Here is a 288,358-nt window from a genome sequence, read left to right on the forward strand (position 1 = left end):
TGCCTTTGATGCTCAGGGCTCCCAGCTTATCATAAATACACTCGTTTCACTTTTTGGGTCTTTGCTGTAAAGAGGGCTCGCCAGAAGTGTCTGTCTATTCTGCCATCTTGGCTCCACCTCCTTTTATTCTTTTTTGATGTGTGCATTTACTGCTATAAATTGACCTCTGAGCACTGCTTTAGCTGTGTGTCCAAAGGTTCTGATAGAAGTGTTTTCATCCTCATTGGTTTCTATGAATTTATTCCATCCTTAATTTCTTTGATAACCCAGGCATTTTTGAGCAAGGTATTGTCCAGTTTCAAAGCGTTTGATTTCTTTTCCCTGCTTTTTCAGATGATTTCTACTTTTATGACTTTATGGTCAGAGAATATACTTCGCAATATTTTGATGTTTTGGATTCTTTTAAGGGTTGCTTTATGACCTAATACATGGTCTAGTCTAGAGAATGTTCCATGTGCATTGGAAAAAAATGTATACTTGCTGTTGTTGGGTGCAGTGTTCTATATATATATCTATAAGATCAAGTTGGTTGATTGTGGCATTTAGATCTTCTGCGCCTTTATTGAGCTTCTTTCTGGATGTTCCGTCCTTCATTGAAAGTGGTGTGTTGAAGTCTCCTGCTATTATTGTGGAGCTGCCTATCTCGCTTTTCAATGCTGTCAGGGTTTGTTTTATGTGTCTTGAAGCACTGTCGTTGAGTGCATAAATATTAATTATTATGTCATGTCCTTCCTTATCCTCTGTGGTGGATTTTACTTTAAAGTCTATTTTGTCAGAAATTAATATTGCCACTCCTGCTCTTTTTTGATTGTTGTTTGCTTGATATATTTTTTCCATCCTTTGAGTTTTAGTTTATTTGTGTTTTTAAGTCTAAGGTGTGTCTCTTGTAGGCAGCATATGAACAGATTGTATTTTTTATCCATTCTGCCACTCTGTGATTCTTTATTGGTGCAATTAGTCCATGTATATTCACTGTAATTACGGACAGGTATGAGTTTAGTGCTGTCATTTTGATGTCTTTTTTGTATGTTGTTGACAGTTTCTTTTTCCCACTCAATTTTTTGTGCTGAGTAGTTTTTCTTTATATATTGTCTTTTCCTTTTTTTCACTGTTGTTGAATTTGTTTTTCTCGTAGTGTATTTTGATGCATAGTATTCTTAGTCTACTTTTTGGTTGCCTTAATATTTATTCCTGTTTTTATAAGTTTAAACCAAACTTGTATTTCTTTATTTGCCCTGAGTTTCTGTCCATAAGAAAGATCTATGCCTACATTTTTTGGTTGCTCTTCAGTGATTTAATGTTGTCGTCTTTTATATCATGACATCTCTGTTTCCGTTTTGAGCATTTTTTTTTTTTTAATCTTGACTTTTTTCTGTGATTTTCCTATCTGGGTTGATATTTGGTTGCTCTGTCCTGTTTTCTAGTCTTGGCCTGATATCTGATGTTATTGATTTTCTAACCAGAGAATGCCCTTTAGTATTTCTTGTAGTTTTGGTTTGGTTTTTGCAAATTCCCTAAACTTCTCTTTATCTGTAAATGTCTTAATTTCACCTTCATATTTGAGAAACAGCTTTCCTGGATACGTGATTCTTGGCTGGCAATTTTTTTCCTTCAATGCTTTATATATGTCATCCCATTGGCTTCTTGCCAGCATGGTTTCTGCCGAGTAGTCTGAGCTTATTCTTATTGACTCTCCTGTGTAGGTAACTTTTTGTTTATCCCTAGCTGCTCTTAAAATTCTTTTACTTTGGTTTTGGCAAGTTTGAATATAATATGTTGTGGTAACTTTCTTTTGGGATCTACCTTATGTGGAGCTCAATAAGCATCCTGGATAGATATCTTCTCATCTTTCATTAAAACAGGGAAGTTTTCTGCCAACAAATCTTCAACAATTCCCTCTGTATTTTCTGTTATGGTACTCCAGTTGCTTGTAAATTATTTCTTTTGATAAAACCCCAAATGATTCTTAGGGTTTCTTCATTTTTTAAAATTCTTTTATCTGATTTTTATTCAAATATATTGGTGCCAAGTATTTTATCTTCAATCTCATTAATTCTGACTTCCATTTCCTCAATTCTGATCCTCTTTCTATTGAGTTGTCTAATTCTGTAATTTTATTGTTAATCTGAATTTATGATTGCTGTCTATGAATTACTGCAGCACATTAAATTTTTCATTATGCTCTTGAATAACCTTCTTAATTTCCTCTACTGCTTTATCTGTGTGTTCCTTGGCTTGTTCTGCATTTTGCCTGATCCCTTCCTGATCTCTTGAAGAGTTCTGTAAATTAATCTTTTGTATTCTGCCTCTGGTAATCCCAGGAATACCTCTTCATCTGGACAATTCCTTGACTTTGTTTCGAGAGCTTGTTGAAGTGACCATGGTCTGCTTCTTTATGTGATTTGATATTGACTATTGTCTCCAAGTCATCTATCATTTATTGCTTTAATTCATTTTATGTTTGCTTACTATATCCTAGCTTCTTGCTTTGTTTTGTTTTGATAGCCCAAATAGGCTGCTTGAGTGAGCTAGCTTGATTATTTGCCCTTTTGACGCTCTAACATCCTGTCACCAGATGGCTAGAGCTGATACCAGGTATTTGAGCCTAGGATTCCATTCACTTTTCTTGTATGGATTCAGTTCAGGTTTCCAGGTACTTGGTTATCAAGTGTATGGTGCAGGCTCTTACAGTCTTACAAGTGCAGGGATGATTGGTGTAGGCACAGGTATCTGGTTGCATTAGGGGGTCACACTCCGAGCAAGGCAGGGGGCAGACAACTGTCCCCTGAGTGTCTGTGAGGAAAGCATGTCCCTGTTCCCTAGAGTACACAGGTGGGTGGGTTCTGCAGCCGGACCATAAGCACCCAATGCTTTTGCTTGTAAGGACTGGGAGGCACCACTTATCCCTGGACCCCTGTCATGGGCAGCTAGGTGGCATGGGTGGAGCCACCAGTCCTTTAGCCCCTGATGTGGGTAGGTGAGGACCCTGTTTAATAGGCAGGGTGGTGTCAAACATCAAAAACCCACCTCTTCACCCCACACCTGAAACCGTAGAAGTCAGATCTCAGGCACATATACCCTGTTGCAGTCTTCCAACACGGGACTAAGCTCCTGAAATGGGCCCACACAGGCCCATGCAGGGGTGAAAGGCATTCAAAGTCCGTGGACCATTTGTGCCTGGACAGGAGGCACTTCTGCTCTGAATTCCTAGCTTAGGGGAGCCGGAAGACTATCTTTTCCCCAGTTGTTAATTTATTCCTTCTCCCAGGCAGGGAGAATAGTTCAGAACATGCAGCAGGATCTATCTCAGGCCCAGGGAAATCGACAGCCACTGAAGCCAGTTTGGGGTTTAGGGGTGCAGTTAATTAGACACACATACTTATCTTTTGCTGAGAGTGGTGTTCTTCGCTGATTCTGGAGGCTTGAGTAGACTCTATGGCTTGCTGTCTCTCCCTGAGGAACCTGCACCCCGAACGCCACCAGCCCCGCTGTGGTCGCACCAGGGGATCATGCCTGAGGGGCTCTGGTTCCTGTCCAGTCAGGTATGGTAACTCCTTGCTGCTTCTGAACCGTCTCTCCCTCTTTGCCGCTCAGTCTGATTTCTTAACTTTGCCTTTCATGTTTAGGGCTCCAAACTTATCATATATATAATTGCTTAACTTGTTTTTTCAGATGTTTATTGTAAGAGGGATCACTGGAAGCGTCTGACTACTCCAACACCTTGGCCTCGCCTCCCTTCCGTCTTCTTTTGATGCTTCCTGCATCATTCAATGTTTTGCCCGTAGAATCTTTCAAAATTGGAACTCAAGTCCTGAATTTTTTCTTCAGTTCTTTCAGCTTGAGAAATGCCAAGCAAGTTTTCCCCTTTTGGTTCTCTAACTCCAGGTCTTTGCACATGCCATTATAATATTTTACTTTGTCTTCTTGAACTGCCCTTTGAAGTCCTCTGTTCAGCTCTTTTACGTCATCATTTTTTCCATTAGCATTAGCTACTCTATGGTCAAGAGCAAATTTCAGAGTCTCTTCTGACATCCATTTTCGTCTTTTTAATGACCTTTTGCTTATTGCATGTATTATGTCATTCCACAACTTGTCTGGTTTTCGGTCGTTAGCGTTCAATATGTGAAATCTATTTTAGACATGGTCTCTAAATTCAGGTGGGATACACTCAAGGTCATATTTTGGCTCCTGTGGACTTGTTCTAATTTTCTTCAGTTTCAACCTGAACTTGCATATGAGCAATTGATGGTCTGTTCTGCAGCTGGCCCCTACGCTTGTATTGACTGATGATGATGAGGCTAGAAGATGGAATTCAGGGCACCAGCTCCAAGAAAGTCTTTCTCTCTCTGTTAGCTCTGGGAAAAGGTCGTTGTCATCAATCTTCCCCTGGTCTAGGAGCTTCTCAGTGCAGGGACCCAAGGTCCAAAGACATGCTCCCCTCCTGGCTCTTTTTGCTTGGTGATAATGAGGTTCCTATCTCTCTCCTTGCTTCTCTTTATCTTTTGTAAGACAAAAGGTGGTACAGGCCACACCTTAGGGAAACTCCTCTTACATCCCATCAGGGCTATGGTCTGAGTAAGGATGTTGTATCTCATCCTAATCCTCTTTAACATCATCTAATCTTGCCTCATTAACAGCAGTGTCATAGTTAACTAGTGCTGCTCTAAGTGAAATACTACAAGTGCATGGCTTTAACAAACAGAAGTTTATACTCTCACAGTCTAGTAGGCTAGAAGTCTGAATTCAGGGTGTCAGCTCCAGAGACTTTCTCTGTTGGCTCTGGAGGAAAGTGCCTGTCATCAATCATTCCCTGGTCTAGAGCTTCTCTATGCAGGAATCTCAGGTCCAAAGGACATACTGTGCTCTTGGCACTGCTTTCTTGGTAGTATGAGGTCCCTATGTCTCTTTGCTGGCTTCTCTCTTTTATATCTCAAAAGAGATTGGTTTAAGACCCAAGCTAATCTTGTAGATTGAGTCCTGCCTCATTAACATAACTGCTGCTAATCTTGCCTCAGTAACATCATAGAGGTAGGATTTACAACACATAGAAAAATCCCATCAAGTGACAGAATGATGGACAATCACACAGTACTGGGAATCATGGACTAGCCAAGTTGATAGATATTTTGGGGGGACACAATTCAATCCATTAACAGTCAGAGATTAGGATTTGCAACATATAGGAAAATTACATCATATCACAAAATGTTGGACAACCACACAATACTGGGAATCATGGCCTATTCATGTTGACACACGTTTTTGGGTGACACAATTAAACCCACAACACCCCCCTTCTCTGAGTGTTTTATGGGGTCTGCTGTGAAAGTTGAGCTGGTAGTGTTCATTGGATACTGTCCAAAAAATTGTGACTGACAGATTTTCCAATCATTTATTCCTGAAAACATTATTTACTGAGTCGCCATAGTGTGCCAGGTACTCAGTGTTGCTGTATATATAGCAGTGACCAAGATAAAAAGGTCCCCATCCTCACAGAGCCCAGGAAGGTCTTGCATGAATAATCCAGGGATGATGTTTGGTTATCTTCTTTAAACATTAAGTTTTTATCTTTCCCAAACAAGCCAAGTAGGGATAGCCCCATTTAAAATGTATAATACATCTACTTCACACTTAATGACTGTCTCATTATCTGACATTTTGCATTTACAATAAAAGCAAAAAATCTACTATCTCACTATTTTGCTCATTAACTATGTATGTCTGGGAGTAACAAACGCTGAGGTTTGAGCCAAGAGTAACATTAGCTGTGATGGTTAAGGTTATGTGTCAGTTTGGCTGGGTCATGTTTCTCAGTGGTTTGGCAGTTAGGTAATGATGCAATTTGGCAGCTGTGTAATGATGTAGTCATACTCCATTTTGTGATCTGATGTGGTCATCCTCCATTTTCAGATAATGCCAATTTTCACATAATGTCCTGTTTTTTGGAACCTAATCATATCAGTAAGTGAGGAGACGGTGTACTTAAGTTCCAGGGAAAATTAAAATGGCATTTTCTTCAAAATCAAAATGCACCAACATTTACAAACTCATGTTATACTATAAATAGAGGCCAGTGAACCTGAGCAATACTTTAAATGGTAAGCAATTTGGTGTCTGTTTTTCTGGGGAGATGGTTCTTTCATCAGCTTTTTGAAAGGAAGTGTATATAGCATAGTGGTTAAGAGCATAAATTTTGAAACCAGTTTTCCTAGGTTTAAGTCCCAGTTGTACCATCCATTAAAAGCGTGACCTTGGTCAAGTTATTTATCTTCTCTTTACCTTAGTTTTCTCACCAGTAAAACAAGGATAATAGCACCTAGCTAATATAGTTCCTTCTCCATAGCACTCATCCTCACTTTACAATGATATATTTGATTATTAGCTCTCTTCCCTTTAGTCTGCAGGCCCTGGGTGGGTCTGTTTGTCTCATTATTTTAGCCCCAGGGTCTGGCGGTAGTGTCAATAAATATATGTTACATAAATAACCCATCGAACAATTCGTAAGAACTCCATTGCTGTCAAATCGATTCTGAGTCATAGCGACCCTCTACAACACAGCAGAATTGCCCCATGGGGTTTCCAAGGAGCAGATGGTGGATTCAAAAGGTTAGCAGCGTGAGCTCTTAACCACTTTGCCACCAGGGCTCCAAAATTCACAGGATTTAAAAAATTTGATCTTTAAACACCAGTATTCCAAGAGCTCGTATCTTTTTTAATGACAAAACAAAAGGATCCCTAGGATTTAACTCGATTATCTTTATTGGACCTCAACTTCCTGGCAGGCCAGAAAACAATGCTAGGTAGTTAACTTAATACTTTTAAATCATCCCTATTTTAAAATTTGTCCTTTAAAAACAAACAAAAGGAAAATACTATCTTAGTCTAGATTGCTGAATGTTCTAAGCATTGAATATTAGCTGATTTCTTTTGGTAGTTAAAAGATAAGAATTTGTTCTCAGCTCTTTTCAATTTAAACATTATTTCCCATTTACCTCCATGCTTATTATATAAATTTCTGTGTCTTAAAGATAAGACTCTAAAAGCTGTCAGATCACTTCCGTCTCCTGATATATCATTTTTTAAAAAGTTATCAAATTTAGCTCAGTTCACAATCCTAAGCTGCATAAGTACCGTATTTTTGTCTGTTAAAAATATTTGACTGTACTCTTAGGCAAAACCAAGAACAAAACAGATTAACAAAACCAAATCAAAACAAAAAGTCAAACCCTCCACACCTTATTTGGATTTTCTGAAGAAGTTTTTTTTTTTTAAATAAATGCTTGCTTTTATTAAAAAAAAGTCCTCCCCCCACCCCCCACCCCCCCATGTCCACTTATTTTGTCTTCCTGAATACTGATATTTTCAGTGTTTGGGAAGAAGTTTTTGCTTACTTAACCTCTCATTTACTGTGTTGGGCTCTAGTATTGGGCCACCTGGGTTTCCACTCCACAGCCCCCAGGTTGTTTGAGACTTTGGGCACATTCTTCTTCCTGATGTCTTCAAGCCTCAATTTCTACAGCTCTAAAATAGGGACCAATATGAGTGGTAGCTCATACAGTGACGATTAAATTAGCATTTAAGTAAATTAAATAAGAGTTTAAGATTAAGCAAAAGCTTAAAATCTCAATACATAGGCAGTATTATTATCCCATTAGATAAAAGCTTTTTCTGCATTTATTTTAGTCAAGTTATGTCTAAATTCAAAGAGCTGGCATAACTAGCTGGGTAAAAGATTAACTATCCTTTGATAATTAACAATGCTTTTGGAGTCAGTGGAGCAGGTGGCACAAAACGAACCAATTGATAGTCCCCAGGTGTCAGGTCTTACAGGGAGATGGTAATTCTCTCAGTGTAGTGGGGTAAAGGGGTGAGTGAGGCATTCTCAGGGCTAGTGGTTATGATAATAAACACAGATTTCTGTTCCGTGTCCATATCTTACAGACTCAGTAAATTCAGCTCATTGAGCACAACCCATCTGGGTAATAACAATGGTTGCTGACCTATGTGACTCTGGGGGGGCGCTCTAAATCTTGAGATTATGAAAGGATGTGAGGAGGTAGTAGGCTTCACCTCCGGGGTCTGTCAGGGTGGCCATTAGCTTTCCCCAGGAAAGCCCTGACTTTGCCAACTGTGAACCCTACTACCTCCTCACATCCTTTCATAATCTCAAGATTTAGCGTGCCCCCCCAGAGTCACATAGGTCAACAACCATTATTACTGCTCTAGACCTGGTCCTCGTTTTGCATTCTCAAGACCCTAACTGACACAAAGAGTGGCCTAATGGGTTTGACACACATTACCGAGCCCACAGAACAATGCAAGCTGGAATGTTGATTTACAGGTGCACAGTGAATTGGATATTTAGGTTCACATTGTTCTATGAAGGTAAATTCACTAAGAAAGAAACCCAAGTATAACCAAAGGATTGTTTGCAGTCTGAAATCTAAACAATGGGTTTAGGCTGAATGAGCTCAGTGAAGCAGGGAGGGACTGGAAGTCACCAAAATAAGACAGGATGATCTCTTCCACAGGGATGCCAGGTCCCACCCCACCTACAGGTCTAAGCGTCCTTGGAACTTTACTTTGCCTGAAATTTTAGCACTAAGAATGCACTGCCCCTCAGGGACTATTCCTTTAGTCTTATTTGTTAACCTTTTGTGACTGCAAGAAAATACAGAATTTGGCCAATGTTACCTAGGAGAATAAACTTCTAAAGACTAGCTAAAAACAGAGACTGACACAATTCCTGGAGTGTCTGCTGTGAGAATGCAAGGAGAGAGATGGCAGATAACTAGGTGCCTGAAAAATCATTTTGCAAGAAACGGATGAATAAACTTTGTGGGACAGCTGATAATTCAAACACTAGTCCTTAATATCTTAACAAAGCGTTCAGCTATTCAGGGACATGGCACCCCTGCCAACGTGCCAAGCTTTCCTTTGTTCCATTCTCATCTCAGCCACTCCCCCCCACCTCAGTGCAGCTATCTTTGTAAAGATGGTATACACCCCATGATCATAATTTTTTAGATTTTTAAAATTGAGGTATAATTACATATAGTTCAATGAGGATGGCAAATTTATAGAGCCCCCACACACCCTGGCACACTTTTTAACTTAGTAAACTGCATTACTTGATCTCAATTTTTTTTTCCCCCTAGTCTCATCTGCTTTTCTCCTCATCTACTATGCTCAGCCTTACCTAAAACCAAAAAAAACCCAAACCCATTGCCGTCAATTCCGACACATACCGACCCTATAGGACAGAGTAGAACTGCACCGTAGCGTTTCCAAGGAGCGCCTGGCGGATTCTAACTGCCACCCTCTCAGCCTTGCATACCCGTCCTTTATTTTTAAAATTCTCTAAAATGCTGTGTTCAATCCACAGAGTTTCTCCTGACTGGAATGGCTTTAGGTGGCCCACACTTATTTTTCCTTCAGGACCCAATTAATAAGTCGTCTTTTTTTTGAAGTGTTCCCCAAATACTATTTAGAGTATTTATCTCCTCTGAGCATCCGTGGTTCTTCTGGCACACTGTATTGTGGTTCTCTTCTCCTGGTCAATTATTAGACTACGTTAAGAGTTGCACCTCCAAGGAGCTAGGAACGTGTTGTAGCTTGTCTGTTTTTGCATTCCAAGTGTGACTGACACATAGTAGGTGCTCAATAAATGCTTCTGTCCATAAGTGACAATAAACAGCCACACATGTAATTCAGAGTTTTCACAGCAGTTCATATGATCTCACTTAATCCAAAAAAAAAAAAAAAAAACCTATTGCAGTTGAATCAATTCCAACTCAAAGTGACCCCTGCCCCACAGGGTTTCCAAGGCTGAAGTCTTCACAGAAGCATACTGTCACATCTTTCTCCCCCAGAGCGGCTGGTCGGTTCCAACAGCCCACCGAGAGCTTTAACCACTGTGCCACCAGGGCTCCTCTAATCCCTGCTACTCATTGCCACAGACCTGATTCTGATTCATTGCGACTCCACAGGGCAAAGCAGAACTGCCCCACAGGGTTTCCAAGGCCGCTGTGAGTTGGAATCCACTACACGGTAACGGTTATTTTTGGTTTAATCTTCACAGAAGTCGACCGCCTAATCCCTACTAAAGGCAAACGAAAACCAAACGCATTGCAGGCCAGTTGATTCTGACTCATGGCGAGACCCTATAGGATAGAACAGAGCCGCTCCACAGTTTCCAAGGAGTGGCTGGTGGATTCCAACTGCCAAGCTTTGGTTAGCAGCCCTATCACTTAACACTGCGCCACCAGGGCTCCATAATCCCTACTAAATATTATACAGTGCTATCGAGTCGTTTCCGACTCATAGCGACCCTACTACAACCTTATTAAACAGTAATATTATCACCTCATTGTTTCCTGGAAACCCTGGTGGCACAGTGGTTAAGTGCTAGGGCTGCCAACCAAAGGTTCAACAGTTCGAATTCACCAGGCGCTCCTGTAAACTCTATGGGGCAGTTCTACTCTGTCCTACAGGGTCGCCATGAGTCGGAATCGACTCGACGGCACTGGGTTTGGTTTTTATCATTTCCTGTTCATAGAGTGTAAAGTGGAAATGAAGGAGATCAAGTATCTTCCCCAGGGCCAGTCAACAATAAAACGGAATTACTGTCTGGTCTTCTGACTCCAGGTTCTTATCTTTCGACACCACACAATTCGCGGAAACTAGCGCAAGGATTTTTAACTTGAAAGGCCACGCAGCAGCCCCACTTCCGGATACGCACGCAGAGATACGCAAAGCCTGGGCGGGGACCTGGGATCCCGGACTACGTCTCCCAGAGAGCTTTGGGGTTAAGCTTTAGGTGACTGGTTAAGATCAACAGCCTGTAAAGCTGAGGCAACTCGGACGGACCAATCACAGGTCATCAGAGGCGGGCTCTCTGGAGTCGAGGATAGATTGGGCTCAGAAACGAAGAGCATTCCAAGCTGTCTCAAACCGCTAAGGACAGAGGATCGAGACCCGGCGCCCCGGAGGCTACGTCGTCGTACTCTTCGGGTCCACACCTCGGCCCTTCCAGCGACTCTGGCTGTGGCCGCGCGCGCCTGCCTACCGGCCGACGCCGAGCACAGGCTGGTGACCAGAGGCACGTGGGCAGCCAACTGTCGTGGCAGAGCGCGCGCCTGTCACCCAGCGCCGAGCGCTCCAGCCTCGCGGGAGGCGGCCACGCGGCATCTTGGTCCTGGTGAGGCCCGGGGCGGGTGGGCTGTCTGGCAGCGGAGGCCCCTCCGAGCCCCTCGCTTCCTCCGGGCCTCCGGGAGGCGTCAAAAAGGCCCTACGCTTCTTTGCAGAGTCGCCCGGGGCTGGCCCGCCCCGCTCTTGGCCGTCGCCTGTGGAGATCGCGTCTTCCCTGCAGCGCCCCCAGCCTGAGGAGGAGATTTGGCGGCATGTGCCCCGCGCTGCAAGAGCGGCAGCCACCTGGTAACGCTGCGTCCCGAGCCCCGCGGTGCCGTTGCTTGTGCACTGATTCCTGCGCGACCTTGTAGTCCGTTGGGATAGTCTCCTCAAGACCAGGAGATGCCCGTTCAGGTGTCCCTGAGTTCGGCGGCCTTGCGGTCGCAGCTTTGGAGCTTTGGGGGAGAACCCTGAGGCCCCACGGTTTTGTTCCATTCTTTCCCTGATCAACGCTCCCTCCTCCCCAGGCAAACAGACCGGCAAAACTCGGGAAGCACCTTCTCCCTCGCACACTCGAAATACAGGCTTTATATCCGAGTAACTCCAATTTTACCGTTAGACGTGCTGTAGGTTGCATATTCCTGGGCCCTGTGGGCTTTCTGCATGATTTAACGTTCTTAGTTAATATTTATTGAGCCCTTACCGTGCTCAGCCAAAGTAAGTTCGAGTGCTGAGAGACAGATGAATTCAGAGAACTACCTAAACTTAGATCCTAGGCGGTGCAGTGGTTAAGACCTTGGCTGCTAACCAGAAGGTTGGAAGTTCAAATCCACCAGTCGCTCTTTGAAACCCTATGGGGGCAGTTCTACTCCCTATGAGTCGGCAATGAGTTTGGTTTGGTTATGTGATCCTGCATTGAACTTTTATTTTTCACGGGAGGAGTTAGAGCAGCAGTTCCTGCAATCTCCATCGGGCATAGATTCACTGAGGGGTTTGTTAAAATAGCTGATGAGCAGGTCCCATTTGAGTCAAACACTGAATCGGGATGAGGAGTAGTAATCTTCTGAACTGATTCTGATGTTGATGGCTCTAAGGTCAGCCTTGGGAAAACCTAGTTTAGCCCAAGAGCTCAATATAATTTCATGGTGCTTTATCATGAGCTCTGGGTTTCCAGTGCTATCCCTGATTATAATTTGTGGGCAATACACAAAAACATGTGAGGTGTGAGGTAGGGGATGTGGCAAAGACAGAATCAGTGATAGAACAGAACAGTAACTCCTGTGGCAGAAAATGAGAATGTGCTCTAGGAGGGTGGTGAACTCTAAATTCATTAAGCGGCTTGGAGAAAAACTATTCGAGGTTGGCTGGTGACTCTGTTGTTTTTAGGATTTTGATAAATGGGACTGGGAGAGTTGTTTTTGGAACCAGTGGAACTGTGATTGAGAAACCTTTTATCACTGTTGTTATCACATAAGACTTATCTCTGTAGTTGTATCTGACCTTCTCTTAGTCATTACTTCTTTCCTCATCCTCCCAATTTAATTTCTTCTTCATCTGAATGTAGGTATTGTTATAAGCAGCAAAATGCCTCCAAAGATTTAGAAGCTTTGAATAGTGAGTGAGCTTATTACAGAAAGTGAGAGGAAACCTCTTAAATGTTTGGATCTAGCCCAGTCTCCTCACCCCTACAGTTGAGCATCAAGTCAAGTTTAACCAAGTATAGGGTCCCTTTAATGCACTCTGAGCTGGGCCCTTGGGCCTAGAAAAGACTTTAGATTTACCTCTGCTTCTCTCTGTGGGGGTAACCCATGTGTTGGGTGTGTTGGAATTAGAATCATGTTTTAACATCCTAAATATATTTCAAAAATGAAATAATGCACAAGCAAAGAGATGCCTATAAAGTATAGTAAGTTGGTGTAAACTAGAAGTTAGAGATTCAAAAACAAATTTGAGAAGTATCTTGCAAAGGATTTTTAGGTCAGTAGTACATGATGTCGCCATGAGTCAGGATCTGTAACGGTGCTAAATGTAGTGAAGGCACCGCCCTGCTGAGGAAGCCTTGGGATCATTCAGTTATAATGTAGAAGGTAAAGATGTCTTTCCTTACTGTATGTGTTCCCATGTTTTTGTTAGGTGCCGTTGAGTGCGTTCTGACTTACAGTGACCCTAGGTACAGCAGAATGAAACACTGCCCCGTCCTGCACCATCCTTCACAATCATTGCTGTGCTTGAGCCCATTGTTGTTGCCACATCATCAGTCCATCTTATTGAGAGTCTTCGTCTTTTTTTGATGACCCTCTACCAGGCATGGTGCCCTTCTCCAGGGAATGCCCCCTTCTGATAACATGTCCAAAGTATGTGAGATGAAGTCTCACCATCCTTGCTTCTAAGAAGCAATCTGGCTGTACTTCTTCCAAAACAGATTTGTTCATTCTTCTATTCTTCTGGTAGTCTATGGTATATTCTGTATTCTTCACCAACACCATAATTCAAAGGCATCGATTCCCATGTAGTGCAGTGGAAATGGAAGCCCCAAGTAAATCAGACCTGTATGGGGTCATTATTTCTTCAGAGGACATGTCTTCCTGAAACTGTAACTTATTACTTAAATCCACATATTAGGGGTTTATTGGCTTATGCCTTCATCTTATCATTCTTTATATAGTTCTTTAAGGTGGTGATATCTGACTTATCCACCTTAACATCTAATTGTATTTTAACCAGTTAATCACGTGTTTGCTTATTCTTTGGGACACTTGCTGTAAATAAAAATATCATCAGCTAGAAGATAAAATGTTAACAATGGAAACATCACTCCTAATAAACAAAATACATTGGCTAGATCAACTCAAACTGGGGACAACACTGATTTTGGGGCTCACTAGCCAATAATATTCCTTGGTACTCTCCTCTGGACTGCAGTTTTATATATGTATGTTAAGCATAAAAATATTTCTGATACAGTGTTAAAACTGGCCTGTTAAATGGGGAAACTGTAAAACTATACATTCCTGTATCTACTGTGAAAGATATCAGGAAGAACCTGCTCTATTCAGAACCTGACTAGTTAGGAGTACAATGTACAGAATGTTCTGGACTGAAAGACCTGAACACTGACAAATAGAAGGGATTATTTTGTTGTTCTTCACGGAAGAGTAACATTTCAGTGAATGCCCACTCTGCCAAGGGAAAAGAGAATTGACAAGGTGACTTACTCTTTTTTTCCCCCTTAAATTTTATTTAGTTAACTGTTGTTGAGAATATACACAGCAAAACATACACCAGTGCAGCTGCTTGTACATGTACAATTCAGTGACATTGATTACATTCTTTGAGTTGTGCAACCATTCTTACTCTCCTTTTCTAAGTTGTTTCTCCCTCATTAGCATAAACTTACTGCCCCCTAAGATTCCTATCTGATCTTTTTGAGTTGCTCTTGTCAAAAAAAAACCAAACCCGTTGCCATGGAGTCGGGTCCAAGTCACAGGGACTCTATAGGACAGAGTAGAGCTGTCCCATAGGGTTTCCAAGGAGCAGCTGGTGGATTCAAACTGCCAACCTTTAGGTTAGCAGACAAGCTCATAACCACTGAGCCACCAGGGGTCCTTTGATCCCATGTAAATAGTTCTTAAAAGAGCATAATGCTCAAGGCAGACTTTTATTTACTAGTTCAGCTAAACTATTGTTTGGTTTTAACACTTTAGGGGAAGTTTTGGTTTAAGGTTTCAAAATTAGGGCAATAGCTTCAGGGGTTCAACCATCTTCCATGGCTCTAGGAAGTCTAGAGTCCATGAGTATTTGAAATTCTGTTCTGCATTTTCCCTGTTTTGACCAGGATTCTTCCATGGAATCTTTGATCACAATGTTCAGTAATGGTAGCCAGGCATCATCCGGTTCTTCTGGTCGCATCCAGTTCTTCTGGTCTCATGGTAAATGAGGCAGTTGTTTGTGGAGGCAATTATCCAGATATTCTGTATCCTCCTCCTATACTTGACTCTCCTTCCTCTGTTGCTGTAGGTAAATAGAGGCCAACTATTGTGCCTTGAATGACCACTTGCCAAGGTGACTTAATCTTATGAAAAGGGCAATGGTAATTTGAAGCCAGTGAAAGATAACCCACTATTGGAAAAGCTGGAGGAATGTATAAGAACTGTGGACACTTACAGAAACAGATCTTACGACTCTAAAATGGAAATTGCCTACATTATTCCCTATGGGATAAATAACACGGGTAATGTGGAAGCAGTGGATTTTTTTAAGGGCCAGAGTGCAGAGGATGGAGTTTTCATGTTCAATCCCTGCAATTTACCACTCTAATTTATTTTATGTATTCTCTTTTATCTCTACTCTCCATTCACGATTCTGTTCTTATAGGCAAACTATTTCCTGGTTTATGTCTCTTTGTAGACTCTGTAGTCTGAGTATGTATGTACATTTTATTGACATAAATGGTCTCTTGGTAGTGAACTGTTTCTAACTTTTTCACTCAGTATCATATCCTGAAGATCCAGTTGTATTGCTGTGGTATATCTGGTTATCACTACGTAGTATTTTACAGTGAGCATCCAACCCATTTTTCAAGGTTACCTCCAACTTGCTACTAGTACAGATATCCTCATATGCGTTCTCCTTGGACATGTATGTGAAACTTTCTCTGGAAAATATACCCAGGAGTGAGATTGCTGGGTTTCATGCACACTTAATTTTACTCAATCTTGCTAGACTGTTCTCCAGAATAGCTGTACCCATCTACATTCCAAGAAGCATAGAGGGTTTAGGTTTTCTTTGGCATTATCTAATCTTCTGTAGGCTCGCTATGAGTCAGAATCAGCTCTACGGGAATGGGTTTAACGGGTTTAATCTTCTAATTATTATCCGTGGTGGTGCCGTAGTTAAGAGCTACGACAGGCTATAGCTGCTAACCAAATGGACGGTCCTGTCCCTGGAGAAGGACATCATGCTTGGTAGAGTAGAAGGTCATCGAAAAAGAGGAAGATCCTCAATGAGATGGATTGACACAGTGGCTGCAACAATGGGCTCAAGCATAACAATGACCGTGAGGATGGTGCAGGACCCGGCAGTGTTTTTTGTCCTGTTGTACATAGGGTCGCTGTGGGTCAGAACCGACTTGATGCCACCTAACAACAACACAACATGATTTATTACTACCTTCATTCAATAGAAATTCTTAGTTTTTAATGTAATCAAATTTACTTTTTTCTTTTCTAAACATTATAGGTTGGGCTTTATGAGTCTTAAGTCCTCCATTCTAAATCATAAAGATGTTCTATATTTTACTGATTTTTAAAAAAATATAATATGGTTTTATAGTATATCTTAATATCCATTGGGATAAATAACCTCCTTTTCTACATTTTTCAGAGTTAATTTAGCTCTTTCTGATTTAATCCTGCACATAAATTATAGGTTTGTCAGCTTCTAAAAAAAATCAGATGTTTGGAGTTTTAAAAAACCTTTTATCTTTTACTTACATGGTGACTCAACAAACAAGAACCCAGACTTTGTATGTATGCATATGGGTGTGTGTGCGCGTGCGCACGCATGCGTGTGTGTTGGGGGGTTTGTTTTGTGGGAAATGGCAAACTGTATTAAAGATTGGAGACAAAAGTTGAAACTTCCAGAATGAAAAGTGAATGTGGTAGGGCCCCTGTGGAAAAGTGCTAGAGTAGTTTTATTTGCATATGTAACCAGGAGGAGGGGTGGAGGTGCAGTGACGTTGGGTTTGCAGTGAGCCTGGGAACACCAAACAGTAGGGACAAATTACTTTGAGAAAAAGCACATGAGGAAAACTGGGAACCTGCACAGAGGTAGAATACTGGATGAGGTGGACCATGGTGGGAGAAGGTATGGAATTTCTTTGTTGATTTCTCCTTTCTCCTTCTTGGCCTTTCAACATGTGTGCAAGTGCCCCTTGGAGGAAAGGGAAGAGAAAAAAAAAAAAAGATATATGTAAATAATATGTTACTGAAAACTCTTTTGCTGACTCCAAAGAACATATTTCATTGTCTGTAGAAAAGATTGCATATTTTTTTCTAGACTGTTTAAATACCTTTCTTATTAAATTCTACTTGCATGCCCTGTTCCCCTCTCACACCCCAGTCCTGTGGTTCAGTCACACACCTAAGCTCCCCTGATCTCATTTCAGTTTGGATTGCAGCTACACCCTTTTAAGAAGAAAGGAATTCAGCTGGGCATATATCATGTTTTTAGTCCTCTCTTCACATTCCCCATTTGAAACTATCTCCATTTTTTTTTTAATTTTGTTATTGTTGTGATGAATATACACAGCAAAACATACACCACATCATTAGTTTCTACATGTATAATGCAAGTAACATTGATTACATTCTTCCAATTGTGTAACCATTTTCACCCTCCTTTTATGAGTTAACATAAACTCACTTCCCTCAAGGTTCCTATCTAATCTTTTGAATACTGTTGTCAATTTGATCCCATGAAGAAGAGCATAATGCTCATGAAGACATTTTTTTATAATTAAGCTAAACTATTTTTTATTAGCTTAATTATAAAAAAAATGTGTTTTTATTGTTTAGTTTTAAGAAGACTTCAGGGGATATATTTGGTTTAAGGTTTAAAGATTATCTCAGGACAATAGTTTCAGGGGTTCATTCAGCTGCCATACCTCCAGAAAATCTGGATTCTGTGAAAATTTGAAATTCTGTTCTGTATTTTCCCTGTTTTGATCAGGATTTTTCTATGGAATCTTTGATCAAAATGGCCAGTAATGATGGCCAGGCACCATCAGCTCTTCTAGTCACCTGGCAAAGGAGACAGTTGTTTGTGGAGGCAATTAGCCACACATTCCATATCCTCCAATCCCTGACTCTCCTTCCTCTGTTGTTCCAGGCCAATAGAGACCAATTGTTGTGCCTTGGATAGCCATTTGCAAGCTTTTAAGACCCCAGGCACTACACAATGAATTAGGAGGTAGAACAGAAGCACTAAACATGTAATCAGGCCAGTTAACTGGGATGTCCCATGAAACCATGACTGTAACCCTCCAAATCAAGAAACCAATTCCCATGAGGTTTTTGGTTGTACATAAGCCGCCTCAGCAGCTACTTGTTTTTTGTTTTTGCTGTTGGTATAAATATATCTATCATACAACTTTTGCCAATTCAGTTTTTTACAGGTGTACAATTTATTGATAGCAATTAAAATAATTGGCTGTGCAACTTTACCCTTAATCAATTCAATTTTTCCGTCACCGTTAACTCCCCTTTCCTTCCCTTCCCTCCTACCTCCCGCCCCTGGTAACCACTAATAAACTTCGGTCTCTATATACTTGCCTTTTCTTGTCTTTTTATGTAAGTGAGGTCATACGATATTTGTCCTTTTGTGATTGACTTACATCAGTCAGCGTGTTTTTAAGCTCCATGTTGTGGCATGTATCAAGCCTTCATTTCTCCTACTGGTGAGTAGTATTCCATTTTATATATGTACCGTATTTTGTTTATCCATTCATCTGTTGATGGGCATTTAGGTTGTTTCCACCTTTTGGCTATTGTGAATAGTGCTGCAGTGAACGTTGTATAAGTCTCTGTTTAAGTCTCTGCTTTCAAGTCTTTTGGCTATATACCTAGAAGTGGAATTGCTGGATCATATGGTAGTTCTATTTTTAGTTTTTTGAGGAACTGCCACACTTTTCCACAATGTCTGTACCATTTTGCATTTCCCACAAGCAATGGGTAAGGGTTCCCATTTCCCCACATCCTTGCCAATATTTGTTATCATCCCCCTTTTTTTTTTTTCAATCTTAGCCATCCTAAACCAAACCAAATTCGTTGCCATTGAGTCGATTCCAACCCGCAGTGACCCTATGGGACAGAGTAGAACTGCCCCATAAAGTTTCCAAAGAGCAGCTGGTAGATTCGAACTGCCAGCCTTTTTGGTTAGCAGCAGAGCTCTTAACCACTGTACCTCCAGGGCTCCAAGCCGTCCTCACCCAAAGTGAAATGGTATCTCATTGTGATTTTGATCTGCATCTCTTTGATTGCTAATGACATTGAGCACGTTTTCATGTGTTTTGTGGCCATTCAGATGTCCTCTGGTGAAATACCTGTTCAGGTCTTTTGCTTATTTTATGATTGGGTCATTTGTCTTTTTGATGTTAAGTTGTCAAAGTTTTATATGTTTTCGTTTTTTTTTGTTGTTGTTGTTATTAGATTCTTGTCGGATATATGGTTTCTGAAATACTCTCCCAGTTGGTAGCCTGTCTTTTCACTTTTTTGGTCAAGTTTTTTTTTTTTTTTTTATCAACTTTTATTGAGCTTCAAGTGAACGTTTACAAATCAAGTCAGTCTGTCACATATAAGTTTATATACATCTTACTCCTTATTCCCACTTGCTCTCCCCCTAATGAGTCAGCCCTTCCAGTCTCTCCTTCCGTGACAATTTTGCCAGCTTCCAACTCTCTCTATCCTCCCATCCCCCCTCCAGACAGGAGATGCCAACACAGTCTCAAGTGTCCACCTGATATAATTAGCTCACTCTTCTTCAGCATCTCTCTCCTACCCACTGTCCAGTCCCTTTCATGTCTGATGAGTTGTCTTCGGGAATGGTTCCTGTCCTGTGCCAACAGAAGGTCTGGGGACCATGCCCGCCGGGATTCCTCTAGTCACAGTCAGACCATTAAGTATGGTATTTTTATGAGAATTTGGGGTCTGCATCCCACTGATCTCCTGCTCCCTCAGGGGTTCTCTGTTGTGCTCCCTGTCAGGGCAGTCATCGATTGTGGCCGGGCACCAACTAGTTTTTCTGGTCTCAGGATGATGTAGGTCTCTGGTTCATGTGGCCCTTTCTGTCTCTTGGGCTCTTAGTTGTCGTGTGACCTTGGTGTTCTTCATTCTCCTTTGCTCCAGGTGGGTTGAGACCAATTGCTGCATCTTAGATGGCCGCTTGTTAGCATTTAAGACCCCAGACGCCACATTTCAAAGTGGGATGCAGAATGTTTCATAACAGAATTATTTTGCCAGTTGACTTAGAAATCCCCTTAGAGCATGGTTCCCAAACCCCCGCCCTTGCTCCGCTGACCTTTGAAGCATTCATTTTATCCCGGAAACTTCTTTGCTTTTGGTCCAGTCCAATTGGGCTGACCTTCCATGTATTGAGTGTTGTCCTTCTCCTCACCTAAAGCAGTTCTTATCTACTAATTAATCAGTAAAAAACCCTCTCCCTCCCTCCCTCCCTGCCCCCCTCGTAACCACAAAAGTATGTGTTCTTCTCAGTTTTTACTATTTCTCATGATCTTATAATAGTGGTCTTATACAATATTTGTCCTTTTGCCTCTGACTGATTTGGTCAAGTTTTTTAATGACCAAGAGTTTAATTTTTATAAGGTCTCATTTATTTATCTTGTCTTTTGCTGTTTGTCCTTTTATTATATTAGATAATCCATTGTTAAAAGCTAGGCCTGACAGCATTGCCCCTGCTTTTTCTTCTAAGAATTTTATGGATTTAGTTTGCATGTTTAGCTCCTTGATCCATTTCGAATTTGTTTTTGTGTATGGTGTGAGGCATGGATTCTATTTCATTTTCCTGCATGTGGAAATGCAATTTTCCCAACATTTATTGAAGACACTCTTCTTTCCTCATCGACTAGACTTAGCACCCGTGTCAAAAATCAGGTGACCATGGATGTGGGTGTTTATTTCTGGATTCTGAATTCTATTCCATTGGTCTGTGCATCTATACCAACCAGTACCAGGCTGTTTTGATTACTGTAGCTGTATGAAAAAGAACAAACCAAACCCATTACCATTGAGTTGATTTCAACTTATAGCGACCCTGTAGGACACAGTAGAACTGCCCCATAGGGTTTCCAAGGAGCAGCTCGTGGATTCGAACTGCTGAGCTTTTAGTTTGAGGCTGTAGCTCTCAACCACTGTGCTACCGGCGCACCGGGTAGCTGTATGTATGTTTTAAAATCATTAAGTATGAGTCCTCTTACCTTGGTCTTCTCTTTTAACATTGCTTTAGCTGTTCAGGGCCTCTCGCCATTCCACATAAATTTGGAGATTGGTTTTTCTATTTCTGTGAAGAAGGCTGTTGGACTTTTGATCAGGATTGCATTGAATTTATAGATAACTTTGGGTGAATTGACATCTTAACAATGTTAAGTCTTCTAACCCAAGAACATGGAACATCTTTCCATTTTTTTAAGTCTTCTTTAATCTTTTTCAACAGCATTTTATTGTTTTCATTGAATAATTGTTACCTTTCTGCCAGACTGATGTTCATTTCCAAACCTGCAACAGGATTGGTTTGCTTTATACCGCCTCCTCAACATGAACCAGGCTGAGAGCTTCAGGCTTTGCCTGACTTTTTTCACAGCCCACCAGACTTTGTAGCATATAGAACACAGCCTTTCGGATGTCAGTTCTGCCTCCATTTTTTATTATGTGATAATAACTACATAACAGCAGTAATTAACATTTATTGGTGTTTACTACATATCAAGCATATGTATTTCATTTCACGGCTTGTGTGATTTGAGAGGCCCAGCTCCACAGATTCTGTGATGTAGGTGGGGATGCTCTTTCCCCATTTTGCCGATAAGTCTTGTCCAGAGTCCCATGGCTGCTTAGGGTAGCTGGGACTAAAACCCAGATTTCTTGATTTTTCTGACCCTGCCATCAGGGGTTTAATCATTTTAAACTCTTGATGTTAGCTGGTAGGGCAGCCACGTCATTGTTGTTGTTAGGTGCCCTCGAGTCAGTTCTGACTCATAGTGATCCAATGTACAACAGAACGAAACACCGCGCCATCCTCACAATTGTTGCTATGCTTGAGCCCATTGTTGTGGTTACTGTGTTAATCCATCTCATTGAGGGTCTTCCTCTTTTTCTCTGACCCTCTACCTTACCAAGCATGATGTCCTTCTCCAGGGACTGATCCCTCCTGACTACATGTCCAAAGTATGTGAGACGCAGTCACACCACCTTCCAAGGAGCATTCTGGTTGTACTTCTTCCAAGACAGATTTGTTCATTCTTTTCGCAGTCCATGGTATAGTCAATATTCTTCGCCAGCACCACAATTCAAAGGCATCAATTCTTCAGTCTTCCTTGTTCATTGTCTGGCTTTCACATGCATGTGATGTGATTGAAAACACCATGGCTTGGGTCAGGTTCACCTTAGTCCTCAAAGGTGACATCTTTGCTTTTTAACACTTTAAAGAGATCTCTTGCAGCTGATTTGCCCAATGCAATGTGTCTTTTGATTTTTCCACTGGTGCTTCCAAGGGTGTTTATTGTGGATCCAAGTATAGTGAAATCCTTGATAACCTCAGTCTTTTCTCTGTTTATCGTAATGTTGCTTATCAGCCCAGTTGTGAGGATTTTTGTTTTCTTTATGTTGAGGTGTAATCCATACTGAAGGCCGTGGTCTTTGATCTTCATCTGTAAGTGCTTTAAGTCCTCTTCACTTTCAGCAAACAGGGTTGTGTCATCTGCATAATGCAGGTTCTTAATGAGTCTTCCTCCAATCCTGATGCCCCATTCTTCATATATTCCAGCTTCTCAGATTATTTGTTCAGCATGCAGATTGAATAGGTATGGTGAAAGGATACAACCCTGACGCACACCTTTCCTGACTTTAAACCAGGCAGTATCCCCTTGTTCTGTTTGAACGACTGCTTCTCGTTCCATGTCCAGATTCCTCATGAGCACAATTAAGTGTTCTGGAATTCTCATTCTCCACGATGTTATCCATAATTTGTTATGATCCACACAGTTGAATGCCTTTGCACAGTCAATAAAACACAGGTAAACATCTTTCTGATATTCTCAGCTTTCAGCCATGATCCATCTGACATCAGCAATGATATTCCTGGTTCCACATCCTCTTCTAAATCCGGCTTGAATTTCTGGCAGTTACCTGTTGATATACTGCTGCAGCTGCTTTTGAATGATCTTCAGCAAAATTTTGCTTCCACATGATGTTAATGATACTGTTCGATAATTTCCACATTCAGTTGGATCACCTTTCTTGGAAATAGGCAGAAATATGGATCTCTTCCAGTCGGTTGGCCAGGTAGCTCTTTTCCAAATTTCTTGGCTTAGATGAGTGAGCACTTCCAGTGCTACATCCGTTTGTTGAAACATCTCACTTGGGATTCAGTCACGTCATGGGGTGTCCGAATTAATGCCACACCTGACTATATAGCTTAAAATGTCTAGACCATTGTCCGATGCTGAGCTGAGTAGTCTTTATGCGACTCATTAAGCCCTACTACCTTTTCTCCACATTTCCTGAGAAGTGACTTTTTTTTTCCGTTTTGGTATTTGAAATAACACTGGCAGCAGGTTGCATCTTAATTTTGTTCCTTTTTTAGGAAGTGTTTTTTCCCACCTGCAAGCTCGATAAACAGAATTAACCAGTGAGATGCCTTTGAAAAGGAATAGTATACCCTGAAAGAAACATAATATCCTTTGGGAAGGAGAAAAGTTATTGGCAAATTTCCTTTGCAAGTTACTTGAGTAGACTTCTTGATTCTTACTTGGAATAATTCAGTCAAAATAACTCCATGGCCACTATTTAAACTCCAGTTTATATACTGTGTACCTGGTACTGTGCGTGGTAAGACAAGTCAGGGTTATTAATTTGCATCCAATATTTAGATATATTCATTACTGGCTTACATGACCTTTGCCTCTTATTTTTCATCTTCTTCCATTTTTTTGCCATCTCAGTTAAGGATATATTTATTGAATACTTAGGTGCCAGGCACTGTCCTTAGTATTGCTGGGGGTAGAGATGAGTTGATCTGGACATATTCTCTTCCTCTTCCCTCTCAGGGAGCAAGAAGCAAATGCTGACTAGATAGATTAGCGTCACTGTGGTTTGTTTTGAGTAACTTTATTAACTTGGTAGGTGGTAGGGAGCTGTTGGAGGTATTAGAGCAGGGGAAGCAACTGATTTAAAATTGCTCTGTAGGAACATTAGTCTGGGAGTGTTACACAGGATGGATTGGAACACAGGATAAACTGTTGACATGGTGATCTGTTACCTTTGTAGCACCCTTGATAGTTTACAATGGAATTTTACGTTTATGATCTCATTTAACCTGTAAAACAACCCAGTAAGTAGAGCAAGTAGTAGTAGTCTTATTTTACACGGATGCGAACAAATTTATGATGGCTTGTATGTGTGGTGAGGGCTTGAAGAAAGGAGTTAGCTCTGAGAATGGAAGGTGGAACATTTTGAGATTGACTCTATAGGAGTTGGGATCTGAGTAAATGTTGGGAATTAGGGAGAATAAGGAGTCAGATACTGCTAAGGTATAAGGAGAGAATAAGGAGTCAGCTATACTGAGGGTTTTGGGAAGGGGAATGCCAGTCACAGAAATAGGGAGATCAGACAGGGAATATAGCGGTTTGGTTTTGAATATTACGTTGAGGAGCAAGTGGGTACCTATTCTAAGTGGAGGTACCAGGAGGACAAATTGGAATCCGGCTCTAAGATTGGAGCCAATTTTTGATAATTAGAAGGTCATTGGTGACCTTAGCTAATAGACAGTAGAGTGGTGGAAGAGGAAGCCACATGGAGAAGATAATGAATCACTGGGTGCTGAGGTATAACTGATAGGGGTTGGAAGCGATAGTTGGGGAGAACAGTGAGAAATGTTGGGGTGATGGTGATAATATGCTTCTTCCTTCGGTGGAGAAAGAAGAAAAATTGAGTGAGCAAAAGTGCAAGGGGATTTTGAGATGGAGGGGGGTGAATTTGAGGAGCTCCCAACAGAAAAATGCTTCGTACAGGATTAGATGAAATCACCTGTTAAGAGTGAAAAGGATGAGAAGGATTTGGTGCTAAAAGAAAGCACAGGTGTGGGGCAACAGATGTGGGAGGTGTTTTGGAAAGTCAAGAAAAGATGAACCAAAGAAGTAGTTCAACATTATGAATTTTCAGTGACTCCAGTAAGCATAGTTTTAGACTTTTCAGTAGTTCTTGGGAACCAGAAAGTAGGATTGGAAAGACAGTGGGAGCTTTTCATGGCCGGGAATTAGGAGCAGTCAAGAAGCATGGGGAGGGGTTGGTGTTAGGCAGTCGTTATTTCATAGATGGCACAGAGGTGACTAAAATCCTGTTCGCAGGCTATGATTAGTTCTGGTAACAAGTGGGAGAGATGGTCAAAGCTAACAGTTTCAATGGCATTTTGGAATTAGCAGTGGTTTTCAATTACCCCTGCTAAATCTCTGTTAAGGGAGCAACTGCACAGACTAACAAGGGAAGAAAGCCCTCAGGACTTGTAGCAGCCTGGCCTTACCTTGGGTCACTTGGCCAACTGCTGCCTATTTTCCTCATCTCTAAAACAGGGATGACTACAGCCGACTTTAACTTTGGTTTGGTGCTTCCCCAGTGGTTTTGTGCTGTGTACAAAATCTTCTATTGCATCAGGCATTATTATGATTTAATGAAAACATTTTTAGTCAACATTTTTCTAATGTTGCAGCGTTACGAGTACATCTCTGAGGTACTCCATTGCTCCCTATTATGAATTGTCAGAAATTACTCCAGACCCCTCCCTCCATACATCTTTGTTATTATCATTTTTTAAAGTCAAATTTTCACTTTCTTTAAAGCAGGTGTGAAGAAAACCCTGCAGGATGAGATTGAAGCCATACTGCAGGAGAGGATTATGGTGCTAGATGGAGGGATGGGGACCATGATCCAGCGGTACAAGCTAAATGAAGAGTACTTTCGTGGTCAAGAATTTAAAGATCACGCCAGACCACTGAAAGGCAACAATGACATTTTAAGTATAACTCAGCCTGACATCATCTACCAAATCCATAAGGTAAAGTATTTGCAGGTTATTGTATAATCAGTCATTTAGTAAGCTGTTTTGTGTACCAAGGGTAGGCTGCTATGCTTGGTGCCCTGGAGGATATAGAAGAAAGAGGGGATTTATCCAGAAAACAGATGTTGGAAACCAAAAAAGGCATGCACTGTGTCGGGCACTTAGGATACGGAGATGAGGAAGGTAAGTTTTTTGTCCTTGAGGCATTTACATTCCAGTGAAAAGCCATAAAGTCCTGGATACATTAGGGTTTCACATACATGATTTTGTTTAAGTCATTAAAACAGCTATGATGAAGAAAAACAGGAAGGTGGTTATTATTATTCCCATTTTGGAAATATGGAAACTGAGGATCCCAGAAGTGAAATAACTTGTCTGATGTTACCGGGGTTTACTGACATGAAATCTCATGTTCTTTCATTCTTATTTTTTTCCTCCTATAAAAATGGCTAGCCAACATAAAGTAAACAGAAGTAAGTCGGTGTTGTTAAACTTTAGAAAAAATAAACATAGATCTTAATTTTTTAGATTAGGAAAAGAATTCCATAGTGTCAGAAGACTAGAAGAGATAATGAGGTGATTTAATCTGTTTTTCTGATCTGGCCCTAATTAACACACCCCAAATAAACGGACCTAATTAGAAGGAGTTAAATTTGAAAATTGTATCTTCTGGAGAAGGGCCTGGTTATAAGTGTGTTTCAGACTCTTCAGGAAAAAAAGTCACCTAAACAAATCACTTAGTGATTAAGTGATTCATTGAAGGTGGAAGGGATTATTTTACTGGGTGGTCAAGTCTTTGTTCTAGATAAGATGCAGAATGGCCCTCAGTTGAAGAAACACAACTCTTGGTGTTGTTCAGTTCTGTGGGTTTTGACATATTGTAATGTCGTATATCCTGTTACCCACCCTTACAGAATCGTATAGAATAGTTTTGCTGTCCTAAAAATGCCCTGTGCTTCATCTGTTTATCACCTTTGCCCTCACTTGCAACCACTAATCTTTATACTCTTTAGTTTTGCCTTTTCTAGAACATCATAGTTGGAATCATACCGCATATAACCTTTTCAGATAGGCATCTTTCTATTAGCAATATGCATTTAAGATTCTTAGATGCCCTTTTGTGGCTTGATAGCTTAATTATTTTTATTTTTTTAAATATTGAGTTTTTGGTGAAAGTTTACATAGCAAATTAGGTTCCCGTTTAACAATTTCCATACATATTGTTCAGTGACCGTCTTAGTTATCTAGTGTTGCTAGAACAGAAATACCGCAAGTAGATGGCTTAACAAAGAGAAGTTTATTCTATCATAGTCCAGTGGGCTAGAAATCTGAATTCAGGACACCAGCTCCAGGGAAGGCTGTCTGTCTCTGTCAGCTCTGGAGGAAGGTCCTTGTGATGCATCAGTCTTCCCTTTGGCTGGGAGCATCTCAGCGCAGGAACCTCAGGTTCAAAGGTCGGGGTCTGCTCCCAGTGCTTTCTTGGTGGTATGAGGTTCCCACCTCTCTACTTGTTTCCCTTTCCTTTTATCTCTTGAGAGATAAAAGGTGGTGCGGGCCATGCCCCAGGGAAACTACAAAACTAGCTTTATATAGGATCAGGGATGTGACTGGAAGGGTGTTACAATCCCACCCTAATCCTCTTTAACATAAAATTACCATCACAAGATGGAGGACAACCACAGAATACTGGGAATCTTGGCCTAACCAAGTTAACACACACATTTTTTGCAGGGACATAATTCAATCCATGACAGTGACATTGGTTACATTTTCTACATTGGGTCAACATTCTCATTATTTCTGTTCTGGTTGGTCCTCTTAATCCAGTTTCCTTACCAACACCACCCCCCCGCCCCCTATCTCCCGGACCTTCTCATCTTTGCTTTAGGGTAAACGTACTGTTTGGTCTCATGTAGATAATGATGATGATTTTTTTTTTTAAAGGTGCACAGTGATATTGTATAATTTATGAGCCAATCTGTTATTTGCTAAAAGGTGACCTCCAGGAGTAGTTTCAATTCAGCGTTTAAAGGGTATCTAGGGGCAATAGTCTTGGGGGTTCCTCTAGTCTCTACCAGTCCAGTAAGTCTGGCCTTTTTTTTTTTTAAGAATTAGAGTTTTGTTCTATAATTTTCTCCCATTGTATCCAAGGCTATCTATTGTGTCCCTAGTTAGAATGGTTGGTAGTAGTAGCTGGGCACCATTTGGTTCTTCTGCTCTCAGGATACATGAGGCTGTGTTTTGTGTAAGCAGTTAGTCCTGTAGACTGGGTTCTTCCTTGAGTCTTTGGTTTCTTTCTTTCTCTTTTGCTCCAGATGAGAAGAGGCCAACAGTTGTATCTTAGATGGCCATTTGCAAACTTTTAAGACCCGAGTTGCTACTTACCAAACTAGGATGCAGAACTTAAACTTTATAGACTTATGTTGTGCTAATTGACCGAGTTATTCCATGAGACTATGGTACTAAACCTTCAAACCCAGTAAATCAATCCTGGGACATGTTTGGTTATATCTGGGAAGTATCTATGATTTTGCCCCCATGTGCCTTATTGTATACAGGCAGTCCCCAGGTTACAAACGTCTGACTTATATCCAACCCATAGTTACGAACCAAACCCCATAAAGCCTATTATATTAAAAATTCAAGGTACATACAATGGTGTGTGCTAACAAATGTGTGCTGCTTGTGCCATGTGCATCAAACCATTATTATTATCATTGTATTATTATGTTAAAGTTGTTTTAGTGTACCTGAAAATGTTTCTTTAATATTTTTTATGCATAGAGAGGTACACTATATATTATATACTAAGGTAAACATTTGACTGACGTTAGATACAAACTGTACCTAACTGTTCCAACTTAAGTACAAATTTGACATAAAGACAGACTTAGGGACAGAACTTGTTTGTAATCCAGGGACTGCCTATATATGAATATATGTGCAGTACACCCTAACATGTATATGCCTGTGCCTACAGACATGTCTACAGATATATGCACGGGTATATACAGTCATGTGTCACTTAATGTCCACGATAAGTTGTGTGAAATAGGACATTATGCGATTTGGACGTTGTACGAACACGATGTTATATATAGGCAGTCCCTGGGTTATATGCCCAGCCCTGCCCGCTGTTCTGCCTGCCTGAGCCCCTGCCACTGCCTGCCCGCTGGACACAGCATGAGAGCTGCATTCACTGGATACAGCAGGCCAGCCTTGCTGGGTGTGTGGCTGTGGGCTGGGCAAGGGTTGCACTTACAGCCAGGTTGGGACTTTGCAGGGTAGTGGGGGGTGGGAGGAGACATGGAGAGGTGGCAGCAGGGACTGTGCAGGGAGCAGAGGAGCCACTGCCAGTGCTGCCCTATGCTGGGACTGAATGGCTACACAGCTACCTGGCAGGTGAATGAAGCCAGGAGGAAGGGAAGGAGGAGGACGAGGTGCTATGGGGATTGGGGTGCCTTCTGGGGCTCCACTGCTCATTAAATCTGGGGATTTGGGGTCTTTAAAACCATTGGGGGAAATCATAAAAGGAGAGCTGCTTTCTCTTTAAAAACAAAAACAAAACCCTGTGAACCATGGACGTATATGCTGTTGGACATTCCCAAAGGGGTGTTATGTGGCACATGACTGTACACACACATCCCTTGGTGTACACATGTAGATACATACCTACCTATGTAATCAATCATATATTTTGCTTGTCACTGCTGTTGTTGCCCAACTGTGTATGTTATAGCACTTACCAGTAACGTCCCGTAATCTTTTGTATTTCTTATTGTCATCATTTACCTTGCTTCAGTTGTGCACACTGTACTCACATTTGATATTGACTTTTCCATCACCAAAAATACTAATTGTCTACTGTCTAGAGAGTAATTCCTTCTCCCTCCCCCTTCCATCCCTGGTAGCCACCAAAGTTTGTTTTATGTATGTATACCTATTTTTGTCTTTTTATAAAAGTGGAATTATATATTTGTCCTTTTGTGCTTGACTTATTTCATCCAGCCTAATGTCTTCCAGATTCATCTGTTATTAGCTGTTTTGTGGGCTTATAATTATTCTTTATAGCTGTGTAGTATTCCATTGTGTGTCTTGTAATTATTCTTTATAGCTGCGTAGTATTCCATTGTATGTATGTGCCACATTTTGTTTACCCATTCATCCGTTGACGGGCGCTTAGATTGTTTCTATCTTTTTGCTATTGTGAATAATGCTTCAGTGAACCTGGGTATGCGTATGTCTATTTGTGTCACTGCTGTTAGTTATTTAGGGGTGTATACCTAGAAATGGGATTATTTCTATTTCTAGCTTTTTAAGGAAGTGCCATACTGTTTTCCATAGTGGATGTACCATTTTACAACCCTACCAGCAGTAGATAAGGGAACTTTGCTAGCATTTGTTGTTTTCCGTTTTTTTGATCAGTGCCATTTTAGCCAGGATGAGATGGTATCCTTATTGTAGTTCTGATTTGTATCTCTTTAATGGCTAATGATCACCAGCATCTTTTCATGTGTTTGTTGGCTGCTTGAATGTCCTCTTTGGTGAAGGATCTGTTCACGTTCTTTGGCCATTTTTTAATTGGATTGTCTTCTTGTTGTTGAGTTGTTAAAGTTTTCTATATATTTTAGAGGTTAGACCCTTATTAAGATAGATCGTTCCCAAAGATTTTTTCGTACTCTGTAGGTCCTCTTTTTACTCCTTTGATAGTCTTTTGATGAGCATAAGTAATTTTCGGGAGGTCCCACTTACCTAATTTGTCTTCTGTGGCTTGCGTATTTGTAGTTGTGTTGGTAATCTATACTGAAAAAAATTAGGTCCCATAGTTTTGTTCCTACATTATCTTCCAGGAGTTTTACAGTTTTGGCCTTAACTTCCAACTCTTTCATCCATTTTGAGTTAGCTTTTGTGTATGATGTTAGGTATGGATGCTGTTTCATTTTTCTGCAAATGGATATCCAGTTTTGTGAGCACCATTTGTTAAAGAGGCTGTTTCTTCCCCATTGAATGGGCTTTGACCCCTTGTCGAGAACAGGCTGCCTACATAGGGATGAATATATTTCTGAGTTGTCAATTCTTTTCTATTGTTCTACATGTCTGTCATTGAACCAATACTAGGCTGTTTTGATTACTGTGGCTGGATAATATGTTTTGAGATGATAGTTAATTTTTTCATCATTGAATAATATTCCATTGTATGGATGTAAAACAGTTTGTTTATCTACTCACTTATTTAAGGGTATCTTGGCTGCTTCCAATTTCAGGCAATTATGAATGAAGCTGCTATAAACATTCATGTGCAGGTTTTTATGTGGGTATAAGTGATTGCTGGATCATATGGTAAGCTTATTTTCAGCTTTGTAAGAAACTGCCAGACTGTCTTCCAAAGTGGCTGTACCATTTTGCATTCCCACCAGCGATGAATGAGAGTTCCTGTGGCTCCACATCCAGCATTTGATGTTGTCAGCGTTTTGGTTTTTAGCCATTCCAGTAGGTGTGTGAAATCCCTGGATGGCACAAATGGTTAAGTGCTGGGCTACCAACCAAAAAGTTGGTGCTTTGAGCTCACCCAGAGGTGCCTTGGAAGAAAGGCCTGGAGACCTGCTACTGAAAGGTCCCAGCCTTGAAAATCCTATCGAGCAGTTCTGTTTTGAGTCAGAATTGACTTGATGGCAACTGGGTGTTTTTTTTGTTTTTTGTTTTTTGGGTTAATAGATGTGTAGTGGCATCTCGTTGTTTTAATTTGCAATTCTCTGAGACATGTGATGCTGAACATCTTTTCATATGCCTAGTTGTCATCTGTGTACTTTCTTTTGCCTATTTTGTAATTGGTTTGTTTGTTTTCTTATTTCACTGAGTTTTATGAGTTCTTTGTATATAATGGATACAAGTCCTGTATCAGCTATGTGTTGTGCAAATATTTTCTCCAGCCTGTGGCTTGTCTTTTGATTTTCTAACAGTGTCTTTTACAGAGCAGAAGTTTTTAATTTTAATGAAGTCCAATTTGCCATTTTTTTCTCACGGATTGTGCTTTTACTGTTCTATCTGAAAACTTATTACCAAACTCAAGGTCACCTAAATTTTCTCCTGTGTTACCTTCTGGAAGATTTATAGTTTTGTGTTTTACATTTAGGCCTATGATCCATTTTGAGTTAATTTTTGTGAAAGGTGTAAGGTCAGTGTCTAAATTAGTGTCTAGTTATTCCGGCACCATGAAAAGACTATCCTTTTTCTATTGAATTGCCTGTGCTGCTTTGTCAAAGATCAGTTGATTATATTTGTATGGGTCTAATTTTGGGCTCTGCATTCTGTTCTGTTGAAGGATTTGTCTATTCTTTCCCCTGTACTGCACTGTCTGATTACTGTAACTTTACGGCAAATCTTGAAGTAGGATAGTGTTAGTACTCTGACTTTGTTCTTCGGTATTGTGTTCGCTATTCTGGGTCTTTTGCTTTTCCCTATAAACTTTAGAAACAGTTTGTCAATATCCATAAAATAACTTGCTGGGATTTTGATTGGTATTGCTTTCAGTCTGTAGATCAATTTGGGAAGAAGTGACATCTTAACAATATTGAGCCTTCTTAATCCATTAACATGGGATATATCTCTCAGTTTATTTAGATCTCCTTTTTTTAAATATCATTTTTTTTTGTGTGTTTGAGAATATACACAGCAGAACATACATCAATTCAACAATTTCTACATGTACAGTTCAGTGACATTGATTACATTCTTTGAGTTGTACAACCTTTTTCACCCTCCTTTTCTAAGTTGTTCCTTCCTCATTAATGTGAACTCACTGCTCCCTAAGTTTACTGTCTAATCTTTCGAGCTGCTGTTGTCAGTTTGGTCCCATATAGATAGTTCTTAAAAGAGCACAATATTGAAGTGGACATTCTTTACTAGTTAAGCTAAATTATTTTTTGGTTTTAAGAAGACTTCAGGTGATATTTTTGGTTTAAAGTTTAAAGATTATCTCGGGGCAGTAGTTTTAGGGTTTCATCTACTCTCTCTGGCTCCAGAAAGTCTGGATTCCATGAGAATTTGAATTTTGTTGGCATTTCCCCTTTTTTGTTCAGGATTCTTCTATAGAATCTTTGATCCAAATGTTCAGTAATGGTAGCTGGGCATCATCCAATTCTTCTGGTCTCGTAGCAAAGGAGGCAGTTGTTCATGGAAGCAATTAGCCACATATTCCATTTCCTGCTCTTGTTCCTGACTCTTCTTCTTCCTCTGTTCCTCCAAGTGAAGAGACCAACTGTTATACCCTGAATGGCCACTTGCAAGCTTTTAAGACCCCAGGTACTATGCAACAAACTAGGAGGTAGAACAGAAGCACTGAATACATTATTAGGCCAGTTAACTATCCCATGAAACCAAGACCTTAAACTTCCAAACCAAGGAACCAAATCCCATGAGGTGTTTGGTTGTACGTAAGAAGCCTCAGCAGCCACTCTTTTTTTTTTGTCATTGTTAATGTATCACACAGCTTTTGCCAATTCAACTTTTTAAAAGTGTACAACTTATTGGCAGCAATTATGTTAATTGGTTGTGCAACCCTACCCTTAATCAATGTGATTTTTCTGTCATGGTAAACTGAAACTATTTCATAAGCAATACCCACCTCTACCTCTCTGTTCCACTTCCTTCTACCCCTGGTAACCACTAAGAAACTTTGGTGTCTATACATTTGCCTGTTTTTTTCTTTTTATGTAAGTGAGGTCATGCAATATTTATCCATTTATCATTGACTTATTTCATTCAGCATAATATCTTCAAGCTCCAGCCATATTGTAGTGTCAAGACTTTATTTCTCCTACTGGCTGAGTAGTATTCCATTGTATGTATGTACCAAACCAAGAAACCAAACCTGTTGCCTTCAGTCAATTCCGACTCATAGCGACCTTATGGGACAGAGTAGAACTGCCCCGTAGAGTTTCCAGGGAGTGCCTTGTAGATTCAAACTGCTGACTTTTTGGTTAGCAGCCATAGCACTTAACAACTACACCACCAGAGTTTCCATGTATATACCACATTTTGTTTACCCCTTCACACGGTGTTGGACATTTTGGTTGTTTCCACCTTTTGACTGTTGTAAATAGTGTTGCGATGAACATTGCTTTACAAGTTTCTGTTTGAGTCTCTGCTTTCAAGTCTTTTGGGAAAATACGTAGGAGTGGAATTGGTGGGTTATATGGTAGTTCTGGCAGCTGTATTTTTCTTTTTTTGAGGAACCACCACTCTGCTTTCCATAACAGTGTACCATTTTGCAGTCCCACCAGCAACGGGTAAGGGTTCCAATTTTCCCATATCCTCACCAACATTTTTTATTTTTTATTCTTTTTATCTTAGACCTTCTTTGATTTCTTTTATCAGAGTTTTGTAGTTTTCCTCATATAGATCTTATACATATTTTGTTAGATTTATACCTAAATATTTCATCTTTTTTTCTTTCTCTTTTTTTTGCTAATATGAGTCTGGTATTCTTTTAATTTCAAAATGCAGTTGTTCATTTCTGGTATGTAGAAAAGCAATTGACTTTTGTATATTGTCTTTGTATCTTGCAACCTTGTTATATTTGTTTATTAGTTCTAGGAAATTTTTCGTTTTTTGTTGTTGTTGATTCTTTGGAATTTTCTACGTAGATAATCATGTCATCTTCGAACAAAGACAGTTGTATTTCTGCCCTTGCAATATGTACACCTTTTATTTTCTCTCTTTGTCTTATTGCATTATCTATGGCTTCCAGTATAATGCTGAATAGGAGTGGTGAGAGGGGAGGGACATTCTTGCCTTGTTCCTGATCTTAGGGAGAAAACATTTAGGTTCTCACCATTAAATATGATGTTAACTGTAGGTTTTTTGTAGATATTCTTTATTCTTGAGAAAGTTTCCCTCTTTTCCTATTTTGCTGAGATTTTTGATCATGAATGGGTGTTGAATTTTGTCAAAGACTTTTTCTGCATTAATTCATTTGATTATATGATTTTTCTTTTTTAGCCTGTCGATGTGATGGATTACTTTAATAGATTTTCAGGTGTTGAGCTAGCGTTGCATACCTGGAATAAAAATCCCACTTGGTTATGATGTATAATTCTTTTTATACATTATTGGATTTGATTTGCTATTGTTGAAGATTTTTGCACCTATGTTCATGAGAGATATTGGTCTGTAGTTTCCCTTTCTTGCAATGCCTTTGATTTTGATAAACAAGGTAATGCTGGCCTCACAGGATGAGCAGGAACTATTCCCTCTGCTTCCATTTTCTGGAAAAGATTGTAGAGAATTGATAGCATTTTTTCCTTAAATGTTTGTTAGAATTCACCAGTGAAGCCATCTGGGCCTGGTGCTTTCTGTTTTGTAATATTATTAATTATTGATTCATTTTCTTAAGTAGAGTCCTATTCAGTTCATCTGTTTCTCCTTGTGTGAATTTTAGTAGATTTTGTCTTTTGTGGAGTTGGCTCTTCTAAGTTATCAAGTTGTTCATAATATTCCTTTATGATCTTTTTAATGTTCATAAGATCATGAGTGAGGGCCTCTCTTTCATTTCTGGTGTTAGTAATTTGTGTCTTCTCTCTTATTATTTTGGCTGGTCTGGCTAGAAGTTTATCAATTTTATTGATGTTTTCAAAGAACTAACTTTTGGTTTCATTGATTATTCTCTATTGATTTTCTATTTTCAATGTCATTGATATCTGCTCTAATTTTTATTATTTCTTCTGGTTTCTTTGGATTTAATTTTCTTTTTTGAATTTTCTAAGGTGAAAGCCTAGATTATGGATTTTAAGATTTTTCTTCTTTTCCAATATATGCATTCAATGTTATAAATTTTCCTATAAGCACTGCTTTCACTATGTCCTACAGATTTTGAAAAGTTGTATTTTCATTTAGTTAAAACTATTTTTAATTTCTTTGATCCATGTATTATTATAAGTGTGTGGTTTAATTTCCAAATATTTTGGAATTTTCTGTTGTTGCTTTTTAGTTCAATTCCATTGTGGTCTGAGACCACTCTTTCCATGATTTCTATTCTTTTCAATTTGTTAAGGTGTGTTTATGGTCCAGGACACAGTATATCTTGGTGAATGTTCCATTCAGCTTGAGAAGAATGTATATTCTGCTTTTGTTGGGTGAAATATTCTATAAATGTCCGTTAGACCCAGCTGATTGATGATGTTATTCAGTTCAACTATGTCCGTGCTGATTTTCTGCCTCCTGGATCTGTCAATTACTAATAAAGGGGCTGTCTTGATCATCTAGTGCTGCAGTAACATAAATACCACAAGTGGATGGCTTTAACAAAGAGAAGTTTATTCTCTCTACAGCCCATTAAGCTAGAAGTCTGAATTCACGATGGTGGCTCCAGGGGAAGGCTTCCTCTCTCTGGGCTCTGGAGGAAGGTCCTTGTCACCAGACTTCCCTTGGTTTGGGAGCATCTCAGTGAAGGAACGTCAGGTCCAAAGGACTCGCTGTGCTCCCAGCACTGCTTTCTTGGTGGTATGAGGTCGCCATGTCTCTACTCCCTTCTCTCTTTTATAACTCAAAAGAGATTGGCTTAAGACATTATCTAATCTTTTAGATTTGGCCAGTATAAGTGCCAGTAATCTATCGCATTACATCATAGTGATAGGAATTACAACTCATAGGGAAATCACGTCAGGTGACAAAATGGTAGACAGTCATACAATACTGGGAATCACGACCTAGCCAAGTTGTCAGATGTTTTGGGGGGACACAATTCAATCCATGACAAGGTTGTCGAAGCCTCTAACAGTAATAGTGAATTTGACTGTTTCTCTTTCAGTTATATCAATTTTGATAATTTGTTGTTAGATCATCATATATACATATACACATTCAGAATTATGGCTTCTTGGAGAATTCACCCTTTTATCATGTTGTAATGACCCTTTTTATCCCTGGTAATTTTTTTTGCTTTGAAGTGTACTCGGTCTAAAGTTAATACAGTAACTCCAGTTTCCTGTTGATTAATTTTAGCTTAGTATGCCTTTCTCCGTCCCATCTATCTGTGTGCATATATACAAAGTGGCTTTCTTGTAAACAACATGTACTTGGATCTTGTTTTTCTTATCTACTGTGATAGTCTCTTTCTTCACATTTAAAGTGATTCTTGATATATTGTTTTTTTATGTAAATAATGCACACCTCCTATATTTGTTTGCACAGGGTTGGGGGTGAGCAGGGGCCCTGAGGCATTCTCACAAGTGCTGCTATGCCAACTCTTCTCTGTGTGTTGCTTTAAAAAAATTAGCATAGTGTGCCTCACTTGGTGGGGGGGAGGGGGAAGGGCGTGGCTGGCAAACAGATGTAGAAGGCCAGTATTATTTTCATAAAAATGTGGTAGTTGTATTAATATCTACCATATTTATAACTATTTTCTACTTATTACCCTTGTTACCTGTTTCTTTTATGTCTTCCATTCTTTTTCTGCTTTCTCTTGTTTTTATTGAGCATTTCCTTTCCTTTCTTAGCTTGTCAATTATGCTTCTTTTAAAAGTATTTTTAGTGGTTACCCTAGAATTTGCAAGATACATTTACAACTAAGTCCACTTTCAAATAACACTGTACCAGTTCATGGGTAGAGCAGGTACCTTATAACAGATTAATCCCAATCTCCCTTTTGTCCCTCATAACATTTCTATCATTTACTATCTATAAGCTGCAGTTCTTTAGCTGTGATTTTGCTATTGTATACAGGAGTCCTGTTTATGTGGTGATAAGTTATGGAGGGGAGTGTTCTCTAATCTTGTGACTAAGTTTCCTTCAGTATTTTAGTGAGTTGGTGTCCCTAGGCTGTGACCTGTGACCTTAACAAGTGCTTCTCAGCTTCCCCCACCCCCTTCAGTGAGACAGGAATGCTAGATGGCCTGGAGTTGGATATTTCCCTCCCCAAAGTTCTTTGTTGTGTGCTGACTCACAGTGACCCTATAGGACATAGTAGAACTGCCCTATAGGGTTTCCAAGGAGTGGCTGTTGGATTGGAACTGCTAACCTTTTGGTTATCAGCCAGTCTCTTAACCACTGCGCCACCAGGGCTCCAAGTATATTCATATATGTATATAATAGAAAATATATAGTACTGTTTGTATGTGTGTAGTCTTTAAACTTAATGGTGTCATGCTTTACATATCATTCTATTTTGCTTTTCTTCTCAGTAATACTCTTGGAGATCTTTCTGTGTCAATAGATACGAATCCAAGGGGTCCTGGTGGTGCAGTGGTTAAGCACTTGGCTGCTAACCAAAAGGTCAGCGGTTCAAACCCACTAGCTGCTCCAAGGGAGAACAATATGGCAGTCTACTTGCAAAAAGATTACAGCCTTGGAAACCCTATAGGGCAGTTCTGCTCTGTCCTGTAGGGTCGCTATGAGTTGCAATGGGCTCCACAGCAATGGGTTTGGTTTTTTTGTTTTAGATATGTCATGTTTTTTATTTGCTATACAGTGTGTAGTATAAAATGGGTATATTGTAGTTGATTTAAAGAAGGCTTGGTGGCGCAGTGATTAAGTGCTTGGCTGGTAATTGAAAGGTTGGCAGTTCGAATCCCCCCCGCGGCTTTGTGGGAGAAAGACTTGGCGATCTGCTTCCATAAAGATTAAAACCTAGAAAACCCTATGGTGCAGTTCTCCTCTGTAACATGGGGTTGCTATTAATCGAAAACTGATTTGATGGCATGCACCACAACCACCATGGTTTATTGAGCTATTTCCCTGTTGGTGGATATTTAGGATGTTTGTGACTTACCATTATTATCAATGTGTAAATCTTGGTTTTTGTTTGCCAGTTCTTACCGTGTTCAACAGGTTAGGAGGGGTTGAATTTACTCAGTATTGTAAAATCAAAGGGGTTGAGAGATTTCAGGATGCTAGTCAGATTGAAGTTTAAGTTGGTATCCAAAGAGTAAAACCAGGAAGACAGGTTTCAAAACTGGGAGATTAGGAGGGCACCAAGGTCCTCAAGTTCCATCAAGAACTAGTTCTGAGGGACTAGGAGGTGTGGACTGAAAAAAGCGTGGTAAGAAAGGGCAATTCAGAATTTGAGATCTCAGAGGTAGTGCAGTTCTAGTGGGGATCAGATTGTGTTGAAGCAGGGAGAAGGGAAGGGAAGAGAACTAACTTTTGATGAGTGCCAATCACTTGCCAGACTCTTGATATGTTACCTTGTATCATCATACAACCACCCTGTGGAGTAGGATTTCAGTTCTTTCAAATGAGGAAATAGAGACTTGAAGATTAAGGAATTTGCCTATAATCATACAACCCTAGAGATAGTGTGTGAACTTAGCCAGAGTTCAAGTTTTGTGCTTATTTATTTACACCATATCCCTTTCCGTGAAACTCTTTTACCTTTTTGCAGCTCTTTGGAGTCCTTGTGTGGGGCAAATTGTTAAGCGCTCCGCTGCTAACTGAAAGGTTGGCGGTTCAAATCCACTCAGAGGCACCTTGGAAGAAAGTCCTGGCGTTATACTTCCTAAAGGTCACAGACTGGAACACAGTTCTACTCTGAAAAACCTGGTGTCATCACAAGTCAGAACTGACTTGACAGCCACTGGTGTAGTTTTTTGGTATTTGTATCTCTAGCCTCTAGTGCTATCTTTTAAACTTAGTAAGTGGTCAAAAGATGTTTGGTGGTGATGATGAAAAAGTGTCTCGTTGGGGCACAGGGACTCTAAAAGTCATGAGCGTTGACATTATCTCTTATTGCAGGAGTATTTGCTGGCTGGGGCAGACATCATTGAAACAAATACTTTCAGCAGCACTAGTGTTGCCCAAGCTGACTATGGCCTTGAAGACTTGGTAAGAAAACCATTTTTCCTACGGCAGGGGAGGAAGGTGCTGATGAGCGTTTGCTGCATTTGGTAGTTGCCAGTGAGAAAACCTCCTGGAGCCGCATAGTCAAACCAATGCCTAGCCATTCATTTTCCAACTGGCTTCTTTTATGGGCAAGGAATAATCAAACAAAAATGGTGCTTATTATGCAGTGGTTTTTGATAAAGGCATAATCATTGACTGTGCAACAGTTCTGTGAGGTCTTATAAAGTATGTGGTGGCAGGTTTGGTTCCCTTTTATAGAAACAACACTATGCTTCCGTATTAAAATTTTGTTAAGATGTGAATGATGGAAATACACGATAGAGCCCGATGTCCCCATTTCAGTGTGCTGCTCTTCCAGACACTTGCCTCTGTTCCCATGCAGGTAGTCCCAAGTGCCCTGACACTGGATTTCTCTCATGATATTGGACTTCATGAGACCAAGAGCCTTTGGGCTGCCAAGGGAAAGTAAAAGTGTGTTCTAGTTACTTTTATATTATATTAGCACAGGAGTTGACAAACTTTTTTGTGAAGGAACAGATAGTAACTATTTTGCCATAACCGCTCACCTCTGTCATTGTAATGTAAAAGCAACCATAGCCAATATGTAATTGAGTGGGCATGGTTGTGTTCCCATAAAACTTTATTTACAAAAACAGGATTTGGGCTGTAGTTTGCCAAACCTGGTTTTAGGATATTCTGGTTTCTTAAATACTGGATCACGGGATCTTAGAAGGAATCATGAAGATCACCTATTCCAGGACCTCCTCACCTGATCTGTGGAAGGGCTTCAGGAGGTCCATGAACCCCTTTAAGTTGTACACATGTGCATACTTGTTTTTATTTCCCACTGAGAGGGTCCATGGCCCTTTGTCAGATTCTCAGGAGGTTAATATTCTATAAAAAAAAATAAAAAACACTGATTCTGACCATTGTGCAGGCGAGGAAATTGAGGCTGGAGCAGTTGCTAGAGGGACTGGCCAAGGTTTCAGTTAGGCAGGGACAGAGCTAGTTCTGGAGCCTGCTCACCTGCCTCTAAAGCCTAGGCTTTTTCCATAACTATACTTTCTAATTCTCAGAACATTTGACTAAATCCAGTTATTGTCAGACATGCCAGATGTCTAGAGATTGCCCTTTTTACCAGCCAGCTCTTGCTTTGTGGAAGAACCTAAAAGTAGTTCCCGAGGACCCTTGCCTTTCACCGCCGGGACAGCCGATATGCCTTCTCAGCTAAGATTTCATGCAGACCTCAAATGAATTGATTCTGCATTTCCTTACTGAAGAACACTGGGTGTTAGGTGGTCATAAATGTCTTACTTACTGTATGGAGAAGGAGGACATGCTGACGTGTGCTCTTGCTGTGCTAGGCTTATAGGATGAACAAGAGCTCTGCAGCACTGGCCAAAAAAGCTGCCGAGGAGGTGACTTTCCAGACAGGTAAGGAACTCTCTTCTCCCTTTTGTGCACAGATGATTCCTTTGGCTTTCTCAGCCATAATGTGCTGTCCTTACTGCAGTTCTTCCTTTCATGACAGTTGTCCTATTACTAGCAATACTGCAGACCGTATTGTACTTGTTTGTAGGTAACTTCTCTACAGTTTTGTAATCAAACAGCCACCCTCTTTCTGAACTGTCTTTAGCCCTGTGAGCTTTGGGTTCAGAGCCTACTTTCTGTTTACCCTGCTGGAGGTTATTGCTTAACTATGTATCAGGGACCATGGCTTTCTTGTATATTTAGAGCTAAACTGGTTTTTCTCCCTTTGAAAGCACATTATCAGGTTATTAAGATAGCAGCTGAGTGTTTTTGTTGTTTTGGTTATCATTAGGCTATTTAATACTGTCCTTTTTTTTTTAAAGCCACTCTCCTTGCTATGATTGATTTATTTAGGTAAAGAAATACTGCCTTTTGAACATTTACTGCTTTATACCACTGATGTCCTTGAAGGTTCTGGGTGGCACACAAAAAAGTGACATTAGATTCAATATTTCTGGTACTCCCCGAAAATAACTAACCTCCTGGCAGGCTGCCCTAAGGACACTTGGGCACCAGCTGGTGGGGAGGCTTTGAAGGAGGGAAAGAAATAGAAGAAATATAGGGAGCCCCCTAAGATTTGAAAATATGAAATTACTGCTAACAGGAAAGATGTAAAGCAAAATGTTAGGAAGCTAAACACTTAGCATACTATTGAAGGCCAAAGCAATTTACGGAGCTGTTTCTGAGAGATAATGTTTAAATCCGTGGGAACGCAGAGTGTTACCCCGACAGAGTCACAGGTCAGAGGCCATTGAGCTGCTAACGCAGGGACAGGCAGACATTTTTCTTATACTCACATTACTGCTCAGCTTTGGGGAACGTAAAGAGTGTTTGGACTTGTAACTTGTCCAAAGGCTGCACTGTTAACGAGTCAATAGTCTCCAATAAATAGTAAAGCATAGCCCAGACTATTGGGTGGTTAAAATTACCAAAGATAATGAGCAATTTAATCCTTGGCTTTTGTTATGATGTGTAAAATAAAGACAACTTCTCAGGCAGTTTTAGAAGCCCTAGACGTTAACCTAGAGGAAAGGTAATTGTCACTGTGATGTCAAACCAGTCCAGACCCCAGGGTCAGTTCAGACCCCAGCTGCCCGTGTAGCTATTATTCTCTCATCCCCACTCACCTGGGGACTAGGTGAGTGGGCCAGGTTAGTGGGCACTGGCCCCTTCTCTGTTTCTTAGGTCCGATAATCCATTGAAGGGACTCACAAACTGCAGGAAAAGAGCTGTCTTTAATCTAGAAGGAAAGAGGATATAAACACAAGGGGGAGGTACGGCAAGGACCTGGGCACAGAGCTGTCATGTCCCCAGGGGACTTGCTTACCTGCTAAGATTAGATGTTTGCTCCCCCCAACACTGAAGCTGTTGGAGCTTCCATCTTCCAATGCCTTTATTGGGCTCACCACGTGGCCTCCGTAGGCTTGGTCAGCATCAGGCTCCCAGGTGGTCCCTCTTGGTCTGGTCAGCCCCCACTCAGTTGGCCTCAGGTGTAGGCCAGCTTGCCGGAACCAAGACCAAAGGCCAAATTGTTTACTGCAAAGTGGTTCCACACCTCGCAGTCACTTTCCATAAAACGGTTATTAGAGGTGGTTGTTCAGTCTGCTTCATACTTCAGTTTTAGGCTGAAGTCCTGATTTAATATTGCTCTTCACTGAAGGGTCTATAGTACAGTACTAGGGAGCCTTTCCAAGTTTTATGCTATTGTAAGGAGTTTTGTAGAACCTATGCTAAGTTCAGAACTTTCATGGTTTCTTAGGGATAGGTAGAGAAATACTTTGTCCAAAAATAGCTGTGATGATAGAAAAGAATTACTTATTAAAATGCTTGAGGCAAGATGTGCGAGAATTCAGTTTTTGGATTGTCTTGTGATGAATATGTGCCTATCCCGTATGTTACGTGATTTTCCCTGGTTGGATCTGGGGTAGCCCCCATGATCAAACATATTTTTGTGGCAAAACGTCTGTATCGTCCCACTTGGTGGGATAAAGGCTATAAGTGGCCTTCTGTAAGTTCAGGAGAGGTTGCATTTTGTTGCCAAATTAAGAAAAAAATTTGGATCTTAAATTAAGAAAAAGGCTTTTAGAGCTTTTTGGATTTCAGACGTGTGGACGTGAGACTGTAGACCTGTGTTTTAGGGAAATCTTATAGGCTGTTGATTTAGAGCAAAAAGATTGAATTATTTCAAAATTTCACATTCCTTTTTCTTTTCTCAAAGGAATTAAGAGGTTTGTGGCAGGAGCTCTGGGTCCAACCAACAAGACACTCTCTGTGTCCCCATCTGTGGAAAGACCAGATTACAGGAACATCAGTGAGTATTTATCACGTATAATAATTGACCTGGAGAAGTCCCTCTTCGCACCAGTTTTCTTATCTATAAAACGGGCAAAGCGATAGGATTTACCTTTAGGGTTACTCTGAGTTAATCCACATAAAGTGCTTACAATACAAAAAAAAAAAAAAAAAAAAACCATTGCTGTCGAGTTGATTCCGACTCATAGTGACCCTATAGGACAGAGTAGAGCTGCCCCCACAGGGTTTCCGCGAGGAGGGACTGGTGGATTCGAACTGCCAAGCTTTTGGTTAGCAGCCAAGCTCTTAACCAAAATAAAAAGATAATTCTTACTAGGGCTTGCTTTCAAATGTACATGGTGTTGTGTTAGTGCTTCTTTATCAACTGTGGAACTAAAACCAATCAAAACAAAGTTTTAAATTGATAGGTTGAGCAGTGTGGACACCAGCACTTGGCCTATTATAGAATAGCCCATTATATGCCCATTTGGTTTATTAGAAAGCAGTCAAAGCTATATAAACATAGTAGCAGAGTTTGAGATGCAAATTACTAGGAATACAGGAATCTGGGGAAATTTCTTAAGCATCAAGACTCTGAAAAACAAAAAGAATTAAAGTGTCAGAGCTTAATAGTCGTGGTACTATGTAGGTGACGACTGTTGTGTGAATGACAAGTTCAGGCAAGTAACAGCTTGTAGGTGTTTTAGTTACAGCATGTTGCATGCAGTGATAGGACTGGCTCACCCCTGGCCTGTGTGTGGTCAGTGCTCTCCCTTATAGACATGACACTCGGGAGGGGGGCTAACTTTTTCTTTATCTGTGCTTTGTAAGATGAAATGTTATTTACATAGTAAGCATAAATTTGCTGTTTATGCTTCTCTATTGAATATATGAGCTTTTTTTCTTTTTCCTTTTTTTTATGGGGGGTGGTGAGGATACAGGGGGAGAGCGGAATGGCTTCTCAAGAGGAAACAGACAGCCCAAGAAGTTTTGAACAATAATTTCAGCCGGGAGTGACTGAATACTTTTGTTTGAGACTGAAGTTGCCCATCAGAGAGGTTCATTCTCTGATGGAGTTGGTGTCACAGGGCGGGAGAAAAATCCTGCTACAGGTTCCCCACAGAGAGAGTGGGCACGCGACTGACCTGTGATGCACCTAAGTCGGTTTGACACATTTCTTAATTGGTTGGTTAAAACAATCTCTGGAAAGAATTATATTATTTAAGGATGTTGAGAGTAAGGTACAGGGTTCAAGAAATTCATACACCTTCCCATGTGCTAACGTGTTCTTAGCTCACACATGGAAGGAAAGTGATGGTTATATGGCAAGTGTATAGAAGTAACTTGTGTTCAGTTTACTTGTTTACCTCCACTGTCATATTTCTCTATTTGGCTTCTTACAAGAAGTAGGTGTCTTAGTTACTTAGTGCAGCTGTAACAAAAATACCACAAAGTGGGTGGCTTTAAAAAACAGGGATTTATTGTCTCACAGTTGTGGAGGCAAGAAGCCCAAATGCAGGTTGTCAGTAGGGCCATGCTCTCTCTCTCTGTAGGCTCCAGGGGAAGATCCTTGTCTCTTTCAGTTTCTGTAGCCCTGGGCATTTCTTAGCATTCTTTGGCTTGTAGATAGGTCTTCACATGGCGTCTTTCCCCTATGTGTGACTCTTCCTGTCTGTTTCTTTTTTATTAGACACCACTCAGAAGGGATTAGGTTTAGGATCTACTCTATTCTGTATGACCTCATGAACATAACAAAAATACTATTTCCAAACAGGGTCATAGTCAGTACAGGAATTAAGACTTTAACATATCTTTTTGGGGGATACAATTCAGTCCATAGCAGTAGAGTTGTCCTTAAACTATGCATTTTAAACCAGCAATAGTAAGTTTACAGGTGCCAGACCTGAATTCAGCAGGTACTAGAACCACTCAGAGAATATTGATGACTGATGTGCTGCGTGCGATTTATTTTTTGCAGGATTCGATGAGCTTGTTGAAGCTTACCAAGAGCAGGCCAAAGGACTTCTAGATGGCGGGGTTGATATCTTACTCATTGAGACAATTTTTGATACTGCCAATGCCAAGGTGAGTTAAGGAGAAAAATGGCCAGGGCTGGAGTGGGGGGCTGCAATGAGTTGCCTAAAATAGTAAGAAGACAGTAAAGCCGTTAACAAAGTTAGATAAAGTTTCTGTATTTATTTCGTTTCATTTTAGCCTTGAATATTTTAAACTGAGGCTGGTAGAATCAGAAAAAACTTCAAAAAAAACTATCTTTTTAGCTTTTAAAAAATGATTTTTCTAATTATAAAAATAAATATTTTCATATATAAGGCTACATATGTATATATGGGACAGAGGTGGTTCAGTGGTAGAATTCTTGCCTTCCATACAGGAGACCTGGGTTCAATTCCTGGCCCATGCACCTCATTTGCAGCCACCCCCTGTCTGTTAGTGGAGGCTTGTGTGTTGCTAAGATGCTGAACAGGTTTCAGCGGAGCTTCCAGACTAAGATGGACCAGGACGAAAGACCTGGTGTTCTGCTTCTGAAAATCAGCCGGTGATCCATAGGGTTTAATGGATCACAGCGGTCCGATCCCCAGCCGATCGTGGAAATGGCACAGGACTGGGCAGTGTTGTGTTCCGTTGTGGAGGGTGTTGCCATGAGTTGGGGGCTGACTTGGTGGTAGCTAACAACGTAGTAGCATGTGTATATATGTGTAGGTAATTAACACGTGCACATGCTCCTAAATTCAAACGGTACATAAATACATGTAATGAAAAGTAAATCTCCTTCCCTCTCTTATTTCTGGGTATCCAGCTCTCCTCCCAGCACAACCACTCTTCCCAGCCTGTGGGTCCTGACAGAGATTCTATGCAGATGTAAGAATGTGGGTGTATTTTTAAACATAACCTACTCTACACTCTAGTATATGTCTTTATAAAATGTCCTTCTTTATTTCTAGTAACATTTTTTGTCTTAAAGTCTGTTTCGTCTGATATTAGTATAGTATTTGCATTCTGTATCTTTTTCTGTACTTTTTTTTTTCTTAGCCTTTATGTATGTTTGAAACTAAAGTGTCTCCTACAGACAGCATAGAGTTGGATCTTGTTTTTTTATCCTGTGTGAAAATCTCAACCTTTTTGTTGGATTATCTAATCCACTCTGCGCTAGTATGTGTAGAATTGCTTCATGTTTTCATGGGTGCATAGTATTCCAGTATATGAATGTCCCATAATTTACTGAGCCTGTCCTCTATTGTTATTTCCCATCTCTTATATTAACCAATAGTGATACAGATAATATTCTTATTCCTATGTTGTTGCTTAGTATTTCTATGGGATCAATTTATATAAGTGCAATTGCTGAGTCAAAGAGTTGATTGTTAATTTTGATCATTAGTGTCAAATTACCCTCCTTAGAGATTGTACTAATTTATATTCCCGTTAGCAAGCGTTGTACAGTAGTGCCGGTATCTGCACACCCTCTGTAATGCCATGTATTATTAAACTTTTTGATCTTTTCCAAAGTGAAAGATGAAAACAGGTGTCTCACTGTAGTTTTAGTTTGATTTTTCTTAGTACAAATGAAATTCAGCATCCGTAGTTTTAGAACCATTTGTATTTCCTTTTCTCTGATTTGTGTCTTACACCTTATTTCCCATTAGATTTTTGTTTTCTTACTGAGTCCTTATACAGGAAGTCAGACCATGGTCAGTAATAGGTAGCAAATACTGTTCTCAGATTTGTAGTTTCCTTCTTGATTTTGTTTGTGGTGGTGGTAGTGATATTATTGTGGTGCTTTTTGTGTATTTGCTTTTGTTTTATAATGGTGCCGGAAAATTTTAATTTTTATGACTGAATTTATGGATTCTGGGTCTTTTTTCCTGGCGGGGGTGGGTGACAGAGATTATACTTAGAAGGGTCCTATTCCAAGATAGGAGCCCTGGTGGGGCAGTGGTTAAGAGCTCAGCTGCTAACCAAAAGGTCAGCAGTTTGAACCCACCAGCCATTCCTAGGAAACCCTGTGGGGCAGTTCTACTCTGTCCTACAGGGTTGCTGTGAGTCAGAATCGACTCCATGGTAACAGGGTTTTTTAATTTTTTTAATTTTATTCCAAGATGAGGAAAAATGGCCTTTCTTTTACCTAGTATTTTTATAAAACCAAATCAAACCAAACATGTTGCCAGTGAGTCGATTCCAACTCAGTGACCCTATAAGACAGAGTAGACCTGCCCCATAGGGTTTCCAAGGCTATAAATCTTTATGGAGGCAGACTGCCACATCTTCCTTCCACTGAGTGGCTGGTGGGTTCAAACCGCCAATCTTGCACTTAGCAGCTGAGCACTTAACCACTGTACCACCAGGGCTCCTACTACTTTTATAACAAAACCTGTTGCCGTCGAATTGATTCCGACTCAGCGACCATATAGGACATAGTAGAAGTGCCCCATATAGCTTCCAGGGAGTACCTGGTGGATTCGAACCGCCATCCTTGCATTTAGCAGCAGTAGCTCTTAACCACTATGCACCAGGGTTTCCAGTACTTTTATACGTTCATCAAATCTTTAATTGTTTAATTATTGAGGAAATTAGACAACAAACTCAGAAAATTTGAAACTTTTTTTTTTTAATCATTTATTAGGATATTTGCATGAGGAAGAATGAGGGAAGAGGTATCAGCCAGAAGCTAGATGACTAACCCACTTCATCCTTAACCCTTCAGTTCTATGGTTCTTTTTCATACACCTTTCCAGAAATTGTTTTGTGAATCTCTGGCAAACAAATTATAATTTGAAAAGCAATTCTGATACACGTATTGAAAATAAGAGAAATACCATAAAGCAGATAAGAAATATATCTGAAATGAGATTCAGATGTACATTTAAAAAGAGTCACAGTGTTGTTTAGATTAGGAAAAGGGGGGCGTGTAATAGTGAGGGATAACGCAATAAGATATATTTTGTTAGTTGAGTTTTTGATTTTTAGAAGCATGACATAAAGTTCCTTTGATTATCTAGGGCCTAGTTTCCCTCATGGTGCATCAGAAATTTATTTTGGATTGAGGAATAAGGTAGCACTCTATTATTTTCCTCTAAGTTTACTTAGTTCTCCTAACACCACCTATAAGACATTCTGTTGTTTCCCGTTGATAGGAATGTCACCCTTACACTAAATTCATGACTAGCCTAATGTTATTTACTGTAGCATTACAATATATCTGAGTAGCTGCTAAGCTTAGTTCCTTTTTATTAGTTCCTCCCCTTCCTTTTTTTTTTCCAGAACTGTCCTGACTCTTCTCACGTGATTATTTTCTGTGACATTTTTAGAATCAATTTTGTCTGAGTTCTAAAAAATAAATTTTAGAACTGATGATTTAGTAACTTTCTAAGAATAAAAAATCCGCCATTACAATGATTATAATAATCACACATTAATTACAGGTTGCATTCTGATTTCAGAAAATTAATTGTGAAAATATGTATGTCTTGGAATCAAGAAATATAATCAGAAAAAGAAAGAGAAGATGTGTTGCCTGGAACTTAGTAAAACATGGACTGACAAGCCCAGAGTAACATGGGATTCGTATCTGTACAACCCAGTCTAAGCTCACCCTCTTTTTTGCGTTGAGACAACACTGATGATTCTTGTACTTACCATGTATATGTATGGATGTGGGGGACCTGGATGCTCTTACTTATTTTAATTGAGAGAAGAAAGAAAGACTAGTTCTGTAGCTCCTCTGAAGAGGAAATATTAGTACATAGATGAACTTTCAGTCAATACCTACCTTGTTTTAATGCTCCCTGTGTCACACTTGAGAAAGGGATGCTGAGGTTGTGCATTATAGAGAAGACATGCCCCTTCTCCACTGAGAGCTCGATGTGTATCTTACCTGAGGAGGTCTTAGAAAAGGGAACATTCTGATCAGGCAGTTAAACTGACCTTGGACACAATCTCTTAGAAATAAAGATGTTTTTCTTTTTGTCCTGACAGGCAGCCTTATTTGCACTCCAGAAACTCTTTGAGGAGAAATACGCTCCCCGGCCTATCTTTGTAAGTTCTAAAATGTTTACTTTTCAAAAAAGGAGTTTCATGCTTTATTAATATTGTCATTTTGAAGGTTTTTTTTCTCCCCCTTGCATAATAACTAGGCTGCTAACCAAAAGGTGGGCAGTTCGAATCCAGCAGCCGTTCCTTGGAAACCCTGCAGGGCAGATCTACTCTGTCCTATAGGGTCACTATGAGTCAGAATCAACTTGACAGCAATGGGATTGCATAGTAAAACTACTAATAGTATCCTTTAGGAGTTACCTACTCTAACTACCTCTGTTCACCCCCTCACATCAACAATTCTAGACAATAGCAGTCTAATCTCTGGAAATGTCAAGAAAATGAATCTAGAAGTAGTTGGTGTAAGGTAGGCTGTTGAAAAGAAGCCTGGCTGGGTTTGGTCCACTGAACCCATTTGTCCTCATTAGGGACCAAGGAAAGATGAACTGCTGACTGCACGGGGCCCAGCACTGAAGAAGACACCAGACTGCCAGTTTATTAAGTCAGTCGTTGTTGTTGGCTGCTGTCGAGTGAATTCCAACTCATGGTGACCCTATAGGACAGAGTAGAGCTGCCCCATAGGGTTTCATAGGCTGTAATCTTTACAGAAGTAGGTGAAAGTCCTAAGATTGCTTAGTGAGAATAGAATGAAATCAAAACAAGGGTGTTAGATGAACTGGATGGTTAACAGCAGGAGGCCAGGATAACCTGAGGTGTCTGGGAAAAGCATCTCCAGTGGGAATGGATGTGTGAATCCTGAAGTGTGTTTGGTCATTGCTTTTGCCTTAATGACTTGCCTTGTTCTCTGTTTTTATGCCTTGCCAACTCCCTGACCTCAGGTGCTTTTGCATACGTTTGTCGTGACCATGATGGCACAGTGGTAAGAGCTTGGCTTGTAACCAAAAGATCAGCAATTCAGATCCACCAGCCGCTCCTTGGAAACCCTATGGGGCACTTCTGCTCTATCTATAGGATTGTTATGAGTCGTAATCGACTTGACAGCAATGGGTATCACGACCATAAGGAGCCCTGGTGGTACAGTGGTTAAGCACTTGGCTGCTAACTGGTTGGTGGTTCAAAGCCAGCCATTCTGCAGTAGAAAGATGTGACAGCCTCCTTCCATAAAGACCACAGCCTTGGAAACCCTATGGGGCAGTTCTGCCCTGTTTTATAGGGTCACTAATAAGTCAGACTCGACTCAGCGGCAGTGGGTTTGGCTTATCCTGACCATTGTATGAAGTGTTCCCTTTGACTATGAGTTGCACAGGTCTCTTCCGTGTAAGAGAACAAAGAATGTCCACTTGCTCACTTCCTGTTGTCTTTGTGACTGTATTCTTAAGTTGACTTTATATCGTTGACGTAGTTTATTTTGTTAATTTAGATTTCAGGGACAATTGTTGATAAAAGCGGGCGGACTCTTTCTGGACAGACGGGCGAGGCCTTTGTCATCAGTGTGTCTCATGCAGACCCACTCTGGTGAGTGTCATTCTCTCCTTGACTCAGTTTCTTTTTGAGGGATCTTTTCTGATGCATATAAAATAGGACAGGAGTCTCTGGGTGGTACAAAAGGCTAAGCGCTCCACTACTAGCCAAAAGCTTGGTGGTTTTAACTGCCCCCCAGAGATGCCTCATAAGGTAGGCCTGGTGGTCTGTTTTCAAAAGGTCACCCCACACATGAGGTCACCGTGTGTCAGAATCAACTTGATGGCAACTAACAACATAAAAAGTGACATGGCTGGAGTTGGATGCTTCTCAATTGCCTGGAAGGAAATGCTACTGCAAATTTCCACTATACAACTATAACAGTGTTCTGGCTTTTTACAAAGTATACCGAGATTTTTCCCTAAGGGCTATAGAAGACCACTGGCTAAGTAGTTGTTTTTTTTAAAATAATATTTTATCGTGTCTTTGGTGAAGGTTTACACAGCAGTTTAGGTTCCCGTTCAATAATTTACACACAAGTTGTTCAGTGACATCGGTTACATTCTTCCCAATGTGTAAACGTTCTCATTATTTCCGTTCTGGTTGTTCTGTTTCTAAGTGGGTCATTTTGAGGGACTTGCATTTGGATTATTTCTATAGTAGCCAAATAGTTGCCTTTGTTTATGTAAATCCTGTCCTTGTCCTTTAAGACAGTGCTTGCGTGGTTATACTTTAAATACTTTAAAGCTATTACTAGTCATTTCCATTTGTCAGGCAGTGTTGCTCAAAAGCTACTCTCACCTCCATTTATGGGGCAGCCAGAAGCAATCTACCTTGGGATAAGGCCAGAATTCTAAAGTTCAGGTTTTTATCTGAGATAATTGTATTTTTTGCATTCTACTCTAAAATATTTGTATATTTTTTCCTAGATTTTATTTATTGTTGTTGAAAATATACACAGCAAAACATACACCAATTCAAGTTGCTACATGCACAGTTTAGTAACATTGATTACATTCTTTGAGTTGTGCAGATATTCTCACTCTCCTTTTCTGAGTTGTTCATCCCTCATTGACATAATCATTGTTCCCTAAGGTTCCTATATAATCTTTCCAGTTGCTGTTGTCAATTTGATCCTATGTAGATAGTTCTTAAAACAGCATAATGCTCAAGCAAGACTTTTTTTTTTTTACTAGTTAAGCTAAACTATAGTTCGGTTTTAAGATGACTTCAAGGGATATTTTTAGTTTAAGGTTTAAAGATTATCTCAGGGCAGTAGTTTCAGGGGTTCTCTCAGCCTCTATCGCTCCCAAAAGTTCTGAGTCCATTAGAATTTGAAAATATGTTCTGCATTTCCCCCCTTTTTAATCAGGATTCTTCTATAGAATCTTTGATCAAAGTGTTCAGTAATGGTAGGTGGGCACCATTCAGTTCTTCTGGTCACACGGCAAAGGAGGCATTTGTTCATGGAGGCAATTAACCACAAATTCCATATCCTCTTCCTATTCTTGACTCTCCTTCATTTGTTGTTTCAGGTAAACAGAGACCAATTGTGCCTTGGATGGCTGCTTATAAGCTTTTAATATGCCTGGCACTACTCAATGAACTAGGAGGTAGAATAGGAGCACTAAATATGTTAATAGGCCAATTAACTGGAGTGTCCCATGAAACCATGACCCTAAACCTCCAAAACAGGAAACCAAATCCCCAAAAATTTTGGTTGTACACAAGCAGGCTTAGCACCTACTTTTTTTTTTTTTTTTGTCATTGTTGTAAATATATCACACAACTTTTGCCAATTCAACTTTTTACAGGTGTACAACTTCTTGACAGCAATTACAATAATTGGCTTTGCAACTCTACCCTTAATCAATGTGATTTTTGCATCACGGTTAATTCCCACCGCCCCCCCCGCCCCACCACCCTTTTCTTCTGTTTCCCACCCCTGGTAACCACTGATAAACTTTGGTCTCTATACATTAGCCTTTTTTGTCTTTTTATATAAGCGAGGTCATACAGTATTTGTGCTTTTGTGATTGACTTATTTCACTCAGCATATTGTCTTCCACCTCCATCCATATTGTAGCACGTATCAAGACTTCATCTCTCCTACTGGCTGAGTAGCATTCCATAGTATGTATGTACCACATTTTGTTTATCCGTTCATCTGTTGATGGATATTTAGATTGTTCCCATCTTTTGGCTATTGTGAATAGTGCTGCAGTGAACATTGGTGTACAAGTCTTCTTTTTGAGTCCCTGCTTTTGAGTCTTTTGGATATATACCTAGGAATTGACTGGAAGGGTCATATGGTAGCTCTATTTTTAGTTTTTAAGGAACTGCCACACTGTTTTCACAGCAGTTTTTTTTTTTTTTTACCATTTGGCATTCCTGCCAGCAATGGGTAAACGTTCTAATTTCCCCACATTCTTGCTAACATTTACTTTTTTTTTTTCTATCTTAGACATCCTAATGGGAGTGAGATGGTATCTCATTATGGTTATAATTTGCATCTCTCTGATGGCTAATGACACTGAGCATCTTTTCATGTGTCTGCTGGCCATTCGAATGTCCTCTTTGGTGAAATACCTCTTCAAATCCTATGCCCATTTTATGATTAGGTTATTTGTCTTTTTGTCGTTAAGCTGTCAAAGTTTTATATATATTTTGGTTATTAGAGTCTTAGCAGATATGTGGTTTCCAAAGATATTCTCCCAGTAGGTAGCTTGTCTTTTCACTTTTCTGGTAAAGTCTTTGATGAACAGAAGTTTTTAATTTTATAAAGTCCCGTTTATTTATTTTGTCTTTTGCTGTTTGTGGTTTTGTTATTATATTATCCATTTTTGAAAGCTAGGCCTGACAGTGTTGTGTTTGCTTGTTCTAAGAATTTTTATGGTTTTAGTTTACGCATTTAAGGCTTTAATCCATTTGAATTTGTTTTTGTGTATGGCGTGAGGCATGGATCCTGTTTCATTTTTCTGCATGTGAAAATGCAGTTTTCCCAGCACCATTTATTGAAAAGACTCTTCTTTTTGCATCCAACAAACTTAGCACGCTTGTCAAAAATCAGTTGACCATAGATGTGTGGGGCTTATTTCTGGACTCTCAGTTCTATTCCATTGGTCTGTGTGTCTAGTACCAGGCTCTTTTGATTACTCTAGCTGTATAGTATGTTTTTAAATCAGGAAGTATGCGTCCTCCTTTGTTCTTTTTCAGCATTGTTTTAGCTATTCAGGGCCTCTTGCCATTCCATATAAAGTTGAGGATTAGTGTTTCTGTTTTTGTAAAGAAGGCTGTTGGAATTGTGTTGAATCTATAGATTGCTTTGGTTAGTATTGACATCTTAACAATATTAAGTCTTCCAATCCTTGAACATGGAACATTGTTCTGTTTATTTAAATCTTCTTTAATCTGTTTTAGCAGTGTTCTCTAGTTTTCATTGTATAAGTCCTTTACATCCCTAGTTAGATTTATTCCTAGGTATTTTATTCTCTTATGGTCTAGTGGTTAAGTGCTATAGCTGCTAATCAAAAAGTCGACGGTTCAAATCTACCAGGCGCTCCTTGTAAATTCTATGGGGCAGTTCTGCTCTGTCCTATAGGGTCACTATGAGTTGGAATTGACTTGATGGCAGCGGGTTTGGTTTGGTATCTTATTCTCTTAGACCCTATCGTAAATGGAATTGTTTCCCTAATTTCCCTTTGAGATTTTTCATTGCCGATACATAGAAAGACAACTGTTTCTTGTTTGTTGACCTCGTACCCTGCAACTTTGCTAAATTCCTCTATTAGCTCTAGAAATTTTCTTGTCAACTCTTTGGGATTTTCTATATAGGATCACATCATCCATGAATAACAATTATTTTACTTCTTTTTCATTTTGGATACCTTTTATTTTTCTTATTGCTTTGGCTAAGACTTCTAATACAATATTGAACAGAAGCGGTGAGAGCAGGCACCCTTGTCTTGTTCTCGATTTCAAGGGGAAAGCTCTCAGTTTTTCTCCATTAAGTAGAATGTTGACTGTTGACTTTTCATGTATTTCTTGAATCATACCGAGGAATTTCCCTTTACTCCAGTCTTCTTAGGATTTTCATCAAGAAAAGGTGTTGAATTTTATCAAATGCTTTGTCTGCATTCATAGAGATGATCATGTGGTTCTTTTCCTTCGTTTGAGTGATGTGGTGTATTACATCGATTGATTTTCTAATGTTGAAGCATCCCTGCGTTGCAAGAATAAGTCTCACTTGGTCATGGTATATGCCTCTTAATATATTGTTGGATTCTATTCGCTAGTATTTTGTTGAGGATTTTTGCATCTATATTCATAAGAGATATTGGCCTGTAGTTTTCTTTTCTTATGGTTTCTTTGGTTTGGGTATCAGGGCTTTTTTTTTCTCTTCATAGAGTAAATTAGGGAGTATTCCTTCCTATGTATATTATGGTAGAGTTTAAACACTATTGGTGTCGATTCTTTTCTAAATATTTGGTAGAGTTCCCCGGAGAAGCCATCTAGTCCAGGACTTTGTTATATTGGGGGGTTTATTGACCGGTGATTCTATCTCTTCATTTGTTATGAGTCTTTTGAGACTTTTTATTTCCTCTTGAGTCAGTTTGTGTTGGCTGTGTGCTTCCAAGAATTTGTCCATTTCGTCTACATTATCCAGTTTGCTGCCTGCCATGCAGCTCTTCATAATGTTCTGTTATAATTCTTTTTATTTCTATTGGTTAGTTGTAATGTCCCTCTTTCTTTTTTTATTTTGGTTATTTGCATCTTTTCTTTTCTTTGGCAGTCTAGCTAAAGGCTTGTCAATTTTATTGATCTCTTCAAAGAATCAATTTCTGTTTTGTTGATTTTCTGTTTTCAATTTTATTTCTGCTCTGATATTTGTTATTTCCTTTTTTCTGATAAGTTTAGACTTAGTTTGCTCTTCTCTTTCTAGTTCCTGGAGTTGTTGAGTTAGGCTGCTTATCTGAGATCTTTCCCTTTTTTTTTCATGTAGGCATTTATTGCTGTAAGTTTCCCTTTGAGTGCTGCGTTTGCTACATTCCGTAACTTTTGGTATGTTGTGCTTTCATTTTCATTTGACTCTAATAAATTTGTGATTTCTTTCTTGACCTGTTGGCAGTTTAATAGTGTGTTGTTTAGTTTCCATAAGTTTGTGTATTTTCCAGTTTTTATTTTTTCTGTTACTGATTTTCTTAGATGGAAAACCCACACCCGGTAAGCCTACTTTGGGTCTTTGTGTTACTCTCCGGTTTGCCCAAGGTTTCCTTCCCTGTTCCGTGGGGGCTGCTTATATCTGAGCTGGCATTCAGGGGAAGCACAGATAGACTTTCCTCTGTTTCAGGAGGAGGAGGGGCTGGCACTCCCCAGAAGGACCTTCGAAGGTTCTGTGTTATTGACTTCAGAGCCTCAGTGGTCCTGTGGTCATTGGGGAAGCAGTCTGCACTTAGGTGACTCATCTTCCGATTACACTATAGGGAGCCTTCTGCAGGAGTTTGTATCAGCCCAGCAGCCAACAGTTACTGGTTGTTGGAGGGGTAGTCATACTCCAGAAGGACCCCAGAGAGGTCTGCCTTGTTGCTTTCAGAGCCCGCCTTGTAGTAGGTTGGCTGTGGGTGTAGCCTCTACTCAAGATGCCTGTTTCCTAGCACCAGCAGCCTCAATCAGCAGTCCTCAGCACCAACTGTAACGGGGAACAGACAGACCCAAACTCATCCCCAGGGAGGTCTGTCCTGTTGGTTTCAGAGGCCTGTGCTGTGGGGTGCACAGGGAGGCAGGTAGAGTGTTGACTGTGGATGGGGTCAGACTCCACTGCAGGGGCCTTCTGCAGCAGATTGCAATAGGCCTGGCTACCAACAATTACCAGATTGGGGAGAGGGTGTCGCCCCCATGGAGGTCTGCCTTTTCGTTATCAGAGTCCTCCCCCAACCCCCAATAGATTGTTGGCTGTGAGTTCAGCCTCCACTCAAGACTCCTGCTTCCTAACACACGGTAGCCTCAGTCAGCAGACCCCACTGCCAACCAGAAGGGGGCCCAGACTAACCCTAGCTGACCCACTGAAAAGTTTGTTCTACGGGTTTCAGAGGCCAGAGCTGTGGGTTGCTCAGGGAGACAGGGCCCTTCTGTAGCAATTCACAGCAGGTTGGCAGGTGATGGTCTGAGTGGAGGAGGGACTGTCATGTTCCAAGTGGACCCCCAGCCTAGGAAGGTCTGCCTTTTTGCTACCAGAGCCCTCCCTGTAATATATTGGCTGTGGGGGTAGCCTCCAGTAAAGATGTCTGCTTCTTAGCACTCGGCAGCCTCAGTCAGCAGTCCTCAGCACCCACTGAAGTGGGGGGCACATAGACCTGAACTGACACCCCTGGAGGTCTGTCCTGTTAGTTTCAGAGGCATGAGCTGTGGGATACGCAGAGAGGCTGCGAGAGTGATTACTGTTGGAGTAGACGCTACTACAGGAGCCTTCTGTAGTAATTTGCTGTAGGCTTGCAGCTGACAGTATTCAGGTGAGGGAGGTGCTGGCACACACAAAATGGACCCCTTGGGATGTCTGCCTTGTAGCTTTCAGAGACCTCCCTGGAGTATGTCGGCTGTGGGTGTACCCTCCACTTAAAGGTGCCTGCTTCTTGGCACGTAGCAGTCTCAGACAGCAGTCCTTAGCCATTAACTAAAAGGGAAGCAGACAGATCAGAATTGACTCCCTTGGAGGTCTGAGCTCTGGGGTGTGCAGGGAGGTGGATAGTGTTGACTATGAGAGCTGACTCCACTGCACATGCTTCTTGTAGGATTTCAAAGTGGGCTTACAACCCACTGTCTGGTTGGGAGAGGTGCTGGCACACTTCAGAAGCTTGGGGTCCTGTCTGTACAGTGATGGCTAGGGAAGCAGGCTCTTTTTCTGGGGCCACTTCCCCAGTTCACGGCAGCCTGCATGGCTGGGAGAGGAACAGGGACCTTGGGAGAAGCGATTTCCTACCATATGCAACTCGTGGTTGATTTATTGATTCTTTTCTGTCTGCAGTTGCCTGCTTTCCTATGCTTCCCAATTCAGAGTCCCTCAAAGCTGAGCATCGTTTCCGTGTTGTATTTTTTTTTTTGTATTTGTGGGAGAGGGTTGGAGTGATGGTTTATTTATGCTGCCATCTTCCCAGAACTCTGTTTGCATTTTTTAATGTAAAAATGTTTTAAATTACATACATGACTGAAGTGGAATCTAGAGGATATGCTGTTTTTATCCTGTGCCTTTTCACTTGGCTAACTCCTTCTTTGCCTTTAAGACTCATGTTAAGCGTCCTCTTCAGGGAATCTTCCCTCTCTCAGCAGCCTAGGTCAGTGTTCTTTTTCAGAGAAACCTGTTTACTTCTGTTACAGCATCTGCCATAAAAATAATCGTTGTGAACATTTATTGAATTTGCCTTATGGTGGCTCTGTTCTCAGTCCTTTAAGCAAATTATTTATTTTAATTCTAGCAACACCACCTTGATGTTCGTACGGTTATTAACACCTACATTTTAATGATTAGGGAACGGAGACTTAGAAGGTTGTGACTTGCCCAGGGTCACATAAGTAGTGAGTCTCAAGATACAAGGTTGCTCTTAACCACTGTGTTATACCACATTTTCTCAATTATGTGCTTATCTTTTTCACATTTTAATGTTTCTAATTTCGGGGTATATTTTACAGTTGATGTAATATGGTAGTGTGATTTCTTAAAAACCATTTTATTATTACTTATTAATTTACGTTGTATAGTTACACAATTGGTGATGCCTGATAATTAAGAAAATTACTTTTAGACTAGGTCGTGATTGTTTTCTCAAGAGCTTATGAGCTTTTCCAGAGCAGTGTCTTAATTGTCTTTATTTCTCTGGTGCTTAATAGAGTTCTTAGCACATAATAGGAGTTTAGTGAAGGCAGGAAAGTGAGGAATCTCTGATAATTTATTTTTCTTTGTAGGCAGCATGCAGTTAATTCTGACTTTTGGTCCACTCAATGGTTAATTTTTTTTTTTAATAATCTTTTCTATACCTTCAACATTCATCTATAGCAAAGAGAGTATATATTGGGTTCTGTTTTGTTATGAATCTTGCAGATTGAAAGGACACATAGAAGGCAGCCCAGGAACTGGAGGATTTTATCAGATCCTACTTCTGTTGCTTGCTGTTTAGCACTTTTGAGTGGTGCCTATCTAGTTTTCTCCCTGGTGCAGTACTGAGAGAAGTCTGGTTAAAAAAAAAAAGGACAATTAAAAAAAAAATACACAAACAATATATGAAAAAGTGAATTGTTAAGAAACTGTTACTGACTGATTTGGTGATTGTCACAAAATATGTTAAGAAGAATGGGACAGAACCTTTGTATGATTATTACTATTTTTAATTCATCAAACATTTATTGAACATTGCTAACCACTGGTGGCCCAGTAGTTAAGAGCTTGGCTGTTAACCAAAAGGTAGACAGTTCAAATGTACCAGCTGCTTCTTGTAAACCCTATGGGGCAGTTCTACCCTGGTCTGTCGGGTGGCTGTGAATCAGAATCGACTTGTCGACAATGGTTATATACCATGTGATACAGTTCATGCTAGGAAAAATGTATATGTAAGTTGCAGTGTGAGATGCAAGGTGCTATACAGAAGTACGAATAAAAGTCTTGTTTTACATAGGATGGAGTAATCGTGCTGCCTGTGGGATGCAGGGAAGGCTTTATAGAGAAGGTGACACTTGAACTAGGTTTTTAAAACACATGTAAGGGTTTGCTAAGCAAGGCAGAGTGGATGTATCAGACTGAGGTAATGGCAGTGTAAGAGCTCTGTGGTTTACAAAACACTTGCATCTATGATATTTCATTTGAACTTCACTACAACCCCAGGAGCTGATTGGGCATTGCTTTCCTCATTCAACAGGTGAGGAACTGAGGTCACCTAAATTTTAAGGAGACAAGTTGGGACTGGAACTAAGTTTGGGAAAAAGACTAGGATCCTTTTAATGCTTTTTAAAATTTTCAGTTTATTACCTGGTGCTGAATCCGGTGGCAGTAGCATAAGATAAAAGGACATGCAGTTAAATTAAGGGGATGTTCCAAATGGAGCTTATTTAGCTAAACTAAATAAGGCTTATAAACAGCCATGGATAGGACGTAGCCATCTTAACTGAGATGTGGCTCTGTCAGGCACTGAAGATCACAGAATCTTGTCTGTGTTTTAAGTAAACTTTTTTTTTTTTGGAATAATTTCATATTCACAGAACAGTAACAAAGATAGTACAGAGAGTTCCCATCTATCCTTCATCTGGTTTTCCATAACATTAACATCTACATTTGTCAAAAGTAAGAGTATATTACTATTAACTGAACTTCAGGTTTTATTCAAATTTTCCCAAATTTTCTCACTAATGTCTTTTTTTCTTTTCCAAGATCCAGTCTAGGATACCACGTTATACTTAGAAATCAAAGTGAAAGAAGAAAAGTCAAATATGAAAAAGGAAAAGGTTACATAGTTGAGTAGTTTCACAGTTAGCTCCTGATGGCCCCTGGGGTTGGAGGGGTTCCAGGCCCTCCACCCTTACTTCAGTTAGAGGACCCCTGCTTTGATGTGTTTGATTTGATTCCAATTTTCTAAGTTTCATTTGAAAAAAAGAGAGGCTCTTGGTTTTATAGCTAAAGAAGCAGCTGAACCTATAAGAGGATATGTTCTTTGCTCAAGGTTACCCAGCAAATGAGTTATGGAGCAGGGCTAAGTCCTGGTCTTCTGGACTGCTAGGGTAGACTCCTTCTGTCCTTTCATGTTCCCTCTACCTCCAAGATTCTCCTTTTCCCTTTCCTTAAGTCTTGCCTTCAGGTCAGATATTCATTAGCAGTGATAGTTTGCTAGCGTTTTTGTCCCACAATGTTCAGTTAGCCAAACTGAGCTTATTTAAGGGCCCACATCCATGGGCAAAGTCCTGTAGCTGAAGTTAGAGACATGGCAAAAAAACTCAGTGTACCTGGGACCTCAGGAGACCTCAATGAGATGGCTTTGACTATATCTGAGTCAAGTTATTTTAAGTAGTGTATGATGTCTCAGGAGATTTGTCATCAGCTTGGTTTTAGATATATTTATTCTTATCTTTACCATAACTTTTTATATAGATAAATATGCTGAATGAAAGGTAATGCTTCTAATATTATCTTTTTGTTTCTCCAGTATTGGATTAAATTGTGCCCTGGGTGCAACTGAGATGAGACCTTTTATTGAAACAATTGGAAAATGTACGACAGCCTATGTGCTGTGTTATCCCAATGCAGGTATGTGTTTCAGAGGGGGCCTCCCATAAAGAAATACAAATGCATAGAGATGGGAGAGATATGGTAACAGGTCTTGATTGAAAGATTATCTGCAGGTCTTGGCATATAGATGATACTCCATAGACATTTTATAAAGGAAGGATGTTTAGCTCTAGACCAGTGTTTCCTTCTAGATTAAAGGAATAGTTGAACTAGCCTGAAAGTCTCAGAGTTGGACATAGCTTCAAGGAATGACACTTAGCCATATAACTGACCAGAGCCTTGCCTTTGGTGACAGCGCTCGCCATGTGGACGTGGCCAAAGACGTGTACAGAGAAGAGGCAAGGGAGCCCTGTTCTCCTTTCCACTCTATTGGCACAAGAGCAGAAGAAAAGTCCTGTGCGTTGTTACTTTTTCCCTTTTTAAAAGATAGGACTTGTAGTTTACTGTATGTAGAAATTCCTAAGTTATTTGTAGACAAGTCTCAAACCATCCAATTAAATGTTGGTAGTTCATCTGGGTTAACTAGATTTCCTGGTGAATGTTTTTGAGCACTGCTTAGATTCTTAGGGCTAAAAAATAATTTTCCAGCCTTCTTTCTCCAAATATATACATTTTAATGGACAATAAATTTTCTTTCCCACCAGGAGTAAGATAACTAGAAGGGGATAATAAATAAAATAGGAAATTGGATAGTCATGCTTGAGAATATTTATTTGAAAGGGGACCAGTGTTACTTTGTTTTTAATAATGTATCAGATGCTTGTTCCTTCAGGGCACATGTAGTAGTACCCTCCCTCCCACCCCCAAACAGCTGTGCGACAGGAAGGAATTTCCATTATAGGAAGGGGCGCTCTCCCATATAGTAGTGATTCTTTGCTTCCTTTTTTTTTTTTTTTTATCTTCTTAGTATGATTTTTTTGTTTTGTGTGTCACATTTGTGTTCACTGTATAAAGAATTTATTTTTGCAAGTAAATAGAATGTAATAAATTAATGTATTCATAAACGTAATATTTTCCTAACGTCTTAAGCTAAAGCCTTTGCAAATGTGATGTTTATTTGCTAAGGTCATTTCTAATAGTGGTTGAAATGTACTTTGTTAGGTCTTCCCAATACCTTTGGCGACTATGATGAAACTCCTCAAATGATGGCCGTGCACCTAAAGGTAGGGATCCTTCTTTCACTTGATTTCTTAAGAGTTAGAAAAATGGAATTTTAGGTTTAGAATGCTTAGGAGCAGAATTTTGCCCAAAGAAATCCCCGTGCATATAAAGCAAATAAAAGTTTAGCTATTCTGAATTAAGGTGGTGGAGGCAGAGGGAGGGGCTGGCTATCCACATCCTTAACCTCTATTGGCACCAGTGGCTGGTGGGAAATTCCTAATGGGGTCCAACCCAAAGTGACTGAAGCTGGCTCTGCTTTGAGGCATTGCTTCCTCTGGAGTCTCCCAAGCGGTGTAGTCTTCCCAAACTACTGGAGGTGGGGTAGATGTCCTGCTTGCTCCTCATTGCCACCTCCACCGTCCTCCCTCTCTCACATAAACCTCCCCTTCTCTAAGTCCTAGCTCTTCAGACCGTACTGCCCACCACCCCTCCATATTGCACTCATCCACTAAACCCTGGGTCTCTCTTCCTCATTTCTTGAAGTTTTAGCTCTGACTCACTGACATTCTTTCCTATATAGTTTCTGACTTAAATCTTAGAATTTCAGTGTCTTATGCAGATGATCTTTTCAATACCTTGACTTCTCAGTGTCTCGACTTGCCCTCTCAGTTGTCTTATCCTTTCCTCACTAGTCTGTGGTGAGACTCTGGACCTGCGCTCCTGACATGGCAGGCTGTACCACATGTAACTCTCGAGCGCTTGAAATGTGGTTAGTGTAACTGAAGAACTGAATTTTTAACTTTTGGAAATTGTAATTAATTTAAATTTTAAACTTAATACTGACTTGATTTATTATTTGAAAGTGCATTATCCAGATCATATTCATTCAGCTTGACACATGGGTGAAAAAAATCTTTGATCAGTTAGGCAAATAAATCTCCCTTGCATTTAAAATAGTATGAAGGATTTCATCTGAACTCATTTCTGCTTTTAACCTTAGATGTAGGGCATGTCAAAACTTTATATCTGGGGTAAGTATGTTTAGCTGTCTTCTTAATGTCAGCTTAGTTACTCAGGAAAAGTAGACCTTTTTCCTGCAGAATGATTAGTGGTGAGTTTAGAATTGAGGTGGACTCTCTGAAGCTTTTTCTTTTTCTAAATGCAGGACTTTGCTGTGGATGGCTTGGTCAATATCGTTGGTGGATGCTGTGGTACAACACCAGATCACATCAGGTAATAACCACCTCTGAAATACTTTGTTATAGAAAATGTCAAAGGTAAAAGTAGAAGAATAATAAAATGAACACCATGTGCCTGTCACACAGTTTTCCTAATTTTTAGCATTTTGCCATTTTTATTTTATCTGTCTCTCAACTTTTTTTCTTCTGGAATATTTTAAAGCAAATTTGTATTATAATGTTGCATCCTTAAATATCTGAGTAATATTTTAATGCTCAAGGAGAGAAGGCTCATGTTTCTTGTGGGGACAAATACATGCTTCTGTTAACTCATCTCCTGGAAAACAAAGACAGTAATCGTGCAAGCAGCTTGAGATGAAGAGAAGTGTTTTTGCTTTGCCTGACACACAGTCATAGCTTAAAAAATGTGTTTGGGTGAGTGTTTGAAGGAAGCAGGAAATAACAACATATCTAAGTATGTGTTTAATTCTTTTTGACTTTGTACCTTATAGGAGTATTGGAATCAGTAGAGTAGATTGTATTTTATATTTTTTTCCCTCGGAGTGACTGAGAGTCAAATTTCGAGCTAGCCGTGTCACTGCTTTGTTTTTATATGTATAAAAAATGACAGTATTGAATTACCCAAGATTTTACTGCTTTTGACTTCTGGAATAGACTCTTGGAAACCCTGGGGGCATAGTGGTTAAGTGCTACAGCTGCTAACCAAAGGGTCAGCAGTTCAAATCCTCCAGGCGCTCCTTGGAAACTCTATGGGGCAGTTCTACTCTGTCCGATAGGGCCGCTGTGAGTCGGAATCGACTTGACGGCACTGGGTTTGGTTTTGGGTTTTAATAGACTCTTGATAAATATAATTTTTTAAATATTTAAAAAGTAACATTGAAAGCTACGACTAACTGAATATAGCTTGTCTTTGGCTCACAACTGATCTTTCTGTTCTTAAGGTTATTTCCTCCTTTCTTAAAAGAGGAATTGGCTTGGAAATGTCTCTCTACACATTATATATGTTATGTGTGTGTGTGTATGTGTATATATATGTATGTATATGTATTTGTATACACACGCACATACACACATACTGTTTTTACTTTTGACATCTACATACTAATTTTGGGGCAGTAGGGTGAGCAGATCCATAAAAGTTAAAGCGTATAGATTAATTTTCTGCATTACTGAGAAAACTAAAAGGCATAATTACTGCTGCACATTTGGAACCAGGTATATAATTACGTGTACAATTATGTTAAACAGGCTTAATTTCATAGCTGGAAATCAGTTTAATTAAATTTATTTTCTTCGATGTTAATGGGTATCGTGTTTTCTCTTTCAACTCAGGGAAATCGCTGAAGGTGTGAAAAATTGTAAGCCTAGGGTTCCACCTGCCACTGTTTTTGAAGGGCATATGTTACTGTCTGGTAAGTCATAAAGACATGGTGTTTATGATTTCAGAAACAATTTGTAGAATGTATTTAGTATGTTTATTCTAAGTGTTAGTGATTTTGTGCCAAGTAACTTGTTTATTCAAAGAAGAATACACATTTTTTCTCCTCACTTAAGTGAATTCTAATAAAGAACCCTTTGTTTTTCTTGGGGTGGGAGGGGGATAAAGGTATGCAGGCCATTGGCCAGGTGAGAAGTAGAACTCAGGCGGTCTTGTCTCTATTGTGTACTGTTTTGAAAACGCTGGCTACAGCCTAACGGTTTAATTGTCAAGTTTGCTACTGTTATTGAGAATCCCAGACTGCCAAGGCCCAATGTTTTTCAATGGCAGCAGCTTTTTCCTAGAAAAATTTCTTTGCTTCCAAAATAATGTTGTAATCTTACATTTGTTATGTGTCTAGGGCTTTACAAAGAGTTGTAGTATTTATGATTCTGTTTGGTTCTCAACAACTGAGAGGTAGGCTGCCACACTTTGTCAGTATGAGTTTTGATGCTTAAATAAGGAACATTAGGAGACTAGTTCATCATACTCACTGTTAGAAAAATAACTTTAAATTTTTCCTTCAGTTCTTTATTGAAATATCCTTAGATGGTATCTTTAAGCAAGAAAAAAAAATGTATAAACAGATTCTTGGAGAACTTAGAAGTAACATGGAGAGTTTTGTGCCCTAATGACTTAGAATTTACCATCCTTCTAAATTAAAATATTTTAGTGTCTTATATTATCCTAAGAAAAGTGAAATAAAATACAGGTGACAATAAAAGGAATGTCTGCTTTTCTCACTCAGAACGTATCATGTAGAATGATTCTTCATGAGTGAGTGTGAAGTTGGGTTAGAAAACATACCTCTTCAAGCTCACCTTTTCTTTTTACACTCCAGAAGGGTTGTGGGTAGGAGAAGTAGGATTTATGATTGATGATTACCTCCCATCCCCGGGAGAAAGTAACCTTCACCAGAGAGAGGTGAGAGGCCTGGCAGGCAAGTTAATTTTTTTTGCTAAAGCTCAAAGTTGTGCCTTGACTTCAGCCCAGGACTAATGATTAATTCAGTGCTTGCCAAAATTAAACAAGTAGAGAACCATTTAGATGTGGAGTTTTTTTTAAGGATTTTTGTGTAAGAATGAAAGAATCCTTTTTTTAAAAAAATTCGAATTTCGTTTGCAATTTTTACTTGCTTTAAAAATCACCTTCGATCAGATTTAAAAGAGTGACATCAAACATGCTCTTTTATAAGTTACAAACTTGAGAGAAATATGGTTTTTATATCGGATACTTCCCATTCATAATAGATTAGAAGTTTTTTTGTGTGTGCAGTGTTTTTAAGAACATCACTTAGGAACTCTTTAGCATTTAAATGTTGCCATCCTTGCTTGTCTTTGCTGTGAACCTCAGGGCCTGACTAAGGACAGAGATACCCTGAGACTGGTTTGGAAGGGTAGGTCCAAGAGGAACAGTACCAAAGGAAAAGGAAGCCCTGGAAAGCAAGTCTTTTCAGCCATTGAACACACGCTCTGGGATAGTTTTATAATTATTTTATAATAAAATTTTTATATGCAAATGGAATTTATTTTACAGTGAAGCCTATGAGCACTGGAACTCAATGGGATTGCATGGTTTTTCTGGATCTCACAAGTTTTCCGCCTTTGACAGAGTGCGGTTTTACCGTTTTTCTATCATTCTTTTTAGTGGAAAATATTTTAGTTCTCCTTCTCTGACAGGTTTCCACTTACATAGGTTCTGGCTTTTATGGCTTTCACTGTATAAGAAAAATATTTATTAATTTTCCCTTCTTCCTCTCTGTTTCTTCATCAACTGATGCTCTGGCAAAGGACTCAAAAGCCATTTTCATTCATTAACAACAACCACCACTGTGATTACTGGTGCTTAAAATTTTATACTTATTACCATTATCTAGTTTCATTTTTACAATAACTTTTACTGTCTATTTTATCAGCTCAGAGAGGCTGAAGGAACTAACTGGGCAGGGATTTGAACCTAAGCCTGACTATAACCACTTAGCAAGACTGCCTCTCCTAATATCTTATAAAAAATTTCCAAGATAAAACCCTGAAATAATCTTCTTGTGAGAATTCTAGTTGTACTTGTAAGTGCAACAAATAGTCTCCTATGATCTTTGGAATATCCCTAGGGAAGAAGACAGTGTTCTTGGGTTTCTCTCTGGTCAGATGGGCTTCTTTTTCATGAAAATGTTTGTTTCCTGTCTGTTTCATGTCATCCATTTGCATTTTCAGAAATTTTTCAAAATACTTCTCCTTTTAAGGTCTAGAGCCCTTCAGGATTGGACCGTACACCAACTTTGTTAACATTGGAGAGCGCTGTAACGTTGCAGGATCAAGGAAGTTTGCTAAACTCATCATGGCAGGAAACTATGACGTGAGCATCTTAATAAGACCCCTGAGGCATCTGCCCTGTCTTTGGCTAGACAGCAAGTCAATGAAGCAGCGCTACCTTTGATAGCGTTATTAGCAGAGCTGCTGGGAAGAGTGAGAAGCATGGTAAAGTGTACTCAGAGCAAGCTGGGCTGGTGGGGGGGGGTGAAGCTTAGAAAAGTGGAAGCTGCCATTGTCAGTATTTCTCAGGAAGTACTGCTTTGGTGAATGAAGTGGGATGAGATGGGAGGGATCCAGGTTCTAGGTATACCTGTTAATTGTGAAATGAGCTTAAAAATTTGAGAATATCCTTCATTTTGGCTTCGCACAAATCCTTTTAAGGAAAAGGAAGGCCAAGAAACTTGCTGTTCAATTCCTTGTGACTACATCAAATGTCAGCTGTTAATGGTATTATTGAACCTGTTAGTTGGCTAAAATACCAAAAAAACAAACCAAACCCATTGCTGTCCAGTTGGTTCTGACTCATAACGATCCTATACTACAGAAGAGAACTGTCCCATAGGGTTTCCAGGGCCATAAATTTTATAGAAGCAGACTGCCACATCTTCCTCCTGTGGCACAGCTAGTGGGTTTGAACTGCCAACCTTTTGGTTAGCAGCTGAGCACTTTAACCACTGTGCTACTAGGACTCATTTAGGCTAAAATAAGCAAACAAAAACAAAGGAAAGCAAGAAGCCCTTGCTTTGGAAAGGTCATGTGATAGCCATAGTGTTTTTAAACTTGGTCACTCTGTGGATGAGTCAAATTTAATCCAAAAAGAGCATACCCTGAACATCCAGATAGGTTTTCTTTGTCTTAGGTAAACATAAAGTTAAAAATAGAGGAATTTGGTCTGGACTTTAATGATATTTGTGATATCCTCAAACTGTACTCACTTTAAGGTTCTGTACCTTTTAGGAATTAGGTCTTCCAGACACCAGTACTAAAGCAGACTTAGTTTTAATCACAAGGAAAAGTCCCATTTATCACCCTTTATGACTTGCTCCTTATTACTTCATGGCATCCCCCAGAGGTGTATCTTCCTCCTCAGCCCTCTGCTGTTACGTTATTAGAACCTGCTATGCTTGTAGGCTCCTGACCTGTTTCCTTGTCAGTCCTCGTCCCCTTTGTTCCTGCTACTGCTCAGTGCCGCCATGTATTTCCATCATGGTGCCGCACCATTCAGCACCTGTCCTGGGGTGGCTTATTTATTTATTTTCATATAAGATAGAATCCAGACTCCTTAGCTCATTATTCTCTTCTCTCCACTCAGGTGCCAAACTGCCTTCCCATCCTAGTCTGTTTTCTGAATATTCTAGGAGGCTTCCTTCTGCTGCCATGCCTTTGTGCATGTGTGCCCCTTCTGAAATACTAATGCCCCTTTGTAGTTGTAGTTGTTGTTGGGTGCCCTTGAGTCGATTTCAACTCATGGCGATCCCAGGTGACAGAGTAGAACTGCCCTATAGGGTTTTCTTGCCTGTAATCCTTACAGGAGCAGATTACTAGACCTTTCTCCCGAAGAGCTGCTATGTGGGTTCGAACTGCCAACCTTTTGGTTAGCAGCGGAGCACTTAATCGTTGCACCACTGAGACTCCTTCATAGTTTTAGAGACTTCTTCAATTTGCAGTGTAAACACCGTTTTGTTTCTTATGACCATTATGGTCCCCTTTCAGTTCTGAGATGCAATGGATTTGACGGAAAGAGCAGAGGGCATTTTAGGCAGAAGCAAACAGGTGGGAGTAATAATAGCTAACATTTATTGCCCCACGCTTCTCTCAGTTTATTGTACTGAGGTAGCGTGCATGTTGCTGTGGTGCTGAAAGCTATGCCCTTGGTATCTCAAATACCAGCAAGATCATCCACGGTCAACAGGTTTCAGCTGAGCTTCCAGACTAAAACTAGGAGGAAGGGGCTGGTGGTCTCATCTGAAAAATTGGCCAGTGAAACCTTATGAGTAGCAGTGGAGCACTGTCTAATATAATGCCAGAAGACAAGCCCCTCAGGTTGGAACTAAAACCCACTGCCATCGAGTCGATTCCGACTCCTAGCGACCCTATAGGACAGAGTAAAACTGCCCCGTGGAGTTTCCAAAGAGCGCCTGGTAGATTCGAACTGCCGACCTTTTGGTTAGCAGCCAAACCACTCAACCACTACACCACTAGGGTTTCCCTCAGGTTGGAAGAAACTCAAAATATGACTGGGGAAGAGCTGCTTCCTCAAAGTAGAGTCAACCTTAATGATATGGATGGAGTAAAACTTTCGGGGCCTTCATTTACTGATGTGGCACGATTCAAAATGAGAAGAAGCAGCTGCAAATATCCATTAATAATCAGAATGTGGACTTATGAAGTATGAATCTAGGAAAATTGGAAGTCATCAAAAATGAAATGGAATGCATAAACATTGATATCCTAGGCGTTAGTGAGCTGAAATGGACTGGTATTGGCCATTTTGAATCAGTCAATCATATGGTCTACTATGTCAGGAATGACAAATTGAAGAGAAATGGCATCACATTCATTGTCAAAAAGAGCATTTCAAGATCAATCCTGAAGCACAATGCTGTCAGTGGTAGGATAATATCCATACACCTATAAGGAAGACGAGTAAATACAACTGTTTACGCACCAACCCCTAATGCCAAAGATGAGGAAATTGAAGATTTTTACCAATTTCTGCAGTCTGAAGTTGATCAAACATGCAATCAAGAGGTGTAGTAATTACTGGTGATTGGAATGCAAAAGTTGGAAACAAAGAGGAAGCATCTGTAGTTGGAAAATATGGCCTTGGTGATAGAAACAACACTAGGAATCACATAATAGAATTTTGTAAGACCAACGACTTATTCATTGCAAATACCTTTTTTCAACAACATAAACAGCAACTGTACATGTGGATCTCACCAGATGGAAAACACAGGAATCAAATCAACGTCTGTGAAAAGAGACAATGGAAAAGGTCAGTATCATCAGTTAGAGCAAGGCCAGACTGGTTGCAGAACAGACCATCAATTGCTCATACACAAGTTCAAGTTGAAGCTGAAGAAACTTACAAGTCCACAAGAACCAAAATACGATCTTGAGCATATCCCACCTGAATTTAGAGACAATTTCAAGAATAGATTTGACACATTGAACACTAATGACTGAAGACCAGACAAGTTGTGGAATGACATCAAAGACATCATACATGAAGAAAGCAAGAGGTCATTAAAAAGACAGGAAAGAAAGAAAAGACCAAAATGGATGTCAGAAGAGACTCTGAAGCTTGCTCTTGAATGTACAGTAGCTAAAGTGAATGGAAGAAATGATGAAGTAGAAGAGCAGAACAGAAGATTTCAAAGGGTGGCTTGAGAAGACAGAGTGAAGTATTATAATGAAATGTTCAAAGACTTGGAGTTAGAATACCAAAAGGGAAGAACACACTTGGCATTTCTCAAGCTGAAAGAACTGAAGAAAAAAATTCAAGACTTGAGTTGCAATTTTGAAGGATTCCGTGGGCAAAATATTGAACAATGCAGGAAGAATCAAAAGAAGATGGAAGGAATACACAGAGTCACTATACTAAAAAGAATTGGTCGACAGTTCAACCATTTCAGGAGGTAGCAAATGATCAAGCAATATGGTATTGAAGGAAGAAGTCCAAGCTGCACTGAAGTCATTGGCGAAAAACAAGACTCCACGAATTGACAGAATACCAAGTGAGACATTTCAGCAAACATGCAGTGCTGGAGGTGCTCACTCATCTATGCCAAGAAATTTGGAAGACAGCTTCCTGGCCAACTGACTGGAAGAGATCCATATTTATGCCTATTCCCAAGAAAGGTGATCCAACTGAATGTGGAAATTATAGAACAATATCACTAATATCACACGCAAGCAAAATTTTGCTGAAGATCATTCAAAACGGCTGCTGCAGTATATTGACAGGGAGCTGCCAGAAATTCAGGCCAGTTTCAGAAGAGGACTTGGAACCAGGGATATCATTGCTGATGTCATATGGATCCTGGCTGAAAGCAGAGAATACCAGAAGGATGTTTACCTGTGTTTTATTGACTATGCAAAGGCATTCGACTGTGTAGATCATAACAAATTATGGATAACATTGTGAAGAATGGGAATTCCAGAACACTTAAGTGTGCTCATGAGGAACATTTACATAGATCAAGAGGCAGTTATTTGGGCAGAGCAAGGGGATACTGATTGGTTTAAAGTCAGGAAAGGTGTGCGTCAGGGTTGTATTCTTTCACCATACCTATTCAATCCGTATGCTGAGCAAATAATACGAGAAGCTGGACTATATGAAGAAGAACAGGGTATCAGGATTGGAGGAAGATTCATTAACAACCTGCATTATGCAGATGACACGACCTTGCTTGCTGGAAGTGAAGAGGACTTGAAGCACTTACTAATGAAGATCAAAGACCACAGCCTTCAGTATGGATTGTACCTCAACATAAAGAAAACAAAAATCCTCACAACTGGACCAATGAGCAACATCATAATAAACGGAGAAAAGATTGAAGTTGTCAGGGATTTCATTTTACTTGGATCCACAATCAACAGCCATGGAAGCAGCAGTCAAGAAATCAAAAGACGCATTGCATTGGGTAAATCTGCTGCAAAAGACCTCTTTAAAGTGTCAAAGAGCAAAGATGTCACCTTGAAGACTAAGGTGCACCTGACCCAAGCCATGGTATTTTCAGTCACATCATATGCATGTGAAAGCTGGACAATGAATAAAGAAGACTGAAGAATAATTGACGCCTTCGAATTGTGGTGCTGGTGAAGAATATTGAATATATCATGGACTGCCGAAAGAATGAACATATCTGTCTTAGAAGAAGTACAATCAGAATGCTCCTTAGAAGCAAGAATGGGGAGACTGTGTCTTACATACTTTGGACATGTTGTCAGGAGGGATCAGTCCCTGGAGAAGGACATCATGCTTGGCAGAGTACAGGATCAGTGGAAAAGAGGAAGACCCTCAATGAGGTGGATTGACAGAGTGGCTGCAACAATGAGCTCAAGCATAACAATGATTGTAATAATGGCTCAGGACCAGGGAGCATTTCGTTCTGTTGTGTATAGGGTCGCTATGAGTCGAAACTGACTCGACAGCACCTAACAGCAACAACATCATACACAAGTAGAATTTTGCTGAAGATCATTCAGAAACAGTTGCAGCAGCACATTGACAGGAACCGCCATAAATTCAAGCCAGATTCAGAAGAGAACTTGGAACAAGGGATATTATTGCCAATGTCAGTTGGATCGTGGCTGAAAGCAGAGAATACCAGGAAGATATTTATCTGTGTTTCATTGACTATGCAAAGGCATTCGACTGTGTGGATCACAACAAATTATGTATAACATTGTGAAGAATGGAAATTCCAAAACACTTGACCGTGCTCATGAGGAACGGGTACATAGACCAAGAGGCAGCTGTTCATACAGAACAAGGGGATACTGCATGGTTTAAAACTAGGAAAGGTATGTGTCAGGGGTGTGTTTTTCACCATACTTATTCAATCTGTATGCTGAGCAAATAACCTGAGAAGCTGGACTACATGGAGAAGAATGTGGCATCAAGATTGTTGGAAGATTCATTAACAACCTGCCATATGCAGTTGACACAACGTTGCTTGTTGAAAGTGAAGAGGACTTGAAGCACTTACTGATGAAGATCAGAGCCTACATCCTTCAGTATGGATTGCACCTCGACACAAAGAAAACAGAAACCCTCACAACTGGACCAATAAGCAACATCATGATAACTGGAGAAAAGTTTGAAGTTATCAAGAATTGAATTTTACTTGGATCCACAGTCAACACCCATAGCAGCAGCAGTCAAGAAATCAGATGATGTATTGCATTGGGCAAATCTGCTGCAAAAAACCTCTTTAAAGTTGAAAAGCAAAGATGTTACTTGGAGCACTAAGGTTCGCCTGACCCAAGCCATGGGGTTTTCAATCACCTTATATTCATGGGAAAGCTGGACAAAGAGTAAGAAAGACTGAAGAAGAATTGATGCATTTGAATTATGGTGTTGGTGACGAATATTGAATATACCATGGACTGCCAGAAGTACAAGTCAGTCAGTTTTGGAAGACGTACACTCAGAGTGCTCTCTGGATGCGAGGATGGGAAGACTTTGTCTCTCTTTCTTTGGAAATGTTATCCAGAGGGACCAGTCCCTGGAGAAGGGCATCATGCCTCGTAAGGTAAAGCGTCAGTGAAAAAGCGCAAGACCCTCAATGAGATGCATTGACACAGTGGCCGCAGTGGTGGGCCCAAACATAGCAATGATTGTGAGGGTGACACAGGACCAGGCAGTGTTTTGTTCTCTTGTGCATAGGGTCGCTGTGAGTCTGAACTGACTTGATTTCACCTAACAACAACTAAAAAGAACACCGCCATTTATTGAGGTCTTCTCATATGCTAGACGCTGTGCTAAATGCTTTACATCATTGCTCATGTAATCTTTTCAGTGCCATGAGGTAGGGACTATTATACATTTTACAGTTGTGGAAATGGAGGCCTGGGGAGATCAAATTACTCACCTACCATTTTACTGCAAGTAAATGATAGAAGCTAAGTTTAACAAACCCATGCCCTTCGCCATTCTGCTCTCTCTGCCTAGTAGAAACAGTGGGGGAAGGCAGTAGACACAGGAAGGGAATAGGTGGGAATGACTCATTAGGTTCTAGTTTTCTGTGACTTAGTGATCCCTCAGGCTCTGTAGAAAGAGCACTGCCCTGAAAAATGTTCTAGTCCTGCTTATTTGCATAGCTTTTACATCTGTAAACAAGTCACTGCATCTCTCTGAGCCTGTTTGAGAAGGGTGGGCCTCTAAGAGCCCTTCTAGGCTGTTATTCTGTAAAACAGGCAGGTCAGGTATTGGCATCTCTGTTTTACAGACGTTTGACTTGTTCAACCTGTTGCTCACTGCCTCCTCTGTGCTCCCTCCAGTCCATCCCCCAGTGGCCCTGTGATTTCACTTTCTCTGTTTCAGTCCCTGGAAACCCTGGTGGTATAGTGGTTAAGAGTTTGGCTGCTAACCAAAAGGTCAGTAGTTTGAATCCACCAGGCGTTCCTTGGAAACCCTATGGGACAGTTCTGTTCTATCCTATAGGGTCGCTATGAGTCAGAATCGACTCAGCGGCAATGGGCTTGGTTTTGGTTTTTTGGTTTCAGTCCGTGGAGACCTTTCCTTTCTTTAAGGCTTGTGTAATATCTGGCATTTGACTCACACATTGTGGGGCAGTGCTGAATAGTTTTATATATGACTGTCATATCCCCCCAACTAACCCTTTAAGAACAGGAATGGGCCTTATACTTCTTTTATTTTTTTTAATAGTATTTAACACATTACTGATAGTGAGAAACATTTTTCGATTTGTTGAATTTAATTGTGATCCTTTTTGACTGTGTGACCTTGGGTCACCAAAAGTGGTGTTTCCTTCAGAATTTGCCAAAGGGTCTTTCTCATGCCTGTTCCATCACAAGGACTGCTACACATTTTTGCTTGGTTTTCTTGGACTAAGAAAAAATTAGAACTACTGAGCATCTTTTATTGCTTTTATTCTTGCTATTTCATTACACTATGTAGTGTACAATGAAGAGTTAGAAAAGGTCTCTGTTGTACCACTCAGTTAGAAAGCATTATCGAACATGTATATTGTTCCCAGCATTGTTCAAGGGACAGTGGAAGATACATTAGAACTTTCTTGACTTCCAAAAACTTAAAATCTAATTGCAGGAATAAATGAATACTCATGAAATCACAAGGAAGTGATAATGTAATAAACCATGGGATAATGATTATAATTGCTATAGGAGTTTAAGCACAGCAGATCACTGTGGAATGGGCATTTATTCCAAAATACATTCTATGGGATCCTGGTCCTACAAGATATTCTTTAAATGGCCATAAGGGGGAAATGTGGCATTTTATATCCTGTTCTTAGAGGGATATATTTTATATAGATATGTATGTATGTGCATATACATATATGCATATACGTATATGCATATACACATACATACATATTTATATACATGTATTTATATTATGTTAATGTTATATTCATTATAGCATTTGAAAAGCCTTCCAGTATAAAAACCTGTAGAAATTCATTTCAACTCACATTTCTTTTCATGTAACTCCTGTTAACAGCCTGCAATGAACGCTTTGTATGTTTTATGTTTTAACAAACTCTAGAGTTGTATGAGTTTTGAGTGATTTCCCTAAGGACCTTTGTTGGAGGAGATTGGATTTGAGCTGGGCCTTAAACAATGTAGAAGGGAAGGGGAATGCATTTCAAGCAGAGGAGACAACATGATCAATGGCACAGAGGTGGAATTGGGCAGGGCTGTTACAAAAATCATTAGGAACTGGGCTTGGCTGGATGGAGATCCCAGCAGGGGAGGAATGGGATGTCCAGCTGGATAAGAAGATGGGACCAGGTCACAGTGGCCCTTGAATGCCAGGCTGAGGAGTTCAGAGTCTTTGTGGTCAGAAAACAGCCTTGGTGGATTCTGAATAGAGAAATGATGGGATGGATGAGATGTTTAAGACAGGTTAATCTGTGATGACTGATGGGAGGAGAGAAGGCCCAGAGTCAGGGAGCCTTGCTAGGAGGTCACTGTAGTATCTTAGTGTGGGATATGGAGGACCAGGGCAAATGGTGAAGGCGATCAAAAATGGAAAGTTGTAAATTTAAGACGTTCTCCCTGGGAAAAACGAGAGTTGAAGAGTAAAGGAAGAACCAAAATGACTCTAAGGTTATAAAATGTAGATTTCTTTTTTTAAAAAAATAAATAAATGAGTGATGATTTAGACTTTTCGTGGCTTTGAAATATAGACAGTAGTTTTCTCTTTTAAGATTAGTTAGTCTAAGATCATTTCAAAGGACTGCGGGGGACAACCAGGGATTGCTTTTGCTAGTCCCCCGTCCTAATGCTTCTTCCTTTTATATCCCTCTCAGGAAGGACTGAGTGTTGCCAAAGAGCAGGTGGAAATGGGAGCCCAGGTGCTGGATATCAACATGGATGATGGCATGCTAGACGGCCCAAGTGCAATGACCAGATTTTGCAACTTCATCGCTTCTGAGCCGGACATTGCCAAGGTTGTACAAAGTTTATGTCTGTGGAGGGAATTTACATGTCTTGCTATGTCACTCATTTAACTTTGTCAGTTCCTCATTGACCTATTAACTCATAAACTGGTTTTCTGTTTTGCTGCATTGGTTTCTGATTGTCAGCTTTCTTGATTAATGGTAGTCTTTTCAATATAAGGAGTCCCCAGGTTGTGTAAACATTTAAGTGCTTGGCTACTAACTGAAAGGTTGGCCGTCTGAGTGCACTCCTGGACTCCCCAGAAGAAAGCCCTGGTGATCTGCTTCTGAAAGAGCACAGCCGTCGAAAGCCCTGTGGAATGCAGCTCTGCTCGGAAACACGGGGGGTCACTGTCTTAGGCTGGGTTCTCTGGAGAAGCAAAACCAGTCAAGAGTATAGATATATATAGACAGAGAGAGATTTATATCAAGGAAACAGCTCGTGTGATTGTAAGTGTTGGAAAGTCCCAAGTCCTTGGATCAGGATAGAGGCCTTTCCCAATTCATGGAGCTGCAGAAGCTGATGAACCCCGGATGAACAGGTTGAAGAGCAGGGCTCCTGCTCACAGGCTGTGAAGGCCGAGGAATCCCCAAGGTCGGCAGGCAAGACTGCAAGATTTCTCCTGATTCATGTAGCTGCAGGGAATGGTGAACCCAAGATTGGGGGGTTGGGGAGCAGTACTCTTGATCGCGGGCCATGAAGATTGACGAATCCCAAGATGGACAAGTAAGCTGCTAGATCAAGTCCCGAGAACCAGAGGTCAGACAAGAGACAGCTGCTGGATCCAGAACAAGTCAACAACCTTTGCAAGGCGAACAGGAAAGAAGTAGGTGGCGGAAGGCAGAGGGATGAAGGCTGGGGCAGGGGGTGGTGAGCTACTGCAGGTCCCACCCCTGCTGGTACCACTCAACAGATTCCATCATGGGCGTAATCACATATCAGATTTCAACAGGGAAATGATAACAACATTATACAACTGCCAAAACACTGAGAATCATGGCCCAGCCAATTTGACACACAGCCTTAACCATCACAGTCACCATGAGTCATAATCAACTTGACAGCTACTGGTTTATCAGCATAAACCAGACTTTAGAGAGGGCTGTAACTTCAGCTTAGCTGTTTCCAGGGCTTCTATGATTGGTCACAAGAATTGATTGAGCATCCTCTGATGTCTAGGGAGACTAACAGTCCACTTTTTACATCTCTGGAGGATATACTTACCTGTTCATACCAAATCATATTCAGAGGAACTCAAGTTAATTCTTCCTTATTGCAGGGCAAGAAACTTTCTTAGGCTTATCAGTTAAGGCAAAAATACAAAACAAAATGTAATCAAGTTATTATGTCAACTTTTACATTTGTTCTTTAAAAAATGAATGTTTAGTAAGCAGCCATCTAAGGTAGTCTACTGGCCCTGGCCCACCTGGAGCAAGGGATAATGAAGAAAATCAAAGACACTAGGGAAAGATTAGTCCAAAGGACTAATGGACCACAATTACCACAGCCTTCACCATACTGAGTCCAGCACAACTAGATGGTGCCTGGCTACCACTACCGACTGCTCTGACAGGAATCTCAGTAGAGGGTCCTGGACAGAGCTGGAGAAAAATGTAGAACAAAATTCTAACTCACAAAAAAAGACCAAACTTACTGGTCTGACAGAGACTGGAGAAACTCCAAGAGTATGACCACCAGACACCCTTTTAACTCAGTACTGTAGTCACTCCTGAGGTTCAGTCTTCAGCCAAAGTTTAGACAGGCCTGTAAAACAAACAGTAATACATAGTTTAACCTTGTATATGAGACTAAATGGGCACACTAGCTCAGGAGCAAGGATGAGAAGGCAGGAAGGGACAATAAAGCTGGATGAATGGAAATGGGGAGCCCACGGTCGAGAAGGGGAGGGTGTTGAGACATCATGGGGTTGGCAACCACTGTCACAAAACAATATGTGTATTAATTGTTTAATGAGAAACTAATTTGCTCTGTAAAGCTTCACCTAAAGCGCGCACGCGTGCACACACACACAAATCTAAAAAAAAAAAAAAAAGTTGAATGTTTATTTTAGCATTATTCCTTTCTAAATTTTTAGGCGAGTTCTAAAATTTTTAAAAATCTCACTACGTTTCTCTGCTGTTTAATGTGTGATGAGAAGTTATTTTTGAAAATTTTTCTTTTTTTTTTTTAAAGACATTTGTGAGTGCTTTAAGAGTTGCATTTTTCGGGTAAAACTGTGAGTCACTTCAGTTAGAAGTCTCATGGTAAGCGTGAGAAGCACCGAGTTATAGTAAACCATTCTTCATTCCTGTCTTAAAGCATGTTACTAAAAAGTCTCATTTTCTTCTTTGCAAGTAAGTATTTTGAGAAGTTAAGTTGCAAAGAAGTGACTTGTTCAAGGTCATTTGCAATCAAGTGGAGCCAGTTGTTTATTTCAGCCGAATTAGTGGAAAGAGGGCTGCCTGGGAAATGGAAAACTTGGGTTATTGTCCCAGGCGAGTCAGTTAACGATTGCCCCTCAGTTTCCTTCCTCATCTCTAAAATGGGAATAATCGTGGCTGCTTTGCCCGATTTGTGAATTGTAAAGATGAATGAGTAATTGTATATGAAAGTACACTGTGAAGGACCCTATATGATTTAAGACACTGTTACTTAGTACTCTGCTTGCTAAAATACGTGTTTCTTTCTTATCCTTCCTGGTTTTTCCCTACCACCAAAATTTAGTAGGAGGCCAAATTTTGACCAACTGGGTTAGAGCATCCATATGTGTGCTCTCAGCAGTAGGGTTGGAACACCAAATTGTTAGCAACCTCTTTAAAGCGTTGGCTTGCTGTTGTCACTGCATTTGACCCTGCTCTTAGCAAACCTCTGATTACTAGCATGATAAGAAAAACCAAAAAAACCAATAGATTTCTTGTTCTTTTCTTTGCTATCCTTTAGAGGAGTGGCTGAAGGCCTAAGAAATTGGAAGCTCAAGGAGGACCTGACTGCACGTTCTTCAGCCATCAGTTGAAATGCTTCTTGCCCTGGGAAGCTTTCCCTGAACTCTCCCTTCCTACCCCCTGCTTCCACATAGTGATTTTGTTGTTAAACAAAAACCCAGTGCCTTGGAGTCCATTCAGACTCATAGTGACCCTATAGAACAGAGTAGAACTGCCTAATAGAGTTTCCAAGGAGCGCCTGGTGGATTCGAACTGCTGACCCTTTGGTTAGCAGCTGTAGCACTTAACCACTACGCCACCAGGGTTTCCGGTTTTGTTGTTCGCTGCCGTCAAGTCACCCTGACTCCTGGCAACTCCATGGACAACTAACAGAAACTCTGTGCAGTCCTGTGCGGTCCCCTTGATAAGTTGTAGATTGGACTGTTGTGATCCATAGGTTGATTTTCAGAAATAGATTGCCATGCCTTTCTTCCTAGTCCATCTTGGTCTGGAAGTTCCACTAAAACCTGTTCAGCACTGTAGCAACATGCTATCTCCCATTGGTGGCTGTGCTTGAGGTGCAGTAGCTGGCTGGCGTCCCTGAAATACGCTTCCATGGCAGTTTGTGCCTCTGTTGTGCTCTAGCACTTACCATGCTTTACGTCATTACTTGTTTAATCATTTATAAGCTCAGTGAAGCCAAGCACCTGTTTGCCTACCATTGTCCCCAGTATCTGACATGGGTCCTAAAACATGGTAGGCACTTATTTATTGAATGACTCAATTAAATAATGGAGGCTAGATCAGCTGGCTATTTCATTTCTCTACATCGTTCTAATGCTTCATTTAAGCCCTGACTTTCACCTTTCCTGGAACAGAGGCTTGAATGGAGAGGATTCAAAAGGAACCTTTTCTCATCTGCACAGTTCAATTTTGTTCTTTATTTTATTATGGGCATTTGTTGAATATTGAGCTACTTTTCCTTTCTAATGTTAAAACTCATATATATATATATATATTTTATTCAAGAACATGATTTTCTAAAGGGAAGACTGAATTTGAATGACTTGACTGGAAGGCTTTTCCCAGAGGGCATGAGGCCAAACATTAATCTCAGAGTCAGATCAGGGATACCTGAATTCTGCTTAAGGTGTTTGCCTCAGGGCTTAGGCAGCTGCAAAGGGTAAACTGGTGGTGAAGCCAGTGAACTGTCCTGGTTGATTCTATTCTGATATTTAGCTATGATCTCTGAGCTATGAATTCCCAGCCCTTGCGTGAGGTCTCTAGTAAGAGGGAAATTACTCCAAGTATTTTGGACTCCTGGCAGTTTTTGTCTTTAAGAACAAGTGTGCTTAAGCCCTATCTCTGTCACACTACTCCTATTTGTTTATTGTTTCCTAAAGAAGAAAAGAAGAAATAGAGACTATTTAGGAGCCCTTGGGAGGGCATTCATGGTGACTATGGCCTTCCAGTGACTTTCTGGCGCTTCTGATCGTAGGTGCCCCTGTGCATCGACTCTTCCAATTTTGCTGTGATCGAGGCCGGGTTAAAGTGCTGCCAAGGCAAGTGCATTGTCAATAGCATTAGTCTGAAGGAAGGAGAGGATGACTTCTTGGAAAAGGCCAGAAAGATTAAGAAGTTTGGAGCTGCTGTGGTGGTCATGGCTTTTGATGAAGAAGGCCAGGTGAGTGATCTTATGTGTTTTTTTGTTTGGCATAGCTCTGCTGTGCTAGCGTAGGGTAGAGCACTGGAGAAGAGGTATAGTAAAGTCCTTACGGCAGTGGTGGTTGTTGGTAGTTGCTGTGAGTCACTTGTAACTCATAGCAACCCTACGTACAACGGAATGAAACACTGCCCGGTCCTGCGCCATCTTCACAGTCGTCGTTATACTTGAGCCCATTGTTGCAACTACTGTGTCAGTCCATCTCGTCGAGGGTCATCCTCTTTTTAGCTGACTGTCTACCAAGCGTGATGACTTTCTGCAGGGACCGGTCTCTCCTGATAACATGTCCAAAGGTGCAATTATTCAATAAATGTTATTGGAATAACTGGCTATCCATTGGAAGAAAATGCACTTAGACCTCATCTCTCACCATATGCTACAGGCTATATCAATCAAAGATTTGAAAAAAAAATTCTTTTTTTTTTAATTCTAAAAATATATCAGAAAATATTCATCTAAACTTGGGGTATGTAAGATCTTGCTCTTCTAGAAAGCAGAAGGAAAATGGATAGAACTGTTGACATGAAAATGCGAAACTGCATGGAAGTCATAGTTCTATGAGTAAGTGCAATGGATTAATATCCCTAATAGACAAAGGATTTCTGTGAATCAGAGAGCAAAATACCCTAGCCAACCCAACAGGTGAATGGGCAAAGGAAATGAATAAACAATTTATAGAAAAAGAAATACAAATAGCCAGTAAACTTATGAGAAGATGCTAAATTTCATAAAGATTAAAGCAAAATAAAGCAATAATGAGGTGTTAGTTTCCTTTATCAAAAAGGAAATAAAATTTAAAAGGTTGGTAAATAGAAACTGTCGTAATCTCTGCTGTCAGATCAGGGAACAGCCCGTATGAAGTGTCAGAGATAATGATAGTTCAACCGGAGATGGGTATATGGTGATCACTGTACTGTTACATTTTATGCCTCCCATAACTTTAAAAAATATTTTTGAATCTATTCAATATTTAATTGAAAACAATTTAAAAAGTTCATGCCCTGTGATTCGCCCCTCTTGGGAATCTTGTAATAGGTTGTGTACGAAGGGTATGTGTTCACGTTCATTAGAGCATTGTTTGTGGGAGCAAAAAGCTGAAAACACTCTGAATGTCCGTTAATAGGGGAGTGTTTAAATCTTGGTACATCGGTAAGAATGAGGTGATAGAAGCATGCATTTAATATGTTGAAAAGTGAAAAAAAAAAGTGACATGATTCCAATTTTATTTAATAGAAAGTGTTTCTGTGGATATATATGTGCTTTAGAAGCAGATAAAAAAATTGGTAGTTGTTGAGTAGGAAGCAGGAATGGACGGTCTCAGATGGGAACATATTGACTTTTTAGTTATATAATTAAGAAGTGATGAAATTAGTGTACTTTTCCTTTTCTCTGCCTTTTTTAATATTTATTATAAAATCATTTTAACAAAGACTTTATTATTTTTGTAAAAAAGATGGGTTTTTATTTTCAATGTGAAAGTCACGGGCCATCCTCGGGTAAGATCAGAAAAGATCTCAGCAGATGGAAATTTTGTATAAAATGAGATTATGTTGCTGCTCTGTAATTCTTTCTTCCCTACTAGACAGAATGTTGGCATCTTTCCACTTTAGAAAATCTAGATTATAACCCCATCTTTTATGGTTGTGTAGTGTTCTAGCATATGTATGTTTTACTTCGCCTGTTAACCAGTTTTGATTGTTTCTTATTTTTTAGTAATGTAAACAATGTTCAGTGAATATCCTAGTACTACGTTTTTTACCGCTTGCACAATGATTTTCTTAGTCAATTCCTAGAAGAGGGATTGCTAGGTCAAAGGGCGTGCGTGTTTAAAATTTTGATATACATTGTTAAGTTTCCCTTCTGAAAAGTTGTATCGAGTCTCACTTCATTGCTAGTTTTTATTTTTATCAAAGGTGTATATGCAGATCACCACCAACTGCTTGCTGTTCAGTGATTACAACTCTTGGCGACCCCATGTGTTTCAGAGTAGAACTTCATATAGGGCTTTCAGTGGCTGTGATCTTTCAGAAGGCCTCTGGGTGGACTTGAACCACCAACGTTTTAATCAGTAGCCACGTGCTTAACTGCACCATCCACTCGACGGCACTGGGTTTTTTTTTTTTTAGGGACTTCTGTATATGCAGATAGTTAGAGACCAATACCTACTTCTGTAAACTTCAGAAATTCCCAGCTCCCCTTGCCTTTCCCAGATCCCCAAAGGCAACTGCTTTCAACTTTTTTAGCTGACTCTTTTAGCATTTACCTCCTTACTTTCAAATTCCAGTTTTACTTTATATTTATTGACTTCCTACAGTGGTAAAGGATTTTGCATTTTTACCATTCCCCACACCCACCCACGCATCTTTACTTTTATCTCCCATTCTCCCACTCTAGTTAATTTTAGTTATAACTATTTTCAGTGTTCATATTATTAATCACTATAAAAGTTGAACCATGATTACTTTCCTTCACCTTATTTGTTTTTCAAGTTAATAATTATCTTTTTGTTTGCTTTGTTTTCTATATTTCACCCCAAACTATCCTCTAATTGTATAAATCTCTAATATGCAATGTATCCGAACACATTAAGTAGACTGCATTTTAATTTCTTGAAGAATTTTCTCTCCAATTCTTCTGACTTGCTCTAAGCTGGAAGGGTTGCTCAGTTGGCTGACTGCACAGCTGTCTTCATGAGTTGTCCCTCCACTATCAACGCTGGGGCTTCCTTTCTTGGGTGCTTAGGTCTCATAGTGTCCTTATTCTTGTTTTAATCCTCATTTGGTAGAGTACATCCTCTGGTAGAGTCTTGTGAAAGAACACAGGGCAGGTAAATATTTTTGAAGCCTTGCCTGTCTGAGAATGGCTTTATTTTACTTTTCACTACATTGATAATTGCCTGGGTGTAGGTTTACAAGTTTGAAATTACTTTCTCAGTGTTTTGAAAGCTTTGCTCCATAGTCTTCTGGCCGACTGTTGTTAAGAAGTCCAGTGTTATTCCAACCCCTGATTCTTTTTGTGAAATCTATTTATTTTTCCATTTTCTGGATACTTTTTGGATTTCTAATATTCACAGTGCTCTGAAATCTCTGATGATGAGCCTTGGTGTTTTCATCTATTGTGTTGGCCACTCCAAGGCCTTTTTAGTCTGGAAACTCATGGCTTTTAGTTGTACAAATTTTCCTTGAACTGTTTTATTCTCTCTTTTGGCACTCCTATTTTTCAGATACTGGACATTTTGGACAGGTTGCCTAACTTTTTTGTCTTTTCTCTCCTATTTTCCAATTTGGCATTTTTTTCTGCTTTGTGGGAGATTTGTACATCTACATTTATCCTTCAAACTCTCTATTGTGGCTTCTCCCCCTTACCCCCACCCCGTCCCCCAGAAATTCTGTCTTGTTATCTAAATGTTCCTTTAGAATATATATAGCAATCTGTTACTGTTTAGTGCATGCAAATATCTGCTCCAATTTCTTCAAATATATACTGAGCACCTATTACTCATATACCAGACCGTGTTCTAAGCTTTGAGGTGATTGCATGGAATAAAACAAAATCCTTATCCTTGTGTGATTTATATTAGGAAAGCAAGGTGGGATAATATATATTATGTTAGATGATGTTGAGTGCAGTGGAGGGAAATGAAGAAGGAGGGTAAGGCGATTAGGGAGAACCAAGGTATAGGGCCTGGGGTATTCTATTTTATATAGGATGGTTGGGGAATGCCTCATGGATAAGGTGACATTTTAGCAGATACCTGAAGGAGCTAAGGAAATGTGGGGAAAGAATGTTTTGTATAGAGCGAACCTTGAGGTAGATACATGCTTGTCATGTTTGAGAAACAACAGGGGGTCCAGTGTAGCTGGAGCACAGGGGAGAGGAAGAGATTGGGAGGACAAGAGGTTAGAAAAGTAGCAGGCCAAGCCAGGTAGGGCCTTGCAAACCCTTAAGACTTTGGCTTTTATTCTGAGTGAGCTAGAAAACCACTGAAGAGTTTTGAACAGAAGAGCAGACGTGATCCACCTTATGTTTTAAAATCACTCTGGTTCTTTGTGGAGAATGGTCTGTAGGTGCTAAGCAGAACTTAATTTAGGAGAGATGATGTTTTCTAGGACCAAGGTGGAAACAACGGAGGATGTGAAAAGTCATCTGTTTCCACATATATTTTAAAGGTAGAACCACATTGGGTGTGAGTTGTAAGAGAAAGAAGAGTCAAGGATAATTTCAGGGCTTTTTGGCCCAAGCAGTTGAAAGGATGGATTATTGAGATTGGGAAGACTAAGAAGAGCAGGTTTGGGATAGCGAAGGAGGTGTGCTGAGATCAGAAGTTTGGGTTTGGACATCTTATGTTTGTGGTGTCTATTGGAAATCCAAAATGTTGAGTGTGCAGTTGCCTAGATGGATGTGTCTGGATTTCAGGTGCAAGATCCAGCTTGAAGATAGAAATTTGTGAATTACCGATGCATAGATGACATTTAAAGCAGTGAGACTGGCTGAGCTCATCGAAGGAATGACTGTAGAGACAAAGAGATCCTAGAACTGAGCGAGTGTTGGAGACTGATTGTTTAGTGGTTGGGAGGAGAGAAGATACCAGCGGAATTAGGCAGGACCGGCCAGTTTGGAGGAGAAGAGAGGGCATCCTAGACCTAGATGGGCTAGCAAATTTATCTTAGATGGCCGATTGCAAGCTTTTAAGACCCCAGATGCTACTCACCAAAGTCAAATATAGAACATTTCTTTATGAACTGTGTTATGCCAGTTGACCTAGATGTCCCCCACAGCCATGGTCCCCAGCCCTCAGCCCAGTAATTCGGTCCCTCTGAGGGTTTGGATGTGTCTCCAAAGTTTCCATGACTTTGCCGTGGTCACATTATGCTGACTTCCTCTATAATGTGTACTTAGCTTTTTTGAGGAGTTTTGTTTTATAACGTAGCGGAGAGCTACGGTAGAAACCAGAGAGGCCTATGAGGTTAGGAAAGGGCATGAGTGTGTGACATCATAGCGTGTTTTGTAAGCGGAGGGGAATGGTCTGGTAGAAAGAAAGGGAGAAATTGATGCAGGAGAGGAAGGAAGCAGTTGTTAGATATATGACCTTGTGTAGTCGAGAGGGGTGCAATCAGGGTAGACATGGAGACGAGTGGTTGTAGATGGGAGCGTGGGCAGATATGTAGGCATGTTGATGGATGTGCCGGTAGGCGTCTGTGGATGTTCTCTTCTGATAGCTTCAGATTTTCTCAGTCAAGTAGGAAGCAAGGTTAGCTCTGAGAGTAAGAATAGAATGTTTTGTGCTCTGCATATCTGTGATGCATAACCAGGAATACAAAGCAGAAACACTTGGACTGGGAAGGGATGGGTGTCACTGTCAGAATTAAAACAAACAAACAAACAAATAGATATCTGGACTCTATGCCTTGAGCTTCTGATTCATCTGGTCTGGGGTGTGACCTGGTATCAGTATTTTATCAAGTCGTAGAGGTGATTCTCACATGTACTCTGGCTGAAAACCACTAGCAGAATGTATCTCGTTTAGTCCTTATAGAAGCCACCCAGGGTAGCTGCCATCCTCATGTTTCCATTAACCAAGATCAGGTGGTTAGGACATGGTGGAACCAAGTTTTGACCCTGGTTTGCCCAGTTTCAAGGCTGATATCACTTTCTAAATCCTACGTTGTCACCGCATTTGTTACGACTGCACAGTGCTCCATCTTGTCCAAGAAGTTTAGATTTGAATGTGCCCACAAATAAAAGGCAAATTAGGGAAAAATTGAAACTTGCTAGCAATAAAAGAAATGAATATTAGAGCAACATTAAGGTAACGTTTTATCCATATTAAACTGGCAAAAGTAAACTTAAAAATGATCAAGGGCTCTGTTGGTACAGCAGTGGTAAAACAGAAAGCCTCCTTCACTGCAGATTGTGGTATAAACTGGTATAGTTCTTTTGAAAGACAATACAAAAGCTGTCGAGGCATGAAAAGTTCATACCCTTGAACTAATAACCTCATTTTTGGGAAATTATCCCAACAAAATAATTCAACAGTATAAGAATAATATATATACAAAGATTTTACACCAGCATTATTGAAAATATAACCATCTAAAGGCCCAACTGAAGGGAAATTGATAACTTAGGTTGCATCATTGTATTGGGCTATTATCCAGAGTATTTCAATATTAGTTACAAAGACTGTGGCACAGCATGACAGTGCTTACAAAATAAAAATATAAAAGCCGAAATTATATAGACACTGTATATATGATGGTAAAAACATTTGGTAACGAGTGGAGGAAAATGCCATAAAGGAAAATAAGTGTTAGAGTGAGGTGATGGAATTAAAGATGTCTTTAAAAAAATTTTTTTGTAATTAAAAATAATTTTTAATGTGATTATAAAAGTAATCTATGCTATTTGTAGAATTGAGGGTATTAAAAATTATAAAGAGCAAAGCAAAAAATTCATACGATTGCAAAGTTCAGAAACCAGTAAAACTGATATGTTGGCATACAGGCATGTCTTCTATCAACTGAGTTATCATAATGTTACTGGGTGTAACAATCAGTTAAGAACCAGGATTTGCTTTATTGGGTGAAACCGTTGCTTATGAGGAAAAAGCAACTCCCGTAAGTAGAAACCACTGTTGGAACTAAACAAAGCAGAGGATCTCACAGCTGCTTTGTGTCACTGTCTGCTGCTGTCTTTGGGCCTGTGGTTTATGTTTTTGATCCATGTTGCAAACGGAACTGCAAGGTCAAAGCCAAATATGACAGACAGCCTGACCCTGAGACTTCTGGATGCAAGGCAGACAAGGAAGCACTCTGTGTTTTTTGCTGTTGTTGGCAGTTTTGATTGAAAGTTATCTTTAATGCTAAACAAAATATAGAATGTCTTTATTATTGAAATCGCTATAGAAAAAATAACTTTATCAACACTTATTCCCTAGTTTTAATTCTCCTTTTCTAATTTAAATGATTATTTTTATATGATAATTTTTAATAATGTGAGGCATCTTAGAAATAATTATCACATAATAGCAGAAAACTCTACTTTTTTGTTTGTACATATGTATAAACTATATATAAAGTAATCAATAGCACATAAATGCATCCATTTATCATGAGCATTTCCCTGTGTTAAAAATTATTTGAAAATAATTTTCTAATTCATGGAGAAATAAAGCCCCACTGGGATATTGATTAAGATTTAATTGATCTTGGCAATATTCAGTTTTGCCATTCAGGAACATAGTATGTCTTTACAGTTACTTGTTCAATCAAGTTTTGTAGTTTTCCTTAGATAGGAAATCTCAGTATTCCTAGGTGCTGGTTTGTTGTTGTCGTTGTGATTGGCTTATTTTTTCTTTCATATATAGTTTCCTTTCGGTAGTGATTTTTTACACTTTTATTTCATAACCAGCCTCTTTATTGAACTTAGAGAAATTGACGCTGTTTTTCTTGGGTTTTCTAGTAGGGTATGCAGTGTAGTATTGCTAATAGTTCTAGGATACTGAAGTCAACAGTTTTTAGTTTTCTCTTGCCTTTTACCTTGTAGAAGGTACTTGACCCTCGCCCAAGGGCTGAGTCTCATATTTCCTCCTCTGACCCTCTGTGACCTTTGCTAAAATCTGACACTGAGTTCTGCATTTCAGGGGCCTTTTTTTCAGTGACTGTCCATAGGCCACCACTTCCTGGCTAAGAGTGCATGATTGAATAGTTCTCTTCTTCGGCCTTTCTTCTTAAGATGAATTATGTTTTAAATTATTTGCTTATAAGTAAGAGACATGCCCAGATTGCCTTCAGAGCTGGGGGTTTGTGGCAGGGATATGAGCAGTATAAGGTAGCCAAGCCCATTCCTGGTTCCAACACTTCAAAGTCCGGGATGCTCAGTGTTCCAGCTGCCTTGCATGTACCTGGCAGTCTTTGTTGTGAAGGAGAAGATTTGAGTGGATTCATTTGCTCTCTGTTAGGATATGGCGTTGCTTCACCCAGGCCTTAATATTTAGCACTGCAGGGTGGGATCTTCCAACAAACAGCACCTGTCCGTAGTTTCTGGAGAGAAGACATGAGCAAGCATGATGATGAGCGTGTGGATGAGTCTGGATTCTGTTTTCCTCATCAGCTGCATCACCGGTGGTTATTCTAGACCAGTGGTTCTGAAAGGGCAGGGGGCAGGGGCAGGGGCAGGGGGCAGGGGGAGCAGTCTCTGGAGAGAGTTTTTATTGTCACAACTTGGGGGAGGATGCTACTGACATCTAGTGGCAGGGATGCTGCCGGACATTCCACAAATACGCAGTACAGCCCCCTTCCTCCCCCAGCAGAGAACTGTCTAGTCCAAAATGTGAATTGTGCCAAGGTTGTGAAACCCTGTTATAAACCCAGGGCAGCTTCTTTACCTGCAACTCGTTCTTCTCTCTGATGCTGGTAGGCCTATGGAGAAAGGACAAATACAGTTTTCATGTTTTAGCCTCTTTACTGTGCCAAGTATTGTGTTTTGGGCACTGAGCAAGGGGTCAGCTCCTTGCAGCATTCAACTCCTTTCAGAGGTTTTGGTGAAAGCAGAAAAAAGACTTGAACTCAGGAAAAAACTAAGACAATGAGATTTTAAAAAGATATGAAACGCAGGAGTAGAGTTCATTTCAGGGGCTAGATTATTAAAAGAAAGGCAAAGGTGGAGCACAGGTTGTGGGTCTGACCTATATATTTTTGGGTATTGTTTAAAGTAAGTCCCCAGTCAGTAGGTCACAGTCTTTTTGTTATTTCTATGAACTGTCTCTTTCTACCATGTCCGTTCTGATACCTTCCTCGGAGGGACTGACGCAGACCCATCCTCTGCTGTATCCAGGGATTGATACCAACTATCAGTATGAAAGGGAAACCCCAGTGGTGCAGTGGTTAAGTGCTACAGCTGCTAACCAAAAGGTCGGCAGTTCGGATGCACAAGGTGCTCCTTGGAAACTCTGTGGGGCAGTTCTACTCTGTCCTATAGGGTCGCTGAGTCGGAATCAGTCAATGGCAGTGGGTATCACTGCCCCCCTCCCCCGCCCACGCAGAATCTGCGTCCTATCCCAGATGGTGTCATTTGAAATAATCCTGCCTTCTTTAAAAGTTCACAAATGTTCAATGGTGGGACCTACAGTTTCAAGATCTCAGCTAAGACCCTTTTTTTCCCTCACCAGCGTTAACTATATATATAAAAAAAAAAAAAAAAACTATATAAAAACATTTTTTTTTATATAAAAAAACAAACAAACTATATAGAGTACCTTAATATTGCCTCTATGATGCCTGAAATCCTATCCAGTTTCTCCTTGACCCCTGGGTTCCTAGCATGCAAAGTCTGACTTGAGTATGAACTTTGCCTAGGGGCACGTTATTTTAAACAGGAAGCTTCCCAATGCGGCCTTGCATTTCCAACAACCTTGCCTAATGTCTCCCATTCTTCCAATGTGGGCAGGATTCCACAGCTGTCTTCTGATATAATTAAGCCCCCATTCCGTTCTTTTGCTTGAAGCTAGATTCTGGATCTGTGAAATCGAAGGCATGATTGAGGCTTCCTGGCATGTTTATCTCACAGCCCCAGCTGAGAAACAAGACAAAGCGAACCTTGGAGAATCTAACATGACATGACTTGCTCCTAGCATAGGCCTGTACCCTGAAGCACTGTTCATCCCAAGAGTCATTTGTTTACTCAACAAATAGGAGCTGAGTGTCCATGTGACAGGTGCTATACTAGGTGCTAAGAGGGCAGTTTTGACAAGGACCTTGTCCTTATGTAGCTTATATTTTATATTCTGTCCTGGCCTTAGACATGAATTTTGTCCTGTGATGACAGTGTTGCCTTCTGATCTGCAGCTGTACCCCAAATCCCACCCCTCTGTACATGATGAACTCATCTCAGTCCACCAAACTATGTCAAATACCATTCATGGCTCCGAGGGAAGAGATGACCAGGACCTTGAATTCTGGGTCTAACAACCAAACTAGGTACCAAGAATACAAATAGCACTGGTAGCTGGATTCCTATGCCTTCTCTCTTAGTGAGTTTAGCTAGACCATGAACCTAAAGTCTAGAGCTCTATTTGCCCTCCTGGTTAAGGGTAAATAAAAGTGCAAGGCTAACAGCAGCTCTGGGTGACCTGCACTTGACCACTTGACCACTTCTGGGCCTACATCTTAACCTTATCACAACAAAGAAGAGAAGATAAAAGTTGCCACTTTCCTTAAACCTGGAGTAGAGGTGCTATAAAGCCCCCTGCATGTCTTTCTTTCCCAAGGCCCCTTCGCTTGCTAAGTCGTGGGGCAGTTCCCAAGTAGGAGGTGACATGTAACACCACTAGCTGCAGTAAGCAGGGAGACCTTATTTATGGTCCCCACTCAGCGATTTAAGAGACCAAAGAGAACAGCTGAAAAAGAATACAAAGGTAGGTAAGTGATCAAAAAGAATAGGTTCTTTTTTTAATTCCTCTACTACTCCTTTCACTCTGGAAGATGGTGGCCTTACTCAATATCCTTGAGCTATGTCACAGTGTTCCTACCCTCTCCTTTCCCAGGTTGCCTCGAGAGCTGTGTTTAGAGGTCATGGTGTATGTGACCAGGAACTGGCTCTTTAACAAGCTGAGTGTTTACATCCAGGTGAGAGTATCCTCCCTCAAAGTAGTCAGCTTGGAAAGCTGCAACACATATTTCAGTGGTATGGGCCATTTTTCAAGAACATTTGTCACATGCATTTAGAATTGCCCATCAAAATTGTATGTGAGTTATTTTTTTGTAATCACTCTAGTAAAGTAGATAGCAAATATTCACTTTTTCAGAGTATATTTTTCATAAAGCCAGAAACCATTCAGAATGTAATTTGATGAATCAATTGTGTTTTCAGGTTGTAAATTTGACCTGAAGGTGGTTTCTAAGACAAAGTTCAGAAATTCCTTGAGTAACGGCAGTATTCATTCATTCAGTCAGTCAGTCAACACATAATATTGAGTCCCTACTCTGTGACAGGCACTATTCTAGGCACAGGGGAAGCAGCAAGACTGACATTCTAGCTGAGGAAGAGAAGTTGAGAAATTAATACAGGCAGTCCCTGGATTACAACTCAGTTCTGTTCCTAAATCTGCTGTTAAGTTGAATTTGTATGTAAGTCAAAGCAGTTAGGTATGATTCGTATCTAATGTCAGTTAGTCAAATGTTTGTCTTAGTGTATAGTGTACCTTTCTATGCATAAAAGAATTAAAGAAATACCCCCAGATACACTAAAACATCTTTATAATAATAATAATAATTTGATGTGCATTGCAAAGTAGCACCCATTTGTTATTAGGAACCTTTGTATGTACCTCAAATTTTTAGTAGTCTTTATGGGGGTTGACTTGTAACTAAGGGTTGTACGTAAGTCGGATGTTCATAACCTGGGGACTGCCTGTAAATAATGAAGCAAATAATAAAAAACCAAACAAGTTGCCAACTTAATATAATTTCAGGAAACGAGAGATGCTGTGAAGGAGAATAAAGCAGGGTAGGGAGGTAGAGAAGGGCAGAGGTGGGGCTGGCCCAGAGAAGGTGTGCAGAAGGCTTCCCTGAGAAAGTGACATTTGGGCAGAGACCTGAGGAATATGCAGGACAAAGCCACGTCATGGTGTATTCCAGGCAGTGGAAGCTGTAAGTGTAAAGGTTCTGAGGTAGGAGCAAGCTCAGTGGGTTTCAGGAATGTCAAGGGGGCCAGTGTGGGAGGAGTGGAGTAAGGGAGTGGGGGTAGATGATTAGAAATGAAATTGGAGATGGAGGCCCTTATTCTAAGGATGATGGGAAGGAACTGGCTGTTTTGAGCCCTGTTGGAGTAAGTGCTTTGCCTTCCAGGATCACTATTTGGAAGAGTAATACTACTTTGTATGTATGACTTAAGGTCATGCCTTTTTTTATTACTTGATTTCATTTTTAAGATTCATCTGTGTTTCTTATAGCTGTAGTTTGTTCATTTTTATTAACGTGTAATATTCTATCATAAAACTATTCCACAATTAGCCACTCTACTATTGATGAAGGGGCAGTGGTAGTTCGGTGGTAGAATTCTTGCCTTCCATATGGGAGACCTGGGTTTGATTTCTGGCCAATGCACCTCATGTGCACCACCACCCATCTGTCGGGGGAGGCTTGCATGTTGCTATGATGCTGAACAGGTTTCAGTGGCGCTTCCAGACTAAGACAGACTAGGAAGAAGGGCTTGACAATCTACACCTGAAAATCAGCCAGTGAAAACCCTGTGAATCGCAACAGCCCAGTCCACAACCAGTCTTGGGGATGGCCCAGGACTGGGGGGCATTTTGTTTTGTTGGGCATGGGGTTGCCATGAGTCAGGGGCTGACTTGGTGGCAGATGACAAAAGAGCAATAACAACTGTTGACGGACATTTGAGTTATTTTCAGTCTGTAGACGTTACGAACAATGCTGACGTGAACATTCTCACGTGTGTAACTTGGGCGCGTGTACATGAGTTTCTGTACAGCATATATGCAGAGGTGGAATTCTGAGAAGCCGTCTCCTCAAATGCTTGTAAAGTACAATTTGTACTTTAACTAACAGCAAATGAGAGTTCTTTGTTAACAAGCCAGTATTATGGTGGGTGGGGCTTGGAAATAAATACGTTTCCTTGTATCTACATAGGATATTATTGAGGAATATCCAAGAAGGCAGTGGCAGTTTTCTGGGGTGATATATCGGTAAGGATGCTGCAGGCAGGTCAAGAGAAGGAGGAACACTTATTTTTTTCATTCTGTCCTTTTTTAAAAGTGTTTGAATTTTTATCACATGCATGCATTTTTTTGAAGCCTGTTTATTAATAAACCATATCTGTGTGCATGTAAGATTGGATTTTTACAGAAACAGTGTAGCTGTTGTGGTGATGAAAACACAAAGGCATCTTTAAGCCAATTCCTCCTCTGAGATGACTTGGTAAACGTTTTGAGGCTGCTTGGCATTTGTATTTCTGTGAAATCCAGACACTGATACTGAAGACAGCCTCTGACGAGTGAAATGTGCCTCTGTTTTTATAGATAACACTTCATTTTTGTATTTCAAACAACATCTTTTGCTCCTTTCCCCAGGCAACAGAAACAGACACCAAAATCAGAGTGTGCACTCGAGCCTACCATCTACTTGTGAAAAAACTGGGCTTTAATCCATATGACATCATTTTTGACCCCAATATCCTCACCATTGGTACTGGCATGGAAGAACACAACTTGTATGCTGTTAATTTTATCCAGGCAACAAAAGTCATTAAAGTAAGTTTGGATATTTTCTGTCTTTTACCCAAGACACGGATTGAATTTATTTCACGGCTTCAGGAGTAATTGGAGCTAGCATATATATTCATGGGTGGGAAATGTTGACGTTCTTGTTCTTAGGTAGTACGTTGTTTTTCTGAAATTTAGGGGCCTTAATTTTTTTTTTTTTATTACTTTATATAGCCCTGTTTTAAACTGTGGAATATAACATACATTCTGGAGAATACAAGAAACATAGAGTTTAATAAATAATTATGAAGCATATGGCAGCTTTCACTTAGGTCCCAGAAGGGCTAGTGCCCTCTCAATAGCTCTCCCTTTCTGGTTATACCCTCCTCCTGAACTTTATGAATTAGCCGTCATCCTGAGTTTTATGATCACTTTGTTGTTTTTCTTTATAATTTTACCACTTACATATGTATATCTAAACAATATATGTAGTTTAGTTTTGCCCGTTTTTGAACTTAATATAAATGGAATCATAAGAGCCTTTGATATCTTTTTTTTTTCTTACTCAGCCTCATTTTAAGATTAATCTCTGTTGCTTGTGGCTGTAGTTTGTGTGTTTTTATTAATGTATAATATTCTATCATATGACTATTCCATAATTCACCCATCTGCTGTTAGTGGATATTTATGTTAACTCCAGTTTAGGAACACTATGTGCAGTGCTCCTCTGAACATTCTCCTGATGTATCTTGGATAGACGTATGTGAGTTTCTCTACAGCATAGACTCAGAAGAGGAATTGTTGGGTCGTAGTAGTAGATAATGAGAAACTGTCTCCCCAAATGCATGAGCCACCTTGTATTTTAACCAGCAGTAAATTAGAGTACCTGTTCCACATGCGTGCTAATACTTGATGTTATCATAAGGTGTGCTAGGAGCGGCTTTATCTGTCTACCTGTCTGTATCTAGCTCGAGCTCTGTCATCTCTGCCTGTCATTTATCCAGCAAGTGTTTTGTGGAGCACTCATTATGTATTGGGCCCTGTCATGGTAGCTGTAGAGGTATACAGAGATAAATAGGATTTTGTATTTGCCCTTCGGGAGATTCAAGTGCAGTAAAAAAAACTATGAAGCTGTGCCTTGTGATGCCATCATGTGTCAAGTTTTGGTGTGTGTCTAGGATAAAAAAAACCTTTGAGTTACTATTGAACTTTATATGCTCTTTACTTTCTACTCTTATATATAAAACTGTTTTAAATAAAATAGAGGAATCTTTTCACATTTTTAAACTTCTGCCAGGAAACATTACCTGGAGCCAAAATAAGTGGAGGTCTTTCGAACTTGTCTTTCTCCTTTCGAGGAATGGAAGCCATTCGAGAAGCAATGCATGGAGTTTTCCTTTACCATGCAATCAAGGTATGGTAGAAGGCCTGTTTGTCCTGTTGAAACCAGCTTTGATTTAGGGCAAGAGCTGGCAAACTTTGACCTGCAGGTGAAATTTGTCCTGCAGCCAGTTTCTGTAAATAAAGTTTTATTGATGGTGCAGTGGTTAAAGCTCTCGGCTTCAAACCGGAAGGTCATTGGTTCAAACCCACCGGCCGCTCCATGGGAGAAAGGTATGGTAGTCTGCTTCCATAAAGATTACAGCCTAGGAAACCCTATGGGGCAGTTCTCCTTTGTCCTGTAGGGTTTCTATGAGTCAGAATCGACTCGATGGCAGTGAGTTTGGGGGTTTTTTGTTGTTCGTTTACATTGTAGTCTATGGCTGCATTGGGGCTACAACAGTGGAGTTGAGTAGTTGCAATAAAGACTGTATGACTTAAAACATTTTCTATCTGGCTTTTTACAGAAAAGATTTGCTGATCCCTGGTTTAGGATATGACTGAAAGTCCTTATGTTTCTTTCTGTTGCCCTTAGTGTGGCATGGACATGGGGATAGTGAATGCTGGAAACCTTCCTCTGTATGATGATATCCATAAGGAACTTCTCCAGCTCTGTGAAGATCTCATCTGGAATAGAGACCCCGAGGCGACTGAGAAGCTCTTACGTTATGCCCAGGTAGAGAGAAAAGCACTCAGTTGGATGGCTTTTTCCTATCTTTGAATTTATCACTCATGGTTATTAGACCTTGATTGTAGCACGTATCTAATCATATTTTTGGGTCATTGAAGTTTTCTACAGAGAGTTCAAGAGAAGGTGTTTAGTTAGGGTGAAGAGAAAGAAACAGGCCATACCTAGCCTGTTTTAGTTCTCCGAACTTGAGTTTCTTTAAATTTATTTTAAAGTATGAAAATATAAAATTTTCTGATAGCAAAGTTACATACATTGTTTAACAATCTACTGGGAACATCTTCCCGTTTTTTTACTTTACTTCTTTATCGTTTAAAATGATTATTTTGTATTTTCTTGTGGGACTGAGTTATTATTAGCGGTTCTTCATTATTATATGTTTAGATTTGTGTGCCTGATTATATTAAGATCTGGTCCATTTTATGACAAGGTCCTACAGCTCAAGGCTTGAGAATACACATTCAGTTTATAAAAAATGAGAATTAAAAAAAAAAAAAGCTGTTGTCATTGAGTTGATTCTGACTCATAGTGACCCTATAAATGAGAATAATTATAGTTAATCCAAAAATCAGTTCCTTGTTTTCCACCTATTACTGTATTTTTATGCAAATAATGCACACTTTCTGTGTTTGTTTGCTGGCCGCATCCTCCCCGACCCCTGCAAGGCACCCTCACAAGTGCCTAATCCTCTTCCACATGTTGCTGTAAAAAAAAAAATAGTGTAGTGAGCTTACAAAAATACATCTCGGGGGAGGGCGAGGCCTACAAACAACTACAGAAGGCACATGTTATTTGTGTGAAAATACGGTATACATTGGGCACAGTGCTAGGCACATTAAGTGTCTATCATAGGTGCTGCTTCCTAGTTGAGATTAAGGAAAGATGAAGCCTTTACATCAAAAAAAGTTACATTTTAATTAGCTTTTGTCTCAGTTATCTAGTGCTGCTGTAACAGAAATACCACAAGTAGATAGCTTTAACAAAGAGAAATTTACTCTCTCACAATTTAGGAGTCCAAAAGGGTGCCAGTTCCAGGGGAAGGCTTCCTCTCTTTGTCGGCTCTGAGGGAAGGTCCTTGTCATCAATCTTCCCCTGGTCTAGAAGCTTCTCAGCACAGGGTCTCCAGGTCCAAAGGATATGCTTTGCTCCTTGTGATTCTTTCTTGGTGGTATGAAGTCCCTGTCCTCTCTTCTTGCTTCTCTCTTTTATATTTCAAAAGAGATTGACTCAAGATACGACCTAATCCTGTAGATTGAGTCCTGCCTCATTAATGTAAGTGCCTCTAATCCTGCCTCATTAACACCATAGAGGTAGAATTTACAACACATAGGATAATCACATCAGATCACACAATACTCAGAATCGTGACCTAGCCAATTTGAGACACGTTTTTGAGTAACACAATTCAACCCATAATAGCTTAAGAGAGTGATGGCAAAGGAAGACACTTTTCTAACAAAGCATGTTGGAAAAGCAGTAGGATGCTTTTTGTTTATATTGCCAACTTTGCAAATATTTTCCATGTTGAAACCTGAATTTAACTCCAGCATAAATGCTAACTTTTCTTCTTACGCCTAAGGGTAATAAAATGTTCTGGAAAAAGGATAGGACAATATAGGATTAACTGTGCCTTGATTTATCAGCGTTATTGGTGGTAGATTGTAGACTCCTGAAACTACTTATGGGAGCAAAGCTGCCCCAGTGAGCACCTGGCCTTCATCTCATTTCCTTAAGACATTTCTAATTTCTCAAATGAAGCCAGGACAGAAATACACATCAAGTTCTGCTTCTCAGCTTATTGCATAAGGCACAATCCCTAGAAGTTTCTTTTCATACTCCTGCTTATGTAGACAAAGGTCTTAGCCTTTTCTTATTCTTTGAGCATAAAGAGCGTACAAAAATGTTCCTTAGCCTTCGGGTGTTAATCACCATTCAGTGTTCAGTCATAGACTACCTTTCATCTTGTAGGAGCCCTTCATTAATAACTGTTAGAGGTAGGAGGTAGGTAGGATTCTGTTGAAGGCCAAAAGGACATCATAGCTCCTCTAATCATGACTTGGGCTAATGAGCTTCTAGTTAACCCTTAAAATGATCTGCTGTTTCATCCTTTCCTCCCACCTGTCCAGTTCTCTCACTTAGGACAGAAAGGCTCCTTATTTTAAGATCATTCACAAGAAAGGTTTTGTTGCCATTGTGCTTCGTAGCAGGCATTCTTTTTGGTCTGTGTTCATTTTTAGCATTTGTTTTCAAGTTTATTTCTGTATATTAAGCTGAGCTACCAAGAGGTTTTGCCCCTGGAGGCACAGCCAAATTGAGAGAAATCTTAATAGCAGTTGCAAGAGTTTAACAATCCATCGTATAAGAAATTGCTTCCCTCTTAATGTAACCACAAGGACTTATTATAAGCCACTGACCCATCTGTCAAGTAGGCTAAACATCTGCATTCAAGGTGACTTTCCTTACCATTCAGGCAGTATAACCAAAGCAGGTATATTTTAACAACTCCCAGGAGTCACCAGCTCGGTAACAATTCCTCGGGAGGCAGGGGATTAGAAATGGAGCATGAAGAGAGGAATATTATGAGGCAAATAAGAGTTGAGAGGTTTTTTGTCTTTATAAGGGAATTATTTTCTCTTGTTATTAAGTGATGAAGTCTGCAGCCAAGTTCCTTTCTGATACAGTATTGAAAAGAGTAGAAAGAATCCTGTCTCTGATTGTCCTAGGATCTCTAATTCCACATTTGAGAAGTAATAGGCTTTATTGAAAAATAATTCCCCCAATTTGGTGTAGACTGACCTGTGGTGAGTAAAGTATTTTTGGTAATAAAAAGTCCCAGGAGTCATGGTACCATGTAATTCACCTGTAGCTTCTTTATTACGGGGGATCCTAATGGAGGTCATGCATCCATTGGACTGGAAGGATCTTTGCTCTGAATAGGATGGCTTTTGAATGACTCCTAATGGCCAGAATATTCTTGATACTTTTCTGAAAAATTTCCTCAAGTCTTTAGTTCCCTTGCTTATTGCCATTTGAGCTCATGTTCTTTTCTGGCATTCTCTTGAAGAGCTTATTCCCCTTAATGCTGGTCCAATTCGATATCATAAGTGAAACACAGGATCACTGTGAGGACCTTGTGAAACAGAAGGAAGTCTAGAGCACTAGGAAATCATTTTTGTGTCAGTTTTATACGTGTATGGCTCCAAAGAGTAACCAGATGGATATGACAAGTAATTGGTCAGTTTTCTTGGTAGCATGCTATTTAATGAGCTTCTACGATGGGCCTGGGTCTGGTCTAACTTAGTATGTAAAAACAGTGCAGCACTTTGCAGTTAGATAACGAAGAATGCCCTGTTGTTGTCGTTGTTAACTGCTGTCCAGTCAGCTCTGACTCATGGTGACCCTCTGTGTAATAGAAGGAAATGTTGGCCAGGTACTCTGCCATCCTCACAATTGTTGGTACGTTCGAGCCCACTGTTGCAGCTATTGTGTCAATCCCTTATTGGGTAGCTATTTGGAGAGAAAGATGGGCTCAGCATGCCATCTTGTACTTGTAAAATAACTGCTTTTAAAAGGTACTATTTCATTTTAAGTATTGATTTTCTTAAACAATCTCATCAGGTTGGGTAGCTTTCATTCTTTGCAGACCTCAACATGTCAGTGAAATCTTCACTGGCCTCTGTATCCTGATTTGCCACTGTACGTCATACTTATTAAGGAGCCCTGGTGGCTCAATGATTAAGTGCTCATCTGCTAACTGAATGGTTGGTGCTTCAAACCTACCTAGTGGCTTTGTGGGCTAAAGACCTGGCAATCTGCTCCCGTAAAGATTACAGCCTAGAAAACCCTGTAGAGCAGTTCTACTCTGTCACATGGGTTCACTATGAGTTGGAATTGACTCGACAACACCTAATAACAACAACTTCATACTAATTAACCCTTCCCCTGCCCCATATGTGTTAACACATTGTGATATTTTCTGTAAACATATCGATCAGATCCTTTTTCCATGTTGTTCAGAACACTCTTCCCTGCTTTTTGATGTCAAACTTCATCCCCTAGGCAGGAGTTGTCTGATAATGTGGCAGGTAGAACACATGGTATTTACATGTAATGTGAATGTGAACCTTAAAAGGACTATTTCTTTTTAAATTACCATCTTGTTTGGGTTTTTCAATATGTAAGAGAGTCCGTGTATTGTCCTTATTCCCATTACTACTCTGGTCCTCAGTTTTGGAGTTCTTCCAGGTCCTTCCTTTTTCTCTTACATAGTGTTCGTCACTTAACGCCTTTATGCTTCTCCTTTCCGTCTCTTCTTGTTACCACCACTCTAGTCCATGCCTTTGTCAGGGACTGTTAAGATATTCTCCTCGTATGGTTTTCCTTAAAAAAACTTCTTTGAATGTTACTCTGCAGCTTCTGAAAATTGAGTAGTGTAAACCCCTCCCCCCAGTCTCCTGACAATTACCTGGAAGGTTAAATCCAAACCCCACAGCTTAGATTCCTGGAACTCTGTGATTTGGCCCCTACTGTCCTTCACAAGGAAGGAAGCCCTGGTGGCACTGTGGTTAAGAGCTAAGGCTGCTAACCAAAAGGTCAGAAGTTCGAATCCACCAGGCGCTCCTTGGAGACTCTATGGGGCAGCTCTGGTCTGTCCTATAGGGCTACTATGAGTCCGAATCCACTCAGTAGCAAATGGGTTTGGTTTTTTTTTTTTGGTTCTTCACAAAGGTGGCTCCAGAAAAATCAGTTTTTATTCAGCATAAATTCATTCAGCTAATATTTACTGAACCCTTGTTTTGTGCTAGGCGAGTCCCCCAACTTGGAGGATCTAACTAGTGAAAAAGTGTACTCTACCCTAACAGAACTTATAGTGTAGTGAGAGGTGAAAAAACATACAGAGGCTGTACCTTAGGTAGTATGATGGGGAAATCCAGGATGCTATGAGAATGCTTAGGAGGGCTACTGAGCCCAAATGCAGAGGTGGTCAGGGAAAACCTCCTAAAGGAAGCAGTGGGCTCAGGTGAGTCAGAAAAGTTAACCCTTTGGTGACCCAGTTATTTTCTGCTTTGAATTTTTTGTTGATACCGTGTGTTTTCATCAATGGAAGCATTCAGAATCATTGAGTTTGTCTGATTTTTTGTTAGGCCGTACTGATTTTTTTTCTTGCCCCCTCCCACAAGCCTACCCTAAAAGTTTAGTGGTATATATGAAGTACCACTAACTATACCCCAGAGTCTCCACTGGGGTCTATTGGTACATATGTGTAACAAATAAAAATTTTCAAAATTTCTATTTTTTGTGTACCAAAAATTCAGACACCTCATACAATACCTGTAAATACAGTAATTTGTGGCACACGTCTATTTCTTTGGTTTCAAACAGTAAAATGGCCTCTGCCTTGTGGGCTCAGGTGAGCACTATCAATGGTATAGCAGCTTCCCAATAAACCCTAGATGCTGAAAAAGATCATGGTCACTATATGTACTACTGGGCACAAGTTAAATAGGAGTTAGCCAGGTTAAGGTTTTGGCTTGGAGTGTGGAGCTAGTGGTTCCTGCCAGGGGAGGAATATTTGCCTGGCATTGTGGGAGATGCTAAATAAATGTATGGGCAAGTGTGAAGACTCAGAAGTTAAAGAGAATATGGAGAATGTGAGGGGCTGAGATCTTCAGGGTGGCTGAAGCTCGTTGGGAATAGAAAAAGCTGAAGCTATGGGAGAAAGCCAGACCAGTGCATTGTATGGCATGTTAAGGAGTCAGTACTGTACGCTGAGAGTGATGGGGAACTTCTAAAGGGCTTTTTCTCAGAGGAGCAGTCTGAACAGATTTGCATTTTAGAAGGTCCCCTCTGGCTACAGTGGAAGATGAATTGGAGATCAGAGTGATTCTGGGCTCCAGAGACCAGTTAGTTGCCCAGACCATGATAGTAGAAGTGGGAGTGGAGAGAGGAAATATTGAGGTCGTATTTATAATCATTAGGATTAGGTGATTAGTTGACTTTGAGGAATGAATGGAGATTCAAGGATGGTACCTAGGTTTCTGGTTTTGGAAGCTGGTGCCACCATTTGACATGGAGAAACAGATAAAGTAATACAGTTCCCCAAATGTACCATGATCACTGCCACTTCTGTCCCTTTGCTGAATCTGTCATCACTACCCTAGAAGCCTCTCATCACCACCCTAGTTTGTGGCAACTGGTCTTTCCTCAAAATTCCCTAATTTGTATCATTGACTCATTGAACCCTCGGCACATGCTTTCTCTTATAGCTTACATTTCTGCACATATTATCCACAAAGTCTTTGTGTCTTACGCCTCTTAGTGTGCCCATCTCCAGAGTGGTGTCTGAATTAGCTTTATTACAGCTTCCCTACACATGTTTGTGGATAGTGGTGATCCTAGTTGAGAACTTATAAAGCTAATCAGGTTTGAGATATAGTTTCTTGTGGAAATATTTTGTCCTAAGTTGTTACCTTTTAGGAAAGAAGGAAAGAAAACAATGGAGCTTCACCTGTCTCTCTACTAAAGATCTTTAAATCCTAAAAGATTCCTCTTTTCCTCTCTCCTTCCCTCAAACATTTATTGAGGTCTTAATTCATGCTAGGCACTTTACTACGGGCTGGGAACGTAAAAGAAGAATAAGACACAGTTTTTGCCGCCAAATAGTTTAGTCAAGTGACCTGTTGTACCTTTCTTTCTGTCCTAATTTCAATTCAGACTCATGGAACACAAGGGAAAAAAGTCATTCAGACAGATGAGTGGAGGAGTGGCCCCATCGAAGAACGCCTTGAGTATGCCCTTGTCAAGGTGAGTTATGGGAACACTGAGCGTGAACTGGACGTCTGATGCTAGTGCTGGAGAAGGAGGCTCCCTGGACCAGTGGTCCCTGACTGGAGCAGTTTTGACCCCCAGAGCAATTTGGTAATGTTAGGAGGCATTTCTGGTTGTTACAACTGGGGGTTTGGGATGCAACTGACATTCAGTGGTCAGGGATGCTGCTAAACATCCTACAGTGCACTGGATAGCCCTCAAAACACAGGATTATCCAGCCGAAAATGTCAGTAGTGCTGAGGCTGAGAAACCCTGTTTCAGACCAAGGACTTGTCAGTCAGCAATAAGTCCTGGATCTTCTGATAATTAGAATTTTAGGCAAGACAAATAATCTCTTGACTTCAGTTTCCTCTTTGTGAATCTGGAGAATTTAGAGCTCTTTTTTTAACTCTAGAATTTAAGTTTTAATTTCTTGGACCTTTTTGGGATTCACATATTTGACTTTGTGGAACTAGTCCGCCACATCCAAGGATCCCTGAACTGGGGACTCCGGAGGAGTATGGCTTGGTTCATAAAGGCTGGACACGGAGGCTTCTCGGATTTCAACCTCCAGCTAAGGCCCTTGTCCATTGTCGTTCCTCCTCCATCCCTTTAACATTTCAGTGAGAAGACATACTGACTTCATGGGAGGTATTTATTAATGTGTAATCCATTAAACCACTAGGATACAAAGTGTGTTTTGTTATGAATTTGAACTTTACTTATGAGTACTTCTTCTGTCACTAATAGCTCACTTTTATTAAGTACTTTACTCAATAAAGCCAACTAAGGACTTTACATGGGTTATTTCATTTAATCCTCAAAATAACTATATGAGGTAGGTACTATTGTGATATTTTAATCGAGGAAGCCAAAGCTTAATAAATTGCCTAAATTAGTGATAAGAGGCAGGACCCTAACCCATGCGTTCTGATTCCAGAAGCTGCAGCCTTTAGCACATCTGTGATTGAGTCTTTATTGGCTGTTTGGACTTAAGGCAGTTTTTTTATGTGATTTTCTTCTGATGTATTTCTTTTTTTTTTTTTTGTAGGGCATTGAAAAACATATTGTTGAGGACACTGAGGAAGCCAGGTTAAACCAGGACAAATATCCTCGACCTCTGAATATAATTGAAGGGCCTCTGATGAATGGCATGAAAGTTGTTGGTGATCTGTTTGGAGCTGGGAAAATGTTTCTACCTCAGGTTGGCAAAAGATGGAAGGAAATTTTCACAGTTGAATCTTAATAAATAGTGTGTTTGGGTATATTTATGAGATTTTAATTTGGACAAGAGCTCAAAGGCCTGGAGATTTGGTCATTCCTTCTGTAAATATATTTAGGAGTACCAGTAATATCTGGAAAAATCTATCTTTTGGTAGTGTGGAGGTTAGACGTCGCCTTAAAGTTCTTGGCATCCTAGTCTTCAGTTCTGTCTCTCACCCTTAACACAACAAAATAAAACCCAAGATAAAGTTAATAATATCTTTAAGGATACACCTTTCGGAGAAAAAAAAAAAAAAGGTTTCTAGTAGTGGTCCATTAAATGATGTTTCCAATGAAACCAGAACTCTTATTTTGAGTTACAATAGCTACTAATTACATCAGTTAACAAATACTTGTCCAGCATGTAAGTTGGGACTATGCGGCATACAGAAAGCTGAAGGGCTCTCTTCTTGCTTATGCGAGAGGCTTCATTGTGAGTCATGAGCTGGGGATTCAGAAGAGAAGGCTGGTAATGCTTTCCTGGTGGAGAAGATTGAAACTTGGAGGATGCATAGAACTTGGACAGGTGATGGAGGACATTCTGGACAGAGGAAAAATAACATGGAAGAGTTTGGAGGACAGAAATTGTACACTTTTGATTTCTGATCTCATTTTCCTTCTGTTTGTACTTCATTTGTTGACCTTCTCCACAGGGAGCTTATTCCTTATCCTGCCCACTCTCAAGAGTGGACTCCACTGTAGCTGGCCTGAGGAGGAAAGCATGCATTCTTAATTTGTGCTAAAATTTCATAAGGGGACATTAGCAGAGTGCAGGTGATTTCTTAAAGGTGCCTGACTCTTTGTATCTTCCCAGGTTATAAAGTCAGCTCGGGTCATGAAGAAGGCTGTTGGGCACCTTATTCCCTTCATGGAAAAAGAAAGAGAAGAAACTAGAGAGCTCACTGGTGCCGTTGAAGAAGAGGCAAGTTGTTTTCTCCAGGCTTGAGGGCCCTTTGAGGAATTGGCCCTGATGATGCTTACTGGGGTGGGGGAGGGGCTAAGTGATTGGGCTTAACCTGCAGTTGTCCTTGAAGATGAAATAGAGGAATGAGCCAGCACTTTTCTTTTATGAAGTATCAGAATACCGGATTTTCCTTTCAATGTGGCTTTATGAAATCGTCAATATAGGCATAATTTTTCAATCAAAGCCTGTGATTTCAAGACAAAACCAGTTTTTTCATTTATGCATTTATTCGTCTGCTGACCATTTACAGAGCTTCTATGCCAGGTCTTGTGAAACTACAAAGATGAATAAGACTTAATCCCTGCCCTTGAAGTAATTGAGTAATGTTTGGTTTTGGAAAACTCTTAACTGAATAATCTCTGCATACTGGTAATGTCCTTGGAACCACTTCTGGATTCAATTTAATTCTTGTTGGCTGCACCACCATGGTAAATCATTGAGGTTTTTGACCTTGTTTATTGACCTTTGAAGCTCAGTCAGCTCTGGCTCCTTGGATTCTAAATTCTTAAATTGATTGGAGTTTGTGACTGGCATAGACAGATATAGTGCTCAAAAGCATCCCACTTGCCTTGCATACCTTTTTTTTTTTTTTTTTGGCTGCTGACAGTCGTAGAACAACAGTGTTAAAGAAATAGAAAGATAATCAAATACACCTCTGCACCGTGGTCGGAGACGGGTTACCCAATAAGCAAGGTATGCAGGGGCTTACTTGTGCTTACTTACTAATCTGTGACGTACATTTCCACCTGGTTTTTACCACAAACATGTGAAATTGTGTACTACAGATTAGTAAGCAAGCACAAGTGAGCCTGTGCGTACCTTGCTTTATGGTTAATCCACCCCTGGTTGTGGTTGTTTTTCAGATTCAAATGGGACATACCACTTAACTAACTCCTCACTCTCTTCCCTGTTCCTTCTAACAATAAACATGCATCAGGTTTTGGGAGTTAGGGGTATAGTCTTCAGCCGTGAGACTGTATTGTGTTAGTACTTAAACCGTTGCATGGTGCTCGTGATCTTGGTTTAATGCTTTAGCCCCCTGAGCTAACCAACCAGGTAGGCTTTCTTTGAACTATTTGGGCTTATAGCTTTCTACTTGGAGAGCATGTGATTTATCTTTAAGATTATCTTGGTTGTATTAAATTGCTTTCTCTACCAACATCTGTATGACTTTAGAGGACTAGGTGATCTGCTTTGACATGATTACAGCAGTGCTCAGCGGCTTGGTTTCCTCTCCAGGACCCTTACCATGGCACCATTGTGTTGGCCACCGTTAAAGGCGATGTGCACGACATAGGCAAGAACATAGTTGGCGTAGTCCTTGGCTGCAATAATTTCAGGTAAGTTGAGAACTCACCTCTTTCAGCCCTTTTCTAGTTAAATATGAAAGCATTAACGGTAATTATTTATCGGGTGGGAGAGGTAGGGTATGGCAATGGATGTTAGAGGTTATTTTTTATTTCTTCTTTTTGCTTACCTGTATTTCTGAATTCTCTACAGTAAACACACCATTTCAAATGAAATAAGTTAATAATTACCTATCTTCTATGTGCTCAGTAAGGACAAAAAAATATAGTAAAAGCTATTTTCAAAAGTCGAAGTAGGGTTAAGACAACCGAGAAGCTCTTGATCATTGACTTTGGGATGGAGGCTATAATGGTTGATATGTTAAGCTTCTCCCATGATCAGGGTTTGTTTTTTTTTTTTTTATCATGTTCCCTTTATTTCTTAATAAACTGTCAGATTTTGGACATGAGATCTTATGAAATCCTGGCTAAATGGAGTTTTGTAAGAAAGCTTTGCCTGTACAATTCTCTCTTTGCTTAGAACAGGACTGTGTGTGCTTCTTGGTTGTAATGAACCTATTTTCTGGAATATTGTACACAAGTAAAATTCCCTTCTGATATGAATAAATATTCATAAAGCTATTTCCATGTCAGAGCTGGTGACCTATAGTAAGTGTGTGTTTTGCTCAGAATTCAACGTATTCTTTATTATGAAAAGCCTAATATAGCTAATGTCTTTCCTGGTTCTTGTCCAAGCAACAGGCATTTTCAGTCATGGACTTTTTTCTAATTTGAACTTTTTCCTATCGAGAGGAGAGACTTGATTGGTGCTATAGCGGAGCCCTTTGAGTTCTCTTCTCCTGCTGTCAAGTAACAATTATCTGTCAAGCCCCCACCCTGTCTTCAAAGCTTATTAAATGCAATGAAGAAGGCTGGTGATGGAGGCGTGGTGACAAGGGTCACACCACTTTTCCTCTGATTGTATCAGAAGCACCTCTGTTTGCTTACTCACTTAATGTAAAAAGAATTAGCATCTCTCCTGCTCCTAGAAGTGAGGAATACTGTTTCTAGCAACCTATTATTATTTTTTAAAGATAAACTTGTTGGAGATGCAGAGGAGGTTGTTATAGTAGAATGTAAGAAGTATTGGGGTAAGGTGTAGACATTTCTGCCATTATCTCACCTTCTCAAACCTGATGTTGTTGGTTTCTATTTGCAGTTGTCACAGAGGGTCAAAATTCAGTTCCGTTTAATAAATGTTTATAGGTCATCTACTATATGCCAGGCATTATACTAGAGACACCAAAATGATTTAGTCAGCTTTTCTGCTGTCAACAAGTTTACTGTTTTATCAGGCTGAGTAGCCAAGTACGTATGCAACTGAGGTAATGCAACCAGAGCCCTGTCAAAGAAGAGGACTTGTATGTAACTTCCTAAAAGCGATTCTTGAGACATCGTCAGCGTATTATTATTATTTATTGTGATTAAGGGATAATTAGTTGAGAGGATCATATTAGAATGTTTGCCCTCCCTTCCCCCTCCTCTTCCCCCCACCCGCCCCATAAAGAAATTTTAAAAGGTCAGAAAGAATCATGGGCTTTCTCCAGGGTGCTACTGAATTGAATGTTAACAGTCATGAAAAGCAGCTTCTTAAACTTGAGGCTTCTCTCAAGCACATCTAATTCCTGTTTTGTGCGTGGAAGGTTTGCTTATCTTTGCTAACAAGTCCAACTGGAGAAACACCTGCTGATGAAACTTTCATTTCTTTTTACAAAAGCGTAAGTGAATGTGCAAAGTCCTATCAGAGGCCAACGTCCTTTTGGCTTGTGTCGTTTAACACGTAGACTTTTAGCATGGACGAGTTTGATTTCAGTGATGCCGGCTAGTGGCAGATCCCCAGAAGACCAAGCTGATGTGGTAATGTCTGCTTTGCTGAGCAGCGGTACCAGTGCTTGGGCACATAATCCAGCTCTTGAGGGATCCTAATGCGATTTCCATGTTCCCAGCATTTTGTCTCTGATGCAGTAAATCTCACGAAGGAAGAAAGCTTTTTCTTTACTAGGAAAAAAAGAGTCAAGAGGACTAAATGTGATAGTTGTCTAGAAAGAAAAGACATTCCTTTTTAGGGGAAGAAGATGATAGGATGCAACAGAACTTTCAAATTTGAGAATTTGAGCATATTTAAGGATGTATCCAAGAGTCTAATAGCTAATATTTGTCTGCCACTTCTCAGTTTATACAGGGCTTTTATATAACTGACTTACCCATTTCCTTTTCTTATTTTTGGGAGAAAGATGTAACAGTCTGCTTCTGTAAAGATTTACAGTCTTGGAAACCCTAGGGGGCAGTTCTACTTTGTCCTGTAGGGTTGCTATGAGGCAGAATCAACTCCACGGCAATGAGTTTGGTTTGGTATGGTTTTTGGTTTCCCTTTTTTTTTTCCCCTTCTTTTCTTGGTTCTTTTCCTTTATTTTCTTTCATTCTTCTTTTTCTTCCATGGTTTTGTCCTGTGCTGCTTGCTGTAGGGTTATTACTGTATTTCTCATTTTACAGATGACAAAACCTAGCTTAGAAAAGTTGGATTCCTTCATGGGCACATGGCTCATAAATGACAGGAATACTCAGGGCTTCTAATTCCCAAATTTGGGACTCCATGCTGTGTCATTCTACCTTCCAATTTTTTTTTTTTTTACTTGCCAATAACTTTAAAGTCTAATATTAATATTAATATTCTAGTTAAATTCCCCTTAAGAATTTTATAAAAATAACTTGGTTGCTTTGGATGATACATGGTTCAAAAATAATATAGAATATTTTAAAGTATTTTTGATCAGATAGTTGATTATATAAAAGTTGATTTAGGTATACTTTCTACTAATAATTATATAAAAAGACAAATGTGGACTTTTCCCATTTAAAAGATAATGCAGTGTTTAATTCTATAAGAAAAAGTATTATATATCAACAGTAATTTTAAAATTACATATCATACATCTAGTTCTTAAAAAAAACAAAGAGTGGCAGGAAGGATAATGTCTAATATGGGTAAAAAATAATATATGGCTAAGAATGAAAGCAGTTTGAAACTGTGCAATTGTGAATGTTAGCGTGCTCAACTAAGTGAGGAAAATGACTGTATCTAGGTCAAGGACACACAGTTCAGTCTCTTCTAAGGAGCTCACTTGATAATTACTCAGAGGCTTTTAACTTGTTATATTTTAAAGGGGAGAATTCTCAATAATTTGTTTTATTTATTTATTTTTTAAGTAGAAATGAAACATGTTTAATGTAATCAGTGTCAGTGAATTGCACGTGTAAAGAGTGTTGAATTGGCAAATATTGTGTTATGTATATTTTTACCACCAAAAAAAGAAAAGAAATGGAAACAGACCCTGTTAACACTATTTAACCACAGGTTGGAAAACCTCCTTGGAGACTGTCGATGGGTACCGTACTTCCATCTGGTGGTAGCGTGTGTAAATTGCAGGAGCAGAAAACAGTTAACTGAGAAAGAAAGAATGGAGTGACTGCAAATTTCAGGCACCTTAAATGGATGCAGACGTGCAGCTAGTTTTATTCTCTTTTTAAACTCAATCTGGAAAGGAAAAAGGACTTTTTCTATGATAGCATTCATTTTCAAAATTCTGTGTACTCTTAAATAGTACTGGATGCTTTGCTAAAGCATTTAGTGCAGCTTACATTTTTTTTTCTGAATTAAAAATTTTTAAATCAACATTTTCCATAACTTTCATTTTTATTTTGTTTCTCATGTGGCAAAATACAAGGATGTGTGTAAGGAGGGGCCTGCAGATTTGGGGTATGGCTCGAAGTGCAGAAGGGAAGCCATGGGAAAGTAGAGGGAGATGAGGAGGAGCGGGGTGGAAGCAGGACATGTGGTAAAGGTCAGGGAATGGAAAGGGTGGAGGGGAAGAATGGTGGTGCCTTAGAAGGCACAGTTGAGTCTGACCTATCCCCCCTTTCTGGGTCTCATCTCCTGCTACAGCTCCTTCCTTCAGCCAAACAGCCTCCGTGCCTTCTAGCTGGTATGATTCGGGACCTTCACAGCACTAGTCTCTGCCTAGCCTGCCCTTCTTTTTCCTTCATCTAGCTGACACCTGTTTATTGTTTCAAAACTCAGCTCATGCATTACCTCCCTGGGAGGCTTCTAATTGTCATCTGTTAAGCAACCTCCCACAGCACGCTGTGAATGCCTCCATTGTAGTATTTGTCATACTGTATTCTAATTCAGAGCTTACCAACAGTCTCAACTCAGATGTGCTGAGAAAATGATCTCCTTATCCCTGGATGGCGGGGCCAAGGGCAGCCTTAGCCCCTAGGTTAGTTACCCTTGGCTTTGAGCAACCTCGTTCATGTATCCTAAACCCCAAAAATTCCAAACCCATTGCTGCCGAGTCGATTCCGACTCACAGAGACCCTGTAGGACAGAGTAGAACTGCCCCATAGTATTTCCAAAGAGCAGTTACTGGATTCGAACAGCTGACCTTTTGTTTAGCAGCCATAGCTCATAACCAGCTTGCCACCAAGTCTCCCCTCATGTATCCCAGTAGCATAAATTTTCTATGTATGCGGAAAGTTGGGAAGTGCTCCTGAAATTAGTGATATATTTGACCATTTCCCCGACAAGACGTCTTGAAGTCAGGTCGGTAAGTTGGAAACAGGGCTTCAGACCAGCTTGGTCCAGTTTGAACTCCTGCTGAGAATTTGCATGTCTAACAAGTTCCTGCTGAGAATTTGCATTTCCACCCCAGGTATAGTGAATCAGAATCTACACTTTAACAAGATTCCCAGGTATTCTTATATATAAGTCCTTCATGTATACTGGTGGATTTAACTACCACTCACGTTTTCTACCTCTGGAGGTTTATTGGCAGGCATTTGAGCCACGTTAGCACATTCTGGCATCGTGGCGGATACTGGTGCATCTGCCTAAAAACAAGGATGTTGCTCTGCACCACAATTGAGTGTTGAGAGTCATTCGTATGAGAGGATGCTTCCCAAAGGAGTGATTTTGTAAAACTTCTGTGTCTTTTGGCTTCTGTACTGTGAGATAAGGCTTGAAAGTATATACTATTTCCTGTGTTGTTTGGAAGGTACAGTTACCAGCATTTGGAAGTATCAAGTAAGTGAGTTATTTTTGGTCTGAAAACAAGTTTGTGATGCACTTCCTGGGCCATGGTACCCTGCGTGTAATGTGCTTCATGGAACATGGAACCGATACGGCCTGCTCCCATTAGCCACCTCCCTGATGACATCTTTTATAAAGTGCTTGCCTCCCTGATGACATTTTTTATACACTTCCTGGGCCATGGTATCGATATGTACCACATTTGTGATATATTTCATGGAACATGATACCCATATGGCCCTCTTACAATTGGCACCGCATTTTTTCAAATAATAAAAAACTACCAACAGGCAATGATTCAGCATCCATTCCATTAGTGAAAAATCACAGCATCACCAAAAAATTCCCCTGCCCCCTCCCCCAAATTCATCCTTTAAAGGGGTAACTTCCTGGGAATTTGTTAGAAATGCAAATTCTCAGCAGGGAACTTGTCATAAAGGCAGATTTTCAGCAGGAATTCAAATGGGTTCCAAGCCCTGGTTGGGAATTCAGCTTGTGTCCCCCACCCCCAACAACTGTCCTCAGACCTCTTACCTCCTGACCACTGGTTTTCAGTCTCTTTTGCTGATTTCTCCTTTTCTTTATGACCCCAATAATGGAGTGTGCCAAGACTCAGTCTTTGGACTCTGTCTGCCCACACTCCCTAGGTCAGTGCTTCACAAACCTAACATGCCTTCTGATCACCCAGGGATCTTGTTAAAAGTCAGGTTCTGACTAAAGTAGGTCTGGGACTGAAATTCTGCATTTCTAATGAGCTCCCAGGTAATGCTCCTGCAGCTGGTACAAAGACCACATCAAGAGTAACGAGGTTGTTTTTGTTGTTAGCTGCCATCGAGTCAGCCCCCGACTCATGGTGACCCCATGTACAAAAGAACAAAATGCAGCCTAGTCCTGCACCATCTGCTTGATCAGTTGCAGATCGGACGGTTGTGACTCGTAGGGTTTTCATTGGCTGATTTTTTGGATGTAGATCACCAGGCCTTTCAACCTAGCCTGGCTTAGCCTGGAAGTTCTGCTGAAACCTGCTCAGCACCGTAGCAACATGCAAGCCTCCTCTGACAAGAAAGGTGGTTCACATGAGGTATACTGCTTGGGAATCGAACCCATATCTCCTACATGGATGGTGAGAATTCTACCCCTGAACCACCAGTGCCCCCAACAAAGGCCCTGGGACACCCTTAAGTCCTCTCTTCCTAAAGTCTCATGACTTTAATGCCATCTAATATGCTGACACATCCCAAATTTGTATCTCCAGGATGGATCTCTTCCCCTGAATGCTAGACTTACATATCCAGTTGGTTATCTGAGAGTTCCACTTGGATGTCTAAAGATACCTCGAACTTAAAAAAAAAAAAAACCAAACCCAGTGCCGTTGAGTTGATTCCGACTCATAGCGACCCTATAGGACAGAGTAGAACTGCCCCATAGAGTTTCCAAGGAGCGCTGGTGGATTTGCACTGCCGACCCTTTGGTTAGCAGCGGTAGCACTTAACCACTACGCCACCAGCATTTATTTTGAAAATGGAACTAATTTTCACCATCTTACAGACGCCTCCCCTACTCTCCCCTGTTTTAATAAGTGGCAGCTTTTTTTTTTTCTTGTTGCTTAGACTCAAACCCTTGAGCCATCTTTGACTCCTCTAGTCTCTCACACCTCGTATCTAATCCATCAGCAACTTCTGTCAGTTCCGCTTTTACAACATTTCCAGAAGCTGACCACTTCTCAATACCTACACTGCTTCCACTCTGGGCCAAGCCACTATCCGTTGTTGCCTTGATTTTTGCCGCAGCCTAATGGTCTCTGCTTTGGCCTTGTACTTCCTGCAGTCTAACACACAGCAGGCAGAGTTATCTTGTAAACCTAAGTCAGATTTCTTATTCCTCTTTTCAAACCCTCCAGTGACTTTCCTTCTCTCTTAGTAAAACCTGCCCTACGTCAGTGGCTGTAACCTGGGAGCATTTGAAAAATATCAGTGCCTGGGCCCTGCCCTGGCCAGTTGAGTCACAATCTCTGGACATTGGAGTCTAAGATTTCGTTTGATCTTGACAGAAGCTTCTCTGGTGATTCCAGTGTGTAGTCTATAGGATCTGGCTCTCACTTCCCTCTCTGACTTTGTCTCCTACAACTGTCTCTGCTCATTTCTACTCTAATCACGATGGTCTCCTTGCTTTTCCTCAAACAAGGGCAAGCATGCATATAAAAATTCCTGAAATAAACCCTGCTTCAAACTAGAAAAACAGGAGAGCAAGAAAATTCTTGTCATCATACTGATGACTTTAATTGAATTAAAAAAAACTTACAACATTGAAAAACGATCAGCTTTGAAATGTATGCCTTTTTGTCTTGATTTAAAAGCAGTATGCTATTTTGCTGAGTTTTATGTGCAACAGTCTAAACTTAGTCATTGTTTAACAAAAGCTCCAGTTACCAGACTTTCTCCAATATGTTTAAAAAAGTGTGGTACCATCTCACTCCTGTTATAACCTACAGTGGCACGTCATTAAACCTGCAGCATTTGTTTTCTACCCTGTTAATGCTAAGAGAGCTGAATATAGTTATCATGGGTTTGAAATTGGCTTGCTTTTTACTGAAGATTCCATATGTGCTAGTTTTCCTTTTTTTAAAGTAAAATGGGAACAGGTTAAAAAATTCAACCATGTGAAAGGGGCATATAGTGAGAAATAAGTCTCCTTCCTGCCCCTTTTGTCCAGCACCCACTTTCACCGACTGATATCATGTAAAAAAAAAAACTGTTGCCGTCAAGTCAATTTCAACTCATGGCGACCCTATAGGACAGAGTAGGACTGCCCTATAGAGTTTCCAAGGAGCAGCTGATGGATTGAAACTACTAACCTTTTGCTTAGCAGCCAAGCTATTAACCACTGCCCCACCAGGGCTTCTATGTCGTGTAAAAAAAAATTTTTTTTTTTTTTTTACAATGTCGTGTAGTAGTTCTTAAATATTGGGTTTTTCTTAATTGGAAAAAAAAAAATCTGCCTATTTAACTTTTTAAGAATTGTTGACATAATGAAATAAATGAAAATAGTTGCTATGATTTTTTGGTGTATACTCATATAAGATTAAAATGTAAAAATAACTTAAACATTGTGAAAACTCATTTCTGTCAAGTTCATGCCAACTCATAGCCATCCTACAGGACAGAGTAGAACTGCCCCCTAAGGCTTCCAAGACTAATGTTTACAAGAAGCAGGCTGCCACATCTTTTTCCCACAGAGTGGCTGGTGGGTTCAAACCACTGACCTTTCAGTTAGCAACCAAGTGCTGCAACCAAGTGCTTTAACCACTGTGCCACCAGGGCTCTTTAAACATTGAGTGTTCCCTAAACCTAGAGAACATGAGAGGACACAGAACATTTTTCAGGGTAGAAGCTCTGATTTTTTTCCCTGAGTTCCTGGGAGCTCTCTCCTCCATGAATTGATATTCTTCTGGTGTTACCCTGTTTTCTCAGAACATGCTCCAGGCTTTCTTTGCCCCAGATGCGCCACTCCCTCTAGTTTGTATCTGTCCAGAATCAGCTTTTCTTTTGAGTCTCATCCCATCTCTTGGTGAACTGCCCCCTGATTAATTCTTCTCCTTTCCTTGCCTTGGGTGACCAGATTTCCCCATCAACAGCTCTTCAGGCACAGGAACGGACCTTTGCTTGGTTATCCTTCTCAGTGCCTTCCATGTAGTATATTGTTCCAATTTTTTTTTTTTTTAACAGATATTTATTGAGTGAACTTCCCCAGCATTTTTATTGGCCTAATGTCTAAGAGAATGTACTTTGGTGTCAGATCCTGGCACAAATTCCAACTCTGCCATTAACTAGCTGTGTGACTGGGCAAGTTGCTTAACTTCTCTGGGCTGGCCCTTCCTAATTAAAACAGAGCCATCGTAGCACTTCTGCATAGAGTTGCTTTGAGGGTTAAATGAGATTGCTCTTGCAAATGCTTAGCATAGTCTTGGCACATAGTAAGTACCTAATAAATGGTGGTAATGGTAGTTGTGGCGGTTGTTGGTATTTAGTGAGCATTTCATTGTGATTCCGATTTACATTAGAGCAGTATCTAATGGCAGAAATTAAAATGTTCATTTCACTTTGTCTCTAATGGGTCCTCGTTCAGTTTCTCACATCTCCTTTCTGTGCTTCAGGGTTATTGATTTAGGAGTCATGACTCCCTGCGATAAGATACTGAAGGCTGCTCTTGACAACAAAGCAGGTACTGTGCAACTGTACTTCTGGGCAGCTCACAAAATGTTTCTTCCAAGTGTCTGTCACTGAGCAGTAATGCCTCAGCTCATGTGGGACCCATGGGACATTCAGACAAGCAAGTGCTGGATCCTGCAAGGGGACTGCTCTTATTGCCATTATAATGAGGGTTGGGCAATGTGATTAAGTTCCCGTTGAACTCCTTTATAGCTCTGGAGATGGAGAATGGGGACAGACAGGCTCTTACAAGAGAACAGTGTTGTATTAGATAGTTTTCTGTGTGTAGTCTTTTTTATGTTTCCTTGGACACCATGACATGTTTGAGCCTGGGAAATCATAAACTAAGGATATATTCTGTTGGATGGTTTCCCAAAACTTTGGTAAGTATATTATTGCAACTTGAGGTTACAAATCATATTTACTACCAAAAGCAAAAAAAATATTAAAATCCCTAGTTAGAAGTAATGTCTTAGAAGTTAGAAATCCATGTTAGGTCTTATGGTCTTAAATTTTAAAATTGTTTCATATTTCTCCTCTTTCATGTTCCTTTTCATTGTATTTTTTCTTCTTCTTCTTTTAAAATGACAGATATAATTGGCCTGTCAGGACTTATCACTCCTTCCCTGGATGAAATGATTTTTGTTGCCAAGGAAATGGAGAGGTTAGCTATAAAGATTCCATTGTTGATTGGAGGAGCAACCACTTCCAGGTAAGTTGTACTAATGAAATTTGTGCTTCAGTTTAAGTTCTCTTAAATGCCAGTGTTTAAAAACACTGATAAAAGCAGTTTATTCTGTTTGTCTGTTTATGCTTCATACATTGACTCTTTATCGTATAAACACGTGAACTTTCTAGTCTTTACTTGGATAAGAACCGGAATACTTTTAGAGCATGGAATAGGAAACTCCTTTGTGATTTCCCCACTCCTTGTCTTTTTTTAGATTCCTTTGATTTGCACTTATCTTTTTCCTAATCCTCTTACCTCCTATTCAATTCCGGAGATTTCTAATAAACTCTTACCTCTCTTAAAGTCAAACTGGATGGAGAAGTTTTGTGTGTGTGTGTTTTTTTTTTTGGCACAAAGACTTTGCTTGAACTTGTGCCTGCTACCTGTCTTGAAGCAGGGGTCTGATTGAATATTGTATGTATTATTCTTGTCTGGCTTTTTTCACTCAACATGTCTGTGAGCTCCAACCTCATTACAGCATAGTTTTTTCTTTTTGTGATATACTCTTCCATTGTATGATATTTTTACATTATACTCTTCTATTCTTGATGGGCATTTGGGCTTTTCTGGTTTGGGGCTACTGCAAAGAGTATTGCTATGAACATTCTTGTATGAGCTTTAGGGCACGTATGTATGCACTTCTGCTCTGAAGCAGAATTACTATGCATATGATCCTCTTCATTAGATATTGTCAGGTAGTTTTCCAAAGTAATTGTATCAGTTTACACTCCCATATTCTCTTAAATTTTATCCTTATGGGTGTGTAGTTACATCTTTCTTGTTGCTGTTAAGTGCTGTCGAGTCGGTTCCGACTCATAGCGACCCTGTGTACAACAGAACAAAACACTGATTGGTCACGCACCACCTCACAATTGTTGCTATGTTTGAGCCCATTGTTGCAGCCACTGTGTCTTTCCATCATGTGGAGGGTCTTCCTCTATTTCACTGACCTTCTATTTTACCAAAACATGATGTCCTTCTCCGGGAACTGGTCCGTTGTGATAACATATCCAAAGTATGTGTGATGAAGTTTTACCATCCTTGCTTCTAATGAGCATTCTGACTGTAGTTCTTCCAAGACAGATTTGCTTGTTCTTCTGGCAGTCCATGGATGATTTGAGCACCTTTTTATATGTATATTGGGTATTTGAATGTGCTTTTTAATTGGATATTTTGCCTCTTATTAATTTGTAGACATTCTTTATTCATATTGGATACAAGTCATTTATCAGGAGTATATATTACAAATAGATTCTTCTAATCTGGATTACCTTTTTACACTCTTAGTCATGTCTTTTGGATAATGAAAGTTCTTAATTTTTATGAAGTTTGATTCATCAGTCTTTTCCTTTATGGTTAGGGTTTTCTGTGTCTATATAAGAATGCTACCTACTCCAAGGAGAGTCATCTTTGCTAGAAGTGTTCAGGAGTTTGAATTGTCCAGGAATCCCTCTGAGAGGTCTTTATAGACGTGTTGAAGGCCTCAGCTGTAGCCCAGTTCTTTCCTTTGCTAATCACATTTTAGCAGGTAATGGCACAGGACTTGTGAGTTAAAAGCATGTGTCTGAGGGGATATAACCTCATGGCTGTTCCAGACATTAGTGCCCTAAAGTGGCAGGACAGAATTAGAACTGTAACCCCAGGGCACTCTAAATGAAGTGTAAGACTGTCCAGAGGGGGCTCCTTGGAGAGGTTGAAAGGGCCATATGGCCTTGGTGTCAAATCTGTGTGGAAGTCTGTGGGAATGTCCCTTTTTAACCTGTACCCATAGGAGAATAGAAAGCTGAACATTCTGTAATGTAGATGGTTTTGATATCACAAGCTAGAAATGACGTTAATGGAAATCCAGCCCCATTAACCACCAACGGAAGGGCTATAGAACTTCTCAAGGGCATAATAAGTCCTGACAGTTAGCTCTGAATTGTTAATTTACTTATAGCCTATAACTGTAAGAAGTCTTTTTCAATTACATTTTGTAAAACTTACCTTGGAGAATTCAACAGGAAGTCACATTACATGACCAATTACACATTGGTAATTTTCTGCATTTTTTTTTTTTTTTTTAAATCTGTAGGAGTATGTTGCTGAATCATGTAACTGATTTTATCTTCCTCTTTGCTTTGACCACAGGGAAACTCAGAGTTCAGGCCTGTGTATGAGATTTCATGGAATGAATTTTATATGCTAATCTCACTCCTGATTCTATCTTTATTTTTCCTTTCTCTCATTTTTCTCATCAATTTTTAAATTATTTTATCATGCTGCATTTATGTAAAATGCCTTAAACCATTTCTGGAATAGGTATGATATGAAATAAAGGCTTGGAGTACTTGCTCTTTTTCCAAGTGTTTTAAAAAGATCTCAGGTTTCTCTCTTCTGAGTTTAACACTACTGTGCCCATTTGGCAAGTGTGGAAGGTGACTGGAATGGAATCCTAAGTGTCAGCGAGTGCCTTAGCAGAGATTGGACCTGAAATCCAGCCCCAGATTCTAACCGTTTGCTCTTGGCATGTAGGAAGGCGAGGAAAGGGTCAGATGTTTTGCATCTTTTCAGACTTCAGAAAGAAGCCTTCTTCTAGCTAGAGGAGTTCGCATCAAGGATAACTTAGAAGAAAGGAAGTAGATTCCGGGCATATTATTTTATAAGGAACCAGAAGTACTTTGGGAAGAGCAGGCTCAAATTGCATGTCTCTACTCGTATAGCTTTGTCATTTCTTATGTTGCAAAGCAATATTTTGCTTTATTTATTTTTTAGTAGTGAAATCCATCACTTTCTTCTCAATGCCTTGTCTAGAAGATCATCAAAGAAGAAATGGCTAGAATTAACACTGAGAACCCTATGTGGAATACTTAATATATATTAATTGTTTTGAGTTTAAATATTTAAAATGGTACTGGTTTTCTTTAAGAGAAGGTCATCTCAGCTGCATTAGACTTAATGTTTTCTTGAGTAGCTCCATGCAGAATGTATATTGAGGCATGTTCATACGCTTAGGGAGCTTACCATCTAAAGAAAAGAAAGCCAGCTAAGTCTGACTTATGTTTTGTTTTGTAACTGGGAGTGGCTTCCTCCCTTTTTTTTTTTTTTTAAATAACTGTTTGAAAATTCTCCCCCTTGTAGAATACTAAGACATCTTCAGTACTTTAGTTCCTGTGCCTGTAGTAGGCACAAAGCAGGTCATCTTTTGGCTAGCCCAGGCCATGGTTGGGCTCCTGCTGCTGCTCTGGACCCCAGCCTCCCAGGCCAGAAGGTGTCTCTCTTGTACTGACTGACTTATGCTTGAACTTCACTTTACAGCTCCATTCTTGTGGCTTAGGCTTTAGTCTTCTGTGTACTGTTTATACATAGAGATACTCTTGGAAAGAGAGAACAGGCTGAGTGTTTGTGATCTTGTCTGTCTCATTATGAATGAGTTTTTCAAACTTTCCCTGAGAAGCCTGTTAAAAACAAACTCGTGTATACATTACACCTTTAATATTCTATTGCTATTTTTAAAACTATGTCAGAAGGAGGAGAAAGAAATTATGGCAGAGTCCATACTTCCTGTCCCAGCTTCAGAGCCCTGGTTTAACTCCTAGAAGGGAAGGCACATACATTTTCAATTCTCACCTCAATTTGTTATGTTCTTTAATGAAATAGCAGATCTGTAGCCTATGCTACTGCTGTAAACTTTCGGTAATCAGTGGGCAATTTGTTTTGCACTTTAGTTAATTAAATTTAAGGATTAAAGGGTATTTCTTTCTCTGTACTGACATTTTCAGGTTTGGCAATAGGAATTTGGGACTGATCCAGCCTTAGAATATATTTTTATTGCTTTTTCCTCTGTTGTTTTCATGTGGAATTTTGGGCCCAGGGTTCCTGATTAAAAGTACAAAGTGGCTGTGGGACCAAGCGGTATTGGTGCCCCCACTTGAATAGGGGTGCAGCAGCTAGAGAGCTATGGCCAGTGCCGGCAGTGCCTCCTCTCCTAGCTCCTGATGCCCCTGGGGCCCTGGCTGCTGTCCCAGCTCATTTGGAGGAAGGAACTCAATTCCACCCTTAAACAACAGCAAAGTGTAATTGCCTGGGACAGGTTACTTCCCTGAGTTCAGACAGGCTACCAGGGAGTACGAGGTCATGGGCTGGTCCTCAGAAAGTTCAGGACGTTTTGTCACAGAATTCTTTGGTAGCTGGGGTCAATCAGTTCATGTCTTTTCACTTTGACTTCCCCTTCTTTAAAAAGTGTAGGGAGAAAGTTGTTGTTTCACAGGGGAAATTTGAAGTTCAATATTTATAAGTACCTTGAACCCTTTTTCTAGAAAACACTGTAGAAACACATTAATTCTAATGGTTCTGAACAAGGGTTGCGCAGGAGCTGTCATTGGTGATGGATGTGTTTGTCTTCCTGACCCCTCTTTTCAGAACCCACACAGCGGTTAAAATAGCTCCAAGATACAGTGCCCCCGTAATCCACGTCCTGGATGCGTCCAAGAGCGTGGTGGTGGTGAGTATGGGGTTCAACGTCTTATTGCAGATGCATTGTAAAGGAAGAACAAAGATAGCTTTAAGAATTGAGGATTTTACTGAGAATCTTCTATTTATTTCTGTCCAATTCTATTTTAAAAATGTAAAACAGCAGCCTCAGGCATGTGGTAGTGCTGCTGCAGCGTCTTGCATTGCTGGAAGGAAATCAGACAAGTCTATCCTGGGCTTCCAAATGCCATCTACTGCAGTAAGCAGCCAGGCAGGCTGCTCTGAGAGGCAAGAATGGGACCAAAAGAGACACCTTTGACCATAGAGATAATAGCTATAACCCAGAGAGATTTTTCAGCCATTTACAAATATACACTTACTTGAGTCCACTGCCAGAATTCCAAGGAATATAGAATTTTTAAACTGATCTATTTCCAGTCGGAAAAACACTTAACCTGGGAGTGGGCCAGTTGACCGTACCCAAAGACAAAGAAATAATTGCCAGCTCTTCAAAACCCAGAATAATAGAATCTGTCTCTCAGTGAATATAATAAACAAATGACTCAAATGTCTGTCCCTGCTTTTTTCCTTCAGCAAAGCCTAATTCTCAAAGCCTGCATATCCTATCTTGTGATATGTTTTGTTAATTTCACTGAATAATAGAATATAACACCTGGAGGAAATAAACCATGTATGTAGTTCAATGGTTCTCAAGTTTATTTTAGCCACAGAACCTTTTGTTCAAATGAAAGCTTTCCTGGAAGCTCCGTATGGTACAAATAAGAGGAGAGCAGCCCCCTTGTCCTTCATCCTACTCCTAATTCTCACCAAAAGCACAATTTGAAAACCACTGATCTAGTCCAGAGTCCCTGAGTGGCACAAACAGTTAATGCACTTGGCTGCTGACCAAAAGGTTGGAGGTTCAAGTCCACCCAGAGGCTCCTCGGAAGAAAGACTTGGTGATGTACTTCCACAAAATCAGCCATTAAAATCCCTGTGGAGCACTCTTTTGCTCTGATGCTCATGGCCATTGTCGGAGTTGACTCCACAGCAACGGGTTTGATTTGGACCTAGTCCAGTCTTCACATTTTGCAGGTCAGGAAATTTACTGAGGAGCCCTGGTGACAGGTGTAGCACACAGCCTGAGCCAAGGGATTTCTTTCAATCTGTGAACTTATTTACATAAACGTTATGCAATAACCACTATCACTTACTGAACACTTCCAGTGTGCCGGGCACTATGCTAAGTGCTTTACATGGGTTATTTTATTTAATCCTCAGAGTAACCTCATGACGTAGAACTTTTATCATGCCCATTTTAGAGATGAAATGGGGGGATGAAGAGGTTGGTGACTCTCCCGAGTGATAGGCATGGTGTTTGAGTGCAGGTGGTTTCACTCTGTGCCACTTTAAACTTGCTTCCATTCATATTTAACAATTCCCCTTTGTTAAAAAAGATAAAATTAAATCGGGCTGGAATCATAAAATTACAATTTTATGTTTACCACTGACAGAGACTAATGTGCAAATAAGTTACATTTCTACAACTCAATTTTAAACCATGTCTCAGATCTTACTTTTGGATTATGGCTCTTAGGAGCTTGGATCAGGTCCATAATTGAGTTAACCATTGGGCCCCTTTTTAAAGCTTGTTGCTATTTTCAGATGCTAACCAATGGCTCTGAACATTTTTCCATTTGCAGACAAGGCTGTTGTGCCTATTTGAATACCCAGTGGTAGCATTTTCCCTATATGCAGAACACACACTTAACTGGGCAGAAATTGGTTCTTTGATTCCCTTTTGGAGGGCAGGTCCCTTCAATGTCTTTAAGAGTTAGAGGCATCTGGGCCGAGGACTAGGCTTTGTGACTTGGGGCTGGTTGCCATTTGGCTCAGCCTGGCGGCCATCAGTGTTTATTTAGCTCTTTTCGTAGACAGAGAATGGCCACGTTTTGGAAGTACTCAGACCTACGTCCAGTGAGCAACCATTTGGGTAGTTGCTAGTGACACTTTCAGGAGTAAATGTTGTAATTTGTTTACATTGGTCGTTGGTTCAGAGTCTGTTAATATAACTGCAGTGAACACGGGACAGGACTGTGTGTTAGCTGTCTGATGTATTTGAGAAGGCTCTCAGATGCAAGCAGCTACTTACTGGCTGGAGATTTAGGCCTGAATATGTCCTCCACTTTCTTTTCTAGTAAAAAAAAGTGCCCAATATTTAGTTCTTTTTAAATGAAAATATCTATTCAACTTACTCCCTCTTCCCATGCTGCTCACATTGTTCTGACTGCTCTGATCGCAGGTAAAGATATTATCATGAACAATACAAAATAAAAGAAAGAAAATGAAAGCTATAATGTGTCTTAGCGGTTTTCATTGGCATGAAAACACAGTGGTGGATTTTGACATTTTTATGGAAGGATCATGTATACACCCAGAAAACCCAGTGCCATTGAGTTGATTCCGACTCATAGCAACCCTACAGGATGAAGTAGAACTGCCCCATAGAGTTTCCAAGGGGCGCCTGGTGAATTCCAGCTGCCGACCCTTTGGTTAGCAGCCGTAGCACTTAACCACTACACCACCAGGGTTTCCAGATCATGTGTATTGGCCATGTATTGGCCACAGACCTGTTTTCACTCAACAAGTCAGACTGGGCCAGAGTAGTAACTCATCTGAGTGGCTGTCGCTGTGGCTGTGGAGCTGGGGGCTCTATGAGAGGGGGAAAGAGCCGGCAGGCTGTAGCAGTCTGTTCTGTCTACCTAATAAACAAACAAACAAAAATAATCAAACTCATTGCCATCGAGTCAATGCTGATTCGTAGCAACCCTATAGTACCTTGTAATTACAGGGTACTGTAATTCTTCTTTGGGTGTTAAGGACATTCGGGTTTGACTTCTCAGAGTTTATAATCCAGCAGAACATAGCACTGTTTTCAAACACTAGCTGCATGTACTGGGGGCGGGGGGCGCTCAGAAGTAGCAGACCCTCATCCTCTTTTAGCTCTGCTGGGTTCTGTAAATGAGGATTCTGCTGAAGTGAGTGGAACATGAGGCTGGGAAATGCTTTGTGGCATGAACACCATTTGTGAGCCCATGTTTAGGCCTGCCACAATAGCATTTTCTGACCATATTCCTTAATAAGATGATTGTTTTTTTTTTACTGAGTCACATGTGATTGGATTGCTACTAGAGATACTTAGAAAAGTCACATAGTAAAGTTGATAGGCACGTTAGCCATCATGCAGCTCAACTTCCACAATTTTAGATGATGATACTGAACTTCCCTGCCTTTTGCGTATGTGTTAGGAAATCCCACTGGAGAATGCAGGAGCAGTGCTTGATTTTTGAACTGAGGTGATCAGTGCCAGGCTTTTTGTCCTTTGTACTTTTATTTTGAGCTCTAATGGCAGTTATTCTTCTACTAACTGGATAGTCATAGTTATAAGCAATCTGTACTTGATGCTAGCTTTTTTTTTTATGGCTTACTGAGTAGCCCTCGGAGCTTGTGGGGTATGTGGCAATAAGCTTTGACCCACTGAAGAGGAATACCTAACCCAGGCAGGAATTGGCAGAGATGGTGAAAGAAAGGCAGTGGTGTGGGGAAAGCTTTCTGAAGGAGGTGCCACTGGGACTGACCATTATTGTACATTTTTTACCTGTTCTTGCTGCTCTATGGTGGTGGTGGTGGTTAGGTGCCTTCAAGTTGCTTCCAACTCATAGGGACCCTATGTACAACAGAACAAAACGCTGCCTGATCCTGCATCATCCTCACAGTTGATGCTATGTTTGAGCCCACTATTGCAGCCACTGTGTCAATCCATCTCGTCGAGGGTCTTCATCTTTTCACTGACCCTCTACTTTACAAAGCATGATGTCCTTCTCCAGAGACTGGTCCCTTCTGATAACATGTCCAAAGTATGTGAGATGAAGCCTCGCAAGCCTCACTTCTAAGGAGCATTCTGGCTGTGCTTCCTCTGAGACAGAATTGTTTGTTCATGGTATGGTCAATCTACGGCTGCTTTTTTTTTAACCAAAGGGTCAGCAGTTTGAATCTGCCAGACATTCCTTGGAAACTCTACGGGGCAGTTCTACTCTGTCGTATAGGGTTGCTATGAGTCGGAATTGACTCGATGGCACTGGGTAGTATAGTCGATATTCTTTGCCAGCACCATAATTCAAAGGCATCAATTCTTCTGCAGTCTTTCATATTTATTGTCCAGCTTTCCCATGCATATAAGGTGATTGAAAATACCATGCCTTGGGTCAGGTGCACCTTAGTCCTCAAAGTAATATCTTGGCTTTTTTAACATTTTAAAGAGATCTGTTGTAGAAGTTTTGCCCTGTGCAATACGCCCTTTGATTTCATGACTTCTGATTCCATGGGCATTGATTGTGGCTACTGGGCTTTATTTTGCATTTCAGTGTTCTCAACTATTAGATGAAAATCTGAAGGATGAATATTTTGAGGAAATCATGGAGGAATATGAAGATATTAGACAAGACCATTATGAGTCTCTCAAGGTAAGTGAAAGAAACAGGTTTTTGCTTAGTTGGGTAATACAGTGAAGCTACAGTTTTTATTATGACCTTATGTACTTCAAGGAGGGTAAAGGCTTAAGATCATTTTAGACAAGTTCTATTTTCTAGCTTGAATCAACTTTAGTGTCAAAGCTCCCAATACTTTTTGGTTTTATTAAAATTAATTTTGTTTATTCAGACAAACATTTGTTGGGCACCCAGTAGGTGTTAGGTGCTGTGCTAGATACCACAGTTATGCTAATGAATAAAACATGAGTCCTTACCCAGCAGGAAAACAGGAACTTAAACAGTGTACTGAAATGACCTCCATAGTCCCTTGTTCCTGAGGAAATAATGGAAGAAAATGCAGACGTTAAACAGGACCTGTAAGCTTCTTCCCTTGTACTGCCCAACACTGGCTGTGTGGCAGTAACGTTTCAGGAACCACCCTTCTCTAGGCGCGCTTCAGGGAATCAGTCAAGAGTGGCATGATCACCCTTTAGAAGGCATTGGGATATTTCTTCCTGGTTATCAGCCCGGTGGACTTCTGGGGGTAGGGGTATATTGGGAGATTGTTAGGCAAGCGAAATGAGATGACAAACTGTGAAGAAAACAAACATTTCTGTAGTGCTGACTATAAGACACTGGTGGGCTTTTTCCCTCTCCTTAAGTTTGTCCCTAACTGATGGTTTCTTAGATCTGCCTTATGGACCTAGAGGGGTGTTAGATGGCAGGCCTGTTACCACCCCAGCTTCTTCTTACCTCACAGTTAGGGCTGTCCAGTCAGCCTCATGACTGTATATCGATAGGGAATGGCTGCTTACTGAATCTTTATATTGCTGTGATGCTGATGCGAAGCTATAGTGGAAGGAAAGGGGAGCATTTGTTCAGATAATGATTTTCATTAATAAAAGGATTTGTTTTCTTGCAAAACTTATATACTGGCTTTCTTGAGCATGCTTTTGTAGTAATAACTGAAAAAGCTCAAGGATTCTTACTAAATAACCTTTTTTTTTTTTTTTTAAAATAGGAGAGAAGATACTTACCTTTAAGTCAAGCCAGAAAAAACGGTCTCCATATTGACTGGCTGTCAGAGCCTCACCCAGGTCTGTTTGGCTGCTGGTTGGAGAAAGACTGCACGTAATAACTGACTGGTGCCGTAGATGTGTGCGCTTGCTTGGTTGTAAAATCAAACTAACTCTTAACTGTGTCTGACAGTGATGATTGTAAATAAATGTGAATAGGTATCACATGTAGAGAGCCTGTCACAGGCCAAACACTCTCCTGAGATTTACCCGTGTCAACTCACTTGGTCCTTGAGACTACTCTTATAAATGTGGGTATTGTCCTTGTTGTAATTTGAAGAAACTGAGTTTTGGGAAAGTTTAACAACTTAAAAGGTTACTAGAACCCTTTCTTTGAAATGTCTTGTAAACCCATATTCATTCCTTTGTGCTGTGCTTGAGTGGGCCTCCTTCAGCTTGTGAACAAGCTCCACGGACGTGCCTGGGTGCTACTATAACTGAGGTGGCCGAGGTCTCCACTGGGTCCAGGTATAGACATGAAATGTCTGAAAGGGAAGATGCCTTAGCATTTAGCAGTCTTTTAAAACATTTTAAACATTTCAGCAAAGGCAGGATTCCCTATTTCTTGTTCCCTCCTTCATTCTCTCTCTGAATGCTGCTCTTTTTTTCATTTCTTCCCTTTTTTATTTCTAGCCACCTTTCCTATCTTACCTAGGTGTTCACAAGGGAATAGAACATGTCAGATGTTTTGACAGGCTCAGAGAGGCATGCGATACAAATGTAAAACTGAGCCAGGGTGAACAGGGGTTATATTAATTGGATCCATATTTCCGAGGTAATATCTCAAATCAGCATTCATTGCTTGTAACATCTGTAATTCTATACATGCTCAGTGGAGTTCAGGGGATGAAATTGGAATAGGTGTTCTTCGTTCTGATTTCGTTTCTGCCGAGTTCAGTGTGGCATAGTAGAAAGGACGCTATACTGGAAGTTGAGGGGCCTGAGCTCTAATACTGACTTAGCTCCTGTCTGATTCACTGAGAGACTTTGAGCATCTTACTTCCATGTTTGACAGCCTTTAATATATAAAGAAGGAGTTACTTTATGGAAATAGTGTGAGAATAAGATACCATGTGAAAACCTTTGAAAAACATAAATCACTGTATGTTCCTAAACTATTATTATCAGTTCTTTACCTTTCACAATGGAATTGGAATAGTAGCACAAGAGATTTTTAACCAAGTCAAACATCCAAACAATGTGTTGGTAGAAACAGTCCTCTGAAGGCAGGTGGTTGTGCGAGGGCGGCAGTGGTGACACCTCTGGAGTGGGTACGAGTCCATGGAAAGGCTTGTACCTGCCGCCCGAAGGGCTATTGAGTCCCCTGAGGAGCCTACCTCAGAAATGTTTGTGAGGATGATCCAGTCTGAGAGGAATTGCAGAAAGTAGATAAAGGGAGGAAGTAGGGTTCTTTTCTCAAAGGTTTTACACACGAATCTTCAACTCTGGCAGATAAACTTACTCAGGAATAAAGTCCTTCCGCTTCTATGAAGCAAGGTGTTTCTCCCTGCCTTTTCAGCCAGGAATCAACTTGAATCAGAAGGGTTTCTGGACTTTCATTTTGGTTTCTGTATAAAGGGACGGTACAAACTTTGTTACCCAGAAAAATCAACATAATAGAATATTTCCAAAGAAGAGATTGTTTTATGTAGTAAAAAGATGCCAAAGGCCAAATGGGAAAGAGTTACTGTGAAAAAGTGTGAAAGAAGTAGATAGTTTCGGGCAAAATTCATAAGCTGTTTGGACTTTTCTTTTCTTGCACTCTCATCTCTGACTTTTTACCATCAAGGAGAGAAAAATATTCTTGAGACTAATATTGTATCCCAGAACACCTGAGATGGGAAGTGTAGGAAGGTCTCTGATTCCTACATCACAGATCAGAACAGCGCCAGTCATGAGGGGTGTGAAGCCAGGGCGTCATCACCTCCTGGCCTGTCCTGAGCCCACCTGGTGCTCGGCCCTGCAGTGTAGTGGCCCTCAGTGTCCCCAGAAAACGCAGCAGCACCTTGTCTCTGAAGCCTTTACTATTGTGCAAAGTATCATGTATTTTAAACTCACAAAGAAGTATAAAGAATAGTATATTGACATCCGTGTATACGCACTAGCCAGCTTGAGAAATAACCATCCATTTAAAGAAATAATAATACACTGTAGTGGAGGTGTCCTCTGTGGCCCTTCCTGGTCCTGTTTCCTCTCCCTCCCCTGCTTAAATAACCGCAGTCCTGAATTTGATGCTTCATTTCCGCGCATTTCCTCATACTTGTACTATGTGCATATGTAGCAGTAGACAATATAGATTAGTGTTTCATGTTTTTAAACTTTATAGAAATGGCTTAGTATATATGTCTGCAGTGGCCTTTATTTTATTATTTTCTTCAATTATACAAACAAAGATTAGCCACAAGTTTTTCTTTTTCTTGGGAGAGGTTTGGGGGTGGAAGGGTGGAGGGAGGAGTCTCCAAGGCTGGTGTAGTCAGCTGCATTGGACGAATAACTTTATTTGAGATTCGATGCAGGATTACTCCTTCTCTGAGATAATTTAAAGTTCCCCTCTTTGTAAAACAACTCCTACGAGTGACAGGAGTAAGACAGACCATGGGAGTCACAGAGCAACTGAGGAGCTGGGGGGAGGCCTCTACTAGGCAGTGCCTGGGCGGGAGGCTGCTCAGTACCAGGCCCCTGGTGTTACCATTGACAACCGGTATTTCCTTCCTGTAGTGAAGCCCACGTTTATGGGGACTCGAGTCTTTGAAGACTATGACCTGTGGAAGCTGGTGGACTACATTGACTGGAAGCCTTTCTTTGACGTCTGGCAACTCCGAGGAAAATACCCTAACCGAGGCTTCCCCAAGATATTTAACGACAAGACAGTAGGTTAGTTCAGTAAGTCCCTTCCTGCCACTGATATTCAAGGGACTTTGAAGATAAGAATAAGTGATAAACAATGGATTTGGATTATGCAGGATAGTGCTGCTTTCATATTGTTCACCTGCTATAAAAATGGTGGTGTGATGGGGAGCCTGACCTCCTTTAACTTCAGGAGGGAGGGGAGAGACAATATCAACAGCCCAAGGCTGAGTCTTATGAGGTGGAGGTCAGGCATATCTCTGCTCTCCAGCCATCTTACCAATTCTGACACCAGCTGTCCCTTTCGCAGCACTCTACTTCTCTACTGGGTTCAATAATTTGTTGGAATGGCCATATAGAACTCACAGACAACACTCAAGATTATGGGGATTGTTAGGGAAGTAACAGGTTACAATTCAGGATCAAGAATGACTCAGGACACAGGGCAGCTTCTCAGCCGTGCCCACAGGCAGACCTCTCCTTGGCCCTCAGCCCCTTGGTGCCGTGGGCTTCTCGGGCCGGCCCGGCCTCTGCGCTGCTTGGGTAGTGTTACAAAGCTCCATAGTTCCACTGATAAGTGCCCAGAGGCACCCCACTCCACCAGCAAGCCTCCTGCCCAAAGGCAGTCAGCTGTCTTGCCGTGTGGGCCAGGAAGCCCACCTTGCCATCTCCTGCCAGTCTCCTGGGTCTGCTTCCGCCGTTTCTCTGCTGCTGCTTCTTGCCATATCTGGTGTTAGAAATCTTTCTCCCTATCTCCTGGGTCTAGAAGCTTCTCAGTGCAGGAATCCCGGGTCCAAAGGACATGCTGCACTCCTGGCTTTTCTTTCTTCGTGGTAGTGAGGTCTCCCTCTGCCCTGGGATTAGCTCTCTCTTAAGCCTAGCGGGATGGCAAAACAGACCAATTCCCTCATTAAGGTTCCATATACCTTATTTGCATTGTCCCACCCTCCACAAGAGTTCCATACACCTTATTTGCATTAGCAGCAAGCTGTCCAATCCCCTTGGGCCACAAGCACGTTATTTGCATCATCCCACCCAATCATTGTGTGGTAGTCACAAAGACTATGGCTAGAAGGGCCATATTAAGCAATTCAATGTACCTTACCAGCTTAGCTTTTTTTTTTTTAATTAACTTTTATTAAGCTTCAAGTGAACGTTTACAAATCCAATCAGTCTGTCACATATAAGTTTACATACATCTTACTCCGTACTCCCACTTGCTCTCCCCCTATTGAGTCAGCCCTTTCAGTCTCTCCTTTCGTGACAATTTTGCCAGCTTCCCTCTCTCTCTATCCTCCCATCCCCCCTCCAGACAAGAGTTGCCAACACAATCTCAAGTGTCCACCTAATATAATTAGCTCACTCTTCATCAGCATCTCTCTCCCACCCGCGGACCAGTCCCTTTCATGTCTGATGAGTTGTCTTCGGGGATGGTTCCTGTCCTGTGCCAACAGAAGGTCTGGGGACCATGGCCGCCGGGATTCCTCTAGTCTCAGTCAGACCATTAAGTATGGTCTTTTTATGAGAATTTGGGATCTGCATCCCACTGATCTCCTGTTCCCTCAGGAGTTCTCTATTGTGCTCCCTGTCAGGGCAGTCATCGATTGTGGCCGGGCACCAACTAGTTCTTCTGGTCTCAGGATGATGTAGGTCTCTGGTTCATGTGGCCCTTTCTGTCTCTTGGGCTCTTAGTTGTTGTGTGACCTTGGTGTTCTTCATTTTCCTTTGCTCCAGGTGGGTTGAGACCAATTGATGCATCTTAGATGGCCGCTTGTTAGCCTTTAAGACCCCAGACACCACATTTCAAAGTGGGATGCAGAATGTTTTCATAAAAGAATTATTTTGCCAATTGACTTAGAAGTCCCCTCAAACCATGTTCCCCAGACCCCCGCCCTTGCTCCGCTGACCTTTGAAGCATTCATTTTATCCCAGAAACTTCTTTGCTTTTGGTCCAGTCCAATTGGGCTGACCTTCCATGTATTGAGTGTTGTCTTTCCCTTCACCTCAAGCAGTTCTTCTCTACTAATTAATCAATAAAAAACCCTCTCCCTCCCTCCCTTCCTCCCCCCTCGTAACCACAAAAGTATGTGTTCTTCTCAGTTTTTACTATTTCTCAAGATCTTATAATAGTGGTCTTATACAATACTTGTCCTTTTGCCTCTGACTAATTTCACTCAGCATAATGCCTTCCAGGTTCCTCCATGTTATGAAATGTTTCACGGATTTGTCACTGTTCTTTATCGATGCGTAGTATTCCATTGTGTGAATATACCACAATTTATTTACCCATTCATCCGTTGATGGACACCTTGGTTGCTTCCAGCTTTTTGCTATTGTAAACAGAGCTGCAATAAACATGGGTGTGCATATATCTGTTTGTGTGAAGGCTCTTGTATCTCTAGGGTATATTCCGAGGAGTGGGATTTCTGGGTTGTATGGCAGTTCTATTTCTAACTGTTCAAGATAACGCCAGATAGATTTCCAAAGTGGTTGTACCATTTTACATTCCCACCAGCAGTGTATAAAAGTTCCAATCTCTCCGCAGCCTCTCCAACATTTATTATTTTGTGTTTTTTGGATTAATGCCAGCCTTGCTGGCGTGAGAAGGAATCTCATCGTAGTTTTAATTTGCAATTCTCTAATGGCTAATGATCGAGAGCATTTTCTCATGTATCTGTTAGCTGCCTGAATATCTTCTTTAGTGAAATGTGTGTTCATATCCTTTGCCCACTTCTTGATTGGGTTGTTTGTCTTTTTGTGGTTTAGTTTTGACAGAATCATGTAGATTTTAGAGATCAGGCACTGGTCTGAAATGTCAGAGCTGAAAATTCTTTCCCAGTCTGTAGGTGGTCTTTTTACTCTTTTGCTGAAGTCTTTAGATGAGCATAGGTGTTTGATTTTTAGGAGCTCCCAGTTATCGGGTTTCTCTTCATCATTTTTGGTAATGTTTTGTATTCTGTTTATGCCTTGTATTAGGGCTCCTACGGTTGTCCCTATTTTTTCTTCCGTGATCTTTATCGTTTTAGTCTTTATGTTTAGGTCTTTGATCCACTTGGAGTTAGTTTTTGTGCATGGTGTGAGGTATGGGTCCTGTTTCATTTTTTTGCAAATGGATATCCAGTTATGCCAGCACCGTTTGTTAAAAAGACTATCTTTTCCCCAATTAACTGACACTGGTCCTTTGTCAAATATCAGCTGCTCATCCGTGGATAGATTTATATCTGGGTTCTCAATTCTGTTGCATTGGTCTATGTGCCTGTTGTTGTACCAGTACCAGGCTGTTTTGACTACTGTGGCTGTATAATAGCTCCTGAAATCAGGTAGAGTGAGGCCTCCCACTTTCTTCTTCTTTTTCAGTAATGTTTTGCTTATCCGGGGCTTCTTTCCCTTCCATATGAAATTGGTGATTTGTTTCTCTATCCCCTTAAAATATGACATTGGAATTTGGATCGGAAGTGGGTTATATGTATAGATGGCTTTTGGTAGAATCGACATTTTTACTATGTTAAGTCTTCCTATCCATGAGCAAGGTATGTTTTTCCACTTAAGTATGTCCTTTTGAATTTCTTGTAGTAGAGCTTTGTAGTTTTCTTTGTATAGGTCTTTTACATCCTTGGTAAGATTTATTCCTAAAGTATTTTATCTTCTTGGGGGCTACTGTGAATGGTATTGATTTGGTTCTTTCCTCTTCGGTGTTCTTTTTGTTGATGTAGAGGAATCCAAGTGATTTTTGTATGTTTATTTTATAACCTGAGACTCTGCCAAACTCTTCTATTAGTTTCAGTAGTTTTCTGGAGGAGTCCTTAGGGCTTTCTGTGTATAAGATCATGTCATCTGCAAATAGTGATAACTTTACTTCCTCCTTGCCAATCCGGATACCTTTTATTTCTTTGTCTAGCCTAATTGCCCTGGCTAGGACTTCAAGCACGATGTTGAATAAGAGCAGTGATAAAGGGCATCCTTGTCTGGTTCCTGTTCTCAAGGGAAATGCTTTCAGGTTCTCTCCATTTAGAGTGATATTGGCTGTTGGCTTTGCATAGATGCCCTTTATTACGTTGAGGAATTTTCCTTCAATTCCTATTTTGGTAAGAGTTTTTATCATAAATGGGTGTTGGACTTCGTCAAATGCCTTTTCTGCATCAATTGATAAGATCATGTGGTTTTTGTCTTTTATTTATGTGATGGATTACATTAATGGCTTTCCTGATATTAAACCAGCCTTGCATACCTGGTATAAATCCCACTTGATCAGGGTGAGTTATTTTTTTGATGTGTTGTTGGATTCTATTGGCTAAAATTTTGTTGAGGACTTTTGCATCTATGTTCATGAGGGATATAGGTCTATAATTTTCTTTTTTTGTAATGTCTTTACCTGGTTTTGGTATCAGGGAGATGGTGGCTTCATAGAATGAGTTGGGTAGTATTCCGTCATTTTCTATGCTTTGAAATACCTTCGGTAGTAGTGGTAACTCTTCTCTGAAAGTTTGGTAGAACTCTGCAGTGAAGCCGTCTGGGCCAGGGCTTTTTTTTGTTGGGAGTTTTTTGATTACCGTTTCAATCTCTTTTTTTGTTATGGGTCTATTTAGTTGTTCTACTTCTGAATGTGTTAGTTTAGGTAGGTAGTGTTTTTCTAGGAATTCATCCATTTCTTCTAGGTTTGCAAATTTGTTAGAGTACAATTTTTCGTAGTAATCTGAAATGATTCTTTTAATTTCATTTGGTTCTGTTGTGATGTGGTCCTTCTCGTTTCTTATTCGGGTTATTTGTTTCCTTTCCTGTATTTCTTTAGTCAGTCTGGCCAATGGTTTATCAATTTTGTTAATTTTTTCAAAGAACCAGCTTTTGGCTTTGTTAATTCTTTCAATTGTTTTTCTGTTCTCTAATTCATTTAGTTCAGCTCTAATTTTTATTATTTGTTTTCTTCTGGTGCCTGATGGATTCTTTTGTTGCTCACTTTCTATTTGTTCAAGTTGTAGGGACAGTTCTCTGCTTTTGGCTCTTTCTTCTTTTTGTATGTGTGCATTTATCGATATAAATTGGCCTCTGAGCACTGCTTTTGCTGTGTCCCAGAGGTTTTGATAGGAAATATTTTCATTCTCGTTGCATTCTATGAATTTCCTTATTCCCTCCTTGATGTCTTCTATAACCCAGTCTTTTTTCAGGAGGGTATTGTTCATTTTCCAAGTATTTGATTTCTTTTCCCTAGTTTTTCTGTTATTGATTTCTAGTTTTATTGCCTTGTGGTCTGAGAAGATGCTTTGTAATATTTCGATGTTTTGGACTCTGCAAAGGTTTGTTTTATGACCTAATATGTGGTCTATTCTAGAGAATGTTCCATGTGCGCTAGAAAAAAAAGTATACTTTGCAGCAGTTGGGTGGAGAGTTCTGTATAAGTCAATGAGGTCAAGTTGGTTGATTGTTGTAAGTAGGTCTTCCGTGTCTCTATTGAGCTTCTTACTGGATGTCCTGTCCTTCTCCGAAAGTGGTGTGTTGAAGTCTCCTACTATAATTGTGGAGGTGTCTATCTCACTTTTCAATTCTGTTAAAATTTGATTTATGTATCTTGCAGCCCTGTCATTGGGTGCATAAATATTTAATATGGTTATATCTTCCTGATCAATTGTCCCTTTTGTCATTATATAGTGTCCTTCTTTATCCTTTGTGGTGGATTTAAGTCTAAAGTCTATTTTGTCAGAAATTAATATTGCTACTCCTCTTCTTTTTTGCTTATTGTTTGCTTGATATATTTTTTTCCATCCTTTGAGTTTTAGTTTGTTCGTGTCTCTAAGTCTAAGGTGTGTCTCTTGTAGGCAGCATATAGATGGATCGTGTTTCTTTATCCAGTCCGTGACTCTCTGTCTCTTTATTGGTGCATTTAGTCCATTTACATTCAGCGTAATTATAGATAAATAAGTTTTTAGTGCTGTCATTTTGATGCCTTTTCATGTGTGTTGTTGGCAATTTCATTTTTCCACATACTTTTTTGTGCTGAGACGTTTTTCTTAGTAAATTGCGAGATCCTCATTTTCATAGTGTTTGACTTTATGTTAGTTGAGTCGTTACGTTTTTCTTGGCTTTTATCTTGAGTTATGGAGTTGTTATACCTTTTTGTGGTTACCTTATTATTTACCCCTATTTTTCTAAGTAAAAACCTAACTTGTATCATTGTATATCGCCTTGTATCACTCTCCATATGGCAGTTCAATGCCTCCTGTATTTAGTCCCTCTTTTTGATTATTGTGATCTTTTACCTATTGACTTCCATGATTCCCTGTTATGTGTATTATTTATATATATATTTTTTTAATTAATCTTAATTTGTTTGTTTTTGTGATTTCCCTATTTGAGTTGATATCAGGACGTTCTGTTTTGTGACCTTGTGTTGTGCTGGTATCTGATATTATTGGTTTTCTGACCAAACAATATCCTTTAGTATTTCTTGTAGCTTTGGTTTGGTTTTTGCAAATTCTCTAAACTTGTGTTTATCTGTAAATATCTTAATTTCGCCTTCATATTTCAGAGAGAGTTTTGCTGGATATATGATCCTTGGCTGGCAGTTTTTCTCCTTCAGTGCTGTGTATATGTCGTCCCATTCCCTTCTTGCCTGCATGGTTTCTGCTGAGTAGTCTGAACTTATTCTTATTAATTCTCCCTTGAAGGAAACCTTTCTTTTCTCCCTGGCTGCTTTTAAAATTTTCTCTTTATCTTTGGTTTTGGTGAGTTTGTTGATAATATGTCTTGGTGTTTTTCTTTTTGGATCAGTCTTAAATGGGGTTCGATAAGCATCCTGGATAGATATCCTTTCGTCTTTCATGATGTCAGGGAAGTTTTGTGTCAGGAGTTCTTCAACTATTTTCTCTGTGTTTTCTGTCCCCCCTCCCTGTTCTGAGACTCCAATCACCCGCAAGTTATCCTTCTTGATAGAGTCCCACATGATTCTTAGGGTTTCTTCATTTTTTTTTAATTCTTTTATCTGATTTTTTTTCAGCTGTGTTGGTGTTGATTCCCTGGTCCTCCAGATGTCCCAGTCTGCATTCTAATTGCTCGAGTCTGCTCCTCTGAGTTCCTATTGCATTGTCTAATTCTGTAATTTTATTGTTAATCTTTTGGATTTCTACATGCTGTTTCTCTATGGATTCTTGCAACTTATTAATTTTTCCACTATGTTCTTGAATAATCTTTTTGAGTTCAACAGTTTTATCAGTGTGTTCCTTGGCTTTTTCTGCCGTTTGCCTTATTTCGTTTGTGATGTCTTGAAGCATTCTGTAAATTAGTTTTTTATATTCTGTATCTGATAATTCCAGGATTGTATCTTCATTTGGGAAAGATTTTGATTCTTTTGTTTGGGGGGTTGGAGAAGCTGTCATGGTCTGCTTCTTTATGTGGTTTGATATGGACTGCTGTCTCCGAGCCATCACTGGGAAACTAGTTTTTCCAGAAAATCCGCTAAAAAAAAAATGCAGTCAGATCCCTATCAGAGTTCTCCCTGTGGCTCAGGCTATTCGGATGTTAATGAAGCCGCCTGGGGAGGGTGGGGGAGGGATCAGAGAGATAGGAGAGTAGCACCTCAGAATATAGCCAGAGTTGCTTGTCTTGCTTGGAATGACTATTATATCTGAGATTCCCACGGGGTACATCGCCTATATGTGCTGGCTGTGTGGAGATTGCCCCCAGGGGGTCTGGCCCGCTGGAGTCACGGTCAGATCCTCTGCTGCCAGCCCCACGCCCAACGTTAAGGTTCCCCTGCTGGGACGGTGCACTCTCGACTCCAAAAGCAGTCGCTGCCTCCTGGGGACTTCTCGTCCCGCCAGCCGCGTCGCCGTGCCGCCGCCGCGAACCGGCTGGGCCCCCTCCCGGGGTTAGTTCAGGTGAGCGGAGCAGCTCCCCGTGCTTGTGCCGTGACCGCGTGTCCCGGCTGGGACGCTGTTCTCCCCGCTCCAAGACCGGTCACTGCCTCCCGGGGACTTCTCCCACCGGCCGCGTCGCCATGCTGCCTGTGTGAACCTGCTGGGCCCCCTCCCAGGGTTAGTTCAGGGGAGTAGAGCAGCTCTTCGTGCTTATGCCATGCCTGCGCCCAGCCAAAATCCCGGCGGGACAGTTCCCCGGCTGGGACGCTGCTCTCCCCGCTCCAAGAGCAGTCACTGCCTCCCGGGGACTTGTCCCACTGGCTGCATCGCCACGCTGCCCGCGCGAACTGCCTGGATCCCCTCCCGGAGTGAGTTCAGGGGCTAGGGCTGGGCCCCTTGTTTGTGCCTTCTGCTCCCCTGGGTTCTGCCCCAAATCAGGCGCCGAAGGTTACCTGACTGGTACGCTGGCTCCAGGCTCTGAAAACAATCGCTGCTTCCCCGTGTTTGTTTGTTCTCCGTCTCTAAATCTGTGTTTGTTGTTCAGGGTTCGTAGATTGTTATGTATGTGATCGATTCACTTGTTTCTCCGAGTCTTTGTTGCAAGAGGGATCCAAGGTAACGTCTACCTAGTCTGCCATCTTGGCCCCACCTATCACCAGCTTAGCTTTTTAATAGTTTTTAAACTGCTAGGACACAGCTTGACATCTCATTTATTCGTTCTTTTAATAAATGTTTATCGGCATCAGTTACATGCTGGGCTGTATACTGGGCACTAGGGGTAAACAAAAGAATACAATATAGTCCATGCCTTACAGTAACTGATGAGCTGGTACAGCCAGTGAGTGAAATGGGCAATTACCATGCAGCCTGCTGAGCTGTGGAACCGAAACAGGCTTCTGTGGAAACAGGAAGGGGGGATAGACCTCAGACTGGGAGGTCCGGAAAGGCTTCCTGGAGGAGGCCGCGTTGGAACTGCTTTTTGAAAGTTAAGGGGGAGTTACTGAGTCTGGGACTGGGGACATGTGGAAGAAAAGGCTATTCCAGGCAGGGGAGATGGGGTGTGAGAAGGCACGGAGGCATGTGCTGTTTGGGGAAATGCGGGGAGTCCAATGTTCCTGAGCATCAATGCAGGGAGGGGGATTGTGGGAGGCAAGCTGGAGAAGTGGGTGAGTACACAAACTGCTAATTATTTAATGCTTAAAGAAAAATAAACTACATTTTATGAGTGTCTGGGGAGTTACCTAGGTTCTAGCGGTGCTCCCAAAGCCCACTCCCAGAGACATGGGATCAGAATGTCAAAGCACTCAAAGTAAGCCATAGCCCGTCAGAGCAAGATAGAGGGCAGACTGCTAGAAATAAGGGATCAGGGCTGAGAGGAGACTGAGCAGCTGGCCTCTTGTGGTTTCCTGGTTTTCCTTGGTGTGCATGCTAGAATGCTAACAAGTTGAGGCTCTCAAGCCAGCCAGGAGTGCAGCAGCGGGAACGGGATTTCTTGTCCTCCGCCGTCCCTGAGAAATCACAGGTGAGCAGGAGAGTGGCCTGAATAACTCCCTGATGGCCACCTGTGCAAAGCTGGACGGGCCACACCCTCAATAGAAGGAACCGAGAACTCCGCTGGCTCCCCAGTGTGGTTGAAAATGGCTTCCCTTGTGTAGACAGAACCCGTCTGGGATGCTTCCTTTAGCTGAGGCCACATGGTAGTGGTGCTGAAGCTGCTTCAAAGGGTTCAGGGCCACACCTCACTTCCCGACCTGTTTCATGTCCACTGAAGTCACTGTGAAGTCAGGGGAACTGCATGTACACGAGGGACGGCTGTGACACAGGAATCTGGCCTGCTTTTTCTCTCTGACTGATGGACTGCTTTGGGAGCCACAGATTTGGCTCCTGCCTTTTGTTAAATGGAAAAATTTCATGGCTTGAGCTTGGGAAACAGCCTGCTGGAGCTGCACTTAGCAGGAACCACTGATCCCTAGCTCCTCCCCCAGAAGTCCTGCTGATGACAGGCACCAAGGAAGTATTTGAGGGGAAACGGGAGAGGGAGGAGGTTACTGGAGGTGGGGGGCAGGTAGTGATTTCAAAAAGAAGCATTCTCGGCTGCTTATTATTGGCATGATTAAGTGATTCTTATTATGTTTTCCTAATAGGTGAAGAGGCCAGAAAAGTCTATGGTGATGCCCAAAATATGCTGAAAGCCCTGATTAGTCAAAAGAAACTCCAAGCCCGGGGCGTGGTTGGGTTCTGGCCAGCACAGAGCGTCCAGGATGACATCCACGTGTATGCAGAGGATGCGGTGCCCCAGGCTGCAGAGCCCATGGCCACCTTCTATGGGCTGCGGCAACAGGTCCGGAAAGCGTGTGAATACTCGACTCCCTAAGCAGGGCTGTTCATATGCTTTGCCCCTTTCGGCACAAAATCTCGACTCCATTTGAAAGCTGGAGTACTCCTGATCCAGATATTTAACCGTAACAAGATCTGCAGAGATTGTTAAATTTGGGACCTTATACAGACACTGTAGAGTTAAACGAGGGCAGCTAAATCCTTACTGCTTGCAGCAGGCTCAGACTCAAAGTATAAGGTAGTAGAGTTCTGATAGTCCATCTGTGCCTCCTGACTAGGGAATTGACAGCTTTCTTTTACAGGCATAACTAAGCTAAAAAGCCTGTGCCCTGGTCTTCCATCATTCAAGCCCTGTGTACCCCTCTGATCTCTTTATGTCGAGCATCATTCATGTCCCGAGTCAGCCTCTGAGGTACTGAATAGGGCATTTAATATAATGAATTCTCAGAATTCGCCTTTTTAAGAGTCTCTGCAAAGGGGAGCTGGGCCAGGTACATGTGTTTGCTATTCAGCTAGATATCTCAGAGAAATTGCTTTCCTCCAATACGCTCTGGAAAACTCGCTGCAGTGACCTACCACTGGGAGTCTTCTGTTATGTACAGGCTCCCATCGCTGTCCTCTCTGAAGGGCTGTAGACCTCTGTGACCTGTCTCTCCTTGTGGTGCAGGGAAGCTTTGTGTCCCCACTCTGGCTTTGATTAGCAATGAACAGTTCACGGACAAAGCACAACTGGGGCATAGTCCCTCTGTGCCCAGCTGTCACTAATCCTGGAACATTTCTGTGCTTCATTATCAACACCTCCTCGCCTACAGCCCTTAACCACTTTCTGCCCAGGGTTGGTTAACCTGCCCTCACCCTGCGCCGGCCACTCCTTGATTGCATGATCGTCAGGGGCATTGGCTGTAGTGTCAGACCTCTGGGCCTGCCGCTGTCTGACCTTGAGCTAGCTGATCAGGCTCTTTATACCTCAGATTGGTTGTTCATGAAATGAAGTGGGTAATATCAGCGCACAAGGAGGTCAAGACAAGTAACTTAGTTAATTCATATAAAGCACTTAGAACGGTGCATGGCACATAGTAAGCACTCAGTAAATATTAGTGATAAGCTGTTTATCTTCTCAGCACATATTTATTGTTTGTGTAATATGTGTGAGACCTTAATTGTCAGATGACTCCTTAATTGTCAGCTTAGTAGCAGGGAAGTGTTGGCCATCGGCTGAAGATGGAGCTAGGCCAGCATAGGTACCTGGCCCTGTGGAGGGAGTCACACAAACAAAACCTACTGGGTGTTTAACTTGGTTTCCGGCTAGCCCCAGGGGTACCCTTCATCGCCCCTGTCTGCCCGCCATGGTCCAGAGCAGTAGCCTGTATGTTGCTGACCCTAGGAGTTTGTTGAACTGCTTCTGTTGGTGCAAAACAGAGGCTTGTACATTTAGTGGGCACCTTTCAAACCTAACTCCAGGGTATAGTGTTGATCTTGAATTGAAAACACTTTGGGGGAAATTTATTTTTGATATGAATGTTCATGGTTCTAGCTCCTGGTTGGTGCCTATGGGTGTTCAGTGGATGTTTAGTCAGTGTGGAAATGAGCCAAGTAACGGTTTGGCTTGTCATGTCGTGTCACGGACTCTTAAAATCTCATTTCATTTGCTTATTCAGCAAATAACTTATTGAGGGCTTACTGTGGGTCAGGCACTATTGTAAGTGCTTGGATGTCACAGTGAAGAAAAGAGGCCGCTACCCCTGTCTGGGAAGCCTACATTCATTTAAAGCTAGGAGATTGCTTTCCCTGTATGCCTTGGAGCATGCCACACTAATGCTGGCCTCTGCCCATTCGTTGGCTTTCAGGCTGAGAAGGACTCTGCCAGCACAGACCCATACCACTGCCTCTCGGACTTCATCGCGCCTCTGGATTCCGGCGTCCGGGACTACCTGGGGCTGTTTGCCGTTGCCTGCTTTGGGGTCGAAGAACTGAGCAGGGCCTATGAGGAGGAGTGTGACGACTACAGCAGCATCATGGTCAAGGCGCTGGGGGACCGGCTGGCAGAGGTAAAGCAGCACAGTGCACCTAGGCCAGAGTCCAAGGGTAGAGGGACTTATGGGCAGTGAGGGAGTTCCATGAGGGGTGCCCATACTAGGCAGCCGTCAGTACCAGTGCTGTGGGTTTTGTTTTTGTTTGCTGCTGGCGTTAACATTACAGACATTTTTACATTAGTGTATTTCCAAATTGTTCTTATATATCATCTTTTGGGCAAGAAAAAACCCTTAGCAATGCCGTAGTTGGCTGTCACCCTTAGAAACTTGGCCTCTTTGTCATATTTCTCGTGTCTTGTTATGATGTCACTTTTTCCCAGGGTGCCTGAAAAATTAGAAACAAATTTGTTTCACAGCCCTCATTCTCATGCTGTTGGCTTGTATAGATTCTTCAGCTTACTGTGGTTGGAGTAGGGCAGCCTGAGCCAGGGGATGGTCTTCACTCCTTTCCCTGAGGCTGACAGTGGGGGACTCTCCGTTGTAAAGATTTCATCTTCTCTTTATGGCCACCATAAGCTGCAAACTGATAGGAAAATTCTTATGCTAAAAGGCCTAGAACCTTCAGATCATTAAGCGTGGTACTTCAGAGCCCAGGTATAAGCCAAGATCAGCAGCCGAGCAGCTAGGAAAGGTACAAAGGAGTTGAGAACCCAGCCTGTCCCCTCTTGCCAGATTTTCCCTGGGTGTAGTCCAGATGAGGTGGCTGCTATCTAGGTCTTCGGTTTCAGGGTAGAGGGAGGATGGGTGCTGTGGGTTCCTTCCTCTGCCTAAGCATGCTTGGCGCTCTGGGCCCCCAGGCCTTTGCAGAGGAGCTCCACGAAAGGGTGCGCAAAGAGTTGTGGGCTTACTGTGGCAGCGAGCAGCTGGACATGGTTGGCCTGCGGAGGCTGCGCTATGAGGGCATCCGACCAGCACCTGGCTACCCGAGCCAGCCTGACCACACTGAGAAGCTTACCATGTGGACACTCGCCAACATCGAGCCTTCTACAGGTACGTGCTGCAGAGTAGAGGGGTGGTTCTTTCTTTTTTAAATAGGTATATTATTATCAAAGTAATGGCAGTGTGGAGCCCTAGTGGTGCAGTGGTTAAGACCTCAGGCTGCTAACCCAAAGGGTGGCTGTTCAAATCCACCAGCCGCTCCTTGGAAACCCTACGGGACAGTTCTTCTCTGTCCTGTGGGGTCACAATGAGTCAGAATCGACTCTGCGGCAATGGGCTTGGTTTTTTTGAGTTTTAATGGTACATATGGTTAGCAATCAAAAAATATGGAAGGGCTTATAACAAGAAATCACTCATTATCTCTTTCTTCCTTGCTTTTTGCTATTTATTCTGATATTTATCTCCATATTAGTAAATAATATTCTCATACCAACATTTTTAGATTATCAGTTTTACTTATTATCTCTTTACCTATAATGAATGGGAATTTAGCTTACGTATACTGCCTTATGGAGCACTGGAGGCACATGTTATAAGCCTTGGCTGCCAACCAAAAGGTCAGCAGTTCAAATCTACCAGCCACTCCTTGGAAACCCTATGGGGCAGTTCTACTCTGTCTTACAGGGTCACTATGAGTTAGAATCGACTCAACGGTAACAGGCTTGGGTTTTTTAATATATGTATACTGCCCTATACCTCTCCTGCCCCGTCTTCCTATTAATTTCTTGTTCCATTGGTTATAGCCGGCATCTCTGGACACCCCTCTTGTAGGGTTCCCACCCTCTTCAGCTCTCTTTTCTCTTTACTTCTACACTGTCAAAGTTAATAACATTTATATCCTCATCAATCACCATAATTCTCTTCTATGTTTTGTCAGATTGATTCAAATAGTTGAAAAGCAGAAATTGGCACCTGTCCTTTTGAGGCCTTAGTGCTTCTTGGCCCAGAGCAGAATTGATCATGGTTCTGTGGCTGTGCATTGTTGCCTGCATAATGCCAATTACTGTTCTTATTGCATAGTTAAAATAGTTGAGATGACCCAGGAAAAATCCACAATTTTCAGTGGAATTAATCAAAAGCATGCAGTCCAGTCTGATGAAATTGAAAGAATCTAGTTTTAAGTGAACTGTGAGGCTGTGTTGAGTCTGGTTTAGCAGAAACAACACTGACTAGGAGTCATGAGGTCTGTGTTCGAGTCCCATTTCTGCCATAAACTCACCAGGTGACCTTTGGCAAAGCACTTAACCTTTGTGTTGCTTTTGTCCATCCTTATCCGTAAAATGAGTGGCTTAGACTAGGTGGCCTTAGGGGCCCTTTGAGTTTCAAAATCCTAAGAAAAAGTATCTTTTCTTTCTAAATACTGTTGTGGTCATCCCTAATGTCATTAGCCAGTAGCTCTTAGAGGACTATTCAGATGGCGCTCTCATTTCCAGGGTTAGAGCTCCTGGCATGAGTAGACTTAGGATTAGAAGCTAATCGGAGCCTCTGTAGATGATCTTGAATGACTGGGCGTTAAGAATATAGGATGTCTTTTCTAGTCCTGAGCCCCTGGGTTAGAGAAGAGCTGCATGTCTTGAATTTGGTCATCCCCTTGACAGGAATGTGCTGGACTAGTCTGGCCACAGCTTTCTTGCTATCTCACCTGTCCACCTATAAGGCCTGAGTTCATTTTCATTCCCAGGTTTTTGTTGAGCACCTGCTAATACCCAGGCACTGTGCTCGGCGCTGAAGGCATGCCCTTTCCCCTGTGTGTCTCTCCTTCTAGGCATTAGGTTAACGGAATCACTAGCAATGGCACCCGCCTCAGCAGTATCAGGCCTCTATTTCTCCAATTTGAAGTCCAAATACTTTGCTGTGGGGAAAATTTCCAAGGATCAGGTGAGTTAGCCGTTTCACTGCATATGGCTTTCCTAGGTACCTTTCTTTCTTCCAATGGAACTCTAGAACCTATTTTATTTTACATGTGAATAAGAATAAAATGAGGGGAGGGAGGATGTAGAAATTTACCCATTTAAGTCTTAATTTGATTTCAACCCATTACCCCGATTCTATCCCCTGCCCCCCTACTATACATAAACCTCACGTACACCCCAGCCACCCAACATCAGATATTTACTGCATGTTGTTTTTCTGCCCAGAGAATAAGATAATTTGATAGGTAGATAGATAAATCTTTATTTCCGTTTAACTTGGTAGATTGCTTTTAACATAAGAAATGGGATGTACTTAGTGTTTCTTGGCAAATACTGTAGAAACTTATATATCACTTTGATATAATGAGCTGCTTCTCATCTTCTTTTGCAGGTTGAAGATTATGCTCTGAGGAAGAACATGTCTGTGGCCGAGATTGAGAAATGGCTTGGACCCATTTTGGGATACGATACAGACTAACTTTATTTTGACCTTTTCCGTACTGTGTGATCCTCAAGGAAACGTAATCCAGAGTGCCTTAAAAACAACAATAGCAACTAACCCATTCACATCTGCCTAATACCTGCCCGGCTTCAGGTTTGGAAGCGCTGCTTTCTGGAGCCCTTAGAGGGCTGGGTCTGCCTACGGTGCCTGGAACCACACGGCTGTTCTATAGGGGCTGTGAGTGTGAGAGCAGCCAGCAGCGCTCTGAAGGCGACTCTGATCCCTCAGGACTGGGACAGGCTGGAGGTAGAGGTGTTTTTTTGTTTCAAAATGAGTCAGCTTGCTTTTTTCCATTTTTACTTTGGATCTAGGAGGCCACTTATTCCTTTAATTGTCTTTCTCTTAAAAAACAAGCCTGAAGCTCAGTTGAATAGAGAAATGTGACCCTATGATGCTGTGAGAAATGATATATTTTAATCCAGGTGGTTACAGCATAGACCCTGACGGGGAAGAAAGTGTAACCCTCTCTCTCCAGAAGACCTCATTTTCTAAAGGCTCCATTAAATGGCTGCAGAGCCCCCGATGGCAAAAGACACACTCTCACCGCTTGCTTTTCAGAAATTCTTAAGCTGTTTGCACCAAGGTGGTCAAATGCAGTGATTTTCTGTGAGCATTTTGGTCCCATAATTTCATATTCCATCCACTCCTCCTTCCCCTCCAAAAAAAATAGCGAAGAAAGAGCGTTGCAGCAGCTCCTCTGCCATGTGCCGGCAGCGACCATCTTTCTGTTGTTTGCGGGACCGAGCAGGCTCTCGCCTCAGCCGGGCGTCCAGTGCAGAGTTGGACAGGTGAGTGATGGAATGTCATTCCACTCAAGAGGCACTGGGAGCAGGCAGGGGGTGAAATCCTGGGCAAGGTGTATACCCTGGCCTCAAGGACAGCCCCTTACACATACCTAGCTCATTCCTGCCCTTGACCCACAAGCTGTCTTCCTCCCGTCTTCTTTTTATCCAAATTTAAGCTCATTCTCTAAGGTGCAGTACAGCTCTCCACTTACTATAAAGTCTTCTGTTTCTGTGCTGACCCAGCTCCACACTCATACAATTTAGGAATAGCACGCTGACGTGTTCTCAGTTGTTTCAAAAGGGGAAACGGTGAGTCTGGATATACCTGGATTCAGATTTCAGCTTTGCCACCTACTTGCATATATGACTTGGGCAAATGACTTAAGATCTCCAACACTCAGACTTCTCAGCTGTGAAGTAGGGAGAACAATATTCATTCCTATTTTGTGGGCATGAGGTGTGCAGATTAAATGAGATGATGCTGTAAAGCAGTTAACATGGTAGCTGGCACACAAATAAGTGCCTAATAAATGGTAGCTTCTGAGGAACTCTGTCGGCAGCCCTTCCAGGCTCAGCACATAGTAGGCGCTCACAGAAAGAACATAAGAGATTAATGGAGGAAAAGGGTGAAAAGATACTGAGGAAGTGCTTATGGTAGTGACTGGATTGGGTATTATAGGCACCCTCTCTGGTTTTAGAACCTCATTTAACAATGGTGGGGAAGGTCATCTCCTGCATCATAAGCACCATTCCTGCTCATTTCCTGTGAGACAGACCCCCCTCTCGTGATAAGCTGACCTTGCCCCAAAAGTAGTTCTATCATATGTACATCCGGGTACATTGGAAGTGAAAGGGAGAAACAAACAAAAAACCCTAGGAAATGATAACCCTACATATCCATCTTACATACATATTTATCTACAGAGCGACCTAAGGTATTGTTAGCCATTAAAGTGAATGAACTGTGTGTTTTCTTTGGGTACATTTAATTTGTGCTAGATTGAGAATGGGAAGTGGTTTCCCGAGACACTTAGTTGGAGAACTCATTTTCTGTTCCATAGCAGGTATATTCTAGGCTTTGGTACATTTTTCTGTAAGAAAGAATAACCTCCTTAAAAATATTTTAATATATTTTATGTCAATTATAGTTACTAAGAGTCTCCTGATTTCATTAAATATTTACTGTATCTTCTCTCAGCTTGTTGTGTGATGGAGTGGCTCCCATAAACATATTGTTGATCTAATCTGATGACAGATGCCTTGTTTTTCTAAAGACAAAAGAATCTGCACGTTTGAGTGCCTATGTGTGTATTAAAGAATATAAGGTGTGACTTGAAACAATAAGCTGGACTCCTACACTAAGGAGGCTTAGAGTAAGTCAGTAAAAAAAAAAAAGTCAGTAGTGCCAGTAAAATAAGAACTTTAAAGACAGGGAGGTAAACATTCGGAGCCTGGGTCGTCTTTGTGTTGATGAATATACGTCCAGAAGTCTCCTTATCATCGACATCTGTGACTCCGACATTAACTGATTCTTATCACTTCTTGTCTGATTACAGATCCCATATCTATTTATTTCTCTAAAGAAACACTCATTCAGAATCTTCCTCACTCTGCTGCTTGCTCTGCTGTCTGAACTGAGGAGGCTGGTTTGTGGGTTGAGATCAGATTTTGTAGTATCCTATTTCTCCTTAGAGATATTCTGCTATCATCCTCCCTCCATTCATAGCTGAATTCATTTAGAGTTATGTTTCTCTCAGGCATGCCTCACCTAATATTTGAATGCCTACTATGTGCCAGAGCACTGGTGGTGTAGTGGTTAACAGTTCAGCTGCTAACCAAAAGGTCGGCAGTTTGAATCCACCAGCTGCTTCTTGGGAACCCTATGGGGCAGTTCTACTCTGTCTTATAGGGTCGTTATGAGTCAGGATCAACTGGATGGCGATGGGTACTGTGTGCCAACCACCTTCTCCTCTCATTCTCTCTTTACCTCAGTGAAGTCAGTTTTCTTTGTTGTTAGTTGCCATCAAGTCAGCTGTGACTGTTGGTAACCTTATGTATAATAGAACAAAATGTTGCCCAGTCCTGTACCATCTTCCTAGTTGTTGGTATGTTCCAGTCCATTGTTGTGGCCCCTGTTTGAGTGCCTTTCCAACCTAGGGGGCTCATCTTCCAGCACTGTATCAGACAGTATTCTGTTGTGGTCTTTAAGGTTTTCATTGGCTAATTTTTGAAGTAGATTGCCAGGCCTTTCTTCCTAGTCTGTCTTAATCTGGAAGCTCTGCTGAAACGTGTCCACAGTGGGTAACTGCTGGTGTTTGAAATACCGATGGCATAGTTTCCAGCATCACAGGAACTCATAAGCCATCCCAGTACAACAGGTTTCTTTACCCATTAGTGACCTTTCCAGTGGTTTTTCTTCTCTTTGTGGTTGGACAGTCTTGGCCACTCTTTCCTCAAAACTCTCCTTTCCCTGGTTCCCTTTGTACGTTACTCTTCTGGATAATTAATCATCTACTTTTCTGATCATTTCTTAGCCATTTTCATGGTTTCCTTTCTTCTTCTGCCCGCTTAAATGATGGTGTCCCCAAGGGTATGTCATTAGTTGCCTTCTTAGCCTATACAGTTTCAATGGGCAATCTCATTCAGTCAATATCTCCACCCAGACTCCTCTTTCCTGAAGAACATAGACTCCTCTAGGGGGACATACAGGTATCTCAAACTCAATATGTCCAAAACCAGTCTAATCTTACTCTTCTCAGATTCTTGATAGATTCAATAATGGTGCCACCATTCAAGCAACAAACCTCCAACTCACTCCACATTGTCTTTTTCTTGGACTGTTTCAGTTATCTTAAACATCTGCACATAAAAAATGCCTTTGTTCTACTTCAGTTGGTGGGGATATTCAGGGAAGGCAGTGGTTAAGGCCTGATTTGAGACTTGATCGATAAAGATGAAGAAGCAAGGGAGGGAGGAACAAATGAACTGTCTATATTCATGGGTAGATATAAGTTAAAAGGTTGTAAAGCTGTTTATTCTCCCTAAATCAATCTGCAGATTCAATATCCTTTCCAAGGGCAGCTCCAACAGAGGTTTTGTTAAACTTGACAAGCAGAAATTAAAATGTATATGGAAGGGCAGAGGACTAAGAGTGGCCAAGATGCTTCTGAATTTGAAGAACTTGAGGAGACCTACCTGAAAAGACACTGTGGTTTATTGTAGAGATAGTATCATGTGAGGTGCAGAGGGAGGCATTCTAACCAGCTGAACAAAATAAGGAGCCTGGAGACTAACTCACATGTATGTTGACCTTTAGATATGACAGAGGTGACATGGCAATCAGTGGGGACAGGAAGAACTTACTCCATAAATAGTGCTGGAACAAGTGGTTATCCATACGGGGAAAAAATATTTTGATTTCTGCCTCACAGCTTACACAGCAGTCAGTTCCAAATATATTAAGGGCTTAAATGCAAAAGGCAAAAATGTTGAATGTTTACATGAAAAAATTCTTGGGATAGGAATTTCTTTAGACACAAAGCACTAAATATAAAATATGATTAAGTCAACTATATTTAAATTAAGGACCTCTGTTAAGCAAATGGAGCCCTGGTGGTGCAGTGGTTAAGATTTCAGCTGCTAACCAAAAGGTGGGCAGTTCAAATTTGCCAGCCGCTCCTTGGAAACCCTCTAGGGCAGTTCTACTTTGTCCTGTAGGGTCACTATGAGTTGGAATCACTCCACAGCAACGGGCTTGGGCTTGGCTGGTTAAGTAAACAAACAATTTAAGTGAAAGGACAAGTCACATCTTGAGGAGAGAGATTTATAATACAAATAATTGACAAAGGATTAGTAATAAGAATATATAGTTTGTATTCTAAAAAACTCAGTAATAATACTTGGAAAGACGTTTCATAGAAGAGGAGATACGTAGGGTTCGTAAACAGATGCTTCAGCAGCATTGATCGTCAGGGAAATTTAAATCAAGATGATAATGAGATTCTACTTTACATCCACTAAATTTGCAAAAATTAGTCTGTCAGTGCCAGGTGCTGAAGAAGATCCGTGGGAACTCATGCATTGTTATGGGTGTGCAAATAGCCACTGCTGCTTTAGAAATTAGTTACACCTCACAAAGTTGAACATTCACATAACCTCTGACCTAGCTTACGACTCCTAGGTGTATAGGAACTTGCATGTGTGCCCCAGGAGATATGTATGAGTTTCAGTTGGTGGTGATGGAAAAATCACATTAAGGGCAGAGTTGCACAGCTGATTCATGTAATTGCTGTCAATAAGTTGTACACCTGTAAAAAGTTGAATTGGTAAAAAGTTGTGTGATAGATACATTAACAACAATGGAAAAAAAGAGTAGCTGCTGAGTCTACTTATGTACAACCAAACACCACATGGGATTTGGTTCCTTGGTTAGGAGGTTTAGGGTCATGGTTTCATGGGACATTCCAGTTAATTGGCCTAATAATCATGTTTAGTGCTTCTGTTCTACCTCCTAGTTCATCGCGCGTACAATCTTGGGTCTTAAAAGTTTACAAGCGGCCATCCAATTGGTCTGTATTCGCCTGGAGCGACAGAGGAAGAAGGAGGAGGAAATGAAATGTCAGGCTAATTGCTTCCATGAACAACTGCCTCTTTGCCATGAGACCAGAACTCGATGGTGTCTGGATAACATTACTGACATTTTGATCAAAGATTCTATAGACAAATTCTGATCAGTGGGGGGAAATGCAGAATGGAATTGTAAATTCTCATGGAATCCAGATTTTCTGGAGCTGGGAAGGCTAGATGAACCCATGAAACTATTGTCCTGAGATAATCCTTAAAGCTCAAACCAAAAATATCCCCTCAAGTCTTCTCAAAAACCAAACAGTAGTTTAGCTTAACTAGTAAAGAATGTCTGCCTTGAGCATTGAGCTCTTTTAAGATCTGTTTATATGGGATCAAATTGTCAACAGTAACTGGAAAGATTAGATAGGAGCCTTAGGGGGCATTGAGTTTATGTTAATGGGGAGGAACAACTTGAAAAAGGGGAGTGAAAATGGTTGCACAACTGGAAGAATAATCAATGTCACTGAATTGTACATGTAGAAATTGTTGATTTGGTCTATGTTTTGCTGTGTATATTGTCAACAGCAACAACAAAAATATGTATTTTTTAAAAATTCATAACATTCACTATCAGTGAAGAACTGGAAAAACAAATGTCTGTCTGCAGGGGAATGAATAAATAAATTAGCATATCTATACTGTAGTGTATTATTGAAGAGTGAAAGTGAATGAGTTACAGCTATACCTCACAAATAAGTACCAATGTTGGAAAATGTTAAGAAGACAGGCAAGGTCTAAGAGACCATATATGGTATACTATTTTTATTGAGCTCAATACCAAACAAAAACAAACAAAACCAAACTATGTTGTCTAGCCACATGTATGCAATAAAACTGTGTTTGTTTTTCTTAAAAAAGGAATGGAATGATAAGCCAAAATTTAGCATAGTAATTACCCTTGTGCAGTTGGGACAGAAGGATGGGCTAGGAGAGGAACAGATAGATACAAGTTATTAGTAGTGTTCTAGCTCTTTCTTTGGGTGGTACGTTTATGGGTGTTCATATGCTTTATAATGGATATATAACATGTAGAGTTTTGTATTATTAAAGATGTTACATTTGATACATGTATTAAATATATTTAAAAAATTAATAAAAGTAAAATGGAATGATACACCAAAATCTGGGGTGGTGATTTTGTGGTTAATGTTTTATGTGTGTCAAATACGTATTTTAATGAGCGCAAGAACATTTTAGCCAGAGTGAACAGCAGGTACAGAGGCAGGGAGGGAAGAGAGTAGTCCATCTGCGGATCATGACCAGTAAGGCTAGAGCAGTGTAAACTGTGGGCGGTTGGAGTATGAGGCTGGAGAGGCAGGAGCTGGATGGTGAGAGCTTGTGCAAGCCATGCTAAGAACTGGCCTTGATCCAGAGGGCTGTGGGGAAGAACCATTGAAAAATTTTAAGCAGTGTCTTGTTTGCAATATGAATTTGACAGGTGTGTGAAAACAGATTGCTGGGCCAGGATGGGGGAGAGGGAAAAGCAGGTGTGCAGTTATAATAATACAGGTCAGAAAAGACGGCAGTCTGAACTAAAGCAATGTCTGTGAGGATGGAGAGGGTTTTTTTTTTTTTTTTAATGCTTTAGGTGAGAATTTACAGAGCAAATTAGTTTCTCATTTAAAAATTTATACACAAATTGTTTTGTGATGTCGGCTGAAATCCCTGCAATGTGTCAGCACTTTCCTACATTCTCGTCTTTGCGTTTGGGCAGGTGTTGCCCATTTGGTCTCGTATACTTGATTGATCTAAGAAGCATGTTCCTCTTGTGTGTTGTTTGTTTTATAGGCCTGTCTAATTTTTAGCTGAAGGTGAACTTCGGGAGTGGCTTCAGTTCTGAGTTAGAAGAATCCGGGGGGCCATAGTCTCAGGGGTTCCTCCAACCTCTGTCAGACCAGTAAGACTGGTCTTTTTTGTGAATTTGAATTTTGTTCTACATTTTTCTTCAGCTCTTTCTGGGACCCTCCATTGTAATCCCTGTAGAGCAGTCAGTGGTGGTAGCTGGGCACCACCTAGTTCTTCTGGGCTCAGGCTGGTGGAGGCTGTGGTCCATTAGTCCTTTAAACTAGTATTTTCCTTGTATCTTTGGCTTTCTTCATTCTCCTTTGCTCCAAATGGGATGGGACCAAGAGATAGGTGGCTTCTTGCAAGCTTTTAAGACCCCAGAAGCTACTCACCAAAGTACGATGTAGAACATTTTCTTTACGAACTATGTTATGCCAGTTGACCTAGATGGCCATGGTGCCCAGCCCTTAGTTCCAGTAACTCCATCCCCCAAGGTGTTTGGTTGTGTCCAGGAAGCTTCTGTGACTGTGCCCCTTTTGTGCTCTATTGTATATATTACTATACATGCTGTACGTACAAATATGTATGTAAAAATATCCACAGCCTAACCTATGTATGTACGTCAGCATAGTCCTATACGTCCTCCTTCCCCTATTCAGCATACTTTTCTGCCTGTGTATTTGCTTGTAAGTTACTGTTTTTATTGTTGTTGTAGGATTGTATGTGCTCTAGTGTTTGCTGTGGTTGCCTCTTTTTGTTTTTTTTTCCTTGTGTTCCTCAAAGTATCTTCCTTTGCCTTGGTCAAGTTATGCTAACTTCCCCTATATTGTTTATTGTGTTTCCCTTCACCAAAGTTAACACTTGTCTACTATCTAGTTAGTGATTTCGCTTCCCATCTCTCTCTCCCTTGTAACCATCAAAGATTGTTTCTTTCTGTGTGTAGAGCTTTTTTTTTGAAGTTTTTATAGTAGTGGTCTCATAGAATATTTGCCCTTTTGTGATTGACTTATTTCACTCAGCATAATGCCCTCCAGATTCATCCATGTTCTGAGATGTTTTGCAGATTCATCATTGTTCTTTATCATTGCATAGTATTCCATTGTGTGTATGTACCATGATTTGTTTATCCATTTATCTGTTGATGGCACTTAGATTGTTTCCATCTTTTTGCTATTGTGAGTAATGCTGCAGTGAACATGGGAGTGCATGTATCTATTCGTGTGTTGGCTCTTATATCTCTAGGATATATTCCTAGGAATGGGATTGCTGGATCATATGGTATTTCTATTTCTAGCTGTTTTTTTTTTTCAACTTTTAATTTAAAATTTATTTTTATGTTTATTATTGATTATAATAAAATTATAATCAATACTGTCAGAATAAATTTCAATTTTAATGTGATAATTATTTAGTTGGTTTTATTTTATTTTTATTGTGCTTTAAGTGAAAGTTTGCAAGTCAAGTCAGTCTCTCATACAAAGACTTATACACACCTTGCTATGTGCTCCTGGATGCTCTCTCCCTAATGAGATAGCACACTCCTCCTCTCCACCCTGTACTCCCTGTGACCATGCAGTCAGCTCTGTCCCCCTCTGCCTTCTCATCTGTCCTCCAGACAGGAGCTGCCCACATAGTCTCATGTGTCTATTTGAGCCAAGAAGTTCACGCCTCACCAGTATCATTTTCTGTCTTATAGTCCAGTCCAATCCCTGTTTGAAGAGTTGGCTTCAGGAATGGTTTCAGTAATTTTTGTATGTTGATCTTGTACTCTGCTACTTTGCTGAATCCTTCTATTAGTTCCAGTAGCTTTTTTACTTTCTATTGCGCTTTAAGTGAAAGTCTACAAATAAGTCAGTTTCTCATACAAAAACTTATACACACACTGTTAGGTGACCCTAGTTGCTCTCCCTGCAATGTGACAGCACACTCCTCCTCTCTACCCTGTATTTCCTGTGTCCATTCAACCAGCTCCTGTCCCCTTCTCCCTTCTCATCTTGCCTCCAGACAGGAACTGCCCATTTAGTCTCATGTATCTACTTGAGCCAAGAAGCACACACTTCACCAGTATCATCTTATGTCTTATAGTCCAGTCTAATCTTTGTTCTGAAGAGTTGGCTTTGGGAATGGTTTCAGTAATTTTTGTATGTTGATCTTGTACCCTGCTACTTTGCTGAATCCTTCTATTAGCTCCAGTAGCTTTCTTGTGGATTCTCTATGGAGAGGGAATTTAAGCAAGAGAATCCACTGACTTGGTGGTCTGTTGGAGGCAAAGGGAGAGGAAGAGAGGAGCAAGGTTGGGAAAACGATGGCTCCCAATATCTGGTTTTGGTGAATGGCTGGATAGTCGTGCCATTTGCCAAGATGGAGCACACAGGAGAAGAGAAGAGATGAATTTTGGACAAATGTGACATGACTAGACTGAACACAGGTAGTGGATATGTGACTCTGAGATTTAGGAAGAATGATTGCAGTTAGAATTGGAAGACTTTGATGTAGGGACAGAAGCCAAGCCCTAGGTGTGGGTGGGATGACTTATGGAGAATATGAAGAGGAGAGAATCCAAGATGGACTTAACTGGGAGCCTGGAAGTGGGGAGGATAGCATCCAGCAGATAAAGTGCAAAGCCCAGGAGACCAGGAGAAGAGAATTTCAAGGCACAGTCAACAGAACCCAGTGCTGCCAGAGGTCTGGTAATAGGATGAACGGCGTCCTTTTCACTTGTGACCCTTGCAAGAGCAACTTCCAAAGAATTATGAGGACCATTGTCAGAATGTGTTAGGATGAAGATTGAATGGGAGGAGAAGACTTATTATTTAAAGATGATGGGCTATAGAAGGAAAGCCTGGGCATCTTTTGGAGGGGAAGGTAGAACTGAGAGTGTTTTAATGGAGAAACAGGCTTATGGGGAAGTACCAGTACAGAGAGTTGCAAACACTGTAAAAAATTTTTAGAAACTTTTTTTTTTTCAGCCTAACTTCCAGGAAGACTGGACAACTTCCATCTAGCAATCCCTAACACTATAAACCTGGGAGTTGTCTCTGGCCTCTCCATTTCCGCTAGTGCTAGGTGACTAAGGATAAGGGTTTGGATATTTCTCATTTTTTTTTTGCACCGTGTCAAATGTCTACAGCAAGTATGTATTATTGTACTTTTAAAAAAGATTAGTCTGCAACAAATCTAGCCTGAAATGGATGCTACTTTGAATAATCTGGGGAAAAGTTAAGGTTTAAATACATTGACCCCCAAACTCAGTCCTATTTTCCAATACCTGGAATATCTAATTTCATTTACATCTGCATTCTTCAAATGTAGTTTTCTAAGATATCTTTTGCTTCATCCCTTGCGTTTAAGTATTACTACAGCTATTCAGAGGTTTACAAAACAAGCAATCCGTAATTGTTGACTAGTAAAGAATCTTGGATTAAATGATCTTTGAGAACTTTGAGATTATATATTCTATGAAATAGAAGAAACAACAGCCAGACATGAGTGATGTTTATCACAAAAACAATCTCTGCCTCCAAGATGCAAATAGATGTGGCAGCCTGCCAAGTGTGAAGCCTGTAGCAGCTGAGAAAGGAACTTTAAACTTGGCTCAATACTGTTGGTTCTTTCACCCAGAGGGAAACTCAGAATAGCAAAACATGACCTTTCCTTGCAGATTATCTGAGTTTCAATGCTTACCTGTCTTTAATCATGTGACCTTGTTTATCTTATTATAGAAAAAAGAGGTATTTATTTTGTGCCTGTTTTCAATAAAAATATGTGAAATCCAGTTGTCTTGGTGAATAGTGCTAAATGTTGTTAATTAATAATAATTTAACCTGATGTGATAGATTGTTGTGTGTATTTCAACTCTGTTGCCATGAACACATCAATGCAATTTGAAGGGTTACAGAGAAAAAACATCCTTGGGTCAAAAAGGCTTTTTTTTTTTTTTTTTTTTATTTAAAGGCAACTCTTCAGAAATGGTAGCAATTAGCTCCAAGACATGTTTCAATGACTTATATGAAACCTTCCTTCTAGTCATCCTCAGCTTTATCCTGACATCACTATGGGCAAGTACTAACACATCCATTTTGAAGCCATTGGGGAAGCTGAAGTTCAGTAAGTTTGAGTGATGGCTTGGGCTAGTATTATCAGAGCCAAGACTGGCTTCAGGTCTGCAAAATCCCATTTCTCTCTACTGTGTCCCCAAATTAATTAAATCTCGCATAAAATCGGGTTCAAATATCAATCAGTGAGTATATTAATAAAAATAACTGGTGAATTATATGATGGAAGGAAGGAGTTGAGGCATATCTGTTTAAGTGTTTGAGTCCACCTCATCTAGGCAGAGGAGTGAGTTTGGTACAATTCTCTTTTTATAAGTGGGGTAATTTTCAGTAAATTGGAAAATAATTTAGAAGCCTAACCATGCTTCACATTGTGCATTCTTAAGGAACAGACCACGTGAGTCAAGAGAGATGCTATGAGCCTTCTCCATTTGCTACAATTGGCCATTGGGGGGAAAACAGACCAAAAGAAACCTTTACCAGGAGGTAAAGGAGGCGGGGAGATACAGTACCTATTTTATTTAGTAAGATACTCAAGGAGGGAGATCATATGCAATAATTAATGCTGGAAGCAAAAATTTAGAAGTTCTGCCTGGCGCATAGTAAGAACTTAAAATTTTGTTGAATGGATGCAACCATATTAGAGGGCTTCAATATTAAGTACATTTTACCCTTCAGTTACTGTATTTGAGGATTGGCCACCCAAGTAAGATAAATGTGATCCCTCTCCTTTAACCAGAATATTGACTAAAGCAAAATTCTTCCTTCCCCTGTTAAGCCAGATAACAGAGCAAAATCTGCCGCTATCACTATGTGGAGAAAGAGTCAACTCTGACATTGTTTAAACTAGAGAGAGGGGTGCTAAAGCAAAGAAGATGGTTTATCAGGGTGAATGAAAAGATGTGGAAGAAGAGTGGTTACAGAACAAGGGAGTGTGTCATGACAAAGATGTCAACACAACACTGGAAGCATCGGGCTGGTGCAAGGCAGGGTTGAGTCATTTAATGCCTTTGGCACTGAGGGGGAAGGAAAATGCTAATTTTGGATGGTTTGTATCAGATTAGCAGGCGTGTCTGGCTTAAGAGAGCAGAGTAATTATTGGGTTTTGTCAAGCGAAAAGTAAGAGCATGATGTTTAGTTTTGGATGCCACCTTGAGATTTTTTACTCAAACTGTGTAGGGTTGAAGGGTGTGGGGGAAAATTGAGATTTTTGGATGGTAGAGTGTGAGAATAAACCTTTAAGAAGGGCTTAATAACCTAAGTAGCAAACATCTGTGGGCAGATTGGGCGGAGGGCGGGGGGTGGGTTGGAAAAAGTAATAAGAGTTGTGACTACTGCCCTAAAAACAGCAGAAAGGACCTCACCCAACGTTTCCTACCACCGTGAGGGCTAACGCACATTTTAGGGAGAAGGATGTGGGTGCTCACGTGCTTTTATATTATGAATACAGGGTATTTATATTGCTCCTTTCAGGTAAAAATCAGAAAAAAACTTTTTATTTTCTAAATTTGATTGGTCACTCTTATCAGGACCATGTCAAGATTTGCAATAGGAGAAACACCGTTTACATACACCCTTTTTAACTCCCAATGAGCTCAAACAACGGTCCATGATATTACAGAGTGGAAATGCTGGCTAGGAAAATGAAGAATTCTTTTGCTTTGGCTGAGATCCCCAAGAGATGAAATATTTGCTGTAATATGACATTTGTGCATTCGTCCATGTTCATTTATGCATCCTGTGCTAGTGTGGGTATGCAACAATAACAAGAGAGTAAAATACTGCCCTCCTTAGGACCATAGTCTCATGGGACTACTCAGTCGGTTGGCATAACATAGTTCACAAAAATCATGATCTGCCTTCTAGTGAAATGAGTAGCGTCAGGGATCTTAAAAGCTTGTGAGCAGCCAGCTAAGACACAACTACAGATTTCGACTCACCAGGAGAAAAACAGAAAGAAGGTAACCAAAAGTGCAGAGAAGAAACACGTCTACATGAGCCATGACCTCATCAATCCTGAGACAAGAAGAACTAGATGGTACCTGGTTACCTAAAACTGACTGTTAGTCCTGGATAGAATGGGAGAAAAATTATGGAACATAACTCAAATTATTAAAAAAAAAAAAGGGCCAAACTGGAATAGTAGGGAGCAGAGGACTCCCTGAGACTACCACCCTGAAACACTTTTTAAACCTAGAACTAAGCCTATCCTCTGAGATCACCTATTAGTGAAATAGCAGAGTGCCACACAAAATAAAGGGTGTTACCCATAAGATGGATGCCCTACTTAAAAATCATCAGTATGAGACCAAAAGGTCAACAATTACTCAAAAGCAAAGATGAGAAGGTAAGGGGGCAGGGAAACTAGAACACTAGGAAAAAAAAAAAAAAAATTAAAGAGAATATTGACACATTGTGATAAATGTAACTAATGTCACTGAACAATTTGTGTGAAAATTGTCAGATGGGGACCTGATTTGCTGTGTAAACTTTCACCAAAAATTCAATAAAATATTATGTAAAAAAAAAAAAAAACTATCCTCATGAAGAGTAACATTCTCTGCTGTTTGTGGGGAACTGACTGGCTCCTTTTAGGGTCCCGTCCTTTTTCTCTCATCCTCTGCTGTGCATTTAAAAGCAGAGGAGGCACCTCGTGGTCTCCCCTGTAATATACTGCCCATGTGTACTTCACACCTCTTTCCCCCAAATTTCCCTCCGCTAGCACCAGAAGTTTTTTTTTTTTAGCACCAGAAGTTAGGAAACTTTGATCTTTCTTTCCTTTTGCCCTTTTAGCCGCCTCTAAGTTTTAGACATCATCAAGCAAACTTGGCCTCATTTCTTCTTGTTTAAGCTGGCTGAAACCAGCATGCTGTGTACTGCTGTTGAAAACACTGGTACAACGCCCTAAAAACAGCTCTTTCTGAACGTAAATCGCCTTATTGCTACGCAGGGACGTGTGTGCGTGCGCGCTGCGGTCTGTCTGGCAGAGGGGACGGGCTGTGATCAGCCGTCGTGCGTAAACCCGGTTCCACACTGCTCCACGAAGGCAGATGCTGCTGCAGCTGCCAGACTCCCTCCTCCTCCTCTCATCATGACCTTTTGGGAACAAAAGTGCCCAGACATCTCCCCCTGCAGATTAACAAGCTACGCTTCAGAAGAGTATTCACTGATAAACACGTGCCTTCCAAGGAGAAACCGTTCATTTCACACACTGCACTTCAGAGATTGACAGATGCAGCTTGCCGTCCCCACCTTGCTCTGCATCATGATTCCTTTCGTTCTCCTCCTCCTGCACTTATTTTTCTTTCTAAAAAGTTTTTTTTTTTAAAGCATTGGTACAACTTCCAAAAGAATCAGTAACTTATATAAGTTAAAAAAAAAAAAAAAGCCCCTGCCTTACTTTAAAACATCTTTTTTCAGTCATTAAAGGATGTTTATGATGAGTAAGAGCTATTATCACATGAAACAAACCATTGCCTTCAAATGCCTGTTGTGTTAGTTGCTACTGAGTGAATTTTGACCCCTGGCAGTCCTGTGTGTTACAGAGGAGAACTGCTTTGTAGGGTTTGCCTGGTGGCCTAGCGGTTCTAAGAGCTACGGCTGCTAACCAAAATGGGTGGCAGTTTGAATCCACGAGGCACTCCTTGGAAACCCTATGGGGCAGTTCTACTCTGTCCTGCAGCATCACTATGAGTCGGAATCAACTTGATGGCAATGCATTTGGTTTGGTTTTTATAGGGTTTGCAAGGTTGTAATCTTAACAGAAGAGGAGCTGTGGTGGCACAGTGGTTAAGTGCTTGGCTGCTAACTGAAAGGTTAGTGGTTCGAACCCATCAGCTGCTCAGCGGAAAAAAGATGTGGCAGTCTACTTCCATAAAGATCACAGCCTTGGAAACCCTGTGGAACAGTTCTACTCTGTCCTAATAAGGTCGTTATGAACCAGAAATGACTTGATGGCAACGGGTTTGGTTTTGAGTAATCTTGACAGAAGCAGATCACCAGGCTTTTTCTTTTGTGATACTGCTGGGTGGGTTTGAACAAACTTAAAAGCAAAAACAAAACTAAACCCTTTGCTGTCAAGTGGATTCTGACTCATAGTGACCCTGTAGGACAGATAGAACTGCCGTATAGGGTTTCCAAGGAGCAGCTGATGGATTCAAACTGCCAGCCTTCTGGTTAGCAGCCAAGCTCTTAACCACTGTGCCATGAGGGCTCCTCAAACAAACCTAGTAAAGATAAATGCTTTGACCACCAAACAGTCTCCTGTGATTAACTCCATCCTGATCACTCCCTTAGGTTGCATATCTTGGCATTTTCTCAGTCACTTTTGTGCACATATCACATATTGCTTTGTAATTCTACTTATAAACCTGTGGCATTGATTCCTGCTCATAGAGATCCTATAGGAAAGAGTAGAACTGGCCCACAGGGTTTCCAAAGAGTGGCTAGTGGATTCCAATTGGTGACCTCTTGGTTAGCAGCCAAGCTCTTAGCCACTGCACTATCAGGGTTCCAATTCTACTTATAGAGCATGTATTGTCTCTCAAATTAGACTGTAGTGTATTTAACAGGGCAACAGTGATCTGTTCTGCTTTCTTTGTATGTTTTCAGAAACTTTAAGGAGTTTGAAAGGAGCAAATGCTTCAAAAATGCTCGTTAACTAGTAGTCTGAGCTGAAATGAAAGGTGGTGTTGAGAGGAGCATGGCGTCAGACTTGCTGTTTACATTTTCTGTGGAAAGGCTTGTGATGAGCTGCAGTGTAAAAATACGATTCTGTGTTGTTTCATAAATGCCTCCTTGGATGTCTCCAACGATTTTTACTAGATGGGTGACTTTGGGCAAGTTAATTAGCCTCTCTGAGCTGCAGCTACTTCATTAGTAGAATAGCCATAATGCTGGCATTTACGACATAGGTGCAAGAATTCAAATGCAGTAATCCAGGGAAAAGAGGAGCAGTGGTGGTTCAGTGGTAGGATTCTTGCCTTCCGTGCAGGAGACCTGAGTTCGATACTTAGCCACGGCACCGTATGTGCAGCCACCACGCACCTGCCAGTGAAGGCTCGCATGTTGCTATGCTGCTGAACAGACCTCACAGAGCTTCCAGACTAAGATGGACTAGGATGAAAGACCTGCCGATCTATTTCTGAAAATCAGCCAGTGAAAACCCTGTGCATCACAAAAGTCTGATCCGAAACCCATCATGGGGATGGCGCAGAGCCGGGCAGCATCTTGTCCTGTTGTGCATGGGAACGCCATGAATCGGGGACTGACTCCATGGCAGCTAACAGCAGCTGTCCAGGGAAAGCAGTATTCAGCACAGTGCCTGGCTTTAAAAAAAAACACTTCATTAGCTGAAGAGTGATAATGAAGACCCTTGGGAGATGTTCCATTTTTTCAGTTCTTCTCCAAAGCAACACCACATCAAATGTACCTCATTTGTTAGACAATGTATGTAAATCTAATCATGACTGCCTCTGGCACGGGGAAGTTTAGGGACAGGAGACCTAACTGTGAGAGACTGGAAGTTCTCCAGAGACAGCTGTAAACTCTACAGATGAGCCAATGAGGAGTTAGCAAGGTCATGCTGCAAATTAAGAGAAGGTGCTTGATGGGCTTTGCCAAGTATTTTATCACAACTGTAGTATCACATTTGTTTTTATATATATATTTTTTTCTCCATATGAGTTTTTATTATAATTTCCTACGGGCTCATTCCTGAAAAGAGTCATAAGTGGGCAAATTATTTTGGTTCTACAACTATAGACAACATTCTTGTTACAGGGTTGACATCTGGAAATGGATTCTTCTGGTCATCAGGGGAATTGTACCAGACATGATAGGTGGCTTAGTGGAATCCATTCCATACCTGGAAATCACCCCAAATACATTAAGCTATATTTGCATTACGAAAGCCCATTTAAAAATAAGTAACAGCTAGCTGGGGGCCAAGATGGCTGACTAGGTAGAAGCTACCTCGGATCCCTCTTGCAACAAAGACTCAGAAAAACAAGTGAATCGATCGCATACATGACAATCTACGAACCCTGACCACCAAACACAGATCTAAAGAGTTGACCTGAGTGACAGAGACTGAGAACGAACAACCACAGGGAAGCAGCGCCTGTTTTCAGAGCCTGGAGCCAGCGTCCCAGTCAGAAAACCTTGGCACCAGGATTTGGACTGGGCACAGGGGAGCTGAGCACGGCATCCGGTGATGGCGCAAACACAGGACGCAGCCCTAGCCCCCAGAATTGACCTCGGGGGAAGCCCAGCCAGTGCACGCAGGCAGCGCAGCAACACGGCTGACAGGAGGAGAAGTCACCGGCAGGCAGTGACCGGTTTTGAAGCCGGGAGTGTGGCTTCCCAGCTGGGGAACCTTGGCTCTGGGCTGGGATCGGAGGAACTAACCACGGCTTCTAAGACAGCGCAAGCACAGGACGCGGGCATGACCCTCGGGGGCGCCCCTCGGGAATCTCAGATAAAACAGTCATCCCAAGCAAGATAAGTAACTTTGTCTATATTCCGGGGTGCTACTCTCTCCTATTTATCTGAAGCCTCCCCTCCCCTTCCCACGCGGCTTCATTAACATTGGAATTTCCTGAGCCAGAGAGGAGAGTGAACTGTGCTGCGGTTTTTCTTTCTTTTTTTTTTTTGGTCTTTTCCTAACCCATTCTCCTGGCCTGAGAGAAGCAGCTACAAAAAACCCAAGGACCAAAAATCCTTCCTTAATTGGACTCAAAATACAGAACCAGCACCAGCCAAGCATATGTGATCCACAGTCTTGGGCTTTCATCCCTACAGGGAACAAGGTGGCTATTATAACGCAAAGGCATTTCTGATAGGGATCTGACAGTAATTGTTTTAGCGGATTACTGGAAAGACAAGTTTCCCGGGTCTGATATCTCTGCATATTCAACAGAGCCCTCACTGACCCACAACAGGGAACTGAGGGCTGAAGCTCCCCCCAGACCACCTAGCCTCCTGCCTTAGGGGTCTAAGGAGGGTGACACCTACCAATCTGTAGAGGTACTTGCATTGGGGGCCTAAGGTACAGCTGAAGAGCCCACCCAACAAAGTGCTTTAGGAATAGAGACACACCTACCTCACTGGCACTTGGCGGAAGCCTGTCAGCATCCTGCCCCCCTGGAGTGTGAACCCCTGCTGCTACTAGAATCTGGTGCACACAACTATCACCACTACTTCTCTAGGTAGATAGGTGACAGTCTGCACCACACACTTGGTGACACAAAATCAGATTCTACTCAAGAATAGTGAATGGACTCTTAGGCTTATATATCTGGTAACAGCCCAAACCAGCTGGTAATAGGACATAAGTGAGTCAAGGGCTAGGACAATCAAGACAGCACAATCTAGTAGCCCATCTATGTATATTGAAAGAAAACAAAACAAGATAAGACTCAGTGAGCAAATATAGAATAAATCACTACAATATCTTCGTGATGGCTCGGAGACAGCAGTCGATATCAAACCACATAAAGAAGCAGACCATGATTGCTTCTACAACTCCCCAAATTAAAGAATCAAAATCTTTTCCAAATGAAGATACAATCCTGGAATTGCCAGATACAGAATATAAAAAATTAATTTACAGAATGCTTCAAGACATCAGGGATGACCTCAGAAATGAAATAAGGCAATCTACAGAAAAAGCCAAGGAACACACTGATAAAGCAGTTGAAGAAATCAAAAAGATTATTCAAGAACATAGTGGAAAAATTAATAAGTTGCAAGAATCCATAGAGAGACAGCATTCAGAAATCCAAAAGATTAACAATAAAATTACAGAATTAGACAATGCAATAGGAAGTCAGAGGAGTAGACTCGAGCAATTAGAATGCAGAGTGGGAGATCTGGAGGACCAGGGAATTGACACCAATATAGTTGAAAAAAAAAAAAACAGATAAAAGAATTAAAAAAAATGAAGAAACCCTAAGAACCATGTGGGACTTTATCAAGAAGAATAACTTGTGTGTAATTGGAGTCCCAGAACAGGGAGGTATAACAGAAAACACAGAGAGAATAGTTGAAGATCTGTTGGCAGAAAACTTCCCTGACATCATGAAAGACGAAAGGATATCTATCCAAGATGCTCATCGAACCCCATATAAGATTGATCCAAAAAGAAAATCACCAAGACATATTATCATCAAACTTGCCAAAACCAAAGATAAAGAGAAAATTTTAAAAGCAGCCAGGGATAAAAGAAAGGTCTCCTACAAAGGAGAATCAATAAGAATAAGTTCATTCACACACACAGATATATGCACACCCATGTTTATTGCAGCTCTGTTTACAAAAGCAAAAAGCTGGAAGCAACCAAGGTGTCCATCTACGGATGAATGGGTAAATAAATTGTGGTATATTCACACAATGGAATACTACGCATCGATAAAGAACAGTGACAAATCTGTGACACATTTCATAACATGGAGGAACCTGGAAGGCATTATGCTGAGTGAAATTAGTCAGAGGCAAAAGGACAAATATTGCATAACACCACTATTATAAGATCTTGAGAAATAGTATAAACTGAGAAGAACACATACTTTTGTGGTTACGAGTGGGGGGGGAGTGAGGGTGGGAGAGGGTTTTTTACTGATTAATTAGTAGATAAGAACTGCTTTACATGAAGGGAAGGACAATACTCAATACATGGAAGGTCAGCTCAGCTGGACTGGACCAAAAGCAAAGAAGTTTCCGGGATAAACTGAGGGCTTCAAAGGTCAGCGGAGCAATGGCGGGGGTTTGGGGACCATGGTTTAAGGGGACTTCTAAGTCAATTGGCAAAATAATTCTATTATGAAAACATTCTTCATCCCACTTTGAAATGTGGCGTCTGGGGTCTTAAAGGCTAACAAGTGGCCATCTAAGATACATCAGTTGGTCTCAACCCACCTGGAGCAAAGGAGAATGAAGAACACCAAGGTCACACGATAACTAAGAGCCCAAGAGACAGAAGGGGCCACATGAACCAGAGACCTACATCATCCTGAGACCAGAAGAACTAGTTGGCGCCCAGCCACAACCAATGACTGCCCTGACAGGGAGCACAACAGAGAACCCCTGACGGAGCAGGAGATCAGTGGGATGCAGACCCCAAATTCTCACAAAAAGACCATACTTAATGGTCTGAATGAGACTAGAGGAATCCTGGCGATCATGGTCCCCAAACCTTCTGTTGGCATAGGACAGGAACCATTCCCGAAGACAACTCATCAGACATGGAAGGAACTGGACAGTGGGTGGGAGAGAGATGCTGATGAAGAGTGAGCTAATTATATCAGGTGCACACCTGAGACTGTGTTGGCATCTCCTGTCTGGAGGGGGGATGGGAGGATAGAGAGAGTTGGAAGCTGGCAAAATTGTCATGAAAGGAGAGACTGGAAGGGCTGACTCATGAGGGGAAGAGCAAGTGGGAGTACGGAGTAAGGTGTATATAAACTTATATGTGACAGTCTGACTTGATTTGTAAATGTTCACTTGAAGCTCAATAAAAGTTAATTAAAAAAAAAAAAGAATAAGTTCAGACTACTCAGCAAAAACCATGCAGTCAAGAAGGCAATAGGATGACATATATAGAGCACTGAAGGAGAAAAACTGCCAGCCAAGGATCATATATCCAGCAAAACGCTCTCTCAAACATGAAGGTGAAATTAAAACATTTACAGATAAACACAAGCTTAGAGAATTTGCAAAAACCAAACCAAAGCTACAAGAAATACTAAAGGAAATTGTTTGGTCAGAAAACTAATAATATCAGATACCAGCACAACACAAGGTCACAGAACAGAACATCCTGAATCAACTCAAATAGGGAAATCATAAAAACAAATTAAGATAATTTTAAAAAGAAAAAAAATGCTCCAAACAGGGAATCATTGAAGTCAATATGTAAAAGATCACAATAATCAAAAAGAGGGACTAAATACAGGTGGCACAGAACTGCCGTATGGAGAGGGATACAAGGCGATATAGGACAATACAAGTTAGGTTTTTACTCAGAAAAATAGGGGTAAATATTAAGGTAACCACAAAGAGGTATAACAACTCCACAACTCAAAATAAAAACCAAGAAAAGCATAACGACTCAACAAACATAAAATCAAATACTACGAAAATGAGGAACACACAATCTACAAAGAAAAACGCCTCAGCACAAAAAGTAAGTGGAAAAATGAAACGGTCAACAACACACTTAAAAAGGCATCAAAATGACAACACTACGTATCTATAATTACGCTGAATGTAAATGGACTAAACACACCAATAAAGAGACAGAGAGTCTCAGATTGGATAAAAAAACATGATCCATCTTTATGCTGCCTACAAGAGACACACCTTAGACTTAGAGACACAAACAAACTAAAACTCAAAGGATGGAAAAAAATATATCAAGCAAACAATAAGCAAAAAAGAAGAGGAGTAGCAATATTAATTTCTGACAAAATAGACTTTAAAGTTAAATCCACCACAAAGGGTAAAGAAGGACACTACATAATGATTAAAGGGACAATTGACCAGGAAGATATAACCATCTTAAATATTTATGCACCCAATGACAGGGCTGCAAGATACATAAAACAAACTTGAACAGAACTGAAAAGTGAGATAGACACCTCCACAATTATAGTAGGAGACTTCAACACACCACTTTCGGAGAAGGACAGGACATCCAGTAAGAAGCTCAATAGAGACACGGAAGACCTAATTGCTACAATCAACCAACTTGACCTCATTGACTTATACAGAACACTCCACCCAACAGCTGCAAAGTATACTTTTTTTTCTAGTGCACATAGAACATTCTCTAGAAGAGACCACATATTAGGTCATAAAACAAACCTTTGCAGAATCCAAAACATCGAAATATTACAAAGCATCTTCTCAGACCATAAGGCCATAAAAGTGGAAATCAATAACAGAAAAATTAGGGAAAAGAAATCAAATAATTGGAAACTGAACAATACCCTGCTGAAAAAAGACTGGGTTATAGAAGACATTAAGGAGGGAATAAAGAAATTCATAGAATGCAACAAGAATGAAAACACTTCCTATCAAAACCTCTGGGACACAGCAAAAGCAGTGCTCAGAGGCCAATTTATATCGATAAATGCACACATACAAAAAGAAGAAAGAGCCAAAATCAGAGAACTGTCTCTACAACTTGAACAAATAGAAAGTGAGCAACAAAAGAATCCATCAGGCACCAGAAGAAAACAAATAATAAAAATTAGAGCTGAACTAAATGAATTAAAACAATTGAAAGAATTAACAAAGCCAAAAGCTGGTTCTTTGAAAAAATTAACAAAATTGATAAACCATTGGCCAGACTGACTAAAGAAATACAGGAAAGGAAACAAATAACCCAAATAAGAAACGAGATGGGCCACATCACAACAGAACCAAATGAAATTAAAAGAATCATATCAGATTATTACGAAAAATTGTACTCTAACAAATTTGCAAACCTAGAAGAAATGGATGAATTCCTAGAAAAACACTACCTACCCTAACTAACACGTTCAGAAGTAGAACAACTAAATAGACCCATAACAAAAAAAGAGATTGAAACGGTAATCAAAAAACTCCTAACAAAAAAAAGCCCTGGCCCAGACGGCTTTATTGCAGAGTTCTACCAAACTTTCAGAGAAGAGTTAACACCACTACTACTAAAGGTATTTCAAAGCATAGAAAATGACGGAATACTACCTAACTCATTCTATGAAGCCACCATACCCCTGATACCAAAACCAGGTAAAGAAATCACAAAAAAGGAAAATTATAGACCTATATCCCTCATGAACACAGATGCAAAAATCCTCAACAAAATTCTAGCCAATAGAATTCAACAACATATCAAAAAAAAAAAAATAATAATCCACCACAACCAAGTGGGATTTATACCAGGTATGCAAGACTGGTTTAATATTAGAAAAACCATTAATGTAATCCACCATATAAATAAAACAAAAGACAAAAACCACATGATCTTATCAATTGATGCAGAAAAGGCATTTGACAAAGTCCAACACCCATTTATGATAAAAACTCTCACCAAAATAGGAATTGAAGGAAAATTCCTCAACATGATAAAGGGCATCTATACAAAGCCAACAGCCAGCCTCACTCTAAATGGAGAGAGCCTGAAAGCATTTCCCTTGAGAACGGGAACCAGACAAGGATGCCCTTTATCACCGCTCTTATTCAACATTGTGCTAGAGGTCCTAGCCAGAGCAATTAGGCTAGACAAAGAAATAAAGGGCATCCGGATTGGCAAGGCGGAACTAAAATTATCTCTATTTGCGGATGGCATGATCTTATACGCAGAAAACCCTAAGGACTCCTCCAGAAAACTACTGAAACTAATAGAAGAGTTTGGCAGAGTCTCAGGTTATAAGATAAACATACAAAAATCACTTTGATTCCTCTACATGAACGAAAAGAACATCGAAGAGGAAATCACCAAATCAATACCATTCACAGTAGCCCCCAAGAAGATAAAATACTTAGGAATAAATCTTACCAAAAATGTAAAAGACCTATGCAGAGAAAACTACGAAGTACTACTGCAAGAAACTAAAAAGGACCTACTTAAGTGGAAAAACATACCTTGCTCATGGATAGGAAGACTTAACATAGTAAAAATGTCTATTCTACCAAAAGCCATCTACACTTACCATGCACTTCCGATCCAAATTCCAATGACATTTTTTAATGTGATGGAGAAACAAATCACCAACTTCATATGGAAGGGAAAGAAGCCTCGGATAAGTAAAGCATTACTGAAAAAGAAGAAGAAAGTGGGAGGCCTCACTCTACCTGATTTTAGAACCTATTATACAGCCACAGTAGTCAAAACAGCCTGGTACTGGTACAACAACAGACACATAGACCAGTGGAACAGAATTAAGAACCCAGATATAAATCCATCCACATATGAGCAGCTGATATTTGACAAGGGCCCAGTGTCAGTTAATTGGGGAAAAGATAGTCTTTTTAACAAATGGTGCTGGCATAACTGGATATCCATTTGCAAAAAAATGAAACAGGACCCATACCTCACACCATGCACAAAAACTAACTCCAAGTGGATCAAAGACCTAAACATAAAGACTAAAACGATAAAGATCATGGAAGAAAAAATAGGGACAACCCTAGGAGCCCTAATACAAGGCATAAACAGAATACAAAACATTACCAAAAATGATGAAGAGAAACCCGATAACTGGGAGATCCTAAAAAATCAAACACCTATGCTCATCTAAAGACTTCACCAAAAGAGTAAAAAGAACACCTACAGACTGGGAAAGAATTTTCAGTTATGACATCTCCGACCAGCGCCTGATCTCTAAAATCTATATGATTCTGTTAAAACTCAACCACAAAAAGACAAACAACCCAATCAAGAAGTGGGCAAAGGGTATGAACATGCACTTCACTAAAGAAGATATTCAGGCAGCTAACAGATACATGAGAAAATGCTCTGGATCATTAGCCATTAGAGAAATGCAAATTAAAACTACGATGAGATTCCATCTCACTCCAACAAGGCTGGCATTAATCCAAAAAACACAAAGTAATAAATGTTGGAGAGGCTGCGGAGAGATTGGAACTCTGATACACTGCTGGTGGGAATGTAAAATGGTACAACCACTTTGGAAATCTATCTGACGTTTTCTTAAACAGTTAGAAATAGAACTACCATACAACCCAGAAATCCCACTCCTCGGAATATACCCCAGAGAAATAAGAGCCTTCACACGAACAGATATATGCACACCCATGTTTATTGCAGCTCTGTTTACAATAGCAAAAAGTTGGAAGCAACCAAGGTGTCCATCAAAGGATGAATGCTTAAATAAATTGACGTATATTCACACAATGGAATACTACGCATCGATAAAGAACAGTGACGAATCTGTGAAACATTTCATAACATGGAGGAACCTGGAAGGCATTATGCTGAGTGAAATTAGTCAGAGGCAAAAGGACAAATATTGTATAAGACCACTATTATAAGATCTTGAGAAGAACACATATTTTTGTGGTTACGAGGCGGGGAGGGAAGGAGGGTGGGAGAGGGTTTTTTACTGATTAGTTAGTAGATAAGAACTACTTTAGGTGAAGGGACGGTCAATACTCAATACATGGAAGGTTAGCTCAGCTGGACTGGACCAAAAGCAAAGAAGTTTTCGGGGTAAACTGAATGCTTCAAAGGTCAGCGGAGCAAGGGCAGGGGTTTGGGGACTATGGCTTAAGGGGACTTCTAAGTCAATTGGCAAAATAATACTATTATGAAAACATTCTGCATGCCACTTTGAAATGTGGCATCTGGGGTCTTAAATGCTAACAAGTGGCCATCTAAGATGCATCAATTGGTCTCAACCCACCTGGATCAAAGAAGAATGAAGAACACCAAGGTCACACGATAACTAAGAGCCCAAGAGACAGAAAGGGCCACATGAAACTGAGACTACATCATCCTGAGACCAGAAGAACTAGATGGTGCCCAGCCACAACCGATGACTGCCCTGACAGGGAGCACAACAGAGAACCCCTGAGGGAGCAGGAGAATAGTGGGATGCAGACCCCAAATTCTCATAAAAAGACCAGACTTAATGGTCTGACTGAGACTAGAGGAATCCCGGGGGTCATGGTCCCCAAACCTTCTGTTGACCCAGGACAGGAACCATTCCCGAAGACAACTCATCAGACATGGAAGGGACTGGATAATGGGTTGGAGAGAGATGCTGATGAAGAGTGAGCTACTTGTATCAGGTGAGCACTTGAGACTATGTTGGCATCTCCTGTCTGGAGGGGAGATAGGAGGGTAGAGAGGGTTAGAAACTGGCAAAATTGTCACGAAAAGGAGAGACTGGAAGGGCTGACTCATTAGGGGGAGAGTAAGTGGGAGTATGGGGTAAGGTGTATATAAACTTACATGTGACAGACTGACTTGATTTGTAAACGTTCACTTAAAGCTCAATAAAAATTATTAAAAAATAAATAAATAACAACTTTTCATTATAGTATCTGTTCATTGTAAAAAGCTTGTAAACCATATAAAAGCATACAGAGGAAAACAAAAACAATTCATGATTCTATAATCCACATTTGTTGGAAGGTGCCTTTGAGTCGGTTCTGACTCATTTGTTTTCTTCTATTGTTTTCCTTACATGGTAAAAAGTTGAATGTTACCTTATGTGGCAAAAGACATGATTAAGTTAAGGATCTTGAGTAGGAAGCTTAACCTGAATTATCTGACTGGGACCCAAATGCAATCACAAATATTCTTAGAAGAAGGAGGCAGAGGGAGATTTGACACAGAAAAAGGTGCAATATCATGGGTGAGGCAAGATGCTATGTGGGTTTTGAAGGTGGAGGTAGGGGTCATGAGCCAAGGAATGAAGGTGGCCTCAGAAGCTGGAAAAAACAAGGAAATTGATTGTCCCCTAGAACTTCCAGGGAGTCCTGGTGGTGCAGTGGTTAAGAGCTTGGCTGCTAACCAAAAGGTCAGCAGTTTGAATCTACCAGCTGTTCCTTGGAAACCCTATGGGGCAGTTCTACTTTGTCCTATAGGATTGCTATGAGTTGGAATTGACTCCATGGCAACAGGTTTGGTTTTTGGCTTAGAGTTTCCAGAAAGGAAACTTACACCTTGATTTTGGCCCAGTGAGACTGAGTTCTGACTCCTGACCTTCCAAGCTATAAGAGAATAAACCAGAAAAAAAAATACCCAAACCCATTGCCATCAAGTCAATCCCAACTCATAATGACCCTATAGAACAGAATAGACCTGCCCCTTAGGGTTTCCAAGGAGTAGCTGGTGGATTCAAACTGCTGACCTTTTGGTTAGCAGCCAAGCTCTTAACCACTGTGCCACCAGGGCTCCCTAAGAGAATAAACATGTGCTATCTTAAGCCACGAAGTTTATGGAATATATTACAGCAGCTGTAGGAAGCTAATATACCATAAATTTATCAGTCTTTGTATCTATCAACCTACTTATCTGCATCTTTTTTTATATGGCTCATGTAGATTGGAATCTATATGTGTTATATATAGATACACACACATATATATATTAACTCACTTTTCTCCATTTAGTTTTAGATCCAAGTTTTCAGATTTTTAAGAAATATCTATATAGCAATCTATTCTAATTATGCGTTACATTTTTTTGTAACCATTTTTCCTTGTGGAACATTTAGGAAGTTCTTTTCGATTTTCACCATTGTAGACTACAAGAGCGTGAACATATATTGACCATTAAACCTTTGTTCAGATCTCTGAGAATTCCTAAGAATGAATTCATCAAAGGAGATTTACATTTTAAAAGCTACTGGTGTGTTCGACCAAATTGCTTTCCAAAAGGGTATTCCAATCAACCGATTGTAAGGGTGCTGACTAGCACATTTTTTAAAAACATATTTTTCAGGTGCTCGGTAATTCAGAATACAGGAGAGAATACTTATGAACTTAAAGAACCAAAGTCGCAGAATCTACTTTCTTATTTTTGAGGAAATACGCTCATTTTTCAATGTTGGACGTTGATTTGAAAGACAATTAGACCTAGTTTTCCCTTAGATTCTCAAGAGACAGAACTTTGTTGAGTGGAGTTTTGTCCGGTGGAATCCTGTAGACCTGGGTTGAAGGTGTGTTTCTCTGGACATTTGTTTCCTTCAGGTGTACCGTGGGTGTTTTCAACCTGAGACGACTTTTTATGTGAATTTTTCAGCATAGGAATTCCCAGGTCACAAAGGTAATATAAACTTGAACTTCAGATACAGGAGAGAAAAGGCTCATGGTTAGAATTCTCACAGAAATGTTGATTTTAAAGCCAATTAGCACAGGATGAGACAAGAAATCTGTCTTGTCATATCTCTTTGCTGGTGGGTGGCTGTTATTTCTGATTCACCCTTTCAGTGAAGTTGAAAGCCTTTGAAGGTCCTGACTCTAGACAAGGACTTCGGCTCCATCTCCTGTCCTCACACGCCTATTAAAATGGTAGCCCCATGGTTATTGAGTCCCTCAAGATCCATCAGAGCAATCTAAACACTGCTTTTCAGTTTTGCTTTTGGCTTTGTCTCTTGGGATTTCTCTTACTTCCTTGCTTGCTTGGTGATGCATCTAGAAGGATGCTCATTATGTTTTATCCGCCATTTCAGGTGTTTTTTTTGGCGGGAGGGTTCTCCGTTTATTTAATTTGCTATATTGCCAGAAATGGAAGTTAGCTCTTTTAAGTTCTATGATTCTGTGAGTATTAACCTTAACCACTCTTCTCACAGTTAACTACTTCTGATATCTCTCTTCTTTCATCTTCATGAATTGTGTGTTCTGAGTCCATGATGTGTGGGAGTTATTCTCACTTGCTTCCCTTGGAAGGATCATAAGAAGAAACTGCATAAATGAACTAAAGAAGCTGAAAGCTTACAGCTGTAACTTTGGTGCCCAAGTGGAGTGGCTGAACCTAGCATGGAGAGGTGTGATTGTCTTTTCTCAAACATGCCAGCTTGTGCCATGATGTAGATGATCAAGGTCATTTTAATGCAGTACGGGGCAAGTATGTCTGCCATATCATGAAGGAACAAATTTAAAAAGCAACATTACATGTCAGCAAGAGCCAAATCAGTGGTGAACTAACTAGGCTCCAGTTCTATTTATGGCTGGCATTGCAAGAGATCTGGTTGTCCCACGGAATGAATAAGCTCCCAGGTTTCTTAGATATTGGGAGTGGGTACCTCCAGCGTGTAAAAAATGATCTGCTAGTAGGCTTATGGATTACCAAGCAACTGATTGGAAAAATAAAATATAAGTCTAAGTAGAAATACAACTTGGTATTTCACACTGGCTAAGCTCATTTGTCTCTTCTATTGACTCTTGTTCTCTTTTTTTAATGTTAAAACTTGTATTATGGAAAATTTCACTTTTACAGAAGTAGAGTGAAGAGTATAATAAACCCAGTGTAGTCATTGCCTATCCACAATTGTCAAAACAACACTAATCTTTCTTCATCTACAACCTTATCTAATACACATTATAACAAATCTTAGACACCATGTTGTTTCATCTGTGAATATTTTACTATGTGCCTCTAAAAGATAAGGATTCTGTTTTAATAGACATAAGGTTACATAAAATAATAATAATGAAAGGTATTATTTGGTTTGTAACAAGTAGATATAATATGTATAACACAAGAGGGAATAGAGTTATGTAAGAGTAATATTTCTATATCTTACTGAAATTTAGTATAAATCTGATGTAGATTCTCTTAAGATGTATGTTAAGCCCTAGAGAAACTACTAAGAAAAAACTAAAAAAATAGTGAAAAATGATCATTAAAGGAATTAAAATGTTAAACCAGAAAACAGTCACTTAATGCAAAAGAAAGCAGTAAAGAAGGAAAGACATGAAACATAAAACAAAAAGTAAAATGGCAGATGTAAATCCAGCTATATAAATAGTAATATTAAACCTGAAAGATGAAATTACCCAATCAAAAGGCAGAGATTGTGGTATATGTATATATATATATATATACACACACACATCACAATTTGCTATTTCTACCATTTTTATACGACTAATTCTGTGACATTAATTACGTTCACCATGTTGTCCAACCATCACCACCAGCCATTTCCAATTTTTTTCATCACCCTTAACAGAAACTCAGTGATCCTTAAATAATAATCCCTCATTTCTCCTTCCTATCTGCCCATGGTAATCACTAATAAACTTTGGTCTCTATGCATATTTCCTATTCTAGATATTTCACATAAGTGGGATCACACAGCATTTGCCCTTTTGGGACTGACTTATTTCACACAGTATGATGTTTTCGACATTTATGCATATTGTAGCATGTATCAGGACTTCATTTCTCTTTATGGCTGAGTAACATGCCATTATGTGTATAGACCACATTTTGTTTATCTATCCATCTGTGGAAACTGGGGTTGTTTCCACATTTTGGCTATCGTGAATAATGCTACAGTGAACATTGGTATACAAGTATCTGTTTGAGTGCCTGCTTTCAAGTCTCTTGGGTACATATCTAAGAGTGAAATTGCGGGGTCATATGATAATTCTATGTTTAACTTTTGAGAAACTGTCAGACTGTTTTTCCAGAGTGGCTGCACCATGTTACAATCCAGCCAGTGATGGAGGAGGGTTATATGCTTTTTTTGAAAACAGATTTTTGTGAATTGACAAGGTGCTGAGTTCCTTTAGGTTTGTCATTACTCACTAAAGTACCTGGCACACAATGTACCAAACGTTGAGCAGTAGCTTTATGTCAATGCTCATGAGTTTGTACTGTTAATATAATTGTTGATCACTTATCATTTGTGCAATACTGTATGTAGAGATTGAGCTGTCAATAAAAATAATGTGGCCTTTTTGTGATCATAAAAATATATTTATGTATAAAATACACAGAGAAAATTAACAAATGATGTACCAGACTTTTACATAGAAAACTGTAAAATATTGCTAAAAGAAATTAAAGACAACCTAAATAAAGAAAGAAATACATCATATCCATGGATGAAAGACTCAATATTAAGATGTCAGTATTAAGATGTTAAGATGCCAGTTTCCTCCATAATGGTCTATAGATTCACATATTCCAGCGTGTGTTTTTGTAGAAATTGGTAATTCAAGAGGAATGGTGTCACATTCATCGTCAAAAGAAACATTTCAAGATCTGTCCTAAAGTACAACGCTGTCAGTAATAGGATAATACTCATAAGACTACAAGGAAGACCAGTGAATACAATGATTATTCAAATTTATGCACCAACCACTAAGGCCAAAGATGAAGAAATTGAAGATATTTACCAATTTCTGCAGTCTGAAATTGATCAAACATGCAATCAAGATGCATTGATAATTATTGGTGATTGGAATGTGAAAGTTGGAAACAAAGGAGGATCAATAGTTGGAAAATATGACCTTAGTGACAGAAATGATGCTGGAGATAGCACGATAAAATTTTGCAAGACCAACAACTTCTTCATTTTTATACCTTTTTTCACCAACATAAATGGTGACTATACATGTGGACTTTGCCTGATGGAATACCCAGGAATCAAATCGACTAAATCTGTGGAATGAGATAATGGAGAAGCTCAATATCATCAGTCAGAATAAGACCAGGGTGCGAAACAGACCATTAATTACTCATATGGAAATTCAAGTTAAAGCTGAAGAAAATTAGAGCAAGTCCATAGGAGCCAGAATATGACCTTGACTATATCTCACCTGAATTTAGAGATCTTCTCAGGAATAGATTTGACAGATTGAACAATAAAGGCTGAATACCGGACGAGTTGTGGAATGATATCAAGGACATCATACGTGAAGAAAGCAAGAGGTTATTGAAAGGAAAGAAAGAAAAGACCGAAATATATGTCAGAAAAGACTCTGAAACTTGTTCATGAACAAGAGTAGCTAAAGCTAAAGGAAGAAATGATGAAGTAAAAGAGCCGAACAGAAGATTTCAAAGGGTGGCTTGAGAAGACAAATTATTATAATGAAATCTGCAAAGACCTGGAGTTGGAAAACCAAAAGGGAAGAACACACTAGGCATTTCTCAAGCTGAAAGAACTAAAGAAAAAATTCAAGCCTCATGTTGCAGTCTTGAAGTATTCTATGGGGAAGATACTGAATGATGCAGGAAGCATCAAAGGAAGACGGAAGGAATACACAGAATCATCGTACCAGAAAGAATTGGTCAATGTTCAACCGTTTCAGGAAGTAGCATATAACCAAGAACCAGTGGTACTGAAGGAAGGCATCCAAGCTGCACTGAAGGCATCGTCGAAAAGCAAGCCTCCAAGAATTGACGAAATACTAATCGAGATGTTTCAATGAAAGAATGCAGTGCTGGAGGTGCTGAATCCTCTATGCCAAGAAATTTGAAAGACAGGTACCTGACCAACCGACTGGAAGAGATCCGTATCTGTGCCCATTCTAAAGAAAGGTGATCCCACTGAATGTGGAAATTATCAAACAATATCATTATTATCACACACAAGTAAAATTATGCTGAAAATCATCCAAAAGCAGTTGCAGCAGTGCATTGACAGAAATTCAACCGGGATTCAGAAGAAGACATGGAACGAGGGATATCATTGCATTAGGACTGGAGGAAGACTCTGTAACAACCTGCATTATGTGGATGACACAACCTTGCTTGCTGAAAGTGAAGAGGACTTAAAGCACTTAGCTGATGAAAATCAAAGACTACAGCCTTCTGTATGGATTGTACCTCAATGTAAAGAAAACAAAAATCCTCACAACTAGACCAATAAGCATAATCATGATAAAAAGAGAAAATAGTAAGGTTGTCAAGAACTTCATTTTACTTGGATCCACAGTCAACACTCATGAAGGCAGCAGTCAATAAATCAAATGACGTATTGCTTCGGGAAAATCTGCTGCAAAAGACCTCTTGAAAGCTTTAAAAATATGTCACTTTGAGGACTAAAGTGCGCTGACCCAAGCCATGGTATTTTCAATCACCTCATATGCGCTGTAAATGGGCATAGTCATAATCCTCATGGGCGATTCACGTCTGTCTTGATGTGTATGTGCAAGAAAATTCAACTATTTGCCAAGTAACAATAACAGTGGCTTATTTATATGTTTTTCAAAGAAGTTTTGTACCCCTTATTTTATAGGGTCCTCAAAATAACTCCAAGAGAATGCATCTTTGTCATCATTTCACAGGTGAGAAAACTGAAAGGAAAATGCTCAGGATCCAAACAAGGATAGGTGGCAGAGACAAGCTAAGAATGTTACGTAAGTTTTAAAAAATATACCCCTTTTTAAAAACAGCTGTTATAGTTTTGCAAAAAAAAATTGAGGGGAAAGTACAGAGGATTTTCATGTACCTCTTCTTCTGCACAGTTTCTTCTAGTAACGACATCTTGCATAAGTGTGGGACATTACATTAGTTATAATTCATCAACCAATATTGATACTTTATTGTTAAATGAAGTCCACATTCTACATTACAGTCCACTCTTTGTGGTGTACAGTTCTATGTCAAGTATCTACCATTATAATATCCTGCAGAATAGTTTCACTTCCCTTAAAATCCCCTGCTTCACCTATTTATTACTCCTTCCTTCCCTCTAAATCACTAGCAACCACTGATCTTTTACTGGCTCTACAGTTTTGCATTTTCCAGAATTTCATATAGTTGGAATCATAGAGTACATAGCTTTTTCAGACTGGCTTTCTTCACTTAGGAATATAAATTTAACGGTCTTTCATGTTTTTTCATAGCTTGATAGCTCATTTCTTTTTTGTTGCTGAATAATATTCCATTATATGGATGTACCACAGTTTATCCATTCACCTATTGAAAGACATCTTGGTTGCTTCCGATTTTTAGCAGTTATGAATAAAGCTGCTGTAACCATTCATGTGCAGGTTTTTGTGTCGACATTAAATTTTCAACTCATTTGGGTAAATACCTAGGAATAATATTGCTGAATAGTATGGTAAGGCTACATTTAGGTTTGTAGAAGTTGCTAAACTCTCTTCCAAAGTGGCTGTACCGTTTTACATTTCCACCAGTGATGAATGAATGAGAGCTCCATATCCTTGCCAGCATTGATGTTACCAGTGTTTTGGATTTTAGTTATTCTAATAGGTCTGTAGTGGTATCTCGTTGTTGTTTTAATTTACATTTCCCTAATGACGTGATGTTGAGCATCTTTTCATATGCTGATTTGTCATCTGTACATCTTCTTTGGTGAAAATGTATTTATATCATTTGTCAATTTTTTATCAATTCCATGAGCTTTAGCCTCATGTATTTTGATGCGTGGTTATTAGGTACATACACATTCAAGATTATTATGTCTTCCTGGAGAACTGAGTTCTTTTTCATTATGTCATGCCCCTCTTTATCTCTGACAATTTTTCTTTCAGAAACTGCTTTGTCTAAAATTAATATAGCTTTCTTTTAATTAGTGTTAGCATGGGGTCATAGGCTGGGTTCTCTAGAGAAGCAAAACCAGTAAAGTGTATAAATATATAAAGAGAGAGAGAGAGAGAGATTTATATCAAGGAAATGGCTCACACAGTTGTAGAGGCTGGAATGTTCCAAGTCTATGGGTCAGGACAGAGGCTTCTCCTGGATTACATAGCCACAGAGGCTGGCAAACTCAAGATCAGCAGGTCAGAGAGCAGGGCTCTTGCTCACAGGCTGTAGAGATTGATTAATTCCAAGGTCAGCAGGCAAGATCACAGGTAAGCTGCTAGCTCAAGTTCCAAGAACTGGAGGTCAGACGAACAGGAGCCAGTGCAGGATCCAGCACAAGCAAAAACCCTCCAAACCTTGCAAGAATGTCTGCTAATATTTGATGCAGGCCACACACGCTAGGAAACTCCCTTTCCACTGATTGGCTACTCACAGCAGATCCTAACATGGGGGAGACCACACATCAAATCTCAACAGGGAAGTGATCACAACATTATACGACTGCCAAAACTCTGAGAATCATGGCCCAGACAGTTGACACTCAGTCTTAACCATTGCACGTAGTATATCTTACTTCATCCCTTACTATTTGTGTCTTTATATTTAAGGTAGATTTCTTGTAGGGTCTTGATTTTTTTATACACTGCAGCATTCTCTATCTTTTAATTGTGTACTTAGGCTGTTTAAATTTAAAGTGATTATTAATATAATTGGACTAGTAACTACCATATTTGTAATTTTTTTTGCTTTATTTTTTTGTCTTCCACTTTTTTTTGCTATCTCTGGTTTTAACTGATCGTTTTATATGATTCTACTTTGTGTCTTCCCTTAGTGTACCTAGTACGCTTCTTTTTAAAAGTTTTTCAGTTGCCCTAGAGTTTGCAATATACATTTGCAACTCATCTAAGTTCACTTTCAAGTTGCACTGTACCACTTCATGGGTAGTGCAAGTACCTTATAAGAGAGTATTCCCAATTTCTCCCTCCCATCCCTTATAACGTTGCTGTTGTACATTGCACTTACTTATAGCTATAGTTGGAAACCTGGTTTCCAAAAGGTTGGCAGTTTGAATACACCAGATGTTCCTCGGAAACTCTATGGGGCAGTTCTACTGTGTCCTATAGGGTCGCTATGAGTCAGAATCAACTCAATGGCAATGGGTTTGGTTTTGTTTTGATAGCTATAACCATCCACTATAGGGTCGCTATGAGTAGGAATCGACTCGACGGCACTGGGTTTGGTTTTTTGGTTTTATATTATTGGTAATGTTATTTTGAACAAACTTATCTGTTAGGAATAAGGAAAGTAAGATATTTTATTTTGCCTTCATTTATTTCTTCTCAACCACTCTTCCTGTCTTTATGTAGTCTGAGTTTCTGACCTATACCATGCTCCTTCTCGCTGAAGAACTTCTTTTAACATTTCCCTTAAGACAAATCTATTGTGACAAATTCCTTCAATTTGTGTTTGTCTGAAAAAACCTTTATTTCTCCTTCACTTTTGAAAAATAATTTGAGTATAGAATTCTAGACTCGTGATTTTTTTTCCCCACTGCTTTAAATATTTCACTCCCTTTTCTTCTTGCTTGCATGGTTTCTGAAGAGAAATCCAATGTAATTTTTACCCTTTTTCCTTTATAGGTCATGTGTTTTTTTCCTCTGGTTTCTTTCAAGATTTTTTTCTTTGTCTTTGGTTTCCTGCAGTTTGAATATGAACACCATTTTTTGGTATTTATCCTGTTTAATTTTCTCTGAGCTTTCTGCATCTGTTCTTTGGTATCTTTCAATAATTTTGGAAAATTATCAACCATTATTACTTCAAATATTTCTTCTGTTCCTTTCTGCCTTTCTTCTCCTTCTCATATTCCCATTACTTTTTGTAATTGTATCACAGTTCTTGAGTATTCTATTCCATTTCTTTGTTCTTTTTTATCTTTGCTTTTCACTATGGGAAGTTTCTATTGACACGTCTTCAAGTTCACTGATTCTTTCCTCAGTCACGTCCAGTCTATTGATGAACCCATCAAAAGCATTTTTTTTATTTCCGTTGTAGAGTTTTTGTGATTTCTAGCATTTCCTTTTGATTCTTTCTTAGAGTTTATCTCTTTGTTTAGATTACCCATCTGTTGTTGCATGTTACTGCTTTATCGATTAGAACCCTTAGCATATTAGCCACAGTTATTTTGAATTCCTAGCCTGATAATTTAAAAATCTCTGCCATTCCTGAGTCTGCTCCCTATACTTAGCCTATATCTTCAGATTGTGGTTTTTTTTTTTTTTTTTTTAAAGCAGGCCTTGTAATTTTTTGGTATAGTGACCAAAAGGAACTGAGGAAAATAGGTCATTGGTGTGAGGTTTTATGTTTATCTGGCTAGGAGTTAGGCTATATTTACTGTTTACTATAGGTATTTTTTTTTTATATAGTTATAGGCTAAAATTTCTTCCCGTTTCTTGTTTTTGTCTCCCCTTTTGTCTTTGAGTTTCCCTAGAGACTCCTTAAAAATGGTTTGAAGCTTGCAGTTCTTTTCAGCTATAATACCCTATTATCATAGAGGAGCCCTGTTATTGTGATGGTAACGTGGACGGTGGCAAGTGTTCTATAATCCTGTGATTGGGTCTCAGTCTTTTAGTGAGGCTGTGCCCCTGGGCTGTGACTTCACAAGTACTTTTCAACTTTTTTTTTTAGGTGAGATAGGAAGGCTAGAGGGAACTGGGCTTGGGTATTTCCCTTCCCTCACTTTGGTCTTTGGTTAGTCTCTGGTAAAATAGTACCCCTTGAGGGCAAGTCATTATTAAGAACTGAGGAGTGCTCTTTTTCTCTGATCTTCACAGTGAGAGCCTGGTGAGCTCCTGGAGGAAGACTCAGCAAAGTGTGGCATCCTCAAGGCTGGGTATCCAGGAGTTTCTCTTTCTCAGGCTAGTCAGTGCTCAGCCTCCAGTAATTAGACAATTAAAAAAAAAAAAACAACCCGTTGCTGTTGAGTCAATTCCAACTCATAACAGCCCTTAAATATCCCTACCTGGTACTGGGTCCAGCAGTGGTATCTGCTTCTGGTAAGCTGTGGTTTTCTGTATCTGCCTGCATTGCCAGTTTGGGGGAAAGTGGTTTGCCTTGTAACCTCAATTCTCTGATGGATCAGAGATGTGTTATTATTGTTCAGTTTTTCAGTTTTTTTCTTATTGTAAGGATAGAACGGATGATGCCCAAGCTCTTTACAGAAACTGGAATTCTATTATGCAGGTTTTTCACCATTGGAGAAAGTAGTGACAACTGTGGAAAGGGAGAAGGCTAAAATAAGCCTCGTTTGTTGGGTTGGATTAGGAAGTATCAGTATGAATTCATGGCATATATATATATAGTTTATATACATACACATATATTTCCTAGCTCTGTCCTCTAAGAATGCAGTAGCTCCCAGGAGCAATGAACACAAGTAATATCCAGATCTTGATTTCTAAATTCCATTCTTCACCAAAAGGAACCAGGGATCTTTGGAATGACGGCTGATTCCATAGTTGGAGCAGGGAAAACACAAGAAGAGCCTGGAACATTTATTGGGACAAATAGTAAGAGAGTGTTCGAAGAATAACGGGAACATGTCAAGTCAGTTTACAGGGGATGCAATTCTGAAATGTTTTTGACATCGAAATAAATGAAGATAATAACGGATGATAACTCAAAATAAAATAAGAATTTATGAGTCCATATTTACTGATTTAAATAAATGAATAGATAAATGGAAAGAAAGGAAAGCTCTCCCTTTCAATAGAATGCCAACTAATAAATATAAGAACAATGATAAAGTTAGAAAGTCATCAATGCAATCTAAAACTAGATGTTGATAATGAACAAAAGAATATTTTCATAGTTGCGAAACATTTCTATCAATTACTTATTGGTTTCAAATGGAAAAGCAGTAATTTTACAGTGAAGAAACCTGGTGGACACCACCTTAATCAAGTGATCAAGTTTCAGAAAAAAATATGCAGATAGTGGATAGACAGGTAGAGAATAATAAAACAAGTGGGGAAAAGGTAAACAGTTGTTGAATCTGGGTAGAGTTCTCTCCGCGAGAGTTGTTTGTACTATTCTTGACACTTTTCTGTCAATATGAAAGGATGAAGTTCAAAAACAGACCAAACTAGTCTATGTGGTTAAAAATTAAGATAGCAGTTACCTCGAGCGGTGGGTAATGATTGTAAGAGAGCACAAAAACCATCCTGGGCATTTGTTGTATTGCTTCCTTGATCTGGGTGGATTCCTTGATCTGGGTATATCTACTTTGTGAAAATTCATCCGGCTCTACACTTAGGATTTGTTCACTTTTGCATGCAAATTATACTTCAATTTTTTTAATTTAAAGTGTATAAATAAAAATACAAAGCAATGTAACTAGAAAAGAAAACAAGGATTGGAAAAGATGAAACAAAACTCACCATTCACAGACTGTGATTGTTTTCATAGAAACATCCAAAAATCCACAAATTTTTAGTGGTAGTGAGGGAACTTAGCAATAGGGCTGGATAAAAACTCAAAATAAAATCAACTGCTTATTTATATGTAAGCAACATCTAGACTAATATCTAAAACTAATTTTTAAGAAGACACCATTAATAATAGCAATAAATTCTATAAAGCACTTAGAAGTAAATGTACAAAAGATATTCAAAATTGGTTTGCAAAAAATTATAAAATGTTATTATTTATGATGGCCTAGCTAAATAAGTGAAGAAATATTCCATGTTAAAAGGCAAGAAACTCAATAACTTAAGGATATCAACCTTCTCAGTTGATCTATAGGCTAATTTCAAATTCAATAAAAACCCCAGTTGAATTTTTCTTAGAGCTTGGTAAGCTGCTATTAAATTTTTTATGGAAAAGTAAAGTGCCAGGAGTAACCAAGAGTAAAATAATGTGAACTGCAATACCAGATATCAAGGTTTACAATAAAACTAAAGAAATAAAAGCTGTAGTATTGGTACACACACACCACACGTAATAGAGAACTCAGAAATAGAATTACATGTAAACAGAAGGTTGATATATGACACAGGTAGACTTCCATATCAATGGGGTAAAGGAGGCCCTTTCAACAAATGCTGCTGAAGCAATTGTGTATCCATAGTGTGGTGGCTAAATATAGGTTCTACAAATTCTTTGATACTCCCTTCAAAAGAGAGAGCCAAATTCTCCTTCCCTGGAGTGTGAGTTGGACTCTCATACTCACTAGATTGACAAAATTAAAAAGTCTGACAGGATCAAATGTTGGACAGGATGTGAATCAATGGCAACGTTAATGGTTGGAGTGTTAATTGGCACAACTACATTGAATATTAGCTCAAAACTGAAGCGTTGCCTACCCTATGGACCAGTAATCCCAATTCTGTTGCAGTTGTTAGGTGTCACTGAATCAATTCTGACTCATAGTGACCCTATAGGACAAAGTAGAACTGCCCTATAAGGTTTCCAAGGAGCGCTGGTGGATTCGAACTGTTTACCTTTTGATTAGCAGCCAAGCTCTTAACCACTGTGCCACCAGAGCCCCATATACATATATCCTTAAGTATATTTAATGAGAGAAATGTAAAATAACATTCATAGCAGCATTGCTTGCATTGGCTAAAAACTGGTGACAACACACATGTCCATCAGTAAGGGAATGGATAAATAAATTATGGTCTATTTACATGTTAGAATATCATACAAATGTAAAAATACAAAAACAGGGATAAATCTTAGAAACAATGTTAAGAAAAAGCAAGTTTCACAGACACTACTTTATTTTTACGCAAATAATGTGCACCTTCTATGTTTGCCAACTGCACCCTCCCCCTTGAGATATTTTTGTAAGAGCGCTAGGCTAATTTTTTTATTCCAACCTGTAAAAAAAATTAGCATAGTGGCACTTATGAAAACACCTCATAGGGGGAGGACGAGGTTGGCAAACAAACTTAGAAGGTGCGCAGTATTTACATAATAACTTAGTCACAAGGAACATGGAAGGAGAGTTCACTGCAGTGCCATCAAGACACATCAATTCACAGTGGGTAATTATGAGATAGTTTATGGCAAAGGTATACTTAATCTTGTCTTTCATATTCATGAACATAGTAATCAAAGTTGTTTTAAAATCTGTGTCTGGTAATTCCATGATTTAGCTCTTCTAGGGAGCCCTGGTGGCACAGTGTTTACGTGCTCAGCTGCTAATTGAAAGGTCAGTGGTTCGAATCCACCAGCCACTGCATAGGAGAAAGATGTGGCAATCTGCTTCCTTAAAGATTACAGCCTTGGAAACCCTGCGGGGCTGTTCTACTCTGTCCAATATAGGGTTGCTGTGAGCTGGAATTTGATCTGATGGCAATGGGGTTATGGTGCAAATGGTTAACACGCTTGGCTGAAAACTGGAAGGTTGGAGGTTTGAGTCCACCCAGAGGCACCTTTGAAGAAAGTCCTGGTGATCTGCTTCTAAAAAATCAACTTACCCTGCACCTACGTCTCCTGGATGCTGGCCATGCAGCTTCTTAATCGCTAGCTCTCTGGTACCCTCAAACAGATGCTGTTATTGTTTTTTCCAGTTTCTCTCGTTCTCAAAGGGAGGTTTGCTCTGAACTATCTAGTCTGCCATTGCCAAAGCTAGACCTCTCTGATATCTCTTTTTTAAATCTGAATTCTTAATAATTTTAGAACATGCAGAATTCATAGAAATTTAAAATAAATGAGAATCCATTTTAATAGATCAGAACTCTAATAGTTATATCTACTCATGTATGCTGATTCTTACTGAGGATTATTCTAAGATCATACTCTCAGGCATCTAATAGATTTTGCATTGCTTTGGAGTTTCCAAAGGATGCCTTTTAAAAATGCTTTCCTACAAAAAAACAAACAAAAAAACCCCAGTGGTTTTCAAAATATATGCACAAAACAAGAGATTTTTCCTGTCAAAAGCAGGCACAGTCCTGGGTAAAGCCTGAATTTCCTGGTGTTTCCACTTTAAGCCTCTTAACTACATTTCTGTTTCTGTAGAGCAAGAGCAGATCCCAGAAAAGTAATTTTTCTTCTTTTGTAGAAACTTCTTTATCTGGCAGAAAATGGTAACTCATCAAACCTGTGGCAGAAGGCAACTTTTCAACTCTCCCTCATTCGATCAACATTGAGCATCCATCAAATGAAGGATGGAGAGCAATAGCCTTAAAAAATCCCGCAAGGCAACTAGTTATTGATTTGGTGTTCAGCCTGATGGATGAAGGTGCAAAGGCAACAAGTGATTGCAGAAAGCACAGACCTGGCTGCCTGCCTACTTCTTGTCGTGTTAGGCAGGACTTGTGGCTGCAAAGCACCATCTTCGGTTTTATCAAAAGCACTGTTCCCATGTCATAATCAGTCAGAACCTGATCCTAGCTGGAGGTTTGCTCTTCCTAGCATTTTCTTGGAATTTTCCAAAATGCCCAGAGAACCATTTACAACAAAACTCAGTTCTAATTAATCTGGCTGTTTGAGATCCACTATGACTGGAATGATTTGGGGGATGAAGTTCGTGATTTATACCAAGAAGAAAACATGGGTAAGTTATTAGTATGAATGAGCTTGTAGGAAGGACTTAATTTACTTTAGAGATTAAATTCCTTTCAGGGGCTTTAGAAGCATCGATTCATATTAAAATTATAAATGTGCTAGTTACAGTTGAATTGTTTCAACTCATTAAGCCAGTATCACAAGCCTTTTCATTAGCCACATCACATTAGGGGTTAAAAATGATTATAGGTGTTGTCCAAGGACTCCTGTAGTGAATCAGCTGGCATGTGGCTGGGCTAGCCTTGAGCTGAATCAGAAAATGAGGAATTGGCTGAGTCCTACTTCCTGGCAGCATCACTTCCCATAATCCAGTCTAACAGGTGTTCAGTGCCCTTAGGCTTTCTTCCTCAACACCTCTGAAAGTTGTCCCTGACCAGGCACCTTAAGGAGGATCTGGTAATGAACTGTGTTCTAGTACAGCACTTGCAACGTCCTGTCGTAATGACTCCTTGAGTTTTCTTTCCTTACTTGACTGTAACTTCCAGTAATTAAATTTGTATTGAGTAAATTAATGCATAATTATGAGAAATATAAATGATAATATTTTACCTACTTCAAAGTCATTAAATTTTAGTACACTAGATTGTAGGCTTCTGGTCGACAGAGTACAAAACCAGTTGCTGTCAAGACGATTCTGGCCCATGGTGACCCCGTATGTGTCAGAGTAGAACTGTGATCCATAGGGTTTTCAATAGCTGAGTTTTTGGAAGTAGATTGTCAAGACTTTCTTCCAAGGTACCTCTGGGTGGAGCCCAACCTCCAACCTTCTGGTTAGCCAAATGCATTAATCATTTGTACAACCCAGGGACCAGCAAAGAGTAGCTGTTGTTTAAGTTGCATCCGATGCTATGATACAATGTCTGGCACACAATGGTTGCTTAATAAATAGTAATGAAAAAAAGAGTGATAATCTCTTAAGTCCAAAGGAAGAAGCTCTGATGGGAGAGTCGTGGCCTTAGAAGAGAGCAGACTTTTGGGCGGGCATCTTTCCCCTTGTCTCATAGTCACATGGCATTCTACCAGGAGCTCCAGAGAAGGAAATGCTCCTATGACTCAGAACCAGCAGAGCCACGGCAAAAAATGACCCACCATAGTGAGTCTGCTGTCATTGGGAGCATCCAAGGGAAGTCAGGATGCTGTCAGAGCCACTGGTCTAGGGTCCCTTTGTTGAGCAGATTATATGAGCTCTGAAGTTCTCTGGACCTTGCACCATTCACTCCACCATCCACAGAGTGACAACAGCGAACTGTCTGTATAATCTAATGAGGACTCAGCATTACCAAAGAGGCAATGAGAGCAATTTCCAACCCAGAGTGTGAAATGCTTATTGCATCCAGCTGGGATGCTCAAGCACATAAATCAATTTGTATTTTAGTGTCTGTGAACACCCAGAAAATGGAAAAAAGGGCCACATCAGGCAAGTTGCATAACAAACTTGCCGCTCCAGCCTGTCACCTGGAAATCCTTTTAGTATCTTGGTTCTGATGATCTATCTTACGTGTCTCAGGAATTGTGAACAGACAGATTAAAGTAAACAATTAACGAGAAAACATTTCAAAACCTCTCTTCCTGCGAGAGGGTGTGATTTGGCTGAGTTTTGTGTATTTACCTGAGTTGATTTAAAGAGGCAAAAGAAAATCATCCGGCATCATGAGAATCAGGCAGTGAAGTGTCTAGAAGGTGTGATAATTTTACAAAACAATCCAGCTGCTTTACGCTGCTGGTTTAGAAAAAAAAATTCTTCATTTCTCGGTTAAAGGTTTGTTTTGGAAGTGGAAAGAAACTTCCTGATTTACCCTTGCTCCTGCTTTTTTTTTTTTTTCCTGCCCAGCATTGACATGGAGATGGTGAAGTAAAGAGAGAAAGAACAGGTGATAAACGTTGATCAGAGGGCTGCGTTTCTGATAAGAGGGTGGGGGTGGTGGCGCGAGGGCTTATCCTTCCCGTCAACCTTCTTTCTCAGTTTCATCCACTGATAAAAAAAAAAGTCTTCTTAAAGCCTTTTGCAGGCAGGGCTTTTGAGCCCAAAATGACTTAGATACATGTCTGGAAGGTTCTGCGTAGGTGCGTATGCATGTGCTGGCACAAAGAATAACAGTGTTAACGTTAAGAATTTTCAAACTCTAGCATTTTTGTTTCACCAGAAAAAGAAAAATATTTTTTACAGGACTGTGAGGACATAATAGGGGGCACAGGATGAGGGGCAAGTGTGTTCCTTGGCCTACTCTTGCACCACAGAGAGAGAAAGAACACGCATGTGCGCGTGTGTGTGTGTGTATGAGAATGAGTAAGCGTGAGGGAAAACATGGAACAGTGCAGAGAAATGAATGATGAAGGGAGAAAAACTTGTGGAGAATGCAAACAGAAAAAGAGAGAGAGAAGTATATGTCTCTCTCTCTCTCTAGCCTCCCCTGGCAGCTCAGCCTCACTTGGTCTTGGGCGCCACGGCCCCCACATCCTCCTACTGCAGTAAATTGCACCTCCGTTTGTTCATCCATCTGCTCAGGCCCCCATTTTTCTCTCTCACATCCATGTCCAATCCATCAGTAAACACAGTTGGCTCTAGCAGCAAACAGAGTCCCAGGGTGGCACAAATAAGTGCTTGGCTGCTAACCGAAAGGTTGGTGGTTCAAGTCCACCCAGAGGCATCTCAGAAGAAAAGCCTGCCGACCTACTTCTGCAAAATCAGCCTTGAAAACCCTATGCAGCACAGTTCTACTCTGACATACATGAGGTTGCCATGAATCAAAATTGACTCAGCAACTGGTTTGTTTTGGCTTTTTTTCCTGGCAGTAAATACATCCCAAACCTATCACCTGACCATCCACTTCTGCCTCCTGGTCTCATCTTCCTGGGCCACGGTAATAATCTCCTCACAGGACCACTGCTTCCACTCTTGCCCCCTACTGCCTGGTCTCTGCATGCAGTCACATAGTCCTTTGTAAATGACTTTGTGGTAAAGAGCTTGCCTGCTAACCAGAAGGTCAGCAGTTAGAATCCACTAGCTGCTACTTGGAAACCCTGTGGAGCAGTTCCACTCTGTCCTATAGGGTGGCTATGAGTTGGAATCAACTCAACGGCAGTGGGTTTGGTTTGAGGTTTTTTTTTTGTGTGTGTGTGTGGCTCCCTTGCTTAAAGCTCTCCAGTGACTTCTCTCACTCAGAATAAAGTCCACACCTTGTGACAACAGACACGGCCCTGCTTGGTCCGGCCTCCGGTTATGCGTCTGTCCTCATTTCCAACCAGTTCCCTCAGGTCCAGCCTCCCTGGCCATGCTCTCTTCTTCCATCCCAGAGCCTTTGAACCTTTGAACATGCTCTTCCCTCTGCTGGGATGTTCTTCTCACAGAATGCCCCATGGCTCATGCCCCAACTCCAGGTCTCTGCTCACAGGTCATCTCTCTCTCTCTTTTTTTTTTTTGTTGTGAGACAGAACCCCCACGGTGCTGTGTTCTTTACCTGGCTTCCTCTCCTACAGTGTTGTATTGCAAAATCCTTTCCTTTGCTGGGCTCCCCACCACCTCCCCGCTCCCCCAGCTTTGCATTTCAGTCCTGCTTTTGACCCTGGTCCTGGTGGTGTAGTGGTTAAGTGCTACTGCTGCTAACCAAAGGGTGGGCAGTTTGAATCCGCCAGGCGCTCCTTGGAAGCTCTGTGGGGGAGTTCTACTCTGTCCTATAGGGTCACTGTGAGTCAGAATCGACTCGACGGCACTGGGTTTGGTTTGTTTTTTTTTTTGGTTTGACCCTGGTGGTATAGTGGTTAAGTGCTACCGCTGCTAACCAAAGGTCTACAGTTCGAATCCACCAGGCACTGCTTGGAAACTCTATGGGGCAGTTCTACTCTGTCCTAGAGGGTCGCTATGATTTGAAATTGACTCAACGGCAACAGGTTTTTTTGTTGTTTTTTTTTGCTTAGAGGTTATATGTAAACCCCATTGCTCTTGCGTAGTATAATTAAGAATGCTGCTGACATAACTTGTATGAACTCCCTACTTGTAAACCCCTTTAAAAGTAACTTACCTCCCCACCCTTGGTGAGCAGTCTTGGCAGCAGTAGCTCTGACTGACTCCGTTTTCCTTGTACAACGAAATAAAGGTGACTTTCTTGTTCTACTACTTCGGTCTCTCATTTATTAACCAATACTAGTCATATCAAATAAAAACCTGGGTTTTCCGCCAAGTAACATTTCTGGGGTTTCCACACAGTAACAATTGTGCTTTAGGTGAAAGTTTACATCTCAAGTTAATTTCTCGTATAAAAATTCATATACATATTGTTAAGTGACATTAGTTGCAACCCCTACAATGTGATAGCACACTCTCCGTTTCTACTCCAGGTTTCTTGTGTCCATTCAACAAGTTCCTGTCCTTTCTTGCCTTCTCATCGTGCCTCCAGACAGGAGCTGCCCAGTAAGTCTCGTGTATCTCATCAAACAAAGAAGCACTCTGCACGAGTATTATTTTATGTTTTATAATCTAGCCTAATCTTTATCTGAAGAGTGTAATTCGGGAATGGTTTTAGCTCTGGGTTAACAGACTGTCCAGGGGCAATGGCTTCAGGGGTTCTTCCAGCCTCAGTCTGACCATTAAGTCTGGTCTTTTTACATGAATTTGAGTTCTGCTCAGCTCTTTTCTCCTGCTCTGTCAGGGACTTTCTTTCTGATCCCAGTCAGGGCGGTCATTGACGGTAGCCGGGCACCATCTAGTTCTTCTGGTCTCAGGCTGATGAAGTCTCCAGTTTATGTTGTCCCTTTGTCTCTTGGGCTAATAAATATTTTCCTTGTGTCTCTGGTGTTCAGAGGTGACCTCTTAAAGAGACATTATGTGCCAACTCCTAAAATGCCACTCCCCTCCCTCACCCAATCACAGCTAACCCCTAATCTGCTTTCTTCATAACACCTGCTACTGCCTGATAGCAGAGTATATGTTGACTTACTGTCTGTCTTCTTCACCAGAGTGTAAGCTCCATGAAGGCAAGGACTTTGTTTTGTTTAGTGCTGTACCTTTAACACTAGAGTAATGCCTGGCACCTAATCAGTGTGCGGTAAATATTTGTTGAATGAATATTCGAATGAACAGCTTTCTACTTGGCATTGTAATGTGCACGTTTGAACCACTTTGCCTTGGTTTCTTTATCAATATCTGTGTGCCCTCTCTTCCCCCGACACCCTACATAGCGCCTAGCACACAGGGAGATACAGAGAGCCTAGAAGGAAAAGTAGCTCCCCTGTTATATGCTCCTACTATGTGCCAGTTGTGGGAGAGGCACTTTTAACTGTGTTAGTAGTTCCTCAATAACTACTTGGATAACGAGCATGTTAGTTTGCTGCTTTTATTAACATGAAATGGGAAGAGTGATGGGTTATAATTTTTTGTTTTTTAGATTTTTTATAATAGTTTTATTGAGATATAATTCATATACTATACAATTCACCCTTTAAACTGTACAATTTAGTGGATTTTAGTTCATTCACAGATACGTGCAACCATCACCACTATCTAAGTTTTAAACATTTCCATCATACCCTTTAGCAATGTAACTAAAGTGTCTTATCGTTCTTCCAGAAACCACTAATACACTTTTTGTTTCCATGTGTGTGAAGGTTATAAAGGTCTTGATGCTTCTTACAGGAAAAGGTCTTTATTGAAAGTTGTGACTCCTATGACTCCTTAAGATGGTGACCCATCTGTATGTCATACCATTTATTTTGATATTTAAAGAACTGCTCTATTTGTTGACGATGAAAGTTACATAGTCAAAGACTCATTTCCTCAACATGAGAAGGCCTTGGGATAGTGGACTTTCCTTCTGGTTGGGATTCCCTCACTTCCACAGAGGTAGTAATGAGGCCACAGTGGGTCAGTGGTAGAATTTTTGCCTTCTATATGGGAGATCTAGGTTTAATTCCCAGCCAATGCACTTCATGGGCAGCCACCAGCCATCTGTTGCTATGATGCTGAACAGGTTTCAGTGGACCTTCCAGACTAATTAGGAAGAAAGGACTGGTGATCTAGTTTTGAAAATCAGCCAATGAAATCCCTATGGATCACAATGGTCAGATCTGTAATCAGCCATGGGGGTGGCACAGGACTGGGCAGCATTTAGTTTTGTTGTGCATGGGGTTGCCATGAGTTGGAGTCAACTTGACAGGAGCTAACAACAATAACACAGATCATGTGTCAGTCCTACCAAACAGCACCAAGATGAACAGGGCAGCTTTCTCACGTCATCTCAGCTCAAAAACCAAAAAAATCAAACCTGTTGCTGTCGATTCCAACTCATAGTGAGTGACTCTATAGGACAGAGTAGAACTGCCCCATAGGGTTTCCAAGGAGCAACTGGTGGAGTCTAACTGCCAACCTTTTGGTTAGCAGCCAAATGCTTTACCACTGCACCACCAGGGCCCCCACCTCAGCTCAGTGCTCCCTAACTAGCCCTTTGTAGCTCTTCCCCTTTCTGTTCTCATAGCTTTTCACTTACAATTTCATCAACACTCTGAGCCTGTAATGTGGCTGACAGCTAGGCAGTGCCTTGTTTATTTGAGGGCGTGGTGGCAGGTTCATCAAGCTGCTATTGACTTTAATTAGCACTGTTCCAGGCTGTGAAACTCCAGTACGTAAAGCTAGTGACACCGCAGAATTATGAGCATCTCTGCAAAACAGCCCATGTTATGGAAACCACGAGAAGAACCACTGGGCGGTTCTGAAACAGTCTAATTTAAATAGTCATCCTGAGGGTGAATGGCCCATTTCTACCTTCCACCTCACAAAGTCCTTTAATAACAAAGCCTTTTGCATACTGTATATGTTGTAAAATTTAAAAATCACAATACAACTTGGTTGTGCAGAAAAATTAAGTTAACATCCAACATAGTTTAAAGTTTCATCTGATCTGATCATTTGGCTGTGTTTGGCTCCTCTTAGCTAAAAATACTTAGTCTCAACTATGTTTCTCCCCCTCTTCTCTCCCTAAGACAGTATATGGAGCGTGGGTGTGGCTTACATACCCTGCAGTGGGGAAGAGTTGATCTCCTTGGCAGTGTCCTCTTCCTCCTCTGGTTTTTGGGATGACGTCTCTTGTCCACCTGGGAGCTGCTCATCCTGCTAGCATTTGCAGCTCAAGTCTAAAGTTGTGTAACTTGTAGATTGGTCTCTCTCTTCTTGGTTAGGGGCTAGTTCTCCTGGGGCTACATTGCTTCTGAAGCCTGGTTTGACCCCTATTGGTCTGGGCCTGGGTATCCACTACAGCCCTGGCTACAAACCACCTCATGCCTACTCTGGTGACCTCTGGTCAGTGTCCTCTGCAGACCCTGCCAATTGGGGTCTTGTAGACATGTATGTGGCCATGTTTCCTTTGATGTGGTTGCATCCAGGTTGGTTCAGAGAAGCCTATTATTATGCCTCCTTCCAGAGTCCTAAATCAGGAGAGAAGGAAGAGTGCTTCTTGCCTCTTCTTTCTACAGTACCTCAGAGTGGGAAGGAGGGCTTTTCTTTCATCTTCCTTTCGTCATATCCTGTTCTACCAGAGGAACCGTGGTCATGGAACGGTCCCCATGCAGCTGCCATGAGCAGATGAGTCATCTCCTCTTCCTCATGGGGATGACTCTGTGATCCCAGTCATCTGGGCTTGGTGGTTCATATGGCAACGGAGGAGATATTTAGAAAATCCTCCCTTGATGCTGTAGTCTGGTTGCAGTACTACTGCCTTAGTACTTAGTCCTACTTTAGATTAAGTCTTTCTCTTTGCACTTTTTCTCTAACATTCTTGATCTTCTCCCAACTCATACCTGCTCCCAGGCAACTGGGTGCACTGAACCATCTAGGAAGAAGGTCACGCAGTTAGAAAGGTAAAGAATAACGTGCTACCACTTTTAAAAAATAATACTCTATAACAACAAATTGATGCATAGGCAGTTTGGAGGGAAGAGACAAAATTCTCAGTTTACCCCATTTGCCAAGCTAATTTTTGGCTGAAACCCATAATCCCAGCTTACAATAATAATAATCACAAAGAGGAGCTGGTTGTCCATATTAGAGAAAGCTAGATATGAAATTAGAAAAAAATTGCAATTCTGAGGAGAAATTGCTTTTTCAGAAAACTAAGGAAGTAAGTTCAGCTTAAGGCAGGATGTTGAAAGCAAACATAGACTGAAGATGAGGTGGTTGGGAGTCTTTACACCCCATTTTCTCCTCTGGCTCCCGTTCCTTCCTCAATATTTTCTTCTTCTCTTCCCCTCCCTTACCTCCCTCTTTATTTTTCTTTCAGCTGAGTTAGTTGTCGGGACCTGGAACTGAGGCTGGAACAAATAGGTCTAGATTAGCATTGTTGCTGTTGTTGTTAGTAGCCATTGAGTTGATTTCAACTCATGGCAACCCTGTGTACAAAGGGACAAAAGGTTGTCCAGTCCTGCATCATCTATACAATAATTGGGTGCCTTCCAACCAAGGAAGTTCATCTTCCAGGACTTACATCAGACAATATTTTGATGTAATCCATAGGTTTTTAGTTGGTTAATTTTCTGAAGTAGATTGCCCAGCCTTTCTTCCTAATCTGTTTTAGTCTGGAAGCTCCACTGAAGCCTGTCCATTAAGAATGACTCTGTATTTCAAATGCCAGTGACATTGCTTCCAGCTTTACAGCAACCTGTTACAGCAAATCACACACGAGTTAAAAGGGTTTCTATGAATTTATAGGGATGTCCAACTAAAATCTGTGTTGTTTTATGCTTCAGCTTTTATTTAAAAAAAAATAATATAGCACCATCAAAAAAGTTTTTACTCATATTCCTACCACTTTAATGCAACTAATCTCATTTTTCTATAGAACCCTCTTGGCACGCCCATATACATAAATATTTCTGTGAAATTGTAAGCTTGATACACATACCAAACATATCTTCAGGTTCCTTCACCTAACATTATATCATAAACATTTTCCATGTGACTATATAATTTACATTGTAATCATTTAAAATTATTTATATGATGCTACAATGCACTGATTTCTCATAATTTTCTCTGTTGCATGATTAGAGAGTATCTGCTTCTTCAGTTTCAACAACAATCACTGAGCATCTTAGCTCTTCTATCAAGGCACATTCCTTGAAGTGGGATTCCTGGGTCAAAGATTTTAAACATTTCTATGGTTTTTGATTACCGTATTTTTATGCAAATAACTCGCCCTCTCTCCCGTCCCACTGCCGTGTGATGCACCCTCACAAGTACTGCCATGCCAATCCTCTTCCACTTGCTGCTGTAAAAAAAATTAGCAGATCGAGCTTACGAGAATACCTTATGAGGGGGAGAGGGTGAGGCCAGCAAACAAATGCAGAACGTGTCCATTGTTTACATAAAATACGATCTGTATTTATAACATTTATTTAATGGGAAAATGAATTCTGTTTTCTAAACAAACTGCTACACATCTATAATTTTATAACATTGCTGGTTTTAAAATTTGAGACTGACTAGTCTGTGTTACATTTGTTCTATATAAATGTGTACTTCTGAGTACAGCTACACCAAATTTATAAATGTCTTCTGACGAATAGTGTACTCATACCTTCAACATTATGCTTGAAAAAAAAAAAAGGTTTTTTCTCCCTTCCTGTCTCCTCACATCCCCAGGACATCCTTAGCTAGCTAAGAACACTGGTGACCGCATCTGGCTGGATTTGGGCTGCCTGAGGTGGGGCTTGAGGGAGAGGTGGTGTCTGGTGCACAGATGTCTTTTTCCAGATTCCTGTAGGCAGAAAGAGTAGGAAGTGTTGTCAAGGCCCGAGAAGTAGGACCCAGCTGCTTTGCAGAGCTGTAAGGAGATGGGAGGGTTCCCTGGGGGCTGCTGTCTGTCCTCTTTCAGGTGAAGCCACAGTTTAAATATCTCAGTAATGGAGCTCTCTGGAGGAGAAGATGTTTTCTTTTCTCACTGGAGCCTGCTGCCAACTCGAAAGTACTTTCAACAACTGGCATTGCTGCAAATAGATGTGTCCAGAGAGGGATTGGATGGAAGGAGGAGATGGAAATGGCTTCCTTCCTTCCCTCCCTCCTCCCTTACTCCCGTCCCTCCTTTCTTCCCTACTTCCCTTCCTCCTTCCTTCTTTCCCTCCTTCCTCCCTTCCTTCCCTCCTTCCTTCCCTCTCTCCCTTCCTCCCTCCTTCCTACTTTCCTTCCTTCTTATCTTTATATTTCCCTTTTCAAGAACTTTAAAAAACAAGAACATTATTTTAAGGGAAAATTCGACTTAATGTTGCACACTTCAGAATAAACCATGTAGCCCACAAGAAGAAGTGGGAAAGTTCCAGGTTCCAGTGCCCTCCCCAACGCCCTGTGTTGGCATCTCCCCCATCTCTCGTAAGCCTTTTACAACTAAGATTAAATTAACATGGAAGCCAGTGGGTGACAAACAGGAGGGAGCTTGGGCTAACAGACTGGCCCCTGCTTTTTAATTAGTTGTGGAAGAAGAATGATATTGTCCATCTTGAAGTGGTAGATGATGAGGTTGGGCTAAACCGTTTTAAAGAAATGACAGTGTTTTACCCCATAAGTGGCTCCATCATATATTGTGTTGTTGTTGTTAGGTGCCCTTAAGTTGATTCTGACTCACAGCGACCCTACGTATAAAAAAACGAAACACTGCCCAGTATATCACCCTCACAATCGTTTCTGTGTTTGAGCCCATTGTTGCAGCCACAGTGTCAATCCATCTCCTCGAGGGTCTTCCTCTTTTTCACTGACCTTCTTACCTTACCAAGGATGATGTCCTTCTTCAGGGGACTGGTCTACCTGATAACATGTCCAAAGTATGTGAGACAAAGTCTCGTCATCCTCACTTCCAAGGAGCACTCTGTCTGTACTTCTTCCAAGACAGACTTGTTTGTTCTTCTGGCAGTCCATGGTATATTCAATATTCTTCACCAATACTGTAATTCAAAGGCATCAGTTCTTCTTTGGTCTTCCTTATTCATTGTCCAGCTTTCAGATGCATATGAGGCAGTTGAAAATATCATAGTTTGGGTCAGGCCCATCTTAGTCTTCAAAGTGAGATCTTTGCTTTTCAATATTTTAAAGAGGTCTTTTGCAGCAGACTTGCCCATTGCAATATGTTGTTTGATTTCCTGACTGCTGCTTCCATGGGCACTGGTTGTACGGATCCAAGTAAAATGAAATCCTTGACAACTTCAATATTTTCTCAGGTTATTATGATGTTGCTTCTTGGTCCAGTTGTAAGGATTTTTGTTTGATTGAGTAAGTATGGTGAAAGGATACAATTCTGACACACACATTTCCTGGTTTTAAACCATTCAATCTCCCCTTGTTCTGTTTGAACTACTGCCTCTTTGTCTTTGTAAAGGCTCCGCATGAGCACAATTAAGTGTCCTGGGATTCTCATTCTTCACAATGCTATCCACAATTTGTTATGATCCATATAGTCAAATGCCTTTGCATAGTCAATAAAACGCAGGTAAACATCTTTCCGGTATTCTCTGCTTTCAAGCCAGGATCCATCTGACATCAGCAATGATATTCCTTGTTCCACATCCTCTTCTGAATCCGGCTTGAATTTCTTGCAGTTCCCTGTTGATGTACTGCTGTAACCGCTTTTGAGTGATCTTCAGCAAAATTTTACTTGCCTGTGATATTAATGACGTTGTTTGTTAATTTCTGCATTCTGTTGGATCATGTTTCTTTGGAATGGGCATAAATATGGATCTCTTCCAGTGAGTTAGCCAGGTAGCTGTCTTCCAGATTTCTTGGCATAGACAAGTGAGCGCTCCCAGTGTTGTATCCGTTTGTTGAAACATCTCAGTTGGTGTTCTGTCAATTTCTGGAAGCTTGTTTTTGCCAACGCCTTCAGTGTAGATTGGACTCCTTCCTTCAATACTGTCAGTTATTGATCATATGCTACCTCCCGTTGAATGTCGACCAATTCTTTTTGGTACAGTAACTGTGTATATTTCTTCCATCTTCTTTTGATGATTTCTGCATCATTCAATATTTTGCCCATACAAACCCATACCCGTTGCCATCGAGTCAATTCCGACTCGCAGTGACCCTATAGGACAGAGTAGAACTGCCCTTTAGGGTTTCCAAGGAGCCATTGGTGGATTCAAACTGCTGACCTTTTGGTTGGAAGCTGAGCTCTTAACCACTGCACAACCAGGGCCCCAATTTAGTCTATAGAGTCCTTCAAAATTGCAACTGGAAGTTTGAATTTTTTTCTTCCGTTCTTTCCACTTGGGAAATGCCAAGCATGTTCTTCCCTTCTGGTTCGCTAACTCCAGGTCTTTGCACATTTCATTATAATACTTTATCTTTTCAAGTTGTCTTTTGAAATCTTCTGTTCAATGCTTTTACTTCATCGTTTCTTCCATTCACTCTAGCTACTCTATGTTCAAGAGCAAATTTCAGAATCTCTTCTGACATCCATTTTTGTCTTTTCTTTCTTTCCTGTCTTTTTAATGACCTCTTGCTTTCTTCGTGTATGATGTCATCGCACAACTCATCTGGTCTTTAGTCAGTAATGTTAAATGTGTCGAATCTATTCTTGAGATGGTCTCCAAATTCAGGTGGGATATACTCAGGGTCGTATTTTGGCTCTTGTGGACTAGTTTTAATTTTCTTCAGCTTCAACTTGAACTTGCATATGAGCAATTGATAGCCCATTCTGCAGTCAGCTCCTGGCCTTGTTCTGACTGATGATATTGAGGTTTTCCGTCATCTCTTTCTACAGATGTAGTCAGTTTGATCCATGTGTTTTCTATCCAGTGAGGTCCACTCGTATAGCCACCATTTATTTTGTTGAAAAAAGGTATTTGCAATAAATAAGTTGTTACTCTTGCAAAATTATATCATGCAATCTCCAACACTGTTTCTATCACCAAAGCCATATTTTCCAACTACCAATCCTTCTTCTCTGTTTCCAACTTTTGCTTTCCAATCACCAATAATTATCAATGCATCTTGATTGCATGTTTGATCAATTTCCAACTGCAGACACTGGTAAAAATCTTCAATTTCCTCATCTTTGGCGTTAGTGGTTGGTGTGTAAATTTGAACAATAGTGGTATTAACTGGTCTTCCTTGTAGTCGTATGGATATTATCCTATCACTGACAGCATTGTACTTCAAGACAGATCTTGAGATGTTCTTTCTGACAATGAATGCGACACCATTCCTCTCCAATTTATCTTTCCCAGCATAGCAGACCATATGATTGTCTGATTCATGATGGCCAATGCCAGTTCATTTCAGCTCATTAATGCCTAGGATATCAATGTTTATTCATCCCACTTCATTTTTGACGACTTCTAATTTTCCTTGATTCATACTTTGTACATTCCATGCTCAGATTATTAATGGGTGTTTGCAGCTGTTTCTTTTCATTTTGAGTTGTGCCACCTCAGCAAATGAAGGCCCCAAAAGCTTGGCTCCATCCATGTCATTAAAGTTGACTCTACTTTGAAGAGGCAGTTCCTCCCTAGTTGTATTTTGAGTGCTTTCCAACCTGAGGCGCTCCTCTTCCAGCACTATATAAGACCATGTTCCGCTGCTATTCATAAGATTTTCACTGGCCAATTTTTTCAGAAGTAGACTGCCAGGTCTTTCTTCCTAGTTTGTCTTAGTCTGTAAGCTCCACTGAAACCTGTCCACCATGGGTGACCCTGCTGGTATGTCAAAAGTCATTGGCATAGCTTTCAGTATCAGAGCAAGCCACCGTATATGACAAACTGACAGATGGGTGGTGGCCATGATATATGGGGTGACTATATTCCCTGGGTATACTATAAATCATGTTGAAAAAGACTTTGGACAATGCCTGGCACATAAAAAGCATTCAATACAAGATATCAATGATGCTGCCAGGCATTGTAACTTACACTTTATTTCTAATCTATACAATGATGCTGCAAGGTATTTCACAGCTTGATCTCTAGGCACAAGCTGACCTATTCTCCTGTCGACACCAATCCATAGAAATTATAGGAAATATGTTTTGAAAAATAGAAAATTTGCAACCCAGAACTAGAAGAACTTATGGTGACTTGGAAACTTGAGGAATCTCCAAAAGAAAATAAAGGAACACCTCAGCTGGCAGAGGAGCTGCAGGCCAAGCCTAGACTTCAGAGGGCCCTGCATCACACACATACACAGACACTCACGCATTTATTACAGAACGCATGGGTGCCTGTGTCTTTAGTGATTCAGCTCTGGCACAGTGAGATTTGTAGACCTGAACATTCACTTTGAAGACTAATAGAGTTCAGGCCTCAGGCAATGCTTCTCCTCATCTTCTGCTCACTGTCTTCAATACAAACGGCAACTTTTCTTACCCTGGTCAAGCAGTAGTGATCGGGGTGTCTGACTCCGGAGAGGAATGGTGAGTGTGGGAGCCTGGGCTGGAGAGGTAGAGCAGAGCCCTAGGGAAATAATATTCACCATGAACAGGGAGTATCCCTACCAACTAATTGTCACCCAGATGCTTTATCTGGTGGGCCAGATTGTCTTTCCTTTGTTGTTGTTAGTTGCAGTTGAGTTGGCTCTGACTCATGGCAACCTTATGTGTAACAGAATAAAAGGTTGCCCAGTCCTGTGCCATCTTCACGATCATGGTATGTTTGAGTCTGTCACTGTGGTTATTGTGTCAGCCCATTTCACTGAGGGTTTTCCTTGTTTTTGCTGACCCTCTACTTTACCAAAGGTCCCTAAGTGATGCAAATGGCTTGAGCTTGACTACTAACCTAACAGGTTGGTGGTTCTAACTCACCCAGGTGTAGTACTGCAGAAGAAAAGGACTAGTGATCTGCTTCTGTTAAGATTACAGCTAAGAAAACCCTATGGAGCAGTTCGACTCTGTAACACACGAGGTCACCATGAGTTGGAATTGACCTGACGGCAACCAACAACTACAACTACTACTTTACCAAACATGATATGTTCTTTGCTAGAGATTGGAGTACACACAGAGGTGGCTTGGAAGAAATGCTTAGTGATCTGCTTCCTAAAGGTCATAGCCATGAAAACCCAGTGGAACACAGTTCGGGTCTGACAAACATGGGGTCTCCATGAGTCAGAATTGACTTGATGGCAACTGATTCTTCCTTTTTTTCCCCCTTAGTTACCATCAAGTCTATTCTGACTCATAGTGACTCCATGTACTTCAGAGGAGAACTGTGCTCCACTGGGTTTCCATGGCTGTGACCTTTTGGAGCCAGATCACCAGGCCTTTCTTCCAAGATGCATCTGGGCAGATTTGAACTGCCAACCTTTTGTTAGTAGCTGAGTACTTACCATATATGCCACCCAGGGACCCCGGTCGTTTCTTTACCCTCACTAAAACCTTAGCAAATCAGAGTAGCAGTAACAGCCTCTCCCTTTCTCAAGTGGGCTGAGCAAACAGGGAGTGGTCAGTCTCTCAACAACAGAAATTAGGATGCAAATGGGAAAACAAACAGCACAAAAAAAGGAGACAACAAATTCAATAAACTGATACTCAAAGACACAGAGTTAATAAAACAATTGGAATAATATTTTAAAATATGCAAACTTAAAATTGTCAGAGAAATAAAGGTATCACATCTACAAAGCAAGAACAGGTAGTTATGAAACAAGAGCATGTGGCTTTGAAAAGCGATCATTTGGATATCTTGAAAACAGAAAATGTAATTTTGCAATAGCAACAGACTCTTCATTAGCAATACTGGAAGCAATAACATGAGGGAGGAATATCTTTAAAGTGCCAAGAGAAAAAATTTAAACCTATAATTATATGTTTAGCGAAAAAATCCTTTAAGAGTGAGGGCAAAATAAAGACATTTTTAGACATACAAGGTCTTAAAAAGGTGATCACCTATAGACTCTGCCTGGAAGATTACTCAAGGATGTACTCCAGTTAGAAGAGAAAAGAATCCAGGGGCAGAAGATATAATAGTGAGCCAAAGTAAGGAAAACATGTTTAAAATACCACCTCTTATTATGAATATGGACCTAAATTTGCAGATAATATCAATCTAGTATTTAGAGGGGGAGAAAGTAGGGGCAGGAAACTCTGTATATCTGAGGGAGATTAAAAGTGTGTAAAGGATCCTGGCTGGCTTAGGGGTTATATCAGGTTGAACCATATGAAATCACCATTTTTACATATAGAAAAGAGCTAAATATCGGCAATTTCATATGGTTCAATAGAGTAGCTACTGCTTAACTGTATAAAAGTGTCCACCAGAAGAACAGAAACAGGATACATAACTTTCAACTCAATAGATGGGAGACATGGGGGTATCTCAGAGCTAAGGAAGCAAAGATGTTTAATGATTTGCTTTGGATAGGAACGCTGTCCTAACTGACTCCAAGGTTACTTTAAAATAAAATGGAAGCACAGAAGGACAAACCAAACCCGTTGCTGTAGAGTAGATTCCAACTCACAGTGACCCTACAGAAACACAAAGTAACCACAAAACAAGGAGCTAACAACCAGTAAAAAAATACCCTGCAACTCCTTCCATCAGAGCCCCCCCCCGCCCCCCGTATCCTTGGTTAGCATCTTGACCTTGGTTTTCCTCCCAGCTCAGTTGTTCCCTCAGCCTTTTGATCTCGCTGAGGGTTACTCTTTTGGCACCACAAATCCCACCTTAGTGCCCCACACTGGACTCTGCAGGGTCCTCCCTTGGCAACCAGGAATGTATGACTAGCCAAAAATGAGTAAAATTATAACCCCTGAGGTAAGCTGTCACATACTCTAACCTCTAGGGCAGCTCCAGGATCTTCCCCTCTCTTTTCCAAGGGGCAGAAGCTCATATATGCATGAGGGATAAAATGGAGTCTTTGGGCACCACCCCTGCATTCTGCTATACAGAGAAGTGGACCATCTAGTGGGAGAAGGAAGGGCTGTGAACCCTGTCACTGTGCTCTTGGGGGCCTCCGTCTCACAGCCAGGACTCTGAACAGGCAGGGGACACACTCTGGTTTGGGAGAGGGTGTCTCCCTAGACTCTAATCCCACCCCAACCAAGGAGGGCCAAATGAAGGTCAGGGTGGGGCCTGGAGAAAAGAGGCCTAGGAGGGCTGCTGACATAGCTTCTGCTCCAGACATAAAGGTGCTCAAGGGGCTCACCCCAAGGTCAGGTCATCCTGAGAGGAAAGGACATCCAGGGACTTCCCACACTTCTCATGACACTAGGTTTGCAGCAAAAGGGAGGATGAGATGAAAGGAGTCAGCTCCTAGTGGAAGAAAGCAGCTGCTTTCCCAGCGTGAGTTTCCTCCCACCATCTCCATGACTACTTAATTGTTGTAAGTATGCACCCCAGGGGAGATAGTTTCTCCTGGTGACTTTTAACCCACTGTATCATTAATCAGAAAATGCAGGTTAACAAAATTAATCTTGTAGCTAGAGGGGAGACAGTGTTCTTTCTGGTCATGGACCCTGGTCACAGGATTGCTATGCTGCTTGAATGTGAACAAAGACTTCTTGGTAAAAGTATGGTCAGGCCAGTTGCAGCTGAACAATGGCCTCATTCTCATACTTCTTTTATCTTTTCCCACACACTTTGAGGTATAAAACCTCTAGATCCCTTTGTCCCTTTATCTTGCCTGCAATATGTCTTGGGGCCATACCTGCGTAGAGGAGGTTTCCTGTGTCAACTCCCCTGGGATGAATGTCTGAGGGAGACTGACCCCATAATGAATCTTGCCCAATTTGTCTTTGTCCTAATCACTGTGTAAGTAAATAAAGCTTGTGATCTCACCATTGGGTAAATGTTATTGTTTACTGAGAGCTACAGCCTTCATGAGCCCATTTTTCATCTTGTCTTACTGCACCTGCTCCTGGCACCTACATGGATACTGACAGTGTATAACTTTCCATACCTCCCTCCCTTCCTTTTCTGAAATACCATGGTAAATGTTCTCTAACCCACTGGGTGCTAGGAGGTAGTTGGCATTGCACAAAATCTACAGGATTTGGAGACAGGTAGGCCTGGCTTTGAATCCAAACCCCGCTGTCTTAGTTACCTAGTGCTGTTATAATGGAAAAACCACAAATGGGTGGCTTTAACAAACAGAAGTTAATTTTCTCACAGTTTAGGAGGCTAGAAGTCCGAATTCTCTAGGGGAAGGCTCTCTCTCTGTTGGCTCTGGAGGAAGGTCATGTCTCTTTTGAGTTTCTGCTCCTGGGCGATCTTCATGTGGCTTGGCATCTCTCTTACCCCATCTCTGCTTCTCTCACTTGCTTGTTTAATCTCTTCTTTATCTCAAAAGAGATTAATCTAAGATACACCCTGCATTAATCCTGTCTCATCAACATAGCACAGACAATCCATTCCCAAATGGGATTATAACCACTGGCTTAGAAGTTAGGATTTACAACTCAAATTTTGGGGAGACAAAATTCACTCCATAACATCCACCATTTATTAATCATATGACCTTAAGTAAGTAACTGAACCTCTTGAAGAATTCATTTCTTGAACATAAATTGTGAAGTTTTAGTGAAATAATCTGGCATATTAATAGGTGATCACCAGGTACTGGTTTCCTCTGCTTCTCTGTAAGGCAAAGCAACTAGGAGGGCTTTCGGGGACTCAAGAGTGGGAATGCAAGAATATTTTTAGCTGTATCAAAGGAAAGGACTATAACAAATGGAATTGTTAACTCACATACCATACATGCTGGTATTTTGGAATGAATAAAATTCCTTTGGACACTTTCTTTTTTATTGTGCCTTAGGTGAAGGTTTACAGAGCAAATTAGTTTCTCATGAAACAATTAATATACATATTGTTTTGTGACATTGGTTGCCAACCCTGCAATATGTCAACACACTTCCCTTCTAGAACTTGGGTTCCCCATTTCCATTCATCCGGTTTTCCTGTGCCCCACCACCTTTTTGTCCTTGCCCCTAGGCTGGTGTGCCCATTTAGTGTTGTATACATGGTTGAACTATATGTATTATTGTTTGTTTTATAGGTCTGTCTAATCTTTGGCTGAAGGTTGAACCCCAGGAGTGACCGCAGTACTGAGTTAAAAGGGTGGATACTTTCTCTCTGATGGTCCATCCCACTTTCTTTAAACACCAAGGAATTCTGGGATGTGTAGATTAAATGGAGGAAGACCTTGAGTGAAGAGTCCTGGGTTCGTGGGCGAGCTCTGCCCGTGATTTGCAATGTGGCCTCACATAAGCCATTTCATCTCTGGGGACCCTGCAAAATGAGGAGATTGGGCTCGATCTCTAACTTCTCCCCTAGCTCCAATATTCTATGGGCATACATACCAGCCTCTACGTACAAAGCAAGTACAGCTAACTGTGACCTTTCAGAGTAGGCCTTAAGCTGTGTTGAGGTGGGAGTTACCATGTGATGAGACAGTGATAAGACTGAACATTTTACAGGTAGAACATTAATCATTCCTGAGGACAGATGCTGATTTCTCATGAATTTTGCCTGTTACCGCTTTTTTAAAAGAGTTTTGATGCCCTCCTCCTTTCCCTACCTTCTCTAGCCTGTACGCAATCAGAGTCTAAATTCTACTGATGCAAGGTGTGGGATCTGAATTCTTCAGAAATCTCAGCTTATTTGGAAGCTTTGGGTTATACAACTGTTTTGGAGCTTGCAGGATGATTTTTTTTTCTCCAAAGAAATCCTTTCAGTGCTTCTATTTTGAATTTAAAATCATAAATTCAACACTATGAAGAAGAGGATATTTTCCCCCCACAGGATATGCCATGTATCTGATCTTATTGTTCTAAAGTTTAAATCCATGGGAAATTGTTTGAGATGTCTCACCTTCTAGAACAGCCCAGAAATCAGCTTTGCTACCCCTATGGTTTGAACAGGCCCCATTTGGTACTTCTAGGTTTGGCCAAGTTGTTTGGGAGAAGGGTGTACCCATAGCTCAAACAGAGTACTCTTCCTCTAGGTCATTGCTGCTCATGTGCTGTGCTTCAAAGACACTATCCCAAGACAATGGAATGATGAATTTGGGCAGTTAAATACACAGGAAAATGGTGCATAGATTCACAATTGGATCTTTCCTTCCAAATTCCATCCTCTCTAAAAAATGCTGAACTATGGTTCAGAGCACCTGACTCCTGTTTTGTAACCTGATACGAACTAACTGCGTGACCTTCAGGATGTCACTCAACTTCTCTGGACATTAGTTTCATGATAAAGAAATAAGAGCAATGGACTAAATAGGAAACGATGAATACATGCCACATACATTACTAGCTGCCAAACTTGTGCAAGAAGCAGACCTCACTAATTAGTTGTAGCACTCTCAGCACTTGAGAAAGTCATTACTAACTGATTGGAGTCAGCATGTAAAGTACATCTATTTGTCATCTGTGGATGAATGACCTTGAGGGTCTCCTTTGGTTTGATTTGAAATATCAGAAAGTGAAGTAGTTTGTCAGTGGGCCAGACTCCTTACCTACCTAGAATTAGGAAAGTCCTACTTGAAGGCAGAGCAATGTGTAAAATGACATTAAAAGTTCTCAGCATATCTATAGCCGTATAGCAATTAATTCAAGCAAGCCAACATCTATTAAGCATCTATTATGATTAAAACTCTATGCTGGATGACATTGGAATGTAAAGATAAATGATAATCTCTGACCTAAAAAAAAATTTTTCCCCCAGAAGAAGTAGTCAAATTGGAAGGCAGAATGACATAAGTATAAATATCAATACAAGCAACATGGTGTTACTAGAAACAACTTCTTACCCTGCTCCAAATGCTGTAAGTACAAAATCTCATGTGTCCTCCCAATAACCATATAACGGATATTTTTATTATACCCATTTTTTAGGATAAGGAAACTGAGACTCAGTGAGGTTAAGGTAATTGCCCAAAGGCATACAACTGCTTAGCAAAGTCTATCAGTGAAGTCAGGACTCAAACTCAGGTAGCCAGACCCCAGGGGGGAATTCCAAGAGGTTTAAGGTCAATGTCACAGAGGATGGACATCTGAATTGTGACATGGAAGATGAGAGTGATTTTAATAGACAAGAAAGGGAGTAGCACCTTCCAGACCAAGGGAACAACGTCAGTGTTGGGCAGAGTCATAGAAGGGTAGGGAACACTGTGGGAACTTGAAGAACTCTGGTAGGATCCATTATAGGCTATGTCCTGTTTACTAACATTCCCTAGCAGGAAGCAGTCCCTGACTCTAACAGATGATCAATAAATGCGGGTTAAATCTATGGTTGGTCAGATGAATGATAAGGTGGATGCAGTGGGTGATGAGGTTGGGAGGTGAATTTGGGGACAGGTGTTATAAGACTTTGAGTGCCATGGAATGAGTATTGTCTGGGGAACCTCCTGTGGGTCTTGGAGGGGACCTGTGACATGTTCTGATCTTGTTGAAGGACGATCATTCAGACGGATCAGAGAGGTGAGAGTCTGGATGAGGGTGGACTGGGCAGAAGGCATTAGAGTTGTCTGGGTCAGAAGAGATGAGTAGGCTGTGAACAAGGACAGTGTCATGGGACCGAAGGAGAGCACAGCAGTGAGTGTGTAAGAGAGCAAGCATGAGAGAGCAGACTGAAGATGATGTTATAGATTGAATTGTGATTGTGTCCCCCCAAAATATGTGTTGAAATCCTAACCCCTGTAGCTGTAAATATGACCTTGTTTGGAAATAGGGGTTTCCTTTGTTATGTTAATGAGGTCATATCAGTATAGGGTGGATCCTAGACCCAATCACTTCTGAGTTGTAAAAGGAGCAGAACAGACACAGAGACACACACGGGGGAGGGGATCATCTACAAGCCAAGGAACACTGAGGAGTCAAGAACACTCAGAGCTCCTGACAAAGAAGGAATTGACATGGTGAAGACCTGATTTGGAGTTTTAGCCTCTTGAACTGTGAGAAAATGAGTTTCTGCTCCTTAAAGCCACCTACTTGTGACAGTTTGCTACAGTAGCACTAGGTTACTAAGACAGACGACTCTAGAGTTTGTCATCGCATGACTGGAAAGGTGGGACACACGCACACAAGTGCCTCTTTTCCTTACCAGACATTATTTTGAAAATCATTTAACGGTTAAGTGAAATATGGTTAAAGGCCGTAAGATCTAATTTCACAGCACAGTGGCTCATCAGATTTACAAAACATAAAGCAGAACTGGTTTAACATAATGGTCAAGAATTTGAGTCGTTTAAGCAGATACCATGTAAGGGCAGGGATATCCGTACAGAAGGAAAGCTGGGGGCTAACGTGAACCAGGTGTTCCTGTCTAGAAGGTGGGGGGCATTGCCTCAGCCTTCAGCATTGCTGATCTTAAGCAGCACATTTCCAAAGCATCCAGGGAAATATTAGGAAGCAGTGACACTGTGCAGAGATAAAAGTAATGGGATGAGCTGTCAGAATCATAAACGTCAGGAGCAGAGGAAACCTATTAACTCAGCAGCTCCAGGACCACCCAGTACCATAAAAATTTTTTTTTTTTTTTTTTTTTACCATAGCTAAGTCTAAATGCTTGTCATGGGAAGAGCTACAAACCAGGGTCTATATAAGAGGTCTTCGCTGGAATTTCTCCATGGAAATGTTTCTCTTTTGAGAAGCTCAAGTGAGTATGAAGTGGTGGTTCAAGTCCTGGCCTCGCTTATTGTTTTGTTGTTGTTAGCTGCCGTCTAGCAGGTCCCCAACTCATGACGACCTTATACACAGCAGAATGAAATACTGCCCAATCCTGAGCCACCACCATGATCAGTTGTGAATTTGACCATTGTGATCCATAGGGTTTCCACTGGCTGATTTTCAAAAGTAAATCACCGGGCCTTTCTTCATAGTCTGTCTTAGTCTGGAAGCTCCACAACGACCTGTTCAGCATCACAGCAACACGCAAGCCTCCACTGACAGAGGGGTGATGGTTGTGCCTGAAGTGTGTCAGCCAGGAATTGAACCTTGGTTTACTGTGTGGAAGATGAGAATTTTACCACCAAACCACCACTGCCCCCATTCTTTATCTATAAAACAGAGCTATTAACAAACATTCCTCATAGATTGATAGGATTAAATGAGATTGTACAATTAGCACAGTGATTGGTATATAGTGTTCAATTACTATTAGCTATGATCATCTTGGAAACCCTGGTGGCATAGTGGTTAAGTGCTACAGCTGTTAACCTAAAGGTCGGCAGTTCGAATCCACCAGGTGCTCCTTGGAAGCTCTATGAGGGCAGTTCTACTCTGTCCTATAGGGTCGCTATGAGTTGGAATTGACTTGATGGCAATGGGTTTTTTGGGTTTTTTTTTATGATCATCTTGGAGCCCTGGTGGCACAGTGGTTAAGAGCTCAGCTGCTAACCAAAAGGCTGGTGGTTCGAATCCACCAGCCGCTCCTTGGAAACCCTATGGGGCATTTCTACTCTGTCCTATAGGATCACTATGAGTCAGAATTGACTCCACTGCAATGGGTTTGGTTTTGGTATGATCATCTTATTAGAGTTATTCAAAATTGGCTTATATCTAGGATTGTATACTTTAGATCTTTGACAATTTTCAGGTAGAATTTTGACCAGATTTTAGTTTATTTATAATAGGATCTGGCAGGAAAATTAGAAGTCGTTGATGTCTAACCAGAATATGATTTGTATGCTTTCATCTGTGTTTCTTTTTACCCACGCACAGTCTCCACATGAGAGGTGGATGTATTACACACACAGAAAAGCAACAGTTCAACGGCAAAGCCCAGCGAGGCGGCAGGTGGACAGTTTCAAACCAGCTGCTGACGCCAAGGAGGGTGATTGATAGTAAACAGAAGAAGGCACTGTGAGCGTGGGCCTTCTGAGTCATGGGGAGACTTTCCAGGTAAAATCTAGGGCATAAGAGAGACAGAGAGAGAGAGAGACTGGTTTTTCACTCCCTCGGCACTGAGGGAAGAAAAGAAATTGCAATAAAAACATTGAAGAAGACCCATATCGTCTTAAATTCTAGCATTTTAACAGAACTAGCAGGCTTCAGCAGAGCTTCCAGACGAAGACAAATTAGGAAGAAAGGTTTGGTGGTCTACTTCCAAAAATCAGCTAATGGAAAACCCAGTGGATCACAACAATCCGATCCACAACTGATCATGAGGATGGCACAGGATCAGGCAGCGTTTTGTGCCATTGTACATGGGGTCACCATGGATCGGGGGCCAACCCCACGGCAGCTAATGACAACAACACACCAGCAGAGTAAGAGCAGGTATAGCCAGAGCTGTGGAGACACTGTTGATGAAAGCTCTAGACTTAATACAAAGGACTCGTTAAACTAGGCCTTGTCTGCTCTGGCTTCCTCCGTTACTGTGGATGGTACAATGGGTAATCTGTAGGCTCAAGCCTTTCCCCACTGGTAGCCAGGCTGAACTCAACCTGGAAGCATTAGGCCCTTGCTCAGCCAATCCCTAGGAGCCCACTGGAGGGAACATAGAGCAACAGCCTCCCTCCCCTCTCACTTACTCCACATCTACTAGGATTGGCGAGTAGCCTGAGTTCCTGGCTACCAGTTTCCCCATTTCCCAGCTGCAATAAGAGCTATCCCCTAACCCCAGCCTGGTTGGCAGGGACCCTGACCTCCTTGGCCAACTCCTGCCAGCCCTGCCCCATTGGAGCTGAGCCCTGCATTCAGTTGCCCTTGCATCAGTTTTGGACAGAAATTTCTGGCTGCTGACCCTAGCCTTCCTATGACACTGCTGCTGTCCACCTTCTACCTACCCCTCATCCGTCTGGATCTTGGTGTTGATGTTGGCCCAGAGCATGATTTCCCATCATCTACACCCCTTGGATTCAATGATGGAGCTGGCTAGGCGTGGTTCATGGGAGGCCCCCTGAGCTCAGGTTAGCTTCCCCCTCCCAATTTTGTCTGCTTCACTTCCCTCCCTGATTAAGATATTCTGGTCTGCTGTTCTAAAGTACAGACTGGGAGCCTAAAGATGCCCTGCAAACTCATACCTCAGCCCTGATATAAGAAAGTGATGAGGCCTTTCTCAGGACCATTGATGTCATTTGCTGGTGCAAAATGAAAACACGGAGCCTTTGTTCAAGAATTATTAAGAATTTCAAAATGGCAATAAAACCACTTGCCATTGAGTCGAATCTGACTCATGGTGACCTCGTGTGTGTCAGAGTAGAACTGTGCTCCATAGGGTTTTCAGTGGCTGATTTTCCAGAAATAGATCTCCAGGTCTTTCTTCCGAGGCACCTCTGTTTGGACTCAAACCACCAACCTTACAGGTAGCAGCTGAGTGCATTAACTCTTTGCACCACCAGGGACTTGATAGCAGAGCATTAAATCCCTCCTGAGCAAGTGGCCCTGTATGACTGCACAGGTTGCACACTTGGGAATATACCCTGTTCTCTCTGAAGCAGAGAGGATGCAGCAGAGGCCAGCAAGTGATTCACAGCTGGGTGGACGGGCCTAAGAAGAGGACCTGGGCCAGACCTGGACAGAGAGAATGGATTTACTCGAAAACCATACAGTGGTCATCTGTTATTTATAGTTGTATAGTATATGTGTGACTGTACACTGAAGGTAACTTTATTAAATAGTGGTCTGTTCTGTTTATAGTTATTGTTCTGTCCTTTGTATATAATATTTTTTGTTATCACAGTTAAGTCCCTGTCTTAGGCTGGGTTTTCTAGAGAAGCAAAACAAATGAAGTGTGGGTATATATACATATAGAGAGAGAGATAGAGAAAGAGAGTAATTTATCTAAAGGAAATGGTTTGCATGGTTGTAGAGGCTGGCAAATCCCAAGTCTGTGGGTCAGGCATCAGGCTGAAGGCTTCTCCTGACTCACGTAGCTGCAGGGGCTGACGAACCTAAGATCTGTAGGTCAGATGGCAGGCAGCTGACTCACAAGCTGCAGAGGCTGATGAATCCCAAGATTGACATGTGATATGGCAGGTAGCTGGCTCAAGGTCCAAGAACTGGAGGTCAGATGATGATAAGCTGGATGCAAGATTCAGAGCAAGCAAGTGAACTTTGCCAGAATGTCCATATACATATGTTTCCCTGAGGAAACTCCCCTTACAACTGACTGGCTAATCACATCAGATCACATTATGGAGGATGACTACATCATTATGTAACTGCCAAACTACACCATTATATAACTGCCAAACTACACCATTATATAACTGCCAAACCACTGAGAATCATGGCCAGCCAAGTTGACGCACAACTTAATCATCACAGTCCCCATCAGATACTGTTACACTGAAGAGCCTACATTGGGTGGATCTCAATGAAAGTTGCAGTCAAGTTTTGGCTGCCCAGATGGGGCAGGCTCAGTAACCTGCCAACCTTCTTGAACAATCCAAGAGAAGACTGGCCGGATTGTTAGCCATGAACACCGTCAAGGATTTGGCCAATCCACTAATCATTTTCAGGGTGTATTTGAAGGACATCTGGAATAAGTACTTGTATCTGTTTTGAATTAGTCCAGACCTTGATTTTGGTAAGATATTTGGCTTGTCTGGGCAAGGCTCTGCATCAGGTGGTGTGTGGGTAGCAAAGGGGACTAAGACACAGCAGGTGACCCTGCTGGTATTTGAAATACTGGTTGCATAGCTTCCAGTGTCATAGCAACACACAAACCACCACAGTACAACAAACTGACAGCCAGGTATTGGCAAAGAGCCAAGTATCTGATTAACTAATTTACATTAAGGAGTTAATGATAAATGATCCTATCCTAAGATTACTTGCATTTGTAAAGAGGATGCTGGAGGAGGCAAAACTTCAAAACAAAGAATGACTCCCTCATGGTAGATTTTGGGCATCTTATTGGGGGTGAGGGGGGTATTTTTGGCCAGTGGCCTTCTTGGTATCCTTCATGTACCAGTATACAGGCAGCCACCTGCTCTGCTCATGAAGGCACGAGCTTTGCATAGACAGACCGCATTTTCCTTTTTTTCCGGATTCCAAAGAAACAGGCCAGTCTCACCTCTCTGCCTCTAAAGAACACCAGTATTTTTAAAATAGTTCCTAGCATGGCAGCTGTTTCCGTTCTGCCTGGAGAATTTAGCCGTCGGCCTTGCCAATTGTTGAGCGCTCCAGAGAGAGGCATTATCTGGCTCTGAGGAAATGAGACCTCGGGTGTCCACCATACACTAGGGCACTGCCCTGACACTGCGGCTATTCCTCATGGCCAGGAAGCCAGTCTTCGCTCCAGCTGTGGTGAGTTGTAAAGAGATAAATCACTTGCTGTGATTTTGTGGTGAAGAAAGAGAGAAGCAGGATTTTTCTCTTTCTGTAAAAAGCAGAGGGTAGTTCAGAGACTGAGTGTGCCTTAAGTGGTTCAGAGACTCGTCGCTAGAATATGGAATACACTCTTGGCAGCAAACAGAAAACCGAGCCCAGCGGTATCTGCTCCCTTCAGGGAGGGCATTGGGAACTCCACCTGTCCTCTGAAGAGACTGGGCCTCCTCAAAGGACACCTATGACTCATCCTCCTGTGCCTGGAAAGGACCGGAACCTTTCATTATCTCCTTTCTTGTAGGAAATGTGTGTGTGTGTGTGTGTGTGTGTGTGCAGATAATTTGCAAACATAAACATTTGAATTCGGAGATATGTTTGAGCTTTTAGAAACAAAACACAAATGCAAAATACTTTTATTTTATCTGGCAAATCAGAGGGGATTTCTGATTCCCTTGCTAATCTGAGAGGAATGCCCTTTCCTATCTATACACACGTCCGTGCAGTTAATTTTTTGTGTTAAAAATATGGATGAATATTTTGCTTTGACCTCGGTCCTTGCTCACAGAAAATTATGCTCATCACACATCTAGGCCATCGTAACAAGAATCGCTTTTTTCTTAGTTTCCATACAGCTCTCAAGCTGTAACTCAAAGGCTGTTGTTTGTTTGTTTACATTTGCAGTATGCCAGCAGCCTGCTAGTGGATGGCCCAGAATTCACAACGAGCTGCAGGCTTGGTCAGTAGCGACCACCTGCGGGATGACCTAGACAGACAAGACTTGAAGAAGCCTTTCCATCTGCCCACGATTGCAATCAGGCTAGAGAAGTGGAATGGTTCAAGGAAGGCTGAGCTCCAGATAGAGAGGTGAGGGATGTAGATTTTCCCCTAGGATATGACTTTCAGTCCTCTGCCTGAGAATCTTTTGTAGTTGCGCAAAGCGGTCAGCGATCTGGAACAAGGAAATAGACAAAAGGTGCAGTCTTGGGAATAAAGGGGATCACCATTGTCAGCCAAGAGAAATGGGAAATAAGAACAGATAAAGGACAGATACCAAGGGGAAAGTCTGATTCTAGTGCCCAAATGAAAGAAAGCAAAGCACTTCTGGTGCCTGGATTGAAATAGGGTGGAAGTGCCAGAAAGGGGACTGAGAAAGGAGGTTAGAAAAAAAAAAAGTCTGGACAGGCTAAGCTATACTGTGGTATCAGCCCCAGTGTCTCAGTGGCTTAATACAACAGAGGTCCATTTCTTACACATGCTAATTGTCCATCACAAGTCAGTTCTGTCTCTTGTGATCGCCCAGGAACCTTGGCTGATGGAGGCACCATCTCAACGCTGAGACAAGAGGACAGAGACTCCTTTCTTCTCCATTCTCTCCATTGTCTATTGCTTTCATCCCATCCTGTGTGCCATCCCCTCCAGAAAAAAAAAAAAAATCAATTACTGTCAAGTTGACTCCACTCCTGGAGACCCCATGTGTGCCGCAGTAGAACTGTGCTCCACAGGGTTTTCAGTGTCTGGTTTTTTGGAAGTAGATTACCAGGAAATTCTTCTAAGGTGCCTCTGGGTGGACTCAAACCTCCAGTCTTTCAGTTAGCAGCCAAGCATGTTAACTATTTACACCACCCAGAGACACTGTGGCATCCACAGTCTCTACCACATCCAGGCCTTCCAGGAAGCCCAAGCTGAGGCTCGCATCCTGTGAATATGATGACCCTATGTAATGATGGCTGTCTGCCTTGGAGGCAGAGAACAGTAACTGAGTGTCTGAGTAAAGCAATTCACAAACAGGTCTAATGCACTTGACTCTGAAGAGAATTGCTTACCCAAACGAACTCACAGTTCCTAAATGATGTACAGCAACGACTGTGAAGATGGTGCAGGACTGGGCACCACTTCCTCCTATTGTACATAGGGTCTCTGAGTGGGAACTGACTCGGCGGCACCTAACAACGACACAACAAGATGATGTACAAGAGCTAATTTTGAGAAGGGTTTCAAATTATTTTTCTTTTCCTCAGTAAATCTTCCAGGGAATAGAAGGCCTGTTGTCAGTACCCAAACCTCACCAGTTGACTCCATTCCTTCCCCACCATTTGGAAGTGGCTCTACACCTCACAAAGCTCAGAAAACAGAGTTGCTGCTTCAGGGAAGAAGCTCTGGTGTGGTATGGTGGGTACTAAACTGTTCAAAACTGGAGATCATATCTCTGTATTGTGTTCATTGTTGTTTGCTGCCGTCAAGTGAGACCCCAACTCATAAACTCCATGCACAAAGGAATGAATCACTGCCTGGTCCTACGCCATCCCCATGTTGGTTGTAGATCAGACCATTGTGACCCATAGAGTTTTCAATGGCTGATTTTCAGAAGTAGATCGACAGGCCTTTCTTCCTAGTCCATTTTAGTCTAGAAGCTCTGCTGAAACCTGTTCAGCATCATAGCAACACACAGGCCTCAACTGAAAGAAGGGTGGTGGCTGCACGTGAGGTGCATTGGCTGGGAATTGACCCTGGGTCTCCCACCTGGAAGGGAAGAATTCTACTACCACCAAACCATTACTGCCTTCGTCCTGTTCACAGGAACTTGAAATAAATAACCTCTACCTGTAGATCTAAGGAGACCCTGGTGGTGTGGTGGTTAAGAGCTATAGCTGCTAACCAAAAGGTCGGCAGTTCAAATCCACCAGGTGCTCCTTGAAAACCCTGTGGGGCAGTTCTACTCTGTCCTATGGGTTCGCTATGAGTCGGAATCGACTGGATGGCAACGGGTTTGGTTTTTTTGGTTAGTAGACTTAAGACTTTATCCAACATGCCTAAATTTTGGTTAACTCATAAATCAGACAGCTCATCCATATTAGAATGTATTGATACACAGAGCAGAAAATACTCCTGGCAGGACTAGTGTCAAAGAGGGAACCTACTGTCCAGAAGTGACCACTGATGTTGATCAGGCGACACTTAGCAAGCCCAACTCTCTTCTCCATGCTTGAGTGTCTTAATTTTGTACCTTCACAGTAATTGGTCCGAACACGGGTATAAAAACCTGTGGGACTCTGCCACTCAGAGACATGTCTGAAAGAAAAAAAGTAAAGAAAACTATCTTTATATTAAAATTTCCTCAAACAGCATTTTCTAGGACTGTGTCCTTCCAGCATATCCCACCTGTAGTGAAGATTTTCTGGGCTTGTAAGTGATTCTTCTGCAGACTATGTGATCACCCCATCTAAATGGACTGCGACCTGCCTGTTCAGTCACGCTCCTCTATAAGTGGCTCACCTCACCCTCCTGCTGACTGGTGCGCGGCCGATAAGTGCCATGTGTGGTGTGAGCGAGCCACGGTCGTTTTTCAAAGCACAAACCCATTCTCATCACAGAGCCCTTTGCAGGAGACGCATTCATTTGTTTTGTTGTTGCCCGTGACATGTTTAGAAATGCTGGTGGCATAGTGGTTAAGTGCTACGGCTGCTAACCAAAGGTTCGGCAGCTCGAATCCACCAGGCGCTCCCTGGAAACTCTATGGGGCAGTTTTACTCTGTCCTATAGGCTCTTTTTTTTTATAGGCTTGCTATGAGTCGGAATCGACTCCACGGCACTGGGTTTTGGGGGTAGGTGACGTTTGATGAACAGAGCAGCGCCCTGGCCATGTCATTCCAAATTTGCCAGGAACGTGTCTCAGTAAGGAGTCCTTCGACAAGGGATTCAGTGACAGAAATATTAAAGAACAAACAATTCTGGGCCTCCAGGAATGGTGCTTTTTTTCTTTCTCTGCAGCTCCAACTCAGGCAATTAGGATCACACAGAGGGCAGCATAACCCAGGGCCCTCCTGGGAGCTTTCGTGAATCTGATTCTAGAGCAAATACAGTTGCTGCACAGGAAGTGGCTGCCAACAAACATCTTGTGTTCACAAGGATGAGGTTCTGTTTAATGCCCGGTCCACTTCACAGGCATGGGATGTAGCCATCTGAGCAGCACTTTGGAGTCAGGTAAAAGCGTCTCATGGAAAAGAAAAGGAAAATGCGACACGTAAAGTGACTTACTCAAGATCATTACATGTTAGTGCCACAGTTTTTGGAAAGAACCGAATTTCCTACTCCCCAGTTCAAGATAGGGGAGCCTGCTATCAGCCAGTAGTGAGGGGGTGAAAGGGCCAGATATTGATCAACTCTTTATAATTTGAGAGGGAGGGGCACCCCTGATGTTCAAGACACTGAGAATATAGCCGTGAGCAAGGCTGACACAATTACTGCCCTCTTGGAACTTTCACTCTAGAGGAGACAGACAATAAATATATATATACATATACCAGTTGCCGTCCAGATGACTGCATCTCATGACGACCCCGTGTGTGTCAGTAGAACTGTGTTCCATAGGATTTTCATGGCTGTGACCTTTCGGAAGCAGATCACCAGGTTTTTCTTCCAGTGTGCCTCTGGGTGGACTCAAACCTTGAACCTTTCGGTTAGCAGCTGAGCACCACTCAACCACTCAAGGACTCCATATAATAGGGTAGGAATTTTAATTTTATTCTGAGTTGAGTACTTGTGAATTAAAGGACGGTTTTTAAGCAGGGGTGGCCATAAGTTGATTTATACTTAAAAAAAAATTACTCTGGATATTAGGTGAAAAAGTTTGAGGGCAAGAGCAGCAATAAGAGAGTATTACATTGTTGAGAAAGAATGGAGGCATGGATCGGGTGGTAGTCACGCGGGTGGGAGAAGTGGACAGAGTCTAGGTATATTTTGGGTGTAGAATCGGCAGGACTTGCAAATGGCGGAATGCTGGGGCAGGTAGGATGAGGGAAGGGAGGAATCTGGGACGTTATTAGATTTTTATTTTAGCAATTGGGTTGAGAGTGGCATCATTTACTGAGGTGGAGAAGGGAGGAGCAGGTTTGCAGAACAGGAAACCAAAGAGTTCGGTTTTGCATGTTTTACCCAAATGGAGAGGTAAAGAAAGTTGTTGGATATACACATCGGGTGCTTAGAGCAGTGGTCTGGGCTGGAAATAAGAATTTGGGAGTCATCAAGATACAAACAGTATTTAAGAAAATATATGAGACCACTTGGGAAGAACGAGCAGCTAGAAAGATTTTTGGCTGAGGGCTGAGCCCTTACCACTTCAGAGTTTCGAGGCATTGGAAGAAAAGAGGAGCCCACCAGGGTGACTAAGCAAGTGTATTAGTTTCCTGGGCCTGCTGTAACAAATTACCACCAACGTAGGTGGCTTAAAACGACACGCATTTGTTCTATTACAGCTGTGGAGGTCAGAAGGCCAAAATCAGTTTCACTGGGCTGAAATCAAGGTGGGAGCAGTGCCAAGCTCCCTTGGAGGGCTGTAGGGGAGAACCAGTTATCTAGCTTCTTAGAGATGCTCCCGGTCCTTCCTCCATCTCCAAAGCCAGCAGGGTAGCATCTGGCTTCGTTCATCGTATTGCTGCCTTCTTCAACAGTCAAATCTCCCTCTATCTTCCTCTTATAAAGACACTTGTGATTACATCATTGGGCCCACCCAGCTAATCCAGGAAAGTCTCCCCATGGCAAGATACTAGACTTAAACACATCTGCAAAGTCTCTTTTGCCATACAAAGTAACACATTCACAGGATCCATGCATTAGGATGTGGCTATCTTTGGGGGCCATTATTCAAATGGGGGCCAACAAATATGAAAAAAAGAATAAGAACAGAACGTCACAGATGCCAAAAGGATTGTATTTCAAGAAGGAGAAAGGGGAGCTCTGTGAGCTAAGTTAGATGGGGACAGACAAATGTCCATTGGTGCTGGAATGGTATAGGCTATTGGTGATGCCAGTGAGCAGTGGCGATGAAAGTCAGATGATAGTGGGTTTAAGAGTAGATGTTGATTGAAAGATGGTGGTGTTATTTCATGTGTTAAGCCCCTCCCCTCTGCTCCCTGCGGGCAGTCATGATGGACAAACACGCAAATAGATTCCCCCCTTTCTTCTACAGTGTGGACTGGTTGCTGGGAGGCAGCCACCCAGACAGAGAATACACTTCCCAGGCCCTTGTGTCTAGATGGACCTTTGTGATTAGTTCTCCACAATGGACGTGAGCAGAAGTCTGCTGCTGGGGAGGCCACGTATTACAAATGGCAGAGCCACAGATGGAAGGAGCTTAGTCTTCCCTGAATTGATGTGCGGAGGTAATTATCATTCTGGAGAGAAACACACTTCCATTATGTTTTAAGCAGTTACATATTTTCATATGTGTTTGTTAGTAAAGTTCATGTCATCTTAACTAAGACACAAAGCATAAAAGCAATATTCATATTACCTGCTGCCCCAAACAAGATAAATAAAAATACCATGTGGTCTCAAACACACAGAGTAGGTGGGATGAAGGCTGTGGGCTCCAGGATGCAGACTCTGAACCCTTAATTTGGTAGAGGCAGCTTCGAGTTGAATTCTTCCCAGAACCAGAAGCCGTGACCTCCCCAGAGGACTATGTGTATGTCCTGCCTCAAGCTGTATCCTGGGGAAGCAGAGGCACCTGAGACAACCTTAGAGCAAACTCCTGGGTCAAGCCTTCTGCTGTGTTGGATCTACTATATCGCCACAAAATGCCACTATTCTAGGGCCACCAACATAAGCCTTGTTTTGAATTGGAGAGCCTAGTGGGCTGGGCAGACGCAATTAAAAATAACCAGATGTGGAGGCATGACAGTGGGAAACGACACACACACACACACACACACACACACAAACACACCCTCTCTCTCCCTACTGAAGTTGAGCCTGTGTATTAAAATTCCAAAGCACAAAAAACAGATAAGTTAATTATCATGAAAAATAGCCAACAAACTGAACCAATAAGAAAATTAATTCCTGAAGCAGTGCAAATAATAGAGCAAATTTCTGTAAGGGTTTTAAATTATGTTTATTTGATTCTTCAAAGAGATAAAGGACATAACACCCGTAAAGCCTGAAGAAGAAATTATGAACCAAAAAACAAGAGTCAAGAAGGTGTTTCAGAGCTCTGAATGCTCTGCCCAACATCACTCTCAACCACTTGTTCCTGATTCCTTGCTTCTATCAGCAAGAGAGAACAGGGAGGCCCCAGTCTCCACCTCTCCATCAGCAGAAGTGAGAAGGGCACCCCAAAGTCCTGTGTGTTCCCAGCCAGCTCCCCATCTCTCTCTTCTATTGCCTCCCTCCAACTTCCCAGCTTCCCCAGGTCAGCAGCTCTGATGACCACTGTGTCTTTCATCCCTGTGTACATCGATCCCACTCAAAATACAAGCTTTCCCTTATCGCCTCATCAGTAGGCAACCCACTCCTTCCCTATACCTCCCCTTGGGTTGTCTATTCTCCATAGCGCTTAACCACCAACTGATCCACTCGGTTTTATTTAGATATTTTATTGTTTACTTATTTTACTTCAGGAGAATGTAAGCGTAAGGACAATGTCATGAGTCAGAATCAACATAAGGCTTGTCCCTCTAAGGCTGACTCAAAACGACCTCTGCCTTCCCACTTCTCCATGATTTCACTTTCTACTTCTCTGCTGGGTGAGATAACTTTTGCTGCAACTGTCACAAAGAACTCACAAGAATTTACGTACTACACTCAAGCTTACGTGGTTTATTAGAGTAACAACACAGATAACAGAATACAGTTTGGGATGCAACTCAGGGTAAACATCAGGAAACTCAGGATAAAACCCAGGGAAAGGTGTACGGATATGGACCGGGAAGGTCCCTGAAGAAGAGAGCGAGTCTCTCTGTTCACTGCCAACCAGGGCAGCTTCATAAAAGCACTCTGCTGGGACAGGTCTCAGCTTTCCTGTTAATCAGGACTACTCCGCTCTCAGGTTCTAGGGTTTTTTACAAGCCAGCCCATGTAAAACAAAACAAAACTAAAATACCCACACCCATTATAATGAGCAGATTCCAACTCCTAGTGACCCCATAGGACAGGATAGGGCCTTTTAGGTTTCTAAGGCTGTAAATCTTACTGAAGCAGACTGCCACATCTTTCTTCCACTGAGTGGCTGGTGGGTTCGAACTGCCAATTTTTTGGTTAGCAGTCCAGCGATTAACCACTGCCCCACCAGAGCCCCTTGTCAGTTATAGCGTGGGCTCCCTAACCAATCCAGGTAAAGGCTAGCTACTGGGTGGGGGGCTCCCCAGCCAATCCATGTAAAGGTCAGACTGGGTGGGGCACCCTTAGCCAATCTGGGTAAAGGTTAGCTATGGGATGGGGCTCCCCAACCAAACCATGGTAAAGTTGGACGCCAGGTGGGCCTCAGGAACCTGAATCAAAAGGCCAAATAAAAGGTGATTTCATACCAAGCATTAAGCGTTTATGTTTTGCTACTGCTGAGTCCTCCGAGCCCAGAATGGTGCTGACACACTGCAGGTGCTCCATAAGTATTCTTGAATAAATGAATTATGAACTCACGTGCTTGTTCTCTTGTAAAGCTTTCCATATGCAACCTTCCAGGTCATGAGACAGAAAGGAAGAGGGAAGGGTGCATTGATTTGTATCATACTTCATCCTTTCACCCCCATATTAATTTTTCCCATACTCATTTTTTTTTTAATTGTGGTAATCCATGCTAATTTTAGGAGCTTTGCACTTATAGGCGGAAAAACACAGTTCAAGTTTTTTTTTTTTAATCATTTGGCAGGGAAAGAGTGAAAATTCTGTCAGTGAGCAGAAAATTATTACATTTTCTGATCTCATCGTAGGGTGTACAGAAGAGCTCCAGAGAGGGAGAAGGGCCTGGACTCTAGTGATGATTTTCTCAGCAGGGAAAGGCTGGTTAGATATGAGAAGTGACGGGGCAGCCACTTGGTCAAAGGAATTAAAATGAGGTATTGACTTCAGCTGAGTTTAATGAAAAAAAAAAAAAAAAAAACAGGCTGCTGCAAAAGCTGGCCCTAGGTCTAGGCTGAGTTGGCATTACAAGAAAAATCTCTGGGAGAGAGAACCAGCAGCAGAGTAGATAACGGACGTGCTAAATTAGATGGAATCCCCAACACTAGGGAAATCAGACCATAAAGGATTAGGGGAGTTGGTGGTCACTGGACAGTAAGTAACAAGAGAGAAGGAAACCACAAAAAAATCTAATTGTAAATTCTGTGTGGAACACATCAGTGCTTAAAAGATCATCAGGGAGGAGTGCCATGTGGTGGTGATGGTTTAGGAAGGTTTTGCACAGACTTTGCATCTCAGTAGAAGCACCTGAACTCCTTAGAGCTCTTTTTTGACCGTTTTGGGTAGGAGAGGGAAGTGCTACCAGGTTGTTTTGTTTGAGGATTTAGAACCAAGGTGAGTTGGAAGTGCCTTCCTCACATGTGGAAACCCTGGTGGTGTAGTGGTTAAGTGCTACGGCTGCTAACCAAAGAGCTGGTAGTTTGAATCTGCCAGGCACTCCTTGGAAACTCTGTGGGGCAGTTCTACTCTGCCCTATAGGGTTGCTATGAGTTGGAATTGACTCGACGGTACTGGGTTTCATTTTTTTTTTTGGTTCCTGACATGTATGCCTACAGTCAAAACCAGTTGCCTTGGAATCAATTCCCCATGTGTGTCAGAGCAGAATTGTGCCCCACAGGGTTTTCAGTGGCAGATGTTTTGAAAGTAGATCATCGGTCCTTTCTTCCAAGATGCCCCAGGGTAGACTTGAACCTCTAACCTTTCATTTAGCAGCTAAGTGCATTGGCTGTTGCACCATCCAGGGACTCCATGCCTATGGTGGCTCCATAGAAATCCTTGCCCTTTGAGGAGGAGAAGCTCTTCTTGGCTTCCTAAAGACTTGGGTCCTCTGAAATGGGATAGAGCGTGTCATGGATTGAATTATGTCCCCCTAAAAATGTGTGTATCAACTTGGTTAGGCAATGATTCTCAGTATTCTGTGGTTGTCCTCCATTTTGTGATTGTAATTTTACGTTAGAGAGGATTAGGGTGGGATGGTAACACCCTTACCAGGTCACATTCCTGATCCAATGTAAAGGGTGTTTCCCTGGGTTGTGGCCTGCACCACCTTTTATGTCTCAAGAAATAAAAGGAAAGGGAAGCAAGCAGAGAGTCAGGAACCTCATACCACCAAGAAAGTAGCAGCAGGAGCAGAGTGTGTCCTATGGACACCGGGTCCCTGTGTCTGAGAAGCTCCTCGAAAGGGGAAGATTGAGGACAAGAACTTTTCTCCAGAGCTGACAGAGAAAGCAAGCCTTCCCCTGGAGCCAATGCCCTGAATTTGGACTTGTAACCTACTGATTGTGAGAAAATAAATTTCTCTTTGTTAAAGCCATCCACTTGTAGTATTTCTGTTATAGCAGCCTAGATGACTAAGACATGGCAGAAGAGAGCGTATCCCTATTGCTTCTACTTCCTGTCCCTCTGAAATCTCCAGCAGCCACGAGGCAGGGGAAATGAAATCGGGGAACAAAACCAATGCAGTGGGTGCACTCTACAATCATTAGGTGCAAGGAAAGGCACTGAGGTATACTTTTTAAAATTAGATTTAGATTTATCTCCAGCTCCAAGACCGTACCTAGCAGGATTTTGTGTAATTCAATCTCAATCATGGTTTTTTTCAGAGAGGCAGTGGTGGCCGTGTACCATTTCCTAAAAACATTACGATTTCTTAGGGGAATTTTCAAGATATGCTTCCCAGGTAATTTGACAGAGTTTCCAATTTTTAGTCCACTTTCGCACTGTTGGGGAGTCCTTGAGTGGTGCAAATGGTTAACGTGCTTGGCTGATAACCAAAAGATTGGAGGTTCGAATCCACCCAGAGGCACCTAAGAAGAAATGTCTAGTAATCTACTACCAAAAAAATCAGCCATTGAAAACCCTACAGAACACAGTTCTACTCTGATACACATGGGCTTGCGCTGAGTTGGAATCAACTACAGCAACTGGATTTTTTTGTTTGTTTTGTTTTATTTTTGCACTATTGAGATACATATTTTCCCAGCACATTTGGTGCTTTTGAAAGCTAGGGAACAGATATCTTTTAAGGAGGCTCCCAAATCTGGGTGTTTAGTATCCTGTTCCCCAGATTACCTCACAGCAGCCCTGCCCCCGATTGGGTTTAAACTCAACCTAGGCCCCTGCAGTTCAAGAAAACTCCACACCTTCTCCACCTCTCAGCCTCAGAGAAGGTCTTTCTACAGAGCCTAAATGTCTTCGTTGTAAATCCAGTCTCCAGTTTCCAACTGGCTTAATCCCTTTCAAAGGGCTAGATTCCCCACCAGAACCTGGGTGGATGGGCAGAGGAGCACATTCTATTTTCATTCCTAAACATAAACGTCATCAACAATCTCCTGAAGCAAAATGACCCAGTATCAAAGCACAAACACTAGGTGACATTCTTGGAATGGTGGAGGGAAAAATAACCTGTCATACTTTGGGTTATCTGTAGCAGAGGTGACAAAACACAAGTTACTATCACAATAAATTATCCTGTGCACAAAAACCCCTGTGAACTCGACTGGGCTCCTGTGTTGCCTGTAGCTCTGCTTCACGGAGAGAGTGGAGGCTTGTATGGGTTACTGGGGTCAGCTAAGAAAGACATGGAGCTAAGGTGTGATAAAGACTGGGCTAAAGGACATAGTGTAGGGTGTTGACCTATCATTCTTGAACATTTTGGAAAACAAGCCAGCATCGACAGCAATTACTCAGAAAGAATTAATTTTTTTATGGTAAGAAATTAATATCAGTACTAACAATAATAGTAATTATAACTTAAAAAATAAAAATAATGGGATCTACTGGATGTTGTTGTTGTTAGGTGCCATCAAGTCACTTCCAACTCATAGTGACCCTATGTACAACAGAATGAAACACTGCTGGTCCTGCGCCATCCTCACAATCATTGCTATGCTTGAGCCCATCATTGCAGCTACTGTGTCAATCCATCTCATTGAGGGTCTTCCTCTCTTTCTCTGACCCTCTACTTTACCAAGCATGATGTCCTTCTCCAGGGACCCCATCATTGCAGCTACTGTGTCAATCCATCTCATTGAGGGTCTTCCTCTCTTTCTCTGACCCTCTACTTTACCAAGCATGATGTCCTTCTCCAGGGACTGGATAGTGACTGGTAATTACTGCTGTACGTTATGCGTCACGGATTGAATTATGTCCCCCCCCCCCCAAAATGTGTATATCAACTTGATTAGGTCATGATTCCCAGGATTCTGTGGTTGTCCTCCATTTTGTGATTGTAATTTTATGTTAAGAGGGTTAGGGTGGGCTTGCTTCCCTGGGGTGTGGCCTGCACCACCTTTTATCTCTCAAGAGATAAAAGGAAAATGAAGCAAGCAGAGAGTTGGGAACCTCATATCACCAAGAAAGCAGCGCTGGGAGCAGAGCACATCCTTGGGACCTGAGGTTCCTGCGCTGAGATGCTCCCAGACCTAGGGAAGACTGATGTCAAGGAACTTCCTCCAGAACCAACAGAGAGAGCCTTCTCCTGGAGGTGGCACCCTGAATTCAGACTTCCAGCCTACTGGACTGTGAGACAAGAAACTTCACTTTGTTAAAGCCATCCACTTGTGGTATTTCTGTTATAGCAGCACTAGATAATCAAGACACTATTTTAAGCACTTTACAGGCAGTTCGTCGTTAAAACTTCCCATTTTAGAGACGATAAAACTAAGACTTGGTAAGATTGAGTAGTTTAGTCAAGGTCATCTAGCTAAGAAGTGGCAGAACCAGTGTTGCTATCCAGATCTGTCTAAATCAAGACTGTATCCATGAGCTAAACACAAAGAAAGTTGCCTTGCCATGAAAGCCATTGATTTGTGTAGAAAATACTGCTGACCAACCCAAATGTTTTGCTTATTGTCTTGGTAGATTCCAAGAACCTGTTGTTGTTACTGTTGTTAGCTGTCATCAGGTTGGTTCTGACTCATATTGACCCTATGTATAACAGAACAAAAAACTGCCTGGTCCTGTGCCATCCTCACAATCGTCGCTATGTTTGAGGCCATTGTTGCAGCCGCTATGTCAATCCATCTTATTGTATCTTCCTCTTTTTCACTCTCCCTCTACTTTACCAAGCATGATGTCTTCTCTCTCCTGATAACATGTCCAAAGTACATGAGATGAAGACTCATCATCCTTGTTTCCAAGGAGCATTCTGGCTGTACTTCTTCCAGGACAGATTTGTTTGCTCTTCTAGCAGTCCGTGGTATATTCAATATTCTTTGTCAACGCTGTTAATTCAAATGCATCAATTTTTCTTTGACTGTCCTTGCTCATTGTACAGCTTTCACATGCATGTGAGGCATTAAAAAATACCACGGCTTGGGTCAGTAGCACCTTAGTCCTCAAAGTGACATCTTTGCTTTTTAACCCTTTAAAGAGGTCTTTTGCAGCAGATTTGCCCAATGCAATAAGTCGTTTGATTTCTTGACTGCTGCTTCCATGGGTGTTGGTTGTGGATCTAAACAAAATGAAATCCTTGACAACTTCAATCTTTTCTCTGTTTCTCATGATGTTGCTTATTGGTCCAGTTATGAGGATTTTTCTTTTGTTTATATTGAGATGTAATCCATTCTGAAGTCTGTAGTCTTTGCTCTTCATCAGTAAGTGCTTCAAGTCCTCTTTGATTTCAGCAAGCAAGGTTGTGTCATCTGCATATGGCAGGTTGTTATTAAGTCTTCCTCCAACCCTCATACAGTCCAGCTGCAGGGATTATTTGTTCGGCATACAGATTAACTAGGTATGGTGAAAGGATACAACCCTGATGCACACCTTTCCTGATTTTAAACCATGTAGTACCCCCTCGTTCTGTTTGAACAACTTCTTCTTGGTTTAGGTACAGGTTTTGCACGAGCATGATTAAGCATTCTGGAACTCCCGTTCTTCACAGTGTTATTCATAATTTGCTATGATCCACACAGATGAATGTTTGCATAGTCAATAAAACACAGGTAAACATCTTTCTAGTACCCTCAGCTTTCAGTCAAGATCCATCTGACATCAACAATGATATTCCTTGTTCTAAGTCCTCGTCTGAATCTGATTTGAATTTCTGGCAGTTCCCTGTTGATGTACTTACTGCTGTAACCATTTTTGAATTATCTTTAGCATAATTTTACTTGCATATGATATTGTTCAATGATTTCTGCATTCTGTTGGATCACCTTTCTTTGTAAAGGACTCAAATATGGACTTCTTCCAATCGGTTGGCCAGGTAGCTGTCTTCCAAATTTCTTGGCACAGAATAGTGAGCACTTCCAGCACTGCATCTGTTTGTTGAAACATCTCAGTTGGTATCCCGTTACCTACTGAAGCCTTGTTTTTCTCCAATGCCTTCAGTGCAGCTTGGATTTCTTCCTTTAGTATCATTGGTTCTTTATCATATCTACCTCTTGAAACGGCTGAATGTTGACCAATTCTTTTTGGTACAGTGACTGTGTGTATTTCTTCCATCTTCTTTGGATGTTTCCTGCGTTGTTCAATTTCTTGCCCGCAGAATCCTTCAGTATTGCAACTTGAGGCTTGAACATTTTCTTCAGTTCTTTCAGCTTGAGAAATGCTGAATATGTTTTCCCTTTTGGTTTCCTAACTATAGGTCTTTGCACATTTCATTATCATATTTTGTCTTCTCGAGCTGCCCTTCGAAATCTTGTGTTCAACTCTTTTATTTCATCATTTCTTTCATTCACTTTAGCTACCCTATGTTCAGGAATGCGTTTCTGTCTCTTCTGACTTCTGGGACATCCATTTTGGTCCTTTTTTTTTTTTTGGCCTTTTTAATGACTTCTTGCCTTGATGTCATTCCACAACTCATCTGGTCTTTGGTCATTAGTGCTCAATGTGTCAAATCTATTCTTGAGATTGTCTCTAAATTCAGATGGTTATACTCAAGATTGTACTTTGGCTCTTGTAGAGCTGTTTTAATTTTCTTCAGCTTCAACTTGAACTTATATATGAGCAATTGATGGTTTCTTCCATAGTCAGCCCCTGGCCTTGTTCTGACTAATGATATTGAAATTCTCCATCATCTCCTTCCACAAATGTAGTTGGTTTGATTCCTGTATAGTCCATCCAGCGAGGACCACGTGTATAGTCACCGTTTATATTGTTGGAAAAAGGTATTTGCAATGAGTAAATCATTGGTCTTACAAAATTCTATTATGTGATCTGCGTCTTTTCCATCACCAAGGCCTTATTTTCCAACTATAGATCCTTCTTCTTCCTTTGCTCTTTGATTTGAAAAAGAGGAAGACCTTCAGCAAGATGAATTGACACAGCGGATGCAACAATGAGCTCAAGCATAGCAACGATTTTGAGGATGGTTCTGTGATGGACCAAGCTGTGTTTCATTCTGTTGTACATAGGGTTGCTATGAGTCAGAGCCAACTTGATAACATCTAACAACAACAACAACAACGCCTAGGACTTCGATCTTCAAGTGTTCCATTTAATTTTTGACAACCTCCGATTTCCTTGATTCATACTTTGTACATTCCATGTTCTGATTATTAATGAATGATTGTCTCATTTTAAGTTGTTCTACATCAGCAAATGAAGGTCCTGAAAACATTACTCTATCCACGTCATTAAGGTCAATCTACTATGAGGAGGCAACCCTTCCCCACTCATATTTTAAGTGCCTTCCACCCTGAGAGGCTCATCTTATGGCACTATATCAATGTTCTATTGCTACCATCACGTTTTCATTGGCCAATTTTTTTTTTCAGAAGGAGATTGCCAGGTCCTTCTTCCTAGTCTGTTTTACTCTGGAAGCTCCACTGAAACCTGTCCACCATGGGTAACCCTGCTGGTATTTGAAATACTGGTGGCATAGCTTCCAGCACCATGGCCACACACAAGCCACCACAGTACGACAAACTTACAGACAAGTGGTTGTCCAAGAACCTAGGAAGCTCTTTATTGATGTGACATAGAATGTGATTCATCCAATATTCCTACCAAAGCTCTGAACTTACTGCTTTTGAATCTTGATAAATTTAAGCTCCTCTAAGCATTTTTTTTTATACAATCGAACCTTTCAAATCACTATGGAAAGTGGAAGCCCGCTTCTATAGAGTTTCTAGAAAACCTTATTGTCTCTGCATTCATCACTTTTCTTTATCAAGAAGAGAGAATAAAATTCCTTTTATGTGAAAATGAAATACTATTAACGCTAATAAAGAAATAGCTATTTATCAGGAAATTACTCACCAGGTTGCCATGGTTGAGGTTCCTGGAATATAACTTTGTTGTTTTGTTTCTAGTTCTGCCTGTGACCTGCTCATGTAAAAGGTTCTATGACAGAGCAGAGCACTGAGCTCGTATTTAGCTTTAATTATTAGAAAACGCTCTATGGCTCAGTAGAGAGAGGAAATGAGGAAGCCAAGTGACCTAGCACACAAGTGCTGTTAGGCTGGAGAAGCTGGTTTTCAGTTTATCAGAATGTAGTCTTTTTTTTTTTTTAAATCCTTCCTTAACTTTTCATTTTAAAGATAAGTAGTTTTTCTATGAATTTGCGATTTAGGGAGCAATGGGAAAGGCCAAATTTGGGTGCATTACAGGAAAGATATTTATGTCTGAAAACCACATATTGGAATTCACAGGTTCTGGGATTCGAGGTCATTCAGACAACTCTGGCCCAATCTTCCCAACTAATGACTGAATGCCCCCTATTTCAAGACTAAAATGGGGAACAGTATGAGTGTGTTTTAATTTTAGAAACAATCAATAAAATTGGAATATTTCCACATTCATATTTATTTTAAAAATGTTAAGAAGAATTTTGAGTGGGAGACAAGTAAGATGATGCAAACAGCCATGGAGCGATGGCAAAACAAAGGTGATGTCAGGTTGCTAAAAAAAAAAAAGAAAGAAAAAGGACATTACTAAGCAGAGTGACTTCAATATGTTTTTTTTTTTTGACAAGTATTTTCTCCCTTTTTGTGTGTGTGTGCTTTGGGTGAAAGTTTACAGAATCAAGTTAATTTCTTGTACAAAAACTTCTACACATATTGTTATGTGACACTAGTTGCAATCCCTATAATGTGACAGCACACTCCCCCTTTTCACCCTCGGTTTCCAGTCCATCCAACCAACTCCTGTCCCTTTCTGCCATCTCATCCTGCCTCCAGACAGGAGCCACCCATTTGGTTTCGTGTATCTGCTTGAACTAAGAAGTACGCTCTTCAGGGGTACCATTATATGTTTTATAGTCCAGTCTATCCTTTGTCTGAAGAGTGGGCTTTGGTCAATATGATTTTTTAAAAATATGGTCAGAGATGTGACTGTATATTTGCGTAACCCTGGAAGAAACTACATCAAATAGCAACAGTGGCTTATGCTTGCTCTTTTTCTGTATTTTAGGAATCTTCTAAAATGAATACGTAAATTTCTAAACCTTTATAAAATGAATATTTGTAATCAGAAACAAAGAAAATAGGTAAGTAGCTGCCTCCTTAGAGTGACTGTGATCCTCCTCAGATGCTACGACCCTCTCCGGAGCATATAAATGTAGAAGTGCTTGCGGGAAGCCACTTCCTGAATTAAGGTGTTGGCTGTCCAAGGAGCACAGGACTCATAGGTGACCCCCTCAGTTCTAACTGAGTTTTCTTTTCTCACACTGCACATCCAACCCATTTGCAAATCCTGTCATTTCTGCATTCAAAAATATCTCCAATCCTATCTCTTATCACCATTGCTACCTCTATAATTCAGTCATCACTTCACTAGACTTCAGCAAAAGCCTCCTAACTGGTCTGTCTGCTCCTGCCCTTGTCCCTTCGTTTTATTTCCCTCACATTTAAAGCCAGTCAAAATGAACTTTTAAAAATATAGATCAGATAATTTCTCTCCCTTGCTCAAAACCCTCCAATGGTCTTCACCAAGACCTACAAGGCACCGCATGGGCTGGTTGGCTCCCATTATCCACTCGGACTTGATCATGTCTCACTCCAAAGACACCAAAAAAGCTCCCATCTTTGCACTTTTTTCTACCTAGAAAACTTTTTCCTCCAGATACCTGCATAGCTCAGGCTTTTTATCCCCGTAGGTTTATCTGTATTCCCATGTCACCGGTAAGAGAGGCTTTCCCTACTTATCCCATCTAAAATACAAAAAACAACCAAACAAAAAAAAACCAAACCAAACCCGTTGCGGTCCAGTTGATTCCAACTCACAGCAACCCTACAGGAGAGAGTAGAACTGCCCCATAGGGTTTCCAAGGAGTGGCTGATGGATTCAAACCACCAACATTTTGGTTAACAGCCTCAGCTCTTAACCACTGCACCACCAGGGCTCCATCTAAAATAGAAGCCTCCAATCTCTGTCTCCTTACTTTGTTCTATTTTTCTTCAGAACACTTCTCTCTTTTGTGCCTGGAGCAGTGCCTGACACATAGTGCTCAATAAAGTCTTGTTGATTGAATGAATGAGTTGAATAATTTCTACAACAGACTAGGAAGAAAGGTCTGGCAACTGAATCCCAAAAATCAGCTAATGAAAACTATGGATTACAATGGTTCCATCATGTTCTGCATGAGGTTGCCATGGGTTGGGGGCCGACTTGATATCAGCTAACAACAACAACAATTTATCATTAATATTAAAATGGGTCCAGGTTATGTTTTTGTTTTCTGAAAAAAAAAAAAAAAAATTGCAGCGAGTGATTATCCTCCACCATGGGAACGGAGAAATGAAGTAGTTACTGAGTCATTCCATCCCAAGCACAACTTCTACATGAATGACCTAGAAAATTGAAATCAAACTATATTTTGACCCAAATGTAACAAGAACTGCTTCAATTTCCTTTCTCATTTTGTCGGTGGCAACCACGCCCTAGTTTGCTGAGATAAATTAGATTGTAGCCGAATGCAGTCATGGATTGCTGGCCTAACTAATGATAAGTAAATGAAATTTCCATTTTATCTCTTTTTAAAATGAGAACTTAGATTTACACTAATAGTTCTTTATGTACTTCAGACAGGCAAGAATTTATGAGCACCAACTACTTTAAACAGAGAGCTTTTGTTTTAAGGCTTAAATAACCCTACTTATATTGTAAACGTGTTGTCTAAACATTACACTATCTCCTGGTTCTTTGTTTGTTCATTGTATATGTGATCTAAAGGTCCGCCTCTTTCCTATTATTTTTTGAGGGTATTTTCCTCTAGGATACTGGGAAAAGGGGGAATGTGTCTCATGTCCTCACCTGAGTCACTTTCTCAGTGGCTGCTTCTCTCCATCTTGTGCACTGTTCCCTTAGTCCAGGACAAGGGGGGAAAAAAGATGTATCTCTAACTCTACATCTATATACTGGAGAAGAATCGATGCATCTGAATTATGGTGTTGGTGAATAATATTGAATATACCAGGGACTGCCAGAAGAACAAATTTACCTGTCTTGCAAGAAGCACAGCCAGAATGTTCTTTAGAAGCAAGGATGGTGAGATTTCATCTCATGTATTTTAGACATGTTATCCGGGGGATCGGTCCCTGGAGAAAGGCATCATGCTTAGAGTGTCAGTGAAAAAGAGGAAAACCCTCAACAAGATGGATTGACACAGTGACTGCAACAATGGGCTCAAACATAGCAATGATTGTGAGGATGGCACAGGACTGGGCAGTGTTTCCTTCTGTTGTACATGGGGTCATGACTTGACACAACCTAACAACAGCAACAACAACATAATATATACAAATTAACTGGAGAGATATTCCATGCTTATGGATTGGAGGACTCAACATTGTTAAAATGTCAGTTCTTTCCACGTTTATCTACAGATTCATCACAACCCCAAACAAACTCTGAGCAAGTTATTTTGTAGGTATTAACAAATTGATTCTAAAGTTTATATGGAAAAGCAAAAAACCTAGAATAGCCAACACAGTACTGAAGAAGAACAAAGCTAGAGGGCTAATACTCCCTGACGTCAAGACTACAGAAAGCTATAGTAATCAACACAGTGGGGTACTGATGAAAGAATAGATACATAGATCAACAAAACAGAGCAAAGAGCTCAAGAATAGACCCACACAAATATAGTGAACTGATCTTTGAAAAAGGAGCAAAGGCAATTCAATGGAGAAAAGATAGTCTTTTCAGTGAATGGTTCTGGAACAATTGGACATTTATCTGCAAAAAAAAAAAAAAAAAATCTAAACACAGGCCTTACAACTTTCATAAAAATTGATTCAAAATAGATCACACACCTAAATGTAACACACAGGAACTACGAAACGTTTAGAAGAAAACATAGGAGAAAATCTAGTAGCCTTGGGTTTGGTGGCGAATTCTTAGATACAACACCAAAGCACGATCCATAAAAGAGAAAACATTGATAGGTTGGACTTCATTAAAATGTAAAACTTTGGCTGTATAAAAGACACTGTTAAGAGAATGAAAAGATAAGTCACAGACAGACTGGATGAAAATATTTGCAAAACATATATCCAATAAGGGACTTATATTCCAAAGAGCCATTAAAACTCAATGATAAGAAAACGAACAACCCAACTAAAACAAGGGCAAAAGATCTGAACAGATACCTCACCAGAGAAGATATACAGATGGCAGATATGCATATGAAAAGATACTCGACATCACATGATTAGGGAATTGCCAATTAGATACCACTGTACACCTATGGGGGCCCTGATGGTACAGTGTTAAGAGTTTGGCTGCTAATCAAAAGGTCAGCAGTTCAAATCCACCAGTTGCTCCTTGGAAGCCCTATGAAGCAGTTCAACCCTGTTCTATAGGGCCGCTATGAATCCGAATTGACTCAACGGCAACGGGTCTTTTTTTTTTTTGTGCACCTACTAGCCAAAAACCAAATCAGGTGCCTTCGAGTTGACTCCAACGCACAGTGACTCCATGTCTGTCAGGGTAGAATTGTGCTCGATAGAGTTTTCAATGGCTGGTTTTTTGGAAGTAGATGATCAGGCCTTTCTTGCAAAGTACCTCTGTGTGGACTCAAACCTTCAACCTTTCGGTTAGCAGTTGAGTTCGTTAATCATTTGCACCACCCAGGGACTCCACCTCCTAATATAAAATCCATGTTTCTCAATTCTACCATTGCATCATCCCATGTTCCTCACCTTTGTGCCTTAAAAAAAAAAAAAAAAACCCAAACTCATTCCCGAAGAGTTGATTTTAACTCATAGTGACCCTAAAGGACAGGATAGAACTGCCCCATAGGGTTCCCAAGGAATGCCTGGTGGATTTGAACTACTGACTTTTCGGTTAGCAGTGGTAGCTTTTAACCACTCTGCCACCAGGGTTTCTTCTGTGCCTTTAGATAACAGAATATTTGATGGGATCCATAGGATTTTATTAGTAAATCTCACTAACAAGGAATCTGGAGATTGGCTATTCCAAAGGTGCTTAATTCACTGACCCCACAAAGTCAGGACCCTGAACCCGCGTCCCTGTACTTCTCTTGACTTTTCCTTCGCAGTTGCCGGGAGGCCGCTGCAGTGCCAAGCCCCGTGTCCTTGCATAGCGACATCCAAGCAGGAAGAAGTGGAAGGGTTTTTCCTCACACATTTTTCCCTGTGAAGTCCACCCCATCTCACTGCTACTGCTTCCCTTCAGGTGTCACAGGTATAAATCATTAGCAGAGAGACCCAAACCCAGTGACCCTATAGGAGAGAGTAGAGCTTTCCATAGGACTTCCAAGGCTGTAATATTTATGGAAGCAGATTGCCACATCTTTCTCCTTTGAAGCAAGCACCTGATGGGTTTGAACCACTGACATGTCAGTTAGCAGCCCAGTGCTTACCCCACTGTGCCACCAGGGCTTTTTGGGGTTAGCTAGCGAGAAAGGAATATGGAATGGCTGTTGGAAAGGCAAACAATGGCATCTGCCACACGATTGCTCTTCCGTGCACTTTAGATTTCGGCACCCGAGTGATAACAATGTTCTATAATTTAGAACACTTCACTGTTTGCAAAGCGTTCACACACATTGTTTTATTTGACTCTCACCATGAGATATAGTTGTTATTCTCACTCTTTGACAGATAAGGAGGCTGAGGATTGGGGGAGTTGAGTGATTCACCCATGTTCTTGTAGCTTCTCAGAGCTGGAAATAGAACAAGAGCTTCTGACATAACGTCCGACACTTTCTCTACTATTCCGTTCACTGGGCAAATGGAAGGATAACCGGGGACTCATAGATGTGGCTGCACTGTGAATTCTGTATGAATCTCCTCCACGGCTGGTGCCCCTGTGTGCTCTCAACAGATGTGGAGTGATGGATATAGTTTGACTGAGCACAGGCAGCTGCAGAGAAGAAGTGGGTGGCACAGCAAAATTTTCACACAGACAGGCCTTGTGCAAACTAAGCAACGCCAAGAGAGAGGAAAGTGTCCCGTCACCAAGGAGCAGATGGAGGTTGCAGATGTGTGAAGGCTGTGTTCAGCCCACGTGGAATCCACAAGCTGCAAGAGGCATCTCAGCTGTCCAACTTTCTGTCAGAGTCGAATCGTCGAGGAGACTCAGCTACCAGCTTACTCTTAACGTTTAAATCATTAAGAGTAAGACAGAAGGGGTAACTTTAAGGAAGCACTTGGGAACACAGACACAAATATTTGATTACTTTTCAAAGCAGAGGATGGAAGGCAGAGGAGATCTCCCAGGAATCACAGCCTGCAACCTTGCGTCATCACCTGCCATCTGGTCCCATCTCCATCCCTAAGAGCTAATCAGAAAACTCTCTGATAGTGTGCCCAGACATAGCTAGTGACAGTCTACATTGGAAAATCCCTTTTGAAAAGTAATTTGGAAATATATATCAAAAAGCACAAAATTGTTTATACCACTTAAATTATATACCCTACCCTTAAGACTTCATATTAAGGAAATAACTAAAGTGAAGGGAAATAAAATACTATAGGTCCAGTGATGTTTATTATTTTGTTATATATATGTATATACCAAAAACCAAACTCATTGCTGTTAAGTCGGTTCTGACTCATAGTGACCCTATAGTACAGAGTACTGCTCCATAGGATTTCCAAGGAGTAGCTGGTGGATTCGAACTGTTGACCTTTTGGTTAGCAGCCAAGTTCTTAACCATTGTCCTACAAGTGCTCGTAGATATAAGCCCTGGTATCGCAGTGGTATATGTATGTTATGCATTGAATTATGTCCCCTCAAAAATGTACGTATCACTTTGGCTGGGCCATGATTCCCCGTATTGCGTGAGTTTCCTATATGTTGTAAATCCTGCCTCTATGATGTTAATAAGAAAGGATGGGCAGCAGTTGTGCTAGTGAGGCAGGACTCAATCTACAAGATTGGACTGTGTTTTGAGATATAAAAGAGAGAGGCAAGCAGAGAGACAGGGGGACCTTGAACCACCAAGAAAGCAGTGCCAGGAGCAGATTGTGTCCTTTGGACGCCGGGTGCCTGCTTGGAGAAGATCCTAGTTCAGGCAAAGATTAACAAGAAGGCCAACAGAGAAAGAAAGCCTTCCCTGGAGCTGACACCCTGAATTTGGACTTTTAGCCTACTTTATTGTGAGGAAATAAGTTTCTCTTTGTTAAAGCCATCCACTTGTGGTATCTCTGTTATAGCAGCACTAGGTAACTAAGAAGATGTATATATGTATATATGTGCGTGTGTGTGTATGTATATATATCAAAAACCAAACCTGTTGCTGTTGAGTTGATTCTGACTCATAGTGACCCTATAGGACATAGTAGAACTGCCCCATAGAGTTTCCAAGGAGCAGCTGGTAGATTCGAACTGCCAACATTTTTGGTTAGCAGCTGAGCTCTTAACCACTGCACCACCAGGGTGCTCTCTCTCTCTCCCTCTCCATCTCTCTTTATATATATATATAAACCAATACCACTGCCATGGGCTCGATTCTGACTCATAAGGACCCTATAGGTCAAAGTAGAACTGCCCCATAGAGTTTCCAAGGAGCACCTGGTAAATTCCAAGGAGCACATATATATACATATGAAAAGTTAGGGATCCTTCCCTAGAGCCTTCGGAGGGAACATAGGCCTGCTGACACCTTGATTTCCAACTCCTAGTCTTTAGAACTAGAGCTTTTTTTTTTTAGTCTTTAGAACTAGAAGAGAATAAATTTCTGTTCTTCTAAGCCACCCAGTTTGTGGTACTTTGTTGTGGCAGCCCAGGAAACTAAAACACAGACAGCCTATGCCTTCAAGTTGTTGTTGTTGTTGTTAGGTGCCGTCGAGTCGGTTCCAACTCATAGTGGCCCTATGCACAACAGAACGAAACACTGCCCGGTCCTGCGCCATCCTTACAATCGTTTCATGCTTGAGCTCATTGTTGCAGCCACTGTGTCAATCCACCTTGTTGAGGGTCGTCTTCTTTTCTGCTGACCCTGTACTCGGCCAAGCATGAAGTCCTTCTCCAGGGACTGATCCCTCCTGACAACATGTCCAAAGTGTGTAAGACGCAGTCTTGCCATCCTTGCCTCTAAGGAGCATTCTGGCCGCACTTCTTCCAAGACAGATTTGTTCGTTCTTTTGGCAGTCCGTGGTATATTCAATATTCTTCGCCAAAACCACAATTCAAAGGAGTCAACTCTTCTTCAGTTTTCCTTATTCATTGTCCAGCTTTCACATGCATATGATGTGATTGAAAATACCATGGCTTGGGTCAGGCGCACCTTAGTCCTCAGGGTGACATCTTTACTCATCAACACTTTGAAGAGGTCCTTTGCAGCAGATTTCCCCAATGCAATGCGTCAAGAGCAGGAGATAATTCAGCTAATGACCTACTCAATGGAATCTAAAAAGTTATTCATAAGTATAATGATAAAGATTAGGATTCATTGAATTTATTAATTGTATTTATTGAATGCCTACAATATTCTGAGCACTGAAGATACAAACATGAACAAAACAGACAGTTCCTGCTTTTGTCAAGTTTATATTCTAGTGTGGAGCACCGATGCAATAAGAAAAAAGTCAATGATTCTGAATTAAGTGAAAAATTACAAAGGAAATTGTACATGTAATATGACTTACCAAGCAGTATATTCAATTCCATGAACAAAGATTGGGAGAAAACAAGGAAAAATAAAGGCAGCATATGTGATGGTGTAGTTATGAACATTTTTCTTTCCCTTATTGTTGTTGCAACATTTTTAGTGCAATATATTTTTAAAAATCCAAAAGGGAAAAAAAGAAAACCCATCTGATACTTTTAACATTCAGCCCCCTGGTTCAAGAGAGGTATATTTATCCAACTTTGAAGAAGTCAAAGGAAAAATATAATAAAAATGTATTTGTTAAAGGAATGAAGGGAAGAAGAGAGGGACGGAGACAAATTGACGCAGCTTTTGTGGTTGTTCCTGGCTTTGTTCAGACCCCCTTTCTCCATACTTGTCTCTCTAGGCCACAAGCCCATGAGATGGTAGTGATAGGTTTAAAATCTCATCCTGATATAAATTCTGGTTTGTTTGTGTAAATGAGAACCTCTATATTGTCACCACCGCAGTGGACTAGTGAAATCCAGTAAAGGAAAGTTCTCCAGACAACTGCAAAAACAAGTATTTGGGGACGACCTATAGCCAAATCTGGTCACAACTGTTAAATTGCAAGCCTGAACTCTAAGAAATGCAAGCTGTGTTTTCATGAATGTCTGAGGTCTACAGCCAAGCCAACCATCTGCCTAGGTGCAGATGACTCTATGTAGACTTTACTGTTGGCATTGGATGGCTGTGATGTGTGCATCTTTAAAATTTTTTTTTTTCTTGTTTTCTAGATCCAGTAGGTCTAGTTCCAGGTTTCAGGCATTTGGGGTCATGTGGGAGACCCAGTTCCATTCCCGGCCAATACACCTCATGTGTAGCCACCACTCATCTGTCAGTGGCGGCTTGGATGTGATGCTGAACAGGTTTCAGCAGACCTTCCAGACTGAAGCAGACTAGGAAGAAAGGCCTTGCAATCTACTTCTGAAAATCAGTCGAGAAAAACCCTATGGATCGCAATGGTCCAATCCACAACCCATCATGGGGATGATGTAGGACTCAGCAGCATTTTGTTTCGTTGTACATGGGTCATCTTGAGTTGGGGGCCAACTCAGTAGCAGCTAACAACAACAACAAGAGTCCAGAGCACTTTGGGTAAAAAGGTGAGACCATAGAGCCCTTTTTTACTGCTCAGTTTCTGCCATCTGCTCTTTCTATCCAGGCTACTTAGAATTCCACTTGCTACTTCACCAGTTAAATCATTTGTCTTGAAGTCCTGCCCCAAGCTCTTCCGTGGCATTGCCCTGCACTGCTGAACATCTGCCGTTCCAGGGTAGGCTGCACTTCTGTGAGCTACAAGACGGTCCTTGCAGGTGGCTGGTACATGGATTTTCAGCTTGCCAAATGCTTTGAGACAGGAAGCTAAAAATCTATGCAGGCACCTATGTGTGTATGTGATTATTCTTTGTGATTATGAGCAGCAAGGAAAAAGTAACAAGGGAATATATGCTGTTGATGCTTATTGCATCATTATGATCATCAAATAATATTTATAAAGCTTCCTCCATATGGCTGATGCTGAGAGCTTGTGAGTTCTCAGGAGATGAAGGCTGGGGTTCTATTCTCTTTCTCTCATGGTACCCAGCCTCCAACAAGACTTCATCCTTCACCAGCTCTCGCCTTAAGCATTTTATATTGTTTCTACCCTGGGACTTTAACAACCAATGTTTGAAAGGAGTAAAGAGTGCTATGGTCAGAGAGGGATTGCTTTACATCCAACAGTACCCCCCAACCCCCTCCCACCAACACACATACATATATCTTTTCGAAACGCAGAGAAAGTAGGCACCGAAGCTGTCTAAGGAAGCCCTGAAATGAGTGTCCTTTCTGGTGGAGAGGACAGTAAAAACAGAGGGTTTCTGCTTCCAAAAATGTTCCAGAGACTCGTTCCAATGAAGCATCATGAGGGACCTGGGCGTGCAGAACATGGAGCCCCCCTTGAGGAAGTGCCTGTCAGCACAGTTCCTAGGCGTGTATAGGGAGACAGCCCTCAGCTGTCAGTCCCTCCAGGGACTGCCCCAGCTGCAGAGAACTGCCTTGTCCATGGGTGCACCATTCCTGTGGTGGTCTCATTGAAGCACTGGATGAAGCAGAGATATAAAGCCTGGCCATTTTGTATCAACATGGGACAACATGGGCCATTTTAGTTCCAGAGTTCTCCGTGGGGTCAGCTGAGTTTTTGCTAGGCCCACATTACATCTCAACTTCTCCCTCTGCCCAGTCCTGCTTCTTTAGTCTCCCTCATACAGGCATTGATCCCAAGGACACTCCCTGATAAAATCCCGTACACTAAACTTCATCTCAAGAGGACAGTGGTGGTTCAGTGGTAGAATTCTTGCCTTCCATGTGACAGACCCAGGTTCACTTCCCAGTCAATGCACCTAAAACAGCCACTACCCTATCGGTGGAGGCTTTCATGTTGCTATGGTGCTGAACAGGTTCCAGTGGAGCTTCTAGACTAAGATGGACTAGGAAGAAAGTCCTGGCTATCTACTTCCAAAAATCAGTCAGTGAAAACCCTATGGGCCACAACGGTCTGATCCACAACTGATCATGGGGATGGCTCAGGACCGGGCAGCATTTTGTTCCATTGTGCATGGGTCTGTGGCCCATATGATGGCAGCTGACAACAACAACAAACTTCATCTCAGCCTCTGCTTCCTGGAGAACCCAATCGTCAATACTTGGTGCTGAAAGTGGTCCAAGAAAGAGAAGGCAAGCCAGGAGGTGGAATTTTGTAGCCAAGTTACTCCACTTGGCTAGCAATCGCTCTTGGTAAGTAGAGCACAGACAGCCCTTGGCATAAAAAGGTGAGCCAGTTGTTAAAGCTCTCCCACTAGTGAGCTACTGAACAGTGTATCAGTGGATAAGAAGGCAGTAGCTGGTGACTGTAATAGGGGTTTTAGAAATTCAGCAGAAATGGTAACTACAGACAATTGGGGAGCTATTGCTAAGCCTGATTGATGATCTAGAAAAGGATAATGAAGGGCTAAATGCAATTAAGAGGCTCTCATCTCTTCCAGTAGGAGGAAGGAGAAAGCTGAGACCAGACCCAGGACCTAATCATCAGAGTAACTGGACTCTCAGCTAAGCGAGACCTGCTATGCCCAAGTCAGGGCCCCTGTTGGGACACGATGGAACCCGACGCACGGGATGGGGCATCAGGGTTGAAACACCTGAAAATCTTAATTGCCCAGATTCCTATGAACCCGCTGCTCCTGTGGAAGTGGCTCCCTCTTTTCAAGTAACAGCCGGCACTTCCCCTGGCTTGAAGACAAGTCAGGGGCCTTTGCTTTCACCTTCCTGCCTGGCTGCCAGCCTCTAACAAGGTTAAGTTGCTGCTGAATCCAGCCAGTGTCATGGTGGGCCAGATAAGGAGGAAAAGATCAGAGATATTCAGCTACGTGTCCCTGCAGGAGCTGGGGAATACATGTGGGATTGGATTCTGAGAGTGTTTGATTGAAGAGGCCTAAACATAAGACTGGATCAGGGAGAGTGTTGATTTAGGTGGACTTTCCCAAAATACAGGACTTGACACCTTTTTTAGGACCACTGTTGGGGAAGCAAGATACCTAGGGTGCAAAATTTAAGGAAACACTCTCTCAGCATCATGCAAATGCAAGGTTAGCACCATGGGTTGAGTGCCTCCTGAAATTTTGTGCCCTTGGCTACCTCTCTTGCCTGCTGTAGTCCCAGCCTTGTTTAACACCCTGGCCAGGACTTTCTGAGATGTATTTTTCATGCTCCTAGAGGCATGGGGGAGCCCTGGTGGCACAGTGGTTAAGAGCTCAGCTGCTAACCAAAAGATTTGCACTTTGAAGCCACCAGGTACTCCTTGAAAACCCTATGGGGCAGTTCTACTCTGTCCTATAGGGTTGCTATGGTTGGAATTCACTAGATAGCAATGGGTTTGGTTAGAAGCATGGGAAAAGTGAAGACCCACACCAAAAGTGAGGTAGAAATGCTAGAATTACCATGGCAGATGAAGGAAGCAAGCTGGGGTTAAAAGGTTCAGAGAAGTGGGCAAGCTGAAGGCAACATGCTATGCAGGACTAGCAATCCCACCTGAGGATTCTGCTCCAAGGGCCCAGAGGCTGCACCAACTACAAGGGGCATAGGGTGTGCTGGTGGGAGGGGCATCTCATTGTTAAGACCATCAGTGATGGCGGCCTCTGCAGTCCAGGGCCTACAGCGGGAGAGGCTCTTAAAGAACGTCTCACTCACATAATGGGGATGGGAAGATGCAAAATGATGGAGGCTGGAGGTGGTGCGTAATGTCAGAAGCCAAGCAGCAGAAATTATCAAAATAAACAGCAGGGCTGGGGAGGCAGCCAAGGAGGCCTGGTCTGCAGAGGTAAGGAAATGGTGAACAGGACGTGGCGCCACTAGGGGAAAAATAAATGAGGGAGCAACAAGGATGCCACTCAACTTACGCCCTCAGAAGAAACCACCCCAATAAGTCAGTATCTGCATTTCAAGGGCAGTGAAACTATTCTGCACGATAGCATAATGGTGGACACGTGACCTTATGCATTTGTCAAAGCCCATAGGACTGTACAACACACAGCAAACTCTCATGTGAACTAGGGACTCTAGTTAACCATAACGCATGGCTATTGGTTCATCAACTGTAACAAACTACCACAGGAATGCAAGATGTTAAAAATAGGGGGAATGTGGGGCAGGGGCAAGTGGGAACTCCTTACTTTCTGCAGTTTTTCTGTAAACTGAAAAGTGCTCTGAAAAATAAAGGGAAATAAATAGAGCTTTTTTTTTAAAAATGATTATCCTTGCAATTTCCAGATCTGACCAGTTTTTGGACCTGGAACCACAGATTGGAAGAGAGGCTGTGTCCTCAAGAGGATGGGCCCTGCAACAGCAAGGCTAGTGTCCATGATAATGATTCTCTCAGGCCCCCTGTTTAATACTCAGGGGAAAGAAGAATAGCAAACATTCCGAGAAACGACTATTGAACATAGGGTCCTAGTGGACACGGATACCCCAGGACCCAAAGCATCATCGTGGTCCGGTAATAACATTGCATTGATTTGTAAGAACTCTGTTTTTACTGTGGATAGCAACCCTTGTTATCCTATATAATGATGATATTTTCCTAGTTTGTTCTTTGACTCCTAGTTTTAAATTTTTTATTTGTTTTTGCCATTCAGTTGTTGTTGTTGTTCCCTGCCCTCCAATCAGGCCCCGGCAACCCCATGCACAATGGGACCAAACACTGCCCCGGCCTGCACCATCCCTGTGTGTGGGTTGCAGATGGGACCATTGTGATCCATTGGGCTTTCATGGATGATTTCTGGAAGTAGATCACCAGGCCCTTGTCTCTAGCCTGTTTTAGTCTGCAAGCTCCGCTAAGACTTGTTCAGTTTATATTGTCAAATTATCTCCCTTTCTCCCCTCGTTCTGCTTTTTGTACCAAGATTCTAAAAGTTTTCCTACTTGAATATAATAAAAATATTAACCCATATTTTCCTTTAATAGTTCTATTTTTAGAGCCAATTTGATCCTTTACAGGGTTTTTAGTGTAGAACTTTATTTTTTCCAAAACTGAACAGCCAATTGTCACAGCATTGTTTATGAAAAAAAATCTTAAAAAAAATACCTTTAAAAAGAAGCTCTCTCCTTAGGGGGCAGTGAGTTTATGTTAATACGGGAGGAAAAACTCAGAAATGGAGGGTGAGAATAGCTACACAACTCGAAGAATGTGATCAGTGTCACTGAATTGTATAGGTAGAAATGGTTGAATTGGTCTATGTTTTGCTGTGTATATTCTCAACAACAATCAAATTAAAAAAAAAAAAAAGTTCTCTGAATCTCGCTACACCTGACAAATCTTCTGCTAATAACTAAGGCAAAGCTTTTATCATCAAGGAAAAAAGCAAGTATGGAGAGCTATCTAAAAATGCTCAGGGTATGGAAAGCTATGTAAAGATGCCCTGGCTGTATTGCCAGAGAAACACCATCAGCCATTGGTATCCCAAGTTGACACATTTCAACACGAATCACTGTTGACAGAAAGGAGAAACTTCTACCAGCTTCACGGAGTCAATCAATCACAGAGAACGAGTATCTCCTCTGACAACTGGAAGAGCTCCCCAGACCAGGCTGAGCGCATTCCCGTCATGCCAGCTAAGGAGCAGAATTCCAGGCATTGTGTGTGTCTGCTGCTCCCCTCTGTCACTTCTGACAGGGTCATCTCAAGCCTAACCAGTCGCCGTGGAGTCGATGCCAACTTATGGTGACCCCATGTGTCTCAGAGTAGAACTGCGCTCCATAGGGTTTTCATGGCTGTGATCTTTTGGAAGCAGATTGCCAGGCCTTTCTTCTGGGGCAACTCTGAGTGGATTTGAACTGCCAACCTTTCTGATAGTACTTGAGCTCTTAGCCATTTGTGCCACCCAAGCGCTCCTCTTCAAGGGCCACACCCATTGCTGTCTTAAAGGGAAGTGGAGGTGATTTCACGGAGGTGAGTGCTATTTTCTTGGGAGACACAATGGTAGTAATGTGGCCAGATTCAGAAATTCTTGGTTATAGAAATGGCTTTGTCACTTAAACCCTGCAAATCCTTAGGAAGTTGAGTCAGAGTCAAATCCACAGCAACGGGTTTGGTTTTCGTTTTATGCATCACTTAAAGGAGCCCTGGTAGCACAGCGGTTATGTTCGGCTGCTAACTGAAAGTTTTACAGCGGTGGTGTCACTAGAGTTGGTGTCACGCAGTGCAGTAACTCATGGTATCACACCGCTCCCTCTGGTGGTGGAATGGCTGGGCCCCACCCTCACTAGTCTGCTCCCTCCCCCGCCACCCCCATCCTCCGTGGCTCCCCACAGCTCCTAACCTCTCCTCTTGGCCAAGATGGAGACCATCCTTTCTGCTCAATGGCAGGCAACAAAGCCTGCCACCCACACCCTGACTGATGGGTGATGATGGCGAGGGGCGACTAGTTACTGCCGCCTTGGTGGCACTTTCTCAGGAGCACCAGCCCACCTTCAGCTGCCAAGGACCCTGCGATCATTTTGGTGTCACCTTTGGGGGTGCAGCTCATGGTTGGAATCCACCAGCCACTCTGAAGAAGAAAATGGGGCGGTGTGCTTCAGGGAAGACTACAGCCTCGGAAACCCTGTGGGGCAGATGTGTACTGTCCTTTACGGTGGCTGTGAATCCAAATCAACTCTATGGCAACAGGTTACCACACTCACTTAGCAGCCCAGAGCTTAACCACTGTGCCTGCAGGGCTCCTTCGAGTGAAGCATAGAATGGTTAAATTAATTTAATAAGAATCTGTAGCGTTCATTTTCCTCATTTAAAAAAATGTAAGAGTTGGGCCAGGTGATCTCGTAGCCCCTGTTAATGATGGCATTCTGTGTCATTTTATGAAGTGCCAGAGAGCCTTTCAACGTGGCTCTGGTTTTCAGGCTGAAATGATCGTGCACGGCACCCTACTCTGTACTCTAATGCATTACCTGCCAAAAGGGTTCTTCGGGCTTTGTTCTTACAGAGAGTCAAGAGCAGTGAGTTGTGATTACATATAGTCTCAGTACTAAGCTTTCTTAGAGGCTCATCTTAGAGAGGACTCTGGATCCCACCCCCACTCTGCCACTGAAACTGTTCCTTCAGAGTTGCCAAAGACCTTATAATTTCCAATAGCCTTTTAGCAGTTGGAAACCCTGGTGGTGTAATGGTTAAGTGCTACGGCTGCTAACCAAAGGGTCGGCAGTTTGAATCCACCAGGCGCTCCTTGGAAAGTCTATGGGGCAGTTCTACTCTGTCCTATAGGGTCGCTATGAGTCGGAATCAACTTGACAGCCCTGGCTTTGGTTTTTTTGTGTGTGTGTTTTAGTAGTTATCGTCTCTACAATACTCAGTACCATTGTACCTTTTGTCCCCGAAACTCTCTCATTCTGTTCTGTGCCTTTATGATGCTTTTTTTCCTGTCCATTAACCTACTTATTTTGAGTCGCCCCTTTTCTTTCTCCACTGTTGCTCTCCTTTATTCCAGAAGTGGACATTTCTCAAACTTCAACCCTACTACATCTGCTTCTCGCCTTTCTTTACTGCCTCTCTTAGTGAGATTATTCACTCCCACAACGTCAGCCATTATTTTTGTGTGTCTCTTTCCCTGAGCCCATGTCTAGCTCTGACCCCTTTCTAGAATTCTAAATTCCTGCTTGCTGAACAACTTCATCTGAATCTCTTGCCAATGCATTGAATTTAACATATTCAAAATGGACCTCACTGTTATTTTTGCTGTTGCTTTATCAAATTTTTTCTTGTACATAGTTTAAAATCAAGTATTTTAAAAAGCTTGTTACTAGGACCACATAAACCAGAGACTCCATCATCCTGAGACCAGAAGAACTAGATGGTGCCCAGTTACCATCTAGGACCCCCCTCTGACTGGGAACACAACAGAGAGTCCCTGAAGGAGTAGGGGAAAATTGTGGCGGAAAACTCAAATTTACGTAAAAAGACCAGGATTAATTTAATGGTCTGACTGAGACTATAGGAATCCCAGAAGACATGGCCCCTGGACACTCTGTTAACCCAGAACTAAAACCATTCCTGAAGTCCATTCTTCAAAGATTAGACTGGATTATAAAACATAAAATAATACTCATGAAGAGTGTTCTTTTTAGTTCAAGCAGATACATGAGACTAAATGGGCAGCTCCTGTCTGGAGGTGGGATGAGAAGGCAGGAAGGGATAGGGCCTGGTTGGATGGACTTGGGAAACCCAGGGTGGGAAAGGAAGAGTATGCTGTCACATTATGGGGATTGCAGCTAGTGTCACATAACAATACGTGTATAAATTTTTGTATAAGAAATTAACTTGAGCTGTAAATTTTCACCTAAAACACAATAATAAAAAAAAAAGCTTGTTACTAAAGGCAGAAGCTCCTGTTCTTTTTCTCCCTTTCTTTTTCCCCTTTCTCATAGAATACCACTTTCAAGTCTTTTAGCCAATTCTTGTGGTATTTACCTTCATATCTCTAAATAAACATTCTTAGGTCACTATTTCTTAATTTTTCTGTTTTAGACAATATTGATTTTCATTCTGTTATTGAAATTTATTTCTCACTACCTGTCCTGCCCACTACAAGTATCCACCCACTTGATCTCTCCACCCCAACTTGCCAAAATATTTAGTTACAGCATAATTTTGGTGAGATCAATATTTAGAGTTTACCTTAATGGGACTTTTTAAATGCTATTCAAAGCTGAGCCAGGGAGTAGTAAACTGTGATTATCTTAATCTTCATGAAAAAATATTTTGCTTTCCCTAGAGAAAATAATAGTCTTGTTTGCTTGTAACAGGCATCCTATCAAGTTCAACTTTTTTCTGATGTATTCCAGTCTAGACTGCTTGTTTTCCGTGACTGATGTCTAGTTGTTATCTTGGACCTTGCTTGTCTATCAACCTGTTGAATTCCCTGTTACCCTGTGTCCCGCGCTGGTTTTGTTTTTTGTTTGTTTGTTAATCTAATGGCTTTGATGGAGCATACACTCAAGTAGCTTCCTCAGGTAATTGAAGTTCCCATGGTTTGTGACAGGTAAATTTGTAAGACTGTACATCTAAAAATGTCTTCATTTTATCTCATCATTTTGAATATAGTGTTCTGGGTTGGAAATAATGTTCCTTTTGAATTTTCAAGACATTTTGACATTGTCTTTTGTTTCTGATGCATTTTGATTTATGCTTCATTTTTTGTCCTTGGTATTCTGAAATTTTATGACGATATCCTGGGCACTTCCTGGGCCCTTTCAAATGGAAACCCAGGTCCTTCAGTTTTGGGAAATTATATTATTTTGCTGATTATTTCCTTCATTTTTCTCTCTTCTCTTTTTCTGTGTGCTACTATTTTGGTGTTAGAACTTCTAAATTGGTACTCCAATTTTCTTATCCTTTCTCTCTTTTACTATTTGTTTATTTTATTTTAGGGCTTTTCACAAATGTCTAATGATTCTTGGTTGTCTGTTCATATATAAGAGTGGGGTACTGAGAAGGCTGTTGGGAGCTCTAAGTTCGTTGATGGGCTTGCCAACTGTGGGATTCACAATTGTGAGAATGTAGCTGGTCTGTTGCATTGGCAAAACACTACCAGTAGCAGTAAATCTTTATTATTGGGCTTCCCCACAGAAGGTTTTTCCGATCTTCTGCCTGGAGGGTACAGGCCATGCTACCAGCATTCTGGGAGCTGAGCTGGGGAAAAAGTATGGGGGTCTCAGCATCTATAAATAAATGCTCCCTTAATCCCCTTGCTTTCAGTATGGAGCTGTCACCCCCAACTGGGTCTCTGATCACCAGTCCAGGAACCCTCATCAGAGAATCAGTCTCCTGTGTTTCACTGGGATGGGGAGGGGCCAACTACTCACCTGTATGGAGGGAGTTGGAAATAGATCTCAGGATCTAACTTGCAAGCAGTTTAATCCCATGCTGTTTAGACCTAACTTCACCCCTTTCTGGAGCACCACCAGCTTCTGCACTTTTGGAAGTTCTCCAGTGTAAAGCGGGTTGAGTCTTGGTTTCCCCACTGCTGGTTTAGAATTCAGCTTTTTCAGGACTCCCAGGTAGTTATCACCCTTCCAACAGTTTTCCAGCTTCTTCTCTTTTCCCATCCTCTTTTTATTGGGAATTTTACCTTCAAAAACAGCCCTTTACTGTCATTTTAGTGGGGATTTAGGAGGGAGCAAAATTAAAAGTGTAGGTTAAAAGGGCCCTCTTTATCCAGAAGTCTCCTGTGAGCTGTCTACTTGGGGAGCTTCCACTAGACCTTTCCTTGAGCCTTTTTTGATTCCTATGCTCCTTCCCTCCTCTGTCATTCTGGGTCATGTGCTTCTGAAATTCCTCCTATATGCTTGCATTGCATCACAGTACACTATGCTGACAGTTCCTTCCTTCATTCAATTCATTAAATACTTATTGAGCACCTCTATGGCTCAAACTCATTTCTGGGTCCTAGGGTTACAGCAGTGAATAAGGCACACAGGGTCCTTGTTTCCATGCAGCTGACATTTTAGGGGGTGAAACAAACAGCAACAAGTAAACACACAAACAAGAAAGATAACTTCAAATAATTATAAGTGTTATGAAGAAAATAAAACAGGTTAATCTGATCAGTGTCTTGGGGTGTGAATGATGGGACACTTTCACAATGTGGTCTAACAGGTCGTTTTTAAGGTTGATAATTCAGTCTCCATTTGAAAGGGTACAAAGTAGTTAGGACTTTCAGGGAGTAAACAAATTTCAATCGGAGCAAAAAGACAAAGGAACAATTCAGGAGACATTGAAGAGGAATTTTTTGAGGACAGATCACAAATTTCCAAAGCACAATGGGAAGGTTTTTGTGGGCTGGAAAGAGGGCAAGATCAGTTTACTCTGGGGAGATATGAAGCAGTGTCATAATGAAAGTCTGGATGATGTTGAGTGGGAAGTTTGAGCTTCTTGTGGTGGCTGAGGTAACTGGGTTTGAGTGGCATGACGGGCGAGTCAGATATCCAGGCTGGAGCTCAGAGTATTCGGCTGGACATTATGGATGTCCCATCTCTTGATCCCCATTCTCTCCTGTAGAAGGAGCAAGCTCACTAGAGCAGACATATAGGTGGTCTGGGGTCACCAACCTCCACCGGAGCCCTCAGTTGCCGGGGGTGGGAAGTGGAGCCCGGGGAGGGGAGAAGAGATATTAGTGAATGGCGTAAACACATGTGGCTGTGCAGGATTTCTTAAGGTGCTCTGAAAAGTGCATAAGTTGGGAGGGACAGTACTTACATTTACTTTCATACAGAGCTTTTGGGTCATCCAAGAAAACCTAAAGTAAAGGTACCAACCAGCTCATGACCATCACACAAACATCCTTCACATCCAGTGCAAGTGTTGCTTACTTCACACCTAGTTCTCCCCTTTAAAAATTTTATGAACGTAAAATTCCCTTTAATGAACTTGAAATAGATGATTATTGATAAAGGCCTTTGCTAGGCAGAGATTCGAAGGGTAGAATATTATGAAAATTCCAGACAATGAGAAACCTCTGTGGCCCTTTGATGTCCTTCTCTCCTCTGCCACAATTGACTTTCTGGCTGTGCCAAGCCAGTCATGAGGTAGTTAGATGACCCTGGGCTCAACTGCCTTGAACGGAGATCCCAAGAGCTGTCAGCGTCAGGAGCACCTTGCCTCTCACGAGGATGGCACGCCAGCTCTGCGTCTACTTTCACCCCTGCCTGCTGACAGCAACTGTGCTCAGCAGCTTTGACAAGTGCAGAATAGCTTCCTGTCATGGCCATTGAGGCAGCACCTATGTAGGGTGGCCTTCTGTCCCCTCCTGGCTGTAGCCCTTTTGATACATCAGTGTCCTCGTTTTCCCTATGGTCTGAGGTTGACTGATACTCCGTGTCACTTAGTGACTTCACATGTAACAAAAAGGGGAAAGAGTCAGGTGCAGCTCTATTTTCTCTGACATTGGAGTTGACCTTTCACCATCAGAACACTTTTTGGAAGGAAGCCATTTTCCCCAAATTCATAGCTCTGGAAAAGATAAACTACTGGTTAAATAAAAAGCATCAGAAAGCTCTGTAAATTTCTGTAGCAGGATTTTTTTTTTTTTTAATGATTTAAATTATGAGACTAAATAAAGCAACCTGACTCAGTGCCTGCAAAGCTTGGCTGGCTCCAGAGAACTTTATCCTTATTACTTCGTCTGAGGGCCCTTTAACCAAGATGGTCCATCAGCATCTTGCTGCCCAGAATGCCTGGGGCTATGGTTTCAATAAAGGCCTGAGGTGGACTGGTTCCTCATAGGCTCTCCCTGGCGACCAGGTGGACGCTACTCAGGATTCCGATTCTTGTGTTCTTTGTTACTCACTAGGTGAGAGAAAACCAGTGTGCCTGGTAGTCAAGGCAGAGGCATGAATAAAAAGTAGTAGGTGAACCTAGAGTGCGTCTCCTTCTCTCTCCACCTCCCTGTGGAAGTTCTTTTCAAGAGAAGGGGAGCTAAGGTTTCTCTGCAGCAAGAAAGCTCCTTTGCCTTCTTCCCCATTACTTTGTGAGGCCACTGGGATTCCTGATTCTGACTGGTATAGTCAAAGCCCTTTCAGAGAGATGGATCTGAACCAAGACCCTGCCACTAATGAGCTGTGTGGCCTTGGGTAAATCACTAAAACTCTCTGAGCATCCATTTGCCTTTCTGTAAAATTTGGGGAACTGTAGGGGTCTTCCAGCTCCAAGTATTCCGTCATTCAAAAGCTCTGTGATTATCCATACGTAAGGTGTAATTCTATTTTGCCTTTATTGGCAAGAGCTGAGAATTATATTGATTAGGTTTGGTCTGAAGAGAAAAGAAGCCTAGGCACTCATATTTTCCTAATTAATTTTTAATGTCCCACAGGCAGTTATTTCTCCTATAACCAGGAGAGGCTGAGCAGCAGCGTCTCAGATCCTTTTTAGCATTAGATGTCAGCAAGGCTCCCTCCTACCTCCTGGCTGTGAAGCCCCAGTGGGCACCTGGGGAGGGGACCACAGCTGTCCTTTTGTCCTCCCAGAGACAGAGTTGCTGAGAGAAATGGGGTGGGGGAGGGGAGATACAGAGAGGAGGGAGAGCAGATGGTTTAAAGAATTGAATTGATATTGTCCTCTCTGAGACAAAAGCCCCGACCCCACCCTCCCTGGACCCCAGAGAACCTGGAGAATGAGGATCATCATTTCTCAGCAAGGAAGTGCTGAAACCCAGGTAGCTCAACGGTTTGCTCCAACTAATATATGGCACAATTGCAACTTTGACTCCTATCAGTTTCCTTCACTGGATTAAAGCTGCCTTGTTCCATGCGGTTGAGTTTTGACCTTTCCAAATAGTTCTTGAAAGATAGTAATATGTTTCACCATTTGCTATCAGAGGACCATTTGTCTCTTATAGGTGAAGTCCTGTGTGTCCTGTCTTATAGGGTGATGGGGGTCTAGTTGGCAGGGCACACCTGCTCTGGTGACCACAGCATGCTCTTCTCACTTTATTAAAGCACAAATCATACTGTTAAATAAATTGTTTGACTCCCCACTAGACAGTGAACACTTTGAAGACAGGAACTCTGTCTTATTTGTCTCTGGTTCCCATCCAAGATCTAGTTCAGAGCCAGGCACATAGGAGGTGAGCATTAAATAGGTGTCCAACAGATGAGAAATAAACAAAAACAGATAAGACCCTTGCTTTTATCATCCCAGTGCCCTGGCATTTAGACTGAATTATTAGTTTATAGAAGCTGGTTCTTTAGGATTATATGACGTATGAGCACAGGGAAAGGGAGTGTCAGGAATTGAATTGTGTCCCCCTAAAATGTGTGTCAACTTGGCCAGGCTGTGATTTCCAGTCTTGTGTGGTTGTCCACCATTTTGTCATCTGATGTGATTATCCTATGTTTTATAAATCCTAACCTCTATGATGTTAATGAGGCAGGATCAGAGGTTTTATGTTAATAAAGTAAGACTCAATCTACAGGATTACTTTATACCTTCAGTCAATCTCTTTTGAGATATAAAAGAGAGAATCGAGCAGAGAGTGGGGGGACTTCCTTTGGACTTGGGGTCCCTGTGGTGAGAAGCTCCTAGACCAGGGGAGATTGATGACAAGGACCTTCCTCCAGAACCAAAAGAGAGAGAAAGCCTTTCCCTGGAACTGGCACCTTGAATTTGGACTTGAACCTCCTAAACTGTGAAAGAATAAATTTCTCTTTGCTAAAGCCATCCTCTTGTGGTATTTCTGTTATAGCAGCACTAGATAACTAAGACAGGGATCAGCTAAATCATAAGCTTGCAATGTATTAAATGATCTGTGCTTCATTCCCAGGTTTTTTGAAGTAGATAGGAAAGTCCACAATGAATTTCAAATGATGAGTTCCCTCTTCAAATAATGAATCTGAGGCCCAGAGAAAATACATTTATTTCTCAAGGTCACACCACGGATAAGTGCCACCGCTAAGTGCCACTTAGGAATTCTGCTCTCTAAATCTATACTCTTTTTTTTTTTAATTGTGGTAAGAATATATGTTCTAAAATATGCCAATTCAACAATTTTTAGCTTGTATAATTCAGTGATATTTCCAAATTATTCCACCACGATTAAACCCTAAGCAGTGATTCCCCATTTCCCCCTGTCATGGATTGAATTGTGCCCTTCCCAAAATATGTATCAACTTGGTTAGGTCATGATTCCCAGTACTGTCCCCCATTTTGTGATTGGCGTAATTTTCCTATGTGTTGTAAATCTTAATCTCTGCCTGTGGTTAAGCAGGCAAGGTTATATTATGTTAAAGAGGATTAGAGTGGGATGTAACACTCTTACTCAAGTCACATCCCTGATCCAATGTAAAGGAGTTTCCCTGGGGTGTGGCCTGCATCGCCTTTTATCTTACAAGAGACAAAAGAAAAGGGAAGCAAGCAGAAAGTTGGGGACCTCATACCACTAAGGAAGTACCAGAAGCAGAGCGTGTCCTTTGGACCCAGGGTTCCTGCACTGAGAAGCTCCTGCCATAAGAAGACTGATGTCAAGGACCTTCTTCCAGAGCCAACAGGGAGAAAGAGACTTCCCCTAGAGCTGATTCCCTGAATTTGGGCTTCTAGCCTTATAGACTGTGAGAGAAAATGTAGTTGGTGGGTAGTAAAAAGAATATGTTTAAGTGACTTGCTTCAGAGCACAAATACTCATTTTTATGATCTATCAGATATACAAGAAGGACTTGAGGGATTTTTCTAGATAGGGCAAAGGAAATGTAGTTTTAGATTCTAGTGTTTCCCTATTTCTTTCCCTTAAACTTAAGGTTTCTTGGTGAATTGTTTTATTTTGTCAAGTTTATCTGCAATGTCGATTTTGAAACATGAAAAGTAAACTAATCCTATTCCTCTCTTTTCTCCATTTTTGCCAGGCTGGGGCTCTGCTTCCAATGGAGATTGAAGACTTGCTCTTGAGCTACATCCTCAGTGACCTTCCTTTCTTCTTCTGATAGTCAAGAGAAGATATTAAGGAGGAGAAGGGGAATAAAAAGGAGAAGAAGAAAGACAAACCAATCACCACCTACTGTCACCAAAAGTGTGCCAGGTGGCCATGGGACACCACTGTCATAGGAGTCAACAAGAATAGAGTTGTACGGTGATTGCCTGAATGATATGGGCTGTCCTGAAGTTAATAATCCAACAATAAGGACTATTTCTTATCACCTGTCTGTTAGTTTGTTGTACGGTGGTGGCTTTCATTTGCTGTGATGCTGAAAGCTATGCCACCAATATTTCAAAATGCAGCAGGTCACTCATGGTGGACAGGTTTCAGCAGAGCTTCCAGACTGGGACATACTAGGAAGAAAGACCTGGTGATATACTACGAAATTAGTCAGTGAAACCTTATAAATCACAACAGAACATCATCTGATGTAGTGCTGGAAGATGAGCCCCTTAGGTTAGAAGGCACTCAGAATACACAATGGCCGAAACAGTGAACTTGAGCACACCGATGTTCGAGAAGATGGTGCAGGACTGGGCAACATTTCATTCTGTGGTACATAAGGTCACCACAACATGAGTTGGAGCCAACTCAACGTCAACTAATAACTTCCCAATAAAGGACAGTGAACTACCATTCACCGATTTCCTTCACCCACTCACAGAATGCCCTCTTTCCTCCTTTCATGATGGATGAGTGAAGACTTCCTTGTGGACCTTCATCCATGATACAGCTGTTCCCATCAAAGCACTAGACATATGAAGGAAGCTATCTTGGACCTTCTCGACCAGGGCCCACACCAACTGAGTACCACTCAGTGACCTCAGTCAATGTTGCATGGAACAGAATTGTCCAGCAGAGCCCTGCCTGAATTCTTGACCCACAAGATTGTGAGATACAATAAAATGGTTGTTTATAAAGCCACTGAGTTTTGGGTAATTTTTTATATTGCGGTAGGTAACAGCTTTTGCTACACAGCAACCTCAGAAATTCAAATATAGAAATCAGCAGCTTAATCTTATTTATTTATTGCATCGTTCCATGTCTTTAAGTGAGTACTCCAAAAAAAAAAACTGTTGCCGTTAAGTCTATTCCAACTCAGAGCCACTGTATAGGACAGAGTAGAACTGCCCCATAGGGTTTCCAAGGAGTGCCTGGTGAATTCCAGCTGCCGACCTTTTGGTTAGCAGGCATAGCTCTTATCCAGTACAACACCAGGGTTTCCAAATGAGTGCTAATGGTGCTCAGATCACCATTTTTTAAAACCTCATTTTGTTGTGGACCTGCACTGTTAGCTCCCTGCAAACTTTTGAACTTTGGGTGAGTTGCCCTTGATACGCCTATAGCCAAGCTGCCAGTATACCAGCTGGTGCTCCTGCTCCATTACCTCTGCCCTCCATGGTTCCAGAAGCAGAAGGAACGAGCAAATGGTACCAGTAGTAGTATCTACTATTGTTTCGGCTAACTAGGGTCAATTAACTGGGTAAGTTCCTCTGTCCTACAAAACTGACCTGAGTCTTTAAAGATCTTTGCAGGACCCAATTTCCTCTAGAAAGTTGAATGCCCACTGTTGTGTTACCCGAGTAATTCAGAAAACCTAACTCCGCTACCTTCATCCATATTTTTGAAGTAAATATGGCTTACTGATCTGGACAGTGCCTTTGCTATTGGAGACTTGAGCAGTAAAATAAATGAACATTGTGAATCGTGCTGCAGTGAACATTGGTGTGCATGTATGTTTGTGTTCCTGCTTTCAATTCTTTTAAGTATATAACTAGGAGTGGAATTGCTGGGCCGTATTGACGGCAGTGGTGGGTTTATGGTAATTTTAGGTTTAACTTTCTGAGGAATCACGAAACTGTTCTCCACAGTGACTGTTCTACTTTATAATCCCATCAGCAATGGACGAGGGTTCCTATTTTTCCACATGCTACAACATGGATAAATCTTGAAGGCATCATGCTGAGTGAAATAAGCCAGTTATAAAAGGACAGACATTGTACAATTCTACTTATATGAAATACCTAGAATAGGCAAGTATATAGAAAACAAAATTGGTTTGCGGTTACCAGGGGTAGGTTGGTGGGAGGGAAAAAGGGAAACTCGTTGCTCCATGAGCTTCTGCTAAGGGTGATGGAAAACTCTGGAAATGGATGATGGTGATGGTTGCACAACAAGATGACCACAAATAATGTCACTGAATTACACATATGAAGAATGTGGAAATGGCAAATGTTTTATAACATATATATTTAACACAATAAAAAATAAATGCAGCTGAAGAATAGAGTAAATGCAATAAAATTTCTGTTAAATTTTAAAACACCAGAACTTTTTTTTTTTTTGCTGTTGTTTTATTTGATCAGAGTAACGCGTCCACATACTTAAAAAAAATTCAGACGGTACAGAAAGGCATACAATGAAAAGCACCTCCTTTCCCACTGCAGACTCACTCCCAAGGGGCAATCACTGGCATGATTTCTTGTTTAGTTCTTCTGATGTTCATGTCTATAACTTTTTTTTTAATTGTACTTTAGATGAAGGTTTCCAGAATAAACTAGTTTCTCACCAAACAGTTAGTACACACATTGTTGTATGACATTGGTTAACAATCCCAAGACATGTCAATACTCTCCCTTCTCAATCCTGGGTTCCCTATTACCAGCTTTCCTGTTCCCTCCTGCCTGCCAGTCCCTGCCCTAGAGTTGGTGCACCCCTTTAGTCTTGTTTTGTTCCAAGGGCCTGTTCAATCTTTGGCTGAAGGGTGAAACTCAGGAGTGACCTCATTACTGGGCTGAAAGGGTGTCTGGGGGCCATACTCTTAGGTTTTCTCCAGTCTCTGTCAGGCCAGCAAGTCTGGACTTTCTTTTCGAGTTAGAATTTTGTTCTACATTTTTCTCCAGCTCTGTCTGGGACCTTCTATTGTGATCCCTGTCAGAACAGTCAGTGGTGGTAGCTGGGCACCAACTAGTTGTACTAGACTCAGTCTGGTGGAGGCCATGGTAGATGTGGTCCATTAGTCCTTTGGGTTAATCTTTTCTTTGTATCTTAAGTTTTCTTCATTCTTCCTTACTCCCAAAGGGTTGAGACCAGTAGAATACCCTAGATGGCCACTCACAGGCTTTTAAGACCCCAGATGCTACTTACCAAAGTAGAATGTAGAACATTTTCTTTATGAACTATATTGTGCCAGTTGAGCTTGATGTCATGTCTATAACTTTAAAATAATATGCATATATCTATTTTTCTTAATCTGTTGACCCTCAACAATATCTATTTACTCCTAGTTGTTAAAGATGGTCACTGTCCCCACTCGTACCCTTTCATACCTCCCCTTCTCCATCCTGTTAAAAAATGTGTTATTGTCTTGAATTCTTCTACTGTTCACTAGTGTATCACCAATTCCCAGAAAAGAGCCAATACATAGTATGGGCACAACAAATATCTATTGAATGAATGAATAAATTATCAAGGTCTAGAACCTTTACATTTTGAACTGTATACCATAATTATGTCGGTTGCACTTTCCTTTTAGTTAATTCTAAAAAAGGAAAGAAATTAACAGCATCTACAATATGATTATGTAAGTAGTATTCACTGCAGAACCAAATAGTACAATTGTACCTACAGGGAAGGAAGTCTTTCTAATGCCTCTAAACCTATGCCTCTGTTACAGGTTGAATTGTATCCCCCTAAAATATGTGTTGTAACTCCTATCCTCTATGTCTGTGGATATAATCCCATTTGGGAACGAGTTTTCTGTTATGTTAATGAGGCAGGATTAGTGTAGAGTGTGTCTTGAGTCAATCTCTTACAAGAGATAAAAGGAGCAGATCAGGAAAGCAGAGATGGGGGAAGAGAGATGCCATGCCACATGAAGATCACCAAGGGGCCAAGGAATAAGGACCTTCCCCCAGAGCTGACAGAGAGAGAAAGCTTTGCCCTAGAGCCGGCATCCTGAATTCAGACTTCTAGCCTCCTAAGCTGTGAGAGAATAAATTTCTGTTTGTTACAGCCACCCACTTCTGGTGTTTTTGTTATAGCAACACTACAGTGCTTAAGACAGTCTCTTAAAGGAGAATGCTATGAGCCTCCACGTCAACTTGTTTTCTAACATTCTGATTGTAGTACTCAGGCTAATTAACTCTTGCTGCTGTGAAAAACAGCCCCCATATCTCAATGGCTTAACATAATAAAAAGTATTGCTCATGAAAGTCCAAGGCAGATAAATGTTCTTGGTTAGGCACTTTTCCAGGGAAGCCCTTCTACAAGTGGTGACTCAGAGTTTTGGCCCCTTCAACATTGTAAATATCTAGAGCTTTAGAGTCCTTCCCTTCTAGCTTTACAGAAGGAAGAGTTTAAGAATGGTAGATCATGAAGGATGCTTTATGGACAGACCAGGAAACGGTATAATCACATCCACTCACATTCCACTGGCCCCACATAAATGCAAAGAGGGTAGGTGGGGAGGTGAGGTGGGGTAGGGAATGCAGTTGAGCTGTACATTCAGGAAGGAAAGGGGAACCAGATTTTGGTAAACACTAACAACCTCTACTACATATGCCATCGTACTCCAAAGTATGCCACATTTAATTTGCTTCAGATGTGTACACTGTCCAGCCTGGAAGTTAGATGTGACAATGTGAGTCAATGTATCTATACGATATTCTCGCTCCCTCTCACCACTATCACTGGTAAAGTTTCATAAATTGGCTGTTCTGTGAGTCTGAGACTTAGATGGAGGACAAGGCAGGGTAGAACTCCAAACAGGCCCTCAATGAGCATGTAATAGTGTGAATAAGAAATAAGCATTTGTTGTTTAAGTCAATGAAATTTTGGTCTTGTTTATTATGGCAGCACAAGCTAAACTATCCTGATAGAAACAAATTTCTCCCCTACTTCCTACTCCTGCTCTCCCTTTCTATCAACTTGAGTTTGGGGCTTCTTGGGAACTTCATTACCAACATCCCTCTCACTTTCACCAAAGTGAGTTCTGGAGTGTAACTTCCTCAACACTGTTTTTTCTCTGATAAAATTTCCATGCCTTTTCCATATTCCAGAATTTGTCAAAACTTTGCTTCACTGATAGCCAGCTTCTCCCAAAATAGACACATTTTGTATCTTCTACTTTTTTTTTTTTTGCCATGAATTAAATGGAATTTGGAAATGTGGATTGAATTGTGTTACCCCCAAATATGTGCTGAAATCCTAATTCCTGTACCTATAAATATGATGCTGTTTGGAAATAAGGGTTTTCTTTTTGTTATATTAACGAGATCACACTAGAATAGGGTGGGTCCTAAACCTAATCATTTATTTTTATTTTGTATTGTACTTTAGGTGAAGGTTTACAGAATAAACTAGTTTCTCATTAAACAGTTAGTACACATATTGTTTTATGGTATTGATTAACTACCCTGCAACATGTCGACACTTTCCCTTCCCAAAATTAGGTTCCCTATTACCATCTTTCTTGTCCCCTCCTGCCTTCTAGTCCTTGCCCCAGGGCTGGTGTGCCCCTTTAGTCTCTTTTTCTAAACCTAATCATGTCCGAGTTCTAAAAAGAGCAGAATAGACACAGAGATATGCACCGGTGGAAGACAGACACCAAGAAACTCAAAGGAATGCCAAGAGCTAAAGAACTCCCTAGGCTGCTGACAAGGAAGGACCCTGCATCAGAGCTGACTTGTACTTCTAGCTGCCAGAACTGTGAGACAATAAATTTATGTTCTTTAAAGCGACCCACAGTATCTCCATTGCAGCAGCACTAGGTAACTAAGACACAAGGGAAGAACACTAACAATGTACGTCTCATCACTTCATCATCTTGAATCTGAAGCAAGGAATTCACTTTTGAATGTTAAAAAAATGGGTTTAATTCTGGGCTTTGGTTAACCATTCAGCTTTATTCAAGTTCTAGTCAAGGAAAGGCTGAAAAGGTTCATTGAGGCAGAAAACAAGTGATAACTGTAGGTTGTAATTATTATACTATTAAGGTGGTTTTGGAGGTTGGAAGGAAATGAATATTAGAATACAGTACATATACGTATATGTACACATGTCCTTTGAGTGTATATATACTTGATTTGTGCATTTGTATACGTATTACCCCTCTAGCATATAAGTTTTGTGAAAGCAGGGATTTTTGTCTGTTTTCTTCACTGTTCTATTCCCAGCGCCTTGTAAGAACTAGATGCTCAATCATTATTGGTTAAATTAATGAACAAATACATTTTATACTTGTACACACAGTCATTGCTGCTTCTGGCTTACTACCAAAGTATTCATATGTACAGAAACTGGAATCTGTTACAACATTTAGCATTTGGTAGGCTTTCCTTCTTCTTGCCAAACTGTAAATGTATGCTGGTCTAAATGGCATTTCCTCCCATTCTTTGGAAGATCGTCTTCATGTCTAAACCATTTGATAGTCCAAATTAATTCTCTCTTCCTATTGTTGTTGTTAGGTGCAGTCGAGTCGGTTCCGATTCATAGCGACCCCAGGCACAACAGAATGAAACACTGCCCGGTCCTGCGCCATCCTTACAATCGTTTTATGCTTGAGCTCACTGTTGCAGCCACTGTGTCAAGCCATCTCATTGAGGGTCTTCCTCTTTTCTGCTGACCCTGTACTCTGCCAAGCATGATGTCCTTCTCCAGGAACTGATCCCTCTTGACAACATGTACAAAGTATGTAAGATGCAGTCCCGCCATCCTTGCCTCTAAGGAGCATTCTGGCTACACTTCTTTCAAGACAGATTTGTTCGTTCTTTTGGCAGTCCATGGTATATTCAATATTCTTTGCCAGCACCACAATTCAAAGGCGTCAACTCTTCTTTGGTCTTCCGTATTCATTGTCCAGCTTTCACATGCATATGATGTGATTGAAAATACCATGGCTTGGGTCAGGCGCACCTTAGTCTTCAGGGTGACATCTTTGCTCTTCAACACTTTGAAGAGGTCCTTTGCAGCAGATTTGTCCAATGCAATGCATCTTTTGATTTCTTGACTGCTGCTTCCATGGCTGTTGATTGTGGATCCATGTAAACTGAAACCCTTGACAACTTCAATGTTTTCTCCATTTATCATGATGTTGCTCATTGGTCCAGCTGTGTGTATATTTTCGATTTTATGAGCAGGTTGGAAGATGAATGTTAAGGATGTTAGTAACTATGTTTGGGGTATATGAAGGAGGAAAACACTGAAATTTTCTTTGTACTGTTTTTAATGTTTTAGAATCCTCATGGCAATTTAGCAGTTATTATTTAAGCGGGATATAAAGTTATTTAGATTTTTCATATATATTTAAGACATATGTAATGAAATGATTACTGGTATTAGTAACACCACTTAGTAGGAGGACCCAGTATTTATTAAACCAAAAAAAAAAAATCCAAACCAGTTGTTGTTGAGTTGATTCCAACCATGGCAACCCCATGTGTGTCAGAGTAGAACTGTGCTCCCTACGTTTTTAATGGCTGATTTTTTGGAAGTAGATCATCAGGCCTTTCTTCTGAGGCAAATTTGGGTGAACTCAGACCTCCAAACTTTTGGCTAACAGCTGAGCATGTTAACTGTTTGTACCACCCAGGGACTAATGTTTTACAAGGCACTACATAATTAATATTGTTGGTTTACTTTAGGTAATTGCTCTAAGGGATATTGTATATTTACACAAATAACGCATGTCTTATGTGTTTGTTTGCCGGCCACACCCTTCCCCCATGAGATATTTTTGTAAGCATGTTATGTTAATTTCTTTTTACAGCAACATGTGGAAGAGGACTGCCATGGCAGTGCTTGTGAGGGTGCCTCGCAGAAGAAGGGTGTGGCTGCCAAACGCAGAAGTATTTGTGTAAAAATACAGTATATGTGGCCATATGATACCAATCCTTACAACATTCTTGGGAGTCCTGGTGCTGCAGTGGTTAAGAGCTCAGCTGCTAACCAAAAGGTCAGCAGTTCAAATCCACCAGCTGCTCCTTGGAAACGCTATAGTGCAGTTCTACTCTGTCCTATAGGGTTGCTATGAGTCGCAATCAACTGTACAGCAACAGGTTTATAACATTCTTGAGAACTAAATATTGTAGCTTGGAGGTAAAAAACGTCCCAGGATATTAATGGATTTTCCATAAAAGGAATAAAAATTCAGGAAAATGGAAGATTATGGTGCAAATGTTTTCTGTTATGAATTGCTCTGAAAATACTTAGATTTCTGCCTGGTCCATTTTGTCAAATGAAGGTACAGTGTCTTTTCTATGGTTTTAACTTTTCTTTTAAGACAAGCTTGAGCTAGATTTTTACTTCAGATAGTGAGTCACAACCTCTTTGAGACTAGGGCACCCATACTGGGTTTTACACTGGGACTCCCTGAATGGAAGACCTGGGACTTCCTGAATGCCAAGAGAAGAGAGGGAAAGGTTAAAGAGATAGGTTAGTCCTAGAATTCCTGCTTTAACTCCATAACACAAAAAACGTTAGAAAAACTGGCTTCTAAGGGCTTAAACAACTGAGCAAAAAATAAAGCTTAATTGGAAATGATTCAGGAGAGAGTAAGTCGGCAGGAAGGGGTTAGTGAGGTGCCTCTCCACCACTTTATTTCCTCTAAAGCACCATGGGAAGATAGCTTTACCTCTTCTTACACCCTCTCTTCATCACCTTCCCTCTTTACAGGCTCCTTGTCAGTAACAGGAAAGGGAAGGTGGGCAGGGGAAGGCTGCTGAGGGATAAAAATAGGGCAAGTGGAAGGGCAGGCTTGGTTCTTGTTCAGTGGAGTTCAGCTCCTTCTCCCCTCCCTACTCCCTTTACCAGTCTGTTTCATTTCCATGCGTACTGCAAGCCTTTGCAGGTGCAACCACAAAGGCCCTTTAATATAGCATTAAAAATCCACTTAACTGAAAATCAATTTGCCTATGTAAAGTAGGTATTCCAGATAAACAGCGTGCTTAGTCTCTAACCACTTGAGAATTATAAGCAAGGAAGGAGCAAGAAATGTTAGAAGGATGCAATGATATCCGACATCAGTCGAACTCTCCGTGTCCTGCTGGTAAACAGTAGAAGTAGACAGAACAACTTGACGTAACCAATCAGGTCTAGAGAGGCCCTTGTTGGGGTTAGAAATGCACAAGACAAAGCGATAAAGCTGCAAGTAGAAAGTGGCTTCACGCACAGTTACTGGGGCCAGAGCCGAGAGGACAGTCTTCGCGTGTAAGTGCCGTGGGTAAAAGATTTGCGTTGGGGGCTAATGTTTCTAAAAACTATGTTGTCTAGAGTTAAAACACAACCATGCATGCCTGAAATGAATAGTAGAGAGCTGAAGTCACTACCAAAAGAATGGTGATCCCACGAGTCAGCCTAAGTAAAACATTTTATAACTCTATGTCAGATTATGTACTTTAAATCATTTTAAGAACAATTTCTCACACAATCTTGACAACAATCTTAAAATGTAGGCAGGACATGGTTATCGCCTCATTCGACAGTGGCTAAGCTAAGTGACTTGCCCAAGGTCACTCGACCATTGTTCTATCAGAGGCTCCACTTCTCTCCCAGTCACCCAGGCTGGGAACCCAGTCATTTCTGAATCATTTGAATTTTCTATCACCTGTTTCTCTTCTTCATTCTCACTGCCACCTCTTGAGCGCTTGTGATCTCACCTTGATTAATTGTCCATAGCTTCTAGTTGAGGTCTCTTGCTTCCATCTCAGGCTCCTCCACCCAGCCTCTATTAAACGCCGCTGATGTCGATGTCATTCTCTCATGTCCCTGCAGCACTGGCACACAGTCACTCTTGGGTAAGCCTGTGGTAAACAGAATCCTTTCACACTAAGTCTAAACTACCTCGTCTGGCTACGGAATTCTCCACATACCTCTGGTTTCATCTTAATTCCCCTTATGTGTCTGCCCTTCCCTGCTGCTCAAGCTGGTCTCACTGGGCCAGGACATGCATCTTCCACTCCCAGACCCTGACTTACTCTCGGGCTCTTCGTCTTCAAACCAGAACCATTTGCCATTGAGTCAACTCCGACGCATGGAGACCTCATGTGCGTCAGAGTAGAGCTGTGCTCTATAGGGTTTTCAATGGCTGATTTTTCAAAAGCAGATCACCAGGCCTTTGTTCCCAGACACCTCTGGGTAGATTTCAACTTTCAACATTTTGGCGGGCAGCAGAGCTCATTAAATGTTTGAGCTACCAGGCCAGCCTAATTCTAGCTTTCCCCAACTACTCTAGTTCTTGTGAATTTTACCTTTTCCTGATTCCTCTAAGTCATATATCAGAGTAGTACCTCACTACACGCTGTCTTACTGGTTTTAATTTTATGACGCCAACTAGATGCTAAGTTACTTGAGGGAAAGAATGAATTGTCTACTTCTTCCATACTCCTTATCTCCTTGGAACTGTGCTATAGTAAGTGCTCAGCACTTGAATGACTTGTCCAGAGCAGAAGACTAGGATCTAAGTCTCCAATTCTCTTTTCACAAAGCCAATGTTATAGAAGTTACAGTATTCTATGTCTTAATTCTATTGTACTTTCTATGTATAGTCAGACAACATGATAGTTCTGTTTCTCAAGAAAAGTCAGAATTTTATCTTCTCACTGGAAGTGAAATAAAGCTAGTTTGGCTCTAGTCATTCTTATAATCAATTTGACCACATTTGTAAAAAGTGGTTATTTATATTTAAAATCACTTCATATACCAACAGGGATTTGAGAGTATTTTTTCTTTTGTTTTTCAGAGAGTGACAAATGGAAACATGTTTCTCTGGCTCTCACTGATTAAAGGTAACATTTCAGTGTTAATATTGTCTACTTTCTAGATAACAATCACCTGAGAGTTGAGGTAATCTGGCTCTCTTTTATAATTTATATTTTCATCTTAGTGTATTTGGAATATTTTTGAACACTCAAGGAGTCACACATCCCCGTATTTAGCTCTTTGGCATATAAATAGAACACTATCTTAAAAATAATTTTAATTGGGTGACTAATCTGACAGAGGGGTGAAACAACTGCTCACTCACCCAAGTCGATTTCATTGCTACATTAGAAGGAATGGCCAAGGACGCCATGACAAACTTAGTCACAGTTGTGGTTGGTTGTCCCACTTGTATTGTGCCTGAAGGCCCAGGCCAGCTCCTGTTTGCCAACTGTCTTAGTTTCTTAGGGCTGCCATAACAAAACATTACCAAGTGGGTGGCTTTAAACATCAGAAATTTATTGCCTCCCAGTTCTGGAGGCTTAGAGTCCAAATTCAGGGTCATGTGTTTTTTTTTTTTCTGTGGGCTCTAGGGGAAGATTCTTCTTTGTGTATTTCAGCTTCTGGCAGCCCCTGGCGTGTCTTGGCATTCTTTGTCTTGTAGATACATCTTCCCCCATCCCTGTCTTTGTTTCCATGTCTGTTCTTCCCTTAAGCCACACCACTCAGAAGGGATTAAAATTAGGACCCACCGTACTCTCATACAACTTCGTTTAAGTTAACTGATAACAAAAGAAAATCCCTGTTTCCAACAAGGTCACATTCACAGGTTGGGGTTGGGACTTCAAAATGTCTTTTTGAGGGACGCAATTCACTACGTAACACCAACTAACCCAACCCTGAGGCAGGAGGTTTACCAACAACTCTGCTCAGTGAGGAGACAGATGGTAAGGTGGGATCCTGAATGATACCTGGGCCCCAGGAGACACCAGAGGCTTCCATTAATAGCAATTCCTTCCTTTTACTCACCACTGTATCTCCCAATGTGGCCAATCTTAGCAAGCAAGTTTTAGCTTTGTCTTCCTTCCCAACATTTTGACCTCACCCAGACCATGGACTCACCCCATGATGATGTGCCTGGTACATCAGTAGGTACCTGGTAAATCCCAGCATCAGTGGCTGGGGCCAGACACCCATTGATATAGGTCTCAGCTAATGACTGAGTGTCTAGGCTATTCCTTGGATGATCAAATCATTGTGCCTCCTCTGAGACTCCGATGTCCCTTGGATACTGTGCCTTGCCAGGAGGATTGGGCCTCAAGAGTTAGATTTTATAGCCTCTTAGTGGTCCCAGGTCCTGTTCATTCTTGCCAGTACCATATTGCTGGTAGCAAGCACCATGCCTCATGGCCATGTCCCAAGTTATGACAAGGGTGAATCTATGAATAGTAATAATAGTGACAGTTATCGTTTATGCCAGATATTGTATTTAGGGCTTGTCATACATTTTGTCATTTTATTCTCACCGCAAATCCATGAGGTAGGAATTTTCCCCTCCTTTTTACAAATGAGAAAATAGGGTTAGTAAGTATAAGCAGTTTGCTCATCTAGTAAGTGAAAGTTGGAATTCACATCCAAGGCCACATAAGCCAAGGTCGTGTTTTTAACTATAAGACCATGTTTACTTTCAACAGGATTTTGAATTTTCTTTCCTTCCCACAATAACCTTCCTCTCTGTTTTTCTTTTTTAAAACTCAGGAGGTAAAATGCACAGGCCACAAAAGTACACGTTCTTTGTCTCATTTGTATTATGTCTTTGGCCATGGCAAGGTCTGTACCATAATTTTTAAAAATGTACTTTCAAAGCCCTTGGCTCAGTGCTTGTCCATAGCAGTTCTGCAATAGATAGAGACTGACTAATTGATGGTGGAGTCAAGCTCTGTAAACCGCAGCAATAGCAGGACCGAGCTCAGACTTTGTCCCAGGATCTGGTGCCAGTGGCAAAATCACGGTCACCAACAGCAAATCAGTCACTGCTTTCTACAAATAACCATTTAAGCAAGGACCGCCCTTTATGTGCTGACTGCAAGTCTAGCCCTATGTAAACAGTTCTTTTTTAGAACAAGTTCTTAATTCCTACACCCCTGGGTTTATCAGTAGTTTCTTGAGAAAATAATCTGTCCACATTCTCTAGTCATGGGGTGATGACTCAGGCCAGAGATCCAGACCGCTTTCTGGGCAAGAGCTGGGTCTTTGGCCAGTTCTGTGAGAACCTGAGCCAGCACGCCGCAGAGAGGTGTGCCTTCTACCGCCCCTCTCCTGATGCCAGCCCTTCTGCTCCTTCCCTCCTGCCCACTCTTGCCTCTGTGGTTGCCAGAGTAACCATAAAAATATTGCTCCACATGCTCTAGGAACAAAATGTCAGTGCACTTTACTATTGTTTTAATTTAAAAATGAAAGTGTGAAAATAACTCCAGTCTGGGAGAAATTCCCGTTCTGGCAGACAACGACCCCCTTTGGAAGAGAGCTACAAGTATGAAGATCTCAGGAGAAGCAACAATGCTCAGGTTTATTAAAGGAGTCTAAACTCATGTCTCGCACAATGGGAACTGTGCAATGAATACTTGTTCAAGGAAAAAAATGAATGAAAAATGTGGCATAAACTTTGCTGAAAAATATAAAAAACACATATAAATCTTAAAGAAAAACTTTTTAATTCTTGGAAGCTATTATAAATGTTAGTAAGAAAGAGGAAGACCCTCAACGAGATAGATTGACACAGTGGCTGCCACAATGGGCTCAAGTATAACAATGATTGTCAGGATGTTGCAGGACTATGCAGTGTTTTGTTCTGTTGTACATAGGGTTGCTATGAGTCCAAACCAACTCGATGGCACCTAACAACAACAACAACAATGTTATAAATTTCAGGATGGCGAGTGTAGTGAGTTGAATAATGACTGCCCCCGCCAACTCGTGTCCACCCAGAATCTCAGAATGTGACCTTATTTGAAAGTAGTGACTTGGTAAATGTAATTAGTCCAGGATCCCAAAATGAAATCATCTTGAAATTTGGATAGGCTCTAAATCCAGTGACAGATGTCTCTATAAGAAGACAGACATATGGGGGAGAAGGCCATGTGAAGACGGAGGCAGAGGTTGGAGTCGTGCTGCCACAAGCCAGGAGCTGGCAGAGGCAAGGAAGGATTCTCCTTGCGGGTTTTGGAGGGAGCATGTCTCGGTGACCCTTCGATTTCAGACTTCTGACCTTCACAGCTGTAAGAGAATAAATTTCTTTCTTTTTTTGTTTTTTTTTTAAGCCACTTAGCTTATGGTGATTTGTTATGGTCACCCTAGGAAACTTATACAGTGAAATATTTAGAATTAATTTTTTTTTTTTAATGCTGACATGTTTTCTAATTTTGTAGACAAAGAGCATATCTTGAGCTCTCCAAAGTGTGTAGAAAAGTGAACTGGTATTTGTAATGATGCTGGTTATGGATAGATAGATCATCTCTTTTCAGGCAATTTTGAGGGACTTTTCCCTCTTTTGGCACACCTCTTTTCTACAATATTTTTTTTTTTCCTCAATGTATAGTAAATATTTACAAGTGGAATTGCTGGGCTGTATGGTAAGTATGTCTCACTTTGTAAGAAATTGCTAAATTGTGTTCTAACATGCCAGTACACGTATAGAGTTCCAGTTGCTCCACATATTTGCCAACATTTGTTACGTCAGTCTTTATAAGTTTAGCAGTTCTAGTGGATATATCTATTCAACTTTTTTGCCAATTTAAAAAAAATCAGGTTGTCATTGAACTGCAAGAATTTTTTTATATTCTGAATACAAGTCCTTTACCAGGTATACGTTTTGGAATTATTTTTCCTCCATTTTTAGCTTGCGTTTTCATTTTCTCAACAATGAAAGTTTTAAGTTTTCTTAACAATAAAAGTTTTAAATTCTGATGAAGTCCAATTTATCAACTTTTTTTTAACGGTCTGTACTTTTTGAGTTCTATATAAGACATCTTTGCCCAAAAAAAAGTTACAAAAATTTTCTCCGGTGTTTCCTTCTAGAAGTTTTGTAGTTTTAGCTTTTATATTTAGGTTTATGACCCATTTCAAGTTAGTTTTTGTGTATAATTATGAGGTATTACGCACAAAGTTTTTTTTGCATATGAAATCCAGTTATCCTGGAGCCCTGATGGCACAGTGGTTAAAGTGCACAGCTGTTAATCAAAAGGTTGTCAGTTTGAACTCACCAGCCCCTCCATGGGAGAAAGATGTGGCAGTCTGCTTCCTTAAAGATTTACAGGCTTGGAAACCCTATGTGGCAGTTCTACTCTGTCCTATAGGGTCGCTATGAGTCAGAATCGACTTGACAGCAATGGTTCTGGGTATACAATTATTTCAGCACTAATTATTGAAAAGACTTTTCTTTCCCTCATTGAATTACATTGTCATTGATTGATTGATCATATTTGTGTGGGTCTATTTGTACTCTCTATTTTGTTCTGCAGAAACCCTGGTGGTGTAGTGGTTAAGTGCTATGGCTGCTAACCAAGAGGTCAGCAGTTTGAATCCATCAGACGCTCCTCGGAAACTCTATGGTGCAGTTCTACTCTGTCCTATAGGGTTGCTATGAGTTGGAATCGACTCAAGAGCAGTGGGTTTGTTTTTTTTATTTTGTTCTATTGATTTATCCTTACCACACTGTTTTGATCATTGCAGTTTTAAAGTAAGTCTTGAAATAAGTAGTATAAGTACTCCAATTATTTTCTTTTTCTTCAAAATTGTTTTGGCTGTTTAGGTTCTTTATATTTCCATGTAAATTTCACAATTGGCTCATCAATTTCTGAAAAAAAATGTTTTCTGGGATTTTGGTTGGGATTGCATTGAATCTACAGATAATTTGGGAGGAAACTGACATCTTAATATTGAATCTTCTGATCTATTAGTAGAGTATATTTCTCCCTTGATTTAGATTTTCTTTAAAATTTCTCTAGAATGTTTCGTGGTTACATATTTTTATTAAATCTATTCTTAAATATTTTAATTTTTGATGTTATTATAGACTTGAGTTTTAAATTTCATTTTTCAATTGTTTGTTACTCCTATTGAGAAATATCCTTGACTTTTATATATTAACTTCAAATACTGTGTCCTTGCTTAGCTCACTTTTTACTTCTAGTAGTTTTTTGTAGACTTCTGGGATTTTCTACAATGATAATACCATCCGCAAATAAAGACAGTATTACTTCTTCCTTTCCCGTATAGTGCCCTCTATTTATTTTTCTTGCCTTTTTATACTGACTAGGACTCCCAGGAAAATCTTACATAGAAGTAGTGAGAGTAGACATGCTTACCTTGCTTCCTGATCTTCACAGGAAAGCATTCAGGATTTCACTATCAAGGGTGCTCTTAGCTCTAGGTTTCTCATAAATGCCCTTTATCAGGTTGAGGAAGTTTCCTTCTGTTTCTAGCTTGCTGAGAGTTTTATCAGGAATTTATTTTGGGTGTTAAACGCTTTTTTCTGAGATTATTGAGATGATCTTATGGTTTTTATTTTTTAGTCAGTTAATACGGTGAGATACATTGATAGATTTTTTTTAATGTTAAGCCAACCTTGCATTCCTGCGATAAATCCCACTTGTTTATAACACCTTGTCCTTTTTATGTATTGCTGGATTTGATTTCTAATATTTTGTTAGAAATGTTAAGAAGGATGTATGGTTATGAGGGATATTGGTCTGTAATTTTCTTCTCTTGTAGTTTCTTTGTCAGGATTTGGTATGAAAAAATGAGTTGGGAAGTGTTCTTTCACTCTTTTCTGAAAACCCAAAAACAAACTCATTGCCGTCAACTTGATTCTGACTCATGACAAGTCTATAGGACAGAGTAGAACCGCCCCATAGGGTTTCCAAGGAGCAGCTGGTGGATTCAAACTGCCGGCCTTTTGGTTAGCAGCTGTAGCTCTAAATCACTGCGCCACCAAAGCTCCATTCTCTGAAAGAGTTTCTTTAAAATTGGTATTATTTTTTCCCTAAGTTTTTGATAGAAATCGTCTTATCTTGAAGAATTTGAAAATGTCATCTGAGTTATCAGATTTATTGGCAAAAATAATCAGTTATAATGTTACCTTATTTATTTATTTTTTATGTCTGTAGAATCAATAGTGATATCTCCTATTTCAATGTCAATATTGGTAATTTGTATCTTCTCTCTTTTTTTTGTTTATCAGTTTGGGTAGAGGTTTATCAATTTTATCGATGTTTTCAAAGAACAAGCTTTTGATTTCATAGATTTTTCTCTTTTCTATTCCTATTGATTTCTGTTCTTATCTCTATTATTTTCCTCTTTCTGTTTGTGTTGGAGTTAATTTATGTGTCTTCTTCTAGTTTCTTAAAGTAGAAGCTTAGATCATTGATTTGAGTGAGGCCTTTCTTCTTTTATGTCAAGTGCTATACATTTCCTTCCAAGTACTTCTTCTTCTACATCCTACATATTTTGATACGTGGTATTTCATTTTCATTGAATTATGATATGTTCTATATTCCCTGGCAACTTCTTGTTTAATCTATAGGTTAAACAATGTGTTTTTTAATTTCCAAAATTTCATGGATTTTGCAGATATTCTTTTGTTATTTATTCTGTTGTGGTCAGAAAACATACTTTGTGTGACTACAGTCCACTTAAGTTTACTGAGACTTGTCTTATAGTCCAGAATACAGTCCCTGTTGGTGAATGTGGCATAAACACTGGAAAAGAATTTGCATCCTGATGTTGCTGGATAGAGTGTTCTGTCTACTTGTACTCTCAATTACTGAGAGGGAATGTTGAGATCTCTAACTATAATTTTGAATTTTTCTCTCAGTTCAGTTTTTGCTTTGAAGCTCTGCTACTAGGTGCATGTAAACTTAGGATTGTTATGTTCTCTTGAAATTGACCCTTTTATGGTTATGAAATAATGATCTTTCTTAAAACATGCCTTTTCTAATATTAGTAGAGCCACCCCAGTTTTCTTTTGATTAATATTTGTGTGGTATATGTTATTCCCTTTTAACATTTAATCTATTTGTATCCTTATATTTAAAGTGGATTTTTATAGACAGCATATAATTAGGTCTTGATTTTTTTATCCAGTTTGAGAACCTTGCCTTTTAATTGAAGTATTTAGACCATTTACATTTAAGATAATTAGTGATACATTTGGGTTTAAATTTGCCATCTTGCTGTTTGTTTTCTGTTTGTTCCATCTGTTGTTTGTTCCTGATTTCTTCTTTTTCTGTCTTCCTGTGGATTAATTGACTATTTTTATGATTGCATTTTCTTTCTTTCTTCCTTTTTTTTTTTTTTTTTTGGCTTCCTAGCTACACCTCTGCTGTTTTATTGTTATTACTATTTTTGTGGTTGCTGTAGAGTTTACAAGATACACCTTTAACTTATGACAGTTTACCTTCAAATAATATTATAGCATTTCACATATAGCATAAGAACCTGACAATAGTATACTTCCATTTTCCCTTCCTGTCCATTGTGTTACTGTTGTCAAATATTTTACATGCACTATAATAATAAGGAAACCCTCATGGCATAGTGGTTAAGTACTAACCAAGAGGTTGGCAGTTCAAATCTACCAGGTGCTCCTGGGAAACTCTATGGGGCAGTTCTACTCTGTTTTATAGGGTCACTATAAGTTGGAATTGACTCGACAGCAGTGGGTTTTGGTTTTATAATAATATGTCATATGTTAGGAGCCCAGATGGTGCAATGATTAAGTGTTCAGCTGCTAACTGAAAGGTCAGCAGTCTGAACCCACCAGCCGCTCTACAGGAGAAAGATATGGTAGTCTGTGTCCGTAAAGGTTTATAGCCTTGGAAACCTTAGGGAGCAGTCCTACTCTGTTCTATAGGGTTGCTGTGAGTAGGAATTGATAGAAATAGGGTTTTTTTGGGTTATAACAGTATGTTATAAAACTCACAAGACATTGTTATTTCTTTTGCTTTAAATAGTCAACTGTCATTTAAAGAAATTCAAAAGTGAGGAACATAAGAAAAACATTGCTATTACATGAAAAATCAGATCTTGTTACTTCCTTGCTGAAAATCTTTCAACAGCTTCCTGTTGCACTTTGAATTAAATCCAAATTCAACATGCCCCATAACTTTAAGCTAGTTATGGGGAGGGAACATATTATATGTTTAACACCTGGTTCAATGCCTGTTTCATGAAACTGTGGCTAGTTTTATTATTAAATTAATTTCCATCTCTTAGTTATCTAGAGCTGCTATAACAGAAACACCACAAGTGGGTGGCTTTAACAGACTCAAATTTATTCTCTCACAGTTTAGGAGACCAGAAGTCTGAATTCAGGACACCAGTTCTAGGGGAAGGCTTTCTCTCCCTGTCAGCTCTGAGGGAAGGTTCTTGTCTCCTTTCAAATCCGTGGGTCAAGCAAGTGTTCCTTGGAAATCTCCATGTGTCTTGGCATCAGCTTTCCCCTGGGTCTAGGAGGTTCTCAGACCAGGGACCTTGGGTGCAAAGAATGCACTCTGCCCCTGTCTCTTCTTTCTTGATTGTAGTGAGGTCCCTCTCCTCTCTGATCTCTTCTCTCTCCTTTTATCTCTTGTAAGATAAAAAATGTGACTCAAGCAAGGGTGTGACTTGAGTAAGGCTTGTAAGGCTGTGACTCAAGACACACCACCCTGATCCTGCCTCATTAACATATAAAGGTTAGGATTTACCACATATAACAAAGTGGAAGATAGTTAGATCACAAAATGGAAGGCAAAATGAAGAAAGATTGGCACAACAGCCACAAGGATGGACTTGAACAAGCCAGTGGTTGTGAGGATGGCACAGGATTGGCACATTTTGTTCTGTTGTACGTCAAGATTGTCATGAATCAGAGTCTACCCAATGATATCTATCTATTTATCTAGTGGTAAAAACCATGAGGAAAAGGTCAACAATCACTAATGCAAAGCAAAGATGAGAAGATAAGGGGACAGGGAAACTAGAGTACCGAAAATGGAAAAACCAGAAAGGAGTTAAAGAAAATCAGGACACATTGTGAAAAATTTAAGTAGAGTCACTGAAAAATTTGTGTAGAAATTGTCAAATGGGAACCTAATTTTCTATGTAAACTTTCACCAAAAACAAAATAAAATATTATTAAAAACAAACAAACCATGAGGAGACAATATTACCATCCCCCATACCAACAGCTAGGTAAATGGTATACTCGGTAAAAGCAGAGACCACGGTCATTCTCTAGCACAGTATCAGGCTTACAGTAGATGCTTAGTAAGTATGGCTAAGTAAAGCGACGAATGGATGATCCATGGTCTTTCTGATGGTACTTATCTAGTCCTTGAACTTCCTCCACTTCCCTGCTTCCCAACCAAACTCATCCAGAAGTGAGGGATAGTCCCAGGATCAGCATTATGTAGTAGTAGTGGTGATTCTTCCTTCACTTTTGCATCCGTTACTGTACCCAAAAACCCAAACCCACTGCCTTTGAGTTGATTCCTACTCAGAGCGACCCTATAGGACAGAGTAGAACTGCCCCATAGAGTTTCCAAGGAGCGCCTGGCGGATTTGAACTGCCGATCTCTCGGTTAGCAGCTGTAGCACTTAACCACTACGCCACCAACAATGCTCTGTAAAACAAGGAATGACAGCCTCCAACACTTTTTCCTTCTAAAGGACCTCCCATACATTTCAAGAGTCCTTTCAGAGGCACTCCTAGCCTGCTTATATCTGTCAAGATTTTTTTTTTAACTTCAATGCCAGCCTAACTTATCTTCTCAGTCTAAAAAATTTTTTTAAGTATTTTTTTGTTTCTTGTCATAGTTGATTACTTTAACTTCCTCAGTACTTTCTCAGCTTCACTGTGTATTTTTTGAGAGTGACTGACCAAAACTCCATGTCGTACTCCAACAGTGTGTGCATGGAGTTGGAGAATATTTCTGGCTTTATTTTTAGCACGTTATTAAGCATAACCAGCATAATGTTATAACCTTTGGCCTCAGGGGCACATTAGATCAAGGTCTTTTCCTGGCAGTAATTAGTAGCTCAAAGCCTGACACCTTCTCTGTGTATTTAGATGCATTTACTCACTTTGAAGTTCATGGACCTCTTTTTCCAGCTCTTTCTGACTTGGGAATTCTTTTTTGGTTTTCAGAACCTGTAATTTCACTGTTTAGAAAAACTTAGTGTCATAGGTCTAATGGTGATACTGTTTATTCTGGCTACCGAATTGTTTATGGATGTGTTTAAAGAAAGTAGGCCTACTATCAAGCACCTGGGGACCCAATTTTTATTTACTGATATCTCTCTTTGTTTCCTATCTCTAAGTAGATTCTCCATCCTACAGACGAATCAAAAGCTTTTTGAAAAAATTCTAGGGGAAGACTGTCTCTATCTGTCTGCTCTGGAGGAAGGTCCTTATCCCTCTAAGCTTCTGTTCCTGAGCAGTCTTCATTTCTGCTTCCCAGCTTGCTTGTTTAATCTTTTTTATGTATTATATATATTTATATATATTTTATATCTCAAAAGAGATTGACTCAAAATACACCCTAACTAATCCTGCCTCATTAACATAACAAAGACAACCCATTGCCAAATGTGAACAGCCAAAGGCACAGAGATTAGAATGTACAACACAGATTTTTGGCGGACACAATTCAATCCATAACACCGTTCTAACCCTCAATTTGCATATTTGCACAAGTCTGTGGTCCCACATTTTATTATAACTTCCACCAGGTCATCTGGGGTGCAAGTATGATTTGCTGTTTTCTTCCTTTTTTCCCCTTACTGCCAGCTTTTAGAAAAATACTGTGCCACCCAGTCACATAGGATTTCTGTTAGCGAATATGACCTTCTTGATTTGTGGTGTGCCTCTTGCATTCTTCCTGTGCTCTTAATAAGGTGTTCTGAAAATCTAAAGATTTTCTACAAGTTATTTGCTTTTTTTTTTTTAAGGACTGCTTTCTTCATTGTCAGGGATCTATTTTCTGGTGGGATTGGCTTGCTGTCTTCTGCAGAACACTGAATTTAATTGTATTGTGATTACTATTACACAGAGCTGCTCAGCACCCATTTCTCTTAACAGTTGGGTGAGCAGCCCAATATAGTTCCTTTCCTTGAGGGTTCTAAAGCTCCTTGTTCTTTTTCAAAACCGCATCTGCATCTGATTTAGATGAGACATTCTGCCAATTTGTGTGTGGGTTATTGAAGTTCTTCATTGTTACTAACTGACCTGATTTGACATGTCCCTCGTGCTGCTGCCTTTCCCGGCTCCTCTCGAGGCTGAGCTGCTGGGGATGGTGGTGCTCCTTGCTGTGCTGCTACTGTCCCTGTCCCTCTTACTGTGTCCTTCCTGCTCACTCTCGCTGGGCAGAAGAGCACTTGTGTTCTTTGCCACACATGATCTCCTCCTTTCTCCAGACAAACCCAGACAAAACCCATACCAGGGATAGCTCTTCATTCACTCGGTCATGCACTCACATCTCCTTTCAGTAAATGTTAACAGAATGCTTAGTATGCACCAACCCCCACCCCAAACCTACTGCCGTTGATTCATTTCTGACTCATAGCAACCCCATAGGGTTTCCAAGGCTGTAAATCTTTACAGAAGCAAACTGCCACATCTTTCTCCCACAGAGCCACTGGTGGTTTTGAACCCCTGACCTTTCAGTTAGCAGTTGATCATTTTACCCACTGAGCCACTAGGGCTCCTTTACTACGCACGAGGCTCTGGTATAATGAAGTGGATCACTCCCAACAAGCCGTTTGCCTTTTGGAGGTTATTGACTTTCTAGCTTAGTTCTGTCTGTTCTAATCATCTCGTGAGAATTAAGTTAGAAAATATGGGCTAAGTCCTCTCCTCTCACCATGTTAATGATGCTACATGGTAACGATGCTACTGTTCAATGTTTCCATCACTCTCCTGTCAGCCTTCCAACTGTGAGTAAAGTCCTGCTGTAGAATCATCCTTGATCTGCTCAGACCCCTGGTTTTCCCCATCGTTATCTATTCCCTGAGGGCAGTAGTGATTCAGTGGTAGAATTTTTACCTTCTCTGAGAGACTGGGGTTAAATTCTGGCCAAGACACCTCATGCGTAGCTTCCACCATCTGTCTGTGGAGGCTTATAGGTTGCAATGGTGCTAAATAGGTTTCAGCAGAGCTTCCAGCTAAGACAGACTAGGAAGAAAGGCCTGACAATCTATTTCTGAAAATAAACCAATGAAAACCCTGTGGATCACAATGGTCTCATCCCTTTGTATAGATCTACTCACAATAACTTGGAGCCCTGGTAGAGTAAGTGGTTAAGAGCTCGGCTGCTATCCTAAAGGCCGGCAGTTCGAATCCACCAGCTTCTCTTTGGAAACTTCACGGGGAAGTTCTACTCTGTCCTATGAGGTCACTATGAGTTGGAATGGATTCTACAGCAATGGGTAAAAAACAATAACTTACTACCTGGGGCCTATGACTACTTAATCAGCACATTGTTATTAAACGGAGGACACTTCCTCCCCTCAGAGGCTCAGACAGAGCTCACACATAAAGTGGAGCAAACACTTCTTATGCCACTTCAGCTTCTTTCAGCTTAGAGGCTTAAATTCTGTATTATTTTGTTGACAATTTTCCCTCTTTATTTTCTCCATCCTTTCCTTTTTTTGAAACTACTATTAGATGTCGTAACTTCTAGATAGATTCTCCAGGTCTTTTATCTTTTCTCTTCATTTCCCTTCTCTGTCTTTTCAATTTCTAGGAAATCTCCTCAACTATACCTTATAACACCTCAACTGAAATTTTTGACTCACATTTGCAGTTTCTAAAAGTTCTTACTTTCATCTCATCATTCCTTTTGTATATGCTTCTGTTTTTGTTTGATGAGTATAACTTATTTCTCTAATGAAATTCATGGTGTCATCATTATTTAGTTTTGTTCTATACCCTGGATTTTCTCTGTTTCTCCTATTCTTTTTTCTGTTCTGGTTTCTCTTCTTTATGTTAGTGGTTTTCCTAAAATATCTGCTTATTCTTGACTTTATATTCATATTTAAAATTGAGGTATAGTGTAAGTCAGGGATGAAGGTCAACTTTTTGTAAAAAGAATCCCAAAAGTACAATAACCTAAATAAAATAGAAGTTTGTTTATCTTTCTCATGAAAGGATTAGAGGTGGGTGGTCCAGAGTGGTGGGACAACTCTGTTCTACAAAGTCATTAGAATCTAGCAAAAGGTAACCGTGGAAGTCAGTTAGCACGAAGGTTGGGTGCTACCTAACCCTTGGTGCTAAAGACAATGGAGAAAGTCAAAACACAACAAGGAGTTCCAACAGAGGATGGAGACCAAAATGAGTTGGCTTGGTGGCACTTAGAAGTACAGGTAGGGATGCCGTCAGCAACCCCTTACCAGCTCACAGTTCAGGGGCAGAGCTTGGGTGCCTGCGGTGGAGTCTGACAAATGCAAGGCACAATCCCAGTCTAGAAAGAGACTAGGGTGTCAGAACAGGGCCAACAGGCTGTGCCCAGAGTGACCTAGAATACTAGCAACTGCACGTTGCTCCAGACTGTGCAGCCATAACTACATTAGTGCTTCTTGCCTTAGGCTCGAATTGATTTGGGGGCCTAGGGAAGGACCCCAGCATTTGCATGGGATTAAGCATCTCCCACTGTGGGGCTATGGTTTCCTAAAGAATAGGCTTTTGTTCTTATCTTTGGTTGCCTTTGAATGCATGGAAACAAGATGGACATTTGTTTCTAAAAATTTTTTTTTCTTTTTTAAGGAGTTCAAGCATAACAAAGATTGTAAGGTTGACGCAGGACAGGGCAGTGTTTCCTTCTGTTGTGCATAGGGTCGCTATGAGTCGGAACAGACTTGAAGGCACCTAACGACAACAAGGATATACTGAACGGATTAAGGTTGATGAACAAATAATAAAAAATGCATTTGAAAGATATGAAAATGGAGTTAGTATAAACTGAAAAAGAAATAAGAAACAAAGGAAGCCAGAGCAGGACTGGACATTTTTATGTACACTTTACTAAGAACAAAATAGTAATCTCCATGTATGGAAAAAGAAAACGTAAAATGAAAACTCATTGACCAAGCAAAATACTTTCTAGGACATGGACTATAAATGGGAATGTTATAGGAATGAAAACAGGGCAGTTTACCAGGAGAAACATAAGAGATGCTTAAAGTTAGGAAGTAAAATTAGAAAACTAAAGCAAAGTTCATAGAGGAAAATTGAAAAAAGAAAAAAAAAAAGACCAAGTGTTGTAATTATAAGAGATACATAAAAGAAATTATTTTTTCCTTATTGGATGGACATAGAAATTTGATTTTAAATTATATTCTTATGGTAGTGGCATTTTAAAAACTCCTGTCTAGCTGTCTGTCTGTCTGTCAGAATAGGACCATGTGGTTTGCTTTGGACACATAAATTGAATCTCCAGTAAGGAAAAATTGAATGAAAAAAACCTGAGTCAAATGCACCTACAAGTTTTGGTTACTTGTACTGACCAAACATTGATGCCTGTCATGGACTGAATTATGTCCCCCCCCAAAATGTGTGTATCAGTTGGGCTGGGCCATGATTCCTGGTATTGCGTGATTTTCCTATATGTCGTAAACCCTGCCTCTATGACCTTAATGAGGGAGGATAGGCAGCATTTGTGTTAGTGAGGCAGGACTCAGCCTACAAGACTGGACTGGGTCTTGAGGCAATCTCTTGAGGTATAAAAGAAAGAAGCAAGCAGAGAGACAGGTGGACCTCATACCACCAGGAAAGTAGCTCCTAGTCTGGGGAAATATTCATGAGAAGACTGACAGAGAGAGAATGTCTTCCTTTGGAGCTGATGCCCTGACTTTGGACTTTCAGCCTACTTTACTGTGAGGAAATAAATTTCTTTTTGTTAAAGCCATCCCCTTGTGGTATTTCTGTTATAGCAGCACTAGATGACTAAGAGAGTACCATTTAAAAGAATTTGTGGAGAAGTTTAGATAAAACAGTTACGTATTTATTAAAAGTATAATCTAGAACTCTTCAGAGTGATAAGCAAAATCTCCGTATCAAGAGAGAAACTGGAAGAAAATAGTTGCAAAACCAGTTTATAAATATTTCAATAAGAAGAGTAATAAACACCCCGGTTTTGTAAAGAACGAATCTTGTCAGACTAAAATAATCTTCTCCAATGACAGAATGACAAGTCTGCTGTGATGAGGGGGAGGTAATATATATAAGCGATTATGACTTCAGCAAGGATTTTGACTCTGCTTAGGAAGCAAATAAATAAGATAATTTCAGGTAGTGATAACCAGTTAAGAAGGAAATAAAGCAGGGAAGTAACAAGAGAAGTGATGGGGGAAAGCTGTTGCCTCAGAAGTGCTGGTCAGGCAGGCCTCTCCCAAGGGATGTTGAGATCTGAATAATGACAAGGAGCCAAGCATGAGAAAATCCAAGGAAGAGCGTCCTACAGAGGGGGCAGCTGTGGGCCACCTTGGTCTGTTTGATGGAGGAAGAGAAGCTAGTGGGGGTGAAGTGCAGTGAACAAAAGGGAGGATGTGTGTGAGATGAAATAGAGGGATGGGAAGGGGACAGAGAAAGCAGGACCTGTTGGTGGGTGGTAAAGCTATGGGCTGTATTCAAGGTATTCAGAAGTGATCGGAGGGTATTAAGCCGGGGAATGATATCATCTGTTTTACCTTTGTGAAAGGTCACCTGGCTGCTGGGCAGGGGCTGGACTACAGTGGACAAGAGGGGAGGCAGAGAGACGCAGTTGAAGGAGAGCAGGGGGTGCTGGCTTGGACCAGGGTGCTAGCAGTCGGCATAATTAGGAATGGTCAGATGTGGAATATACTTAGAGGCAGGACTTGCTGGTAGATTAAACATGGGGAGTGAGGAAACAGAATTAATTCAGAGATGCTGCTGATCAACTGTGTACCTTAACTGTGATGGGAAGACTCAGGAAGGAGAAGAAATTTGAGAATCAGGAGTTCTGTTTGGGCCATGTAGTATTTGAGCTGCCTGCTGTCCATCCAGGTGGAGGAGTTTGAGTAAAGTAGTTGAATATAATTCTGGAGTTTAGGGAAAGAGGTTGAAGTTGGAGGTAAACCATTTAGAAGCCATAAAAAAAGAGAAAATAGTTACATTGTCTTACTTGGACCCCATGATTTCTCTGTGAGGTAGTTATAAATAACAGACGAATAGCAGGTATGTCAGTAGACGAGGCATTTCAGTAGAGTCCAAAAGTCTAGTAAGAACAAGAGAAACAGGGAGGATAGATTAGATCAACAAGAGGATTTACCAGGACCAATTTCTGCCCTTTGACATGGTATTGCCAGATTTAATCAATAAATATATTGCTTGGGACATACTTCTACTAAAAAAATTATTTATTGTTTGTCTAAAATTCAAATGTAACTGGGTGTCCTGCATTTTACCTGGCAATCCTACCTCAACATTTACAAAAGTTTGAAGTCTTCCATGTATCTTCCTCTTTTCCCCACTACTCCCATCCATATGTTCCATAATTGTTTCTCTAATTCTTCAGCACTCTGTGTGGTTATTGGTAAAAACCTCTTTCCCTGTGTTAGACGTCGTTTGCTACTTGAAGGCACACGTCGTGTATTACCCATCTTTGTGCAATTGGTATATTGAAAGAGCAGAGTTCAATACGGGCAGGTGGAAATCAACTCCACTCTTTCCTCTCACCATCCCTTTAAAACCACTTGTCAGCTGCCGTCAAGTTGGCCCTTGATTTGTGGTGACCCTACACGCAACGCCCAGTCCTGTGCTATCCTCATGATCGGTTATGGATTGAACCTTTGTGATCCATAGAATTTTCATTGGCTGATTTTTGGAGGTAGATTGCCAGGCCTTTCTTCCTAGTGGGTCTTAGTCTACAAGCTCTGCTGAAACCTGCTCAATGTCACAGCAACACCCAAGCTTCCACTGACAGTTGGTGGCTGCATGTGAGGTACATTGACTGGGAGTCGAACCTGGGTCTCCCTCAGAGAAGGTAGGAATTCTACCACAGAGTCGCCAATGCCAGCACCTGCATTTGTACCTGCTAAATATGGCAGATTCTCAAAGGTGATTTTCTTAGAGATGTTTTCAAGGATTTCTCAGAGGGACCCGCCTCCCCCCACTTCAGCTTTCTATAAGCTGTGAAGCCCCCTTTCCCCTCCCCCAGTTGCAGTATCCTCAGCACACCTGCAGCTTCTTTGTGCTGAGGTTGTTCAGCCTCTTGCGGGAAGCCCTCTTGGGTTGGCTCCTTTAAAAGTGATCCTAGGCTGGGTGGTGCAAACAGTTATGCACTCAACTACTAGCCTAAGTTTGGCAGTTGGAAACCACACAGAGGTGCCTCAGAAGACAGACCTGGCGATCTGCTTCTGAATGGTCACAGCCCTGAAAATCCTTTGGAACAGTTCTACTCTGCACACATGAGGTCGCCATGAGTTGGAATCGACTCAATGGCAACCAACGACAGCAACAGGTTGAATTATAGCCTGGTCCGTGGCCAGTCCAAGGGAAATACGTATCTCTGTGTGGAGGCTTGAATGTTGCTATGATGCTGAACAGGTTCCAGGAGAGCTTTCAGACGAAGGCAGATTAGGAAGAAAGGCGTGGCAATCTACTTCCAAAAATCAGCTGACGAAAACCCTATGGATCACAAGGGTCCTATCTGCAACCAGTCATGGGGATAACACAGGACTGGGCAGTGTTTTGTTCTGTTGTGCACGGGGTCGCCATGAATCGGGGACAAGCTTCACAGCAGCTAACAACAATAGGATCAATTATAGGGCAGCTAACAACTCTGGGGTCACTATGAGTCTGAATTGACTTGACAGCAATTTTCGTTTGTTTGCTCTTGTTTTTTAACAACAGTGTGGTCTGCGGAGATGCAGCTGGCTCCCACATGGCTGTCTTTCTTTCCCAGCGAAAGCCTCTATTTACATTTCTCAGGCATGATCAGACACAAATCTGCAGGCGGCCCATATCAAGCCTTTTGAGTGGCCTTTTTGAAGCCCCTCTTACTGGCTCCTCCCTCCCTGCTTTTCCTCCCCTAAAGCAGGTGGGTGGGTTCAGGAACATGGCAGCATTCCAACTTTTGGTGGGTGGGTTCAGGAATATGACAGCTATCCAACTTTCCCTCAAAGAAATCATCTCTCTCAGCCACTTCCACCGCTTCACTTTTCCATTGTCAAGGGCTGTTGTTGTCAGGTGCCGTTGCGTGTATTCCGACTCACAGCAATCCCACATGACAGGGTAGACCTGCCCCATAGTGTTTCCTAGACTGTGATTTTTATGAGAACAGATCTCCAGGTCTTTCTCCCACAGAGCCACTGGGTGGGTTCGAACCACCAACATTCCAGCTAGTGCCTGAATGCTTGTGCCACTGGGGCTCCTCCTTCAAGGGCTGTCTTCAAAATTGGTTTCCAGCCCCTTTGCTACAAGTCCTACACAGGTGTTCTAGCATTTCTCCTTGAAGCGTTGGCGTGTTTGCCATCTATTTTGTTGTTTTGGGCCTGAAGCTGAGACAAACGAGTACTAGCTCAACATCTCATTACGTTTGTATTTTTAGCACCTAACTCAGTGTCTGGTACATAGTAGACATTCAATAACGCTTTGTTTTTAATAAATGAATTATTAATAAGAAGCTAAGTTAAGGAGGTTGGCAGTCACCAAACCAACCAATCCATTAGTCCAGACAAAATATTTTCCCGGACCCTGGGAGCTCACAATCAAAATGAGATAGAACTTGAGGGAATTCAGAATGTCTCCTAAATTCCTGGCTTAGCTAAGTAGGATACGAAAGAACATCAGCCGTGGGCTCTTATGTAATGCCCATCTTTGTTCAACTGGAGGTTCCTGGGACGGTGGCACCATTTCTTAGCTCCTTGAGTTTGTCCCGGAAACCCTGGTGACGTACTGGTTAAGTGCTATGGCTGCTAACCAAAGGGTCGGCAGTTTGAATCCGCCAGGCGCTCCTTGGAAACTCTATGGGGCAGTTCTGCTCTGTCCCATACAGTAGCTATGAGTCAGAATTGACTTGACAGCACTGGGCTTGGTTTTTTTTGGTTTTTAGTTTGTCCCTGGATTTCTCCTTCTGCCTTGGTTGTTTCTATGCTCTTTCAATCTCTGTCCACTGCTCTTCCTGTACTCTCTTCACTGACATCTGGATGACACCGTCTTACAAGTCTCTTCTTACAAAGACTATCTCCCTTATTACCCGCTTCGGCCTGTCTGCTCACAACCTTCATCCTTTGTACCTGCCACAGTGCTCACCTTTCTGCATTGCGTACACTCGTAAGCTCCTTGAAGCCCAGGACTGCCTTGTTCTTTCTTGTATTCCAAGTAGGAAGCATGGAGCCAGGCAATAAATAATGGTGAATGAATGAATGTTTTGGCATCAGAGCATCAGTTGTAAAGCCTCCTACTAGGGTTTTAGGGTGGATCTGTGTGGGGCTACGGCCTTCAGCTCTCCTTATAGAACTATGTTTATCAAGGGGAGGAGGTTGGTTTGGGCAGTCTCATTCTTCACGGCTGAATTAAGCTACCATTGGTGGCTCAGTATACCAGTTACCTAAAGTGTAAGTATAGCATTTTTCCCATGTATCACACCACAGAGGCTGATAAACCATTTTGATCTTGAGGTTTATAGCCCCTTTTCTCAAACTCACCTTCCTTAGTTCATCACCTTTAGAAATTGCACTGTGATCATAACATCCAATGACAAATTAAAGACAAACTAACATAATTCTGTTTGCATCATAGTGTCATTAATTCTGTTTGCATCCAGTTAAACACCACAGACTTCAGTGTTAAAATTTTCCTGGATTTTGTACCCTTCTAAAAGTTTTACAATGTTGGATGTATGTGTGACACACTCTTTTCTCAGCACCACCTCTACCCTGTTGTTGTTAGGTACCGTCAGTCCTGTCTACAACAGAACAAAACACTGCTAGGTCCTGTGCCATCTTATCACTGCTATGCTTGACCCCAGTATTGCAGCCAATGTATCAATTCATCTTGTTGAGGGTCTTCCTCTTTTTCACTGACCCTCTTCTTTACCAAGGATGATGTCCTTCTCCATGGACTAATCCCTCCAGATAACATGTCCAAAGAATGTGAGAGGAAGTCTCGCCATCCTCGCTTCTAATGAGCATTCTGGCTGTACTTCTTCCAAGACAGATTTGTTCATCCTTTTGGCAGTCTACGGTATATTCAATATTCTTCACCAATACCATAATTCGAATTCATCTTCAGTCTTCCTTATTCATTGTCCAGCTTTCACATGCATTTGAGGCAATTGAAAATACAGTGGCTTAGTCCTCAAAGTGACATCTTTGCTTTTTAACACTTTAAAGAGATCTCTTGCAGCAGATTTGCCCAATGCAATGCCTCGTTCGATTTCTTGACTGCTGCTTCTATGGGTGTTGATTATGGATCCAAGTAAAATGAAGTCCTTGACAACTTCAGTCTTTTCCCCATTTATCATGATGTTGCTTATTGGCCCAGTTGTGAGGATTTTAAACATGCCAGCACACACTCTCACCTCAAAGCTTTGCAACCGCTGCCCCTCTGCCTGAAATGCTCTTCCTCTAGATAGCCATGAGGCTCATTCCTTCATTTTATTTAAGTCACTGTTCCTATGTGACTTCATCAGAGAGGCCTTCCCTGACCATTTGTCTACAAAACTGTCCTCTCCGTCCATCTGTATGCCCTTATCCTGCTTTATTTTTCTTCATAGCACTCCACACACCTGATGCATATATTTATCTGTTGAAGTCTATCACCCTGTCTAGAACGAAGCCCTGTGGGTGTAGGGCCTGTGCTTTATCCACTAGGACGAGGCCTGGTACAAAGTGGGTGCTCAATGAATATTTGTTGAGTAAATGAGCTAACGAAGCATGAGTTCATAGAATTTGTTCACGGCCTATGTTAGCAAATGAATACCTGGAAGACATTAGAGATACTGGTTCTATCCTGAAACAGGCGCTATACTCACAAACGTTTCTGGATTACTTTTTGTGTTTTGGGCACATTGAGCCAGTCGTCTTGGTTATCACTTTGCAGTTAAAGAATGACCACCAACTAGGTGAACTGATAGCAAGAAGAATGGTGTTTCACAATGGAATTTTGTTTAAAAAGAAAAGAAGCTGAAAACTCATGTGCAAAGAGAATGGTAAACTAATAGTCTTATGACCATTGAGAGGAGATTCTTAGTTATGGCAACAAGTAGACATGTTGTCTCTGCCTCTAGGAGGCTGTTAGTGCATTTGGGGGCTAGAGTACTGGAAACCATGGCGGCATAGTGGTTGAGTTTGGCCGCTAACCAAAAGGTCAGCAGTTCAAATCTACCAGGTGCTTCTTGGAAACTCTATGGAGCAGTTATCCTCTGTCCTATAGGGTCACTATGAGTCAGATTTGACTCGAAGGCAATGGGTTTGGTTTGGTTTTTTGGCACTGAAACAGGTAGCTGTTATCCTGGGCAATACAGGACAAAGGACTGAAGTTCAGAGGAGGGGCTTATAATATCTGAGCAGAGCAATCAAGGAAGTTAGCTGTGAACTAGTTCTTGAAAGCCCGAACAGGTTCTGATGGAATTTTGTGGCCATAGGTGGCAGAAGAAAAGGCATGGTTGAGTAAATTACTAGTTTTATCTGAGAAACAGTAGTTTGGTCTGAAGCCAAAACAGAGGAATAACTGGAAATAAATTTCGAACACGTATGTTGATGACTATATCATGGAGGACCTCAAATGCCAGGCTGAAAGGTTTGAATGTAATTAGGCAGGCATTTGGGAGCCGTTGAAGGGTCATTGGGCAGCGTAGTGACACAATGGAAATGTTGTTTTAGGAGGTTATTCTGGTGGAAGTTTGGAAGATAACTAACAGTGGAGAAGGGCAAGAGACAGAAACATTAGGTATGAAGTGTCTTAGTTACCTAGTGCTGCTGTAACAGAAATACCACAAGTAGGCGACTTTAAAGAAATCTGTTTTCTCACAATGCTGGGAGCTAAAAGTCCAAATCAGGGTCTTGGCTGTGTTGATTGCTTCTGTGAACCTCTCTCCTAGTTTCTGGTGTCTGTTGGTGATCCTTGGCATTCCTTTGCTTGTTGAAGATTCTCATATGTCATCTGTCTTTTCCTCTCTCTGTGTGTGTCTATTCTGGTCTTCTTATAACTCAGAACTGATTAGGTTTAGGATCCATCCTACACTGTTATGACCTCAGC

At 41.0% G+C, this 288,358-nt stretch overlaps 1 protein-coding gene across 9 annotated transcripts; it reads left to right on the plus strand.

Annotated features, from left to right (window-relative positions):
• The first annotated feature begins 10,898 nt into the window (after positions 1 to 10,898).
• Positions 10,899 to 152,402, plus strand: MTR (5-methyltetrahydrofolate-homocysteine methyltransferase). Of its 9 annotated transcripts, none has more exons than XR_010319420.1 (35): positions 10,899 to 11,200; positions 11,307 to 11,436; positions 25,757 to 25,971; positions 39,703 to 39,792; positions 41,175 to 41,244; positions 43,559 to 43,651; positions 45,611 to 45,717; positions 49,627 to 49,686; positions 51,065 to 51,159; positions 61,287 to 61,387; positions 62,471 to 62,532; positions 63,636 to 63,703; positions 65,002 to 65,081; positions 67,389 to 67,501; positions 76,488 to 76,628; positions 81,037 to 81,222; positions 94,352 to 94,531; positions 95,781 to 95,897; positions 96,399 to 96,539; positions 103,266 to 103,355; positions 104,410 to 104,562; positions 105,436 to 105,543; positions 106,825 to 106,925; positions 116,171 to 116,238; positions 116,817 to 116,937; positions 121,357 to 121,438; positions 125,832 to 125,930; positions 126,958 to 127,033; positions 129,731 to 129,886; positions 139,851 to 140,047; positions 141,891 to 142,091; positions 142,874 to 143,066; positions 144,781 to 144,893; positions 145,320 to 146,218; positions 149,273 to 152,402. XR_010319420.1 is itself a non-coding variant. In XM_064276710.1 (34 exons), the coding sequence occupies exons 2-34, from the start codon at positions 11,403 to 11,405 to the stop codon at positions 145,404 to 145,406; spliced, it is 3,798 nt and encodes a 1,265-aa protein (XP_064132780.1). In that variant the 5' UTR covers positions 10,899 to 11,200; positions 11,307 to 11,402; the 3' UTR covers positions 145,407 to 147,459. The 9 variants fall into 9 exon arrangements, 7 of the variants coding, with proteins under 7 accessions (XP_064132780.1, XP_064132781.1, XP_064132782.1 ...); XR_010319421.1 differs by having other exon boundaries at positions 150,730 to 152,047; XM_064276710.1 differs by lacking the exon at positions 149,273 to 152,402 and having other exon boundaries at positions 145,320 to 147,459.
• The last annotated feature ends 135,956 nt before the right edge of the window (positions 152,403 to 288,358 follow it).

Source organism: Loxodonta africana, chromosome 25 (assembly GCF_030014295.1).
Source record: "Loxodonta africana isolate mLoxAfr1 chromosome 25, mLoxAfr1.hap2, whole genome shotgun sequence".
NCBI lineage: Eukaryota > Metazoa > Chordata > Mammalia > Proboscidea > Elephantidae > Loxodonta > Loxodonta africana.

Excerpts from the sequence above, each read along its gene's own strand:
- MTR (XM_064276710.1), top strand. The coding sequence starts at position 11,403 with ATGTGCCCCGCGCTGCAAGAGCGGCAGCCACCTG. Across the intron at positions 63,704-65,001 it reads ACAACACCAGATCACATCAG|GGAAATCGCTGAAGGTGTGA; the intron begins GTAATAACCACC and ends CTTTCAACTCAG. Across the intron at positions 94,532-95,780 it reads AGGCAACAAAAGTCATTAAA|GAAACATTACCTGGAGCCAA; the intron begins GTAAGTTTGGAT and ends AACTTCTGCCAG.